This window comes from Dromaius novaehollandiae, chromosome W, assembly GCF_036370855.1.
Source record: "Dromaius novaehollandiae isolate bDroNov1 chromosome W, bDroNov1.hap1, whole genome shotgun sequence".
Classification (NCBI taxonomy): Eukaryota; Metazoa; Chordata; class Aves; order Casuariiformes; family Dromaiidae; genus Dromaius; species Dromaius novaehollandiae.
In genome coordinates, this window is record NC_088130.1 from 27423154 (window position 1) to 27677829 (window position 254676).

Genomic DNA, 254676 nt, shown 5'->3' on the forward strand with positions numbered 1-254676 from the left:
AAAATAGTTCATCATTCAGCTGTGACTTCTTCTCCATGTTTTACATATTAATAATGGGGGAGTCCGTGTTTCCTCCTAGCAGGCATAAATCTACTGCGCTTTGTAGGCCTGAGCTAGAGGATGTTGCCTGAAACTTTAATTTTGCAAGAAGATGGTAGTAAACAGATAAATAACAAAAGAGTATGTAATCCCTGGTCCCAGGAGTTAGTAAAACATGCCTGCATACTCTGCAGTAAATTTCGGTAAGTAAGTGCAGACCACTTACACAGAAGCATTAAAGTACAGCGAAACACGCAGTTACGTTAGTAACCAGGCTTGCTGGTTCTGGTTTGCAATGCGAGCTTTACGTCACGGGCTGCCCTGCGGTGCCAGCACACCTTACTGCAGCCCCGCAGCCCTGGCGTGCCGTTACGAGTGCGGCCCCGTCACCCACCTCACGCCGCCAATAACCCCAGCAACTGCTCAGCGGAAAGTAGTGATGTGCCAGCCTTCCTCACGGAGGAAGAGACCGTGGGTTTAACGAGGGCCCTCACGAAGCCTCGAGGCGCCCTCGTCAGTGGAAAGCGCAAGGCTCGCTCGCAGCTCCCAGCCCCCCTCTGTGCCTTGAAGGCCACCAGCCTTCCCTGCTGGGACATGCTAGAGCAGAGCGCTGCAGCCATCATTTTTCCAGCTTCGGTTCAGGGCCTTGCCCACAGGCGCATTTCCGTCGTCTTCTCAGGTGCGGGCTTCTCCCGGGCAAGGGCTGCCAGGCAGGCAGACGCGTGGCACGGACACAAGCGAGGCTGGCACGTGCTGATGTCTGCCAGGTCCCCCTGGGCACCGCGCAGTGTCCCACGGTGCTCACACCACCGCCGCCAACGTGCAGGCTCCTGCAGTCAGCGAGCAGCAAACAAAAAGCTCCCTAGGTACCCGGAGCTGTGTCGTCTTTTCAATCCAGCAGCTGAGTCTCTGTGGAGTTATTTTTGTTCAGTTTTGTTTAAAATGCTGCAAGTAAGCAGCACCTAGGGAAACTGTTCAAAAATTAAAGTTTCACACTGTTCCTCTATATCCAGTCACAGGCTGCTGGTTCTGATACTGGCACTCTTGCTCCCAATTCCTTACTGTTTGTTTGTTTGTTTGTTTGTTTCCCTCCTTTTTTTTTCATGTTAAATAATCCCAGGGCCTGCCGGACATATCCGTGAGCTGCGTGCTCTGTTTCCGGACAGTTTCTCAGTCGTTCCCAGCGACAGTGCTCGGCCTGGAGGAGAGAGACCAAGCGTCTCCAGCAGTGCTCGGACAAGCGGTGGCAATGGCCAACCCCTCGCAAAGCTCCTCCAGCTCCTGCCTGCCCAAGGCAGGGCACCGTAAACCCTGGGTGGGAAGGAGGGCGGGCGGGAAGGGGGATGCCTTGATGCATGAGCCGTGCGGGCTCTGTAACCGTGCTGCCCACAAATTGCTTCCCAAGCGAGGGGGCAAACCTAGCCCCTTAAAGCAATCTCCCTTCTCAATACTGCCCTGGATGTCTGGACGGCACAAAGCGGCCTCCGCACATCGCTCTCCATAGGGCCGACCCAGTACAGCAGCTCTGAGCAGGAGAGAGAGAGCTGCGCTCTGAGCTGTCTGACACGCCAAGGAGACCAGAAACCTACAGGAACCGCTGCTGCTGCCTGGCAGAAATCCCCTGCGTCCGTACAGGTCAAAGAGGAAGACACCCAGGAGAAGGCAGGGGTGCTTTGAGCAGTTTAATCAAGTTAATGGCACAGTACTCATTGCATTAATGGTGCTCATGCGGCCCTCCTTTTGCACGTCATTGTGGCGGCAGGACCGTTCCTTGCCGAGCTGCACTCATCTGCACACACGTTTTTACAAAAAAACATAAATAAAGGTAGCTGAATGACTGAAAACAATAGGTTTTGCAAATAAATCCTGATCCACTTTCATATCCCCCATCTCCCGCCAGCAGACCTAGCTTTTTAAACTAGTTTTGGCAACACTTTGCAAAGCCTGTCCCAGCGTAGAGCGTACAACAGGGGCTACTTTGCTTCTGACCGGTCCTTACATGAGAAAGTGCAGCCTGGGGGCTGTGTCTGAGCCAGGCAAGGGCAGCTGGGGGCCCTTTACCGCCGGGCAGGATGGCACTAAACGGGGCAGTGCCAAAACAAGGTGCCAGAACAGTAAGGCAGCAATGCTGGGAACAGCACAGCAGTTCAGCTGATGGCCAAAGTCCTTTATGGGATGCCACTCCAGATAGGTATGACACAAAATTAGCCCTGGCAGGATTACCTTCTGGTCTCTCCCAGGGCTGGACAGGGACCCTCTCTCCCCACACTTGCATGTAAAGCTCATTTAAAGCAACGGAGGGGGGATCTCATGTTGTCGTCTTGTCCACTCCACTGCATTAAGGCAGGATCAAGCAAATCTAACAGCTTCTTGACAGCTGCTTGTCTAACTGGTTCATGTGAACACAATTTACTCTGGGAAGAAGAAAAGGGCCCCAGGGGAGCAACATCAAGCTCTTCAGAGTGTCACAAGAAAATAACAATAAGCGAAGAGAGGGGGCTGGGCCAGCTTAGTGCAGGCCGTTTTTCTATTTATCCAATTAAAGTGCCTTTCCCAAAAGCATGGCACCTGCTCCAGCCAACAAGTGTGAAAAGCACACACTGTGTTGTGCAATGATCATATGCTTCCTGCCGACGCGGGTAGCTGCTAATGAGCCTCTGCGTAGTCTTTTTATTATCGTTTTATTCCCCTTTTTTAAAGAATGGAGTTACTTCTCTTTTCAGACCACCGGCACATGCCTTGTGCAGGAAACGGATGATGTGTCAGACGTCTTTGTATGAACAGAAACAGGTAAACAGTCATCTATCCCCTGACTTTGTAATTTAAACAGTGTAAGTCAGTAGGGAAAGGCTATAATTGGAGTCAGAGTAAGTGAGGTGAAAATTGCTAGGTGGCAGTACCATCTGCATCTCATTTTAATTAGCCAAGTTTTTTATCAGGATGTAAAACTTTCTGCTATTTGAGTCTGTGGCTTATGTGAACCATCAGCCAAAGCGACTGGTACGTCTAGGTAAGCCCAATTACTGCTCGGCAAAGGGGAATTACCCTCCCCACTGATCTGGCTAACAGTTACCATGGCTGGGAGAGGGGACAAAAATATGACTAACCAAGATCACTGTCACATCTGCTTAGTGTTTCACGACAAACTCTATTAAGGCTAACAGCACCACTGTTAATTCAATTAGAGCGGTGCTTTCCTTTGCTGGCTGCGATGCACGTGGAAGGGCAGCGACTGCAGGCAGAGCGCGGCTGGCAGGCCGCGGCGAGGAATAATAGCATCGTAAATAATATATGGAGGCGAAGATGAATCTGGCAGGCTGCAGTCAGAGCGCATCAGCCATCTAGCTGAACCCTGCAATATTACCGGGGGGGGGGGGTAGCTATGACAGGAGGTTGTAACAACTATAAGTGACAGGGGATGCGGGAGAGACGCAAACCCGCTGGGTCAGCTCTTTAAGCAAAGCGCAGGGGAAGCAGAGGCCAGCGCGCCCGCAGCAGCGGGGCACCGCGTGCCCTCACACTCGTCCTCTTTGACACCAAATAGGAGAAGTCGAGAGCTGGGTTTGAAGGAAGGGTATAAGCACGGAAAGGCGAGTGGCAAAGAGCTCAGCGGCCGCCCAGCTCGTCTCTGCCCCAGCATTCAGCCTTATGCAGCCCTCTAAGCACACCTACACATGCACATGCACACACATATATACGCACACCCCAGACGCTTGTTCCAGCCTCTTCCATTTTCACTGGGAAGAGAAAAAAAAATGCACGAGCCTTTCCCGCAGCCAACGTGCTACTACAGAGGTGTTGATAAGCGCTCCCAGAAACATTTTCCTTTTTTTTTTTTTTCCTCCATGTTGCCTTGCTGTGTGGAGAAAGTCTCTGTAGCAAACGAAAAGCAAGAAAGAAAACCAGAAGATTTTATTTCACAGACTTTTAGAACTAATGGCATAATCTTACCAGGTCTCAGCGAGTATCATCTAAAGCATTCAAGCCGCTGATAAAGATATCGCATCTGTTGGTGCAGCAAACCTCAGATTGAGCCTTTTTTAATGCAGCTGAAATTGCCTGTGAAGCAACCTTTTATGAGATATGGTGGTTCAAACAATTTTGCAAAGAGCAGGAGACAAAGAGTTCGTTTTACACTAAACTGGTTTCCTAGGAAACACTGCAAAATGTAACACGATAGCGCTTTGTGGGAGTTCAAGGACTTGTGTGTGTGCATGAGTGTAAGCGCGGGTCTCCTGACCCAGGTTTTTGGCGTGCCGTATAGTATCACTGGCTGATTTTGCCTTTTGATGGAATCGACACGATCCGAACAAGTTTGTGCTACAGCAGTGCGCTGTCCAAAGGGCGCCTTTTGCTTTGATACCCAAACGTCTTCTCTAAACAGCAAAGAGGGATTTTGATCCCAGCCGAGACTTGCTTGTCTGGAGCGCCGCGGTTTCGGGAGGAAAGCCCGTGCCTGAAAAATCACCAAGGAAAATTTCCAGCCTCAGACAGCCCTCGCTGCTGAGTCAGTGTGTTTTCTCACCTGTACGGAGCCCATACGCTGCGACATGAATCAGTGGGAGGAAAGCAGGCGCCAAACCCCACACCGCTGGCCAGCGGTCCGGCCACGCGCGTTAGGAAAACCAGAGCATTCAAGCCCAATACGCTGCCCCGTCCCGCGTGCCGGCAGGCAGCCCCAACAAGGTGGGTGCCATTCCCGTTGCTGGACAAGCACTTTCTGTGTAGAAATACACTTCACCTCCCCACTGGCCTAAACTGTTTATTCTGGGTGCCCAATCGCTGAATATTTAAATAATCCACATCTATATTGAACCAGTGCCCCTTGGTTGTAACTTATTTAAATACCTCCTAACTGCGGCACATTTGCATTTGGAGATTAAAAATCTCTATATGAACAAACACGTTACAAATGTGACTAATTCATACTGCAGCATTAGTCAAGGCAGTGAAAGCCGACTTTCAGGCCAGGACCCTGTGAGGTGGGGGGACCCGTGCAGGTCTCAACCCCCGGCGCCTGCGCTTTGGCTTTCGTTTGCCTCCTGGTGTAATCAGGGCACCAGGGATTTTATTTCGGCTTTCCAGAAGCCAATCTCGCCCATAATCATAAACGATACAAGATCTTCTCTCATATTCAAACGCAGACTGTGAAATGCATTAGGCCGACTGGCAGAAAGCTAAATAGTCTCCAAGGCATTTGCTTTAAACAAACACAGTATTTTACATAACAAATACAATTCAGTAGTTTCTTTGTTCCGCTTAATTTTTCCATACAAGTAAGCAAAAACAAGCCTATCCACAGCCCCAACTACTAGCTGCTACAGCCATGCTCATGATTAGAGTTGGTCCAAAGCAATAAAACAATACACCTTTGGTTCTGTGGATATATTGCATGGAAATTAAACCAGGAGAGAAAAGGTAAATTCCCCCAGAGGTGGAGAAAGATGCACAAGACGACTGTTTCCCCCCATTCCTTCAAAAGCGGTAATGAAAAGCAACCCGGCTTGCAGTATTCACCCTGGCAGCACGCTGGTGCGGTGCCTTTGCTGCTGTCTGTGCATTGCCTGTAACTCATTAAATGCCATAACTAAGCTCATTTCGCATGTCTGCGGGCCCCTTAGGGGCTGCACTCGGGTTCTCCCCCCGCCCCCCCCGGCCTGGCTGCCTGCCTGGCCGGGACCACGCTGACGACGAGCCCATTTTATGAGCAGGTAGAGTGGGGCAGAGGCACGCCTGCCCCGGGCAGCAGCAGGGGCGCGGGGAGGCTGCGGGCGCCCGGCCCCGGGCAGACGTGGTCCGAGGGGGCCGGGGCTCGGGCTGCCCGGCGGGGGCCTCTCCTCCGTCTGCCCCGGCCTCCAGAGCGGCTGGGCCAGGTCTGCGCCGGCCACTGCCAGCGCGGTGTCCCCAGGGCCCTTCCCCAAAGAAGTGCACGGGACTAAAACGCCGTTTCCTTCCCACAGAAGCAATCGACCCCGCAGGGCTGGGATCTGAGTCATTTTGGGAGAGCTGAGACGGTCTTACTCAGGCAGCTAATTAAAGGTTGCCTCATGTAAGGGGGAGGGGGGAGCGTAACATTTCCAGCAATAAAAATGTTGAGTGATTTGTTTCCAAATTGTGCCAAAGAGAGAAACCCGCGGAGTCAGCAAAGTTTTTTTGCCGGCTCCGTGCGGGGCGGACGGCGGCGGTGGGCGGCTGCCCCTGCTGCAGGGCCTCCAAGGGCAGCGCTGCCCCACTGCCGCCGCCACCCGCCCTCGCCGGCACCAGCAGCCACGCGCGAGCCTGGTGGGTTTTTAATATATATATAGAGAGAGATATATATTTATATTTATTTGAAATAAGCCCCTGGCAGAGATGCCTGTGTTCCCTCCGGACGAAGCCTGCTAATATTACAAACAACAAAAGCCCAAACCCAGCTTCTCACAGTGGAAAATGCTGGGCAGCCTCCAGTGCGAGGCCACACTAACCCACATCCTACCCAGTCCATGAATGCAGGTAATGTTGTGGCAATTAAAAACCTTGCCTGTCCCCAGGGGAGCCACGATACCAGCTCACCCCATCTGCTCAGAAAGCCCCTCGCAGGAACCGCTCAGGCGCCACGCTGTGGTAACCGCTGGCAGGCAGTGATGGCTTTAACGTCGCGTACGGCATGTAACAGTCACTTGAAGACCTCTACGCGTTACGGTCTATTAAGGTATTTTTCTTCTGAATAGCTCATTTAATTTCTGCATTTGCAATTAACTCAGTACACAGCAGAAATACTAACAAGCCAGAGGCAGGTGCTTTTATTACCCTCTGCTTAGGAGAAAGGCTTACAGAGAAACAGCCTCGACATCGCGCTGGAGGACACCTAGGCTTTTCCCCAGGCCTTTCCCGAAGCCGCCCCCATGGCCGCCGGTCCCGCCTCCCTCCCCGCGGCTGCCTGCTTATCGGGGCCCAGACGCCGCCGCTGTGCTGGAAAAGCTGCTGGAAAGCTTCGATTTTGGTGCAGGGCCTCAGACACGTTCCCAGACAACCCCTCGACGATGGGAACCCCGAGACCTTGGAGGCAGCTCCGGGGAGGAGCGAGCATGTGGCAGCGGGTGCTCACGGCCGTCACATATTTAACATTTGGGAGAGAAAGCCTTCACACATAATCTCATTTATTGGCAACATATAGAAGAAAATATTCGCAGATGAATCGCCTCACAGCGCTAGAGGCTTCACATATTGCCGCTTTATGCCAGGGTAAAACCCTGTCCTGCTGGCAAAATCCACCACGCACAGGAGGCCTTGCAAGCACTGTGAGCAATAAATGCCCGTCATGTGCATATTTTTGGCAAAGTATGGAATAATTCTTCTGCCTGAAGCTAAGCATTTCCTCAAAAAGTTTACGAGGAAGAGATGGAAACAAAGCGGTCGGCTTTTATATCCCGCTCTGTTACGGACTCCCTTTTTTTTGGTTATAGATAAAACACTTCGTCTTGCTAGGAATGTGTTTTCCTCGCACTATTTATGGGCATGCAAAACAGCTTTATTGTAATAAGACATCATTATGTATGTATCACTTATTGACATCTCTAAAGCGCTTTAAGAACCATGGATGAAAGGTGCTATATAAGTGCCAAATACATCATAAATTATTAAATGTGTCTTCAATTTCTGCTTGCTTGGCCTTTCTTTTATCTACCGATACCAGATTTCCTTGCAGGATACATGAAAAGTCATGATGGGCTTTTGCTTTTCCCCTCCTTCTTGCCGCCGTGCCTGTGCGGTGCAGGACGAGGCACCTGCCCAGCCTGCCCGAGGATACGCACCCTTCTCTGCAAGGCGTAGCGGAGACCCTTTCCAAGCCATCTGAAGTCATTCTCGGCCTCTCAGTCTTCTCAAAAGTCAAAAAAAGAGAGAAGTGAAAAACAGATTATTTGCAGAGTTACAGCATCTGAGGATTTTCTTTCAGCCCGTCCCCGTAGGAAGGGGCTGGTGAAAAGGGAGCCCCTGCCACGCACAGCCCTGCCTGCCGCTGCCAGCAGCCTTGCTTGGGGAAAGCAAATTATGCAGCCACTGCTGGGCGTTTAAGGTGTATGTGAGCAAGCTGTCAGCCCAAGAGCTAAAACTTATTCAGTTATTCAAACTAATGCAATCCCATCACGCAGCTGTGACATCCCCGGCACCATCTTAATGGGGAGCGATACGTGAGCACAAACACCGAGGGGCGGCGGGGGGGTTGCCTTCTGCTTAACGGCACGGCAGGCGCAGGACGAAGGCGCCGGGACGAGCCGGGGAGCAGCAGGCAGGACCCGCGGGTGGGCACGTGCCCCTCCGGGGAGCCGGGCCCGGGGCGCAGGGCGCGTCCTGGGGAGGCCGGGCCCGGCAGCCGCCGTCGGGCTCTCCTGCCCCCTGCGCCGCCTCGGCTCCTCGCTGCTCTTAACGAAGCGGATATAAAAACAGGCGGGTTTCTCACATGCAACCGCAGCTTTTTGCGACTTGTGGAGCAACGCATCATCTGCTAGTCAAGGGCGTCTCTGCCATTAAGGGGGTTGGTGGGGGTATTTTGGATTTTCAGCTGAAAACCCTTGAGCTGCAGATTTCACCTTCTTTGAAGCCGGGAGAGGAACAGCGTCTACACCAGCGGGCGAAAGCGCGCCTGCCTGTGCTTTGCGCTGCGCCGAGTGGGGCCAGCGCTCATGTTTGAAAGATTAGATAGTGCAGAGCCTTCGGCAGGAGTTTTGCCGATGACAAATGACTCCTTTTTGGTATTTGTTGTGCATCCCAAGCGACCCAATTACTGGAACGGAAAAAAAATGCTCCTGCTTGTTTTCAAACTGACAGCGCTTTCGTTTACCATTAACATCTTGTAGCTGTGCAAAAACAGTAATAAACACGATTGCGGGAAGCCGTATGTTGGGTTTGTTCGCTTTACCTTTCTGTGTACCTAAAATATTCTCAAAACTACGAGAGATTCCTGTGCAGGTGCTCTGAAAAGAGCCCAGCGCCCTTCAGCGGCGGTGTGGTTACACCGCGTCCTCGTGCCGAAGGCCTCTATTTGCTTAGGTCCTTCTAAACGATCGCGCTGCATGTAATAAGAAGCAGCCACATCATTAATTCATTGCATTACTACGTGCATATTTCAGCAGTGCAAAAAGGACCTTATAATGCAAATATCGGTGCTTCGGGGATGCAAAGCACGTAATCGGCTCATTAGGGCAACGAGCGCCAGAGCACGGGAGGACGAGCGCGGGAAACGGGAGGACGAGCGCGGCCTGCTGCTCTCCGACCCCACGATGCACAGGGACATGCGACGGCTGCTCGGCGACACCAGCTGGTTTCCATCCTCTGCAGCCGAAAGGGGAAACCCTAAAAAGGGGTAAAATCCTCCTGGAGCACAGGTTCCTTTAGGAAGATTAAAGAGTACATTTACATGCCCCATCTACTCGCCATCTCTTTGCAAATCTCATCTGAAAACATATTTTTTTCTCCTTCACCTATACCTCTTAATTTCTCAGCCCCGCGGATACTATTTATTGCTCTGTTTTACCACTGCACTACTTAAGTGCAAAGAAAGCTGTAATCATAGTTTGCACAGAAGATTATATATAAAATAAGATGGTATTAAATACGTTACCCCATGGCACTGTATTAAAGATGAGCCCATCACCTCTGCCTCCAACCGCGCTGTGCAGCTGACTCACCGGTGTCGATCTTGGGCACGGAGCGACGTCTTGGGCTGTCGAGGCACGTGAGGGCTCCCGCTCCCTGCAGGGAAAGCGCCGGCTTCCCGCTTTTCCGCCACAAATAGACTCTCAGGCCCAAGCCAGCGTCCTTCCTTTTACCCAACTACTTCTAAGCAGGGTGTGAACAAGGCAATACACAGCGCAAAAGTGGCTGAATTAGGCCCTCGGCAAACGTGGCAGACGACAGAATATTGATGGAAAAAAGAGCATTTTATAATTAAAGAAAAAGGTGGTGTGGATAACTACCCGGATGCTCTGCTTTCCTTTGTGTTGTAGCACACGAATATTTGGTTCCCACAGCAATTTGGGAGCTAGAATTCTAAGACCTACTTAAATAAATATTCATTATATACCATAAGCCACATGCTTACACCCCAACGTACAGGAGTTGCCACTGCACCCCGCCACCCCACTATGACTTCCGACGGCTCCGTGTTGGGCAGCGCGATGGTGCCCCGCCACCCCACCGTCCTCCCAAGGGCCGGAGCCCAGCAGCACCCTGCGAAGGCCAATGCGTCCTGCGGCACTGCAAGGGGGGCGAGCCAGGGCCACGGGCTGATGCAGCTTACACCCGCCGAGCCTCCCGGGAGGATGTCTAAAAAGCCATATATTTCACATAACTTTGATAGTCCCTGTAACAAAATACTCTAAAATGCACCACTGGAACCAAATCTGCCTCGGCAGAACGGTAGAGTAGAAATCCTGAGATTTCTTTCCGTCTCTGCAATAACCACACTCGCTTATAAATGCGGTAACATATACCAGTAAATGCTTGTTGCATACCTATGCATTTTTCTGAAGGACAGAAATATTTCACAGTTAACTTTTGCTACTACTATTCATTATGCTGTTCAATTACATTGTGTCCTAATTACTTATTTACGAAGGCTTAGTAACACTGTACCTGATACATGTATGAACCCGGTGTCAACAGAAATATTTTACACATTCGTCTCTTTTTTAGTAGCTGTTTTCAATAGTCCTTTCCCACATGGCATCAGGTCGGCAAAGGTTTAGAGGAGAGGCACGGCTTCCAGCTGCCGGCCGAGCCCAGGCTGCGGTGGGCCCAGGCGGGCTGGTGCTTTCCCATACGTGGCTGTGTTTTTTGCCTACGCATTTCTGCTCAGGAGGTGAGGGAGCCCCGGCCGGCATCGCTCTTGCCCGGGGGGGGTGGGGGAGCAGGAGGTCCCGGCTGCGGCAGAGGAGGGAGCTGAAACATTCACTGCGCCAGCGGGTGCGCAAACGGTGGAAATCTGGTGATCAGACTCATCCTCCTTGCCCAAGGACGTTGGGCGCAAACAGTTTCTCCATCACAGCTTGCTTTGGATTTGAAGGCTATCCGACCTCCAGTCAGGCTCTTCTTCTCTAGGCCAAAGACATCCAGTTTGTTCAATTCCTCTCATGGTTTCTTGCCTTTTGCACCACTGCCACTATCCTCTTGGCTCTCTCCAAGCGAGCTACCCCACCTCTGAGGTCCAAAGGTGGACCTGGTGGTTGGAGGTGCTACTAACTGCTGGGCAAAGCAGAAGCCCCACATCCCGCGCCTCGCCTGCTGACGGTGCTGGGTGCATGTTGTGGGCACCTGGGTAGTGACTTGCACCAGGGTTACGTCCTACTGTCTCTTTTCGTTGAAAGCAGCATTAAGCCAGGTTTCCCCTCATTCTTGTTTGTGCGCTTGATTTCTTCCTTCTTGAGCGTTAGCGCTCACATTCATCCCTACTGAATGGTAGCCGATGTAGCCTATTCTTTTTCACTCCCTACCTCTGATTTGCTGCAGCTCCACGTCCCCGGGGAGCTTGGCACGGCTTCCCCGAAGGCGAACAGGGCAGATGGCCCCATGCTCGTCCTCCTCCCCAGCTGGCCAGGACAGAAGCCTGCTAGTGCAATACACGTGTATGTATATGTGCATCCGCATACACACACACGCACACAGCGGGATACGGCGGGATTCCTGGGGACTGCGGTCCAGGGAAGGCATTTCTTTGCTCCTGACCCATGCTCATGTGCCAGCTACCAGCCAAGAGCCACGTAAGGGAGAGCTGGACACTTGCAAAGGCATCCCAGTATAGATTTGCAGCACCTTGGTGGAAAACATCTTGTTGTGCAAGTACGTTCAAATCACCCTTAAATCAAGCAGGGTTAACACAGAAGTATTTATTCACAGCAGCCAGAATAGATGGAGCAATTGATGCTTTTGAAGACATAGTTAAAGAAATGAAGAAAAAGCATACTGACCTTCCACCAAGTAAAAAATGAAAGGTCTCTCTGTTCCTCCCTCTCTCCTGACCTTTTTCCTCCCCTGACTCAGAGAGCACCTGGCCTTGGCGGAGCAGGGGAGCTCCTAGAGTTAATCTCATCCAAAAGAGACTTAATCTTCCCTTTGATATGTATGTGCCTCTGCTTCCTCCCGCTGGACTGGACGGGGTCACGAGATAGCCCTGCCACCCTCTAACCCAAACAACCTCCTTCCTGACTCCTCAGAGATGCAAACAGTGCTTCGGCAATGCCGAGCGTTATCATCTCCCGTGCTTGGCGAGTCAGTCGACGACTCCTGGAGGTGAAGGAGGGCCCCTCGCCCCAAGCATTCACCTTTCAGCAACCGCGTCTCTCCACTTGCGCCTCGTATTTTAGATCAATTATCAAATATACTTGACTTGAAATAGCTATATGGGATAGAGGTATAAGGCACAATGCTGATTTTCACCTGGCCATAGGTGAAATCACTCACCGGTGTGGGCTTATCCTCCTACAACAGCTTTCTTCTGGCCATGCCAAGGCAAGAATATAACTGAACGGTTGTGCCTCCGTAGCATAACTGTACAGGAGGTTCAAAGGGCTGAAAAACCCCCTTCTCCTTGCTGGAGCCCCAGGTAAAATTTGGAGGGTAGAGCAGCAAGTGCCTGGCAGCAGCAGAAACCCGTCCTCATGCACGCGGCTGCAGCGCCAGCTGCAGTTTTCACATCTCTAAACATTTCTCTGAACAAAAAGTCAGTTTATTTCTACAAGCAGCGGCTGTTTGCACGTTATTCCCCAGCATGCGGTAGGTGAACCGGCAGGCCGGATCCTTCACGACACCCGTGTAAGTTCCCCAGACAATAACACGTGGGAGGGGGGAAGCGGGAGCATGGAAAATAAGGGCATCAAGTGTGACACCTACGCCGAGCAGAAACACTAAAGCACTCTGGAAATGCTAATGCAAATTTTAACAGAAATTTACTGAAACTGCTATTATTTCATTATGTGGCTTTGTGTTGTGAAGAGGATTGGTGAAAGAATTACTTTGGGATGTATTTAAACCTTGTATACAGGGTGAAGCCCCAGCAAATTTAAGACCTATCCAAAGGGCAATACATTTAATTGGGAAGACACCTTCCCCACTATGCATTCACACATACCAAATTGCACATCACCGGCTAGCAAAATTCTTTAAACAGTATATATTTCACTTGCTGAAAATATATCCATGCAAATGGCCACAATGGCATACACCTAACTGTAATATATAACTAGCTTAGTTATAAAAATAAATATCAATGGAATTTTAATTCATAGAGGATGCTGTGGAGAATGCTAATTTGAGAAATGTCTGATACCAGATCACAGTGTACTTAAAAGGTCCCTGCTTCAGCATGCGCTGGAGAGGTGGGGGGAATTCAGAGCAAACTGACAACATTTGATTTATTTTTCAAAAACCTCTGGAGCTCTGTCAACGTATCACAATTAATGCCAAAAGCAAGAAAAGCTAAATACTGTTTGTGTGAGGAAAGAACTGGTTGCCATCTCTGACTATCTTGTGACAGGAGAGAGAGAGAGAGAGAGACCGTTTCATCCACCGTTTGAGCTATTTCGGTTTCATTCCTCTGTTGCAACAGAGGAGCACAGAAAAAGCATCCTGGGGTGGTGGGCTGGCTTGTTTTATACCACCAGCAAAGTGAAGAAGAAATTGCAAATATTTTTGCCTTCTCATCGTCAACAGTGACAGCTTAAGGAAAACAGGAGCAACTCTTCCAAAAGCTCCAGGCAGGGCTACTCCATCCCGCCGGCAGGCTCCTGCACGCAGGGCTTCTGCGCTCACTCGTGCTGCACAAAGCACGCGCAGGTCCTTGAATAATCTAGACAAATATGTAGACACCCTGTGGGCTTCTCCCTGTAATTATTCAATGTTGATGTGATCCCTTCCAGAAATCTCAGAAAGGCTGGCAGGATATATCGGGAGCTTGGGCGAAGCAGAAATGTCTATATAAAGGAATCGGCCCAAAGAAGTTGCTCATATTTGCGTTATACAAATCTCCTGCATCCTTTGCGGGTGGAGAGCATCCTGGATGCGTAAGATAAAGCAGTCAATAGATTCAATTTGCCTGCCTGGCACTCGGATAGCAAATCACTGCAGACCTTGAAAGCATAACAGAGGTCATTAGAAAAAAGAAAGAAATCCGCTCTCCAGTGTATTCAACAAAAGCAAGCCCTTTTTTTCCGAGCAGGCAGGTGGGTCGGTCTTTTCTGCTCTTGTTTTGCTTCAGGAGAAACATCTGCACTGTGAGGGCAGCACAGGGAGCTTCCAGGTCTCTCCGGGCGCTGGGATTTATCTAGGGACAACAAGGGCAGAGACAAACTTCGGGGTATTTCCCGTGCCCCTCTGGAGCCTGTGGTGCTCCAGCGGTACGGGCCGCGCTTCTTGAGCGGTGGCGCTGCCGGCAGCAAGGATTGCTATCGATCGCCTCTGTCCTCGCATGCAAAAATCCACATTATTATTTCGTCGGGAGCCTCCAGAGAGGGAAGTGACACCAGCAGCAGATGGTAAGGGGGTAGCAGCTTTCAGAAAATCAAAGGTGGCAGCTCTGCATGACTAAAATGCTTTGAGAGATTTCAGAGCCCGCACCTCTCCCACAAATGCAAATTATTCCCACTGCCGGGCCGCGTTTCGATGGGTGAAGAGCCGCCAGGGAGCTGGGGGAAGGGGTGGCAGCAGCGGGCGCTGCGCACGTGGGGCAAACACAGCTGCTCGTGGCCTCCGCAGCTCCCCACGCTGCAAGGCTGCGGGAAGCGCCTCCCCTTTGGGCCTGAGCGCAATTAGCTGCGGTCTCGCTCATTTGCTCTTTTGCGGAGGAGATCAGCAGCGGGCCGGGGGCTCAGCAGCGCTAAGCAACGCAGACTGAGGGGTTCCCAAAACGGTGTGTCCAGAGGAGCCTCCCCATACGCACTTCCCGCAGCCGCCCGCTCCTGCATGGATTTCGTTAAGGACCGTGTGCATGTGGGGGCAACTCTGCTGCAGCTTTAGCAGCAAAGTGCTTGAAATGCTTCCCTTTGGCTCGAGGAGACTGATAAATGCAACAGGACAAAAGGACGCCAAACTAGAATGGACATAAATTCAAGCCCTTCAGATGGCCCGTTTGCTGCCGCCTGTGTGGGGATGAGCCGTCGGGTGCTGAGCACCCCGAAGGGGATACTCCAGAAGGGACACCCGCGGGAAGCGCTGGACGTGATCCAGCCCCCGAGGACTGTCCCCACCAGGGCCGTCTGCTCCCTCAGCCAAACTTGGCCCATCTTCAGTCTTTCCTGCAATCACTACGAGAGCATCGGCTTTGGGACGGCGCGCCCTCCCATCTGCCCTCCTTACAAACACAAATTCCCACCAGTGGGAAACACGGGAGCCAGAGACCTGGGGGTCTTCAGTCCCCACCGCCTCCCGTGAGAGCTGCTGCTGCTGCTGCCCGTGCAGCGTGCACCGCACCATCTGCAACGCTACCGGCCGCGATCTCAGCTGGGAAACGCCTGGCCTGCAGCGTAAAGCTGCTTCTTGTATCATTATGTTCGCTGGTATCTAACACCCATATGTTTATTTCCAAAAAACTACGCTGAAATCATAATCCTGACAACACGTCCCTTGAAACCATAAATGCATTCACATTCGCTGCACTTTATGCCTGTTTATGTACCCTTCATCTTAACAAAATACCGAACTGTGACTGTGCCGCCCATGTCTATCATGATTATGCGATTATACTAGCCACCTTAATATATATTTCTTTACATAATAAGTTAAATAGAAACTTCACACCCTGGCAAACATTCAGCAGAGATGTGAATCCCCACATCAGTGCAGATTAAACTGGAGTGCCATAGAAAACAGCGCACAGTTGGTGCAACTCAACCAGTTTCAACAGAAATTACCTCTGGCCCACACGATACAGAGGAGCTGCGAAATGGCTTAGCTGAAACAAGAGGGGAGAGACAAAAAGAGACAGGAACAAAGACAAACAGAGACTAAACTAGAAAGAAAGGCTGAGATAGAGTACAGATGTGTTTTCAAGGGCGCCGGGGCCACTCCAGCAGTACTTCTTGACTTTTCCCACAACAAACAGTTATCTTAAAAAAAAACCAAAGCAGACAAAATGTGCAGCTCATATTTGATGCCAAAACCGGTTATCAGCAATGAGGCCTAATGTTCCACTGAGTACTTGTAAATTTGCTGTCGGCTTTACCTGATACGCAGATAGGCTCTTTGTACGGGTTATCTCGCTGAAGGCTACCACTGGTTTGGGGGATTTACAGGCCTGGCTAAGGCTGTGAAAATAAAAGCCAGGGCCTGGGACAAAAAATATTAACCGCTTAGGAGCCAGTGGGATCACTTTGCAGTTTTGTATAGGTTCCAGTGCAGAAGAAAAACCTCATTTTTATGTGATTCACGCACAGTCATTGACCTACGTGACCTAACTAAAGGCCTGAGCTTGATACGTTACAGAGACCTGGCTGCGTCCCATTCAAGGTTGTGGAACATATAAACATACAAGCAGTGACTCTTTTGCAATAGATTAGATGAGCACAGCAAACACCGAGAGCTTCCAGCAGACATGGTTTCATTGCCGCCTTCACCCTGTCACACGTGGTCTCCTCACGGGCACAGCGTCGGGCCGTGTCCACCACTGCAGTCGTCTTAAGTGCAAGAGGACTTCACGGCACAGTGATTCCCAGAGCAGAAGGCTATCTGCGGCTGTTACTTAAACATGTCATTAGGGCTTTTATGCAAATATGAGGCAAGCAGCAAGAGAGCTATCGAGTTTTGACAATTTGAACGAGAGAGGGTTTTTTTTTAATCGTTGTTCCCAATGTCTCTTGGAAACAGTAGCATGTACATCAACCCCTCGCGCTCCCCCAAGCTGCCATCGGGGCTGAGGCGGGAAGGCGGGGGATGGTGTGACAAAAAATACGGAGACGAGAGGGACAGCAGTTCTCATGGGAACAGGCGCCGGGGCCCTGCTTGAGATTGCCTCCCTGTGGCAAGCCACAGACATTCAACACGACGGTATTCATCGCAAAAACCGGGGCTAACACTGCCCGAGGGCTCCTGAAGAGACCCTGTCCCCGGGGAGCCCACAGCGGGATTAAAGCCCAAACCTGCCACCTGGACCTCGGTGGCTCCACCGCATCCCAGATGTCCCCTGCCTATTCAACCTCCCCTCCCTCCCGCGTGCACATCATTGCATGCGTGTCCTCGCCAGCTCCGTGTTTCTCCGGGAGGTTGTAAGGAAGAAAGCATGAAACATCATCCCTACTACATCCACCCGGCGATATGTGGGAGATGCTAAGTACTTGCATAAGGGGGTTCATGTAGGAGATTACGTACAGACAGAGATGCACGGTCACTGTCTCCGAAATGGAAATCGGAGCTCATATAGCTCCGGGGAGAGAAGTACCCTCTCCGAGGGTGTTCACATCAAATGTAGCCACGGAGAGAAGAAAAGCACTAAAATATCTTCTTCCAACAAGCAAACCCCGGGCTACTGACAGCCTCTGGAATATTAGAACATCCACAAGAGTTTTTCCTTCCCAGTATCTTGTATTAATTTGGATCAAATACATAGAATACATCCTAATTAAAAAGGTATATATTAAAATACAGTAGGGGACATCACACAGCATGGACAGCTGCAAACAGAGTGGTCTCACCGACCTTCTCAGGAGGAGCTGTATGGAAGTCAAGCGAGTGTTGTGAAATCTGGTTCTTTGTGGAAATATTTCTTTATCTCTATGGTATTTCCAAGGAAAAGAGGAGTACGATTTAAAAAGGAAAGCTTGAAGAATTCTACCATCAGTAGTTAAACGTTTGTCTCTATTGCCTAGATTTGCATTTTATTTCAGTATTTTCATAGTGCTACCTGCAGAACTACTTTGATAATACAAGTCTGTGCTAGAGGAATGACAGCTCCTTGGAAATGCCTTCCCAAGAAGCATCTGGACACAGGTATAAGGAAAAAGGAGTAGAAAAAGCAATCTTCCTATTGATGTGAAGTTTCTGATCTGCCACAAGGGGCTGCAACTTCGCAGGTGCCTAAAGCCATATACAGCACATGGCATGGCAGCTCTGCCTGTGTAAGAATCCGGATCCTTTAATCAACTGGGAAAATGTTATCTGCTAGCCCCGGGAACCAGAGGTAAGATTGCCACTGAGTATTCCATGCTACAGAATAAAATGAAAACGCCCAGCTGAGGAAGCTGGAAAAGTAGACCAAGTGGAAGAATGACGTTTGCAGATTTGTAGAGAGGCATATGAGCAAGGTGGGATGAGAGACCTGCTTTACCTTACTGCAGCTTGCGAGCGAAAGGCTGCTTGGCCAGCGGGGCAGGGGCATGCTCTCAGAAGGTCTGGGTTCAATCTGCAGCTCAGTAACAGGCATTGTGTGGGACCTGGAGCAAACTCAATCATCGGACCTGAGTTCAGCCCTCTGGTTGTTGGACACTTCTGTCTCTCCCCGAGAAAATCTGGTGCAAAATCTCTTTGGCTACCACTCCTACAAAAGCAAGAAGAGGCCGTCCTGCTGGTCTGGTAAAGGTTTACAACCCGCTTACAGACTTTGCTCTGAGGAAGGAAAATACCAAGTGTAAAGGCTGCCTTGCTAAAACAACCATCAGTCTGGCATAAGTGCAGGCAAACAGAGTCTAACCACTTCTGATCCTGACTTTACTCTCTTTTCTTCAAATTTCCCAAGGAGGGACATTTAACTCCCCCCCATTTTGTCGACCACCAAACCACCAGTGGTCAGCCCCAGCTCGCTGCAAGGCAACGGACAGGGATGGGGAGCAGCGGCGGCCGCTCAGGGCAATGTAATTCCCATGGGATTACTTGCCAGTCCGTCAGCAGCTTGATCCCACTCAGCGCAAGCAAATATCAAAATATTTTGTTTCTAAACAGAAGACTGAAAACTATTATGCAAATCATTCTTATCCTAATGCACAGGCAAATGATTGAATTAGGGCAATAGGATTAGATGCTAATTTGTCAATAGGATAGTTCAATTTAGAATACATTAAAACAAAAAGAAAAAACAAACAGCTGACAGTGGAGTTTCTGGTCTACCAGTCAACTGTTGAAGGGGTGACGTCTTCTCCTTCTGGAAGGATTCCCCTAGAGGAAGGTAATGGACTAATTAAGGCAATTAAGGGTGAAGGCGTCCCTCCAGCTCATGGAGAGGTCGCGGGAGCACCGAGCCCTCTGTGTCCCTCAGCCGACGCTGACTCCAGCGGGAGGGGGGCCACGCTCTGGCTTTCTCTCCTCCATTAGGATCCCTCACGGGGCTGAGGAGGGCCCACCGCTGTCCCGCATCCTGGTGTCCCCATCCTGAGGAATAGCCACCTTCGCACATGGCTCTGAGATGCACGCTGCATTTCCAGTAAGGATCCCCTTTCACTAGTCTAGAGCCACATAGGAACGCCAACATTTTACCCTGGTGTTAAAATCTCAGCGCCATAATACCCACACCTCTCTGCAAGGTACAGCCTCCTGCCAGGCGGTCCTTTCCCTGTCTTTTGTCTCCAGCTGCGGAGGAAGCAGAGCCTGCTGCTTCACCTTCAGCAAAGGAAGATCAGTGGAAATGCCTGATTGCTTAAAGTACAGCACAAGTAGCGCTAGGCTCTGATACAGCAATTCCTGTCTGAGACAATTTAGCTTTTGATCTCTGGATGCAGCTAATTGCTAGCTATGCAGACGGTCGTGGAGGAGAAAACAATCACACGCAATTGTAGAAGTGAGATGCTTGCTTGATGCTTAATCTTGCACCTGTCCTAAGAACTAAAATGGTTTTTTTTCTTAGCCTGGATCATGCTTGCAAGGAGTTGCAGATCAACAAAAGACACAAAACATTTCAAATGTCAAATAGATGCAAATCCACTGCTTCTCTCTCATGACTAAAAAGGCAAAGTCACCAGGATAAAAATAATAAGCTGTTGCAACCAATAAACTCTCATTAACAGTATTCTTCATCTCTCAGATAATAAGGCAATACATCATATACAGAATAATTGGAAAAAGCAGTTATGCTCATTGTTCATTTGGGGCTTTTTTTCATTTGGACAATACAAGGACAGGAGACAGCTCAGTCCCACTTCTTCAGGGAGAAGAGGGGGCAGGAAGGAAGATGAGACAAGACATCGGGAGTGACCTAATCTGGGTTCAAGATCCTGCAGACAGAACAACTGCTGGCGAAAAAGCTCTGCCTAGAAGAAGCTGGTTAGGTATGGCTCACCTTCCCTAAAGCACAGCTGTTCAGCTATAGGCATGGTCTGACGGACATCCCAGTACCCAGTTCCAGTTTGCTTCTATTTCACTGAGCATAATAAAGACAAACTTCAAAGCCTTGAAAAGCATGGTTATTGGGAACTGCCTTAAGAATAAGTCAGCCCAAAGCTCCATTTAGCCCCCAGCCTGCTGTCAGTCAAGGCCAGCAGTGGGGGCTTTGAAGGGGTATGTGAAACTGGACAAGTGCTACTTTAACCTCCATGCGTGGTGGGACTGGAACCACAAATGAAGCCTTGTGTGACAGCTAGTACAAAGCTCTTAACTGTTTTGGTCTCTATCCTGGAAATGCCTGACACCCAACTTGCCTTTTAGCCTGCTCGCTGAGCACTGCTTGGATGTTTTTAGCAGACTCTCCACAATGACTCCAAGCTGTCCTTTTTTCCTGAGCTAAGAGACTATACTCTGGTATAGGCAGTCATTTGTCCCATCAACACAGATTTACATTTTAGCACTACGAGCTACTTTGGCATCCTTGCACAGCCAGTCCTCACTTTGGTTATCCCGGATAACATTTTGTCAGCCATAAACTTTGTCACTGCTTGCTTCTTCCACCTTCTCTAGGTCACTGAGGAAGATGCTGAACATCAGACACCAGGACTGGTGCCTGTGAGGCCTCCTCTTACTGTACAAGGTGACCATTTTTCCTATCCTCACTTTTCTGGGGTTTGGTCCACAGGAGAATCATCTCTCTTGTTCCATAATAAAAGTGCCTCCTTAGGAGCCTTTCTTGCTCCTTTAAGGCTGCGTTGAAAGCTATTCAGCCCAGGTGATCACAGTCTATATGCTCATTAAATCCTTCAAAGACTTCTAGTGGAAGCAAAGCCTGATATTCCTTTTGAAGCCCAGGTTTCTTCTCAAACCTCCAAGGTGTTTTGTTTCCCTATATTTCTGTTACTTCTGTACCAGCAGTGCCCCTGGCGCGGGTGTGGGGTTTGGGTCTGGCTCCTGGTGCTGGGGACAGAAGGGTTCCCAGGCCCAGCCCCGGCCGGCTCCATGACCACCCGTGGCACAAGGAGCACCAGAGCCAGCGCTGAGCCTCCCTGAACTGCCATGTCCCGCAGTGTTAACGCAGCCCACCCCGGCGCCAGCCCACACGCATGCACCAAGCTATAGTCTGGTGCTGCCCTGGGCGGGAGCACCATCTGCGTGGTATCACCCTTGCTATGGCAGAGGGATGGACAGAAGCTGGGTCCCTTCAGCGACTGCAGCCAAATCTACCCCCGCTATGGGTGAAAGCTTTTGCCAACCCCTCATTCCCAGCACCACTCCTGGCGCCCGGCTCGCAGCCTGGCATTGCATTTCCACTTCATTCCCCTGAATCCAGAGCTGATTCTAGTGCTAGATTACACAGAGTTAGTAATTCAGAAATTTCTTATTTGTGGGTTTTTTTTTTTTTCAGGACTCCTGGGTGAACACCATCTGGTGCTGAGAATTTGTTAATGTTTAGTTTATCAATTTGTTCTAACATGCCTTTTCCTGACATGTCGATTTGAGACGGTTCCTTAGGCTTATTCCCCATTAACAGTGTCTCTGTAGTGAACGCCAATGCAAAGTATTCACGTAGCTCTTCTGCAATGGCCTTTGTGTCCTCCAGGGGACATCTTCACACTGGGGTCACTTATTGGCCCTGCCAGCTCCAGATCATCTCTTGCACAGCAAAACCACTTCTGTTAATATTTATACAAGGAGATAAATTTTAAATGCATTTTTATTTTAAATGCATGTTGCTAAGTTTACTATGAAAATTTCAAATGGGAAATACCAAATGTGATCTTGGTACACATCCAAACACAAATGTGAATTCTTTTGAGTATTTCCTGAAATGGGAGCAATTTTTATCTCAGAGATCTACCAAAATGAAGTGGTAACCAGCCCACAGCCACATTGTATAGCCTCCAGTCATGTCAAACATTTGCTATTGACTGAGATGAATGAAGCCTGGAATAGCACCTTTCTTTGTGTTAAATGTTGCATTCAATCCCTGAAACCACTCAACAGGAGAAAGAGAAACCAAATACAAGATGACCCTTGCCTAGTCAGGCATGTTTTTTTTAAAAAAAAAAACTATTTTTGTGAAGAGCTGTTGAGAAGATTTATGTGCAGGTGCTTATGAAAATTCATAGCTAGTGTTTCAGTGCTGCAAGGTAAAATATTTATTAAAGATGAAAAGAGAAGCTCACCCCTGTGATCAGTTCGTCTTACACAAAATAAGCAATAAAGGTTAGCGCCTAGCGTTTACTTACAATCCCACCGTGAGCCATTAAAAAAAGAGAACCTTATCTCCATAAGGGGCAGTAGTTTCTACACCACTGAAAGAGAAGAGAGTGGCTTCAGTGCAAATGAGAAGGAGATAGGGAGAGTGATTTATAAGTGCAATGATTAATCTCTCACTTTATATGGGATCAGACTTCTGCAATTGATTAAATACCCAAGGTAGGAGAACAAGATCTAATAACATAAAATCTTGTTTTGCAACTGCTTCCAAGCTCTCATTCTCTCTTCCCTGAAACTGCTTTTTTTCTAAATTAAAACTGATGTCTTTGGAATAAATTTAAGCGCAGAAGTATGGAAATCATAGAAAGAGTTTTATTTACTATCCAGTATAGTTCCTTCTTTTTCTCCTCTTCCTCTCCTGTTTCAGCAGGTAAGGAAAGGAGTCATAATGATGAGCAACACGCTTTTGGTCCCAGGGCAAAAGACTATAACAAGCAAATTAATTGGGATGCTGCTTTGAGCTGAAATGTATCACTGTGTATTCATCAGCACTGGGCATGACGACACATAAGGAGCATTACTCATGTAGACATGGTTAGTATAATAAACCAGCAACCCATGTCTGGGAAAATAAAGCATTCCTTGAAGGTTCACCTGTCAGTACTCAGAGGTGAGCGGATGGGGGGAGGAATATAAAAGAACCTGAAATAACATGGCTTCGTGTGGGAAGACAGTACCATCACAGAGCTCTGAATGGTGGAGACAGACATTTAAAATTCTCCTTCCTCATTTCATTAAAGAGCATTTTTAGATGCTCAGCTATTGCCTTTTTCTTCTGTTTTCTGGATATTATTTTAATGAATATGCATATTTCTGAATATTTTATTTATATACGTTCATTCCTCCTTCATCCTAATTCTACCTTGTTACTAAGTGACGAAGAGCTGCTCTCTTGCTATGTTTTCTTCCTTCAAAATCCTGCTCATTTGATGCTGCCATTCTTTTCCCAGCACAAACAGGCCTCAGCCAACAACTGGGAGAAATAACTGGTTTTATTTTAAGGTCCCAGATTTTACCTGTGTTAGTAATTGTATGAGCTATCTTGAGTCCACGAATGTATGGAGAGTCTGAGACTTTCCTTATTACTGCTATACTGCAAGCTGCTGCCTCCCAGAACGCCGCTGGGCTGAAGGAAACCGAAGCAAACCACGATGAAGAACCGAATGATACTCTTTTGTCTGTCAGCTTTGATAGGGCTACTCACCCAAACGGAGAATGTTTCATTCAGAAGTCCATTAGTCTACACGCACATAGGCCAAAGCCGTACCACGAGACTGTTTTCAAACTCAGGCATTTTCCTGGACTGCACCTGAGATCTCACACAGCCAAACAATTCAGACAATAAAGAGATTAAACAGTTAAAACAATCCAATTAGAGGTACCCGCTGCACCAGAAAACCAGGTGTGCGCGTATTCATAGGTGCGCTCCCAGTTCGGGCGGCAGGGAAAGCGCGATGGGGACAGCGCGGGAGCACGGCACCCAGCCGGGGCCCTGAGACGGACAGCGAGATCAACCTGCACCATGAGACAGGTGGGGGGTTTTTTGGTGCTCCTGCAATATTATCCTTACGGAGTTTAATTGAGGCAAACGCAGAGGTTACCGATCCGGCAGCAATCCTGCAGCTGTGTTCAAGCACAGCAAGATGCCACAAGCCGACTTCCCAGGCTCTGCCCTCACAGATTTCTCGGACCAACTCTTCTTGCAGGAAAAGCCTTGCATGAGATCCGGCCTGTCTTCCTGGGCTACAGGTCTTTCTGTAGAAGAACAGGAATTTCAGAGAAATGAGGATTTTTAGGCTGGAAGAGACCACCTTTATCATCTACTGTGATCCTCTACATATCCCCAGGAACAGCACTTCACCCAGTAATTCCTACATCAAATTTATTTGGACATTTGCAAACAATATTGACCTCGATACTATATCACAATCTGCGTAAGACAAGCAAAACACAGCTTCATATTTAAGAAAGCTTATTCCATAACATCAATCAATTAATTTTTTTACTAATAAATTCACACTTCTTTCTCACATATCTCAAATTCTAATTAACGATGAATATTTCATTAAAATATAAGAAATAGCTTGCACTATGCAACTGTAACTAGAAAAAAAAGACCCAGGAAACATGCACATTTGTTTGCTCTCCTGCTACAACCTGAAAAGTAGATGGTCTGTTTTTTTTTAAAATTGCTTTAAGAGCATAGCTTTTTCAGCCAGCCTCCCGCCCTGAGCCAATTTTTCCAGTTGATCTGCAGACCCCTTAAAATGGGTGTTCCCGATCCTGTCGCGAACACGGGGATGACAGATACCATCCCGGTGGACACCTCTCCAACAACAACAGTACTCATTAGAGCAGCGAGAGGCTGCCGGAGCAAGGCTTGCCCCCCTGGTCCCGCAATATAATCCTGGTTTTTCACACACTGTAAACTGTTTTGTATCCTTGCCCAATAGTCGGATGATTAAAACACCAGACCTTATTTTCCTAAGCTCTCTTGCACGCCTGTTGTTTTTCCGTCTCCGACAAAGGCTGCTTCTCTGCTAGCTGCGCTCCTCTCCCCGTCCCCCTCGCCAGTCCCCCCACCAAGACCTGCGGCGCGGCTGCTTTCAGGACCTAATTGCTCTAGTTTAGCATGGATAGCAATTAATTTTAGCAGGAAAAATAGGGAGCCAAAATTCACTTATGCAGCCATGGAGGTTTCCAGTGTGGAAACAACAAAATTCATCTTGTTCCCTTTGAAGTCCGATTCCTGGCATGTTTAATTTAAAATGAGCATATCTCCTGCTGAGTGGATAGTCAGGCTGAAATTTGGACTGAAGTGGTGTCAAGCTGCTCTGCGGTAATAAGTGGCACATTTGCCTCAGCTTCCTTTCAAAAGGTATTTATTTTTCGGTCTGAGAACTCTGCAGCGAATTTGAATAGGGCTGCTACACCAATGAACTCTTGGCAATGTAAAGATTTTCTTTCTTCAAAAACACTTAAAATATAGACATTTATCAATGAAGCAGCAATGGAGCATAGTCAGTATCGTACTTTAAATCGTGCAGCCTCTCAGGTTTCTCTGAAGCTGAAGAATGCCTCAGGTTTTGACAGTTTTGCTCCCAAACACATCCTGTGTTTTACTTCTTCATTAAGACATAATAAATTCAGTGCAACAGGCATTGTTTTGGGGAAGGGTACCAATTATTGCCCAAGATACAGCAATCATTTTACAGCCACATTTTCAGCAAAGGAGGACAAGGCTAATGAGCTATTTCTCAGCTTAAATCTTGCCCATATATATCAGATCTGTTTATCCCATATTCACCAGGCTTTTCCACCAGGCTCATTATCGAGGTATAATAGCACCTGTCAAGGAAAATAAGAGCAAATATATGGAGTGGTCAGTTCAGATGTAACATTCAGCCCTACAGAGATGCCTCAAGGTAATCTTCCAGGAAACTTACAATTAGCTTTTGACAGAACCATTTGCATGTAATAGTTAATAAAAAAAATCACTTAATAAACCTTGATATCTTTATCAATGATAAAATGACAGTTAAAAGCAACATAATGGTATGAATATTTAATTAGCTTCAATAAAATGCATAGGCAAGACCAATACCAGTAACCAATTCCAGGGCTGGGGGGGTTTTTTTAGCACTTTGAAATCATTCTGCTTGGTCACTAAGGAAAAAAAAAAAGATTTACAACAGTTGGAGCTGGCTGCCTCTTTTCAGGAAAGCCACACTGCCAGATTAATACACAAAACATTTCTTTAAGAAGTTTTATTCTTCTGTTTTTCAGAGGAACAGTAAAATGATCTACAGGGCTTTGTTCTGAGTAAATACAATTCCTTTCCAAAAGGAAGGCCCTTGAGCTGCACGTACAGGGAAGCGGGATGCCTTTTCTCCCGGTCGTCACTACCTGTGGCCCAGTCTGGCTTTGCAGACCTAATTTGGAAATTTGTGGCAAGGCACCAGCTCGGTTGCCCGCGCGCCTGCTGCCCCCAGCTCCGCGCCCCAGCACCCGCGGCCACGGACCTCCCTGGGAACGTTTCGGCATGGTGGGGCTACCTGCCTTCCTGCCTCCTGTAACTCACATCTGGAGCAGCTGGATGCTTTTCAAAGGCTGTCTGAGGGAAGGACACCACTGAAAGGAGCGGAAGGGATCCCAGAGCAAAGTGCTATCAGGCTGCAAAGATACAACAGAGGAACAAGTCCAGCCTGGTTCCTGCTTGTGTCCAGGCTGATCGTGGTTGCTCCTACCCCCGACAGACCCCATCCACTCCTTCAGGCTGCCACAAAATCACAAGGACAGTCCTGGGGTCTCCCTTTCCGAACAACTAAGAAGATCCTTAGTGCAAGCAAATCCCTATTTAATACAAAGCATAAGTAGGCTCTTCTTCCCAGATCAGGGGCATGCAGGGATGGGTCATGACAGGGGAGACATTTGCAGTGCCCTGGTGATATCTGACTTACAGATCTCAGGAAATGCTTGTACAAGTAACAGAAGTTTGCCCGGTGCAGACAGCCCGGCCATGACCAAGGACCGAGCTCCACTTGGGGAGGGTTAGCAAGTGGTAGGTGGTCCTTACCTAAAAACCACCACAGAACAGCAGTCTGCTCCCTGCAGTTGTCTTCCTGCATCTGCACAGCTGTCCCTCCCGGGGGAGCAAACGCGGGCCTTTCCTCAAAACGGACATCTGCAGCGGGGGTGAGAAGTTGCCGTGCAGCTCTGCACTGAAACCTGACTGCAAACACGGCACCTCCTCGCACAGCCGCCCTGCTTGCTCTGTGGACTGTCACATCCGCTGGCTTTGGGTGACTGCAACACCTTCTTAATACCTTTCACTTGTTAGCCTTGTAAAACCAACACCGCTGAGAACGAGAGAAAGGGGAACGCTTTCCCTCTTTCACCAGCTCTCGCAGCCTTTTCTTTACCAGTGGCAGTTCAGCACAACGAGCAGCCACAGCTTCACGTGCACATCCCAAGTGATTATGAAACACAACAAACACGGACACTTACAAGGTATTTTTTCCAAGGTTATCTTTCAGAGCAGAGCTATACTCTGAGTTCACTGAGTAACAAACACCACAGTAGCCAGTGTATACTTAGGAATTTTAGACCAAATATAAGGAAAAAGTCCTGGGAAGCAAGGTACGACATCACTACTGTTACACAGCAATGTCAAGTTACCTATTCACTCTGTGGGGACCCTCTGGGTTTTGCATAGGTACACCAGCTGCAGAAACAGGACAGCCATGTGAGCTATTTTTCAGTGCAAGGTATTTGTATGGTATAGACAGTCCTTCAGGTATAACAAAAGAAAGAGCAAGCAGATGACAGCTGATAATTTTGTGCTGTGCAAAGAAACATTGTGAACAAAGCCCGCTGAGCACATAAACCCCAGCCTGGTCAATTATGAAGTTAAATCTTTATCTACCACTGCTACCCAGAGGACGTAAACATCCAACTATCCGACAGTTTTTGCTCCAGCACCAGCTGCAAGACATGCCAATAGCTCTAATTGCTCAAAACCTTGTGGAGGAGATGAAATCCATGCTCTCTCTTCACCCTCAGGCACAGCCAGCGATACTGATTTGAAGCCAGAGACTTTATCTTCATGGTGACATGTGCCATCGCTGCATACAGACTTGCTTAATCAGCCCCCTGATTTATGGGGGGCTCAGATCGGATCCTCTCCAACTCTTCACAAGCCTGGGCCTCTCCCAGAGCTCAGACGCTTGTCATTTAAAGACCTAAAAACCATCATGGAAACCGTTACAGCTTTTTGCCAGTTTCATCACCTGGGAGAGTCCCTTCCAAATCCCCAAACTAGGAACCGGCATAGCTGCTGCTGGCACCAGGACTGAACCAGTGCAGCAGATGAAGCTGAAGTGGCCGCTGCTCCCAACCCTGTGTCAAGGTCTACTGCCCTGGGGCCGCTGTGACCGATAGGGCCAGCTCCAGAGCTGCTCCCCCAGCGCCTCTGCGGGCGCCCCGCTGCTCGCAGCCCCCCCAGGGCCTTGAGGGGGGGCTTGGCAGGGAGCGAGAGAGGAGGAAGCAGCTGCGCACGCACCCACGACACCCCCCCGATCTCCCTGCCCCCTTTCCAGGGGGAAAGCAGCCAATAACTTCCAGAGCCGGTGGGTTTTGGCTCTGCCGTCCGGTGGAGCAGGTCACACCTGCGCAGCGTGGCGGTGCGTCCTCCCGCCCACCCGCCAGGTCGAACTGACCCAGGAGCGATCTGTTACCTCTCCCGGACAATCCCTGAACATGACCGGTCGCCACAGCTCAGCTCAGGCCGAATAAGCTGCTAGCTGGGATGTCGCAGAACAAACTGCAAAACCATGATCAGCTATGCTGACACCTAGTTTGGGGATTTGGAAAGAACGGCTTCCAAATTGTTTCTTCTCTTCAACATATTGTTGGTTACCCAAGTGCATTTCAAATAAAATCCTACACGGATAGGATTTTCACTGGGAAACTTGACGGTTCTACGAAGAGTTGACTTCCCTGTGATGTTTGTGAGCTCGTTTTTCTTTAGGATAATGAAGGTCAGATCCTCAGGAGAACACTTATTCTGCTCTTCTTTTACCTGCTTGCAGGGGGAAGAGGGAGAGGGAAGGCTCAGAGCTGAAAGAAAACGGAGAAAGGTGATGCCGAAGAAATGCTGGAGAAATAGCATTCAGTGAGCAGTCTGAGGGCTGGATTTTAAATTTGCACAAGTCAACATCAGTGAGACAAAGTGAGTTGCATTAGCTGGGGAGCTGACCCTTTCACTTGAGAGATTTCCCAATTCTTAGGTGCCCAAAGACGAAGCAGTAGACCACTTATATGTCCTCTTGTGTCACTGTATACGAATATTTCAAAAGAATTTTAATGCTACTTTCTTGCTTGTCAGGGTTACATTTCCTTGGATAGGATTTCTGTAATAGGTTTCTAACATCCTTTCATATATCCTTAAAACAGCCCAAGACATTACAGATAGCTCTAATTTTGCATAGTTTAAAACAGTTGTAACTACAGAGCTGTTATATCCTGTGCATGGTGCCTTAAGGCACAGCGTAAATGAAAATGGAGCTAAGAATAGGGCCTCGTGTCTCGGCTGAGGGGAGAAGCATGTGCCTGCCTACATAAAGAGAAGCAGGTTATATTTGGCATAGCAAGAGACTTTTTTTTTTTTTTGGTCTTAGGAAGAAATAAATAAAGTGTGAAAAGCATCAACTAAGCAGAGCTGATCTATTCTCCTTGCCTCATTCCAAAACAGGTAAACGATATATATATAAGGAAAGCAGACAGACATGAAATTCCCAAAGGAAAATCTTGTCTTGTTTAAGACATAATAAATTCAGTCTTCAGAGACCATGAAGTCTGAGTGTTTTTAGGCTCCAGAATGTCAGTTGAATAATTATCTCACAAAATGTGCTTGTGTAGGTGAGGTCCCTCTGGTTCGGTTGCTTTCGTGCTAGGAAGTAGAAGGCTGCTAACCCCTTGAAAAAAATACAGGGAAGCCCAGGAACGGCAGGTTTGTATAAACACTGCTTTCCACTTGTATCCTTCCTTTAAGTATTAGTGATAAAACATCTTAGAAATAATGCTTCTGTGTGACACAGGCTTCTCTCCCAGTTGTATTTGCAGGCAACCAGAGTGAAACATTAAAAAAAAAAAAGAAGAAACACGTTGCCAAACAGTGAGCGTTAAACATGCCGCTTACTGAAAACCCTATGCTGAAGTGAAATACTTACATATTTTCAGAAAAACTCCCTAATCAAATGCATTTATTTTATTTTTGTAAAGTTAATTAAAATTAGAGTATTAATTCAGTTGCAAAGTGACTATGTTATTAATCTGATTAGAGATTTTCAGATGTGAAGTATTTTACATTTAGGAGATAAAATCTGGGAGTGTGGTCCAGTGGATATGGAACTGGATTAAGAATTAACCAATTAATTGGCTGGGCAGTTGGGCAAAGCACATAATCCCTTTGCACGCCTCTTTTCTTTTTGTCTTTAATATGGAGTTTTTATGCTTTCCAACTTTCACAAAGTACTTTGATATTCACAGATAAAAGACTTACAATAATGATTATAGATGAATACTGAACTGCCATAAAAGCATTGCTTAATGAAATATTGCTTTAAAAAATATCAAGTGGGACTAGCTCCTTGCCCTATATATTGAGTAAAAGTCTATGAACTAGGTGCCTTGGATAGGATTCTTCAGAGATGATTTGCCGCTCTGGAGCAGACAGCAACAGAGGTATTCTTCAGTTTGATGGAAAAGCCAAATCTCAGGTCTCCTAATCGACCTAGCAGGAGCGCCGTGAAAGGCCCAAGCCAGTGCGCCTGAGCCACTGTTCACGGGAAGATCCCCATGGACTTTCGTGCCTTTGGGCTAAAGAAGTTAAAGATATGATTTCATCCATCCTCTCCTGCAAAAAGTTTCCAGTTTCATGCTCTGTCTCCTTGACTGAAAAGCGGTCTGGACCTAGAGGAGCGGTAGCTTTTAAAGGTTAGTAACTAGTGAGACTGCATGGAGTCAGAGACGAGGGACCAGGGGAGGAGGCAGGGGTTTCTGCTAACTAAATTAGGGAATCAGCAAAAAGCTGCTGGAGCTTACATTTGCAGAGACATTTACAGGATCCCACAAACACCTACAGTTTAATGTACTGTGGGTATTTTAAATGACAGTGGTAAGCTGAAGCATTTAGATAACACAGTAGGAAAGTTTCTTAACTGTAAGGGCAATCTGACAACAGCCTCGTAATTGATGCTGTATCATTAGAAGTGCCTAAAAATAGGCTGGAAAGCTGTCTAGGGGATCTGGGATGTGGAAAATCATGTGTGCATGATGCAATGGCTTAAACTAAATAATATGATCTTCCCTTTCTACCCTCACAGTTGTGAAATGTGACATTTTTCTTTTTATAGTCACTGCAATTTCCTTCTCTGAATTCTACACTTTCTTGTGTTATTGCACTTTTCTCTCTTACCAGTCCACATTTTCCCAAATGCATTTTTTTCCTCTTTCTTCATGCCATTTTGTATGCTGGATGGCACCGGAATAAAACTGACCACAACTGTGTTTCCTGAAGCCACAGTAAACACTGCCTCGAAGTTTACCATTCTACCTCAGCTTGCCTTCACTGCCAGAAAATCACCGAGAAGAGTGACAAGCAGAGCTGACTCGCATCTCAAGCCCTGCGGCTGGGTCTGCCAGCGCGTCCCAGGTCACAGAGCCCGGGAGCCTTGCCATGCCGCGCATCCATCAATAAAACAGGAGCCACGCATGCAAAATTGTTCTCTCGCCTTTCTTTGCTTCCTAAGCTAATGCTCCAGTCCCCTAAATTTGCAGTTTCTGAAGAGAAATCTTGCCTTTCTCTCGCCGCACAGCCCGGCCGTCGGCACTCGTGCCACGCTAGCACTGCAGATGAGCCCCCAGAAACCACGAGTGTTTTGGGCTGCGTAAAGCCAGGGGACGTTCTGGCAATCCCCTGACCAGGCTCCAGTTCAGCAAGGCACTTCAAAGGCATTTTATCACATACCTTTAAGTATGTCAGTAATGCCACTGAAATCTGCAGGGCTATTTACTTCTTTCTGTTTAGGCACTTGCTCTAAGTACTTTGCTGAATCTGTCCCTGGGAGCTTATTGACTTTTTTTTTTTTTTTTTTACCTTCTTTATACTGCTTACCCCACACAACAGTTTGCCAAAGTCTAATTAACAACCCCACCACCACTTACGTGACCCAGAAGCGCAGTTTAAAGCACAGATGGAAGCAAAGACAGATAAAGTGAAGAAAGATAACAGCTCCACAGGGATGAAATTCAGATAACTTTGTATTGAACGCTTATGCCATGAGTAGCCCAATTGGCTTCCATGAGACCCTTGGAGGAGTAAGGTGATATTCAGTGGGGATTGGGGTATTGGAGTTTGGTGCATAATTGCAAAGAAAGCACACTGAGACGTGAAAACACAAAATGAGGAAAACCGCAAGCAAGCAGAGACTACGTGGCCCAGCCCAAACTGCAGACCCCATGTGTGATACTTTGAAAAGGAGCCCACAGAAAAGCAGCATGACCGAGCTCACAACCTCCCGCACCTGGGAACACATGCCCTGTGCTTGGCCTTTGGCAGCCTCCGTGCATGGTACTTTAAGAGGAGCAATTCAATACGACAGAAATAATAAGAGCCAACAAAAAAGCCATTTACTGGTTTACGGCATGGGGGCTGGGGAAATCTTTCATCCATCTAATCTGCAGCGATGCAATTCTGGCCTTTTGTTGGTATCAGTGGCGGGAACTGCAGACACAGAACAGTTCAAGGAGCAATGATTCATGTTCCTCTTCTCAAGACATCCTGCATCGAGTACAAGATCCGTAAGTTAGCAAGAGCCACAGTTAAAAAGAAAGCAAGCCCAACAAAGAAGAATTTAGGGTTCGATTCTGCCCCTTCTCTGGGGAGCAGGAGCACACATCTCTCTTTTCATGACTGTCCTGTGCTGGTAGCTAACAGGTCCCCCTGTTAGCCTGGTCTCCAATCCCACAACGGCAGACAATACAGTACCGTAAATCCAAAATATCTCCACAGAAATCATTTACAGTAATGATCTAAAAATAGACTGAGATCTCACCCAGGACCTCAGTTTTGTCAGTTATTGTGGCTTTGATGTGCCTTCCTAAATTCATATAGTCATCTCATTTTAGAGAGTGGGAAAATTAATCCTTCTTTTAGTTCCGTCACTTCACAGAAAATACACCAAGAAGGAATCAACTCATTAAAATAGATTTGAACTAAAGTCAGAGAGGTGAAAGCCTAATGCTTTATGAGTATCCATTAAGTAGCTAGCAAAAATGCAGAACGTTCCAGATTTTATCCATCTGATTTTATAAGCTACCCAAATAATGGAGACAAATCGGAAAGCTGGATCTATTAAACTCTTCATATAAAAACAAAAGCTGGGAATCAGCAAAAAGCTGGAAAGTGTGAGCAGTTTTACTTGAGTTCCCTTTTTTTCCCCCCCGCTATAAATTCTTTCTCACTATCACTTCAGCGATTCAAATTCTACTCCACCATCTGTTCTGGAAAGAAACACATGGAATGGGCATCACCTCAGGTAATTCCGCAATAACCTGGGTAATCCGGGTCCAGCACAGAATCTGAGCACAAATCAACCTGCAGATCTTTGTATTATCCAAGGAAATGCAGCTGAGGCTGAGTCAAAAGCATGCTCATCGAACAGACTGCAGACATAGCAACAAAATAAATACAGACACCAAAATACATGTCCTCCTTCATTGCGTCGCTCTGTCCAATGTGTCCGTTTCCTCAAGGGACACAGTAGTGTCTCAGTTAAAAGGCCAGTCTGGGTAACAAGTCTGAAGGACATGCTCAGCAAAGTTATTTCAGAAAATTCTCCTAAAGCTCTAGATTAAAAGCTAATAAGCTTGAGGAAGTGACTATCAAATCCATAATCTAACTTAGCAGACTTGAAACCATGATTTTAACCTTGTCAGCTGCCCATGAGCTACACATCATGAAAATCTTCCCTTCTCCTTGATGGCCAAGGCAACTGTACATCATCTTTTCACTGCGGAGTGCGAGGGAAATGACAGATGAGCCTACTCCCATGTTCCTCTTCAGTTCTGAGTGATGGAAAATTAATGGCAATGCACATCAGTCCCTTTCCAGGAATAAGGGTTTAAAAAAAACAGTTTGAAGAACAAAATGCATTTAAGAACTCCTATATTTTTTTCACTGCATTCCTAACTTCTTTCCCCATAATTGCCTGTAGGTTTAGACACAGCTAACAGTCATAAGAGCGAGCAGAAATTGTCCCATTATTCCTCCCATTAAAGATAAGCATAAATACGTAAGCGAGAACCCCATAAAGACTGCTGGTTAAATGTACAGTGACTAACTAGACATCACAGCATGGAGTCTGCACTTCCAAATACCACATCTGCTGAGCATAGCAGACTTACCTTATAATGGTTTATAAAAAAGTCAGGCTATTAAAACAGGTAACTGCCTTTCAGATTTCCTCTGTGGAAGAGCTTGTTCTGTTGGCCCAGGAGGCTGGAAGCAAACTGCTGGTGGGAGCTTTGATCACTTCCAGCAAAGATTTCTTTTTGGTCTTATAGGCTTTAGATATGCAGTTTTAAAGTCACTAAGTAGTGTGGGCTTAAATGTTTTCCTGCTTTTGTATCTAGCATGCAGATACACAAACACAGCCAGTGAAAGCCTGAACTCTTGAGCTTTCTTCTTTAAGTACATCTGTAAATGTACTTAGAAGTCCTCTAATGGCCAACATATACCTTAGCTTTTCTTTGCTATGGGTACGATCTGAACAGAAATGATGACAGTGCTAGGTCTAGAGATTTATGGATATAGGACTCGCCTTAATAGTGAGTTCTGTGGCACTTTTAGTCAGATACTATCCCGATGAATGGCATGCAGCAAGTTCAGCAGTCAGAGCCCTTACTTCTGCCACTTTTCTTTGCAAAGTCTGACAAATAAGAAAGCAGTTTCAGTGCAAAACAGGAATCTTTCAGCATTATTTACAACACAGTAGTACTCACAGGCTCCTTGCAAGATTAGGACCACCCTGCTCTGCTATTGTACAAGCAATCTTCTCCCAAAAGTTGAAAAAGCAAGTCCCATAAAAAGAGAAGAGCCAAACAGAATCAAGTGCAAATAAAAACTGCTCCAAACACCACCCTGAATTCTGTACAAGTGACAAACTATAAGAAAATAGAAGGAAAATTATTTTTAAATGTTTTTAAAAGCACTAGAGGGGGTTTATATGTCCCTTAGAAGATGAAGCCAGCAGGGAGAAGGAAAAGAAATAATTTTTTGCAAAGTCCTTAATGACCTTAAATCATGGTTTTAGATAAAATAATATTTTGGTTTCAAGGCCAGTATCGTTCAGTCTGCCATGACTAAACAAACTCTGTATCACCACAGCACAGAAATTCCTTTCACAAAAGGCTTTTATTAGGTGCTATTAATAGACCACATCTTCACAGCCCGCTGCAGGGCGATGCAGAGCTACCCTCACCTACTTCCAATGGAACAGCCTCAGTTGTGTTTGCAATGTGCTCTGTCCAGGGTAATTAATCCTGCTGAGAGGCAAAATATATTAGCCTGGCTAGAGGACTGCTCTCATGTGACTACTTCTGCACATCAGCTAGGCCAGGTATCTCTCTGCACATCACCACCTGAGCCTGCCTGAGTTCCTATATTTCACCTTAATTCCCCATGGAACACACCTTGGGCGTCCTTTCTCCAAGAAATCCTGCCTGTCAGCATCCCAGCTCCCCTCATGAGGATTTGATTGGATGTAAATGACATAGTACCCACCAGAAAAATAGACTTTTCTGCATTAATAAACTCAGAGTAACAAATCTGGACCTCATTTGAATTTACGTACTACACCATGGTCTTAGGATTCACATTGTGGCAATGTAAATGCTCAGGCTTGATTTTTTTTAAGTAACATCAGCTATGTTTATGCCATTCAAGGAGAGGTAACATTTTCAAAAATACGTCTTGAGAAAATGGAGCTATTCATTCCAGACACCAAGTCCAATATCCAGAAGCCAACATGTTTGGTCAATGTCCCTTGAAAAGATTATCTGCAGTGAGAAAACACAACAAAGCAAACAAGCAATTTGTTTCTCTTTCAATTTAGACTCTATTTTATCTAATGAGGCAGACACTGAAGCTGTATTTTGCATATCTGGCTTTTATGGATCAAAGAACAAGTTTTGTCTTGCATGCGGATTCTATTACTGTCAGACAGGGCACAGTTCTTGTTCTTTTTTTGCTTATATTGCTAGACACCATCATCAGATACTGGCTTTTAAGGATTTTCCAGTATGTTAAGGTAGCTCCATGGATGGAGCTCGGTGGAATTCAAAGTAGGAAATAATTTTTCATCTGCTTTCTTCTGCTGACTATTCGACTTTCTTCATCCAACAGGCAATGTGAGCAAGCACTACATCTATTTACACTGACGACATCTATTTAAACTGACGTAATGCCTTTAAAATGGATCATAACAGAGTCAGTAGAGAAGATCCTGCAATAATTCAGTTCTCTGTCCAATTTATTAGCTTTCTGCCACCATTTTAGAGATTGCCAGACTCCTGCAAACACTACAATTCTTTTCTTCGCATCTTACATACATGACATCTATTAGATAATTTGATAATACTCTCCCTGATGGTGAGCTCCCCTTACACAAAAATTTTCTATCCTCCAACCTCTAACGCCACCCCCAGCTCCAAAGCAGCAACGGACTCTAAGGACCAAAGTTATGAATACCCATTAATTTGGGGGAAAAAAAAAAAAAGTGAGCACAAAAATAAAATATTGAACAACAGACACAGAAAACTTGGATCTGCTCCAATGCACTTTTAAACCCTCTTCATGTGTAAAAGTTATCCCACCTGGACATCCCACCAGATGGATGCTTCTTGCATATCTTAAAACTTCATCAACAAGGAGAATTTCTGTAGAAGGTCTGTGAGCTGTCAGTAGCTACTAGGCTACAAATACAAGATGCAGCTCCATCCTTTGAATTTTTTAAGGCTTTTGTAAAGAGAGGCAGAGATCTTTGAGACTGAAATTTGATCTGGCTCAGCTCTAGCTGAGGCAGCCTTTGTCCTTTCTTTTACAAGAAACTCCCTATCATTTTAAATCCTTGCAGCAGTTTTCACAACCTGAAGATGCCTCTTTGAAAAAAGGTGAAGAGACATCTTTATCTTTAGCAGGCAGCACATTTAAAACCATCCTTCTTTTATGGACCTCCAATATAATGGAAAGGTACCAAAGGGATGACTACAGTCTAATGCCTGATACTCAGGAGACTGAAAAAAACAGAGCACCCTTACTAGCAATCAGATTAAAAGTTAAGAATGGAAGCTGTGTAAACATTAATGCTAAAAGCTGGTTAAAAAAAAATCAAAAGACAACAAGGAGTAATGAAGATAGGAAGAACTCCAATTATGCAGCCTGGAAGGCTGAACACAACAGATAGGAGGAACAGTCGGTGAAGAAAAGAGCACATATTTACTCCCTCACGCTCTACTCTCCAGACAAGGCAAAGAACTCCTTGCCCAAGAGCTGAGATTAGTGTGGACCTAAGAAAACTAATGGCATCCTGACTAGCATGTTCATACTTATTTACAACACAGGACTGGACAACTGGGGTGCCGAAGCTTTGAGCAGGACTACCACGAATTTTTATACCCAGGAGTCTGTCACATAGAGCTTTCCTGAAAAATAATTCTGATACAAAATAAGAACTATCTACATAAATAGGTAATGTGAGAACAAGACAAGGTAAAGACACAATAAATTCAGGGCTGGCACACAAAATGTACTAAATTATATGCCTCAAGTGAGAGTAATGAAGTGTCAGCAGCTCTCTGTGGGAATGAAGAATCAGCAAGTGTCAGAGAAGGATTTGAGAAACGGTGAGTCTGAAAAGGAATTTACCTACGAGGTAAATAAAGGGTTTTAGGCAGGGCTTTAAGCAGAGGCCACAGTGCTGCAGTCCATCCACGTGACAGAAGGGTGTCTGGAAGGAGTCGAGTGCCCACCTGCTTCTTCAGTTCCCTCCTTCCCAGCTCAGCCAGACCTCAACATCCAGCTTCTGGACGTGGGGCCTTGTACCAGCACCAGCCTATCTGCCACATAGAGGAGGAGGACTGACCCTTTGAAGCCAAAGTAACCCTTCCAGAAGTGATGGAAACAGGCACCTTACAGAGTGAAGTCTGGAGAAAGGATGGAAAGGAAAGAGGAGAGAAAAGACTAACTGTGGAAAGCAGAGCGGGCTAATATGGAAACAATGATAAAGTCAAAGCTGACCAGCTGGGGAACAAACTATTGAACTGCTCTTAAAAATCTGTCTTTAAATGAGTCATCCATTTCCAAATGCCAAAATAACTGTTTCCGAAAAGCAGTTCATTAAATGTCAGGTAAACAGTGAGCTTTTCTAATATTCTCCTAGGAACAAACTGACGGTAAATGAGCTAAATCCTTCTGCCTGTGGTTAATTTGGTACAGATGCATCCCACCAGAGAAGGACAAAGTATAAAGACAAAACTGTATGCGTGAATGTCCACAGCTCAGGGCACACCCTGCTCAGATACTCGTGAAATGGAAGGAGGAAAGGAAGGAACAGGCTTTGTGTGGGCGAAATTAGGTGCGCCAAGGTAAATATCCACATTAAGCTTTGAGTGGTAGGACAGTGAAATGTTACCTGATTTTCTGACTTGAGAGCAACATAGCTATGCTCTATTGAGAGCCCGTCAGGAGTGAGTTTGCTACAGTCAATCCTCAGCCTTTCTGAGCAGGGAAATGGGATATGAGTAAACTGAGATTTGACATCTTGATGACAGGTGAAAGAAGACAAAGGTTGAGGAAGACTCTGCAAAGCATCTCCCTCCACTGTACCCACAAAACCAGTCAGGGCTCAGCTGACATCCCAACAAGAGACTGCATGGATCGATGATTTTCTGAAGCTGAGCAAGGCACTAAACAAGCTGAGCCAACTTAGCACACACAAAACTGGAATCAAAGGTCTGACTGGACTGAAGCACTGGAGGCCAGGGTGCTGGCTGTAAGGGATGGCAAAGCATCCCTTTGTGGAAGCCAGGACATGCTTCCCATTAGAAACTGGGGAGGAACTGGATGAAATACAGTCTTGAGCTCTGGAACCAGTACCTTAAGTGAGATGCACCAAGGGGAAGTAGTGAGGCACTAAATGTAAATCTGTCCTCTGCAAATAGTCACACCAGTAAGTAGGGAAACATACACAGAACCAGATCAGAGCTCAATATTGCTCAGCAGCATAGGAGTAAGGTGGTAATCCAGGTGTATGTATTACGGCTTTACATAGTTTTCTTTGCTCTCTTTTCAAAGAACCTCTGTACTTTGAACCCATCCTTGTTGTAGCCTGTGTTACTGAGATTGTCTTGATTCTCATCAAGTACAACCTGAAGCCCTCTGTCTCTTGAATGCTATGTGTTACCTAATGCACAATAGGGCACAAGGCACTTTACAAAATACTTCAGAAATACTTGTACTGCAAGCAACAGAATTGAGCTTTCAGCCACACAGAGCCAAACTGCAAAGAGACAGTACATTAGGGAAGACCCTTCAACCTGAGATCCCTCAGTTAGTGCAGACTAAAGGGTCTCCTCTAGAGATGCTCACTGTGAATTCTTCAGGAGAGCTTTGCTCTGCACTGCCTCCTAAGTCAAACAAACATAGTGTGACACAGAAAGTCCCAAATTAAAATGCATCTAAGGCCACAGTGTAGGGTATAATACACAGTCAAAAGGAGTATCCCAACTTGGTGGTGAGTTTAGGTAACTGGTTATGACACCTGAAGCACTAGAACTTGCTGATTTCTCAGTGTTCAGTTGTTCTGTATCCTCACAGTTCTTAAGATAATTTGCATGGAATAAAAAGTTTCAGAACAAAGGCAAGCCAAGGCTAAGACTTAAAATTGTAACAACACGATATCTACATGAAAATTAAGTATAGGTACATCTGAACTAGCTTTATACTCTACGATACCAGACAACACAAGACACCCAAAGCCTAGCAGAGAAACACTGTCACAAACTCACCCAAGAAAATCAAACCATACGTATTTTTGAGTGTCACTCTTTGTTTCATTTAAAGCAGCAAGCAAATATTTTCTGGTTTTAAACTGGAAGTACAAACATATTCCCTGGAACACATGCCCACCCTATTTGTCAATCTACTATGTTGCTATCAGATCCTTCACAGCATATTCCATAAGAATACTTTGATTCAGTTCTGCATGTTCATGATAATATGGAATTATTTGTATCATAAAACTGAAGATGTTCTCTGCTCTTATCATTTGCTTATCACATAACGCTGAAAAAACATATCAATCTTGCAAGTTCAGCAACTAGAATTTATGTGTATCTCCGTTTTGAGCATGAACCATACCTTTTAGCAGGAAATTAAAATCTCTTGTGGAATAAGATCAAATTAATGCTTACAAAACACATCAGTGAAAAGCATTGCTGATGTCTCTTCAGAGGATTTAACTTGACCGTATCACATTAATCACCTCTGAAGTAAAGGAATGACTCATAATTAATTTCCATTACTCGTGTTTGCTTTTTCAGTGTTGCAAAAATGCCTGAGCCAGTATCATGGTCTAGCATAAATCTCGTCAGAGCTGCGGACAAGTCTTTTAAGGTTTTTGCCATCCTGTGTTACATGTTGGCCTCTTTCTTCTGATTATAAAAATTTTGTTCAAATATAGGCAGTCCTTAAGCACCATGTTTTCAACTTTGTCTAGACAATGATGCTCTTGTCAGTCCTTACAGGTGGTAAAATTAAGCTATAGGACTATTCCATATTCTCTAGGATGGGCTCAGACCTATTTGCTTTCAGTGAAATAACTGAAAACTACTATGCGCTAATACCCAAATAAACAGACTGCATTTGCAGAATGATCCTTTTGCTAACACAGCAAAACATCTATAAAGAAAAAAAATTATGTGATTGTTTAAAGAAACAATGAAAAGATTTATTTCTTAACAGGACTAATCTTCCAATAAAGGTGGATTAGAAATACGTTACAGAGACATTTCATCAATGTTTTCTCATGCTAGAAAGTTGCCAAATAATACCTTTCTTTGCACCGGCTTTGCTGTATCTTACTGTTTCCTGATCTTCTCTGTTATTTGGCTGGTTTATTTAGTCACTTCCCCCATGCCAGCAGAACTGACCTTGGGTGTCATTATGATGAACAGTGCAATTTTACACAGTATAATCCATTGAGAATAGTGTTTAGTGTTTAGATCTTTAAGTCCTTTAAAAGTGTATACCAACAGAGAACTCCAGTTCTCCCCTTTCAGGATCCTTGCCAGGAAAATGGCATCTCCTGATCCTTCTGAAAAGTGGTCAAGGTACATATGTTCCAAATAGGAAGAGAACATAACAAGATGTTAATAACAACTTAGCTCTGCAGGGCAGATTCAAAGATGGTTAGCTCAAGACACACAACGAGCCAAGGCAAAAGCAATAAAAGGCAGAATCTGTCAACAAAAAGATCAAAAAAAAAAATTGGAAAGCTTGGAGGAAAGTTCCCACAAAGCCCAAAGGAAGTACCAAAATTCTGCTTCAGGATTTAGCGCGATGTTTCATTCTCACCAACACTTTAGAAATGGCCTCGGAGATCACGTTCATAAAATCTGATGGCTTGGAGACTAGAAGCTAGGGAAAGGTAACTGTGCTTTTCAGAAGTGTGGTTCACAGACGTGCTGTGGTTAATAACATCCACAACTGCAGAATTTCAGCCAGCTTGCCTCTTGCGGACAGCCCCAGACCAGTCAGTTGCTGGGACTGGAGGTATCCCTGCTCTCTGAAGTTTGGTCCAGTTGACTTCCCAAGCGGATTGTCTCAAACCTATTTCCCTACATTACAGAGAGATGATTGGTATTTTGAAAGTAAAAGCAAAGCATGTTTTCTTCCTTCATATCATGATACCTTCCATGCCAAATCAGTTAATCCAAAATCTTTGGAAATCAATTTCTAATTCCTTTTTCTCCAAATAGTTTCAACATGCTACTTGAAGAAAAAGCATCTCCAGGTTAGCATGGTTACATTTTCCTGCTCTTTCTCAAGCTAACAACCATAGACCTATTACAGCTGGATTACGACAGCACTGTGTTTCCAAGGTGGGAAGAAGGATCAGCTTTCAAATATGGATCTCTCAAGGGAGAAGGAGGATGCACAGAAATCTCCACCATCTTTGCCTGGTCATGAAGCCATGGAAAACATTTTATCAAAATAAAAGAAATCATCAGATAGTTTTAACCAATGCCAATATGAAGTATTTGTTGAATATTTGTATTGACAGCCAACAGGTAGGGCAGATCCTCATACAAGAGATGCAACTATTTTGTCCAGAGACTGACAGAGCTCTTGAGAGCTGGATTTTCAAGGGAGGAACTATTATCTTTTTGTTCACGCAGCAGAGGGCTAACACAGCTTTTGAAGGCACTATCTGATTTGAAACCACTGAACTTACTTGACTGAAGATAGCTATGATGAAGGGGCTACTCTGACAAATGAAAAGTACAGTCATACCTTCTGCCTGGGTTTGATTTAGGCAGAGCTGTGAAATGCAGAATGAGGTTCCAAGTTCATGCTTTTTGACCTTGCACACTGGAATAAGGTTGATTAATAGGAAATTTCCTTTCTTCCAGCATGCTGAAATTATTATACCATAGGGACATGACCTTTTTGCTCAGATACCCTTACACATCCATATCCAGGCCCTCCTGGAAGGAATTCAAGGGTAGATTTTATTCATCTAACATAGTTAAACCATGAACTTTGTGCCAGCCACTAGAGTAAGCCCCGCCTTTGGCTTCTGTTTCATATCGACCATTTCAACTAAATATTCATTTTAAATCTGTCTGGTCCCAAGTGTAAGACTGATTTTAAAACCTACAAACCTCAGTTCTGAGAAAGAGACATTCAGGAATCCAAAACTAGGTCTGTCAATCCTAAGAAACACAGTTGGAAAGACATTAAAATGATCAGAGCCACTTTACACTCCCAACTTCAGTACTGTCTGTGGAAGCATTGTCCAGCTGGGCAAGAGGACACTCAGGGCCTTGCATTCTCAGTCCTGACATACAGAAAGGCTTCAGGGCACTTCTTTTACTAATTATAGATACAAAGAAATCAATCAGTATACTACTGAGCAGATTTTCGATGAGTACATGTTGGGGTGACAGCTGAGAGTGTTTAGGGAACTGCAATTCAGTTGCAGAAAATTGAAAGACAAAGTCACCTACTGGGTGTTGCAGTGAAAAGTGGATGTACTCTATACTGCACAAATCAGAACTGAAAAAACTCCATTTGCCTGCACATACCCTTGGTGATATAATGTGCCCTCTTTGCTTGAAAGAGTCTCTGCTCTGCTTACTTTTTTCCTTTTTGGCTCTTCAGCAGTTATTTTTCAAATTATGTTTTAGTATCCGATTTTCTAAGAAGCTTGGACCACTGCCATTTCTCCTGTAGGAGAGTCAGTGAACACAGCTCTGAAGGAATCAGCTCATGTTTACAGCCTTGTTTTTTCTGCACTTATCTGATATACTTCACTCCTGCTACCCTAAATCAGATTGTGAGGATGATTTATCTTGCTGCAATCCATAAAGATGATGTGGGAAAACAGGGATGATTTTGTTCATTCAGAGAGTTTGGCTGCAAAGGAGAAACTGGACAACTCAAAGGCTGGACTCAGGTCTTGCTCCAGAAATAGGCCCAATGGTTAGTAATCCCTCTGTCCTGAAAGGCTGGGCTTGTTTTTCCTGTCTTCTCATATAGCTCTTTTCTGTCTTGCTCTCAAAGGGAGTTTCAAACTTGGGATGCCAGGATGACCTCCCTGGAAGCTTTATCCTACATGCAGCTGTATTAAATGTGGGCCTGAGACATGAGAAGAGACAAGAGATTAAGGAGGGGAAGACAGAGGCCGTTTGTGTTCTCCAGGTCTGTGCTGTCTATCTCCAAGCTGTGTATAAGCTAAGTGGCAGGTATTCTTTAGGCATCAGAAGATGAGAAGATGGCAGAGACCTAGAGTCACAAGTTGTAGCTCCTGATTGAGACATCAAGGATTTGTCTGGGATGCTAAGTGCCGCCCCTCTGACCTCATTCCTCACATGGAAGCCAGGACAAAAGTGCTGCTTGTCATGAAGACAATTTTCTAATCCCTTCCAGAGTAATGAGCTAAGCTAGCTACATTCAGCCTAGGCTACATCTTGCCCATGAAGGTCAGCTTCTCTAAACTTTTCCTGCTCCACTGTTGTGAGGCAGAGGTCACCTAACTAGAGGTCTGAGGAGGAAACATCAAGACTCTTTGCTTAAGGAGCTCACCAATGCTCAGCAGTGGGCAGTGGATGGAACAGGAGACACAATCCCTTACTTGTGCATCTACCTGGCTTTGCTCAGATTCGTTTTCTGTTGCCTACACAGACATTAGCTGCTGCAAACACTTCAAAAATAGAAACAAATCCAAGGAAACAAACTTTCTTCAAAATGCTTACTGTATACATTAAATGTACCATTTCTTAAATCAAACTGCTGCTGCTGCTTTTTTTAACAGCTGCATCACTTACCACTGTAAAGGGAGAAAAACAAACTCAGCTGGATAATGGAAAAGGTGCATCACTCCCATGCTACCAGCCATAACACTCTCAGTTCTGCCTACGAAGTGCGAGTTAGTTAAGTTGTCCTACTGTTAAACCTGTGGATTTGAATGAGAAGAAACAAAGCCAGCTCACCTGTAAATGGAGCTCCTCACATTTACTCTGGTGGGACAGACCTTTCGATACAGTGCCGATGAGAAGATTCTTGTTACCACTGACCAGGAGAGTGCTCCACCTCCTTTCCGCTGTCCTGAATGACCAGAAGGTGAAACTCCAACAAGACGATCTGGTACTTTCACATGCCCAATGCAGTAACTAGTACTCTACAGAAGAGGCCAGCTGCCTACGAATGTGAACCTGCAAAGGCCATCTCAGAGACAGATACTACATTCTTCTGCTTTTTCTTGAATGTATGCTGTATATCACTATACGGGGGCAGTTCAGCTAACGGTGATGATAAAGAGGTAGAAGAAAAAGTATCCCACTCTCAGCTGAGGAATTGCTATAACAAGGTGATCATCTTATTTGAACATCCAGTCCAGAGAGAAATGTTTACAACATGTGTAAAGCTCCATGTTGGCTTCCTATGATTTCAACAAATGGAAAAAACCTTTAAAAAACTACAGAAGATAGTTGGCCTCAGTAGGGAAGGAAATAATCTTTCCAGTGAGAGGGACAAATGCTTCCTGGATACATAGCTTAACACAGCTAGACAGCATCTGATTTGTAACAGATTCATATTTTCTCATATCTTTCGAGAAAAAAAATAATGAAGGGATCATCTAAACACATCGATTCCATTAAAATTACAGCATATACAGTGGCCTGATCAACACAACTACAAAGGCCAAGGGAAAAATCCAAGTAAATTGATTAATTATTATGGAAACTAGAAAACACTTTATGCAAGAGTTGCAGATAAAGGCATCTCATTAGTTTATCTTTATGAGACACCATCAACAGCGTATCAGACATTAGCACCCTAGTTCATCCGCCTAGTTGAAGTCACTGTTATGTAGAAGGACAATCTGATTGATCCTTAGAAAAAGGAGATTTCTCACATTGGCTCAAAATGCTGTTCATTTTCATAAGTCAAATATGACCCTGTTACTATACTAGAGTCATAAAAAGATGTGAGATTTTTTAATGAGGCAGCAGACACTATTCAGCTCTGATATTTCTTTACCATACTATGAGAGAATTCAAAATCTCTGAAGATATGAACTGCCAATACAGTCAAAAAGTGAAACGTTACTGATGCTGTTGGATATCAAAGAATATGAGATGGAACAAGTGCTCCAGAACAGTGTGAAGGGGAGCTTATGCTGCTACCATTTTGTCACAGTAAACACCATCCTTCCTTTTACCAACTTAAGTTTCAGCATTTCAGTAGACTTTTTTATGCTTTGAAGGAACAAGACTTCAGAGCCTTTAAAATCACATGTTGTAAGGTGAAGCAAATGAAGCTGCAAGTTGTAACTCAAAGTTGATGTGTCAATAAACCCAGAAATTAAAGGGGAATTTAAAAGCCTCCTCAGGAGAGCTGAAGCAGGTTTGGTGATCAGTCAAAATTTGGGTTAGTAAAGTTATATTTGTCTCTTTTATCTTCTAAATACTTTCTTTAAACAGAAGCAGAAAGCGTAAGAGAGGCGATGTTTCCAGTTGATCCGGAATACAAGAAGCGGATTATTGTTTCTCCCCATTTCTGAACAAGCTTGCAGACATTTCATATTCTGTTGAGAAACATGAAATATATGCCTAAGGCTGAACTAGGCAAAGATAATTTAACACACTTGTATTCAATGACCATACATGCATTAGTGTTGCTTTTGCTAAGTGATGTACAAGCGGTTGCGCTTTCCCTGTAGGTACGTTTTTTCAAGGTAGTTCTCGCACTGTTTTTCACGTTAGGCCTTGAACTTCAAGTCTTCATGTCAAAACAATACTGATGTTTGTTTACATGCAAACCAAGAGAAAAAACAGATTTCCTTCCTTTGTCAATGGCCTACCTGAGGCCGATTTTGATATTAGAGCTCTGAGAGAAGTACAGTCAGGGAAGATACTGTCTTGCCTACTGTCTGAACAAAGATGAGTCGAATATTTTTAAAATGCACCTAAATATATGGAAGTGAATTTAGCGAATTCTACTTATTCAAATTTCATGTTTTAGAGCTCAATAAATCTCTGCAAACACCTTCACTCGTCACTACCAGAAGCCTTGATAATTTCAGTTTTGGATCATGCCAAAGAGGTATTACAGATTGAAGCTTTGCAAGGAGCCTGAATTTACCACAGCTGGAGACATACCCCCTTTTTTGCCTGAGGTCAACACTCCCAAGGCTTTCATTCTTCAAAACTATGATTTATTAGAATGCACAACATACTAAACAAAAGCCCTGAAAACCTCGCAGCATGCACTTCCTTGCGTACACTCCCACCCCAACCTGCTATATTCAGTCTGTTCAGGAAATGAACAGGCTAAATCCCTTCTTGTTCCTGCAAGTGTCATTCTGTCCATCTCCACTGATGCGTGTCTGTGCGTCTAAGTCTCTGCTGCTGATAGCTCTCCCGTTCTCCCCAGGCATCCCCCAGTCTGCACCGGTGCTTGGTCTTCTCTTGTTCTCTGGCACACCTGGGACACAAGAACTTCCCCTCTCAAGGTCCAGTCAGGCCCAGAGAGCAGCAACCAGCACAAAGGCTTTCCTTTCTGCAGCCCACCTGCACTACTTTTTCAGCAGAACATAGTAAAGTGACAATAAAAACTAAATTGACCCGCTCTTTCACAGCTGGCATTAGTCAATTTTCTCTCCTTATTCAGGAGCACTTAAATAAGTGACAATGCTCTTCTCCAAGATGGTACCAGTTATGCCATCACTGTCTAATAGTGTACAACCCCAATGCTTCCCATTACATAGGAAAAGGTCTTTCTAAGCTAAGCACTTACTTTTGAGTGCTCCCTGACAAAAGACAGCAAATGTACTTCTCACCCTTAGGTCTCTGGCACTATGGCTTCTGACAATAAGAAATTTAGTAAAAAAGCACAGAAAACCACTGTTTAAGGAATCATAAAATTTATCTATCTTTTTATGTACCTGCTTTATCCAACCACAAGGGTGGACACCGAATAGATTTTGCAGGATGAGAACAACTGTTAATGCTTACAATCTTAGGCTTTGGTCTTTTTTTGAATCTTTTTCTTTATTCTACTACTGTTTTCTATTAAAGCTAGATTAAAAATTCTCTTTTTTCTTATCCCACACTTATGTAATTTTGGCCAAATTTGGACAGAAGTTGAGAATTACCTGTTGGTTCAAAAGACTGGATATAGTTATACAACTGGCCACAATTTTCAGTTTAACTCTGGTTTGCTTTCAAGCAAGGCCTCTTTGTTCTTTGTTTTTTCCGTTTCCTCAATTTTGTTCTGACCCCACTACTATATAAGGCTTTTCTTCCTAACCTGTTCAGTGTTTTTCGTCCCTTTGCCTAATATTTTCTTTGTATATATACTTTTGCTATCTTTCCAGTGTTCCTTCCTCATCTCTTTCCAACTCCCGTATTTCAACCTTAGGAATACTCATTATTCTATCCTCTCCTTTCTTTTTCCCACGCCCAACTTTCAGGTTCTTCCTACTGTCTTTGACTTCTCCTCCTTTTTCTTCCATTTTTCTCCGATATCCCTGCTCATTTGTCCAATGTTTCTCACATTCTAAACTGGACCTGCCTTCACTCTCTCCCCCGGCATTCATCAATCACTGCCTATATCCACACAGATTACTTAACTCCTCTCCCACACCCAAACAAGTGCCTTAATATGCCCTGTATCCACAAAGAAAAGTCTTTAACTTGCTTCAAACTTCACTTACAGAACTTAAGCCCTGGCTCCCAAGGAACACTGGGAAAGCACTCAAGAACAGCATCTTGGCACACGACATATTGTGCCATGGGACTGTTAAGGAATCCAGGACTTAAATATCAGGAAGGAGATTTTCCTAACTGCTGAGATCATTTGAAAGTCAGTCCTTGGAAGCAAAACTTACATAAGCAATCATTGACAGAATTAAAACAAGAGGAACTGCATGAAGCAGATTCAAACTTAGCAAGTCTGAAAAACAGCGTGGCTCAAGACCTATGTATATGCCTACACGCTGTGTTTGCACCCCACAGCCACCCTGCAGGATCACTAGAGGAAGTGCAAACATCACAGCCAGTGAAGACGTAGTTGCTCACTGCAGTTGTGCAATGGAGTCAAAACTGAGAGCGTAAGGCATGTGGAAGTCTTTCCCAGTGCTAGAAAGCCATGCACTCAGAGAAGCAGACACTGGGACAGGATACAGCTGTCTGAACACATTTAGGATCATTCACATTGACAGATGTTCTAAACGCATCTGCTAGTCCCACACGGACATCTTGGATATGATACAGGATCTGCCAGACTTGGACCTTTCTGGAGCGGCAGCTGAAGTCTGGCAAGATATCCCAAAGCTTCTCAAATGGCACTAGACACCTCTGTTCAGATAAAGGAACCTCAGCCTTATTTTGTTTTTCAGCATCTCATCTAGACACATTATTTCAGACTAAAAGCTGGATTCATTTATTGATTTTTATTTGGTGCCTTGTATCTTACTTGCCTTAGCTCCCATGAAAATCAACACCAAATCAGTATCATAATTCTTAGGGTATCTACATTTGGCCAAGCCAAACCATGTCAGCCAGGATGTTGTCAGTGATAGCTGAGGTATTCTTAGATCCCATTATTCAATGTGGTTAAAGGACTAGGTCTTACACAACCAGAACCTTACTCTGTATGTGGGAAATGATTCAAAAGGGACCAAGGCGACATTACATCAAAATCTGGCTGCCGAAAATGTAGTGTTTCCAAGCATGGTAAGACTGACTAGGGAGTATTTGAGATGAGCTCAAAGATAATTAGAGAGATCCTGAGACAGCAGAAGGTTTTGACATTTGCTACCTGTCTGGATAGAGGATTCAAGTAATCAGTGTGCAATGAAGTGTTGCTGGCAGGCAGGGTAGAGGTGAGGCTTGCAGAGGGTATGACGGGGATGCACTTACCTGGAGATACATGCCAACCAATGCAGTGTACAATGAGCGAGCCAGTGAGCCGACGATGAAGAGCGAAATTGAGGTTGTCTGGGAGTGGAAGTGTTATAAACATATCTATATATATCTATATATATACATACTTATACACACACACACACACACACACACACACCATGTTTGCCAGTGTCTTGATACAAGTCTTGATTTTGGCAGCCAACTTTTTAGGGTGTACATAGTAAGCGCCTACTGTGCAATGGTGACTTATTTCTTCTTTCCAATGCGGTAATAATGTTACCTACACTAGTGGAACAGTATCGTATGGTATTTCACTTAAGAACAAAGATAAATCTTCTTTTCCTCTTTGGTGCTTTTTTCTCATGCACTGTGTTTATGACTTTATCTTGTTCGTGACTATCTTCTAAATCTTTTCTATTATCTTACAGCTTCTGCAAACGGTCCAAACCCCTTCTTCAGTAGTTTAGAGTTGATAGCACAATCCCTAATAAAACAAAAAAAAATAACCCTCCACAAGCAGCAAACAGAGAAATCAGGCACAAGAGGACCTAGACACCAGCTATTCAAAACATGCTTTTGGCTATACTTAAGTCTTGTGTCAGGAGCAAACAAATCTCAAAACAAAACTGACCCAATGCTGCTTGCGTATTAACCATTCCCATTTGGGGAATCTGAAAGCAAAAAACCTTGCTCAAAGAATCCCTTAGGTAAGGAGAAAGACATGTTAATAATGAGGATTTTTATTTCCTTTCATCGTCTATTAGCCCAGAGCAGAAGAGTCACGTACTGCACCCATTATTAAGGTTCAGCAATGAAGTTGCCTGTCAATGACTGGCAACGAACGAGAACTAAGACTTTTACCTTCTCATAATGTCCTTGTACTTCCATTCATCTGGAATTAATGTGTGAAAATGACTAACGTGGCCTTTAAGTCGCTATGCTTTATTTCTTCTTTTTAGCTGTAAAAACACTGGTAGACAACATTAGGAAGGATCAACAAATAGCTTTCAGGAATCTGATTATCTTACTATTTCAGTGTTCTTTGTTATATACTCTGAGCTTTCTCCCCATACTTATACACCATATTACTTATGATTTATTGGTATGCATACATTGCTCAGAAGCCATACTTATTCTCAGTGCCAAAAGTAAACACTGAAATCACTGATGATGTGATTATTTAGAGAAACAAAGAAAGAACAAAGATAATGAAATAAAATTAAAATTGCCCAAACTAAAACAATCCATTTTTATATTCCGAATTTATTTTGACAAATTTACAATAAGCATTATCAATCATGTGAATAACAATTCAGAAAGACGGAGATTTCATTAGCTATATATTTTATTACTACTGTTCCTACTAGAGTTTTATATTCCTTTTATGTCTAAAAGATAAATTTTATTCCTGGTCCCTCACTAGTATGCAAATTTCCATTGGAATCAAACATCACATGTAACAGGACAAAAAAAAAATCTCTGAAGCAGGATAGCATTCTCTTTTTTTTCCTGCAAGTAAAACCATTCTTCACAAATGCTCAGAAAAACAAGAGAAAGTCCATTCGAACCTTCAGAACTCTTAACACACTCGCCCTTGGCTAATGTTACTGGTCTAAAAGGAGATAAGCCATATAATTTTACAGGAAGCAACCCACTGAATCCTTCAGCAAACACAGCTTGGCAATCTATCTTCAATTCAAAATAATGAGGTGGCAGGAGTGTGATGGAGAAATAAGTCTTCGAAAACATCACGTAAGGGAATCCAGCTGTGCTTGTATAGTCTCCAGCTATTTAAAGGAACAAAAAGAAAGAAAAAACCCCCCACTCATAAAATGTTGTTTAGAAACATGCAAACAGAAAAAAACCTCACATTCCAGTGTCTTCAACTATGCATACTAAATCTATTCATATAGCAATAAAAAAATCCTGTACTCATGAATATTTGTTTTTACATGAAGCCGTTAGAATTCATTGCTGCAGTTTAAATATTCAAATTTTAAAGAAACTGTTGTCTAAATAGTGCCTTTTTTTTTTTTTTTTTTAACATGCACAGCTGTTTTGCCGTGAATTTCCAATGCATAATAACAAGGTAAAAAAATAACAGAGTTCATTTTGACTGGATTATGAGCCTGGCATTTCAACCAAAGGCATAACACAAAGATGCTCCTTCCAACGAGCTCACTGTTAATCATCAGCTAGTCTTCCAGATCTAACAGCCAGGTATGCTCAGAATGACCCAAACCCTGTATATCAGTGTATTCCAACTCTGAGAGCACAGACTCTTTTTGAGAATGCTTTATATGATCAAACAAATCCAACAGCTTTAATTAAAACTGGATCCATTTTCCTTCCTGTTTCATTAGATCTAATTCATGTAGGCAATGCTTCCTGCTGAGCAGCATACGGTGTTTACAAAGAAAGTATAGTATTGTAAAATCTACAGACCTTGTTATAGAACTCAAACAGCTCCTGGTGACTAAATTCTGCAAACACTTTCTTCAGGTTCTGTGAAGGAAAAAGAAAAAGAAAGGAAGTAATAGGGGTACTTTTTTTCCTCTTTGAATAATTGGAATTATTTCAGGATGTGAGTTTAAGCTCCATGGAAGATAAAATGTTTGCACCACTTAGTTCTCTTTCCATTGATCACAACGTCCCTCGTATACGCATGTTTCATTTTAGTGAAGAAAACAAATCTACAGATACATCTATTCCCTTGCTGCAAATTATAATAATAAAATAACCTATAACAATGATTTTGTTACCTTATTTTTAAGTCATAGATAAAACTGAAAGATCATATTCCTTTTTCTCAGCAGTCCATCTAGGAGCTGGTAAATACCATTCTATAAAGACAAGGTCAGTAGTGTATTTGATTGAACTTGCACAGCCATTAATGTACTGCACCAGCACAGAGCTAATACTGCCATTCATTAATCTAACAGTTATGATCTTAGCATGCTGAGATTGCTACAGGCACTTGTGCACAGATTCAGCCAAAGTTAACAATTAACACAACAGCTTCAAAGCAGTGCTTAAACACTAAAAAAGCAAAATAACACAATTGATGGAAACTACTGTGGATAAAACAGATGGTGGTAATAATCTGCTGCATGCATATGCTGATGTCTGTGGGGAAGGGGGTTAAATTAAAATTTCTATCCTGCTTAACTTGCTTACATGAAACAGGTAGTTTAATGCCTGCCAGTTATTTCAATATAGTACCAATCTATCCAAACTGTTTTTAGTCTTCTTCCTTCTACTTTGCTTTGCCACTTTATTTCCTCTTAAGCAAATTTCTAACTACTACTGCACATCTTCTGTGTTGTTGCTAGACTTTCCAAGGCTTGGAGGCGTTCCTGAGGATAACAGTTGCACTTCCATAAACATTAACAAGACTCTGTGAAAACTGAGTCTGTGGACGTGTCTACTCACAAAAGTAGCATCGGTTGAAATAATGTATATGCACTGATTTTGTTAAACTGGTACCAACTTGATGTACCGCTTAAGTCAGTAAAAAAATGCTTGTCAACAATTCAGCTTAAATTAGCAAGGATGCTTTTGCATACAGACAAGGCTGGGGGCCAGATTCTGTATACTGTAGCAGTGATGCAAATCTGGATTTAAGTCAAAAAATGCCACTGAACTTGGTGCAATGAGTTCACAAAAGCGGCAGAAGTCCTGGGAACTCAGGAAAGGTACTGTCTGATGTTTGTTCCAAAAACGAATTATAAGACGCAGGAAAGGGATAAAATGACTGGGGCCAGCCTGTCTGGTGCAATTCCTCCTCCCCACTCTGCAGAAAGAAGGAGACTTTCCAGCAATTTCAGGAAGGCTACAAAAGCCTAGAAAAGGACCAGTGATTTGTATGAGAGACGAATCTTCCCCCTCTGGGAAGGAACAATGCAATTCTGGGAAGTGTATGGTGAATACAAACTAAAACTACCAGAGCAGCAGTTCTCTTTGCCATGATCCAGCCGATCCTCCCTCCAAAGAGCATAATGCAGTGACAGGGAAGTAAAAGCATTTTTAAGTAAAAGCATTTTTAAAAGCATTCTATCAGCTAAGAAACCAAGAGAAAGCAAACAAGTGGTTTCTTCAGAAAAAAGAAAGGGGACAGAGGAAAGACGAGATACATTAATAGCAAATGGATCTAGCGTTTCAGTCCGAAGGTTTGGCATTTGCAATTCCAGAAGGATTTCAGTGTTTGTCTGAATGGCAGTAATTAAAACTGAAAAGAGAAGGATCAGGATGAAAGGAAGATATCGTATATCTTAAAGTTGATCAGTCACAATGAATAAAGTTAGGGTCATCTCTTGCACGGAGTCTGTCCGAAGAGACTGATGGATTAAGCAGCAGCAGTTTGATGCTGCCTCCAGCAGCGGGGCAGGTTGGGCATCCCACACCTCTGACCAAGCACAGCTTCATCCACCAAACCTCATTTATCAGACTTCAACGTATCAATTAAGACTGGCATCTTCTGCTACCATTTCAGATCAGCAATAAAGATCGACTTCACACATATATACAGAAATTGAAAAGCTTGTCTTGAGTATTTTCCTCTAAGTACAGTAGTTATCAAAAGTTACAAGTTAGGGTAGGTAAATGAAAAAAGCATGGTCCTTTTAATTCAGGTTCCTTTTTTAATTGAAAAAAACAGCATGCTTTTATTAACAGGCTGAGATCTCTTTTCCCATTACTACTTCGGAGTCACAGTTTGATAGCTCAGACAAAATTTATGTTCCCCTGTGGCAGGCAAATGCCTGTGGAGATCCAAAAGAAAGCATGCAGTCTAAAATCTTGTGCCAGACTATATTTTTGCTTTTTTAGGGTTTTTGATGGGAGAAAGGTTATAAATATAACCGAATCTTTTATGAAACATGTTGTGCATCTGCACAATCCTCTGCTAAAACAGAATCATTTCTGTGTGGAAAAACATGGCACGTCTACTGTAGCCCTTTAGCAGAGAGCAGTGCCACAAAGAACAGTGACAAACTGTGGCACTAGCTAAACATGCCATTTTTAAAATAGTCTATTTCTTACTGGTATCAGGGCCTTGAAGAGGGTGCCCAACAATCATTATTACACAATTAGGAGTTCCTATCTAGACCACAAAACCATCATATCCAAACTAGGTCCCTACAAGGAAAACCTACACCTGAGCAGGCTGATTGGCCTCACATTTTTAGCTGACATATCTGTTATTCACTTATTTCCCATCATCTGTGTGAACACAAGCAGTTAAATACAAACAACCATAATTAAAACATATTGCATCACAGGACTAGGTTACAATCCAGTTCTTTAATTAATCAGTAAAACAGTACTAAAAAAAAATCATGGTGCAGATAGAATATTGCTAAAGCCACCAGAGTAGGCAAAATTCCTCATTTATTTTACGGAATTTTGCTCAGATAAGGATACAAAATTACAAACTGCAATATTTTTTCAACTATATCATGACTAAAACATAAGGCATAAGAATACCATTTTCAGCTTACTGACTTAACTAAATGTTACCATGTGCAGATAGAGTCTCAGCCTACTTATGAAAAGTAAAGCTGCCTTCTTATATGTACATACATAGGTTTTCGGATGTTGTCTCTGACACAGTATGCATTTCCCAAAACGTAAATAAGAAAATATCAATTTGCTGGACATCTAACTTCTTTCCTCCTTATATCAAGTGTATCATCTGCTTTTCCTCTTTCCTATTTCCTCCCCTTCTAGTCCTCCCCTTCACTCTATTCTTTCCTTCATTTCTTCCACCTCATTTTCCCTTTGCTATTATCTTCATGTGAAAGACAACTAAAGCAAGTTTCACAGTTCATTCTTATTCTCACACTCAGTCACTCTAAGCCCTTTTTCAAGTAGATCCCAAACTTTGGCCCTGTGGCTGTAAAAGCCCTAGCTTCTCCTTTCAAGAGCTTTATCCTTGACAGTGACAGCTTCACAGCATCTGAGAAACATAGCTGCAGAGAGATGCTATTCTTATGAAGACAGTGAAATCTCTCAAATACCTAACATTTATTGTTTGGACAGCCTGGAAAACATGGAGACAGGCTGTTTGTCTGATTCAATATTCGATAGGGAGCGGCAGGGACAGCGCTGGAGTGATACGTTTATTAATTAGCATAGCTAAAGAGGTGGTTTGCAGCATTTTCAACTAAATAAAGTTGCTGTTAAGTTCAATGTGCTCATCTGCTGTTAATCATGACAGTACATTTACTACTGGCGACGGCTGTACCAACTGAACGCTTTGCGCAAGACAAATCTTAACATCGCTGCTGGATCTATTTCAAAGAATACAGTAATAAGTTTTCTGAAATGTGATTTAACATATTTGGCCACATATCACTAGTGAATATGTGTTTAAGTGTTAAAATTAAATTTTAATGACATTTTGCCTGTATATATCTAGACGGAATATTATTTCATTCTGCCTCTTCTCTCATCCCAAAGATATATCAATTTACAATTTATAGCCTCTTAAGAATTTCTGTAAAATCCTAATAACTTTAATTGATTGAGGTTGTTTTCTCCTCTTCCCTATCTTCTCATTTACTCTGTAGGATCATTTATAAAAGCATAACATCTTCAACAGCCTCTAACAAAGCTGTTCAAAAATAAAATCTGTGTGCGTGTGGAGGGGGCAGAAAAGGAAATGAGGATAACGTCTTCCTGCTCTTAGTCAACATTAATACACTGTCCTACCCAGAAGAGCCATCCTGAATGTATGGATAATTCTACAAAATGACCGCAACTGCTAAATAGACATTTAAGCTTAAACCCACCAGAAGATAATTAGGTAAACTTTTAGCTGAACATAGCTGTCAGCCTAGATGGCACAGATTCAGCTACACAAGAAGTAAAGCAGAGTCTCCAACTTCCCATAGCCTTGGCTAACAATTTATTTTAAACATAAATACCTTCTTGCTGCAAAATGTTTCTGTGGAAACCATGCAAAAAATGTGTCTACTTAAAATACTGCAGAAAGCACAGGCAAATTCCTGGTTATAATCAAAGGGCTTTTTTAATTCTATGCTCTAGATATTTCTATTTTACTATACTACTGCAAAAGCCTTTATTAGTAATGACAGAGTTTTGCAATCTTATTTATTGCCCAGCCTTATTCCACACACTTAACTCCCCCACCCCACACACGTTCCAGGAGTTATAAATAACAGGCAAACTTCTGGGTTTAAAGCTAACTTCAATATGAAAAATTGATATTGCTGTAATAGTTCTCAATTGCAAAGCTATAACTACTTTTACTACATTGCAAAATAAATGCCAAGCACTCTGAAGCAAACAGATGGAGAGACAGGCTGGTTTGTATATCTAAATGTCTACTGATAATGATAATGCTATATGACTAAGTACATGTAAAAAAATCAGAGTATATTCAGTGAGGTTTGTTAACAGTAACTAAGTAGAAGCAACACAAATCCCACAGTCTCCATATTCTAAAATAACCTTCAACAACTTCTAAGTTAGGTTTAAGAGAGGAAAATTTTCATATTTACTTTTCATTTTCCAATTTATTCCTATTAGATAGCTTTATATTCTCAGAAACAATGAGAGGATATGGATAACTAAACTAATAAGTTTAGGGCCAAATTCAGATGTGTTCCTAAATAGGCCCCAGCCGATTCTGAGCAGTCTCCATTTCCCTGGGGACCTATCCATGTCGGTGCTACATCAGTTCAGGCTTCCTTCAAATTTCCTTGCGCCCTGGAGAACGAGGCCTTTGCCGAGGCACAGACAGATGGGAAAAGGGTCAGAAGTTGTGTCCCACAGAATTTATCAGCAAGTTTAAGCTGCTTGGACAGGAAGAACAACTGTAGCATGGTGAGAAAAGCAGATGTGTTAAAACAGACCAGCATCACTTTAAGGCACACCTGTTCCTTATCTATCTGAACATAAGAGACAGCAGTTAAGACTTCGCTATATTCTTCGAGCAGTAGATGGATGCAATTCAGCTAACGGATTCAACAGAACATCGGGAGTTAAATACCAACTTAAATATATTCCAAATTTCACTTCTTTCAATCATCAAAGAATCTGACCTTCAAACTTCATTCTTCTTCCAAGCTTATTTCCATTTGCAATACCAAGTAATTATTTTCTTAGAGGAAAAAACCCCCATGCCTTATGACAGAATTATATGCATTTTCAAGTGTCAGTGTGCAACATCTTTCATACTAACCTCTCTTCTCCTGATCTGTATGTTAAGATTCAATTTGTACATAAACTGCATTCTCTGTTTTCAAGGTACATTTTCCTTCTTCTTCTTCTTCTTTTTTTTTTTTTTTTTAATATAAACTTTAAGTATTCAGACTCCTTGAGGTCTTCAGGGAGGTCAAACTCAGAAGCGTACTAAGGATGTCTTTCCTTCCTTTGCAATGTATGAGTAAGCTCCCTACCTGAACCTCCGCGTTGATTCCTGAGATCTATTCAACATGTTTCTGAAGATAGGTGAACTGGAGATACATACAGATAATCTGATTTGAGCAGACATGGGATCATCTAAGCATGCACTCATGGAAAATATCTGTAACAAACTCATTGCACAGTCTGGTAGGGAGCCAGCAGACTCTGAAGAAACTTGGAGACATGCAGAAATGCCTTACATACTTCCGAAGAGCACTTCTATTTTCTCTCCTCCTTTTTCCTTCCACCCTCACACAAGTATCCAGTAATGGCTCACTGAACTGGCACAAAGCTGCAGACGACAAATGGGATATAACTCCTAGAAAGACCTCACAGGCTGGGAAGACCACAGAATGCTAGAGGCAGACAGATGCCTTTCTTCACAGTAAAGGAGAAAAATGTTTTTAAAAATCAAGACAATCGCCTTAAGGTAAAATCCTACGGGAAACAAAAGACTACAGTTTTCACCTCAACACAGCTAGTCAGAGTAAATACCACCTTGGTAAGCAAGAGGGTGACAGTAAAACATTTTTTCAAATAGCTATATCTAGGCAGCAGTTTTCTTTGCCCTGAATGTACCAGGAACTTACATCCCTACAAATAACATCCAGTTAGGATATGGGGTTTTTAAAATAATTATTTTGCACAGAAAAACTCTTACTTGTGAAAATGGGTGGTAATGCGTATCAGCACATTCCTGTCAAAAGAAATATTTAAAAGCAGGTCTTTTGTATTGATTTCCTCCCTTTGTGATCCACATATAAGAAATGGCTCACAGATTTATCATGACTCATGAGAGTCTGACTTTCTCCTATACCTGTTCCATACTTCATATACATATGTGCTTCCTTTTTTTGAAGACTACCATATACAGTGCATACAGTTCATTACTGATTGTGCACTAGCATCCACATGGGATTAATCACTAGGAGTTTAAAGCGCACAGGTGGACCAGTGTGGATCACTGTAATTTTAGGATTCCATAGGAAAATGTAGAGCTACAATTGCCAAACATAATATCCAAGAAAAGATGTATTTGAAAACTGTTAGTTTAATTTGCTAAGAGGCCTTCACACACTTACCAAGAATACCACTGATTAATTGAAGGAACACAGGTCTTACTAATAACAACACTCCTATTTTATCTCTCACTTAATTTTGCAAATTATATTCTATTCCTAATATCGCAGAAAGCTCTTCAAAGGACAACTTGATTAGAAATTTAAACCAAACATAACCCTACTTCCTACTGAACTTCATTACATCAGGTATGGGGAAAAGGGTCTTTGGGAAGACATGCACATCTTAATTGTTGCATATTGCTTATATAACCTGTAGTTTGAAAGAACTGGAATACACATTTTCTTCTTCTTCATCCATTACTTTACTTTGACCACTAAATCACTTTATTCCTATGAAGAAATTTTTGTGGTTTTTTTTGATCTTTCACATTATGGCACAATGTGTTTGGCACAGAAATTACAGTATGCAAAAATTCAGTTCATGAACAGTCCAAGGAAAACAGGGGGTTCTCTTTCTGTGTTTGATTTATTTCCATCAGGGCTGTCACGTAAGTCTTCAAACATCAAAGACCAGTGAGTCCATACTTATATTTCTAAAGATATCTCACATCAAGACTGACACAACAGTGCTACCCTGAATGATAAGGAATTCACTTTTCTTCCTATGCTTGTGCTCAGAGAGAACAGGTTTTTAAACTCCCTACGTGTTCCCAGAACAACTACTGCTGGCTCCGTAAATGTTCTGACCTCACCTATTTGCCAAATTCATCACAGCCAAATTCATTTTGCACAAACTGCACATTAAAGAGATCTCACGTAGGCATAGCTGTGACATATTTCCATTCCTTACCCAGGATAAAAACCCAGTTCCTGGAGGCTGTGAGAATCGAGCGTAAATATTATCAGCAACATTAGCCCAGCATTTGGCATCTGAAAACTTAGATTATGGGCTCAAACAGCAAACATTGCAACTTGGAAAAGTATCTTCGGAGATGGAAGCTCAGCCCTAGAGCGTCTAAGGCAGACTAGATAAATTTTACTACATAAAGATGTATAATGCTTTGAGAAAGCTCAAATTGTGATTCAAACCACTTAGTAAGCCACCCATCTGTCTCAAGTAAAAGCCAGATAAAATCTCCTGTATCTGGGGGAGGAAATTCGGATAACTGAGGTCTGCATCCACATCCAGAGCAACTGCTCTGACAGGAATTTTGTCTGGTATCATCGCGCAGATGAACATGACTTCAGGAAGGCCTTAGATGAATGGGAGAAGCTGCTATCTTTTTGTGGTGTTTTTTTCTGAGTCTACCTGCAACATTGCAGTACTGGAAGGAAAAAAAAAAAAGAAAGAAAACCCTACTGCAAAAAAGCATTTTAGTTTTACCACAAAGAGCCTTTCTTCACCACCAGAAAACCTGAAACCTGTTTCTACTGAGACACAAGAAAAGAGGTTGGATAAAAGACACCAGCAGCGAGAGGAAGTATCTAAGGAAAATCAGATCCAAGTGAAATCAATGTAACTGATGTGAAAATATCCTTTTTTCAGAAAGGCTTCAGTATTTGCAAAATGTCAAGATTAGATAATTTGTAAATTAGTTCTTTTCTTTCTGTTTGGGATGGGTCATTCAGACTAACACCAATTTGGATTTTGTGGGGCAGACAGGCAAAGACAAGATGAATTTTTTTGTTGTGCTAAAAGGGTGTTAGTGGCTGTCAGCGAGCGTATCTTTGATCTCTGGGCAAATAGCTCCAGCAGCTAACACCTGGGTGCCTGCACACACACACATCGCTGTGCTGAAAGCAACTGGAAAGCCGTGGGGAAGCCGGGGGTGTTAACTAGCAGCCTGGCCCTCCGGGGATCAAAGGCAGAGCTCCTGGCTAGCAGGGCTGCCTGGAAGGTGAGGTATATTTTTGCATTAGGAAATTGCCTCCCATTTCTCCTGTATTCTGAGAAATGGAACAGATGTCCCATTTTTGCTGTAATATGCATGATTTACAAATAAATATCAGACTCGTGGCCAGTACCTCCTTGCTAGAAGCCACCCCAGCAAGGCCTTGAACCTGGGCCACCCCTTTGGCTCAAGGCCATCCTGACATGAGAGGGTGGTCAAAAAGACATTGCTGCGCTGAGCACATGACACAACCAAACACCAGCATCTCTCCAGTAACACAGAACAGCATTGCTTGAAGAGCTGCTGGAAGAGGCCTTTGAAAGCAAAGTTTTTCAAATTAGACATAAAAGCTTTTCCTCTTTACAGAGGTTTAAAAGACTAGATGATCTTTTCTGATTATGACTCTGTAAAATCAAGACTGACTCTTCATTGACTGCAAGTTAGAAACAAGAAGACAAAAACATTTTTTTTTTTTTTTTTACTGAAGTAACTGCAGTGTAACAACCCAAAATGCAAGAGCCATTGCTGGCTCTATCAAACAAGGAGGAAACGACCTCTTAATTAGGAAGCAATGCACCAAGAGCTTCTCTCTCTCAGTGTGTCCCTGAAGGTTACACACGTTCTAATGATGCAGAAATGAGCCGTGCACATTCTGGACTACGAAATTTCAGTGATCTTTTTCTTCTTGCTCCACTACTTTTGCTGCAAAGTTCTTCAAAAACGCAATGTAATGATGTGGTGTGAACTCTTACTGCTTACACAGAAAATCGGACAGAGTGGTAAGGACGGAAAGCACTCCAAGTGCTGTGTAAGTGTTCTCACAAAATCAGACCACTCATCCAAAGCTTCCTTTAAAGACAGGAGATTAATATAAATATATAGGTGGTACCTTCCCGGGGAAGAACAAATACTTCTGGCTAATGTTACCAATTTGAAAGAGGGTATCAAATCCTTTTTCTCCTCAAGTCCGTGTGCTGTTTCATTACAGTTCACATGGACTGCTTTAGAAGAGGGTGAGCAATGAGTGGAATACAGTATTAGACTTGGATTATTCTATAGCTAGCTGGAATACAGTACTCGTGCTGGCTACAATGTTCTCAGCCAATATCAAAACCAGGATGCTTTTTATGTTTTTCTCTCAAAACGAAATCCATTTAACTCCAAATTGATTACATTTTTGTCTTACAATCCAGCACTGCAATATGCAAAACTGTGATGGTAGAACAAGGAATAAGAAGTGATATTATATGGCGTAATATTTTCATAAAGATAGATGGGAGTTTAATTTTTAAAATATGCTTAAATATCTTTCACGTTCATACTTTTTAACACAGAAGTTTCTTGAAGGGGCATTTTAAAATTTTGAAACAGATCAGTTTATAAATTCTGTCTGCATGAAGGATTTCATAAAATAATGCTTAAACTGATGCTTAAGACATTAAATCATTTATTACAAAAGATACTGAAAGCTTGTAATTTGCTTAACATGTTGTCTATACTAATGAATAAAGAGGTCAAAAGTGTAATATATTGGTTAGTCATTGATATTTAGCTTTGCAATCTAACAAGAAATTATGAAACTTTTAAAATAACCTAACACATTTCCAGATTCTTTTTATATCTTCTTTTATTTATGGAGAGAATACTAAGAATATTGTTGCTGACTATCAAAGGTTTTAGATTTAAAAGAAAAATATAAAAGTGCAGGAAATGCTTTAAAATATTTTCTCTTGAAATAGTATTTATGTGCTACTACAGAGAAGAATTTAAAAGAACATTTTTTTTCTTTTGGTCAAGACAGGATTTTCAATATATACGTTCTCTTAATATAGGACATTATTTTAAAGAGAAAATTAAATTATAATACTTGCAGTACACTACTCAGATTAAAATTATGTCAACTAATAAATAGCTTATTTTTAATACTGACTTTCAATATGTTCAAGTCCAAAACAGCTACATTTTCTCTTTTCAAGCCATATGTAATGTGGTGATGGTAAAGGGAACAAAGAGAATAATTATAGACAGGTATGGTAGGTTAAAAAAACCCTAATTTCTATCCTGAGATAATAGGTTAGACATAACAGTTACTTCCCCACTGGTTAAATGGGGACTGTTCAGTCTAGCTTTCCTTTATATAACAAAGATCTTCCAATAGTCTCAGAAAAAGCTTAGCTATATCTTGAACCATCTGTAAGTTCTCTTCTGGGTTATTATACCTCTTCACTGTATGAATAGCCATACATAATAAATTGCTTTGTCTTGAATCTGCATGATGACTTTCTGATGCCACATACCATCTTTTCTCAAAAGGAAGTTTCTATGGCTTTTGCACTTTTTTTTTTGCTAAGCACAGTGAGGATGTCAGTGAGACTGAATTAGCTCAAGTTCAATTTAGGCACACAACAGAGACAAAACAGCAACAGAAAAGCTAAAATTCTTCCCCTTTGCTTACTACGACACTCCAGAAAAGTCATCCTTGAGGAAAGTGATCCCTGTATTTCGTCAGTCAGGGATCAGCGTTCCTTTACCTTACCACACAGGGTACACACGGCAAGTTCAGACAAACTGGAGTACTGCAGTCAGAATTTTGATGCATTATATCCGCTACGGCATACTGTCAGTTAGCGTGGGTTCTACAATTTCCTAGAGCAAAAAGGAAATATTACTCATAGAGTAATTGCACCTCTTCCAGCTGTGTCTCTGCAGATCCCACTGCAGGGATACATGCAGCATGGTATGCAAGACTGGATTCTTCACAGCCGTGGCATCTTCTGGAGTCATGTTGCTGAGCTGAAGAGTATAAAGTTCGGGGACATTTATACCACCTCTTTGTTTCTCTGCCAGTGCAAGTGCCAAGCATCAGGAGTTCACATAAACATTAGACGCCCCGGCTTGCCCTCTGCTTATGTGCAAAAGGCATCTTGAAAGTAAGTAACTTTCCTTCTCCTTTGAGCAACTGTCTACAGTGATTGCGTTGCTGACAAACGCAGCCCGTCTTGGAGGTAGGCAAGAAGTTCTACCTAACAGAAGTCTGCTCTTTCAAAGGTCACAGCCAATCTAAAGGACTGGGGCAAATATGGGAAAACACAGAGGTGAGCTCCTCATTGCTAGTAACAAATGATGAATGCATGCTGCTCAAAGAGGTAGTAAAGGTGAGGAAAGTTAAGAGTCTAATGAACCCCAGTGTGTCCAGGAGGATGTTTCCTTGCTAAAGCATAGCAGGGATGTTTATCATCTTATGCTCATACAGACAACCTTTATTGGAATGTCAGTCCTCCTCTCAGTCCTCCTGCAAAACATAACAAAACCATCTTGCTTAGGCTTTAATTGATTTCCTGCTATTTAGGTGCCAAGACAGTGCTCTAGCCGCATGCAGTGTATAAAAGCATGTGCTGACTGGCAGAAAAATAAACTGGGAAAACAAATGGTTGACAGATACACTGATTAAGCTGGTCAGAAGCTTTGGCTGAAGCCTCAGTGTGACAGCATTCTTATTTCCATAAGATAACTCATAAACCATATTAACAGCATCTCCTGTCTCTTACTGGGGAATGACAGAATTAACGGTTAAATACATATGTGAAGAGAGACGCCATGAGGTTCCAAGAATGAGAAAAGTTTTGTGATTGCTGAAAAGCTAAGAGGGTAATTCTGTAGCCCTATGTGGAAGAATAAATAACCAAAACTGCAACCTGGTTGCTTTAACGAGAGCTAATGGTCCAATACATTTGGAATCATTATTTGAAAAGGATTAAAACACTATTGTGTAGGAGAACCACTTCTATTTGGATTATTTTGTTTGTCTTGCAGCATGCTTGTGACTTTATAAAAACAAAATTATTTTGCACACATCAATTAGTCAGAAATAGGTTAGGCAAAGGCAATGTGGGTACAGGGGTCTTCCAAGGACTATGCAGATCCAACAGTTAAATTGACAATAGATGATTCACCTCTCAAACTGGTGAATGTAGCCTTTATTCTTTGGTTGTTTGATGGCATTGATTTTGTTGATTCTGAAGCCTACAAAGATGTTAAAATCTAAAATGTTAGAACACAGCCTGAGACCTTAAGAGGAACAAATGGCATTTCTACATCAGCAGGAACTTTGGTTCAGAGTGAGACGTTGGATTCGAACTGAAATATATCTTCAGAAATTATGCGTGTTTTCTATACGTTGGAAGTATTGAAATGCAGAAGTGAACACATTGGAGGTCAAGAGCTGCAAGCCATTGAACCTAAGTACCTAAGTTTGGTACAGCAATGAATGAAAGCTTTAAGATGCTGAAGATCCTGAATGAACTTTCATTCCTTTTTCCTTTGGGAATTAAAACTTTCCCTTCCAAATTTTTGAAATATAACCTTCAATGGTTCTACATGCAATAGGAGACTTCTTGTCTTAAAAAAATATCCCATCATATCAAGAAAGGAGGAGAACATGTAACTGTGCAGTGAGCTGCATTAGCAAGAACGCAGCCATCGGGCAGAGTGAAGCAGTTACTCTCCTCTGCCAGGCACTCGTGAGGCTTCACCTGGATTGCACGTCCAGTTTTGCATACCCCCGGTACACCAGAGATGTTAACAAACATTATCATGTAGACGGTTAGAGGGCTGGAGTACAGGACACACAAGCAGAGGCTAAGGGAATTGGTTTGTTTAGTTTGAAACAGAGGAGGCTGAGAGTGGGGAGTCTAACTGCAGTTCTGTTTGAAACAGTTTTAGCATTAAATTGTAGTACCTCTATAATGCGTGGTTTTAGCTCATCTTCTTAAAGATTAGATCTCTTACCTGTTTAGGCAGAGAGCCCATCCCACAAGAAAGACTGGCACTTCGTAATAAATAATATAATTACCATCCATTAGCTGAAGACCTGATGAGGAATAAATTTCAATCCACCTGTGAGGATTCAACTTCTCTGAGCATTTTTTGCAGGGATGGGACCCAAAAAACATGAAATCCCCAGAGGATGGCAATCTTTCAGATGGCCCCTGGTCTTCGCTCTTAGAAGACATGGGATGGGATGCAGAAGTAATTTCAACAGATCTTAGTTGCTCAGTACTGACAGTGGCCGGCAAGATGATACATATGGCTTAGTAGTAGGTCAGTACAATTCACAAGTGATGAGATGTTGAACTGCCAGTCTTGGGGTCTAAAGACTCTGCTGATCTCTTGCTTGTCTGTCACTACCAGTTTAAAAGCCCTGCAACTGGAGCTCAACTAATGATTTTTGAACTATGCAAAAGTATTCCAGCACTATCTCCAGTAGCTCTGAAACTTTAACAAGAGCATGAAACATCCATAAACAGCAAGACAGGACTGAACACCCAAAAGGCGCAGGGCTCCTGAATAAAAAATCGCTGCTATTAGTCAGTTATGCCTCCAGACTTCCTTCAGAGCATCACCTAGCCTTAGGGCTCTTGGCATAGGATCAAAATGCCACAGTCAAGTAATATAAGTTGCCATCTATTAGCAGTTGTATAGCCTACTCTCCTAGAATAAAGCCAGCATAAAAGCATAAGGTTGACATAAACTCTATATTAGTTGCATATATTCTGGAAAATGTGACAGAAATGCAATCATGTACCTAACATTACAATTCCGTGAGCCATCCAGCAGTGCAGAGGTTCAGTATTAATGGTTGTGGAACTACGGCTAGACTCCATGGCATAAACTTACATGTGAAACCATGGCAGTAGACTCAGTTTCTTCTTCAGGTACTGACTAGCTGCCATATGTTTATAGATGAACTGAAAACACTATTTACAGGCTAGTATGTAGTAATATTTCCAAGCAAACAAGAGACTAAAGAGGTGAAGATAAAAATCAAAATAAGTCTGTAAATGACCTTGCTGAAAGCTCTTACTTACCAAAAGGCTTCCTGGAATATTTCACCACTGTGAAGCCATATCACAAGAAATCTCATAGACCATTACTCAGACAGTAATAATAAAAATAACTAAAAATGTTGCATTTTTCTACACTTCTGTTTAATACAGCACAGCATCATCTCCTTAGCTGCTGCATTTTCCTGTATAATACTATGCATTTTACTGAAAGGATGTGGTCAAAAAACAAGACATGTTAAACAGTGACAGAGATCCATATTCAAAACCTATAGAATTAACAAAAAAATTATGCATTAACTGCAGTTAGATTATTACCTTTCATATTATCTACACAAATTAAAGAAAATTTAAGACAAATTACACTGGTTATTTCACAAAATCCCAGGATCCTGCATTTCTTTGAGTGATTCTAGCTGCTGACTACAAAAAGTTCTTAAATTCTCTCCAGTTGAAAGACTAGAGTTAACAATGCAAAATGATGCAAGAATTTTAAAACAAAATGCATAAACCTTTTTGTCATAAACCTTGTCTTTTCCTCCATGACCACAGTGGTTTGGATGTGCAATGGTTTCACAGCCTAGATGACGTGTGGGATCAACTGCGACTGCGAATTACACAGACAGTAATCACTTTGTATTTGCACAAAATCCAACCTAAACTTTGAAAAATAAACAGTTCAGTACCAAGAGCCTGAAACAGTGGCTGCCGATCAGCCCTGCTGTTATTCTACAACCTAGGAGCCATGAAGAAAAGGCAGTCTTTCCATCATGACCCCTGTAATTCTTAGTGTGCAATTCCATTAGGCGGTAGCTGAGCTTCACTAAAAGCTCTGCCCCTGTATTTCTAAATTACCACATTGGCAGCTGTGTGAAACGGTGTAGGGGTCTCAGTCATAACCCACAGGGCCAAGTAAAAAAAACCAACAAGTGAAGTTTGCATACTTTGTCAACCTGAACACTTTATCAGTGAGAAATGACTACCCGCTCACCCAAGGAGGTAGCCAATATGGAGTCTTAGTAAGGAAAAACAAACACTGCTTTTCCATATGCATCTTCCAAGAGAAGAAGATGAAGACCTTTTCATTACGTCTTAAGAACAACAGACCTGTAAAATAACAACATATAATACAGGAAAAGGAGGATGGAGACCTTTCTTATAGCAAAGGACTAACAAAGATGGAAGATGTGGCCAGTAGATCTTCTCTACAGCAAAGAACAAACTTCGATGGACTGTGGTCACAGACCAACGCAGAATCCATGTATTACAAAAATATGCTCACAGCCAGCTTCTTCTTACTGAACAAGGATGTGACCAGAGTGATTCATTAATGAAGAGTGTACAGAAACATAAAAATTTGAGATTTTAAAAAAGTGAAATACAGATGTTAGGCTTTGCAGTGACAAAAGCTTTCTGCCCCATCATTCAGATAACTTATTGCTTTCTCATTCACTTGATGTTAAAGTCTTAAAGTATGCCCAGTATTCTTGACAGTATAGCTGCTTTTCAGTGAATTGAAGTCAATGTATCATTACTTAGGCTTTTTCCTTTCTTTCTTTTTTTTTTCCATCCCCTATAAGGGAGCCCTTTATGCAATTTCAGAAACAGTTCCTTCCACACTACCATAATTTATTGCGAAAATCTAATAATAAAGGTAAAAAATTGCCCTAAAAATTATGGGTAAACATTAGGTATACGCATGCAGCATCCATTATTTAAAATCTTGTATCTTGGCCTCTTAAACATTTTTTTCAATTCATTTTGTTTCAAATGATCTCACAGGAAAAAGGCACCTGAAATAAGTAAACTGATTTTAGAGTTTACTTTTTAACAAAAATGGAATATCCTTGTGGACATACACACTTTATGTCAACACTTTGCCCAAAGCAATTTTATTATGGTCAAGATACACTTCGGTGGGTGGGAGGGGAAAGGGAGGAAGGGGAAAGCAGAAGAGTAAGAGTTTTTAATACATGCATTGGGAGAATCTTACATCACTGTAGCTTAAAAGAGCTACACACATAAGTGAAATAAGAGGCTACAAAATATAAACACATAAATATATAACTATATATATGAGCTTCCCAGCAACTCTTCAGAATTCACTAAATGCATTACCATTGTTTGCAGTTTTGCACATCACCTACAGCATAGCATGAGACTGGATTAGTCATATAGCCTAATGCTTTCTTGATACTTCTGCCTAACTACAGTTCCTATGCTCAGTTGTCCTGTGGCCTGAAAGACGAAATAGCTTGCAAATGTTTCTGCTTACTTTATTTTCTTCTTGAGCATCAACACTAAAAATTGAAGTTTTAACACTGGCATTTTGAAAAAGCGAAGGAGACTGCAAGAGTGGTAACTTGCCTCATACATAATTTCATAACTGTATTTTATATTATTTTATTGGGAATAAAGAGCAGATTTGTACAAATGTGTGGTAAATTCAGTTCCCTCACGTGGCAGTGAAGAGCAGTAACTGCTTGACTCTTGGGATATTTTTATTTTATTTTCAAGACAAGGTTGGACAAGTTCTGCATGAGGGATGGTTTAAATTCTCTACACTACCTAGGTTCTACTTCTATGCTCCATATGCAAACATATGAATCACACTACGTAAAGCTTTCTTATGACCCTGTATATATACCTTCAAAAAAAAAAAAAAAAAAAACAAAGACATGTTTACAATATATAAATGTTTCTACCAAAGAATCAAAAGTCCAAAATCTCATTTGAAAAATATTATTCATTTTCAAAAAATCCAATTAATTAACAAGCAGGTTTCAAGCAAATCCATCTGTCCATTCCAACAGACAATTAATATCTTTGCCCAGAATATTAATTCTTGCCTGGCCACAGAAGTACTGACACTTAATTCAATACTGTACCATCTTACTAGAGGCAAAATGTAGAGCAGTTCTTTTGTAAACCTTATTAAAAATGCATGAGATTTTTTATTTTGGAAAATTTAATTTTTTAATCCATAACCCTTAAATGTCATGCACATTAAAAACCAACATGCATTCTAAACAAAACAGGTCAGAAAGAGACAGCATATATTAATAACAATTAGGCTATTAGCATGGAATCAGAATGCTGGTCTTCATACGAATGGGACACGTCTCTGCAGCTAGTTGACTGACGATCTGAATTTTCTCAACAGGCAAACCTTTTGCCCCAAACTATTTTCGTGGTAACAGTGATGCACATATTTTATGCGACCATGACAAAGCAAATAAGTGGCGTTTTTAAAGAACACATACTTGTATTTGTTCTTGTCCAAGAACAACTAGCAGATGTCAGAAATGTAAGTTAAATGGGAAAAATAATGATTAAACAAGTTTGAGATGCAATTTCTTGTTACAAAAGACTTTATAAAGGTCTTATAAAACTCAAGTACATTTAAGACTATCCAGTATTGCCGTGAAACTCGAGAGAGACAACCTTGGAGAAGGAAGTTACCTTCTGCTGCCATACCACAAACTCAAAGGACCTGGAAAACACAGGCATATTCAATGCTAGACTCAGCTGCTAATCCAAGGAGATGCCAAAGCCACAGGCAAACTCTCTTTAGAAACCTCCTTCTCAAACCTGACAGTACCTAGGGGCTCCAGCAAGGAGTCCCCTTTGCCCCATCCAGCTCTCACCTCATCCCATCCCACTTCAACTCCATTTCTATTCCAGCAACTTCAGTTAGCAACCTCTCTTCAGGCTTTCGTTCTCCCTTTGCGTGCTTGCAGGTAAGTATTTCCAACACACTCTCTTCTTACTAACAAAAACTTGGTGGGAATATACTCTTTGTCATTAAAGTTTTTGTTCTAACTTGAAGTAATAGTCTCACCAGGCACTTCAATTTAACTCTGCCACAAAACACAAACCCTGACAAATTCAAGCAGATCACGCAATTAATTAAACACCAGTAATCATGGAACAAAGATTTGCAATAAGAGAGGTAATGGAAATGAGTAGGGAAAGTTTCCTTATAGATCTAATTAGCTTTCCAGCCCTCCATGTTCCATTTAACATCAATGTCCATTCAGATATTTATTATGAAAATAAAGAAAGAGGGGCAGCTGCAGCAGAGTAAATCCTAGGTAGGTCTTGTTCCCCTGATTTCACTTTCTTTTTCCTGCTCAAACTTACTTGCAGATAATTATACACTGAAATCCAAACACTAAAAAAAGAAGTTAAATTTTTAACCCACATTTTCTGGCAAGGCTTTCAAAGGAATATTATTTCTTATGTGAGTGAATCAAACCCTCTGTTCTGACAAAAAAAATACATCCTGACATACCAGGTTACCTAAAAAAAGTTAGTATGAGTCAAGACAGTTGTATTGCTAATCTCAGTAAATGTCTCCCCTTCATCTGTTAGTTGTCATGCTATTGTCAAACTAAGGGGGATGTTTTAAGATGCTATATTTTATCTCCTCTGCTTTGGAAATTTTATAATGCAATAATAAGGGATTTGTTCTAACTCTCAGTTGACTTTCAAAGCATCTTGTGTTTTTTCTTCACCTCCAATCTAGCTTACCTTTACTGAAAAAGCTATTTTTTTCTTTACATGTAGAAGTTGTGATTCCAGAGAGTCTTTTACTTCCTTTCAGGGAGCAGAAGATGCTCAACTCCAGCAACAGGTAAACTATCACTTAGAATGAAAATGTACTTAAAAAAAAAAAAAAAAAAGCATGGTTTCCCGCTACGCAGTAGTCCTCAATATACAGTTATTAAAAGTAAGAATCAGATGTTCATTTTGCATAAAAGTAAATTTGTAGGTGATAATACAGTAATTACACTGGTAATTAAACAGAATTATTGCTTGCCATCAACCATCTTGCAAATATCTATTCTTAACTATTTTTGTTCCAACACCGACAACTTTTCACATTTACAGTCTCATTCCACTTGCATTTTCATTCTTCTAGATGAAAAATGTTTTTACAAAAGAAAAAGTTTCGTCTCTTACATTCAAGGATTTCAGAACATTGATTACATTAATTTTAGTAAACACAAAATACACTAATTTAATCAATTATATTCTTGCTTATTCCAAAGGGATTTCATAATTTTGCAGATATGTTAGTAAGAACCCAGTAAGTTCAAACACCCACTCCTTCTTCCATCAAAGTCAGCTGAAATAACAAATTTAAACAGTAGCAGGACCCACCCTAACTACTAAAAATCACAGTCAGACTACAAAGAGGATGGAATAGATTTTTTGCCCCCAAAGTGCCGTCTCCATCTCTGGCTCATGGAATACTCTCCTTCCTTGTGCAAAACCCCTGTGCAAAATTATCACTTCTAAAGCATCAACTTAGTCCCTTCTTTCAAAAAAACATAGCCTGGTGCTCTACTCTAGTCCCAGCAATCGGCTACAAACAGGCAGCCTCTGCCTAAACATGTCCATATATGCTTCAAAGGTCCGTATGTCTGTAGCTAACAATATATTAGATTAATGTTAAAAAAAAAAAAAAAAAAAAAAAAAGGCTTCAGTCCAGCCAAATCTGTTAATGACTAGCAGTAGCTGCCAACTATTAACAGCTTACGTAAAACAATCAGGAGATTTCAATGTATATGCTAGTGGTCAGGTCTGCACCCTTCGAAACAGTTCAATTGCCATACTTTCAATATTGTGATCTGTAAAGAGGGGGTAAACTGGTACTTCTCAAATGTGTGAAGGATGCTGAAAAAATGTAGAAGTTGAAGTAAACTTCTTGGATTGCTTAAACATAAATTTTAGATTCTCAGTTTAGTCCTGTCTTAGCATTACAAAGACGATATACTACCATGCGGTAGGAAGTATTGTCACCTGGACACCCAAAAACCGATCCTACCATGGATTGTTCTTTCCTCTACCAAATTTGTGAGAGAAATTCCTCTATAACAAAGCAATAATTTACTTTCTAAATTTAGCAAGTAAAATCATATTTATTGAAACTAAAATAAAAAATATTTAATCCAAAATCTCAAGTGTTTATAGCGTATAGAGCAATAGTATCCACTACATTGCCTCACTTTCTTCAATGTGATCAACTTCCCCCCCCCCCTTTTAAAACAGTACCTGAGCAGCTAAGATGTTAAATAACTATAATGTAAGGACAACCGGGTAGTCTATTCACATTTCTTAATCTTAGTACAAATTTAGGATAAGCTAAGACAAGAACAATTATTTCAACACACACATGTTCACTACTTAAACCCAGATTTATTTTTTCTCTAAGGCTGTATCTTTTTCCACCATCATCAGCAATACAATGTGTACTATTAAACTCACACAAAAATGCTAATAAATTAAGAACAAAGAAATATCTTCATTGCCTTTAACAGAATTCTGTGAGTTCACAGTTTGCAACTGTATGTACAATTAAGTTAACAATTAAGTATTTTAATAAAGACATATACTTGACTTACTTGTACTACCTTTTTGTGGCAATAAATGCTGGGCAAGGTTTTGTTTTTACAGCATTCTTGTCATATCTTTGTTTATTATTGTTAGGCGAATAATAATTTCCTCTAAGGACTTAAATCTTGAGACATAAGATAATACTCAACATTTAAGTTTGATGTTCTGCAGGTAAACATACCATGTGTGGCAGAAGAGAGAGAGAAATAAAGGAGGAAAAAGTCTACAAGATGCATACATCACATACACGGAAATATTTAAAGCTACTTTCTCTCTCTGAGTATTTGTTACAGCGTTTTCAGAAACAACATCTACACTTATGCAATTGTTAGCATAACAATTCTCCAAATTTATCCTGGCTCATGCCTAACCATTACACCGTTACAAAATTCAGCACAAGAGCAGTGCAGTTGTAGCTGAAGATCTTGCTGCATCTCCTTAGCTGCCTATACAACAACCCTAAATGTTGACTGCAGAGAGAAAAAAAAGCAAAGCTATCTTTTTCTACACTCTTTGTTAAGTAAACTTTTCTTCAAGACAGTTTCTCTTTTTTTGTCTCTGCAGTATTGAAGGAAACAAGGAACTTGCTGAATGCACATATTGCCTTAGTTCTTTGTATATGGTAACTGCAAATTTACTGCCATTTATGCAGTGCAGAATTGTTCAAAGTTTGGACAGTTTACGATTTTACAGTGCATCTGCAGAGTTCATGCATAATACATTTTTTTTCTGAGATTCATCCAAACAAAAATAACTGAATAAACAGCAATCTGTGATGATGACATGGACATCATCTTAGTTGGAAAATTCAGTGCGCCCTCAAAAGTAAAGTAAGTAATTTCGCTGCTACACCGAAGATCGCTTCACAGATTAGAATAATTACTTTAAATATTTAGAAAGCCCAATTTTCACGGGTGATCTTTGCAAATCTAGTGCCCACACATACAGAGAAATACTATATTTATTCTTCTTTCTTTTTAAGCATGAAGCTGCACAGAGCATCTAGAAAAAGAAAGGGAGTACAGATCTAGAGGAGCACTGAACACTTTACATTTAACACTAGCTGGTATTATACCCACTGGTATAATCTTCTGCTATGAAAACTTATATTCTGTATACACCAAACACGCAAAAGACTGACAGACACAAATAGGGAAAGAAATCAAAAGTAACTGGTGATTTGGGTGCTTGAAGATGGTTTACATGACGCCTCCAAGTTCTTTTACAATGCAGGTTCCTCAGAGTTTCTTACAGGCCATAAATACAACAGTTCAAATACCAATGAGGGAGAAAACTGTTAGGATAAAAGACCATTAGACCTAAACAAGTGGGTATAAGTTTTGCCAAATATTCAGATCAGACTCAGAAGAAGGTTCCTAAACACTACGATGGTGAAGCTCTGGAAGGGCTTCCAATCACAGTAGTGGGCTGAACTAATTTTATAATGAATATCAGTGAATTTATGGAGGTATACGACATGCCAATCTCATGAAGGCAAGGAAACAGAGTCCAAGGCCCAAGACACCAGCTTCTAGCTCCAGATTCTTAAATCCTCGCCCAGAAAGACTGACACATCCAAAACCACTAGTCAGGTCTGAATACCAAATCGCTGGATGTATTGCAACAAAGCAGTCTTCAAAAAGATTAGACTCATTTCTCAAACACGCTAAATGTTAACCCATATTAAAAAATAAGCCCCAAATCCATTGTTTATTGACAGCTAGAGTCAGCTAGTGCCACAAGCGCCCCTAGGATCTTAAAACCGTGCAGCGCAAGACTTCCCAAGCAGGCAGCCTCCTCTGCAGCTTGCTCTCTGCCGGTTGCTTGTGATGGTGTCGATAGTACGCCCCAGCACCCTATAAAGCTTTCAGCTCTATTTCCCACATATCATAAATAGCAACCTGCACCTTAACTCTATCAAACCTGCAAAATCTTAGAAGCGGCTTCGTACTCTTGTGAGTCAACGGAGTAGTATATCTGATGTCGCACAGTCCATTTGTTCATTTTGCTCTAATATTTGTGACATCTGGCAAGATAAAAACTCATTTTGTCCAGACTCCCAGTTTAGTGTAGTATCCCCTAGATCACTGGGTACTTTAAACTGCCTCTCTCCTACACCTAATTTCTCGTCAAACATCCTAAACCATGTTAGACTCAATGATGTCAGAAATAGCTCCAGGGGATATTGTGCATTGTCACTGTAAAACAAGCACAGCAGGTTACTTCAGTGAATAATCTTTTTCATTAAATTTTTCAGAAGTGAAATATCATTAGACGTTACATTCTCCATAATCTGTATCATTTTGTAAAATAATTGAAAAATGAGTTCACCGATCCATGTTTTACCATTTTTTTTTTAATTCTCTTAGGTACAGAGCAAAGAGAAAGCCTTCAAAACTCTGAGAAGCAGTCTCAGTTTTAGTCCTGCATTTGAACCAAGTCCCAAAAGGGCCAATCTGTAGCAAAGTGAACAGAGAGAGAATATTTAATTTCGTTGCCATTGTACGACTGACTTCCATACAACAGAAAGAAAATATTCTCAGTCAGCTCTTGTTCAAATGGAAAAATCTCTTTCATTGCAATCTTCATATCTGTTTCTGTAACATCTCATCTCTTACAGCCTACTGCTTATGTATCGAAAACCCCCTGAAGCTTTCTTTATTCAAATTTTCTTTAAATGCAGTCTTGTAATGCTTGTTTCGGATACACAACAGAAACCAATTTTAATTTTCTCCTTGTGCCTTCATTCTGCCAACTGGTGTATAAAGGACATTTAGACCACACTGCCTGATTAAGAAGATTTTGTAGAAAAAGGATCCTTTCACCCTTCAGTAATTGTATATAACCGAATAATCAGCACTTGATTGAAAACAACTCTCACTGAAAACAATGAAAGTTTGCTTAAATAGTAAGAAAAGTTTGCCATTCCCCAAAACTCACTTCACAAATTGAGGCCTTAACCAAGGCATATTCTGATTTCTAAAAAGCAAACTCTTTAAAAACTTACATGTGGTAATAACTTCTTGTGGTTTAGAAGAAAGAGGAGCTATAAGCAAAACAGGGACAAAGTTTGCTCTGAATTTACTGTAGGGGCATATGTTTGCATGAAGAAACGTAGAGGAAGTAATACATTCACATATAATGTATCAAGGAGGACGAGCACTACAAAAAATGAAATAAAAGACACTTGAATAATTCAAGCTTCGTTCAGGATTGTTTCTTTTTCAAGCCTGGGACACTCAGACCTCAAGTCTTTAACTATATTAAATAAGATGATATGCAAATTCAAGCCAAGCAGTTCAGGGAAGCCAAAGCTTAGGATCAGGCTTGAATAATATTTTTTAAAAGAATGAAAAATAAAAGGGACAGCGTGCTTTCAAAAACAGTTGAAAAAGATCAGTGTTCCTGAGTCCAGGGCAAGAGCTAACACTAAATGGAATCATTAAAAGAAAATGGAATATCTCGCCTTACATGCAAGGGAAAAGGAGTTCCACAGCGACAATACGACAGGCAGAAGCAGCAAGATGCATAAAATACACATTATATGAATCTTATTATAGCATGTGACAACAACTTAAAAGATTCCACAATCTGAACACGTCTCAAATGGCAAGGATATTTTATTCTGTACTGAATCACATTTGCAGTTGCCAGTGAAAGATTTACAATATATTAAAAAATTTTACTTTTATATGCTTAACATTTCAGTACTGCCCTTCTTCACTTTAACTTCAAATTTGCTGTATTTTTAATCACTATATATAGATGTTTATATAATGAGTTCAAATTCAATTCACAGGAGAATGAATTATGTAACAGTAGACCAAAATGTCCTTAGCACTAGAAAGTTAATGGACATGTATAGAGACACACAAAAAGAGGGAAGCAGAAGAGAAAATGAGCCTCTGTTCTTTGGCTTCCTGTCCTGTTTCTCCTGCTAGGCTCCCTTTGCTTCTACAAATGATAAATCTGCTTTACAACATTATAGCATTGACTTTTCAAAACATCCACTTCGGGATCTAGCATTTCCAAACAGAAATATCAGTTCTAGGCAGGCAGGGGAGAAGAGAGAAAGGAAGATATCCTAATGAAAGTAACAAGCCACTTGATTTTTAGTAACTCACTGTTGATGCTCTTCAGGATAAATCATTTAATTAATATCAGACCAAGCTAACAGTTGTGCTTAAGTTAATCCTTGTAAGAATACAGTCAAGAATATGTACAGTGATCACTTTAGATTGCAAGTAGGTCTCATCAAGCTTTATGATCTGCATGGAAACAACACAAACTATTCTCCTATAGTATGCTAGTAATTAAAACACAAATACTTTCAATAATTGAGATTAAATTTTTGTTATTAAACTAATTCTTAAAAATTTCAAACCGAGGCTCAGAAGGGTGAGCAAATATGCAGGAATAAAAATGTAAGCATGAAAAATGTTAAACATTTCAACTATTTAATATACAAAAAGGCTTGGGCGATGAATCACCTTGCAAACTGAACAGACCCATGTTGTCATCTGCCACAGGATAAATTAGGATTAAGATGTGAGGAGGCTAAGAAATTATGCACAACCTCATACCTTTCTCTTCCTTCCAATTTTCAAAAAATTCCCAAGTGAACTGCAAAACTTTTTATGCTGCCTAAAGCTCCTTCTCAGGAACCAAATACCCAATCCTTTAGTTTCTCATTGATTTTCTGATTGTTTCAGTTTTCTGATCTATTCTAGACTTTACCAGAAAAATCCCCCAACTGCACAGATGCAAAGGAGGTGGGAACTTCTTCCAATCCACTTTTTTTTCCCTCTCGAGGTTGAAAGGATTTAAACTTCGTAACAGGGCTGCTTAAGACTGTCCCAGTACAACAACTTTCTGCTAGAGAATGCCAAATTCGACATGTCCCTGAAGAAAATTTTAATTCTGAGGAAAGCTTAGCTAAAACCTGCCTGCCTTTCCCGACAGCTCCCCTCCCTGTCTCCCCGACCCCCACCAGCGAAGCGAGGCCGGCGGGGTTCTCAGGTCTCCCCACAACCTGCCCCGAGGCTGCTGCAGAGCCACAGCACCAGGACGCCAACACGCTGGGATTCCCAAAGCAGCGCCAGCCCTGGCTGGTGAGCTACGAAGATCCAGGGCAGCTTCGGCTCCCAGGTTCTTGCCACCAGGCTGTCTGGGGGCCAGCCGGATCCTCAGGGCTACCGGTACTGCTGGGTGGCAGCTGGCCAAACGTCTGCTGCTCTCTGGTACAGCTCCGGACACACAGCCATGCAGGTAGCCTCAGAGTTTGATGCATTCCTTCGCAAGGTACCAAGATCCCTGTCGGCATGCTATTTTCCCATATTCACTGTTGGACCTGAAGAAGGGTTAGAAGTTACTACAGTCCTCAGCCTTCTTGATACAGACAGAGGGGAAAACACAGACAGCTGTCTTTTGCTGGAAAACATAAACCGCATTAAACAACTGTTTTCCTTTTCTGTTGCTGGGAGGCTTTCATATTAATTTTTTACACTTGCAAAGAAGGTGGGATAAAGTTATCTTTTTTTTCTTTTGAGAATTGATTTCCTACTATGCCATACTGTGGGTTGAACTACAGCTAGGGTATCCCAAGGGAACCAACATGCCAATTAAAATTTGGTTTTGAACACACAAAATCCATACTTCTTCTACTTGCAGTGCAATTAAAGCATTTAAAGTAGCAAAAGGCAGAGATACAGCATATATACTAAGATATGTTGTACCCAGAAATCTTGAGCCATTCTGTCTGAAATACCCAGTAGCAGAATTTGAAGGGTAAAATCTGAGAAAAAATGACTAAACAACTATTTATTAAATAATAGATTACTGTAGGCTTTATCATATAAAACAGGACCAGACAAACAGGAAAAGTCTTGCAGTCAAACACTAAATCTTTTGCAATGTGAGCAAAATGTAAATGGTTTTCAAACAGTAGTAAAATCATCATTTTCCAAGCACAGCCAGTAAATCGAGAAAAATAAAGTGGTTTCTTAGGTAAAATAAGCTTTGAAATGAGGTAGAAATACACAGTGGTGAAATGGATGAGAAGCTGGTGAGGTGTCCAGTAATGATGCATTTAAATAAGCCATTTGGCTAGAATTTGCAGTCATCTGTGAATAATTTATCAAATTGAATAAAGCAGCCTCAAAAGTGCAAACTGGCTAAAAACTGCTGAATATTTTTGCTGTGTTAAAACTCAGTCTTTCGCGCTTTCAGTTCCTTTTCTTCTAAACCCATAGAATGGATGAGAACATTCTTGTATGCTCTTCTGCCTGGAGGACAGCTGATAACAGAGTATTTGTTTTCCTAAAATACTCTCAAATAAAGACTTCAAATATGGACAATGAGTTTCTTCTTTCTCTGAGCAAAAAGAAAGGAAGAATACAACTGATAAAGCATCACGCACGCTGACACAGTGTGCTCTCAGTCAGCAGGTTTCTCCCCCCTTTATATTTGACCACTGCCTGACACTCAGGTATATTTGTGTAACCAGTACACTTGTCAATCCAGCAGCCTATGCACAGCCTACCGTAACACAGTCTTCACATAGTGACCACCCAGAATTAAAAAACAAAAGAAAAGCAAAAGAAAACCAGGAGCCGTGGTCATTTCACTGCCTTTCCTATCTTATACTTCTAAGAAATTGCAAAGGAATCTTTAGACTCCTTTTGGAAGGAATTCCGATATGGATTCAGATTGACTTCCTTTTTGGTCTGACGTTTGAAGGTTTCCAATCCAAGCCTCAATAGAGAGAAGAGCCGTTGCAGAAGAACAATAAATTCCAACTAATTCTAAAGGAACTGAATTTATAAAGACAGTTGTGAGTACCATTTGCACCACATCACTACCTTTTAATCAAGAAGAGCTTATTTATTACTATAAATTGTAAAGTCCAGGGTCATCACAAAGAATCCTCTGCCTGTCCGATTATAACCCACTTTTATTTATAACACAGGGGTTTTTGTCCTGAGCAAGCACGCTCACCTCAAATGCAGTAGTAAAGAGCAACTATTCTCAGACCTTTCAGTACCAGGTCTCTTCTTTCCGACAGTTTAGCCTCCATCACTATGCTTTCTCCCATATACATAAAACTCAGTTTTCCGGCACCCTGTCTCTAATATCCTGTATGTTTTTCCTGTGCCCCAGTAATGATCCTCATGGAAAAAAATCTCACTTCCAAAGTTCCAACAAAAGCAGATTTGGCTCCAACTCGTCAAGTTCTCCCCTTCCCTCTATCTCTGTCACTCGGCTTCCAGAAACGCAGTCCCTCCATCCCTTCACTGTTTAGCCAACTGCCTGTATTCACCAAAAACATTCAAACTTGAGCTCTCAAAATCGAATTCAATTGCTATCCAATTCTTCCCGTTACCACTCCTAAGACTCTGATGCCTGACCTACAGGGAAAGTCCCTGAAAAAACTGTCTCTATTTCCTGAAGCTTACTGCTGCCTTAGTTGCCGTGACTGTCCTCAAAACACTTTATGTCAAGGACAACGAAGAAAAGCATAGTGACCTGTTCAAAATACTTAACTTGATAAAACCATATCACTCCATTAACAAATTTCTAGACTATTTCATTTGACAACAGAACACAATGGCTTTGCACTTCTCAGAAGAGAATTGTGTTCTAAGATTAAGAAGAAATTAATTTTCCTGATTAAAAGCAATAAAACCCTTCAACTTTAAAAGTGTGATGACAGAATACTGAAAAAAAAAGTCCTAAAGCCCATTAATTATAATGCTTTGGCTCATTTTGTTGAAGAAAGTGTTCAGATTAGTGAATCCAAGTAGAACTGATCATTGCAATGATACTGAACTTGGTGAGACAGAACTCATGTCAGTACTAGGAAAAAATATGTTTGCCATGCCTTTTTTTTTTTTTTTTTTTTAAATACAGATACAAAAGGATTTGGCTGCTCAAGAAGGAAATAAAGCAAGTATCTCTTACAGAAACCCAGAGCAAGTTTGAAACAACCTCTGCTGACGTGACCTGCCTTGACAGTATGGATCACTGTAACGATTCAAGAGAATGTTTAAATAATAAGTTCTGAAACACATACATGCTACTACAAATAATATCTTCAGACACTATTTCAAATAAAATCAGTTCTGCTAATGCTACCTATATGCCAGTATTCAGGGGATGACAGGAGTGTGATGTAGCAGCCCTCAACAGCTGCGCTTAAAATGCTGTATTTGAAAAGCAGTGAATGGAATAAAAATGGAAATTAATACAATCTGAACTCATGGGTACATAGCTCATGAGTTAATTCCATTAAAATGTGAATAGAATTGTGTCAAAATGAAGTATAACACTGAACAAACTTCCTTTGTCATTCTGGTTAAGTGAATTAAACTTTTCTTGATATGGTCTCACCTGAGGCTCGAGCATCGATTACAAATGTCTAAACCAAGACCAAATAACATATTTCTTGTGGCTCTTTCATATTATCATTTTAATTTTCACAGTATCTCAAGAGGTGAAGAAGTCCTAAAGATGAAAATACTTTTATCAAAATAAGAAAACAAAGAAAACCCACACACAATTTAATTAGCAAAGAAATCAGAGATTTGTTAAAAGTAGTAAATATAATAAAGATTATCTCTCAGCCACAGGAAAGATATACCAGCGTGCCTTTGATGAAAAGATATTTAAAATTTACCAAAAGATTAACTACTTTTTGTAAGGATAACTACAAATGTTAATAGCACTGGCAAGTGTTGGTCTCATAATAAGCCAGCAAAATACCATGGATAAAGTAATACAAAATGCTAAAGCTTTGGAGACTATGGCTCTCCCAAAACACAATCAAACATGTACAAAAAATGAACAGAGAAAGGGCATATCTGACTCTGAAAAAATGCAATCCAGAAGTTACTATTCAAACCCTTGTTATGGTTTGGCATTACTGAGTACTCAAAACTCAAGTTCAACAAAAGCATTCTTTCTGCATTGGCTGCCCTTAAGATTTCCCCTTAAGGCACCTCATGTGCTAACTCCTTCCTAAGAGTTTCTCCATCTGAACTACAGCCTGTAAGGACTTGCTGAGCCATGTCCGCAGGAATGAAACAACAGAACTTCAATTTTATACTGGGACCTAGAAGGTTTAGTCAAAGAAGCCCAGGTCCCTATTATTGGTTTTCCTAAGAAAAGTGAAAATGGAAAAAAATATGCTTTACGTTTTTGTTATATGTTATATTACATGCTTTGAACGACCCGAAGGTTTGCTCAGTGGTGTCTCAGAGGCTTTTAGATCATGGAGCGTGATTAAGCATCAGTCTCAGAGAGTCAGGCAATGAAAAGTAAGGGCACTTATCACCCCTGCAATGTGACCTTGGCTATGCGCAGTCAGGAAACTGCCAGCAGTCCCTGGGAATGATTCAGTGACAACAGCTCACAGATACGAAGACCTCTGCAATAAGCAGAGACGCCCATCTCTTGATTTCTTTGGAGCTGGGAGATGAACTCCCAGAGAAAGCCTGACAAAACTATACAGGAGTGATATCCAAGAGACTGGACTAGATGATGGTTCTCAGGGGCCTGAAAATTGCTACCAGATATATGAATAGATATGCGAAAGGACTAGAACAATGTGTTATTGTTTATGCTGCATTCACACATTTACATTCCAGCACATATTTGCAAACACTCCAGCTGCATTCACTATGTTAACTCTCAATTCAGTGACTAGTGGAGTTATTAGTGAGAGCAGCTTGGTAGAGCTGCATCTTGTGATTTGAAAAGAGTATATATTTATCCCAAGGAATCAAGAATGCCTCCTTTCAGGGCTGAACTGAATTGATTGTGTGGGAATGATTCAGCTACAAAGGTTCCCTAGAGATGAACAAAAATGCCTTCGTGTCATGGAATTACTAATAGCCTACTGGCATATATGACAATGAATTCAGAAAGTATAGTGAGGGGTAAGTGAAAGGAGCATCGCAGAATGAAACCTCAGGCAAGTCTGCTGTAATTTGTGTAGAGTACGCTCAGTGCTGGGAAAAGCTCCTACTTGTCATACCTATTTAAAATCCCAATTCTGCCAGGGAAAGAAGGATGCATCAGGACTTTGCCCGACAGAGCCTAGGTGTTTTGTGCCCAGTGCTGCTGGGGCATCCGCAGAGACCGCCCGGGACAAGGGCAGAATTAAAATTCGATAGTGGAAGCAGAACATATTAAACCATGAATTTCCAGGTTTCTAGAGGCCATATATTGCCCATTCTCCACATCTGCAAAAGGTACACAGCACCACTGACTAACCTTAACTCCCTGCTAGTAAAGCTTCTAATTCATTTCCTTGGTCTTCAAAGCAACAGATTCCTGGCATGCCCTTAACTCACAGGTTTAGTCCTTCTGTCCACTTACAAGGTATTCTTTGAGGAGAATCTTCTGAATATCAAATGCTGTAATTACTTGTGACTCCTTTCACTGCCCTTACATCCTTCTCCCAGTTCTCCGTTGTTCAGCACAGCCTGGTTCGTACTCCTGAGATACCTTCCCACAGAGACAGGCCTTCATAATTGAAGATACATGCAATACATGTAATAATACATGTAATTGAAGAGTAGAGTGCGCAAGAACAGCGAAGAACTGATTTGGAACAAGGGTATACTTAAAGTGTTACAAAGAGCAGGAACAAGCAGCATGAGAGGAAGGATGGGTAGCAGTAGGACCTGTGCCTTGGGAAACTCTGGTTTAATTTTCTGGTGTTACAAGTCAGTTTGGGGCAAATTACTTAACACTATCCTATGCTTGAAGTTATACTGACATTTGAGCCACTACAGTTCTAGTTCACAGGGAACTACAGAAATAACTCAGGTATAAGAGGCAGCTGTGGGACTTCGTTATCAAGGCCCGGACACAGTCCAGGCCATCCTGCATCACCCAGGTTAATAAACCCTTCATTGAGACAAATATAACCATCTAGTTGATATCTTCCTTCTCTAAACCAAGACTTCCACGAGTAAGAGTAAAGGACATGTCAGCGGGGTTTAAACAGCTCACAGCCAATGCCTTCAGGCGCACATCCTCAGGTCTGAAAAGAGGATCTAATCACCATGTGAATTACTATACAAGCTGTCTGTGAAAATCAGATGCTGAGCAGACGTTATAAAATTCTGTTAGCCAAACTGCCTACTAATAGAGAGCACTGACTGTGAGATCAGGCCCCTCTCTCCCAGCGTGGGGAGAAGGCAACGGGCAGAAGGCAGGCCTTCACCGCCCTGCAGACGACAGAGACGATGCCGCTTTCGGTCTCCTGCTGCACGCAACTCCCAACATTTGTCACTGCCCTTCATAGAAAGAGGTAAGGGGTGTGTGACGGGAAGAAATGAAGAAAATCCCTTAACAGCACAAAAATAAATCATATTGGACCACGTCCACCAGAATGGCTCACGTCTGTGCAGGAAATCTGCCAGACTGTTGATCACGCTTAGGAAATGAGCAGCTACGTGGAAGCACCGAGTCCCAGGGCTTGAGACCTCCAAAGCAAAAAGAAACAGGTACTCTGGATTTCTTTGCACAAGAAAAGGGGAAGTATTATGGTATCCATATATATCTGAAGAATAAAATATTGTTGATACCTTTCTTATTTTACTCCAAATGGTAAAAAATATTGCTGGCATCATCACTCAAAAAAGCTTAGCTGCTAGCACTATCTCACAACGCCTAGTCTATCTGAGTAACTTTTCGTATTTTAAAACATTCAGCGTAACTGAAACTTGAACAAAATTTAGCAAAATTAGAGCAAGTTGGTGTTCCAGAATATGAGTTATTGCAATGAAATACACATAAATAGATCAGACAATGATAACATATGAGGAACACAATTCTTTCCCTGACACTTTGTATTATTGTTAGATTTCATGTCTTCTGATCTGTACAAATCTTATGTTCCAAACTTTTAAGGAAAGGTTAAAAAAGTTTGTCCACTACTTTTCTTCCACAGTGGATAAAACTTACGTTTTAACACTGACAAAAACAACTGGAATCAGTTCAAACAGCAGTTGGGTCATGAACAGAGAAAATGAGGTTTCTTATTATATTAACTTATTCTTGTTCAATTTTGATAAATACTCTAATTAGAAAAAAAAACAGCTAAGCTACTGTATAAGACTATTACACTCTTCCTGTTTTGTACAGATTTATAATATTTGGGAATCAATATGACTCAAGTAGCACACAAAGTACTGAAAATAGAAACACCCAATGGCTCAGCAGGATGCAGCATCCTTGAACTTTCTAATGAGATTCATAAGAAAAGATAATTCCTGTAAAATGTACGGCACTTTCATCCAAGGTAACTTTTGTACAGTTTCCAGAAAACATTTATAATTATTTTTATAAAATGACACTGGAAAAAACAGTTCGTCAGAACAAGGGCCACAATTCTAGAAGAAATAATTGCACATAATAGTGTCTAATGAATCATATCCCTCACAAATATTACTGCCCTTTTATAAGTCATACAAACCACACTGCTGAAAATTCAAATTTTCTCACAAAAATGCAATTAACTAAGGAATTGCTGATTACATTTCTCACTCCCTTGATCTTTCTTCAAATTTGGGGGAATTTTTCTGCTCCCAGAGTGCTTCTCTTTTACACATCTGATTCCATTTTCCTAAGATATAACTACATATATTTCATTTCTCTATTTACAGCCATCTTTACTGTCCTGTCTACATTTCTACATCACCCAGTGCCCTGTGATCCTCAGGAGGCTAAGTCAGTCCACTCTGGCATGACAGTAAGGACCTAACATTCATCTTTATTAAAAAGCTACCATGCAGAAGGATTTGACTCGTCTTAATGACTCCATTATAACAACGCGCAGCCCCATGCGGCTGGGAAAAAGAAGACAAAGATTTTAAGATGAAATCCCAGTGTATCCGTGCATTCAGTGCAGTCTTGGGAGATGCAGAGTGGGCAGGCGAGAGCGACGGATCGTACAGAAGGGGCATTCAGGCTTGCTGAGGCAGGAGCTGTCTCGTATTTATGAAATCCTCGGTTTTCTTCCACGGACTTGGGCATTTCCCTAGGCAGCACAGTTTCAGCAGGAGCCCGCCGCCACCAGCCACGTACCTCGCCAGCTGCTCCAGAGAGCCACAAAGGGGATTCTGCAGCAATTCGGGCTGCATACAAACCAATGTTTCCAGCCTTGGGCAGGGGACACTTCACTAAGAGCTTTTGGCTTTCCTCCATTTCCGCTTTGCCTATGACAGTACTCAGGGCCCCTCTCACAAAACATCCTTGGAAAGGCAGTCAGTGTCTAGGGAAATGCTAAATGATAGCAGACAGCAACCATCCATACGCTCCCCTCCATACAGGTGAATTTCTGCAGATTTGCATCCACTTTTACTCTTCAGAATCAGAGAGGTCTGTTTTTCAGCAACAGCTAGCAACAGAATTTCATCCGCTCCTCAGTCTGTTTCAGCTACCTATAACATTATACAATAAAGCTAAATTATAGTTCTGCCCTCTCACCTCAGTTCAGATTTAAATAAAACAAAATAACTCATGAAGATCAAGGGGCCTATGTCAAGCTGAAGAGCACAGTGAAAGCCAAGTGAAGTGCTAGAAACTAGGGGGAAAAAATGGTGATTTATAGGCATATTAAAGTAAAGCTGTATTTCTGAATATAAAGGCTCCTTAAAAGCTAAGGTAAATTTGTGTCACTCAACAACCTAGCTTTTAATATTTTTAATATCATTTGAATATACAAAATGCAAAAGATAAAGAATACCGAGAAAACTAAAGAATACCAAGAATAAAGAAAAAAGCCATTTAGAGGACATCATATATAATTTTAAATCTAAAGTAATTCAGAAACTGGGCTATACTTGCAGTCAACCTACCCTCAGTAGGACAGCAAGGCACAGATTTTGTGATACTGTTACCACTATGGCAAATAAAAACCACTGCTTTTAGACATGTGCTTAAACATTTCCTAGGCACGACAATATCTTCAAAGGACATATACGCTAACACACTTAATGCGTATCTTTCTAGTGGAATTCTTGTAATACTATTGTTAACAAACTTCATTTCTGTATACTGCCAGCCTCATGTACTGCTTGCTTTCCTAAGACCAAAAATAGCCTCTTTTGTCTGTCCTTCAAGGAAACAGCTTCAATCACATTTTGGTAATAGCTCAGCTTCTTTAATTAGACAGCTTTTCCCATGTATTTGAAGTGGATTTTCTACAGAATAATTATTTATTAGAGCAAAGCAACAAAAACAAACAGCAAAGTCACCTGCATTGCTCATTCATTCAGAAGCTTCAGCGGGGAAAAACTGTCTCTGTGGGGCTAATGCGCAATGCAGTCTCTCACGCAACTTGAAATTTGTCTACAGAGATGCAGCTCTTAGGTATGTTTAAGGTAAATATTTGAAAATATAGCAAGTATTTTACTTATAATAAGTGCATGTTAGGACGATTATCTTGAAAAGTGCTAGAATATGCATTTAACATCCAAGTCCTTCTATTTTTAAGTATAAAGTAATACTACCGCCCTAAGTACCAACATATGGTACCAAAAAGAGTTTACAAAAAACATATGTCATTATTCCATTGAGGTGATCAATGGATTAACTCTTGTCCATTTAAGAAAAAGTAAATTCTGTCACCTAACAGAGAACATAAAATCCCATGCAATTTTGAAGGAGATGCAATACTCTAATCTTTTGATCCTCATTATGGCTCCAATCCAACAAACAATATAGGAATTTGTTCAATCTAAATATGCAAGTAGTCCCATTACAGACAACAAAAATATCATGGATGTAAAGTTAAGCACACATAAATGGTTTGTTCCACTAGAGCTCTTACAGTCACAGATAATGAAATCTTACTGAAGTGTTCAGGACTTGAAGGGTGAAGAGTCTTGAAATTTCTTTAAGACAGATCAGGGAAAACAACAACAACAACTTGAGAGCTTTTATCTCAGAAAAAGGACAAAAGCAGATCTGGGACCCTCTTATATGACTGACTGAATAACTAATCTCTTGCAAGAAGTAGAGAACCTGTAAGACTTGGCAAGAAGTAATGAATTAATACCAATTACGTATGGTTTCCTATGGGTTACGTGCATGTGTGCATGCATGTGCACACGCTTGTGTGGTTGACCATGAGCTCCAGGTAAGGCTAGGGCATTTATAACTTCTCTTTCTTATGTAGGCTCTGTCACATATTAACTGAACTCATTCTGCCGCTTTTCCTTTAGTCTGGGAGTTACAGGGAGTAGTACCTCCTGCACTCATAATAAACAGGAAAGAAATTATTTTGGATACTTCTACCCGTTTGTCAAACTTGGCTGAAAACCAACGGCTTCAAACTACCAGTGGATGAGAAGACAAACACAGACAGCGCAGACAATATGAGTTTCATGACTTTCCAGTAAAGTAAGGGCTGACCAGAGCAAGAGCTGGAGTGCAGCTCTTAAATAACTGGAGCACTTCACAGGCTCCAGCATCGGCTGCTGGTAAGACCCCATCGGTACTGCTGCGTACAAAGCTGGTCATTCATTTGCAAGAAAGATGATTCAAGGTGGTACAAGAACAGGAAAAGGACACTAGTAATTTCAGATAATGGAAAGCTTATTTATATTAGCAACAAACCCAGTCTGGCTTACATAAGGATTGCAATGCAATGACAATTAGGGAATAAGACTGCCCTTTAAATATCAGAGGAAGTGTCAAAAAAAACTGTTAGGATGAACGGGAACGCTTACACAAGAAAAGGTGGGTAGACTTTGAAAATACACTCTGGACAAGCATCTAGTAACAACAGCAAAGGTAAAGCACCCAAACAGAGTTAAGATGGAGTTTGACGAGTTCCTGGATATAACCGCATCATACAGCTAGGACATGTCTTTCAGCTTTCTTCTCCACATTCATTTTTGCCTGAGGAGACACTTTGTGTTTAATATGCCAAAGTGTATCATATCATTAGTATAAACATTCAAATGTGTTGACATAAAGACTGCAGTGGTAAATACACTAAATTATCATTGGCCTTAGTTCCTACAGTTTATTATTTTGCTATGAAAAAAAAAAAAAAAAGCTATACCACTAACCCCCCAAAATTAAGAGAAATGAATTTATTTCAGTATATGATTTAGCAACTCTTAAACCTGATTACTAAATCAGAATTACATTAACAGTAATAGGAATTGCATAACTTGGGGGGGGGGGGGGAGGAGAGAACGGAAATCTGACTTTGGTAAGGATTTTAAAAACACATTTGCCTTGCTTTCTAAATATTGAAAAAGGGAAAGGATGAGAAGCCACTAGTAAGCAATCCCCCAAATACATATTAGTGTTTCCACAGGTTTCTTCTTCAAACTGGGTCCCAGAACATACCACTTTGGTAGTGAAAAGTACAACTCCAACATTTGAACTACTTTAAGTCTAATGAATCAGCAGGAATAATACATACAGCATCCATATTACCAGCCAGCTCTCCTCCTCTGGAAATAGCACAGGTCATACAAAAAGCTGAACAACTCCTTAAATATCCACTATTGAGTAAAACTTTGAGAAATTAAAAAAAAGCATTGTTCAAAATGGCAAAGCTTCACAAAAATGAAACCACAGGAGTAGCAGCTGTCATAACAGGAACCCATACGAAATCTCTTTGCTGTTTCTGTGAAGAATTTCAGGCTTTCAAGGCCCAACATTTGGATAATAACCTCATGGAACCTCTTAGGCATTCCCTTCTCTCCAATTTCTGTGTATTGTTCCCTGCACTGTAACAAAGATGATATTATTTTTCTTCACATGTGTGTGCAGAGTAACCAGTAACACAAATGATTCATATAAACCAAGCATTTGAGTTATCATCTGAAGTCCTGATTCCATTATTAGGACCATCATGCAGGTTCCAAATCTGTAACGCTCAGCAATTAAAAAAAATAAATAAAAGCCTACTTAACCTGTTTTTGAAAGAGGCAAAAAACTCTTTATAATACAATTATTAGTAAACTAGTGAAATGCACTCAGCTTTCCTATCTTGCATGTTTTATTACTGGCAAATCAGAAGATCAGCTTATTTAATCTGTGCTGCCCTAGGAAGTGACAGAAGAGCCTGTGACAGTGACTGGAGCTGCTGGGCGGGAACCTTCCCGCAACTCTTCCGCCTGTGCAGGTGATGAGCCACGTGGCATCGGCGAGGCACACAGCAAGTCCCCAGTAACTGTACTCCCCACCGCAGTCCGTTGTCCAAGACAACTGCACTGAGACATCCCTTCCTAAGGCACAAAGTTGTGTGTTACTGGCTCAGTAATGCTTATAGAAATAGCAACAGAAGTTACGGTGATACTGGAACAGCAGGTTGGAATTCGACAGTGAATTCAAGTGGAAGGAGATGCATTAAGGACAACACTGTTCTTGAGACAAATGACCTTGATGACAAATAAGTAGAATAAAAAGAATCATGGAAAACAGGAACAATGGAGAAAAATATTGTTTACCTCAAAGGTGACAATTCAAGTCTGCCTCAGAAATTTGCCTACTTTGCTGAACAGGATGGATCCATAAATTTTCCCCACTAATTATTCTTAGGTAAAGAAAGATAATATTTCTCTTCTGCTTTGGAGGGAAAGTCGGTAGCTCCATCCTGATGGAACAGTAATGTATCACCAAAGAGAATGCAACACTAAGATACAGATCTGATTTTTAAAATAAGTATTATTTTCAGAGACACAGATTAATGAAATCTTAACTCTGCTTTGCAAATTAAAAATATGCATAATAGTAGCAGGGGCAAGAATCTGTTCCCTATTGTTTTAAATGCGTTTCACACCATCTTTCAGGCTAGACTGTTTCCATAGCTTTAATTGAAAGAGCAGGAAGATTGAAGAGAAAGAGAAAAGACACCTTTTATTATCCTTCAAAAACCTAAAATGCACCTTTCAGATCTTGGCAGCTTTTATTTATGATAAATTATGAGTTATAAACCAGCTGAGCTAAAAATTTTCTGCAAAAGGAGCTGCACTCAATCTGGAATATCAGAACTCTTCTCAAATTAAAAGCATACCAGAGGCATATGTAGGTTTGTTTGTTTGCTTTGTATTTTTATTTTTTTTATTTATTTTATATCTGTTTTGCATGTGGGTAAAAGCCTAGGGAAAAAAACTATTTCCTGTAACTAAGTTTATTTTGCAATAAATACCACGTTGACTCTGAACACAATTTTACCTTCATACGAATAACAATACCATTGTTTCCTTATCCTCCCCTAAACACTAGTCTCTAAAGTGATTGTAGTTAGATAACAAGCTTTAAAGGACAGGAAATGCTAGGAGCTTGCAAGAGGGAAACAAAAATAAGGCTACTCAGGCTGTTCAGTAAAAAGTCTACTTTCAAATATGGAGACCTTTCCTTGGGAGAAAAAAGAAGGGAGGGGGAAGCAAGGCAGTCTTGGAAATTTTATGTCCTTATTGGGACAACCCTGGGCTTATGGCCACAGAAAAGGCTACCAGTTAAATATTAGAAGCTTTATAACCTTATTGTGAATTTCAATGAGAACTCCAAATACAATTACATTTCATTTTTATCCAGACTGAGCTGACTTATCACTAAGCCTTTTCTACATAGACTAGTTTCAAAAGTGAACTTTTTCATGAACTTATTTTTCTCATAGAATTCTCATGAATTTAATCAGTTTTGAATAAATTATTTAAAAATAGGTCCTCTTAAATTTTCTCAAAAACATGAAATTACTCTGAAGAAGGGGAATTCTGTTATTGGGAACAGCATTGATCCCAACTGAGACAGAGGAAGTCAGATTTTCTTACCAGTCGCTGCATTGTCACCTGGCCCATTCTACATTCCCTTGCTTTAAACCCTCTCTTTGTCTTTGCTGGATCCTGATGCAATTAAATCCATTTGGGTGGTCCATTAGGAGGCACCACCAGCTTGACTTATTGAAAGACTCTAGTACATGACCTCCATTCTCCTCCATCCATCCCTCTCACATATGAGAACTAGCTGACAAGATGCCTGAAACCCATTTATGTAGGAAAGTCTGAAAATATAGGTCTTCCTCCTCTATCTTTGTTCTTGTCTCCCTAATTCCTTTCCGTGTCATTTTATACCAAACCAGAAGAATTATTTGCTCATCAGAAGAATAAAACACAAGGAAAATTCTTTCATTATGATAAAAAGCTGTACACACACTGCACTGGAAGATATGTCAAAAAAGCTGATCTGATGGAGTTCTTCCTTACAAGAAAAAACTGATTATTCTGATTGCAACTGATGGTCTCAATTTCAGTTAGTCTTTGATTAATCTGTTCCTTTGGTTTGTATTTCCAGGCAAGTACGAATTTTCTCTAACAAACCTCTCAGATGTTGGCGTACAGTGACTCCGCATACACAGCGGCAACAAGACATAAGATGACATAAACTAGTTTCGCAGTGAAGAATGCGGAAAAAGCTTTTGATGAGGACCCAGACAGAAAAATACTTACACCAATACTTGCACCAATCACATGGCTGAGACACGGGAGTGGGTAACTAATGACAAGCGTTTTGTAGCCACCGTTTCCTGAATACCAGGAAAAGCTTTTTGGAAAGCTAATAAGACAATGAACGTTAAGTAAAGTTAGCTGCATATGGCTTTTACTGGGGCTGACAAATCCATATCACTTCTTTGACTTCAGAGTTATACTACATTTGAAGTGCAATCCAGGCAAGATACTTCTGCTAGCAGTTCTCTGTCTCCCCCCCTCCCCCACATAGTATCTATACAACACAAAAAATTTTATCATTTTTATTTTTCTAAGGCTCCTGCCATAGAGGATCACTGGATCACAGTGGACAAAATCTGCACGAGACAGAGAAAACACTGTGTGTGCTGGAAAACGTTGAGGTGGCTCTGCTTATTACCATTTTTTATGAAAACTTCTTCAAATACAAATAGGATATATTTACATATAGATGTATTCATTCCTTTTCATGTGATTACTTCGAAAATATAATCTGAAACAGAGTCCAAGGAAGAGTTTCACAATGCTCCTTCAAAAACAAAACGTTGCTGGGCTCTACCCGCTAAGCACTGACCCCGAGATGAAAGAGCTGCCCTTGCTCCCATAAGATGAATGAGGAATTCTCTGATCTTCCTGCCGTTTTTGTCCTTTCCAGAGACTTTCCAACGGAAAGATCTGTATGATGGCAATCTTGCCTGAAACTCATGATTTTTTCTCTCCTCGGGAAAAGCCAAGTCTCAGAATGTTTTTCCCGACAGAAGAGTGACCTCTGCAGGCAGCCTCTGCAAAGCGCTCTGTGCTGGGCCTTAGTCTCCTTTACCTCAGGGGGAAACAGATGAAGAGGCAGGGAGAAGGGACAGGAAGAAAAACACACACAAACAAACATAAAAATCAATCTCTCGGAATTCTGATATTGAATATTTCAAATATAGAGAGCTTCCTTCTGCCTTCCTTTTTTCGCAGGATGAAGAATAGTTCCCGATCTTGAGGAGGGAAACAAAATACACAAAAACCGCCGCTAAACAACAACAAAAGCAGCATGCCACTATGCCCTCTGCACCAGGACTGAAAAAAACTCAATTTTGAAACGTTCACTCAAGAGCTCCTAGGTGAGCTCTCAATCTCTGGAAAAGGATCCTGAACTTCTCACGGACCACAGGCTGAACCGACGACAGGATGCTGCTGCCCTCTGAAGTGCATTAACAGCAGTGTCATAAATAAGACGCATGGAGGTAATTATTTTTTTGTAGCAGCGAGGCCTCAGCTGGCACGCTGTGTCCAATTTCAGTTACTTCACTCCAAACGCCAGCAAACCGAACAGAGTTCAGGTAAGAGCCGCAGCACGAAGTGACAATCAGAGAGCATGAGTGAAAACAAAAAATGGAAAAAATGAATTTTAGCGTACAAGAGAGAAGATTGAGGGCATATACTTTACATCTTGAAATATGCTGGAGATTGTTATAAAGAGATCTATAATCAACAATTCCGAGTGGTCCCTTCACGTGGTAAAAGCAGTAAACAGACTAATTTGCAGCAAGGAAGACGTAGGGTCAGTATCAGGAAAATTTCCAGCTATATGGATAAATCCCCCTTGTGCCGACTGCATAAGCAGCTTAGGGAATCTCTGCCACTGGAAAGGGTTAAAGAACAGTTCAGAAATATCTCCTGGGAAGGTTTAACCACAGTTGCATCCATCTGAATTTGCCTTCCAACCTGTCACTTAGACAGTAAGTTAAAAAGTAAGTTAAAAACATAATGAGCCCTGAGCCCCCTTCCTACTTGCCAGCCTCTGCGTTTCCATTCAGAGCAGCGCGGAAACGCAGGGTCTCGGAGCCAGCTCCCAGCACCACGGGACAGGTCGCCTGGGGTTTTTTTTTTTTTTACATCCAGCCCAGTCTCTCTGCCTGGTTGCCTGCGGCACGGTTACAGCACTCGAGGCCAGCCCCTACATGTTGAACCCCAAGTGGCTGCAGCCAGCTACAAATGTATTGAGAGATGACTACCAGACGGCCTGCTGCAGGAAATGCAGAATAAATACAACCTCGCCATTTTGAGTAGGACCCCATTCTGCACATTCTCACGATTTTTGATGTAAGCAGACAATACAGTACATCTTCCCAGAATAGCTGAGCTCAGAAGGGACCTCTGGGGAGCGCCTCGTCCAACCCCCCCGCTCACAGCTTTCTTCCTTGCATCTGTTAAAAACAGACAGATTTGAGCGCTCAACAAGCTCAGTCACTCCCAGCCCGTTCCAAGTGAAGGTCAGGTTCTGCCTTCAAGGAGCAGCAAATAAGGGAAAGAGCCACCACAACTGATCTACTAACATGCCTGATGAACAATTTAAAAAGCCATTATAAAAAATGCCTTCCCTAACCCCAAAAGAATACCTGTTTTCATAAGTAGCATAGTTCCAGGCTACGCTTGATTAATGAACAACAAGCAGCTAGAAGAATAAAATAAATACACTGGCATGACTATGCAGAAAAAAAAAAAAAATCAACAATTCCTACTATTCCAATAAAACGCAGCAAAAAGCAGCACTACCAATGGTCCTCTTTGCAAACTCTTTCTCCTCATCGAGATTCATTCAAAACCATGCGATACATAATAAACACAGACTTCAAAGAGGCAGCAGACATGCAGTCCATTTTGCAAATACAGAAGGGTACAATGCGTAAGATGATAGTAAAAAGATTAACTAGGCATACATGGTAGCATGACACGCACTGCACCAGTTTTATCTTACAGACCAAACACAGTTTAGATTTCTACAAAATCACCTCACGAATCGTATTATGGCTTTTCGTCTACTCAAATTCTACTTTTCATTCTCCTGTAATACTCTGCTATCTTGGGAGGTCCTCTTATATTTTCTTACCCTTGTAGGTCCATTATCTAGCTGCTGTCATTGTGTGGTTTTTAATCTAAATTATGGCCCAGCTGCCCATGCTTTTTAAAGTAATTTAAATATGTGAACAGTGCCTTTAGATATCTAAGGGCTATATGGTCAAACCAATGAGACATCCTGCAGTCAGGCATCACTACAAGTTTCATTAGTTATATAAGAAATCCTGGGTTGTTTTGTCCGACAGTAGAAATGCACTGAATTTGGTTAGAAAAATACTTGTACTCTGGATCTCTCTAAGAGACATATACTTGCAATGTTACACAATTTAAGTCTAAGCACTGTAGTCCAGAATAAAAAAATTAAAAAATAAATAAATAAATAAAAGGCAAAGAAGCTGGAAATGCCAATGAACAGATTATAAAAGCATCACTAATTTTATTCTATCCAACAGGTTTTCTGCAATTTATTTGCATTTTCACTTAAGCAGGGAGAGACCTCAAATCTTAGTTTAAATTTAGGACTCAAGTCATTTTAAATGTAGCCTTAGCCTCTCCATAAAACAATATAACAAATCGTGTTATGAAAAAATGTTACAAAAAAGAAGAGTGAAGAGGGCAGGAACAAAGATTAAATTATCTCAAAATATGCAGAGAGGGAATTTTAGAGAAAGAACTTGCTTCATCTATAAATTTTCTGTTATTTATTTTTCTATAAAAGTCATAAAAATGAATGATGTAATAGTCATTAAATAAACAAATGAAATTGAACTATATTTATATGTATGTCTATAACAAGAACTGTTTTAATAATCAGGCAATGTTTTTACCACTATCAACTTCAAATCTATTCTAGACTTGTATTGAATATGCATAGGCCAGAACAAACACATTAAAATCCCACATTTCACAAATCACAATACAAACCGAAAACTGGTCTCTGCAAAGTCAATTCAGAAAAGTCAGTTCTATTTAGTTCTTACCACTATTTTGTTTTTGGAGAAAAGAAGAAAACACCCGCAAAATTAAAGATGTCCCAATTAGATGGGTTTTTTAAAAATCCTGTTGTTCTAAAAACAAACAAAAACATTATTTCCACTTAAAAATAGGAGTCTTGTGCCTTTTTTTCCCCTTTCAGCTTTGAAAGTGGCAAAAATGAGATGTAGATATTTTGAAGCTTTCCTGAAACTGTTTAGAACTATCAAAAATTTAGTCCCTACCTATAAAGCATAAAATCTCAATGGAAGGTGATGCAAACTACTGGCCCCAACAGGTTACTCCGACAAATCAATGGATAACAGCTTCTCCCTCTAAAATACAAATTCAGTCAAATTCCAGCCTTAGAGAAATATCCAACAAATTCTTTTAGACAGCCTTTTTCTTTGTGATATATACAAGTCTCAAATGAGCAGTGCTTATGGGGCAGGATGCTGGCTGAGAACACTGATCTCATTTTTCATATTTTCCCTACCTTTCTCCTCAAGGTTTAGTGGTTCTGGAAATAATGTTCGTTGTCTGGAAATGATGCTCTTAGTGGCTTGCATATTTTATTTTATGGGTGAGTTCTGAGAAAGGTGTAAACAAAAAACCAACAGATTCAAAAACAAAAGTTTCCAAATGGATTGGTCTTTCTTTAAAATACTGAATTTATGTTTAAATATATAGCTAACTGGTGGTTTGATTTTCAGAAGTTTTAAGTAACCAGTAGTGTCATCTATATAAATAAAATTCTTACTGTCAAGGTATTCCCATATTAACTAACATGGAAGCGGTCAGAGCAGCATATGTACAATATAAACACAGACGAGCTCAAGAGGAACAGATCAGCATATAACCCTTTCTTTCTAACAAAGGCTTGAAGTCTTACGTATAACTAAAGACAAACTTTCAAGGTATTATTAATTGATAAAAGTGAGAGCAGGTCTACTGACCTTTGCAATAAATAAATCAACTTTGTGCAAGGCTATGCATTCATATCATACCATACCTAAACACCATACCATACATACTACCACACATTCAAGCTGCCTTTACCTCGGGTCTCCACGTACTCTGCAGCACCTTACCAGTCCCCATTTTATCCAGAATACACATGCACTATATCTTTTCTTAAGGAGAATGTTTCAGTTATAAGCAACAGTGCCAAAATTAACCACTTGGGCTTACATTTTGCATGCAGTTGTCTGCCTCAGCCTTTCCTTTATCATTTACTTAATGAAATTTTGGCAAAAATTATTTAGCTTTTTCCAAGAATTCTCAAGGAACACCCCAATTTCTTTGTTGTGAGACTGTTATTTCTCCTCCTACTATCTTTTGCCTCACTCACTATGCACCTCTCAGCTTCTACAACAAAGAAGATAAAAGCTATGGAAAACCAACATATGATCTTGTAGTCAAAGACTGTAGGATTATGATACTCGTAAGCAGATGTATTCTCTAACTTGCATGCTTGAATTGCTAAACTCAGTAATGTTATACGAGTAATTAATTTGGTTTCATTCAATAAACATATATCAATTCTACCAAACTGCTCCCCCATCAATCCCTGGATAGATATTCAATGAAATGACAGCTGACTTCTTAAAACAGCAGCACATCAAAAAAAAAGCACCTATGAGAAATAAATGGCAATCATCGTTGCCTAGAGCAGTATCTCACATATGTGCATCTTACAAGGGACACTTAACTTTCCCCTTTGTCTCGTTGTCATTTAGAAAAGATTTGGTTTGGATCAAACTACCGTGGCAAAAAGTGCCTTGAGTTTGATCAGTAATTTTGCCCTGACATAACGTCTGGTTCCCAATTGCATGCAAGCCTTGATGTGTCTGGATTAGAAAGGCTAACTTTTAGTCCTTCTGTTTTTTTGTTGAGGGTGAGAGGAAGGAAGGAAAGAAATTTGATACTGAGAAAAAAAGCCTTCTTTTTCTAAACTGAAAAGCTGACGGTAGCAGGGAAGGCTATGCATCACCAATCAGGTTATTGAAACATTTGCTAACACGCTACAATTAGCATGCATAAAGCTAAAACAAATGTTACAAATGAGACCACAAAATACAGGCCGAACTAGCTGACATTCATTTAAAAATGATAAATCTCTTTCACCTTTAAGCCAGTCACAGCTTTTGTTGATAACCAGCCTAGGATCCTTGAGCCTAAAGTACCTAAAACATGTTTTGACTGCAAGGTTACACAGCTAGAGCTGCAATGAACAACAAAACATTGCTTGTGCTCTCCAAAATACAAGACAATTTGTCAATACTTTTGTACTCGGAAATAGAAAAATAAAAATAAATGATAACCCTAAAAAATTGTTTTCTCTCCTTCCAATGCCACATAATGCATAAAGATATTTCTCTTATTCATGAATTACATAGAGACAAATATTTTTTTTTAATGAAAGTAGCTTCTAAAGTCTTACAGACTTTTATAAAAAAAATCAACCTAAAAGATTTGTTTTAAGGAAAAGGTTTGTTTTCATGAAAAGACAATTTTCGTGAAAAGACAATTTCAAGAAAACAATAAGACTAGAGCAGGTCTAACTTCTATGAAGCACAGGTAAGACGACATGAGCATCCAATAAGCTTCATGAAAAGACATACCACAGTGTAATTTGGCTCTGCATAACTCACTTCTCAAGTAACTAAAACATGCACTTTGAAATTAGTGAATTGAAATAAAACCCTAAAAAGTAGTTACTTCCCTGCAATCAAATGAGGAGCTGTTTTCACCTATACCACGCAATGAACTCAATTAAAGTAAGTAGTTGCACCTAATTTTGTGAAGAAAAAAAAAAAAAGATGAAATTACGTCACTGCTAGTAGCAGCAACTGAGTGGCAGACAGTAACCATGACACCAATTTTACAGTACTTTGAAGGATCAATAAGTAACACCCAACTAGATCTATTTCATTACTTTAGTGAGCAACTTGGAAGCTAGCCATTTTTTTTCCTTCAACACTTGCAACTAGGAAGTTTACACAGGATGTTTAACAGTGTCTACGAGTACCAAGTGTTTAAGTATCTAAAGTACTAATGAATACTTGAGCCATATGGTCAGCCCAGAATGCATATACAAAATATACCTATAACATATCTAAAAATGAATACGTTACTGCTAGACTGATTCTTACTAAATCTTTTGTATAAATGGGGTCTTCTGATTTCTGCATATTGGATTTACAGTAAATGAAACTTAGATGAAATTAAAAACACACAGACTTAGAATCATAACCTATCCACACGGCTCACAGCTTTGAATACAGCATTTTAGCAATTTACTGTATTTCTCTTTACCAAATACTTAAGAACAAATAAACTAAACATCAACTAGAAAGATAAATGGAAAATCAAACTGAGGACAATACTGATCTGGAGACCTGCTAAATGAGGAATAAAATATAAATGCATGCTGTACAGCTTTTCTCCCCGACTTTTTATTTACATAATACAGTTATTATGGCCAATATTTTAAATATTGTGCTCTGCTAACCATCTGGGATTAGGTAGAAACATAATTAATTTAATTTCCCCTATCTCCACAAAGAATAACAGCACTTTGGGTTTCTAACAAAGTACTTCATCTTATAGAAACACGCTGACCTCTTCTTTTGAGTTTCAACAACGTAACTTTCCCATCACAGTAACTCAGGGAAGTTAGTTGTGCTCTACAAGGTCAAACTCTCATGCGAATTAAAATACCCGTCACAGTTCTTAGAGTTTTGACTGACTTTTATAGTCTGCCCCTTGAGCTGGGCTCTTCCAAAGCACATGAGCTTTGAGTAGAACCACATCTTCCCGCAGTTGTGCCGCATCCATCTCCCTCTTACTTGTGAGATAGCCTTCCCTCTATGTACCCACCTTTTTACCTTCTGAACTCACTTTAGGTCTCCTTTTTCTTTACGTATTTAATTCACAAGTTGTCTGTCGTCTTCATTATCCATGACCCTCCTCAGTTTCATTTTACAATCTAGGTGTAGTTTATCAGGATTCAAGATGCTACTGTAGTAAAAAGGGACAGAGTCACTTCTGTTCTCCGTTGCAGGCAGCCCTAACTACCAAAGGCGACGAGCTAAGCTCTCCTTGGTTAAGCGTAACAAAATCATCATCTTTAATCACATCACAACAAAGAGGAAATGACTCAAATCTCTTGTAAATAACATAAGATATCTCAGGGCACTTAAACCTAATGTCCTTACTGGCTTTTCAGGTGGAAGAGAAAAGAGACCAAGGTGAAGATTCACAGTTGCAAGGAGAAGGGGAAAAAAAAAAAAAAAAAAAAAAAACCCTAACCCCATAATTACATACTTGTGTATTAGTTTCCAGTGTTCCCAAAATGGGAGGAGGCGGGGATGGCTCTCTATGCCTATAAAACTTAAAGATGGTGACCACTCACGGACAATATGGGTTTCTGACAACACAGGAGCATTTCTGTAGCACCAGGCCACCATACTACGTACCTAAGACAGTCTGAAAGCTAGATACACAAAGGCTCAGCTTTACTACTTTAAGAGGGTTATTAAGGTGCATCATCTGTAAAAGTTTATCAAAATAAATATTTCCAGTATGACTCATATTACAGTTCTGCATTTTTTCTATTAAATGAAATTTCAGGTTGAGTAGATTTCCAAATTAATCTATTAACATTCAATTCCAGTGGCTAAAACAAACTTGTCTGAAGATATGGTTGGCCAGGCTAACTCCCTGCTGCACTTGGGAGTATTTTCACAAAGGCAGGGTTACTTGTGGAGGTTAAATTGAGCTTGAATGCCCCAGAAGTTTGTTGGAAGTGCTGTAATGCCTTCCCCACTGTGCTCCAGGCCCTATCTCCCATGAGAAAATCTACAAGTTCTCTTCTTTTATCTCTCTCTCTCTCTTTGGATTGCATTTCATAATTGTTAACACAGCGCCGAAGCATTACAGTCTGCCCTGGGTGAGTAGAATAATTCTCAGTATAGAGGGGAATGATAAGATAGCTACTTAAAGACCTACTGATACCTACTGATACAAAAACAATGTATACGTGCATAGGAGCAGAGGGAGCAGACATACCTTGCGTGTGTATATACATATATATATATTTGTATATGTACAGATTTTTTAGCGTTTCTCTCAGAGCTGTCTTGTTTTTGTCTGTCTTGCCCCAATCCAACCCCTCACCAAGCAGAGTTCCTGAAAGACCCTAAACTCACAACATAGCATTTGCACCCTCTGATGTGATCAAGATTAAAACACATCTTTGTAGACAGATTTACTTGTTCAAAACCACCAAATCTTGCATTATTGTTTTTGCAATATACAGAATTCGAAAGATTAATGAGGTTTATTGGTAAGTTTATCAACAGCTTATGTGTTTCTTCTCTTAAGATTACCAACTACAGCCAATATTATCATGTTACATCATAGCACTCTGCGCCCCTCACAGAAAATTACCAGGTGAAGAAGCTACAATAAGACTGAGCAAAGCCAGAATGTGAGTAAGAAGAGTTGTTTATTTCCAGTGTTAAAAATAAGAGTGAGGAATCATAAAGAAAAAGGACAAAACACATGCTTTGTCCACTTTGGATATGATCCCTGCAATACATGGAAGTGGTATTTGCATACAGACAGAGATTCCTACTCCTTTTCCCATTCAATAATATTCAGTCCAGCAAAATCTGAGTCTTCTTTCTTAGCACAATTCCCAGCCCATCAATTTCTGTTGAATAGTTCCTGAAAAGACTGTTTCATAGGCGTTACGTTACTAACGTCTATATTCTCCAAAGCAAAGAAAGTATTCTTCACTGCTGTATGGCACCACACATTTTATACGTTATCAGTGCCACTAGACGGTAAGATAGAAACAGCAGAAAAACACTCAGAACCATCTGTAACCAAAAAGTTTTCACTCTGTCTTTACCCGTGATACAGCAAAAACACACTGCATCACACACCTGTGACCCCCACCCTGAATTATTTAAATCACTGGTGAAAAATAAACGTGAGTGCATTAACAGCAATGCAGTTCGCGTAGCACGAAGCACCCCGCTTAGAAAGCCTAAATTACAAGGGGCTGGTCGCCCGCTGCTCTGGGATGAGCCTATGCTGCATTCGGGGCACTGCTGGCAGCGCCTCGCCGTGCTCAGCGCCGGCTGCTGCTGCTCGCGAGGTCGTTTCTCCCTCTGCCACTCGCTCTTCTGCGACCAGAGAAACTGTGAGCACCTAAGGAGCCCCAAGCCCAGGGCTTGCATGAGACTTCAACAAAAGACTGCAGCACTCGCTCCCCAAGAAAGAGCAACGCATCCTAACCGCAGGCACAACTGGAGCCCCAACCCTTCAGTTTAGCTTTTCCCTCCAGTGTCTCACACTTTCAACTATGAACTAATCACGCTAAAGAGGCAGAGGGAGAGAGGCTGTCATTTCTATTTTTAAATACAAAGCAGACAGTCAGGTGCTACCAAGATGAAGGCTAGCAAGATTGACACAGATAGGATTTATGTCGTACAATTAAATTGGTTAAGGAAGCCTCACATTACTAGAGAGTTTTTCTAGCAGATTTGTAGGGGGTATTTCTGTGCAAGGAAAGCAGGCTTGAATACTGTATTTCATTAAGATATACAGCAATCCCAATGCTGGCATGTTAGAAGAATATTATTGGAATTTGGTTTTAATACTTTGGAGATTCTTTTTCATCACAAAGACTAAAACTTAGTATCTCACAAAAACTTTTATAAAATCCTTTACTTCTTTCTCACAGCATGCAGCACTAAGTAGAACTTAATGTACTCCTTAGTCCATACAGTAATTTTTAGAAGCCATATATGAGGTATCACCAGGATTTCCAATTACTTGCCTAATACAGATTTTAAAAGTAGGCCTAGACTTACAAAAACACACACATTTTACATTCAGAAAAGTTCAAAAGACATTCAGAAAGATTTCTAAAAGTAATTAATGGTTCTTATGACACTGAAAAACTCGTTTTCTTCATTTGGAATTCCCACCAAATCATGCAGTGATTTAACCGATAGCCACAGATCCTCCAGTTCCAAACAAAAAAGACTGGATTTAGTTACGGTCACATCCGGAAGCAGACAGCCCAGGCTAACGCCCTATATTCTGAAGGAAACTAATATTTATATTACAGAAATGAATGTCTTAAAGTAGGAACTTCACTAAGTCATATGATACAATACTATATGGACATACTAATATATACAATTTAAGATGGAAAAAGATAAGATTAGTGCAAAATAGTGAGGGCTTTGCTAAAAAAAGTGAGGTGACAATGTGGGAAGAAACTATTGGACTAGAGTGAGGTTAACAGCGGCATTCCTTACAAAGTAATTCTCAGGACTGACCTTATAACAAAAATGGAACAAAAAAAATTGGATCACAATAATGAAAGTTGATAATGACAAAAAAACATTGGGAACTATTGTCAGCACCGAGAAAGATCAGAACATCATACTGCACGAACTGAGTAGTCTTGGAGAACCAGAGTGGTAGTAATGATAAAATGTAATAGCACGAAGTCAAGGTCAAGCGCTCGGGGAAGAGCAAGAACTTCTCCTGTAAGCTGGAGAGTCATCAGCTGGAAATAACAAAGGAGGAGAATGACTTGGATGTATTAATCAATCAGGATGAATACAAACTGTCATAGCGATGCAGTTGTGAGAAAGGCAATTGCAATCTGTAGCTGTATCAAGGGAGGCATTACCAGTAGAGATAAGGATGTATTAAAGCAGTTTTACAAGGAACTGGTAAGATCTCGAACAGGATACTGGAATTCAAGCACCTTCTGCAAGGCGCTGAGGAAAGCTGCTGGAACGACCAGGGAAGCAAAGAGCAGGATGGCACAAAGAATACTAAAAGAGTCTGGTTTAATTAGCCTAGTAAAATGAAGGCTGAGCGGCAGTAAGAGTGCTCTCTCTAAATAAATCAGGGATATAAGAAAAGGAAGGAGAAAAGCTGTAAAGCTATAAGCAACATGGGCACACAAAAAGTGGATATTAATGAGCATGGTTTGAAACTGAAATTCCTAATCATAAGATGAATGACATTTTGGAACAGTTTTTACCAGAAGTAAAGAGGCAAGAATCTTCACAGGAGCAAGAGGCATTTTTGTAGGGTGTTATACACTATTATTGTCTATAGAAGCTGGGCTCTTTGCTTGATGGCTGGAATATCCCTGGCAGTCCTGTTTTCTACAGGCAGATGCCACTTTTTTGACTGTCATTCCTTCTATGCTTTCTCTCCTTCTGTGTATAGCGCAGAAGAACAAGACAGGTTGCACACACTTTCTTAGAAAGCCTCCTCACCTCGCGGTATGTCTTAGCTCAGGGACTCTAGGCCAAAGGTTGTAACACTGAAGTTTTCAGATATAACCACTGGTGTACTTAAAGGTGCAACCGAAGTTCTGTTCTCAAACAAAAAGCTGGTATATTTTTAACGTGCGCAGTACTTCCCAATGCAACGACACCAGACAGGGACTTTATATAGATCATGCTGTTCTCTGTAATTAACCAGGCTGCAAACTCCCGCTCTTTCTCCCTATCCTTATATTGTAATCCGATAGAAAGCTGGTAATAAACTAACATCTGTTCCATGCTACATTGTAGAATAAACCGAATCACAAGTCAATCACTTTAATGTTATGTATTTAATTTAAGGGCTCCTGCAAGCTCGCAGTATTTCTACCTGAGCAATTTCTGCAGAGATTCCAATCATTATTGAAAAGAAATGCAGATAATTTTGTCATTTAACATGTCAGTAAATATTTCATATTAAACACAAAAAACTGTGTCATACCAATGATAAATTTTAGTATTTAATGTTAAAAAGTTCATGAATTTTCAAATAAAGTTCCAGATTGAAATTAAATAAAAAACACCCCTCCAATGCTTAAAAGTAGTACCTTCTGAAAAGTCTCCTTCACTGAACTTAGTAACTTTTTTCAGCATTAATAGGATCCAGCTAAACCATGCACATGAACAGCTGCAGACACCAGACAGTAGCTTGATACGCTATATTACATTCAATTATGTATCTAAATCTTTCCAGTCTGTACACCAAATTTGCAATATTTAAATGAAACTACAGTTGGCATCCTAGCACAGCAGTTATTTTCAGATACAGGGGCAGTGGACTACCAAAATACTGCTCATCTGACCCAGAAGTTGCATGCTTGCTGTTGAATAGCATCGTGGTTTGAAAAGCCCTATGCTATGAAAAATCCACTGGCCAGAAATCCAGCATACCTCGCCACAGGCTACCTCAGCAAGGACCCCAAGGTATCTGGCGCTCTAGTTATTTACACTAGCCTGGCTAGCACAGGACTGTGCATCTAGCCAAGCACTTCTGTAGAGAAGTCCCAGAGTCCTCCTGTTCAGGCACCTCAGGATTTTTATCCAGTTAGCTGCAGGAAAATCGATATACCCTGAAACTGTGGAGAGAAAGTTCACGACTACAATATTGAAACCTGGCCTGCAGATTCAAAGCATGAATTAGCATGGGCCTTGGGATTTTATATGCAGATCTAAACACTGGCACGCAGGCTTAGTCAAAAATGTGAACTGTATGGACCACTGACATAACCACAAGCTCTTCATTAGGTACTATCCATGCCAGGCATGAAAAGTAATGGGTCCTCTACCTAGGGATAGGGGAGCCATTTTCATTCAGTATGAAAATGCGATAGATATATTAAACGTTCAATCACTACATCAGTTCTAAACTTCACTTAATCAAACTGCATAAATTCTTCTTCCCCAACTTCAACCACTGTTGCATTGATCTACTGGTCACATTAACAGATAACAGGTACTTTTCCTTCCAGTTCACTAAGTATTACATTTAGAGATACCATGCTAATGCACAGATCCTAATTACTTCTGCTACTGAAAACTCAATGCCAGTTTTCATAAGCACGTAAGGCCAAATTTAGCTTGGGCAATTATGGCTTTAGTATGTTATTCCCTTGCTAGCTACCTTTACTCGCTTTCAGCTATATTCATTCACATCTTGGTCTCCGCACCATTTTATTCTCAGTCCTAATAAAGAGACCTTAAGTAGGGGCATATGTCATTTATTTTTAATAAAATGTAACTGGTTCCATCTAATATGCAGTCCTGTCCCGATGCATGCATACAGTATAAATAAAAACATATTAAGGGAAATAACACGGTGATCAGGGAGAGAAAATCAACTACAAACACCCTCATGGTATGAGAGATACTATGAAAGATAACTTGGTAGGGAATAAGCACCGTGATGCTTCTAAAGATACCATTCCTGGAGAGAAAAAGCAAACTACTGGTCTTTCAGGACTAGGTATACTTAGAACACTCTCCACATGGACTATATTGATTTAGAGACGTTCCTTATGTAATAGCCATCTGTAATGTTATAATTAGACCGAGCAACATACGTGCTGGATTCTTTTTGAATTCTACAGGCACGCAACCCTTCACATAACTTGCATATTAGATGCCTTTGACAATGACCCCCCCCCCCTCACTTTGTCAGTTGTCATTAGAGGTTTAATGCTATTCTTTGCTTAAACCTTTTTTAGTCTTTGAAAACACACAGTTAATAGTCTCAACGGGCACTCATGTTTTGACTGACTCTCTAAAAATCACTAATTTACAAAAATTATATGATTACTGAATTTATTTGATTCACTAATTAGCATTAGGAAGGATTTTGAGGCAACAAGTGAAGAAATAATGACAACTTGAATTAATGTTTTTTCTAAATATCACCACATTAGAATTATCTTTAAGCAACCAATGAAAGTATTGATTTTCTTTTCTACTGTAAGTTTTCTTGCTAGTACTGTCCTGGAGAGGACATTCTTGTTGGTGTAAGAGCTACAAAAAGACAGTATATTGTTTTCCCAATGTAGGGTTTTGCTCATTAGTTTGGCATCAATGCAGAAAGGAGTTTTTATTTTAATGGCACAGATTTTTAAAAAAGATCAAGATCCAAGGAAAAGCTAAAATAATACAACCACTTTCTAAATGAAATGCTACTGTCAGAAAAATCTAATAATTCTTCTTTCCATAAATTGCAAGAGAATAGGAGGGGTTTGGGGCAAAAAACAGACACCATAAAGATATTAATACAAGAGAATACATTTTTAAAAATTAGCATTTACAAAAGATAAAGAACCACAAGTTTAAACACAGAGTATTTGGGTATAATATCTTGTGGAAGTCAAATCGGGCATTTACAGTGAGTTAAACTACAGTACGCATCTGCAGAGTACCTGCAGTGAATCCGATCACGCATGAATCCGATCACACTAACTGTTACCACTGTTCAAAGCTGTTACTATCCAACAACTTTTTGGTGGCTATATGGAGTATAATCTCAGACTAGTGCCCTAAAAACAGGTATCTGCATCTCCAGATGACCATTACTATTGGCACTTTTCTGACAGATTATTTAAGGGCTCTGTCTCTTTTTTGGAAGTGATTCATTCCATCCAAACCCAGATTTGAAGTACACGAGCAAAAAGTTGATAGACAACATGTAACAACAGATATTAGGGCACATCTCCATGGGAATTTGTTAAGGTTTCTGCCTTCGTATGCATCCCTGATCATCACCTGCCTTATAGATGCTCCTTCAATACTCAGCTAGAGCATTGCTTAAAAGAAATCTAGCAGAAGAAATTTCTTACTCCCAGATGATCCTCTGGCACAGCTAAGAGGACAGTTTGTTACAGGCAGTAAGAGTACACAGCAAGAAGTGCCTGTTCTCCCACCATCCACCTGAAGGAGTCCTTCAATAACCTCAGCACATCACACACCCAGAGAAAGTTCAGCACGTCCTTTTCTATGAGATAAACATGACCATCTGCAATGAAGCACACGTCTCAAGTACGATGAAGATCATGGTTCAGTATTTAGCCTGAAGTAAAACATACATTAAATCATTATTACTTTGTACTACTCCTTCTTCTCAAGATGGAATAAAAAAAGAAGATAAGTCATCCCAAAAGCAGGAAAGCTGCAGCAAACAGCACAGCCTAACAGCACAGAAAAGGACCAGTTGGGGGAAGCCTCAGGGCACCAGCCCAACCAGGGAAGCACCAGTAACACAACCTTGTTGCGATAAGGCAGTTGGCAGGGCAACATGATGCATCCTAGAGCGGGTGTCCAGGACCATCCCTCTAACTCAAAGACTTGTGCGATGGTTTTGAGATATCAGAGAACGGCTTACTGTAAACAGCATCCAGGCTTCAGGAATCCTAAGCAGTAAACCTTGATAACAAATAGCTCAGCACAAAGGCATATTGCACAATACAAGCAACGATACACCACAGATACACTCAATATCCCATTTTGTGGATGCTATTAAGAAAGACTTCAGTCTTCAGGATAATTTCTCTCGAAAACATAAACATCATAACAACCTTAACATCCTTGCACTTTAATATAAGATTTACCTTTTAAAGCTCTGAAATTTGTCTAGTAGCAGCAGGCTGTTGCTTAGATTAAAACAAAAAACCCACCATAACCTAAGACCAAGAGCATGTTTAAGCTGCTGCTATTACAGCATTCCCTATAAAGATCCAGTATGACACTGAACTCCAGCCAATACATCACTGATAGGAAGCTGACCTAGAATAAAATTTACAGTAAGAACATTAGAAAACTCAAATTAAAATCAGTGTTGTATTAAAGTGAATTTTCTTGCTGTATTTGAGAAAAATATTTTATTATTCACTGTTTGTAACAGTATTGCGAAAGTCAAGGGTCTAACCCCAAAAGACACCCATGAAACTGAAACAACTTGCAAAAACACCATTTTTTCTCATTATTATTGAGCTTATAGGATATTTTTTAAAAGTGCTAAAAACTTATGAAGCAATTCCTCTTCTGCTCCGTAGACACTGTGAAAACTTCAAAGCAATGTAAAAGCTTCGATGGAAAGGCAACGTGGCTGAGCTCTTTCAGACAGAGTTCTCAAACTAATTAAGCTGAGATACAGTAGAAGATGCTACAATAGAAGAAAGCAGATGAACCTGTAACTGTATTTTAACTGAGCACACTGTAGTAGAATAATTTTTTCCGTACAGCAACTAATGCTTAAGGGCATTTAGGAAAATTGTTAAAGTAATTGGAAGAATTAAGTAGGCCACAACTGCACGCACTTGTGAAAGGCGGACACTGAGATAAGCAGCTTAGGTACGTTGATAAAACTGCCCAAAAGTGGCTGTGCTTCGTATTTTTATGAAGTCAGTTTTATTTTCTGTGTGCTGAAGCTTTACACTTTGATTAGAACCAACTTTTAATTGTGCTGAACCTATTTTAAAACAGGACAGTTTTAAATGCAGTATTCTACTCTGCCTGGTTTTAGTGGCTTTGGATACTAAAGCTCGTCCTGTAGCGCTTTGCCACCTATAGGGTAGCGACAGTACTGGCTCAAACAAGGAGACCAAATGCATCCCTGAAACGGGAGCGGATGAGACACAAGACGCTTCTCTGCTGCACAAAAAGTGCAAGTGTGGATACTAGGGCTCCACACTAAAACTGCTCCCTACTTGCAAATAAGTCACACAGAAGTGAACAGGTTGTATGTGCCGAGTTTTCTCTACCTCTATTGTTCAGGATCTTTCGCAGTTCAAAATTACAGTCTGTAAGCAGTCTCTCTGATCTAAAACATAGTTTTAAATCTAATTAAAGGCGAAACACAAGAAAGTGGAACAAACTCGACTACGTAGAGGAAAACAGAGAAAGGGTGTTTACTGGATTATGAAGGCTACCTGCGTCATGGATCTTTATTCTGACATGAACATTTGCATTTTTAAGCCTTTCTGTGTTTCTGCTTTTTAAAAAATGCTTATACTTACTGAGTGATTATTTATTTTTCAGTGAGGGGAGTTTGGGGCTATTTTTTAAATATAGCCTTGATAGAGTACAAGGCAGATATTTCTTTCAAAATGTCAAGACTATCCCAACAGAACAGATTTCCATGCACAGATTATTTGGGCTTTAAATATTTATGATCATTTCAAACTACAAATGAAAATAAAACAGACAGTTATATCGACCCATGCTGGATCTGCATCACTGAGCACATGAGTAGCAATACCGTCCAGCTCATGTTTTAATAAGTGTTATACAACTTTCAGATATCACAACGCTGAAATCTTCAAACATTTATTAACGTACCTCATGAACATATTCTAATAAATTCTTTCTTTCTTGAAGAAACTAGAGATAACCTGCAAAGTGAATCCCTGATCCGAAAGTTTCAGTTTTTTAAAAGCTGGAGTGAATTCTGATGTGAATCTTATGGATTTTTACTCATCATTCTTTTCAAACAAAAAAAAGGTTCACAATTTCCCAACAAAGAATTACTTCTGATGAGGAATTCAGTAAGAGTAATGTGGATATCGGTGCTCAACAGCAGCACTGCAAACAATCTCATATTTCTAGCCAGTAACCATGGCAAAGACTGTCCTTTCTGACGACAAGGACAGGCACTTAATTGACAGTTCAAAAAGAGCTCACTCCTCTTTAAAAGAAATGAAATTTAAGATTCTCATGTGAAAACCTGGGTGAAAAAAAGCAAATTGTAAAATTCATGCTAAAAATACTTTCTACATCTGTTGCATTTGTCTCTTTCAAAAGTATGTCCGCACACACTGACTTCTACTTTGTGAGCAGCAAGCAAGGGAAGCTTGTTCCACACCCAAATCTCAAAATACAGCACAAGGTTCCAGGATTCTCCAATAGGACAATGGTTTCTGGAAATGGAAGTGAACCTAATGGAAATTTAGGAAAAGTGAATGGAAGTAAAAGGCCACAGAAGCAAAAGTTACCTTAGTCCTGAATGTTTGATTGTTCTCCACATTTTTTATTTGAAAAAGTATTTTTATGTTCTCATATTCCAGTAAGTTATGAAAGAAGATTTATTTATATCTTGTAGAAAAATGAAGTATTTCTTGAGCTCAGCATAACAAATTTGTAAGAAAGACTTCAACTCTATCACAGTTATACATGAAGACAATCTTTTGTCTTCATTGTTAAGCTTTGCTTTATGGTTATTTTATTCTGCCAACCCATACTAAAATAAGCTTTACTACTCATAATAAAACTCGGCAACTATGAAGAATCATTTGTACACTTGTTCCTCTTACCCTAAAATTCTTTGCTCCTACACATTGAGTTAATTAAAACTAAAAAACTTCTAAAACATGCACTATGAACACATTTGAAGTTTATGATGAAGGAAAATGATGGAGTGTTTACATCTTATGACCTTAAAAGTTGATTTCAATAATAAATGGTCCTCTACAACTCAGCATCAGTGCTAGCAGATCTGCAGACTGCCACTGCAATGTTAATAAGGTATCAGCTTATACTTTTTTTTTCCTTTAAAACCTCTGGTGGTAATTAAAACAACCTCTAATTTAGAGTTTAATTAAGAAACAAGATAATGGGATAATAAAAGTCCTATTTTAAAAGCTTAACATTTTCAGTTTGATATCTCCAGTCTATTAGCAGTCTGTTCAGTGCTTCTTTCAAAGGGGCACTGGCAAACTCCATCCTTGGCTCCCCACATATTTAAGTTAGTTTCTTTCCTGATGCAGAAGTGGGAGTGATTCTTTTTTTAACCTCCTGAAGCAAGAAGCAAAAAAGATTTTTGGTGGTGGTGGGAGTTGTGGGGGGGGGATTTTCCCCTCCCCGAGATATTTAGCAATGCAATACTTAATATTTGGCAGCTTTGAAAAACTAAGTTATTGGACTAAGTCTCAATGCATGCAAATATCACCCAATATTTTAAACATGAGAAACCTAATGGGCCATCTCCTATTCAAAGATTTTGCTCTCTTATGCTTTGTGTTGTCATTACACTATCTGCTGTAGATTACACTGGGGTGCTGCTGGGTACTCCAAATTATCATTAAGTCAACTAGCACACACAGTACAGACATACCTACATACTTTACCAAATTTGGCTTAAATGAGGAATCATCATCAGTATCCATTTCACCAAGATAACTGATGATTTTTTCTTTACCTACTCAACATTTTCTACAGAATCATAATAAAAGTTTTCTGTGTTTTTCCTTGCTGCAGCAGGAGAATACAATCTCTCTCTCACTCGCTCTGTTAATGCTAACGCAGAAGCTGAATTTAGGTCAACTTCACCAATTATGTTAACCAATTGCTCACTCAGGTGTCACCTCTGTGGATGCTGACAGGACGCCATGCAGGGAAGGTCCCAATGGTTTCCTCTTAGAAGAATACTGCAATAAAGACCTGTGGAATTTGAGCACTTATCTCTGCTCAGCTTGCCATACAAAGTACCGGTATTTTGAATTTGTGTTGGAAAAATCATTTGAAATTATGAGAAATTTAGGGTAAGATTTATGAAACCAAAGCAAGGGAGGAAACCTCAGATGAGAAAATGTCAAATTTTCAAAATTACAGTTTTATCAAAAGGGCACAATTGAGCCTGACAAACTAAACACCTTTCAACAAACCATCACCTAAATTTAAACAGATAAGCAGGTCAAATAAAAACAAAAACATGAGCAAAGGAATAGTGGAAATCCAGGACAATAATTGACAATTAGCTTCTGTGAGAGTCAGATTTACTATGTTGTCTTCATCCCATTTTGCCCGAAAGATGGAAAAAATCAGAATTGTTTTACCCTAACTTTTGAGCGTGAGATTATTTCACTGCACTCTACTCCATAATATTGCAGTATGGAGCATTTTCAAGCAGTATTACAGCAAAAAAATCTGACAGCTCTCAGAGATGAAGGCGGGCTGGAGGTTCAATCAGTATGCAAATTAAGAATTAACTCAAGTCTTTATCTGTTTGCACTGAGTGAAGAATTAATGAAAAGCCATAAGCACAGGGCTCCAGATTCAATTCTTTTGGCTGGACAGGAAAAAGGAAAAGCCACTACATATTTATCTTCTACTTTTACAAACATCTATCCATCCCTCAATCCAATCCAAAAATATGACAAACAGCAGCAGGCTTTTTGGGTTTGGTTTCCCCCCTCCCCCGCCATGTGCTGTCCAGTTTGTGGGGTTAGCATATGACTATTGAGAAGGGAAGTTTTATCTACCAACACATCAACTCCACAGTTGTAAAATCTCCAGAGGAATCTCATCTCATAAATAGAAAAGTTCTCAGTAAGACATCATATTCACCTAACACAGACCACCACCACACAATTTCCAGCCATAAGCTGTGCTCTACCTTCCACAACAGAAAAAAAAAAAAAAAAAAAGATAAAAAATCAAACTTTACAAGCCAGCATACATACTGCAGGTTCTCAACCACACACTGGGGAGATCAAGCTTTATTCTTACTAACTTGGAGACTTATTCCAAGACCACGGGAGCGTTTGCAACAAGTCGACTGATTTGCAGACAGAGCACCTTTTCTCTTTCCCTACCCACCATTCACCTCCCAGTTTTGGATTTTTTTTAATTTGAGAAATTGAGAAAATTTGAGAAATTGAGAAAATTTGAGAAATTGAGAAAATTTGAGAAATTGAGAAAATTTGAGAAATTGAGAAATTTGAGAAATTGAGAAATTTGAGAAAATTTGAGGCTTTGAGAAAAAGAACCAAAGCTAGGGTGATGTAAACACTGAAGCTGTTTACCTTATAATTAATAAGCTATCATGTGCCAAACCACTATAATACAGTACAAGAATTTTTTTCAAATATTTTGTTGGAAAAAAGGGAGAAAGGAGGAAACACGTCTGGTTTTTGTATTCACAACTCCTGCAAACTGAAAAACACAGGGGAAATCACCAACTCCATAACCACGAGAAAACAACTTAAATTGCAAGTCATTCTGCTATGTGAGGCGAAATATCATACTAGTGCTTTCTTACCCTTAAAGCAGCAAAGAAACAGGTGGGTCAGCCAGTTATTAAAGGACTTTTGATAGAGTACAGTTTTCCGGAAAATACTCCACAGGATTATTTTAAGTGTCACTACATTTTAACTGTTACCATCAGAAAAAGCAGACCCACTTGAGTCTGCTGAAAACAAACAAACAAACCACCAAATTTTATTCCTAAAACAACTTACTATAGAGTAAGTACAGCTTAACCTTTTCTCCCCCATCCTCTCATACTTCGCTCATCTGAAAAATTCAATTTCGCTGATTTGATCTTTCTATACTTTTTCCTCTCTAGATTTGTTTGTGGCTGTGAAGATGCCCCTTCCTCCATTTAATCTTTCTTATTTTATTGTACATACCTGTCTATAGATTTAAATGTTTTAGTCAATATGAGGGATCTGGCTAGAACAGCATTGTTGCGACCTGGTCCTCTGTGTTGCTTAATGAAGTAAAAAGGGAAGCTGCAGGGCAGTTTGGCAGCCTTGCTGCCTGTGAAGTGTCATTAAGGAAGAGACGGCAAGTTTTAACACGCACCTTTGACTACTAAACTCACAAAACAAACAGAAGGTTTACCATGGGAGGTAGAGAGAGATCAGGCAATATCCTCAAGTCACTCTTCCAGTAAAACAGCGTGTGGTTACTAAAATTGCTGTGGGAACACGGGAGTTCATCAGAAACATATAGTTCTAGGTGAAAATGTTCTTTAACCTTTCACATTACCACTGCTAGAAAAAACACAAAGTATAATGCTAGTGTTCATATACCAGCAAAACTCAAAACACTAAACACGAAACAGTATCACGCTAAAATCTTTTATGCGGTCTTTGTTGTTAAGCTGCAGCATTTGATTAAGGAAAGAAAGTCTCCGCATGTGTCCTCAAGTAATGCACTTGAATGGATTTTAACACATCCTGTAATTGCAGCTGAAAAGAAGGGAGGCCACAGTAAAGGGGTAAACAAGAGACAACTGTTTTCCTTGGAGTCAGTGCTGCTTGCAATTATTCTGCTCAATGGACTACTCATACGATTTTGGAGGAAAGGACAGTAATATTTGGGTATCTCCACTGTGCACATAAAATTTTGCTCTGGCTTCCCTCTGTGTTTTATTGTTCCTTGATAATAAAAGCATATTAAAAAAAAACAGACTTTCAGCCAAAAAACTGTTAAATTCACCAGAATTTAAGCTACCAGTCTACCATGCTATTTCTCGTATCCTGTTTTCAGATGCTTTCACTGTATTTACAACAAGGGCTTCTATTTGGACATGCTTAGGTTCCTGGAGTCTAAGGCCAAAAGAGATCCCTAGATACAGAGGTGATTAAATTGCTTTATTACTTCTATTTAAAGCCTAATGACTTGAATCAAGTGGGTTTTTAAAGAGGCAACCATTCATGTCAGAAGTTGAAATATCCACCTCCATCCTTAATTGTTGCAGAGAATAGCTCCAACTTCAACCTCCAGGTATTAGAAACCGAAATTTCCCCATCATGGGATTAAAGAGCCCTCTAGTAATAGATATTTCCTTACCACTTTTTTTTTTTTTAATATACAAACTGTAATCAGGTCATATAACAATCTCATTTTTAAGCTAACAAATTGATCTCTTTAGTGGTCTCACTTCTCCAGATTCTCTATTTCTATAAAGCTTATTTTACATAATATAGCCATACTGAGATGCAAATCTGAAGTTTCACTTACACTGTTTTTAACTATGGCATAAACATCATAATTGTCAAAACCCACTCATCCACTCACCCACCAGTCTGCTGTGTGTGCCATATTTGTACTGCCAAAAGTAAAACATAAAGGAATAAACTGCAATAATACAGTCCAGACCTGCACAACTGTTTTATCACAATATTAAAGAAAATGAAAGAACCTAGGGTGGATTCCTGGCTTTGAGGAACTGATAGTGTTTCAGACTTGCATATTCATTAATTCAGAGTATCTGATAGTATAAGAATAATCATTCAGAATGATGTAAGAATAATCAACTGTTACAATGCATGTTCTGAATATTGTTGTTCGCCCTTGTTTGCAAGGGCCAGAATTAAGATATTCTGTACCCCAGTGGATAGTGCTCAGATTCTATTCCTCAGCTTACCATCAATTTGTTGTGACCTTTTGCTAACATTTTACTTCTATATACATCAGTCTATTTCAGTATACAGCAAAGAAATATTTCTCTTCTGTTGTAAAGTACTTAATTTACCAATAAAAATCTCACTTACATTAAAAAACAGTATGTCAGGATTCCAACAGATTTGTTCAAAAATATATATTTTTTAAAAATGTAATTACACCGCTATTTCATATTTGCCTGCTAAAGTTTTTAATACCTAAAAGATCCAACTCATCTATGAGAACACCGAGGAAAAAAATGTCTAGATTCCTACTTCACTGCAAGGATTGTGCTGCATTACAATAAAGGAAAGGTTAATTTTGCATTTCCAAAAGTTTTCTGAAGTCAACAAAATAGATGTTATCCCTGGAAGGGGGAAAAAAGTTCCAGTGTTTTCAATGCATGTTTTTTGGTTTTTGGTTTTTTTTAATGAAGTGCAATTTCTGGGTGACATAATAGGTGAGGAAGATGACAGTATTATTACTCCTGCTATGTTCAATAATAACCACAATGTACTTCTACCACCAGTGAACACTGCAGGTTAGGATGCAGTTTCATGTAAAACTGAGTAGTACCTTGCACTGGCAGAATACAACTGTGAAAAAAACACCGTCCTGGCAAAACCCTGTTTCCAAGCCTTGCCTGACAATAATTAATACAGATTATGCTTTATGAAATGTTTTCAACTTATTCGATATACTGTTATAACATTTTACAACCTTCCGTTTGTTCTCTATGCCTTATGAAAGCTAAATGTGAATTAGTCCACTTGCACACTTCGGTTTTTCTAAACCTCCATATTCTGCATGTGCCCAGGACAGCAAGAGCACAGGAATGCAGCTATTCATCACTTGGCTTGCCCTAGCAAGCCGTCCAGCTTCTTCTGCTTCCCAGTCACTGTTTTCACTCTAGTGTTTGCAGCAGACAGAAAAAAAGATATGAGCTTAGGCTACCTCTTGAAGGCCAGCCACATTAACACCACCCAACGAACACCTGACTCACTTGCAAAGGTACTGTGAACATTTAAATGCAGTCTCAGGCACCAGAGGATAGCATCTCTCAGCATACCGGAGACTGCAGATACTAACCACACCACAGCACCAGGAACGCCAGGACAAGCTATCTGCCAGCCTATTTGCAAAGGAGCTTTGTGCGGGCAATGGACTACATCATGTCCATGGCTGCTTCTGTGCCCGCCCGTCACCTTCGGCGTAGCTGCAACTGGGTACAAAGTCTGTCATACTGAAGGAGACAGAACACACAATTTCAACAGACGGCACATTAAAATAAAAAGAATGTTGTTGTTTTTCACTTATGAACAGGAGGGACAAAGCTACACAGCATCCAAACAAAACACAATACTCCACAGCATTCGCACAGCTTTTATAGAACTGTATTAGAGCTAGTATCTAGAGAAAGCACGGCAGAATTGCAAAACACTTCAGTTAACAGCATAAAGTATTGAACTGAGGAGATTCTGAAAGTGCCAGACTCAAATTAAGAACTGCATTTAGCAGTGGTTTGGAGAAACATTTTGCAGTTGTGGCAAGAAATTGTTCTTCTTCAGTACAGCAAAAATGGATTCTGGCTGCAACGAAATTACAGTTTTATATCTCATTCAGAAACCAAGCAACAAGCTGAAAAAAGTCTACAGATTTCAGACCTGCTTAGGGAAATTATTCGTAGAAGTTACCTATTGTGATAAAGTACTTTCTAAATGAAGAATATTGCCATTTTTAGAAAGGAATCTGCAATGACAGTAGCACCAAATTAAGTTCAGCATGTAAAATGTGGAAACTTTGCAGAGAAATGCACTAGTAAGTAATTTTAATATACAACCTTCATGTTCCACTGATCAAATCCTACACTGTAGAAGGTGATGGTGACAAATTACAGAATCATAGAAGAAATTTTAAAAGTTTCCTTTATGGGCTGCTCTGCTTATTGGCTCCAAAGAGGCTCAAATCACTAGCATTACACTTAAGATAAAACAAGTCAATAATCATAAAATGTGACAAGAGATCAGGATCTAGGCCCCAAACTGTGCATTTCCTGTGCTCTAGGTTCTGCAAGAGTATGTGCACAGATGTATGCCTGTGTGCTATTTTAATATAGTATTGAATACGGAATACCGCAAAATTTGCACTCCAGGCAGAGCGCTACTACTGCCTCTGGTCCTTTATTCTGTTCTTTTGTTTTACTTGATTTTAGTCCTTTTATATCTCATCAAACAGTTCCCTATTATGCAGGTTTCTCATTATGAATGCAATGCCAGGTTACACTAAATACAGTAATTCCGCTTAATGCTTGACAGAGGTCCCGAGTCTGCCAGCTGATGAGCTGATTCTCCATTATCTAGCAGAGACGGAGTGATTTTAATGAGAATCTGTTTCATCGAAGGATTGATCTCACAGTGCTCTAATACTTTTGTACATCTCCAGATAAGTAGCATTTCTAATAGCACTTCACTTTGACAGTTTAAGTTAATACCCAACTGACTAGAATTTCGTGGTTTGCAGAAAGTGCCAAAACAAATTAGAAACCTTTCAGGAAATCTAAGTGCAAATCTGCCTAGGAAATAGGTCTTTTGATCTGTGGATTTAATGATTCTATTGCTTTTTTCCTTTCAAAGACCGGCCTCACTTCTGATTCTTCCTGGAACCTACTCATTCTTGTTACATTTCTTGTTTAAACATAACAGAATAAATAACATATTAAATTAGTCATTACTCTGTTCAGCTGCTTTTTCAGGATTCTGCAGAAAAGTCTAGTTAAATCTCCATAACTAAAATCTCTCCATAATTGCAGAATAATTTAGGTTGCAAGGGTCCTCAGGAGGTCATCTGACCCAACCATCTGCTCAAAGCAGGATTAACTTTGAAACTCCAAATATTTTCCTTAAAAAGAATTTTCAACATAGTTGAAACTATAGCTTCTCCAGAAATACCCACTTCTATCCTACTCTGGAATAACTGTGTGTGAAAACTTAAATCTTTTTCAAACTATAGAGACATGGAAACAGTTCCTTCCAACTTTCATTTTGCCACTGTCAGTGATGTTCTTGGTTTTCCCCCCTGCAACAAGCAAATTTTACTTAAAACACTAATTCAATCCATTGAAATCCTTTTGATAATAATCACTATCATCTTAGACAGGAATCTTTCAGTCTCAGTTGTGCCTTAATCACTTTATTCCTTTTTCTCTTTCCTTCAGAACTTTCTCTTTTTTCCCTTTCTGTGTTACTGCACATGTTACAAGCAATGTCCTTTATTCCTATGATTTCCTTAGCTAGCTACACATAAATTGTTAGTTGAGAAAACAAAGTGGTAGGCTAATTCCTGCAGCTCTAACTGGTTTTTGCTCTTCAGTCTTTCATTTCCTCCCTCAGTCCATTCCTTGCATTCCACGTCCCTGATGATCCTTTAACCAAAACCATTCAGGCAGTTTTAGCTCATATATTACTAATGTGCATAATATTTATCCTAAATGTGTTTCACATTGGAATTTCCATAATTTCTATTGTTCACCCCCTTCCATTTTCTCTTTCCTAATATATGCTGATTACAATCAGTTAGCTTTCTGATCACTGCTCTTTCACACATGGTACCTCTGCCTAGTTATACGTAGTTTACTTACAATCCAAATCATCTTATTGTATTCTTTGGCCTACATTTGGACAACACAAAAAATGATTTTAAAACAGCTACAGTTCTGTAAGATAAGCTCACCATCTGTAAAACCTTATAAGCCAACTTTATACATAAAGCTCTTTCAGGCCATGAATTCCTTGGGCTAAAGATTATATTATTTGTTTGTTTGTTTAAGGCTGAGTGTATGAATGACAACCAATAACAGAAACGGAACTTAAGCAAATATGCTTCACACAAACATGTAATAAAACAACAAAACAAAAAGGCTTATCAATTTCCTGGGCTTTAAATTTGGGGGAATAAAAATTTGGACTTTGAAAATTTTTCTCTTCCTCTGTCACTGATTAACAAGAAATGCAAACTTAGTCTTATTAAATTCCATGCTACACATTTCTCTTCCTCCCAACTGAAGGCAATATAATGTTTCTAATCTTACCAAAATCCTCCTGATTTTTATATTAGTAGCATCGACCCTTCTAAAAGACCCAAACGTTTATATAGAACAGCATCACTTTCATGAATGCCTGCAAACCAAACAGCTAGTCCTTAGGTGTCTGCTACAATTGGGGAGAGGACTGCCATTTCGGAAAGCATGAGAACAGCGGCTAAGAAAAAGAAGCAGAGGTCTTTTCAGAACAGTTTAAAGTTGTATTTTCTTTGCTACTTCAAAAGCCCTTCCCCATGCTAACAACTCACAGTCACCTCTGTACCACAGCTCATTTCTTTCTGTGTCAGTGCAATTGTTTGTAGGGCCATGCTGGAAAATGAAGCAAACGAGGATTTCTACAAAGCTTATAAAATGCTGGTTTCGTTTGTTTTCTAATTCATTTCAGTGATTCAGTTTGCACTATAGCTTCACAAGCATTACATCAGCACAACTGAGGGAGTGGTGAACTTCTCACTGGCCTCTCTTCCAGCTTTTATGGAAGAAAATGCACACTGAGGGTTTCCATGGATTTAGAATCAATAAATTCCTCAATAGCCAAAAGGAGTAGGGGCTTTTTGTTTTTTTGTTTTTTGTTTTTTTAATTTCCAAGGCTCATCTCTATAGTCATAGATTGTTTTATTGCTTTTGTGGTTTGTCTTGAAGGACACTTGACAATTGTTCACATAGACATCTATTCACATGCAAAAAGGCATTCAAGTTAAGCAACATTCAGGTTTAGAGTCAGTATCAGTAATTTCAGGATAAAACGTTTTAGTGAAGGTATCAACAAGAACAGCCAAAGAAATTCAGTCCCAGTCTGCTCCCTTCCCTGTGCAGCCTCTTCCAAAGCCCAGCTGTTTCCCCACTTTCACACTGCCCCTCAGTCTGGTTGAAGCTTTCATGCCCTTTTCCAAACCGACCCGCAGGCTAGATGCAATCAACAGCCAGAGTAACGAAATTGTAAACACGAGATTTTACTATTGTTCTCATATCTGCAGTCCTTCACTTTTTTTTTTTTTTTTTTTAATTAACAAGTTTAAAATCAGGACTTTACTACAGTCAGAAAACTTGCTGGAAAAATCCTTTTGGTCTCCTCGCCTATCCTTCTGCCAGTGCAGGACTGTATTGCAGCTTATACTCTCCAGAAATGGATTTCTGTAGAGCATTCATCCATCTGGGAGAGATCGGCCAGCTTCTTCTCCGTTATTTTATATGCCATCTCCAGAAAGCGGAGAATACCGAGCCAACTCCTTGCGCTAGACTCAAGGATACAGGGAAGCCCAGCAAAGCACCCTCCATCTCTCAGCTACATTATTTCAGCATTTGGGCTCTGTGTTCCCAGGACAGCGTCACCCACTTGTTGCTTTACTGACAGCATGGCCTTACCTTAAGTCAGAATGATCATCATCAGTTATTGTTTCTCATGAAAGTCCTGGACTTTTACTGAAACAATCAGTAAAAATGAAGTGATAACTGTTAAGCAGTTTAAGCCAACTAGATTTCAAAGGAATTTTATAGGACAGTATAAAAGGCACTTTCCTACCCCAAGGCTTCTCGTTGACATATTCCAAACACTTTTGCCCTTGGTAACGATTTCAGGGAGAGGAGAAAAAACAAAAAAAAAGACTATTGTAATGGAAGGAAGTAGCTCAGCTAAACACAGCTTCCCCGACAGTTGATCCCAAAGTATAAGAATTAGGTGCAAGTTATAAGGAAACAGAGACTCCACATTACTAGATTTAAAAAAATAAATAAAAAAAAAATTCAACTTTATTTCCACAAAGCCAAAGAAAATTTAATTTTCTCAAGCTCTGAAGTAATATGAAGATATTAACATATGTTATAAGACAAAAGATTAAGTTCACATCTGTTGCAGACCTCTTGGTGGAACAGCACAGTACTGGATATTGTTTCCATTGGCAATAATAACCCGCAGTCTCCATAATGCTCAATACTCCCCTCCGCAACACTTTGTGAAAGAGTTAAACACATCACTTCCACATAATTCTGAAAATGTGAAATGTTTATTCCTATCTAATCTAAGACACATATCAAAATAATATTATTTTGAGCTGCAAAGCACTCTCTGCAGTTTTACAGGCTGACTCATGTTTAATCTACAACTCTTATTTCCTTCTTTAGGTAAAAGAAAGAGTGCTAATGCTGAAGTATATTACCAAATTGCTTCAAAAAGTGAGGGAAAAACAGAATGCTGATTTTTTTCAGTTGTCTGAAGCCACATTGCTATAAAAAGCCAGTAGTCTTGCAAGTTTTCAAGTGCTTGAGTATTTTAAAAATAGTTAAATTAATAAGAATTTTCAAGTTACTTTAATAAATTGAAACCTTTGGCTTATGTTGGATTGCAATGTTTTGAAAGCAAGGTATTTTATTGAAGAGAAGGGGGAAAAGCTTAGAATGAATAAGAACAAATTTTTATTCACAACACGAAGGTTTTATTGCGGTACTTAAGTTACAGTAGTCCACCTCTTATGTTTAGTGCTGACAAATATGTTTCATCCGTCTATGCACCAAAAATAGATAATGTTAGATGTGTATGGGTTTTTTATTGTTTGTTGTTACATCCTTCCTCTGCCTCCCTCCCCATCTCCACAGACCTTTGAAGTGTATTTGGGAGATTTGTAAGCTCACCCTTTGATTGCTTTGCCTCAGTTAAACACGTGTCAAGGTCTTTCCAAAAAGCACTACAAACAAGTGTACTCTGCCCTAGACAGACATCACAGACCTAAACCTCGCTTATCTTAAAGTCAAAGGCTCCAAGCTTTTTGCGACTCCCTCAAGGCTACAGCAGCGTACACTGTGGTTTAAAATGCTAACATGAATTTTAACGTAACCCCACTAGATAAAAAGTGGAGTTTTATAGATTCATTTTATGCTACACTTGAATTTTCTCATGAAATTTTCAGAATGATTTTTCTGATACCAGGCTGAGCACAAAGCTCCATGATGTGGCATAATGCTTTTCATAGAGCACTGCTTTCCTGCATGCTAATCCATGCGGGATTACTACAAAAAATCCGTACAAGTTCAGCTCAGCTTCAGTGAGCTGTCTGTGCACGACACTTCATTGCTCCTAGCCTGGCGGTGTTAACTGCCCTTACTGCTCCCCCCTCCCCACATTTTGGTTTCATGCACTTCTGCTCTTTGTTATACCATTCGCAATCAAATACCGCTCTGCCAGCTTAAACGAATTTGCCTTGCTACAGTACTCTTGGCAAGGCCAGTGCATTCCCATAGAGGATCTCCTTTGGCCACAGCTGCTGCGGCAAAGCAGTTCTTCTGAAAAGGTTTAGTGTTAAATGTTTCCTCCCCCTTCTCTACATTGTCTCAAATAAATGTGCACTTGGAACGAAATCAAGTAGTACCAATTCCAGTGCTGAAAACTGGCTATTGTTCATCTCTCCCATATCATTCATAAGCCAGCCTGGTCCTCATCAGAGAGCCATTTTCACTAAACTTCATATATATTCGTGATGAGCAAACTAAAAGGCTTACTCAAGAACTCATTCAATAGTAGCCTCCAAAAGTACAACTGATGGGAATAAACTACCATCCAGGAACTTCTAAACTGTCTAACCACTGCCTAAAGAAGACATCTTTCTTACATTCTGATCTTTCCACATTATCCCTTTTGTGAAAAAAAGATGTCCTACAGCACAAGAAGAGTTTTAAGGCCTGAAGAACAAAGGAAAACAATCTCATAAAGAATTATATGATATTTAATCAACTATTGTTTAAAAAGAAAAACTAGCAGCAGCAACAAAAACACAAATGTGATACTCGTTATATGAAGGCAGTGTTTGAAAACTTGTATTCAGGCTTCTCGGACATAGTGCCAATTCTAGAAATTCTGTCTCATTTCAGTGATGATTCTGCTGTTTGAACAGATATTTCAAAGATACTTTGAAATCTGCAGCATCTCTATCATAGGGACACTACGAGCTTGTTCCTATGAAGATGAGATGGTAGCAAGGAAGAAGGGGGAAGGAAAGAGAATTTACAGTTTATAGTTAGATTCTGAAGTTCCTTTACTTTGGACTCAGAGCAGAGGAAAGCAGTTAATGTATTCTATACTCAGCTCCAGGCTGCAGCAATCCTAGGACTATTAGTTATAACCCTAAGCCACCAGCGGCAGCCCCTCAACCTATAGTTTCCATACTGCAAAGCTCTATAATCCGTGCTCCAAGAAACCTGTCACAGACTCTTCTATGCCGATATAGTGGATAATACATTTCTTCATATCATCACGGAGACACATGCACCCTTCAGTGTTGACATATCTAACCGAAGAAATGTATGTGGACCAGAGCAGCCTACAAATCTGTCCCTTGACAACAGTTTTGCTGTCAAATCCCCACTTTTTTCTTTTTCCTTCCAAAGGGAAAGAAAAAAACAAATCAACAAAAAATAGCCCAAAACCTCTTAACGTGACTTATCCCCTATCACAAGCATTTAGCCTCCCAAATCTCTTCACTTCTGTTGACGTTGAAAAAGAGAAAGGAGAAAGAACAGACAGCAGAGTTTAAAAGAGGCCTGACAACGTTACACCTCTGATGACAAGGCATAATCCAAAAAGCCTTGATCAGGTATTACTGAAAAACTAAGTGCCTAATCCTGATGTAGATAAGGAAAGAAAACATTTAGAAACATCATTTACAGAGCAATTCTTGTAAAATTTTGATTATGTGCACAGCAGAAACTTTCATCTCCTTACACAAAGGCAGCTGTGAACTCACTGATAATGCATCACTGCGCAATTTCCTCTTTGGTTTGACCCGCTGGTGCGGTTCCTTCTCACAGGCCAGGTAGATAACTTAGGTACTCTAACTACATATTTACAAGTCCTAAAATGTTGCTCAAGAGGTCAAAAAAGAAGGTTGCACGTCAGCTTTTACCTATGTATAAATCGGAAGCTAGAAAAACTTTTTCATTACACCACTTTTGGCTCTATTTTTGTATTGCCCTTTCATTACTACAAGGCTCCAGAACGCATTCTTTGTAACATGATCTGTCTCATTAAGGGGGGGAGAGGGGAAAAAAAGTATTTTCCTTTCCCCCTTGAAGTCTCTTTCTGTTACTGTCTGGCTACAGAATGTGCATTCCTAGAAATACGCATTTGTTATTTCATTAGTAGTGATTTTATACAATCATACTCAATAATATTTGCTCAGGGGCTGCAAGCTACACTATGGGTTGTGGTTTTGTTGTAAGAGAGGTAATATTTCACGTATTTTAACCAGCCAAAAGGTCACTTGTCACGGCTGCTTTTAAAGTTAACTAAACGTTCATACAAACCCAAATGGCACAAAGTTAGATGCCACACAGCTCCAGATGTCAGACTTCTGCCATTTGTAAGCAACAGGAAACAAGGTAAGTGCAAATTGCCGGCCTTGCATACGATTGAGGTGACGACCTGCCTTCCCCTACCTGACGCACAACTGTGGAGGGTGTCGCAGCATTGTTACAGGCACCTGTTCAATGTCAAATGTACAGCGTTGATAGTGTTTGACAGCATATTCAGTATAGGCACTGCCTCAAGCACGACAGATGTCAGCAACCCAGGAGATGCCCACTTTGTGCTCTTTCAAGAATATGTATGTTATTTCTCCAGGATGCCTGATCTGGCAATTTCACAAGTTTGCACACTGACAAAAACATTAGCAAAAGTAACAGGAAAGTAAGCCCAGCAATTCTGCAAAATGGACAGAAGACACAGAGCAATCCAATTGCTTTTAAAGATTCAAGAACACGCTATTAACCTGCATAGCAGCTTGGGTTCAGAATTCATAACCACTGAGAGGATTACTCTTCCTCGTCAGTACAATTTTTTACTAAAACTCACAATACAAGGCACCTAAAGAACTGCTGAAGAAAAAGCAGAACACAAGAAAGAAACACAAAGCTGAACACAATAATCATTCCACAAATGTAAACTCAATGTACACTGAGAAGCGTGGGCTCCTCCTGTATTGCTCTGAGCAGTCCTGGAGAGACGCTTGTCACACGTAATACCTAATTAGTTTGTAATAGCTGAGGTAATACAGAGTCACCGGTGAGATATGAATCAACAGTATAACTGGCTGCGGTTCTCCCCGCCACAGCGCTTTCCAAGGGTGCCTCAAGACAGCAGCAGGGTGCAAGCCACAGGCTACGCCAACTGCTCTGGCAGCTGCTCCTCACCATCCCTTCATTTCCAAACACCCCTTTCTGATGTAGGTGCTGATACAGTTGAGAAGAAAAAGTGTGTAGTGTGTTGTGCCTCAGTGTGTAATTAGTGCCCATTCAACAAGCCACAGGACAGGCTGCGCGCAGGGGGAGAGTGCCCAGGCCCTAGGTGGTTCCACACTCTGCCGTGGGAGCTGGTCCAGGCAACAGGCAAATGCTCCGATACAAGTGAGCTACTTGTACCCAAAGTGCCTAGTAAAAACAGCATTACAGAATTGGAAAATGGCATTCCATTCTAATTTCCTAACCCCATTTAAATAGTTTCACACAAGGTGTCCTTACTTTTTTCATTATTATAAGAGATGCTTATTCTGTTCAAATGCCTCAAACAGTTGCTTTTTGTGTTTTGTGGCTAGCCCCAGGTTTGAAAGCATTAAAGAAAAAGTCTGAAAGGAAATATTGTCAAGCACTCGTATTTTCAAGGACAAACTCACAATTATCCAGCTTCATGCTGATGAGAGCATTCAAGGCGCAGTACAATTAAATGCCAGGCCTGTAATTTTATCAAAACCACGAATCCAGGGAAACACTCTCTAACCTCAGACACTCATCAGCACTGCTTATGCAAAAAAAAAAAAAAAAAAAAAAAAAAAAAAAAAGCAAGCTATTATAAAGATGTAAGGGATGTGACCAAGTCTCCTCCTAAGTCCTGTCTGTGCAGACACTTTGGATGGAAACCTGCATTCTCAAACAATTTTCTCCCCCTTCCAGTACAAGAGATAGGAGTTATGAATGCTGCAGGCCAGAAAATGGAAGAAAAGTAGAGGGCTGTGCCCAGGTGAGCACTTTCTCTCTCAGGACCAGGAGTTCTCTGCTCTCTGTTTTATAGCTCAACATATATTTCAACTGCAAAGAAGAGCTAACCTAGAATTCCATGCACTATCATATACTGAACACCCTCGAGCTGATGGTGATCTTCCTCCATATACAAAAACTACTTACTCAAACACAGCTCTCCACGTCCATTCTGGAATACATTTTATGGTAAGGGAGCGGAAAGATTTGTTAGAGAAGACAGAAAACACCAAGAAATTTGAAAACATCCTAGAATATGATGGTCAATTAGAAAGTCAGAGAAAAGCACAAAACAGATGTGACACGTAAGAAAGTTGAGGAACAATAAAAGTAAGCTTTGCCAAATAGTCTCAAGTTTTACGAATTACTTAAAAATTGTAAATTATCTATCAGGTTTTTTGTCAAGCCTTTATTTGAGGCATTTTTTTTCATTTCAGAAATTTAAAAAGCAAAATCATACTTGTAAGATGTAATTTAATATAAACTCTTCTGCCCCGTAAGACGGACATCTTACAACATCTAATGGCAGTCAAACAGATTTTAAAAGGATGTAATTATACTCAGGCTTGCAATGTAACACTTACAAATATAAAATGGAGTCCTATAATTTTAAATGTCAACTCCAGCCTGTACAAGGCAGACATTATACACAGCTTCACTTTCAGGACTGCCATGGAAATGTCCAAGTCTTAACTGGATTTGATGTCCAAGCTAGTATTATTTTGTCAGGACACACAGCATAACTATATGTTCAAGGAGTAGTAACTAATGTTCAACTCAATAGGCAAAAGAAAAAAAAACTTTACAAATACAAGAACTGCAGTAACTAGGTCAACCACAACTGAAGATTGAGTAATTTATTCCGATACGGTAAGGGGGGCGGAGGAGGGAAAGCTTGAGACTTTTTAAAATGACACATTTCGTGTGCATAAAGACATGACACAGCAACAGTTATTCAGGCAACATGACACTGAGCAAGAAAATGAATACCTCAAATACTATGGTACTTATAAAAACATTTAATATGTCAATCCAATTTGCCTATAAAAACTTTTTCTATAGCAATAGTCAATCAAAATGGATTGAACATTTTAAAATCAGAAATTAGCTATACTGGACTGCTACTCTACAAGAGTTTACATGAAGATGACTTCTCAGAGGACAAGGGCGAGATCAGCGTCTGGCTCAAGTTAAAATGTAAGTAAGCTTGTAGATAGACTTTTCAGAAGCTACAAGCTACAAATAATCAACATAAATAAGACACTTACAGGCTGAGTGATCACTCCATGCCTGTTGTACCTTCCTGCACATCTCCCTTCCTCTTAGAATAGGCTGAAAAGTTACTTTTCATATAAAAACAGCAATACAAGTATCACAGTTTCCAAGCTAATCCAACCACCCAACATCCCAAGGTGAAAATGTACAACTCGGGACAAAACTAGCAAAGTACATCTTTAAAAAAAATTCTCACAGGTCAAGGTGTAGCTGTAAGATGCCATAACAAAACACCAGCTAAGAAGTTTGTGCAGGTATGCTTTTTGTGGACCGCCATCAGATTTCCAATCAAAAGAGAGGCAGACTACATATTGGGGGAAACATGAATATAAGATACCTGCAAGTGTTCCTCAGAGCTCTGTAGCAGTTGCAAGTTCAACAGAGCCCACATCATTATTCACTCTATGAAGAAAACAAAATGCAAAGTTATACAAATAGCTAAACACCTGCAAGGGGTACTTGGTGGACAGTAAGAACCCCTTTCATCAGCATTTGTCTTTGGCTGTCTTTCTGCTTCTTTGCAGTCATAATTTCCTATGTTCTTCTTACAAGGTAAGAGAGTTTCAAATCAATGCCCAACACAGAGCAGCTGAGAAACACCAGTACTTCAGTAAACAGCACTGTTTAACACAGGAATGGAAAGCAGAAAACCTTCTCTGCCAAATCCTAATCATATTTCCAGCCCATCCTGCCACTGCTGAAGTAGTAAAATGCAGTGGTGAGAAAAGAGGTAACAACTAACCACAGCTAGCCTAAAAGACAGGAAATTATGTGGAGAAAGGATGTGGACAGTCTAAGCAGGTGTACACATCATACTCTTCCTCCCCTTCTCTTCTACAAGCCTGCTATTTAATCACTCTTTTTGTTTGCTTACAAATAGGCCGTAAAAGAATTAGTGCCTTCTTTGGACACTCCACACTGCTCCTTCTGATATCCCAAGTAAAGCCATTAACCCAGCTCTCTTTGGAGTGTCTCCAAAAATGCATTTCTATGTTGCAACTACAAAAGTTAATCCAGTTATTTATAGGAAAGTTCTAGTTCACAGTTTTCATAAAAACATCCTGTATATATTTAGACCTAGCTTTTAAATTCAGCCCTTTCATATACTGCTTCTCTTAGACTAAAGATCCTCTCGTGTTCATAGAGCACCTAGATCACAGCATGCACTCCCAAAAGACATTAAGAAAGAGAATGACCTCTTCCAGTCTCACGCAGGACACAACAGAAGTGAACAGCAAAGCATGGATTGCTCCCAAGCTAGCACTAGCGTAATGAGGCAATTGGATCTCAAGTGGCAGGATAACTGAAAAACAGGCAATCATCATGGTTCTAGAAGACAGTGCCATCTCCTCCAACCACCTCTGAAGATTCCCCTTACATGGGAACCAGCTAAAAGAAAATAAAACATGTTTGGGTCCTAAAGATGTTTCTAAGCACAAGTTTAATGAGAAAAACACACAAAAATTCATTTTTTTAAAATTCCATGTCTCAAACAGCTTTCCTCCTTTAGAGCCTTGCAGGGGAAAAGTAAAGGATTAAAAGAGGACAAAATTTCTTATAAGCAAGACTAAGTTGCACGTCAGACAGTAGCAAGTTGCAGAAACTTCATAATTCTTAAAAATGCTACTTATTCTTGTCAACATAGAGCAAATGCCACATAAATGCACTTGGCAGCATCACATTTGAATGTTTAAACTGAACCGTGACACCTCTAAAAATGGAATTTTTGCTCTACTCCAACAACCACACAAATTAAATCAAGTCAACCAGAATCATGTTTTAAGAGAAGAGTTTACAGAAAATACTGCATTGTCTTGATTTTTTCCAGATTAACACAAGCATTACTTCGACAAGAAGTAACAAGAACATGTGAACTATACCAGTATTTTGCATTTATAGAGGGAAAAGGGATACTGATTTATTCCTTTTACCTAGGAATATTTTTTAAAAAGATTAAAAAAACCTGATCACCATTTGATAGATAGAAAAACCTGAGAAATATTTGTCACTGACAGCAAATCACTACAGTGAAAGAAAAAAACCCAGCCCATATGCCTTTCAACTTACTGGACAAGTACATTTTCTCCATGATAGTCTTGTCTACATTTGTATTAGGGTCTGGACTGCCACTGGTCAAGAACGCTATCTGCTTCTTTACATCTCTCTCATGTCAGTTATTACCTAACTAAACAGTAATGTGGGTTGCCTTGATAATTCTGCTTTCGAATGTCAGCAACAAGCCATCTTACTTAAAGACCATGAGCCAGCAAAGCCACTTCCTCCAATGAGTAAGTAGAGCCAAAGCTTGTTGGGCTTCAGGGCATAAAGGTCTACATCTCTCAAACAATCTCAAATATAATCAATTATATTATCATTCTTACGAGTAGCTCTAAGAAATGTATATTACACGTATATTTTTGATATTGCACATAGCTGCCAAGGTGGTATTTATCAGTAACTTTAATAAAACACTGAATTAATTCCTTCTGAGAGATGCTGCTAACATGAGCTTCTGCAGAAGTGAACTCCGCTACATGCTGTTGCCAGTGTACAGTAACTAACAATGTACAATGTTTAAACAAAAAAGTCAAAGCTGGGGGAAAAGGAGTATTTTAATTTGCGTTAAGGAATTGCAGAGGAATTCTACGTTACTTCTTGTGGGTCCTAAACTTTGCACTTCTGGCTATCAATAGTGGCCTAGTCACAAAACTACTAAGCATACAAAAGAGTCAGAGGGCCCAGCATCTCCAGTGGTACTCAAAAAACAACATATGCACACATGTTTACAGGTAGTCCTGCAGGATTTCCCAAATAGTCTTTCGAATTAAAAAAAAAAAAAACTCTGTTTTAAGAAAGAACACATTTCATCTCATCTCTGCTTGCTTCTAACTGTCAAATAACACAAGAGACAAGTATTCCTCCCTGATTTAAATGCCATAAAAATGCTACTCATTTGATTTGCTAATATCTAAAGGCCTTATGACTCTCTGAAATCACTACTTTTTTAAATACAGGAGAAACTTTTATTCTTATGCTTCCATATATGGAAGAATATCTGTTTCTAGGCATCCAAATTAAAGCGTTGCTGACTCAAAGGCCGCAGTTACCAGCACTGTAACAGAGGACACAAGCAGAAGAGCCATGTTCAAAGGCAGAGCCTCCCTCTTATCCTGAACAACTTTGGTGTTCTGCTCTCCCTAATCTGACTCATTTCTTACACTACCTTACCTCTCCACCTCCTTACCTGAAGGAACAGGCAAAGGAGAAATGCCAATTTTTAAGGTATCTGCAAAGGCAACATAGAGCTTATTAGCCAAGTGAAGGGAGGGGGTGAGAATAGCACTGAGAGGAAGTACTAGGAAAGGGGGGGGCCACTGACAGATCATGGTTATTTTCCGTTACTACACACAGACCAAGACAACAGTTCATTTGCTAGCACTCTGAAGAGTTTCTGAGAATAGCAAGCAAAAAAACTGTTTAGAGTTTCTGAGAATCTCCAATCAATCCCATAAATATTTTTCCTTCCCTGGAAATGACTGAAGGATCAAGCCTACAAAACTAGTTTGAAGCAAATAAGAAAACCCCACATCTTTAGAATAGAGGTCACATACACAAATATATCAAACGAGGAAAAACTCACCAAATCTTTGTTCTTAAGTGCTTTTGGGCCTTAAATGCCCAGGAAGACATTTAACTCTGCCTGACAAAGCAATGTGTCACCGAATTTAAACTTGAATTTAAGTATTTCTGCTACTTTTCTATTCCTTATTTGGCTTGACAATGGGAAAGTTATACACCATGCACAACTCAGTTTAGTCCTGTACAAAAGAAATGAGATTCAGACTGAGGTTGGCTAAGGCCTGCAACTGTACATGGTCAATGGGGATGGAGTTTTTTCTGTAATTCCATGATAGAAAGACACACAGACAGAGTTTAACAGTGTTTTAGTGAGAACAAAGTAGGTGCAGAGGCTGTTGTCAATTATATGGCTCCAGATTTTATTTATAAATTATGTATTAGTAGATGAAGCATAAGAAAAAAAAAATCCCTATATGTAGTTCTTTACTATAAACTGGATAATTGGATTGTGTAAGTTCAGAAACAGAGCCAGATAATTAGCTACACCCTGCAGTACAACTGCCAGAGGTGGGCACATTCCTGGAGTTGCACCATCTGGTAGATGGTTTCTGTATAACATGTCAAGCTACCCACAACTTTGAGAACGTGCGTTATTCTGCCTTCCATTTCTACACTGTTAAGGAAACAGAAATTCTCCCAGCATCTTGAAAATTCTGGAGTGCACCTTCAGTTTCCCCTCTAATTAAAATGCATTTAAACAGGGATAATAGATATGATAGATCACAAACATAGTCTAAGTAAGAACTGTTGTGCACTGCAACTCTGGAATTTCTGGCTCTAACAGTTAAGCACAGAAATTTCTGACAGCTTTCTGTAGCAATGTGGCAGCCTGGAAACAAATTCTAAATTTCAAGCTTATTTTTCTGAGCTGTTCCACATGCTCAAGATCATATAGCCATTTTACTAGGTCTTCTAAGAATATTAAAACTTTTCCCCAACATTCCGAAATCCCTTTTCAGGGGAAGCACTTGCTCTCTTATCAGCGTTATCATTTATGAGATTTTAGTCCTCAGAACGATATCCATGATCTATGTTGCCAAAAGCAGCAATCTTGCTTGTACAGAGCTCAAAAAGACCTTGAGCTGGGACTGTACTATCTGAGGCCACCTAGCCTGAGGACTATCCTGGCCTCTGATTATATTCTTAAAATAGTAATGAAATGACCTTTTCTCTTAAACTCCTCCTTAAACATTTTTGCATTCATTCAAAGGCATGTCCTATTTACTTTTTTGGTAATTGCTAGAGCCTTACAAACCTACTTGATGAGTGGACTAACTCCACTCAAGTGCATAAGTAGAAGCACAAGTTGTTTGTTTTCTGAGAAAGAAGAGGGAGATGGCCTCATCAGAACAGCAGGGCTGAGAGGCAGCTGAGGAGCGTGAGCAGCAATTTACAGTTGTTTCGTGTTTGCACCTCATGACAGTTCCTCCAGCATCACAGCAGTCTCTTAACTGCCCTCTCGGGAGGGCCTACAGAAGTGACTGATCTAGCTCAACTAGAAGAAAAGCTTTGCTTTGCAGTCTGCTCTGCTGTCAAAGACAGGGGAAAAAAATCCACAGGGACAAACTTAGAAAGCAGAATGGGATACTTACTGAAGGAAACAGGGCAACTCTTCTAAGGTCTAGATTTGCCCACAGTCCAGAAGTGTACAGAAAGTCTGTTAAAACTACAAGGAAAGAAGAAAACTGTGACTGATATTTTAATAAATAAACAATAATTTAATATTTCCAGACTTCTATATCCCCGGTGGAATGATGCATATGTATTACCCGCTCAGTTTCAAGTGCAGCCAGACCCCATTTTGATTTTGAAGAAATGGTTGCAGAAAAATAAGTTTAAAATATTTCCTTTTCCTCCTTTAAAACAGCCAACAATCCAGGGAAAATTAATAAAATTAAATTAGTAGAGTAACACTTCAATATTTTCTGCCTTTTGTCAAAAGTATTATAACAGCAGGTTTAACCAACCACCACTTTTATGAGTTCATTTGTCTTGCATTGGCAACTGTAACAAAATCCACCAAATACAAGTTATAAACAAAATAAACAAAGTATTGAACTCTCACATGGCATCTATACATAGCATTCCCATTTTAGCATACTAAAAATCCCCAAAAGGCAGAAGGCCATCAAGAAGTCCTTAAAGGTTAAAGAGCAAACTGTATGTGTAAAACAGGTGAAGAGAAACAAGAGCAGAGCAAAACCTTCCGGGGGGCGGGGTATGAAACTGTAATTAAATAACTACGACTGTAATTACATACATGGAACAAAGCTAAATTAAAAAAAAAAAAAAAAGAAAGCTTGGATAACTATCAAGACACGATGCTAGGCAAGAAGAGTTTTTACTAAGGATTTTCAAGCATGAACGCTGCAGATTATGTGTAAAAACACACAATAAATCCACCTTACATAATAACATGCCTGACTATTTTCCTAGCGAACAGGTAAAGCAGCAACAAGCAAGGATATAACAGAGTCACGATCCTTAGAGACAGAGCTGGTCAGAACAAACTGGCCACGTCCCCAAGCCTTTAAGAGCACGCAGTCTTACCTCCCACGCTCCTCTGGGGAGGCATTCAGCAAAGACGCAACACTTCTGATGCCCTCAAACCTTTCCTACAGCCTTTACTACAAAAGTTTTTCTTACAATATGGCTCGTGTAGTTACAGAGAACGGTCACAGCTGTTTAGAAAGGTTTGGACTAGACAGCCTAAGGAATTACTGTTATTAACAGTAGAAAAAAATGTGCAAGCGTGTGCCTATGTGGATAGATATTAAATAAATTATTGAGATAAACAAAGATACTAAATAAACACAGCACTTTTTTTTTGGATAAGTCTTTGTTTGCAAATCAACATCATAATTAGCAGCACAGATTATCAGCATTATTAATTTGTACTCCCTCTACTGGTTAATTCACCCTATAACGATAAAAATAATAATAGTCCATAAAAAGTCTCCAGATGGCTGTGTTGCAACTCAGCAACACAACAAATCTGAAACCAAATTATATTAAATAAAAGCCCCATACCCTTCCTCCACCTTACACAGCAGCCTGTAAACAGCTGTTTCTTCATGTTCCCGTGGTTTGTTAAAATGTCAGAATGGAAGCAGAAGGATTTTGCAGTTCAGAAAGATGTTCCCTGTCACCCTAGCTTGTTTTTTTCGTATGCCTGCTTCACAGAAATCCCACTTTCCTAAGATTCAGAAATGCAATTAAATGCTTTACATTCTCAACCTTTGTAACGTGTTAATTGAATTTTAAATTGAAATTTTTTTTTCCTCCTCCCATACAAAGTATCATCAGCAACCAAACTTTAAAGCAGTCAAGCATCCCTGAACAACCTGGGTTGGAAGGGCCTTTGGCAGCCTGTCCCCTCCAACAGCGGGGCTAGCTCCAGGGTTACACCACGTTGCTCCAGTCGACTTCCGAATATTCCCACAGCTAGCAACTCCACAGTCTCTCCAAGTAACCCATTCTAGTGCTTAACCGCTCATGGTGAAAAACTTCTCACAACATATGTAAAATTTGTGCAAGATCCAAGTCAAGCATAATGCAAAGACTGAGGATAAGCAAATACTGAACTCGTAACAACCCCCCAAAGCAAGTTTGTCATAATAAACAATAAATAAGTGATAAACAATAAAAAAATTTACAATAATACTTATTACAATATTATAAGGTATAATATTGTAAGTATATAATGTATAATACCTATAGGACTCTGCATTTCATCTGAAGCTGACAAAACATACTTTTTTATAAAGATTCATATGGCATACAGTGGATCCTTTGACTCACTTTACTTCACGAAGCACAAATGTCATTCCTATAGCCAAGGGTTTTTGATTACCTACCCTAAAGAAATGGTTAAGTACTAATTTTGAACATCAGCTTCCGACAAAGAAATGTTTAAATTGCCCTTAATTGTGTGAGTTGTAGTAAACATAAGTGTATTAGTAGAACTACTTTCAATCAGTAAAAATAGAAACAATGGCAAATTTCATTTACCTTGCTCAGTACATTTTTATTTATTTATTTTTATTAATCAGCTTCAGTTTTGTAGATGAGCAAGAAAAACTTCTATTGTTCTATGCAGATTAGAAATGTAAACACTTCACATTTCCCACAACTGCCAACTTCGGGAGCGATGCTGACTCTTGTTTCAAACAAGCGTGCCAAGGGCCAGAGACGTGGCACCACGAGAAAGAGCACTACTGCCCCCTAATGAGCCAACACACGAAGCTCCGTCTTACAAAGAGAAATAAAAGCTACCACGTTCGTGATTAAAAGAAAAAAAAGAGTTCAGTTACAAATGAAGACAATCATTACGAACCAATACTCTAAACACATGCCAAATTTCTGTGCGAAAGGCTGAGTTATACATAAGTGTGGAGAAAAAAATCCTCAGAAGTATCTACCTTCAATATTTAATGCACAGAGGGATCAAGTTGATGCAAAATGCTTCACAGAAATTAATTATGCTCCAACATTTCTGTCAGCATGTAGGCAGGTATGAGCCTATCATAAACCTATTCTGTCCTGGGATGTCAGCATTCATCTTCACACCAAACCAGGTTTTTAAATTTTAGTGTCTGGAATGTCAGAACATCGGCATGTTTTTCTTGTTCTACTGTTCTACTAAATGTGAGTTTTGGAGCTGTTATTCTAGGCTTGTAATTATTGCAAAAGAAATCAGATATTTGTATCTAATTATACCAATAAGAAGAAAGAGAGGAATCAATTAATAATAATCTACTTTCTCAATTCTGTTTGTAAAGGAAACAAGTGGTTTAAGCAAAATATTTAAGTCAGACTATAATAGCAACAACAACTCCATCCTCCCACCTTTCTTCCCAAACTACTAATCTGCATGACAATTCTATCAAAAAGCCCACTTTGGATGTCTGTGGCCTAGGAGCTTTATTTGGTTTATCACCGCTTCCATACATACCTCTAAAGAACCAGCCACAGATAAAAATTTTATCTTAAGTTTTTGTTCATTTGTTTTAAAGCTAGAAAACCAAAGCAAAGAGCATCTTGTTCCACAATAGGTATTGGGAGTCTGGGTAAGCAGATCACAAACAGCTCACTATGAAGAAAACAATGTGTCTAATGCTATCTTTATGTTGGGAACTGATGACTAGAATCATAATACAGCTAGATAACCAAAACGCAGACAACCAAATAGAGACAGTTACCCACTTAAGTATCTTGTACAGTTCTACAAAACAACTTAGAACAAGAAACATATAGCAGAACCTACTGAAGAAGTTTAAATGTGAAAGAACAGAATCATCCGAGTTAGAATTTGGCTAGGACACAGACTTAACATTCTTTCCTTACAAAAAGCACTAACAGGATCTTCATTTTTATCCAGGAGACAACATGTAGAATCTCAGGTTCAGCACCCAGACAGAAGACTGGCACCCATGTCCCATTCCCGCCCGCATTCTACCAGGGGATCCTCTATCCATGTAATACCACACTTTGCTTTGACTTAGCTTAAATACAAATGTTGACTGTAAAAAAAGGTAACTCAGTTGTACACATAGGGTTCTACTGTCTTCCTCACAAAATGCACAAAATTCTACTAATTTCATCTTGTTTTAAAACAAAGTTGGGGAATTCACTCAAAACAAACTACATGCGAAGAAAAATCAGGAGAATTTTCTTTTTGCAAAATGTCACATTTTTCTCACATTTCCTCATAGTTATTTTGTCACAGAGTTGAACCTGTATGCTGTGCTGCTTAATGCAACTAGCACAAAATACTGTGTGGTTCCTGTATTTGTGTTCCAGAAATATAACTTGCAGTGCACCGCTGAAAAAAAGAACTCTATTGCAGGTCCTGATGTGAAGCACAAACATAAGCTCTGTATTCTCTTATTCTACTATAAGTCAGAAATTCCACTCACATTAGTACAATTACTGTGATTTAAATGCAATGTGAAACCAGAATTGAGTTCCAAATCAAATTTTTTCCTTAAATCTTTTACATTGACTCTTTCATTGATAAAGATGAGACACACCACAGAGGATAAGACCTTCCAATTTCCATTAGCAAGATAAGGTGAATAATCATTCATGTATTTAATTTAAAACATGCTAACTAACAAAAGATACAGCTTACATGAATGAAGATCTTTGAAGTGGTGCTTGGCACCAGAACACCACCAGTCACTAAAATCCTTGAATTTAAGGCTTCAGCTCAAAATCTCCAAAGCATAGGTTTTCCATGGCCTTGCATACTGTCATCTTTCATATATATATGTATATACACATATCATTAGCATAGAAAGGTTTCAAGTGATGAATAATACAGGTGTATACATGCTAGAAAGCAGCAAGGAACTAGGCATTAAATGTGCAATAAGTACCAATCACAACAGGTGCTATAAAGATATTTTATAGACATAAAATAACCATATTTCCATGACATCTCTCTATCATCTCACTGCCCAAAGAGCTTACAACACAGTCCACAACCTCCAACCAACTTAACGTGTATGCTAGTACATCCATACTTCACAATCTCAATTGCCTAGCTGTTTAATAGTTTTGTAAAACAGAAATATGAAAAAAAAAAACAGTGAGATATTAATGACGATCAAAAGTTTCAACTGCTGTATCAAAACTTTAAATAAGGCCATGACCGCAATTCATTCTTACTCTGTCAGACGTGCATTTCATACCTTTGAATCTTCATTGCTCACTCCCAGCTCTAGTACAGCTCGAGGAGATTTTAGTTTTGCTTGCATGGACTCGGCCATTTGAAGATTAAGCTGCCATCCAATTGTTTCAAGCTACAAAACACAAATTTAGATTATAATCAGATGCTGCAGAAGCTCTGGGGAGATCAACTTTCGATATCTGTGAATGGTCTGTGTCAGTGAGCATGTCATAAGGCTCTACACAAATGTTTAGCTTTTTTATATCATGGACATTCTGCAGATTCTCCTAGACTCCAAGATAGATTTGCTTCTACCTCCAGTCAAATTTAATAGTTCAAATTGCCTGTGACCACCCAAAATATAGTGACTTAAAATGCTTCAGATCTGCTTGAACCAAACCATAGAACAAAACTAAAGATCCAAAATAAGGTGGAATTCCCCTCTAAGCAAAAGAGGATGGACAAATTTGAGGTTTCCACTTTTATTACATATTTCTTTTGGGGAGAAGAAAAAGTTTAATGAATGGTAATTTCTTAATCAATGGCTCTACTCATGTGTGATCTACCATAGGCAAATGTTAATGACAAAAATAATTCTGTACTGCTTTTTAAATTTTTTACTACTGAAAAGCCAAAAACCAGTCAAGCATGTGAGTAACAGAATTTGCTCATTTTCAACAGAAACAACAAAAAAATACATCTTGAATCACTTTTTAATCATGAATCTAAAATGATATTCAAACATTATCAAGCAATGCCTCATGCATGAAGTAATATGTAAGAACAGAACTACAAGTCTTTCAGGAATTAACCTATCTAGCTTTCTGAATAAAGAACAGGAGAAATCTAGGAGTCTTACCATGTAGCAAGTCAATTTGCACACACAATTTTAATTTAATGCTCACCCTCTGTTAGTAAATATTGTAGCTGAATTGGTAAAATGAAAGTGTGCCACATATCAGTTAATACCTCTTACAGTCCAACAATTCAGTTAAAATCATCAGTAGCACAAAGCCACTCCAGGGATGGTAGGCTGTGAACAGAACAGCAGAGAAGTCGATACTTACCCTGTTTCCTACAGGGACAGTAATCTCTAGATGAGGGACTGGATAGGTAGTGAATGGTGGTAAATATCTTACATGGGCACGGCTCAAAGACAGAGCTTACAAAATGTATTACAACTATACCATTCATATACAACTGCACCATTTATATATAATATCTTGCACACACTTTGTGTATTGCATACATAATACACCAGTTATAATAAACATTGTAAGTTATGTGACGAAGTATACAAACAGGAAAAGTAGGCATCATGATCTATTAGCCGCCAAGACGGTTAAGGAACTTCGCCAAACGCAAACACAGTTAACAGAAAGACACGGAGCAGTCTCAGACTGACTCAGCTACTGCATACAGCTACACATACAGGACAGTGTGAAGAAATTTAGCATGTCAACCTGCAGTCTATCAGCTGCTCTGCAATAAATGTCACTATTAGGGCTTCACTCTGTGGTAAAAATAAGGTAGTTTACACATTAATTAAAAATCAATGAAAAGCATGCTTACAACACAGAAACTGGCACAGCTAACATACTGTAAATATATTCTAGCGCATTTTGTGGTGGGCATATCTCTAAGAACAGTATACATACAGACTAAAGATGCTTTAAAAGACAAATACTATAAATCCTAAAAGCAGATTAATTTTTGGTCAGTTATCTGTTTTGATTTCTTCTAAGCTGATTACATACTGGTTGAAGAAGGTGACGGGGCACTCCCTACCCCACCCAGAAGTACTGCACAATCCCAAAGGGCAGTCACTTCTGCAAAAGGGTTGCTAAGTCAGTCACAATAAGCACAGATGAGTCTGCAAAGCCTTTGTTCTGGCCCATATCTACATTACCTCAAATCTTTCTAGGTTCACCAGCAAATTATGCCAGAAGGAGACAGCCAGGAAAACATTTTTCTCTCCACAAACTTCAACAAAACTAACTAAAGAAATTAGAACGTATACATTTGTTTCTCTAGCCCATGCAGTGATAGAGATCTCGGGACCCTGACTTCCTCTAGCTTTCAGGGCAAGCATAAGAAGATCAGTTCGGTGTGGTTCAAAATCCATAATGGTCAACAGAGAAAGATCCAAATGACGGATAACAGAGTGGCAGTGGGAGCAGTCCAAAGCAGGCAACAGAAGAAAGTACTAGCTGTTTTGATGAAACATCTGCACCTATCTAAACACTATGGCCAAACCTGGAGGTCATGAGCGAGCTCTGGAATTTGATGGCTCCTTGTATTGCAGTCACTGGGGCTCCAGCTGAGCGCTCCTCAGTTGTGAAAGAACTTTTTTTAATCAGTGCTCTAAACACTTTATTGTACTAGCATGGAAACCAAGGCTTAGAGAGGCTAGCATCTTATCCAGGATTACAAAATAATGCCAGCAGAGATAAGAACAATATCCCAGGAAGACAGACTTTCAAGACTTTGCTCTAACTGTTAAACAGTGATTGTGCATAACGTGAAAAACAAACCATCAAAAGCGAGAAGATTCAAATTTATGACTTCTGCTTCATTTTTAACTCACATCTATCCAGGAATATCATAGAGGGCTCAGAACAAACAATATATGTGGCAGCAGATATACACAGTGGTCTGAGTTTGTAACTGAATAGCAGCCATAACTCTTTTTTTAATATTGCTTTACCATAAAGTTACTTTGTTTTTCTATACGAATCATGTGTCTTTTCTGTTTTAAATATAGCTGCATGAGAACAAGCTTTGATTAACAAATAGTATGCTGCCTAAGGCTTCAAAATGGTCTGCCTATTTCTTTTTGTGAAAGGAAACTAGAACACGTGTTTGGCCATAGTCGTGTTTACTTAGAAGACATTCAAGATTCTGAAATATCAATTAACCTTTTGAGAGCAGAGACATGTTTCTGCACAGTGTTTTGGTCAAGGCACTGTATCTGGTAGCCATGAAGTGGTACATATTTTAGGGCCGAGTTCTTCAGAAGATACGAGGAGTGTTATTATTAACAGTTACAGTTATTATTTCCACTTCTGATATAATACAGGTCATAAAAAACAAAACGATGGGAGAGTTTTTATGGTGCCAGAACCTGTGATAACATTCACACTTAGGTGAAAAGCATTTACTGTGGGGAAAATAGTCTCTCTCTAGAACTAGCATGAAAATAAAGCCATACTTTTAGTTACTGTAGACTTTTAGCTTCTTTTCACAATTTCTTATCAGCAGATTAGAAATGTGCAAGCAACGTTAAGGAAAGCTACCTTGTCACTGCAATGATAAATACAGTTGAAAAACATACTATTTAGCTCTGCAACTTGTCACTGATAACTCTGATACTTATTTAACCTCAGGGTTAGGTTTAAAAAAAAAGGAGGGGAGGGGGGATGGAAAACAAGGGGAGGAAAAAATGTAGATATTAAATAAAACCAATAGTAAGTAGGTAAGAAAGTCCTTCAGATCTATTCCATGGACACTACAGCAAATGATCCAGGGCAACTAAAACAGGGGAAGCTTTAAGCTACCCCGTAATCCTCATCTTCACTTTCCATACTAAACAGCAGAGCATAGTATTTTATACATTAGGACAAGCAAATCATTAGTAATCTAACATAGTTATGGTAAAATGTTCGTGTGAAAGTCACCCTCTGCACAGGCCCCATGCACACTTTAGCTTATCCAATATAAGCTTCATGCAAGGTCTCCAACCAAGAGAGGATTTCACATAGCCCACAGAACACCACCTGCAAAATTCACCATTTCTCTCACCACTTAATGCTGTTTGTGTTTTACATACTATTATATTAACCATGCAGGAATCGGCCCACTGGAATCCAGAAGAAAGGCTGGACCGCAGCTCTGAGAGCGAAGGAAGACTGGAGGTCCAGGAGAGACACACGGTGGGGCCTCAACTTGAGGACAGGGAACAGAACTAAAGTCACCGAGAAACTGGCACTGAAGAAAAATGCTGGTAAGGAGCTTAACTGGGGAAAAGAAAGTAAGCGGGAACACTGAGAGGACAGAGAAAACTGAAAGTGGAAGCAGAATTTCAGAGAATACATAAACACCTAAAATGTCTCCCCCAATACTGTCAACTTCAGCCAACCAAAACTTCTGGAGCAGGTCCCAATATTTTTAAGGGGGCTAGAGGAAAAAGGGTTTTCAACTGCTCAGTAGGTGCTGCAGCAGGGCAAGAGGGGATATTTTTCAAATTTGGGTCTTTGAGACATATTGAGATGACATTTACCATCTCTCTCTAGAGCCGTGAGGACTAGAAGCTTGTTTTTAATTTTTAATGGAAAACTAAAGTTTCATATAAATTATCTGCTTCCAGAATGTGAAGCTTTCAGAAGGTCATCCAATAGCAGAATGTGAAGCTTTCAGAAGGTCATCCAATAGCATAATGAATCATTAGAGGAAACACCGGAAATCAGTACTACTTCTCTCAGAGCTCACTGACATGGCACAAAAAGCCTACTACTTAATGCAACGCAAGCAGAATGCCAAAGTACCCCGCAAACCACTATTTTTCCTTCATGGATAATCCACAGTTTGGCACCTATTTGTCCAATAAAAAGTGCTAAAAATATTGATCTCAGAAGAAAACAAGAGTCACAATAAATAAAGTATTGAACCAATAAGAATTACAGTGCGAAAATATTGCTTGAATATATAAAAATCAACGTGATCAGAGTTTTTACAACAGCCAGACATTTAGACAGTTGTGGAGCAGCCAATCACTTTACACCTCAAATTTAATATACTATGAAGCTGTAGTTACTCGACTCAGATTCCTGAGCTCCATTCCCTTGACAAGACTTGTCGCTTTCAGAACAGCTAGCTTTCCCTACATAGAATTAAATAATATGTATTCCATTTCTGCACATACAACCATTTTAGAATACGATAGTTTTTAGTTAATTGAAGACTAAAAGCTTTCTGATATGATTCAGGACACACGCGCAAATGCAGTTAATCAGCGTTACAGACTTAACACGATTCAACAATCAGCTACAGGAAGGATTATGAAGATCCTGGCATATCCATTATTAGAATTCCAGATAAACAAATGACTGTATACATTTCTACAGTGAGAGATAAAAACACTTATCACCATTTAGCAGAGAACAAGAACAAATTTCTTAAAATTAGTTTCATCTTAAAGTGAGAAAAACAGATTTCTGGACTGAATACTTGTTAACAAGTTTGGGTGGAGAATACAGAAGTAGTTCTAAATAATAGCAGTGTTCTGTAATTTTAGGTTTATGGGGGGAAAAAAAAGCTTAAGAAAGTCCACCATAGGCAAGGCATACTTAATGCACGTAGCTTACTATTACTACTAACATTTTCGATATTGCCAAAGGGCTCCTTACATTACAACTTGGTAATGTTTGAAAACCAAATATATCATAACCTAATTTTTTAATAGTTTTGATGACATTTGGAGGATCAGTTTTGAGCATCATTTTCCACTGCTGCATGAGAGAGTTTTTCCATTGTCAGTTGGCTGTGTTTTGGCTTGTCTGTTTGCTTGTTTTAAAACAAAAACAAAACAAAACAAAAACCCAACATTCTTTTTTAGGAAGGAAAAGGTTTTCATTACCCTGAAGTTACCAAGGAACTGCTGAAGCTTTTTAACACAAGTGGTATAGCTTGATTAGAAATTTAAAGCAAACTGAGCTTGTGGCCCACAGCCAGAATTAAAAGCCAACAGGAGCATCCTTTAGAGTAACTAGGTCACGCTGGTGTGAATATTGAGAAGAAAAACATGAACTAAGGAAATTATGGTATATGGCATTAAATCTTATTGATCTAGATCATAATGAACTTATCAGACTGGTCAAATTGGCCTCCAGTGAGATGATTGCTAACTTGAGCAAAACTTTAAACAAATCGTAATATTTCTTTTAAAAATTCAAATGTTGGCACAGATCTGAGACTACTTCTAACAGTACTACTTCTTCTGGTATTAGTGATGCTAAAGGACTTGATTAACATGAACATTCTTATTCTTGGTTTCAGGCACAAAATGCTGTTTTAGATTTGTATAGCAGAGAACTAACATCCAACTCTCCTTAACTATCAACTCAAGGAGTCATTCTAAGGTAATTCACTTGCACTTCTAATTACTTTCCTTCACAGACAGGCCAATTAATTTGAAGACATGCTGAAGCAGTGTAACTGACTCCATTTTTGTGAGCTTTTTAATAACTATATAATAGAAATAGAATGCCAAGAAGAATTTTGTTGACTTATTCTTTACAGGTATCACAAAAGATACCAGTCCACTATGGAAAAGACAGAAGCCCAGCAAACAACTTCAGGAAAACAAACTAGGAAGGTTGCATCGAGACAGAAATTAGTTTCAAGCCCCACTGGTATACAAGCCCACCTCTTCGATTTTATAATACTTTAATCCTTATTTTTAGAAGCCTTTCAGTTCAAAATGAGCTAATATTTGTGACAACTTAAATGGTATTGCACATGAGATTATGCCTTTCATAGCCTGAGAAAAAACTCTGCTTGTTTTTATAAAGCTTTTCCTGTAAGAAAATAAACATGCATGTGCAATGGTAGTATTATAACATTATCCAGAGTTATATTCTCCTCATCTATTTCTACCAAATAGTGGATGACTTTATCAGCATGTTACAGAAACGTTACCAGTTTACTTACAACTAGAACTACTGTTACTGGTAAGCTCAGCTTCACTACTTCAACGCTGGAGTGCCCACTTAGTTACAAGGCTGCTTTAATTCACAATCTAAAGTAAATATTCGTAATTTAGGATTCCAAATTCTAAACTTCTACTGTGAGAAAGTTAAGAATAGTTAACTTCATAGGAGATCATGCAACAGTACAGCTTGATTTATATATTAACAGATAGTAGCTTGGAGGAGAAACCACCCATGCTTCAGAAAGTAGACTTATGATAGCTGGAGAAATAAGATTCAAGAACTACTTTCTAACAGTACCAGCAGAGGCAAAAACTACTAGATATTTTAAAGATGGAGCCTGAGAACTTTAGAACAGGCAGGACATGATGTGGCTGCTTGCAGTAACAGGGAAGTTGAACAACTCATGTCTCTTCCCACAGATACTTTAGAAATAAACCTACTCTGTTCACAAAAGCAACAATTACAGATGAAAAAATCTATTTAAATCAGTATTAACAAATAAAATCAGAATCTTTTGTTTTAACCTAGAAACTAATTCACTCATTTTAGCTAATTTTTCCCTCTAATTTCAGAGGAACAGTCCAACTTTAAAGGTGAAAACATTTCCTAGAAGAATCTGAAATAGTTGTTTATATAATTTAAGGCATCTGTAGTATTACTGTTACTGAAGCTGTTATTGAACAGTGACGTGAGAGATAACGGGCTATGAAAGACGTCTTCAGCAAATCCCTTTCTCATATGATTATAATAGCACATATCACACTGACACAAAACATTTAAGAATGTTTTTCAACTAACAAAATACTTTCAGGAAATTAAATCACCTGGTAACAGAACAATCTTTCAAGCGCAATTTTTTTCCACTTACAAGACATTTATTTTAGCTGTTCCAATCGAATAACCTTTATGCATATAAGAACGCGAGTATGACTCTTTTCACCCACGCTTTTTGAAAGGGTGACTCCCATAGTTCCCCTTCCATTGAAGGTCAAGCATTCCCCATTTCATTGTAGTAAAAGAAAAATCAACGAGAATTCTGGCATATTAAAATTTTGGGGGTTCTTCCCCTCATCTTTCAATAATCAAACTAGCCAAAATGTATACTAAATGGTAGCTGCATACATGCACACTTTTCAACGCACCCGTCATCTAAAGGGAGTGTTGTAACACCTATATATGGAAGTAATAAACTACCTACCAGCTTGGTACGGGTGACAAAGGATGAAAGGTGCATTACATGTTAACTAAAACATTGGTCTACAGTGCACTACTCTAACTTGAGACCTGTGTAATCACACCAGTGTAAAACTAGAACATGGCACCAAACCAGTTCCATCATGCCTGCTCTGTAAAACGTGCAGCCTAACATCCCAGTTCAACTCTCCATCAGCCCATTTAGTACTGGAGAATCAAAAGTCGTGATAATGTCATTTTTGCTGAACATAATAATGATACCTGAAGACAGTTTACACAAGAGGCCAAGAATGAGAAAACGTGTCTGACTGAACTTTTTTAAGAGCTCCCCCAGTTACTTTAACAAAAGAAGGTTAGTTCAGGGGGGATACCATCAGGATGAAGCCAAAGTGTGCTCAATACAGCAAACAAATATTAAAACAGAAAAAGGTGCACATTTTTAAGAGGAAGATAACCAGTTACAGAAAAAAAATCTGCCAATCATTGCAGGTAGATTCTTCGTCACTGAAATTTTTTGTAATAAGGAAGAGATTGTTTCCTGCAAGATAAGCCCTAGATCAAACAAGAGTTTGCTTAGTTTCCGACTGACATGAATCTCCAGCACTGTGGGTGGGGGGAGATGACTGGCATAAACACATCAATGTCTACTCTTAATTATTGCTATTGACTTGTATTAAGGTGGCATGAACATCTTTGAAGGAAACTTCTAGCAGGTAACAGCAATTACCCATTGTGGCGGACAGATGAATGAATTATTTGCCTTAAACATTTCTTGGTGCATGGGGTGCAGGCAGGCCACAACCCCGAACAAGCCATCTGTCCCTGGCGGAAACAGGACTGGGCTGCTGCAACTCCCCGAGATGGTCTCCCTGCGACCACCCAGGACACACCGAGCCTGCACTGAATGAGACCACAATCAGGCAGAGATTTTGGGATCTGGACTGTAAATTATTGACCGTTTTTAGCACAACTTCTATAAAACCTGCTTGGCATGAGTGGCTAAATTTGCTGAAGCCTTAGGCCGCACTCCCTAGTACAGTGAGAAAGGGCCCAGAGCTGGTGCAGGCGGGAATGAGAAGGGAGTTACCAGCAATTTGCATTCCTGTGCACTGCTGAAACAGTGCTAATTGCTGGAGTTATCGCCTTCTTTGTCAGGACCTTGAGAGCTAATGGCTGGACCCAAGAATGGAGACACACCTGTCAGCAGAAACGGCAACAGTAAACGGCCTACCTAGGGACAGTGAGGAGACCCAATAAGGAGCAGGAGACCCCAGACCCAAATATTACTATTGGTCTGAACTACCACGTGAGGGGTGGGAAAACTTAATTTGAAAAAGCTATAATTGCCGAGGGATTTCTTTGTTTGGCCCCCTCTTGCCCCCCCTCTCGCTCCCTCTCTCGGCCCTCGTCCCTCGCTCTCGTCCCTCGCCGGAGGCACCCAGCTTGAGCTGTGATTCGAACGGAGTCAGCGGAACATCATCGGCCTCGGAGTGGTGGTAGCTAGCTTCCTCTCTCCTTTTCCAACTTTCTCTATCTTTTCCCCTTACCCTTGTTCTGTTCCCCTCTTCCCTTTGCCTCCCCTTCGCTTTTCCCCCACCTTTTCTCTCCACTTCGTGGAAAGTAAAGTTAAAAGGTTGTACAATATTTGACCAGATTTAGCGTCTTAATCTCGTCCTTGGGATCATAACGAACCCCCCCCCGATATTGGATCGGGACACCCATGAAAGTTAGTGGATTATTCTTCAAATGCAAAAATATTTCCAATTTATTTACTAGCTAAGTAATAATATCATTTGTATGCTCCCACTAATACAATCTGTGTCACCTAATTTCTTTAGAGAAATGACCTATGATCTACTGTTTACAGAAAGCTGCACGAGGCCATACGGTAGCACACAGTTAAGAACCACTTTCTAATGTTTTATTGCATCTGGAGGAAAGACTTTAGAACTGAGTAAACTCTTAGCTGAAATTGAACTTAGGCCCATTATTTTGATTTATATAAGAAGCAGTGACAGAAGGAAAAATAAAACTGAAGTCCTAGAACTCAGGGAGAGGGAATTATGATGGTATTTTAGAAAAAAGACAGAGTTTTAAAATATATATATATAGCGATTTCAATATCTCATGTACCAAAGGCAACCAAATCATCTTTGAAACTCATTTTACTGATTATTATTTTCCAAGACACTTAAGTGACAATCTGCTCAGAGGTGGCCAGCTTCTATATAATGCACTAAGAATAAGCAATACTTAGAACTCAAGTATGATTAACTAGTGCCCACTCAGAGAGATAATTACCATCAAATATGCATACAGTTTTGCAAAGTTTCTGATTGTAGTCCTCTACTACATCTTGAAGAGCAAAGAAAAAACCCTAAGGAATACAATATTTTTTAAAATCTGTCCCCCTACTGTATAAACACACCTCAACTCAACCACAGTCCAGCGGATCTTTCATTGTAGAAGTACCTTGACAAATTCACCTTTCTCAGCGGTGTGCAGAAACAGACAAACCAACAAACCAGCCACTTCTCATACACCCAAGTGCCCCCCTCCTTTTTTTTTTTGGGGGGGGGGGGGTACCTGCACATTAAATAAGACAAAAACTACATACACAATACCTATATAGAAAAATTACTATCAAGTCTACAAAGATGCCATATAACAGTGCTCACTGATTTTGTTTCTCCTTATTATTGAACATCTGACTCCAAACTATCCAAATACTGCTTTCAAAACAAGTTTTCAATGGCATTAACCACTGCTGCCTCTCCCTCTACCTCCTTGCCTTGCATCCAAGCTCTGGCTTCTCAGTAGATCCGTGTCCCTCATCCAGTCACCACCTTCTTCCCAACCATCTGCCCTGTACTACAGTCCTCACTGCCCAGCAAACTCCAGTCCTCTGTAAATCCCACCTGTGTTCAGCCTCCAGCTTTCAGCTTCACTCTGTCCAGGCCCATTCAGGCATTATCTAGCAGGACAGAGGAGCTGCAAAGAGCCGCAGGGCACACCTCAGGTTTGCTCTGCACATCTTAGATCCCCCAACACAACTTTCCCTAACATCATCAGTGACATTAAGAGGTAGAAAACAAACCAAAATTAACAGCAGTGAGTGTTTTAACGTTGTAAGTTGGGAGCTTCAGCTTATAATTAACTCTAGAGAAAGCAATCAGAGCAAGCCAAGAAGCCAGTACCTCAGTCATTGCTCAGAGAGGATTTGACTGTTAAGCCTTCACCATTTTAAAAATAGAAATACAGACTGAGGCTCAATTCTATACGGAAAATCTGCACAAGTTACCTATCTAAAGTCATCTTTTGGGAGAAGAAAATTAACTGAACTCTTCATCCAGGAATGGCTCTCTCCTAGTATTAATTTTGTTTGATTTACTATTTTTGCCTGCAATTTTAAAGTCATATTATTCTTTAGCAAGGCTCATCTAGCACTTATGCCAGGTAAAGTGACAGTTTTCAGACTGCTGAATTCAATACCCATAACAAGAAAATCCATTTTTTAAATCTTTGAATTTAAAAAAGAAATAGCAACACACCAAAAAGTATCAGTGCACTTCAAAAGAGAAGAAACAAAAGTAGTTTGACATGGATTTGGTACAGAACTCTAGTGCAGAACTTCAAAAGATGTTTCCTTATCTTTAGTTGCTGGAGTATTTCATCTTTACAAGCATATTAAATGAAAAGCAGCTAGCTTGATAGCAAAGAGAACAGGAGTATGAGACAAATATTAGAATCAACATTCAAGTTTCCAATACCCTAATATATTTAGAGATTCACTTAGAGCTTGAGTAAAACAATACTTTAACTCTTACACTATCTGAGGAATTTCTGGACATAAAGGGGCAGGTAAAATGGAGTGAAAATATGCACCAGTCTATGAGCACTTACACTGAAAAGATTTCTAATAATTCTTTGGCTCTTTTATCAAGTAGAAAAATGTACAGCAAGATCCAAAGGTTGGAAGATGAAGTTAGACAAATTTTAATCAAAAATAAGGCAAAAACATTTCTAAACCACAAAAAACACCCTAGAAATCATCAGTCATTTAAAGCCTTGAAATGACAACTGGCCCCCCATTTCAAAAGCTGTTTTATATGTTAAAGAAAAATTATGGTTTGTATTATATAGGAAGTCAGACAAGAGAAGCACTGGACTCCTTTTGAACTTTAAATTATGCTATTTTACCTGTAGGAACAAAACAAAGGTTTCAGGTGTTTTTAAACATGTTTGAAGCATAACTTCTTTTAACCTTTATCATTTACACTTTCTTAGCGGGGGATGGAAGGGGGTAAGAAGGGTAGGAAAAAAACTCTTATGAAAGAAAACAACCAGTAAATCAAAATAGGAATTCTTGGGGGATACTGAAGTAGTACCTAAAAATTGTAAATAATGATAATATCCACTAATGGAAAGTTGGATGAGTGGAAGATTAAACAGAAATGGTCATGCTGTAACTAGCTATTAAAGTAAATCTCAGTAGGTATAAAACTACATCTTTATTACATCTTTAATCATTCATATTCTCTTTGCCACCATCTGTGAGGGCATCAGATAACACAATCAGGTTCACAGTTCATTGTGACAATGTCCGCGGAGAAGACACTGTCTTTGGTGCCCGTTAGTCACTGTAAGAATGACAAACGGAACAAAGACAAACAAGAAACTGAAAGATATTTGCTTTCTCTTCGCAGAATAAGGAAGAATATCACTCACACATTTCTCCTGATACCAGAAATTTTCCAAATAAGTTAATATTTATATATAGAGCCCCAATTCTGTTCTTGCTCATCATAACAACTTTAGAATGCTTCAGAGAAGTAATTCTATAGATTTGCCACAGTTCAGCACAGGGGAATACAGTATATTCACATTACACATATACACCTCAGCAAGAAGACCAATTTCTGAGATAACTACCTTTAGAATTTTTCCCATATGGGTTCAAACAGCCAGACAAGATACAGAACTGACAGCTCTGACAAGAGTTTTAGGTATGTAATTTCACTAGTTGCATTCCCACACATCATTATATTAAGTAACACTGCACGAACACTATAAAAAAACACTTTTCTTGCCTGGCAACACAGACCTGGATCTTCTTAAATTAAATATATTTTAAAGATATCATGAATAGTTTTCCAATCCAAGAAGTCTATGAGGAATTTGGCTTGATTGTCCTTTTAAAAGACGACAGATTTACATCAGTTACCAAAAAATCACCTGTATTATGTTCTCTAAAAGTTTTTTTTTTAATCAATAGAATCAATGAAAAAAAAATATCCATGAGAATTCAGAGTGAACTCTATTAAAAAGCTGGCTTTCCTTTGCAGAGAGAAAACAAAAAGAAGTACCATCATTCCAATTGCCTAACCAATTGTATTATATTGCAGAAATGATATAATAAAGGGATAAAGACTCAAAGAACCAATTAATGCAACAGAAGAAGATACATAATTAAAAACCTTGCACAGCTGAAGAGCGAGTATACCTCACTAAAGAAAAAGGAGTAGTAAGAAAATAAACACTATTAAACACAGCCTTAATTTCACTCCACAGCTTTTATTCATCTCTCCTGAGACAACCTCATGGCCAACTGAGTGGCACAACTCCAACAAACTCTGAAGATGTAAGTTTAGAAGGGAAAAAAAACCTTTCTTCCAACAGGCAGAATTAGCGTTCAACATGCCACAGAGAAGCTGGTATTCTTCACCCAATCAGTACTCTGGGAAATACCTGCTTCGTAGCACTAACATTCAATTTGGGTTTTCATCCCAATGAAGCTATTGGCCAGTGCATTACCACCTACGTTTATTGCATACAACTTATATATCCAGAATTTATAACACTAGCTTTTATCCAAACTGTAATTTGCGAGCAAGAAGAGAATTTGGTCTAAGAGAAACATAATAAACATGTAGACACGAATGAAATACCTGTAAGAAATTACTTTCCCTAATAACTAGCAGTCCAAATCTAAGCATTGCTGCAGGCCACTGGATGCAATGGCCCATTCTCCCTAAACAGTGGTGAACCAAATTAATGAGTAATATTATCAATTAATGATCACGGACAGTCAGATACCCACTAATTTTGACTATGAATTAATAATTTATCAGTTCTCCCTTCAACTTCCCACATTTGAAGTGCAAAACATTGTGACAAACCCCTACAGTACAAGAAGGCTCAGGAGAGATGGGCTAGGACAAGGTGTCAATGAAGCGCAGGGAATAATGTAGGGTGTGACTGATCACAGCTGTTGCAAAGAAAGCTGACTTTATATGTCAACAGCAAGGGGGACAGGAAAGCGGCCTTTGTTTTAGATAAACAGCTATGTCAGTTGAGTGGATCAACTGACCACATTCCAATTGAGTGGATCAACTGGTGTACATGTTTCTTTTTCAGTTCATCAAAAGAGTGTGAATATCTCCTCAAGTTAGCCAGACCAGCATGGAGGGGAATGTACAGGTGGCTCTGCCCAATATAGAATATAAAAACTGAACAACTAACAAAAGAATTTCAAAGAAAGTGATGGGCTTGAGCTGGTTTCCACCCACATACCCCTTCTCAGCGACTGGGGACACCCAGCATCATGACAGTGAACATATTATAGACACTGGTAATGGAGATCACATTTGCATTGTGATTTAACTGTATATTACAATTGCTATATAACTTACACTTGTATTGTGATTTCAGTATATTGCTGTATCACTCTGCTACATCAAAACTCCCGTGTAATATATTCAAACAAGTAAATTTTGATATTAAACATTACACTCTCCATGTGTGGAATATCTAAAAGAACCTGGCCAGAGAGCAGACATTAGTAATAAAGGAAATGGTCAAACATTTTATGTTGTCTTAAAACACAAATGAGACAAATCAGTGCTTGATCTTTTCATATCTATGCTACAGAAAACAGATTTATTTAATAGCAGCTTCCTCTTAATACTGCCACAATATTGCACTTGCAAGTACTGGATGCCAGGAGAGACCAGAAATTGTTTTGCCACTTGGATTTTAGCAAAATAGTTTGGAAAGCCAATAAAATGCCAATATGATCTTTCTTGGTTACATTATGTGTAATGCCTTCTATGCAGTCTCCCCTGAACACCTTCTCATGCTGGAGCAGAACTAGCAGGACCTCAATAATACTAACCACCCTGACTCTGATTCTACAGTCAAATGCAGATGAACAACCCCACGGATGCATCCACTAAAGCCATTGCAAAGAAAATTCAGAGTTGATAGAAGTACACTAAAGCGTGGTGAGGAAAAGCATGAAATATTCATATATACTCTGAATTCTAAATTGATATGTAATCCTGCACACAACCTGGACAGGTCAGTAAAAGGCCATATTAGATGTGCAGTGACAAGCAAAAAGCCTGTGTATATTTTTGTGTGTGTCTGTGTGTTTTAAAGAGCATACAAGAAAAATTTTTTATTACAAAGCCCCTGAATAAAACACTAATATTCCAGGTAAGCGCATATCATATTCTACTCACATGAGTTTCTTGAAAGTATAGCAGATACAGAAGTCAGAGACAGATAATATGAAAGATTACAAGCAGGAGAGACTTTCATAGGATGAGAGAGTGAGGAATCACATACTGTGTTGCTTAAAAAGAAAACAAGAATGAACACACACACACAAAAAAATAGTTTAAGAAACCGGAGTAATACTACAAACCACAAGTTCTTCATCTTTTTTCATAAAAATAAAGAGATATCTGTTAAAAATCAAAAGATCAGTGGGTATACAGATTGAAAAAAAATATGAATCCGTATCTCTTCAGGAAATCTCATTCAGGTGGTGAAAAAACAAATCAGGCATGTATATAGACTGAAACCTCCAGGTTCAATATGTAGAATATTTCACAAGTGATAAACAGTCAGCTTTTAGGGTATAAGAAGGCTTCTAAGCAATGAGGTGAAGCAGAAGTTGCCCTCAAACAAGCTACTACATAACTAGAGGATTACATCTATATACTTTCATCCAAAACATGTAGTGCAGTCCAATGCTAAAGGCAGGATACACAATGAACAGATTTTCTGATCTAGTACAGCCACACCTATATTCCTAAAATTTGAATCTCTAACAAAACTACAAGACACACTCTTGACCAAAAAAAAAAATCATTGTGAATCCAACTTCAGACACATATAGAGCATGAATAAATCATCTTTAAAAAAAAATATCTTTCAAGATTATGTTGTTGGCAATTATGCAACAGAACTGTCATATTTCCTTGGCAATTAACAGAAATGTAGCACAGCAGAAATTTGTACATAATATTGCTTCTATGGGAGAAGTTACTGGCACAAATTAGGAACTCCATGCATCGTGAAGACTTCCTCACACGCCACATTTTTATATATGGCCATGTAAACAAGTAAATGTGTAAGTTACCTATACACAGAGCACATTCATAGGACCAGTTGTTTTAACAAAAGTTACACATGCATATGTTGCAGATAGTATTAATAACTAGATATGCATCTCTTCTTTTAAACAAAGAAATTAATTTAGTCTCAGAATTAATCTTAAAAAAAATCTAAAATCTAAAACTAAACAGACAAATATTCACCTCTAAGTATCTTTCAGGATTCCAACTTTTTTACTTTAACTCCAGAGATGCTGATGAGAGTTTACCGGAAGTTTGCTACTAGAACAATATATCATGAATAAGAGAGTATTTTTTCCTCCATACCTCAAGGTACACAAATAAAGCTCAGAAAACATGCAGTATTCTGCAATTATTATAGATTAAATGAGCAAATAATAGAAGTATCATGCAGTCATTTATTGCATTCATAAGACATCAACTATCTAAGGAGACTGCAAGTTCTCCTTCCATTACCCCACTTCATTTTTTAAACACTCTCTGCTTAGGTGCCTTGTTAGCTGAATAAATACTTTATTTAGCAATTAGTTCTGTGGATTTAATTCCTTGGCCAAGGAAAAGCTCTCCTGAACTTCACAGTTTTTCACTAAAGTCTACAGATTAAGTCTTTATAGGTTTTTGAAACAAACTGAGAAAGTGAATTCAGGAAGTTCAAATTCAAATTACTCCTTCACAGCTACATTCACACCCAACCCAACTTGACATCCAGGGTGGAAAAAAATATCAGTGACAATGACACTTAAGTGTATGTAGAGGCACACACCTATAATTAAAGCTGCTTTCATATTAAAGAACAAGTAAATTTCATTAAGGTACTTTTTTAGGAGTCGTTTTCTTACAAGCTTAACTAGAAAAGACAGTTTAAAGCTTGTTTATAGAGGATGTAGCAAAATGCAATTTCACTACATGTTAGATGGTGGTGAAGCCACAGAGAATCTCAAAACGTAAACCCCAATGCACATGAGAAGCACTGTATTTTGCAGGACTCGTACAAGACTACAGACAGAAATAAAGCAATGTCATAGAACAACCACAGATGCACATGGTACTAGTTTCAGCACACATAGAACTCCAAACAAATGACGAACAAAGGTGTTTTAGTTTTGCATTAGTTTCTCAATACATTGAGGAGCTGGCAGCAAACTGGCTCATTGCACAGTGCAGATAAAGAAAGTTCTCAGGCGGCTGCTTTGCAACGTATCTTCAGAACTACCTTCCATTTCTGCACATATATGCTGTATTCTAAAGAGTTAGCTTCATAACCTTCTGTAGTTTCACTTGATTTTCAAATGACTTGCCTCCTTTCAAAGAAAGTCATACTTCTATATTCTCATCAGATCTCTTAGCATTTAAATTTTGGGACTTCTGTGATTGGCGCTGCCAAATATTACTTTAAAAAGGCAGGCCACAGTATCATGAGAAACTGATTTTTGTGCACCTACACTATCAGTCACCTACTCAGTTGGGTTCATGAGTTAGTATAACGGTACACACTGTAGTTTTATAAACTATGTGCTTAAAACTGCACAATTTTACACAGTACTGAGTTTAAATATCTTTAGCTTCTACCAAAGGTATCTCATCTTCTCCAAATGTGCATTTTACACCTAAAAGTTTAAAATCTGCTGCTGTAAGTTATGTTTTCTGTTTTTCGCCAGCGTATTACGTGTTCCTTATCTATCTAGTTTATTCTGTAAGCAAATTTTACTAACTAAACTATGAAAATAAACTAATTCTTATCTGGATAAGATATATAGCAATGATGAAATAAAGCAAGAATAACGAAGTCAGTCTTTCACAATTTTGTTGAACCATGTGACTCTGAAATTGGTATGTTCTGTGTACACCTCCTACATGGGTGAAGGCTTATTAGGAATCAACAGAGGATGTGTTATACTTGCTTATAGACGTATACATTCATGGCTAAAGATACAACAGGCCAGACTTTCACAGCATATATCAAAGGAGAATTTTAACTAGTAACAGGCACATATGAAATGAGATTATGCAACAGTAGAAAAGTTTTCCAAAGATATCTTACCAAATGCACTATCCAACCAGATTACAAAATCTTAAGACATGGGAGTTCAGATACACACTTTAATTACAGAGAATTAACCAATTGCCACCCATGTGCCAAAACACTGCAACTGTCCATGTGCACATTTTATCCTTGCCCTACTGTAAAGCATGTTCACAAACACCTACAAATGATATTTAGGTTACATTACTTAGCATTGCCAATAGCACACATACAGTCAAGTTCCAACCGTTACAGCAGCTCAGCTAACATAACATCTCTACAAGACAAAAGAATTTAATTGCCCCTGACTGCATCTATCCATGATCTACTAGGTATTCTTTTTCATTTTTTTGTTACCTTGGCTTGTCATGAAGTTTGCACCTCAATTTAAATCCCTCACTTTAAAACACAGCTATACAGATTTACCTTCTTTTAGAAAAATTTGTACCTTCTGAGGGGTCAAAACCCTCTGCCTGAACTTTTCAATCGTATCTTGACCTGCAGCTGCCCATGCACTGGCAAATGCTTCTGCTTTGTCTTGATCGAGGTGAATGCTTTGCAGCTGCTGTTGCAGTGCAGCAGGCTTCAAATTATGATAGACTGCCTGTTAAAAGAAAAAATAACTGCTATTACAGAAGTACTGTTCTACAAGTTGTGCCAGATATATTTCATCACAGATGGCCTCCACATTCACACAAGATTTTTACTAGCAATACTACTGTGAGACTGGAAAGATCCTGTTCACCTTGATCCTCTGAGAAGAGAGAAGGGTACAGCTATCCCAGTTCCCTCTAGCTGTAATATTACAAATGAGTCTTCTCAAGATGTACAAATTATGAAAAACCCATAGGTGAATCTGAGTAATAGTATAACTATATGTTTTCACTGTAGGTAATGCCAAAGCAGTTGTCACTACAGACAATGGGGCTTTGCAGTCTACCAAGACCACGAAGAAAGGACAGCGTTTCCAAATTCACATCGTTCAAGAAAGCTTTAACTATACGGTAATATATGTACCCTGTGAAGGCAGGTGCAGTTTGCCAAGAAAGGTGAGTTAGCTATTACCTCCATATAAGTATTGATTTTGGTGATAAACACTCCATGTCATATGCTGACCTCCCCTTTCAGGGCAGGACACCATCACGTTCAGAGAGGAAAGAAACCCTCCCCCCCCCCCCCCCGAAACAAAGACCATGCAGTCATCTTAGGTTGTCTGTGATAGGACCACAGATCGAAAGGCTATTAAAAATATTATGCTCTGACAGAAGAAGCAGGTACTCTAAAGAGAAGATGTCTGTCAGGCAGAACATAAGAATCCTTATACATGAGTTATTCCAACCAGGAATCTTCTTTGGATTGACAGTATTTACCCTTTCATTTTCTTATGCACAAGAAATGCAGGACCTAGAGCAGACTCAACTGCTTTTCCTATTCATCTCCAATGACTGCAAAAATGAAGCAGTCCAACGAAAATAAGAGCAGTGAAGACAACAGGTAAATTAGTTGTTTGGTTGAGATGAAAATTCAGAATTCCAGTCTGGATGCAACCTCAGTTTCAGTTTTAACTTTTTGTGGCTGGGAGGTATGGGGAAGACTGTTTAGTTTGTTTTCTCTTTATGTATGTATATATTTGTGTATATACATATGTAATATGTTAACAAAGCGAATGAATCATAAACTGCCATGTGCACTTTTGATGAAATATTTGTTTTCTACATCAGAAAAAGAAGCAAAAAGTCATATGCTCAAAAAATGGCAAGGAAGGATAAAATTCAAATCCCATAACAAACTTATCTGAGTTAGTATGCACACCCTGACAAGACCTTTAGAAATGCACAGGATACACCTACTACACTTGTATGGAAATGGATGGATAACATTCCAGCTGTGACCATTTAAGAAAGAGCCCACACCTGTGTAGTTACCATATTTACTGTGTAATACTTTGGCTTCCCATCTGAGCGGCGGACTACTAGCTAACCACAGCAGAAACAAAAAACCTCTTCCAGTACAAAATATTTAGCTCTACACCATGCAGTCACCTCCTCATTCAAACATCAGAGATGCGTTATGTGGCTCAATAATAACGCAAATATTTTTCTTATAAGAGTTAAAAAAATGCATGGAGAGATTGCTTAGGATTAATAAAAAGAAAGACAGTATCTCAGTTTTCAATATTTCTCTCGCAGTCATGCAAAGCTGGTTTCCACCATCTATATTTACGTTAGTCAGAATGTCACTCCACGAATGCAGTTAGTCCAATTCAAATCAGTAATGTATGCAAACAAAAGCAGTAAAATCAAGCCATTAAAACATACAGAGTATACTAGAGATGCATGTTTTTAGAAATACCTTTTCTAACTTGAATTCTATATTTTTGAAATGTACAATCTGATAAAATGATATATCTACCAATTCATAATGACAGAAAACAGGTACCTGTTCCAAAATGAATGATATTGTTTCAAGAACTAGATGAAGATCCTGCTTTTCCAATGAAAAAGCTACTTGAAGTTTTTCTTCCTCCTCTTCACTGAAGCTGCTTTCAGCCTGAAGTACAGAAATGGTTACTCCTGACATTCTGCTTAGCCACCGAAAACACATTTGCCACAATAAAAGCCTTCTCCCCATTTTTATAAAAACAGTGGTTATCCAGTGGTTTCTAAATGGAAGCAACAAAGGAAATCCTTTTTCCAACAGAAAAATACAATGTTATTCATTTTCTTGGAAATCAGAATGAACTTCTCATGTGATCTTGTGGGCTTTCATTAAAATTTTCTAAATGCATCAGAAGAATATGCTTTCTCCCTGCTCTTGAATAAACAGAGCTACTAAGCAAACACTTATCTTTTGACTACATCAGATCTGCAACATCCTTTTATGAATAAAAATAAGAAGAAAAAGAAGTGCACTACTCAAATCAGAGTAGTGAAAAAAACAGAAGGCAAAATTTTAGTTACATATGCTTCTTCCACTCTGGATACTGACATTTTTCTGTTTTGAAAACTGTCCATGTTGTTATAAAAGAAATAAAAACAAAGGTCTTATATAAGTTATTTTGAAAGTCAGATTTGAACATAATCTATAGTGTACTGTATTATTAAAGATTACTGAGAAAGTAATGTACTGTACATTTAAATATAAGAAACCATATTTATTGTATTACAGTAAATAATAACTTTAAAATCGATACTGTAATCTTTTAAGATATAATTATTAATAAATCTATGCTACAGACATCTAAGCACCATATTTAGACCACTTAGCAATCCAAAACTGCAAAGCTACACAAAAAAGCAATTGAGCTGTCTGAATAAACAAAATAATGCAAGTATACAAAAGCTTCAATGGTCACACTGTTTATAATAAGAATATCAAAATGGAAATATTACTTGAATCATCAGCTACTAGAAGGAAACGCAAGCTCTGATTATCTGCTTTGTTAAGCCAAGTAAGTTTATTTAAAGTTTCCAGCAATTCCACATGCTGTAGGGTCAGACACTTTGGAAAGGACAAAGTGGACGATTCCTGAAATTAGTCTTTTCAACTCATTTCATTCACTCAAGTCCAATTCATATCAATAGCGATTAGCTACTTTTTAACTACTCGATATCTGTTTAGTAAATTGGTGACACTTTCCAACTATTAATGAGCTACTATTCATTCAAAACAATTAAGAAAACCTTCTGCAATAACTGTAGCATCCTAGCTAGTAATTTTAGTGGGGGGGGGGGAAAGTAATTCAATCAAATAAACAAAACAACCCTTATTAGAGGTCATAATTCTGAGACTGTAAGTTTGTATTTTCTATTTATACTACTCCTAACTTACAATATTTTAACTTTGTGTGTGTGCATGTACATACACATGCAAAAATAAGCCAAACTTTCCTTTTCTCTCTGTGTATATGCATTTTTTCTAAACACAAAGCAAGAGAACACACAAAAACTGACACTGAATGATATAAACTATTTCATAAAGCTGAAAGAAATTTTCAACCAAATCACTTCTGCTTTAATGTTTCTTTCACAGTTCTCCCTGCAATTTTTAGTTCCACACAGGTTTCATCTGTTTGACTTTTGGCACTACATAGTGAAACCGACAACTGATTTTATTTCTATCACGCAAAACAGAAACCTTGAACGAGAACACCCGTAAACATGACAAAAACATTCATTACAGAGTTCTGGACTTTGTTTTTAACCTCGGTTCTACAGATGACTTTGGCCTAAGGAGACACAGCCCGCCGAGGGCTCCCACCTCCCCCCGGTCCCGCTGCGCCCACGGGCGCCACGCGAGGCCCCTAGCCCCAAAACGCCCCGGCCACCGCCGCCGGGCCCCCCAGTACCCCGAAACCCCCCGGTATCCCGGGCCCCCCCGGCCCCCCGACCTTCAGGTGCAGCTTCTGGAGGAGGCGGGAGAGCAGGCGCGGGAAGCGGCCCGCCGCCACGGCGTTCAGCAGCGACACGGCCTTGCGGATGCTGCGCGAAAGCAGAGGCGGAGGTCAGGCCCGCAGGATGCCCCGACCCAGCCGCCCGCCCGCCCCAGCGCCGGGCACCGCGCCCCGGCCCGCCGCCGCCGCCGCCAGGGCCCTCGGTACCTCTCAGTCTCCGGGACGATGGGCGCCGCCATGGCTGCCGCTGCGGCCCCGCCCCCGGCAGCGACCGACGGGAGCTCAGCGGGGCCAAGCGGCGCTGCCGGCGCGGGTGGCGCCCGGGGGGTTGTGGGTGGGTTTGCACGACAGCAGCGTTACGGCAGGTGGTGCCGGAAGGCGGAGCAGTGGCGGTGTGAGCGCTGCCTCCTCTGCGCCTGCGGGACAGGCAGGCGGATGAGGAGCAGGGGACACCAGCGTATAAACCTTGTTTTCCTGGGAAGCCGAATAAAAAGAATAAAAATCTTTTGAATGTGACTGTAAACGTTTGTAAGGGGTGGCCCCAAGCGTTAAGGGTAATAAATCACGGCTCAGGGAAAGGCTGGCGTTTTCTTGGTACACCGTAAAGAAATGTGTTACACACACTGGAAGCCTGGCTCTGTTGCAGGGGACAGTTTTGCTATTGCCTTCAACAGAACCGGGATTTCCCCAGGACACTTGAAATGATAATAGCTGTTTCAATAAACTCTGCCTTAAGAACCAGCTTCAGGAAAAGAGGGACAATCCCGGCCTTTCTCCAACAGGGATTTTAAAGGGGAGACCTGGCTGAGTCTCAACAACGTTCATACCGTAACTCTTACCAGGAGCAGGACCCACAACGTCTGTTACGAAAGGCAACTACGTTTTCCAAGCTATTGTTCTAGAGTGAAATGTAATTACATTCAAATACTTCATCCATTTTTCTGCATTTTTGTAAAACATAGAGTATTCTTGCATGAGATTCATTTGGCTGGAAAAGAAAAATGGGTGTTTCACTTACACGCTGGGGACTCTGCCCATGACAGCAGAGCTTTGTAACAACTGGTCAGTCAAAAAGAATAAGGGCGGCTGGAAGCCTGGGCAATTACTTGTTTATTTTGACAAGTTCAAGGTATAGGTACTGGATGTGCCACTCAGCTTTGCTGCCAATTCTCTGGTTTTATAATTGCATGTTCCTATTTTGAAGTGTTTTCTTTCACGCTTTGCTTCATCAAATGAATATGCAAAATGATGAATATTAAAATTTTGACTGGACAGGGTCCTGAGCAACCTGCTCCAGCCGGACCTGCTTTGTGCAGGAGGTTGGACCAGACACCTCTGGGGGTCCCTTCCTCCCTGCATGAATCCGAGACCAAAGACCCACTGAAGGGAGGCGGGAAGGTGATGAATTAATTGGAGATACGAGATAATGAAGCCAACTTGACAACATGCTTGCAAGTGCACAATTAAGTAATTTTTTCCTAATGCCTTTCTTTCAGAATAATGGAAGTGTTATAAAACAGTAATGTTCAGGCAGTGGCTTGTAAAAATGGAGGCATTATTTCTGTTTCTAAAAAATAAATTATAAGAACTTGTGACTTCTTGTACATCCATTGATTTATTATTGCTTTGTACCTCCATGATTTATTTTTCCAACGTGAATAATAGGGCTTTTCACTGAGCTAAGGATATGACACAATTTTTTTTTTTTTTTTAGCAGCTGCCTTAAATTATCCATCTCTTTGACTCAAAATATTCCACTTAGACATAGAAGTGTTGTATGGGCTTTTAAATTCATCTGCTCATACCCTGTGACAAAGTCTTAGGCACAGTGACTGAGACTTCAGAGAATTTAGCCTCTAATGCAAATTTAACTGCTTTAAAACAACCTTGAAAAGCTCAGTCTCCTTGACTTAGCCTATCCAGAAATTGAACTGCATATTCTGTTCTTTCACAAATATCAAACAAGCCTTTGTATTATTTTAGTATGCTACCTTTTACAGACTTTTCTCTTGACTCAACTCTTCAGTTAGAATTCATTTAGGCATTTCTTTTTGAAAAAAAATCTGTTTTTGAAATACTTCTGTGGATATGAGGAGAACGTCTGAATATATAGAGCAAAAAAAGGATGTACAGTTAGGAATTATGGAACAACTTTCCATGTCAGGCTGGTTAAGCATTATAACCAATTGCATGGGAAAGTTGAGGAATCTCTTTTACTGGAAGTTTCAAAGCACAGAGAGAAAAATATCTGTCAAGAAAGATGTGAATAAAGGTTATCCAGCATTGAGGACTACAAGCTCTGAAGATCCTTGTGGTACTTATTTTCTCTGAGTGTATTATTTCCTCTATTTTCTTGTCTGCTTTTGATCCACTTTTTATTCCACAACCTGTTACTTGCAGTATCATTGTGTCCATACTCAAACCTTCCCCTTTTTCTATCATCTTCTTTTTCTCTTTTATTTTTTCCTTATTTCCAGAGTTCTGAAGGTACACACAAAAGAACTTGAACAGAATATTGAACTCCTTCAACTGTGTTTTCAAGTTGTGATTTGTACAATACCCCTGACGCTATATATTGACTATATAATTGTCCTGCTATTCAATAAAAATAAAACAACATAACATTCCACTCACAACTAATTATGTGGCTTAAGCAATTGCATTTAACAGACAATAACTTTGTGTGGCAGGAATTGAATTTTGCCTTTTACCTAGTATTAAATAGCTTAACTCCTCAAATCTAGTTGAGAAAATAACTTTTTTGTAAAGTGTGTTTTAAGTGTTTCAGTTAGATTACATCTATCAGAAATAAATACTCCTCTGTGACTTTTTGTCTATGACTATTATCATTATGAAACAATCTGCCACTCTTTCTGTGTCATTAGTTGTGTCCCGCTGCATGAGTAATCTCATTAAAATCAGCAGGACTACTTGCAATGTCAGATGCTGCTCAAAATGAATAAGGGTGGGGGAATTTCACTTTATTGGTTCTATACGCTGGTTTATAGTTTGCTATTTTATGCTTATACATGAACACTTACATCTAGTCAGGTGAAGAGAGTGAAATTACTTGAGTGATAAAACCCTTCACAATAGAAATCAGGGCTGCACAGTGCTGCACGCCCTTTAATCGAATACATCCATGAGCATACAGCAAATTCAGCTGTAGACAAAGGACCTTAATCTACTCAATTATAATGCAAACGGATATGATCCTTTAAGGGACAAGTGCTCATTCATTTGCACCTGAGTGGAGGTGGAAGCAGATCAGTAGTTTATAGGGCCAGGCCACTGGAGAAAAGATACTTTACCTCTGGAAATAGTAGGATAGCAGATCTTTCCGTGGTTCATGCCAAGATTACAAATTAGGGTTAATGGAATGCAAATATTATGCTCTAACAAATATTTAAAGTTGTGGTTAGCTCAGACTTGATATATCTGTTTTCCAAGTAGAATGCGATTAAACAGAAAGGTCCACTGAAACATGCATAATTTATTTGAAAATGTTTTAAGATCACGTTCAATGTGTAAAAGGAGAAGCTACAATCAATATCGCTATGACTGGCTAAGAAACTCAGTAGAGCTACTGCGGCTGTAATGTTTTTGGTGCAAATATTTACCTAGGGCATATTCACTTAAATATTTATCCAGAAAATATTGGTTGATATTTCTTTAGCCGAGCTCTTCTAGTTTTCTCACTGAAGTCAGTCAAATCTCTGTTCTACTCTGGTTTGGATATATAGAGAGATAGTCCAGTTGTGCTCTGATAGGAGGTGTTAAAAGGATCAAGTAAGTTGTCCAGAAAAGAGTTCAAAGTATATTATTTCTCTTTTTTTATGTCTTTCTGTGTTTGTATGGATCGCAGATATTGGCAAATATTAACTACAGAGTTCTCACCTCAACAGATGTTGACATATAGTATTAAGTTCAATAACAGTTTGGATTCATTTTTCTCTAGATGATGCGGTGGGACTGAGTGGCCCCAACCCAATATGCAAAAGTTCATGTTAACCCAGGAGGATTTATTTAGTGGTCTAAGCTTATGCCTGAAATATCTAGGCCTTATTCAAAACTCCCAGTCTCTTGCTTAACCTATCTGATAAAGCCTCAGGTATTCTTTCTCTTTGGCTTACAAATTCATACACAGCCGAAGTTGTTTAGCTGAGTCTTTGAAATCAAATGGATCTCAACAGGACAAGGCCCAGGCAAATGGGAGGTTAGGGTGGGAAAAACCATCTTCATCTGCACAAAAGTCATACAGACACACATTGTTCATTCATGAAAGACTGATTTCCTTGCAGTAATAAAGTAAAAATGTAGTATTTAATAAAGCAGAAGGTGAATGTCTCCTTCCAGATATGCATGGATTTTAAGACAAAGGGGTAAAAGTGGAGGGCACAGTGAATTCAAATTAAACAAATTGAATCCATTTTTAGGCAAGAGATTGGCAGATGGTATCTTAGCTAGTCTATACTTTAATATGTACCTGCGTTTTCATCTTTCCTTAAGCCACAGTGGGAATCACTGGTGACTATCAGCAAAGCAGCCAGGTGGAGGAGGAACAGATAGGCTGAGTAAACTGACAGTGTCACACACTGTTTAACCTGTATAATTTGGGAGAGAGAGAGAAGAAAAAGTGACAGACCTTGTGGAACAGTTCATTGAGCTGCTTGCCCTTAATCATTTTAAATGTTAGCTTTCTAAAGCCACCTTATTCCAAAGGCAAAAACGTACTCTGTTTAGACTGATATCTTATGAGGTAAAGAGATGATCTAATGTTATCTCAAGACTGGACAATTTCATAAGAGGCTAAGAAATCTTCTCAGCTTTCTCTGGTAGTGATTTTATTTAAAAATCACCTGCAAAAGTCCTCCTGTATGGCATTATGTAATTGCCTAACAAAAGCTATCAGACAAGGGTACTCTGTTGTTATTTCTACACACATATATGTAGCAGCAAGTTTCACTATCAATACTTGTGACATTGGTCTTGTTTTTTTGTGAGTAGCTGCCCTAATAGGACTTCTTGTGTGCTGTCAGCTGCTCATTTGAAATTAAGAGCCAAGTTGGCAGGATCATTGTCCGGAGCAGTGAGGAGCTGTTCTCAAACCACAGCAGAACTGCCTCTGCAGCACGCTCATGGTTTCAATATCCTTGTCCTGGCTCTCACTGCTGGGTTTTCAGCTTTATTTTCAAAGCTGCAATAAGTGTGTCAGTGATGGAGCTCTCCTGCTCTCTGCTTTTGGCTATGATTGTGATGGGGTCAAAATCCATGCTAAAAAACACAAAGTAACACTAAACAATGAATTTAATAATGGGATTCTAGATTTACACCAACCTGGGTTTAATTGCATGTGACCACAAGGTGGGCAAGAGAGGGTCGGATACCGGCAGAGAGAGACACTCAAGGTTCATAAGGGGTTAAAGAGGATAGGTTTAGTAAAGGACTTGCACTGCGAACTGCACGGGGAGCCCCAGGAACCGCAAGGAGGGGTTGCCAATGGGAGGCTGCTGGAGGCACAGGATGAATGCCCAGGGGGGACTCCCCTCCATGGGTTGTAAGGGCCCCCTTAAATCTACTAGAGCTATTTCCTTATCTTAGTCGTGCTAACCCTGAGAAACTACTGCCCGGGAAGCAGCTAGACACCGCAGACAAAACAGAATATGCCTGCCTGGTTCCGATGGGAACTTGGTCAGTGCGTGGTTTCACACACTGGGCCTGCTGTCAGGTGCTCTGCCAGTCACTGACTCCTCGCCAGGTCTCCCGCAGGTGTCCTCACTACATCACGTTACTCAAAGATTTAACATACAGCCTTATCCAGAGGAATCCACTTGAGAAACTGTTCATTCTTTGCCTGTGAGTGGGCAGAAAGTAAAGCTAATTCAAACCTGCCCATTTCAGATCTTGAGGTTATTTCAAGGGAAGGCTCCCCGCCTTCTTTTCCATGTAAATTTATTTTATTTCTTGAAGAGCTACTGGTTCTTTCAAGTTCAGAGTGAGTCTATGGCACAGAGAAGACCCAGCAAGCCCTGGGGCCTGGATTCCCACCTAGTGTCACGCTCCTGGAGGTGGTCTGCAGCAACTTGCAGCCTTCTCCCCTTCGGGGGCCAGAGGGACCCTCACTTTTCCAAAAAGGTGCGAGAGGAGACACAGAGTGCCCATGGTGAACAAGAAGAGCTACCTCATGAGATGATAGAGTGTAACTTGTGATATTTCAAACCTGCCACGTCTCGTGGTAAGGAGGAAGCTCCTGGAACTGAAGAGGCTTCTATCCAGTGGCAAAAAAGTGCAATCTGTTTACCTCTAGCCTGAACTATAACAGCTCATCAAGGCGAGTGCACAATATGCTGAAAAACTTGCTGACTGAACATGTTGGTTTCGGTCTTGTAGCACTGCGCAATGGGCAAGAATTGGAGAGCAGTTTCCACTCTCCTTTCCTGGGGGAACTGAAAAGTGGTGACTTAGTTTCAAAGCACGGTCTAAAGGACAGTGTTATCTCAAAAGTGCCCTGCCTCATATAGACAAGGCATGAACGTGTCAGAAGGGAGAGATGCTTAGACAAGTGTTCACAAAAGGGTAGCAAAGTCACACGTCTGAGTAAATGCACAGGCAAATAAATTAGCAAGAGAAAGCTGAATCCAAGTAATTTGGTTCAGCTTCCCAGTGTGAGAAAATTGCTTGCCCACAGCAGTCCAGACAACCTCTCTTTTAAAAAGTCAAGATTTAGGAGGAACTGTCTAGGAGCCTCAGGAATCCTGGCAAGGAGTAGGAAGAATGAAATACATACTCGTGCCTAACGGAGAAGATTAATATGTGCTGAGTAGCAGTGGTAAAGAAGCACGAGCACCACTGGAGGCACTTCACTAGGGTGAATTCATGAAGTCAAGATTATTTTAATAAAATTAGAAGAAAGAAGAACTTTGCTCAGATGCAAAAAACATCCGAACAACATCAGTCAGGGACAATAAATGGCAACATGCTGATCACATCCCCAGCCTCAGTCTCAATTGTATCATAAACCCATTTCCTACTGCAGCGACATTCTGGTCCACATTTGTTGGAATTGCATTTGGGGCAAGGATAGAAGCAACCCAGGCAGTTCTTCTCCAGGCAGTCACACAAATCGACATTATTACAGAGCAGCCTGCCGTGTTTGTCATACTTCTTTGTGATTCTGCAGGAGAGAGAAAAAAAAAACCGATTCTCAGAGACCACTCCAATGTGTTCAAAGACTAAATAGAACTAATGTGGAAAAAACATCTGTTCAGGAACAAGTATTTCCACTGCAACACCCTTTCAACATAATGAAATACCAGCATTAGATCCTAATTGCAACAGGCACTGTTATTAAAAACGTGTCCACCAAAGAAGTCAGAATTCCTTTAAATCACACCGAGAAAGCTTATTTTCCCCAGCACAGCTTTCACATCTAATAAGTAATCTCTCTGAAAAAAATATTAATGCTTTTATTCATTTCATATATCTTCAGTAAACAGCATAACAGCAATTTTTAAAAAGTAAACCATGTAATAAATTAGCACATCTTACTTGGGCTTATAAAAAAAATCCTGGTTCATCTGTGACATGCGTGCTTTCTTCTTCTGCTCTCTAGCTTCAGGATTGAAGTCAGCTACCTGGGGTCCTGGATTTTGAAAGGCTAAGCATTTTAGTTGTTTCTCTATTTGTTGCTATAAATAAAAAAGAGAAGAGCAAAGTTATAAACATTATAGTTAGACTGAGTATTTATTAGCTGCTAAATGCCCTTGCAGGCTTCCAAATGCCAATTTGGAAATTAATATTCTTAATAACTTCAAACAACACAGGTAGGAAGGTGAGACAAAACCCAACCTAAATTAGGAATCACATTGTTTAAAATGTTTGCTTGTCTAGCTGTTAATTGACTATACCGCTGACCAAATTTGCAGCCCAAGAGAAGAGGGAACAGCCAGGACTCAATACAGATTCTCACTCTGTTACAGTGGCATGGAGTTTGAAGGTTGTCCTGTAGCAGAAATCATGTATTTTTTCTTCAATTTTATCCATAATGTAAAAATGAGTGCTATAACTATACTGATCGCAGCTTGATTAGCCCTCTGAACCCTTCTCTGTGCCTATTCCCTCAGGTGCCCATGACCCAGCTTTGTCCAAACAATCTGGGGACAAGGAGAAGGTCTGGATGAGCAACTGGTGTGGGAAGGAAGCAGTCACAGAAATGAGGAGTGTGAGAGAAGCACAGGAGAAAGCCAGAAAGCCAAGCCAAACACCTTTTCAATAATTGCACAGCTTCTGAGAAATAGGAGGAAGTTTTTTCTTGCGTATTTTACGGGATTCATATTTACGATTAGATAAAAGTGCTGATTAGTTTTAGGGGTTGAAAAAATCATCAGCTCTTGTTCCTCAGGGTCTTTGTGTACTGCCTCTCCACACAACCCATGTGCATTGTCGGTCATGTCCAAAGTCAATGCAAACGAACACAGACATTATGTCAAAGAGTTTTTGTTTGGACAATGACTGTGGACATTGTACATCCACTTGTCATTCGTTGTGCAAAGGCACAAATGTGTATAAATTGATCTTTTCTCCTTTTAGGTTAACGAGATGAATTGCCACCTGCCAGCTTCCCTGGCGGGTGTCATTGCTTTCCGAAGCCCTGGTGATTTTTTCGCAACCGAGGGAGTGCCTTGGTGGCTCCTCATGGCGAAAGCAGTGGGAGCTCAATCAAATCTGCTGGTGTGGTGACTTTGAAACATATATATGCACTTGACAGCAGGTGGCTGATGCTGTGTATCTTCACCTGTATCCTCCTGAAAACCTGAAGGGCAATTTCATCCTGCAATACCTGCAGTATTCAGACATTTCTGCTTTTGGGTGTGGAGTAGATTTTTTTTTGTATAAAATAGTTTTCAGCCTCATCACTGCACTTAATCTTAAATTATGTAGTTTCAGGTTGGAAACAAATAATAAGCTATGGAGGGTTAAATGGTTAACACAAGGGTCACCTGTCAGATTTTAAACAAGGCTTAAGAGATAGTCACCGTCCCTCCAAGAGCACTCATCTATTGTGGGGGTTGGGCCAGGTGATCTCCAGAGGTCCCTCACAACCCCAGCTGCTCTGTGACCCTGGGGGTCCCCCATCCTGTCTCATTTGGACTCTGAAGTGCTCTTAGCCCTCCAAATTCCTGCACTGCAAACATGGCTCTCTTCCCTGTTTGTTATCACTGGTATTTCCCTATTGCCTCCAGCTCTTTTTTTTTAATAAATATGGAAGAAATTGAAGGCAATGGCAAGGGTCTTGATCAATAAAATGGTACCTGAGATGTCATACCAATTGTTTTTGTGTTATTGAGCAGTCCTTAGGAGGAGAGGCATTTCTTTCTGCAGATGTTTCCTGGGCAGAATTGCTTTTCTTCCAGTTTTCTTCCGAATGATCACTCATTTCAACATCCTAATGAAATATATACATACAGATGTGTTAGACATACATGGACGTGTGAGACCCACAGATGTCTTAGGTTTTAGGATGAGTAGGTGGTGTCCACACTAGGCTTTTAAATACTCTTAATCCACTGTGATTGCAGAACAAAATGTGGCTCAACATCAGCCTCTGTTTTAAAACTGTATTGAAATAAAATAGGTAACATATAAAGCAACAGCTGTATCACCAAAGCCACTCTATCGTTCGCCATTCAGCAGAACTCAGAAAAACTCCTAGGTGAAGGCAGCGCAGCAGGGTCGCTTGGAAGACGCGCGCTCCCCTCCGCCCGCAGCAGCGCCCGTGGGGCGAGCGGGAGCAGCGGGGTTTTCCTCGGGGACGCCCGGGGCGAGGGGGACTGCGGCACGCGTGGGGGGCGGGGGGGGGGGGGTCACGTCGCTTACCACTAGGTGCCACTGTTGTCCTAGCTACAGGTCTTCTGGTAAGTCTCCAATAACGAGGGGAAAAAAAATCGCTGTGGTGGTGGACCATCATTTTGGATATTTTCATAGATACCCAAAGCGAGTGTCAGTTAGGTCTACGGCAGCTGGCCTATTCCACGCAGATCCACAATTTTGCTTCTGAAGACTTCAGACCTGGCTTTTAAATCTCGGTCCTTATCGCTGTGAACATTTCCGCTTCAAGGAGTGCAGCCCTCACTCTGCTAACGAAACGCCCCAGGAAAGCCGTGGGCTCTGCGAGGCCGCCCTGCAACTGCCATCCGTCACCTCTCCCCATTCCTTCTCTCTCCGTCACACAGAAACGGTGGGGGAGAACTGTACACCACGGATGTTAGCTACTCCATTTTACTCATCTTTGGAAGCTACTAAGATACCAGTCCATATAGTATAGGCTGCTCCAGGGCCTCAGATTTCAAGTCCAGACGGCGCAGGGGAAGTTCAAGCCTTTTGCTTTTGAGCTCCTCGAACCCTTCCCCCAGGTGCTGGCCAGTCTCTCCTGTCGTCCCCAAAAGGCACTGCAATGGCTACTCTCCACATTAGGATTATTGCCCAAACCCTGTCCCTGAGAAGAGCTGTTTTAGGACTGCTTAGGTGGATGCACTTTGCTTCTCCACTGTGCCTCAGAGCAGGTGCCCCTTGCAAGGAGAAGGGAGCTGCAGGAGAGGAGCTCCTCCGGCTCTAGGCACCTCCAGGGCAGCTCCCCTCCACAGAGCAGCAGCCGAAGCTGGGTTAGAGATGAGAAGGGGCTCAAGCAGTGACCTGGTAGTGACGAGAGGGGAGACTTTGCAAGAGAGGGGAGAAGAGCCCTCAGCCTGCTTTCAGAGTTTCCCTTTCTCCTTTTCAGCAATACCAAGAATGACTGAGACTCCGGGTACTGTTCACAGCAGGGCGCTCCGGAGCAGCAGTTTCAGTCTGTGCTCTGTGGACCCCAGATAGCCCAGGGACCACTTCTCGAGATGAGAAAAAGGAGGCTATTACCAGCCAATAAGCATCTGCTGTACCAAAGATTGCTTCCCCACTGAAAATTTGATAAAGATCCAGAAATAAAACAAAAGTGAAGGCCACTGCTCCAGCCAAAATGAACATTGCCCTTCATTTACACTCAAGTTGGAGTCCTGATAAGGATTTGCTTCCTACATCTCCTCTTAAGCGCAATCATGCATCCGAGGTTGTCAAAGCACTCTATGAGTATGCACGAGCATTATCCCCTCCTAATTATTAAACTGTGCGGGGGTCTAGAGCAGGACAGCCATCAGCAACTACCAGTGAAAGCATGCAGAATTCCCCCAGTGTCTTCCGGTGTTGCAAACATTTGACCCCTTTGAAAACCAGGTCCTTGCAGTTATTAGGAGCTAAACATCCAAAATCAGAAGCCACTTCTACAATCTTGGCCTAAGAGGAACCAGCCAGCAACTCATTCCACATGGAGACATACTTCAACTGCTCTTTCACCTCATTGAAAATATTCTCCACAGAAAATACAATGCTTTTCTGTCTCCACATATATTCTAAAACCAGAGTGTTAGGTTTTACTCTCTAGGAAAGATATTAAAAAATCAGGCATGGTGGGACTAGAGAACTGTGCAGAGTTTGGAAGCTGGTGATGCTCACCAGACTGATTTTCCTCCATGGCATCCTCTGAAAGGGAGGCAGGGGAAAGAGGGAGGCTATGAGACTCAGACATCCACTCTCAACTCTGCAAAACTGAATTATCTAAAGGAAGGGAATCGTGGTCTCGAAGCAGTGTTTATCCTGCTGCTGTGGATGCTTTGGATCTATCCTGTCTGGCTGTAGTGATCAACCCAAAGCCGATGCATTCAAGCACTAGTCACCTCCATACAGATTTCTGCTCCGAAACCTTTAGAAGGGAGCCATCAGTCGCACTCTCCCTCCCGCAAAAGCTGTGCTCTCCCACATCTTTTGAATGGAGCAAGTACTTCTTGGAGGTGATCAGCCACAGCTTAGGGTCCCACTGTGAGCATCTTTCTAGGAAATGGCAATTTCAGCACAGACCCTTGGCAGGGCTAACAAGGCTAAAAGCAGATGAAGGGAGGAAGCAAATTAGTACAACAATGTGTTGCATTAAGAGAGACTTGGATTTATCCAAGATACAGATGTTTCTGTTCAGAGAGCAGTTTCAGAAGATGTTGGAAGTTGGCAGGAACTACGTTTGTTTATGATTTTCATAGGGGAAATATTTTTTTCATATCTGCTCTTTCAAGAATTTATTATTTGTATTTATGAGCTTTGCAATTTGCGCTGTCTAAATACTTCAGTGGATATAAAATCTGGTGACCAGCATTCCTGATGCTTCAGGCTGCTTGACCACAGCAGCCTAATACTGGTATCTCTACAGAGCTTGCCAGAGCAAATGCATGCTGTTTACTAGTTATATTTGTTCACCCCAGTGGACCCCTCTGTCTCAGATACGTAAACACGTTCATCACCTTCACCAGAGCAATGCAAGATGCTCTCCCTGTGGCTCTGAGCCCCCCATGCACACAGGGGTTAGACCGAGCCATTTTGACAGTAACCCTAGTCTAGTTCTGCAGAGCTCTCCATGGGCTCAGAGATCGGCAGGCAGGGTGGGGACACGCTCACCTACACACCCTGAAATCTGTAGGAAATCTGGTGCTAGCCTAATTAAGAATGAGAATAAATTCATCTTCCTCAGTCTCCACTGTGGAGTGAGCTGTAAAGATGTGGAGGGGGCACCTACCAACTAGCGTATCTCTCTCGTAGTCCCAAATGTAGACGTGTGTCTAGAAGACAGCCTTGGGGACAGCAGGGAAACACAGAGCAGATCAAAACATAGGTCTTGTCTCTTGCAACTCGGCCAGTTTTCCCAGAGATCCCGTGCAACTAGTGACAGAGCAATGGCTCGGCATCTCCCAGTAAAATAATACAAATCCTTGTGAGCTTTTTTCCTTCCCACGCCAAGAGCACTTCTGCCATGGCTGGAAATGAGGGCTCCTTCAGCTGAACTCCAAGATAATTATAAAATCATGGGCATCTATCATGCAACAGGTAGAAGAGGCCTGCCAGACCCACCTTCTGAAACCCCCGCGGCTCTGCAGGGGATACGTTCAGTTCAGATCACACTATAAAAGAGCAGGAAGGTTCCCCAGAATTTTAAATTGTACTTACCAAAGAAACAGGCTGGCACAGCAAAGACTGATGGCTCTAGACTTACCGCTGCGCAATTCCTCTGATACCGGGAGTATGACGTCAGCCCCAGAGTGACTGAAACAGAAGACAAATCATCGAAATAGTGCTCCCCAGAGAGACAGGCTGAAGACGGTGCCAGGTATCTGTCTTAAAGGACCTCGCACTTGTCTCCTTAGCTGTGGCTTTTAAAAATCATTTTACTTAGCACAAAGGGTGGAAGTAGAGGAAACAATATAAACTGAGATGAGAGTCCTCATTTATTACCTGCATCTGTTGTACGTCCACAGACCAAAAGTAGTTCTCAGACCTCTTTTTTTAAAGGATAAGTAAACAATAAAACTGTAATGACTATTGCATTTTAGAAAAGAATGAACATTTTTTTAGAACATGGATGTATGAAGGGAATATATTACCACTTCAGACGAGATCTTTTTGATTTTGTTTGCCATCTCCAACAGCCAAAAGTGATCAAATAAATATGTTCCCCAATGGCTAAAACAACATCACGACCTCAGTTCAGCTTTCTGCCTTTTGGGATTACCAGATACGCCAGTGGAGGCAAGTCAGGCTTCTCCTGATACTTTCACACGTGAATTCCCAGCATGCTGCAGTCACTGATGGCTTTCATTACTCTTTCCTAGAACAAAACTAAATCCTAACAAACATCCAAAATTGTCAAGTCTTATGAGTTCTTCTGTTGTGCTTAGACAAATGGTCCAACACACTTTTTTGTCTTCATCAGTTGAATCCATCCATTCTCTGAGGAATTTCACAACAGTCTGAGGGCAAGTAAATTTATTATTTACTATATTGCTTTCTTTTCCCCCAAACATTTTTAAAACCAAATGTTGATTAACATTTTAGCAGTAGACTTTACCTAGGTGATTTAAATGCAGTTACACATACAGTCATTATATTCCACAGACTGTTTTCTTTGTTGAGAAAAATAAAACAGAAATCCCTCAAGGGAAAAAAAATTACAAAATCTCTAAGGTACTCCTACAAGAGCAAGAAACAAACAGAAAAATACAACTTGTTTGTTTTATTCTGCTTTATATTTTCCCATATTCTTCTGATTTCTCCATATTCTATATAACAGAGAAAACAGGAATTAATAACTCTACAAATGCAAAAATTACAATTGAACTGCCTTATGCGTAATCTCTCCTTTTCTTCAGTTTGGTCTCTTCCATTCTGTTAATAGTTACACACACATAAATCTGAACTTTTTCCAAACTTTCTCTTTGTGTATGAGTTATGATATTTATCTATCATGACATACATGATAACTAGCAGCCTGCAATCTACTCAGAGTTATTTTTACTGTGTGGGTGTTGGCCTAGGAGTAAGTGAAGACATACACATAAATTAAGATCTTAGGTGACATCCTGGGAGATTGATACCGGTGACGAAACTCCTAGCAATTCCTACAGGGCCAAGTCTTTCCCTCCATGAGCATATGACTGTGCGCCTTGGGAGACGTGATACAAATGTCCCTGTGAATAAAAAAAAAGACATAGAGAAACAATTAAAGATATCCAGATTCTAAGTAGAAGGGTTCCTGGTCATCTTCCAGTATCAAGTTGGTTGCTTTGCTACAGATTTGTTGTTCATACAGCTGTATCCCAACAGGTTCTGGATGAGACTGATCTTTGGGATGTTGCAAGGTCTTCCATAGGCCAGCCCGCTCGCTCAGCTCTTCTCTCCCTTCCCAAGGACCAGTGAAGGTCCTTGGGAATGTCCCCTGTGCAAGGGGTCGGCACCATTTCGGTGAGAGCAGACAGTGGGTTTACAGCACTCAGTTAAGTTTAGAGACATCCATTGTTTGTTTTCTGTAGAACATGGGATATTATTCCTTCTTTCCCAGACTAAGAGCTATGATGTGAACATAATATCTGATGTATAACCAGCTTTCTATTATATCACCCTGGAGTTAGGAGTATTACACAAGTATATCATAGGCGAGGTGAACACAATCACATTTTACAGACTTTACTGCATAGATAAATTGAACTATTAATTTCACTGTGATGTTTTCTCAGTGCATATTTCCTCCACTATTAAATTAAATGGCAATAAAAAATTGCAATGGATTGGAAGCACTCTCATTGCTGCTGGTAGTTCCTCAGTAAAGCAGGAGCACATAATGGGGTCGATACTGCATCAGTGAATATCCTCATATGCCTTAATATGCTTTGCTGCGCAGCGTGCTCAGCAGCATCCTGCAGCCATTACAAAATGGGCAGCGGAAGAGATGTTCTTAATGTTCTTAATCCATTGGCAAACAGGTCCTTGGGGCTGGGGTCAAGCCGGGAAGCCAAGCTGGCGGTTCAGGTGAAGGCCAGGCTCGTGACTCCCAAGGGCGAGGAGCGGCAGCCCTTACTTGCCGCTGCCTTCACCGCAGCTCTGGCCAGCAATGGCCAAGCGCCAGGTGGGCAATGCGCTCTGCACCCCGGCAGTTTCCCCTCTCACATCCTTCCCTCACTGAACACCACATCTGCCACGATCACAGAAAACAGCACCAAAAAGATCTGAGAATCACAGAAAATGGCACCAAAAAGGTGCCTCTTTTTCCTTGCTCTGGAAGAGCCTCTCTGCCTCTGGGCCAGGGGATGTGCCGGTGACTTTTCCCTTTTTGTTCGCTACCATCTGCATGGCTGCGCAGCGCTGGGCACGCACCTCGACAACCCGCACCTGCAGCAGGCTGCCACGTCCGCACTCACACACCAGCGCCGTCCCATCCCAGGAGGCCCCCGCGCCTCCAGCCCCTCGGCATGGCGGGGACAAAGGGGACGCAGCCAGCGCTCAGCCTGAGCGTCAGCCGCGGAGGTCAGCTGCGGCTGGCCAGCTCTCTTGAATCTTGACCCAAGCAGCTCTGGAGTTTGTCTTCGGGCTGCTTGCAGCCCAGCTCCCTGGGAACTGGCCAGAAGAGTGGGGGGTTGTGGGAGGGACAAGCAAACACTAGTGTCTGGAGAAAAGCTGGAAGCTGTGCACTGAGAGGCAGCTGCAGCGGAGACTCTCCAAGAGAAAGTCCTGGGCACACCCAGCCGGTTGGGAGTGGCAGGGAGCCAGGGGAGGAGGCCACGAACTGCCCTGTGCCGATCGCAGCCTGATCCAGACGCTTTGAAACAGATGAAAGCAACCCACCACGTGCCAAAACTTCAACCAGTCAGGGGAACATGTGGTGCCACTGCTCAAATGTATTTCAGAGAGAGCAGCACCCACGAGGGGCAGGAGAACACAGAGAAGAGGTGTGGAAGGTGATGTTGCTGGGGACACGGCTCGAGAAGGAGGCACTGGGACATGGCTGGCCCACGCCAGGGCAGGGACACCCCTGAGGGACTGCGGCCCACCAGTGACCCACGCTGAGGCAAGGGCACCCCACGTAAGAAGCAAGAAGCAGCACACAGAAACGATCACACACACGACTGCCACCTCCGCACCACTCATTGCCTCACCAGAGGACTGCGAGGGACCGAGTGTGATGAGTGGTGAAAACAAGGGGAGCTGAGACTAGCAAGGGGGGAGGAGAGGTGTTAGACTGAAGCTGAATGTGGGGAAAGGAAAAGAAAGACATTTCCCTGTTTGTTTTCTTTATTTCTTTTCTCAATACTAGAATTAGCACGTAAAAGTTTGCCTTGATTGGCAATAAATTAAGTAAGATGCTCCAAGTTAAGACTGTTTTGCCAGCAACAGGGATCCAGATCTTTCTGGACAAACACCACAGACTTTAAAAGAACACAGTATAATCCTTCAAAATAACTCATGGCTAGTTCCTTTGGGGCAAGGAAGTCCTCCTGATCCTGAGCTCTTGGAGTTAGTAGGATTCAGTCACCAAAGCACTTAGCAGAGCAAGCAACACATGCAAGAAGAGCCTGAACATCTCCCTGTTTACCTCATTCTCTTTGGATCTTCCCTTGCTCCTGCAGCTTCCCACACTTCCTTCCCCATACTCTCTCTCCTTTGGACCCCTGGGCCTCTCACCTCTTTCCATGCTCCAGTCCCAACTCTTCTGTCAGGTCTCCATCTCCCCTCCTTCTTCCACTCCATGACCTCTTCCACTCCATGACCTCTTCCCTGTCCCTGCCAACTCCCCCAGGGCTCCTGGTCTTTCATGAATGCTATAAAGGCAGAGAAGTGTCACTTTTCACTTTCAGGGCAGAGAATAGGACTTGCACTAAACAGCAGGCCTTTTTTCATCATTTTATATCTAGATTTTTCCCCCTCAGGGCCTACTGAATCAATCCTGCCCATCAGTGTCACCTCCTCTCACTGAAATTACCCTAGCACACTCACCCTCACAATTACATGCCCTGTAACACCTCATGGTCTGTATAAGTACTCCAAAAGCTCATTTCCTAAAGTCCTGTCAACTTCATACTTTTCAATGAACTTCCTTTCAGCCCAACTCCCTTAGCAATAAAGCAGCTTTCTCAGATTACTCTGGATTCCTCCCTCCCAGCCCCCTTTCCCTTGCTGCATCTCCCATTTCTCCCTCTCCAACCCTCTATATTCAACTTGCACTCAACAGCACAAAGAACTGCCATTGTACAGCTATCGCTGCTGTAAGCCAACAAGTATAAATGTGGGAACAATGGAAGAATGAGAGATTCAGATCTACTCCTATTCAGGCAGCTTGTGTACAAGTCACCTTCACCATTCGCTTCTGCCATGAAAACTATTCAGCTACACTCAAGAATACGGAAAGCCAGTCAAAAGGCATGCACTAGTCAGAAGCAGCCATCTGAAAATATTTTCTTATTTAAAATTTTAGTAGTTATTTAGATATTGGCAATGTTAATTACAATTTTTGTTCAGTAAAAAGAAGAAAAAGAAAGAATAATGAGAAAAGGAAGAGTGGTAACTAGTGGTTGGGAAGGAAATGTTTTGGACATGCTGGGCTTAGGGCTAGAATGTTGCAATGGGAAGATCAGTACATAGATCCTGCAACAGTGACTTTCTAAAGCTTTGCTTAGTCTATCTGATGAGCCATTTGGAGCCAGTGACAGACTGATGGGAGTCACTGGAAACACTGAGACAACCTCCCCCCCCACCCCCCAACTCATCCTAGCCTAGCTGACTTGCTCTGCTGTCTGAATCAGCTTGATGAAGACCCTCAAAACTGCACAAAATTTTCTCTGGCACTACCCTTAACTGCATCAAGAGCCAAAGAGATCAAAGGATTCCAGCACAAACCTGGCTCCATCAGTTGGTAATTCCCATATGCTAAAGGGATCCTCCAGTAGCTTCAAACAACTCCCCTGTGCACCACTGGGGAGCAAAGGAGATTTATTGCAGCCAACATGGCAATACCTTCCTTAAATGTACTTAGGGGATGCCAATAAAGTTCTTTACATTGACAAGTCTGATTTTGAAACATTGTATATTGGTCTATTTTTTATTCCTTGTCTCCTCACAGTGTGGCATTTAACTTCTTTGGTTTCCTGGGCTCCCATATAACATTGTTTTTTATGTTAACCAGAGCACGAGTACAGTATTTTGGTTGTGAAACTTTTACCACACAAATGAATAAACTGCATAGACTGAGAAGGCTGTATTTCTTCAATCACAAGCCAATATATTTTGCTAATTCTAATGGCCTGAATTCTGTCTGTCATCTCCAAAACACCTTGTAAGCAAGATGACTAAACGTATGTCTACGTTAGTGAGCAGATCAGCACAGTAAGAATCGAAACACATGATAACGAAGACTTAACACATTTCAGAGGTGTTAGTTTAGATTAACTGCACTCTAGTCCCACAGACAGAATAACCATCGGATGGTGGAGCATATTAGATGTGCCTCAGGAGTTCATCTCCTGGGTTAACTTCTTCCAAAAAGAATCCAGTTCATACACCCACGGCTGCTCTGGGACAGGACCCAAAGCATGTTAAATGGAGACAAGTGGGAGGGTCTCTTCAAAAGCACATGCCTAATCAAACAAAAATGTGACTGTAGACACATTCAGTACAAACCCATGCAGATTCACTAAGGAAAGATAAAGCATTTAAATGACAAGGCATTCATTTGTTACAATTAAACTTTGAGGTTTCTTTAGTCCCTTCCTCTCCACAACTCAGAAGACATTCGCAAGTTTGTTGCACAGCACTGCTCTAAATTATTATCCCCTTCTCATTTTACAAACACAGAAGTTGAGACGGACATTAAATGACTTGCCCAAGGTCACAATAAAAATCAGAAGCAAAACAGAACATAAAACTTTAACTTTTCTAGCTTCCTCTTGTGTTTTTGCCACAACCTTGTACCACACCCTTTATACTGATATTCAAAAAAAAAACCCCAAAGATTTTAGATTGTATCTGTATTTTAGGTTATTATTAGCAACATATCCCAACTAACAAATCATCCAGTAGGAAATTAAGTCTGATATAATATGAAAATATATCTCATTTTTTTTGATGAATCTTTCATTATGAATTGGTTTAGCTAGACTTTCCAATTGGGATGACAACCACAGAACTCATAAAAGTGAGCTTTATCTTTAATTAAATCTTTAAATGAATACTAAAATGCTAGTGAATTGCACTAAAATATACTGGAAATTGTTTCCTCAAGTCAATCATCTACATTTTTCTGTAACCAGTCAGCAATTTTAGTTAGATGTTCTCTCCTTTTTATATTTTCAAATTTTGCAGACTTCAGTAGTACAGCGGTAGCCACCCTCTCATCCTCTTCCAGTGTCATATTATAAAAAACTTGCAACTGAAAAAATAAATACATGAGGTTAGTTTGTGCAGTTTTACTTGGAGCAGAGTAAACAACTATGCATCATCTGACAGAGGCTTTCTACATACTTTAAAGAGAAGTATGTAGAAAAGGTGGAGATTTCAGGGAGCAAAGAGTGGGTAGGGGCAAGCTTAAAGATTACATTGAAGACGGGATTCTGGTTTCCATGAATTCAGCAGGAGTTTTACCACCATTTCCCAGGGGCCAGAATGTTTCAATTCACCAATATACTGGCCCACTCCAGTGTCGAAGGCTCCATTTTGAAAAATGACAAAAAAAGTTTGAAAGCCCAGCTTTTTCAAGGGGCAAGCAATCTGCACTTCCAAGAACCAAACCCTTAAAGGAGCCTGCACGCAAGGAATATGCCTTTTTGCCATCCCTCTGCAAATCCTTCCAAATGCAGCCAACTTCACTAGTACTAGCAGTACTACACACTGTCTAGGACTAGTTGGGTATCAGCACCCTCTTGTGCTGCCTATTCTATAATCACAGAACAGTAAATCTCTCCCAGCAATCTAACAAGCAGAAGACAAAAGAAGACTGAAGAACAGCAAAGAAATGCACACCGCTGGCAGGGAGCGGGGGGAGAAGGGAAATGAAATAGTGAGAAAAGTGAGATAGATGTCAGCATGATAACTAGCTACCCTAACATGCCAGCAGCCTAACTTTTGGCAAGTTTTCTTCATGGCAAAGGTGATCTCTATGGACAGATTTTAAAGACAAAAATGAGGCAGCTTTGCTGATATTTTTTGAGACTCCCTCCCAAGCCTGAAGATAAACTGAAAGGATGGCACTGGGCAATTGCTTTGCCATCATAGGGAGTTGACTTCTCAGTAAAGAACATGACATGACATGAAAAACTGTGCATGCACGCTCCAGAAAAATTTGATTTTAGGAGCTAACTCTCTGAATTGCTGTCCTCATTAACCATCCCTTCCCGGCTACTTGCTTTATGCATGCATCAACCAACAGCCAAAGAACAGAAGCAAAATTTTTTGGGCTATGACAGATCCCAGCAGCTCAAAGCTGGCACAGACACGTGGATCAAATGCAGACAGCACAAAAGCTGAGCTGCTAAGAAAATAAAGGAATACATTGGGAAAGAATCTGCTGAGACTTGGACTGGAGAGAAAAGAGTAAGAGAATGAAACAAGCAGCAATGGTCATCCATTTGCCACAGCCACTAAGATGTGCATTACTGTGGGGAATAAGCTAAAGAGAGGCTACAGCCACCAATCACATATTTCCACCCTTCAGTATTTTTCCCAAAACACATCCTCATTTTCCAGATGTACAGCAGCCCAATTAGAAAGTATTGTTTATGGGCTCATCGGGGCTGCCATAAGTGATGTATCACACATGTGCACACCATCTGTCCAGCACATGGGCAGGTAGTCTCATATGCTGCAACCACAAGGAGCAGGACAAGGTGCATTCCTGCTCAAAAGCGCGCTTTCACACCATACTTAACCAGCTGCACGCACACATGACTGCAGAGCTGCGAGTTCACATTCATACATTTGTTTCTCAGATGAGAAAGCATAACTTTTCTGAATGCCTCATCACAGCAACATTATATAGTACATTCCCCGATTTCTTTAAGACACAAGAGATTTAAAAATCTGTATTCACAAATTGACAATAAAGTTGAAATTAGTTCTACGTTACTAACTTACCTCTTGGATCTGTACATCTGTATTGACAAATCTTCCCATTACTTTTAATACATCATGTAATAATTGCTTCCCACATCTGTAAAAGTGAGACAAAGATCCTTCCCATCAGCATATTAGCAAATAAGCTACTTTTCATCTCCTTTGAAAATATTCCCAGTGTTTATCACACTGGAAATACCCTCTAACCTGAAGTTTGCAATTGGGTACTCTTTTTCCCCTATTAAAGAAACATCATTAGAGTTCAGTTTAGACATTTGAGCAGGAGGAAGCACACTAATTACCCATCATTTTTGTTTCTTTGTAAGTTTCAGTATTTCTGCTTTGGTAACGTGAATCACCTTCTTTGCCTAAAAGGGGTAACCTGTGTCAGCCCATACAGCTAAACCTAACTAGAAAGGCTAAGAAATAATGCTTCTAACAATGTGGTGTTTCTGTTGGTATTTTGAGGATAGCATATAAAGCTAACACCCACACGATTCTCTTAGTTTGAAAATAAGGGGTCTCGCCAGTATAAAGCGCAGAAAAGTTCCATAAGGGAACAAAGTAGTCTGGCACAAACCTGCTGCAACTTGCCTTTACTAGAATTAGCAATAAAAATACACTTCAAATACACAACTGAATGCTCCCAAGTGGCTGGTTTTGGTTATGCTGCCACTAATGGCTCCTGAGGGACACCTCTACCCCCAAGGATAGTAGGAACGCATGGTGTTACAGCCACACTCCTTTTCACCACTGCCTAGGAGACAGAGGGAGTTCTTGGAACAAACGTTAAAGATGCTTGCTTTGCTCCAGCCAGATAGCCCGATGCAAGCTCACCTGCAGCAGTGCAGGTAGAATGGAGGTGGGCTAGGCCATAAGCCAGGGATTAATGCTATAGTTAGTCCTTGCAACCCTGCATACTCCTATCCCATATTGCCTTACTCTCTTTGGAAGAGAGGTTACAGTCTTACTCCTGATGGATTTTACATTTGTGCTTAGGAAATGCTAGTGGATAATCCCATTTCTAGAGTATATGGGGGCCTACTCTTCTGGGATTTGCCAAGCAGTGCATTTTTCTGCTACCTGCAGAATTGTCTGACTGACTGTGCACCAACAGATGTACCTTGTTATTTATTCAGTAAAAAAGATGAACTAGAAAGCTTCCCCACTCGCCTAAAGAAAGCCTGCATTGCCTTGCATCATATTACAGAAAGTCTAGGTAAACATGTAGTGGGCAAAACTCAGGGTGATGATCGTTTCATCTGTGAAGTCTAATGCTACACTCCCAGTGACGAGGCTGATCCTAGTCCATCACTATTCCTTCAGATCCATTCATGTTCAAACCTCTTACTGATTCTCCTGGCTCTAGCTGTCCATCATCACTTTGCCTTCTCCTTTTATCCGCTCCTGAAACCATCCCTCTTCATGGCCAGTCAACACAGTATTTGGGCCATGCACCCTCCTACTCTTACAAACCACTAGGAGACTGCAGCTATTCCTGTTTGGAAAGTTCATTCTGTTCAGTGTGAAATACTACCTGGACTGCAAGAAGGAGGCACAACAGTGTGCGCAGTTGCTAGTAATAAGAGACACATCAGTCATACCTCCACCTCTATCATGCTTACTCATTCCCCCTACCAGTTGTCACAAAGCACATCTTAAGGTTACTCCAAGAGACAGATTTTTGGCTTTCACTGTCTCACAACTGGGAGCCTTGAGGAAGCTCACCATTTAGTTAGGTAAACAGAGTCAGATTTTCCAGGAAGTTGAACACCTAACAAGCACTGAGACGATCATGAACAGACTCATTTTTTAAGCATTCTGTGTCTGATATGAGCTCTTTTTGACATTAAGCCCTAATGAGAGCTGAATCCTCTGGTCTGTGCACTTAAGGAATCACATGGGTCATTACAAAAAAGCCTTATCTAGAAGGAAAATCTACACTTGGGTTTTACAGCTTGAACCTAAAGATGGAGGAAAAAGCCAAAGAGCCTCAGAAATAAAGGGAACCCAAAGGCAGCTGTTTTCCATACCTTTCACTTAGAAGAGGCCAATTTTCTGTAACAAATTCCCAGGCTATACGCTGCCCAATATCCTTAGCCACCACATGTAAGATGATGTCTGAAGTATAGTTGGAAGAAAATAATGTATCACTGAGTCCATACTGCAAATATCTGTTAGGAAAGAAGTTAAAAAGTTTAACTATGGCTTGCTGTTTAAACATGAAGATCTGGAAACATTCACCAGCTTGGAAAAACTTCTATCTCAACAATTACTAGAATCAAGAATGTTATACTAAAGTTGGTGTCACTCTGAGCTGTCTATTCAGCTTGTGTTTCCTGCTTATGTTGCTGAAATTCCCTGTTCTGGCTCTCCATTTCTTAGTGAAATGAGGACACAGCACATCAGGTGGATATATTTGCTTTTCTTAGCCCTGTGTTAAAGAAGAACTAAGGACAATCTCTCACTTCCACCAGACAACTCTGTGGAAGGGCAAGCTGTTCCTGAGTTTCTGGGGACTCACTCTGCTTGGACTCAGATGGAGCCTACAGAGTGAGCAGCAGTGAGGCACTCTGTTACACAGAGGAGACCTACTGCAGTGACCAGGGGTCTAATACACTTCCATGGAAGCTAAGTCATGATTTCAAAAGCATTTAAGTAATTATCTGCCACTGATGTCAACAGCAGTGGGAGCCTGAATATCCTGAAAAAGTAACTATACAACCCTCCTCTTTGTTGCCTAAATACATAACTTTGTATGTCTCCTATTTTGAAATAGCACAGTTAGAGTTATCTAACTAGCTAGAGTTTCAGGTTTGTGCAGGCAGCTGCTTTTATGGGTAGAGTAGGTAAGCAGGAATTTCTCCCATTTGCATGCCACCAACATGCTTAACCGAACTAACAAAACTATACTGAGGGTCAGGAAAAGCCCAGCTTAACACTTCTCATCCAAAGAGACTTTCAAGATGGCATTTAGAAAAACAGATTCGCTTGTTAACTACTAAGGCACAGGGAGGATGGATGTCACCACAACTCCCTGAACTGGTGTCATCATCTTGGTTTCAGCATTACTCACAGCTGGTCAGGGACCACTGCTAGTCTGTGTTTAGAGACAGAATGTCACTAAATGACCATAGGTTAGGTGGAAAATCAGCACAGCTCTACTTGGACACATCCTCCCACTCCACCTTGCCTTCTTCTCAAGCACATCTGTTCTGCCTTCACATGACCACCATCACAAGAGCAGGGGGCTGGCAGGAGAAACACCTCTGCTACTTTCAGAGCTTTAGCTCCATGGAGCTTACATCAATGGGAGGGGGATGGTTCTGTAGGCGGTCACTGGCAAATTTCTGTCCTGTGAGCTATTCTTTAGGGTAACACAGATATGACAGATTACAGAATTCAGCTTCAATATCTTTTTACTTATAAAGTGAAGAGGTTTCATATGGAAGCCAGTGAAAGATAATAACTATGGTATTCCACACTGCAATATTTAGAAAACAACTCTGCAGTGTGAGACTGCACTTCAAATGGTGAACAGCTTGCTACTAAGCCCATTTTAATTTTGTCCTTAACCTAGGAACAGGCCATTTGGCTTCCATGCAAAGGCTAAATAGACGATGACACCTTAGCTTGGAAGGAAAGTAATCAGGGGAGAAAGTAGATGGGAAAGTGACATAAACCATAAATGGTAGGGAAAAATGTCAAGGCAAATTATGATTACCATTTCTCACAGTACAGAGAGCAAGGGCAGCCAACGGGATCAAGGTTAAAAGCAAAAAACAAGTAGGTTTTCATACAGCATGCAGTTATACATACTATGGAACACTGCCATGGCCTGCTATAAAACCTGAAATCCAAGTTCAAAAAGGGAATTAAACACATTGACAGAAGACAGGTCTATTGTTAGTGTTAGACATAATACAGTAGAACTATTTACCAGCCCAAGAAATCCATGATTACCAATGTCTGGGATGTTACAACAGCAGAAGACTCATTTGTTTTTGGCCTGTTTATCATACTTTTTCTGTAAGAAAATCCTTACGAATCTGCCACTGGGTCTACTGGACATACGGTTCTGCAGCAGGCACACCTCTGTCCAGCTTAGTACAGTATTCGTGTTTTTATGACTTACTTTTATACACACAAAAATATAATTTGATCCAGGTCACCTGTAAAGTAACCATGATTCTCTGGCACAGCTCAAGGCATAGAGCAGGATGTCTTCCTCTGTGGAGTTGGTTTTGTTATACATTTCCCATGCAAAATTCCATTCTTTATCACTTCCCATTGCAACACCATAGCAACAGATTGTTCTTTCAATTAAAGAAGGAATACTGCAAAGCAAAATATGATTAAAAGGTACTCTATTGTTATAAAGTGAAAATAAGCAGTTAACGCTAACTGAAAAATACGTTTATTTACAATTAAAATATGTACAAAAAGAAATACACATAAAACAGCAATCTAAATAAAACTATGAAATTTGATTGCTTTATGACTTAAACATTAACAAAACATGGGGTTTAAAGGCAAACCAAAAATCTTTTTTAAAAAAACAGCTGAGTTAAACCAGCTCATATACCTACAGCATTCAAAACCACTCTTTCACAGCACAGTCTAGGACATCAATTACATGAGTGTTGCACTGTGGATTTTATGATGACCATGGTGCCTTTGGAAGTGATGTTTGCATAGGATTCAGTACGATGTTGGCATGAACATTACTGAATTTTGGGGGGAAAGCAAAGGAGGGACTGAGATTTCCCACCCGAATGATAAGAGAAATCATCTGTATGTTTTCAGTTCAATGTTAGGTTAATGGTAGTTAGCTAAAATCTCCTTCTCCATATGCTCCCTAAAAAACTGCCTCAACTAAAATACTGCTATTTTCCTACCCATAGTCGTCCCAATAGTCTCAAGAAAATGTTCGTTATTGAATGTAAAGTTGTTATGGGTGAAGATGAAATGGATAAGCTCAGTGAACGTTTTCGTTGCAGCTCTGAATGAGTATGGAAGGCAGGCTGCAAGGGCAGCACTGTATGGGACACTGGTGTCCTGGTTGGTGGCATCTACAGTGGCCTGGAAGTGCTTTGTGATGTACAGTTCACAGAGGAGGACCTCTGTTGTGACCCAGGGGAAAACTGGAGCTTGGGTTTTTGTTTTTAATGTTGGATTAGGGGTGGGGCTTACTGATCTTGATATTTTTTCCAAGGATGGTCCTGTGGCTGAAGATTATTGGTCTGCCAGGATTCCCATGCTTGTGGATCTTGTGTAACGTGACAAACTGCTAGGAAGAGTGGTGGGTTACGTTATGTCATTTTCCTGGAGTCAATAAAGAAATGGTGTGATGACTTAAGTTTAAAGACTAACAGTAGTATAGTTACCTTTAGTAACTAACTAAAATATACAGCAACACTATCCTTTCCTCTAAGCTCATTTTCTTCTTTGTAAGGAGATAAGCCAACAACACAGAACCACAGGGAATAAACTAATTTAGAGAGGTCTACTTCACTCCCCTGAGCAAAAAAGGGGTAATATTGAAAGACTGGCTGGGAATCATGGCTCTCAGCTTATTCTTTCCACAGAACAGATAAAAATGCACAATATCAAGTCCAATTGGTTAAGCTCTGTGAGGTCAATGTTTGGAAAGATTCAGCTGAAGGCTGATCACCTTATCTGAAAGGGAAAACCATTATTCCCTCAACAGATACAAGAATCCTGCTGGGTATCATAACATACATGCTGCTAGCCTGTGGCAGAACAACTATAATGGACCATTATCAATTTTGGTCTCAGAACAGAGAACATAGAGCATCTAAAGGTATCTTTCTGTGAAAGGCGAGTCAAAAGGTTATTGTGCTCTTGTCCCTTTCTATCCAGTATATGAAAAGCCTCCTCTTTCACTGAATGAGAACGCTGATCCATTATTTGAAACCTAAGAACTTTCCTACCTCCCATGATTTCTTCTCCTTGAAACCTGATCTTTTTTCCACATCACAATTAATATTTCACACACTTTTCAACTCTTGAACTCAGATAAGGTATGTAAAATCCCAAAAGGAAAAAAACACTTCAAATATTATTAATAGGGGAAAATGTGTGGCTATTCTGAAAATGATCTCAGATTTTAGCATAGCATTGTTGCTTTTAGCGTGTGATAACAAGAATATTGTCTGTGGGACACACCAGAGTGTGTTTAGCATATTCAAGCTTTTCAGTTTACCTTTAAAGCACAGTTTGTTTTTTTAAGAAGAATGATCACTACAGCTATTTTAAAATAAAAGTACAAATATGAGTTCAGTTCACTTAGCCAACTACATACATCAACAAAAACATTTATAAAAGTTACACAACTGTAACAAATAAAACAAAAGTAATGACAAATTTTAAACATTCACTCACCAGTGCCAATACTATAGGATAATTGCATAGAAAAATGTCAAAAGAAAGGAGAAAAGAGAGTAAGAATTTCAATACATTGCACAATTTTTCCAACAACGCAATACTCTAATACAGAAAATCTGATTGTGGTAGGAGGGATCAGAGCCCAGACCTCTATTCTCACAGACCTAACCACTGGGCTCCGATATCACCATGAGATCTGACAGCTGTTCCCAGCATCTGTCCTTGCAAATATAGTCCATGCAAAATGATTTGATGGATTTACCATGAGCAGATGCCCATATCACACAAACACTGTTTCAGTCGGTACTTCCTACAGAAGCTTAAAAGTTATGTGGGTACACATGATGCCCCCAGAGCTGGGGGCCTTACTCTAGAAAGGGATAGGGCAATATGGGATATTACACCTGATCTGAGCTTCAGCCATTCTGCAGCTAAACAGAATTTGATCTTCCTGGCAACACTATGCATCCTCCAGACTATAAAGTCTGCATGAAAAGCAATAAATATGAACTCTATATAAAATTGGAATCTGGGGAAAAGGAGGGGCTTCGGGGATTTTTAGTCTTTTGGGGTTTTTTTAAGCTTAAATTCTGTCATTTTGTGGAGAAAGAAGAGCAGTGTACAGGAGGCGTCCCATTCTGCATACCCTATGTAAGGGCCCACTAACTTTCCACCTCACTTACCACATGCACACTTCTAAGAGCACATTATCATTCTTACTTGTACTCCGGGCTGTCCATCCACTTTGCATACAGTTCAGATGACAGATCCAAACAGTCCTGGAGACCCAGCCAACATGCTGTTGCAAAAAGCTTTTCCAAATATACTCTTGAAGGGAAGCCAAAATAGCAAGAATAAAAGATATGTATTCTACGTTTGGAGTACTTGGGAAAATGCTTAGTCAGCATGGTTTTAGCACATGATGCTGTTTACCCAGGAGAACCTCTACTAGAAACAGTAAAGTTTAATAAAAATAAAAAAAAAATCAAATTAAACTACCAACAACAGGTTCATGACATTGATATTCATGGAGATTAGTGAGGCTACCAACAGACTAATTTTTAATAGGCTTTGTGTGTTTTATACTACTCTTGCTCTAGCCTCATCATTCTGACATTCAAGCATCTAATGCTGGGTAGCCATGCAAAATAAACTATTTTCAAGCTCTAGTGATCGATCTGTAAATCACGTCTGAAGTTCACTGCTGTGGGTTTTCCTCTCACTAGCAGCAACCTGTCGCAACTGTTCACAATAAACAAAAATTACCATCTTCCATGCTCATTAAGTTCACAAAAAATACCCCAAACAATCCAGCTACTAAAATTTCATTGGAAGCACCATCATAAGTAACACACAATTTATAGGACAGTAAAAATAACAATTCAGTTAGATTCAAATAAATTCAAATATTTTTCCTTGATCTTGTACTTAAAGGCACATTACAGCATATTGGATCAAATCATGCCAGATCAAGCTTTGAGAAAAAAACCAAAGTACTTACTGAGCAAAATAGTCATCTTCCAAAGCATCAACATTCTGACGAATTAAACCTGCGTAATAATGGTATATTGGCAACATTCTCTTTAAAAGGTATTTCTTTTAAAAGAAGGGGAAAAAAAAGTTACTTTCATTTAGATCCACATTTTTATTTTACTCTGTTTTTCTTTACTTATTCAGATTATCCTAAAAATTTACCACTATAAATTTCTTGGTAACATACCACATTAAAATAAAACATTTAAGTTGTGTGTTTAAAAAAACCAAAAAACAAAAAACCAACCATTCAAACTGAGAAGCTCCCGTTCCACCTCACTTTGATAGACAAAAAAAATCTTTGGAACTTGTTATGGAAGAAAACATATGGTCATTCTCAAAAAACACAACAGAAAAGTCCTTGTCATCAAATAGAAAAACACTTAGTTCTTTTCACATGTTTAAAACATATCTTTACTGTTTTAACTTACAGAATGACTATCATGAGATTGCACTTTAAATAAAAGTGGAAGTCAAATAGGTGTCAAGGAAGTATATAAGGAAATGTTATCTGAAGTAGCCCAAAAATGGGAGAAAATCACCTCATTTAGTATCCAGACCATTAAAGCATGACAGATTAAACCCAATTCTTTCTTTCTCACCATGAAGATGAATTGGAAGGCAGTACATAACACAGATCACGTATGTACTATATCCCCTTTATTTATATCAGTGTTACTCCCATTACTTACTACTGATTATTTACTACTGATAGCTGTATTTTCCAGATCTTCAGTTTTACCAAAACCTAAGACCAAATTTAATATTAAGAATGTGAATATATTTCTGCTTTACACTAAGCAGCAGCTTAGGATTTAATGACAATTATCACTGATTAATCCATACAAATAAATACTATAAAAAAACTGGCAAAATCATCCAAAGGGAACTCTAAGAATTATGACCCATCATACTCATCATTACACTCCTGAGAACCTTATAAAGCATTTGTTTTGGTCTTTTATTTAAATGGTCTAGAATCTTCGCCAGTTAACAAAAAGGGCGATACCTTTAAAAGTGGATATACTTCATAGTTTTTCAGAGTGCTTTCCAAATTATCTGGTACTAGATTTAATAATACCATATTCCATATAGAGATTTCATCTTCTCTGGCAAGATACTTTGTTAGTTCAAGCGCTGATTCAATCTGAGTATATCCAAACCTATTTGAAGGAAAAAAACCCCTCATATTTGAGCATACTTATTCATATTAATACATACTATGACTATCTGTTTGTTTACAGAACTGACCATAAAACGCCAGGATACTGGGTGGAGAATAATCTGGCAAGGATGTTGGAAAATTATAATAAATATAAAACAATGGTGCCCCATTTAAGAGTTGAGCTCTCCAGACATTTATTACAAAGCAAAAAGTGCTTAAGCAAAGCAATGGGACACTCCTGGCAGGAAGCACAGCAGGAAGCAGACTGTATTCTGGTTGTGTTTTTAGGATGATATCCAAGCACATTTACAGCATGCTTCAGCCTCACTAGGACAAAATGAAGGAACAAAGCACTATTTTGAGTTACAATACACATCTGTCTTTATTGATGAACAACAGATTTTCATTACAGGTTACTTTATGAAATAATTAAATTGTACGTTTTTACAATTATGTTTCACATGCACACTATTCTTAGAATTAAGAATTTCAGCATGGCATTTCTGTGCTTCAGTATGGTAGTTACATGGAATTCATTCCTTCCCCAAAAAATGCCAATCAAGCCCCATTCTCCCAGAACAGAAACACTTCTGGTATACTAACGTCAGAGCACTGTTACATTAGAGTTACACTCCTTACTATATGCTAGGCCTGAGCTCTCTTATGAGAAGGGATGTCTGCATGAAAGGGAACCTTTGACTCCCTGCTCAGAGCTCCCTGCCTAGGCTTTGAAGGGAGGCAGTATGCTTCAGCCACCTCCTCCTGGAGCTCCCACATGACTGGTCCCTGATGCTTTTAGGATCTCTGGTACATTTTAGAGGCACAGGCAAACTTTGGGGGTCTTTGGCTCCCTTCAGCACTGCTCAGCTCTCCAGCACTACATTTCTGTAGCCTCTAAACATCAGCCTCCTCTAAGAGCTGCTCAGATTTCAGAAAATTAACATAAAATTGGCTTATCTTAATGCATTGATTTTCTGCAGACCTAAAACATCTGCAGTACAAGTGTTCTGTGACATTTTTCTGCCAAGAGATGAATGACAGTGATCCATTAGCAAGGGAAATGAAGGATGCATTAAGAATGATGCATGACAGCTGAGATGCCCCCAAAGAAATTAAGAAAAGAAAAATTCATTATCATCATTGAGAATTTTTTTTTGTCACAACAAATACAGGATGATCCCTGGAAAACTCATGACAATGCCATTATCTAAAATATTTTCTAAGAGATGGACAAAAGTTAGAGCAAGTTTTGAAAGAAACCACTCAGCACTGACAGAAGAATGGATTAAATATTTACTGCCCCACCATTCTGAGGTAACATCTGTTGTTTTTATGAGGCATGTATGGGTAGGAGTGAAAGAAGCAGAAATAGGAATGTTGAATGCAATTTTAATAATTTTTTATGACATATCCAAAACATACTTACTGTGTCAACGCAAAAACATCACTTATCAGCTGGAGCCTGCTAACAGCGGGAATAGCCTGCAAAAAGCATTCATTTGGTGTTAATAGATCTAAACACATTATTAAAATAAAGCTTTATTATGTTTCAAAAATATAAGACAAAGATCCTAACATCTTTTCTAAGCCAAAATCTTCTACAAAACATGATAAAATAGGATCCTGCATCTTAAATTGAAGTTGTTGCTGTGCTTTTATGGGCACATATATATAAACATACAACTATATAACACTAAATGCTACACTTCAAAACCCCTCTTGCTTGCATGCTGGAATGAACATTAAAATAAGGAAACTCTACAGTACCTAACAAAAATCCTGGTTGTAACATTTTGGTACAGGCTTTTTTTCTTTTCGAGGCTTCAGCGCAGAGTACATTGTTAAAATTAGCCCAAAGCAGAATCCAACACTATCATGAATTAAATAACTGAGGAAGAACTTTAGCTGAACCTCTACTGAGAGCCTGTGCTCTCACAAGGACCACTGGTCTCTGTGCAGTACGGCTTCGCCACAGCTCTGGTGAACCCTCCTGCTGACCAGTGTCCGAGCACTGCCCCAAGACTGCACATGCCTAAGTTCGTGCTGACTTAGATTTGGTGTGAAAGAAAAGCTTAGAAGAAAGGAAGCCAATGTGCTGCAGAAAGGCTTTAATCAGTTATGTGCTCTGACTGGCATAGTGTTCAAACCTTCCAGAAAAGTAATCTTGACTCCCTTGATCTATTACTACATGTGCCTCAGACTTCAAAAGTTTAAATCTTCTAATCTTTGGTATCAAACCCAATAAACTGACATTATCACCTAAGCTACACTTGAGGTTTAGGCAACATTAAATACTATGCAACCCCATATGAAGTCATATACATAGGCTGTTCCGTATCTCTCATCTTTAGTCCAAGCTATGGTAAATTAGAGGTTGCATGAACAGCCCATTGAATCAGCAAGATATTTCAATTCCATCAAATCAGAACTTTTTTGCTTAATTCTAACTGCAGATAAAGCTTAGTCACATATCCATACTGATAACTCTTTAAACCAAATTTAAGAGATTAGAAGAACCACAAGTTTTTAAGACAACTTTGAAGACAGGATGTGATCTAATGTAAATTATTTTTCAGCCTACTGTTTATGTGAAACTACTCGGGCCTGTTCCTACTCCATTGTGGAATGCTGCTAGTGACGTGAGTGGTGCACTTGTGGGTTATTTGTTTATATGCCATATATAAGCTTCCCATTGTTCCTTTTTCTTTTTCCCCCTTTTTTTTCTAAATCAAAGCGATTACTGGTAAAAATTGCAAGAAGAAATACATGGAAAGAAGTTTGCTTATAAGCTTGAAAAAAACAATCATGATCTTACCTTTGGATCATTTTCAAGCAAGCGTGCTAATCTTTTTAAGTTTAATTGATCATAATTAACTCTATAGTATCCAGATAAATTTACATTTAGCAGGATCCAGTCATATTCCGATTCCGATACTTGCATTTCGGGAAACATTTCTGTAAAGTGACATTAAAATTTATCAATGCACAGAAAATAAAATGATACACTCTCCTGCATTTATAAGCATTGGGTTCAGTGCTCCTCTGAGATCTAAGACACAACTTGGTGGCTGGACACAAAGAGAATACCCCAAAAGCCAGACACATTTGAGCTCCAAGTTCTGCACAGTGGAAGAACTTCAACAAGCAACCGATTCCCCCAGGCCACCCTGAAGATGGCAAAGATAAGGCCGAAGAACCAACTTGCTCCTACTCCAAAGAGCTGGCTAGCTGGCAGCTGTGAAAGTTCAGAAAGGTTATCTGGGAAGAAAACAACTGGGTAAGGAACAATACCCCTGCATGCTTGCTGCTTCCAGTGTTACTCCAAAACACAACTCTACCTCACACAAGAGCTGACCTCCTAACAGTAGCCATATAAATCTAGTGGAGATCTAGGGAAGCAGAATAGCTAAGCTCATGCAACAGAGACAATCTATCAAAACATTTAGCTGTAAATTAGTCCTGTAGCCCTCGTGAGTCATATCACTCACTAAAGGTCTCCTTCTGCAGTCCCATTTCACCTAGTTATGACCCAGACTATGTGGCTGATTACCTGCTCCCGCTAGCCAAATGTACAACTCAAGGAGCCGATGCAGCTTTGAAGGCTCTAAGCTGCCTCATCACGAGAGGATTGGAATGCTGCTTTAACTGGGTTTTATCAGCCTGATTTAAGAAGAAATCAAACTCGAAGACCAAAAAAACAGTTTTGATATGCATAGTGTGCATTGTCTAGACACTGCTGCTCCACCAAATAGGAGACTGGGACTTAAGTATTCTGACTAAGCAGATACTACAGGACTCAGCCTTAGTCATTTTCACAAATCAAATAAAACAAGAGAGAAAAGTGGTACATGACAGATACGAGCTTAACAGTTTAAGGCGGCTGTGGGTGGCTAGACTACAGCACTAGCAGTACTTTCCATGTAATGGCAGATGGGTACAATGCCCTGCTAATCATCAAAAGCACCTGCAGATGCAGCTAAAATAGCAAAAATATGCTCCAAGAGATGCAAATTATTCCCCATCTCCATCCCTCATGCTGAGTGAAACATGCTCTACCATAACAGCACAGTATTCCTCATGCTTTGCTTTAGCTGCAAAGACATATATCACTCAGGGACCAAGTCTCTTCCTGCCAGTGACCAACACAAATATATGGGCAGAAGCTAAGTACTTAGATATGCCTGGCAAGCCTTAAACCAATAGGACAGGCCTTTAACATGGCACAGTGCAGCTTTAAATAGACTGGTTTGGCTACTAGTAGCATCCTAGCTTTGAGTTTAATTTATCCTGTTCAGAAGCAAGATAAATTAGCTTTTGCAGAGCTCTTTGCAACAAAAATATACATACCCTAAAATTACTTCTAAGATCTTTTCTCTTTATGCATTGTTATGCTACTGCAGCAACTATTCAACAAAGCTCTGCTTCTTATCAAATCCCTCATTTTCATTTACCACAACCACTCTCATGAACACCTATGAATGACAACGTTAATAAAAGTTATCATCCAGAAGACATTTCAATTTTACAGGAACAAATGGTAATTCAATCTAAAAATACCCTCAACATTTCTAGCCTTTTAGGAAACCATTTGGTTTATCAAAAAGTAGGTAAAAAAACTTTTTTTTAAAAAAAAAGATCTTTAAACGTGAATGCAAGTTCCCTGACTGAAGTCTAGCATCTTTGATAGGTTTAACATGTTTTTCAAATGCAAGTGGAATGTGTTTTAATGACTGAATTTCTACTTTATGATAGTTGCTTCAGACAGATGCAACACAATGTTTTTTTTTTTTTTCATATGTTCTCCTCTAGCTCAAAGCACATGATGGCTGAAGAAATGGAATTATTATCATTAATAAAAGCTTAACACATAACACTAGCTCCTTCCAAGCAAGCACTGCTTAACACTTCTTTCCTCCATGTTTTCTAATTTTTTACCTTATCTATCAGTGGTTTACTTTATTTTAAATCTAAAGCACTCAGAGGAATAAACACCCACTGATTGCTTATTTATGTGTCTATATACTGTGAAATAACCTCTCCACTCATCTTCTTGCCTCAAGAATAGGCAAAGTAACTTCTAATCATTGCGAACAGAGGGCAGAGAGCTGGAATACACACACAACATATTGTAGTTTTGCTCTTAAGCACTCCATAAACACATTAGTCTCTGCATCTACTTATAACTGATTCAGAGTTTGATGGAATTCAGGACTGACTTGCCAAAGAAAAACAATTACCCGGTTCTAATGATTAGATTTTTCTCTCTCAAAAAATATAGTTGTTTATTGGAAAGCACTGAGATGAGAAAGAAATGAATTGTTTTATTTGACTGGATATGCCCATAAACTCACTTTTTTATTATAAGCCTTTAAAACTTTTTAAAATTCTACTCTTCTGAGAAGACCGCATAACCAAATCAAATTACACGGTGTTGAAAATATGCATTTTCTGTTTTTACAGATATCCATGTGACAATGTTGGGTCACTTCATACAGCTGTTTTCAATCTTTTTCAGTCTTCATATCTATTACTTGAACTTGATCATTTTCTGATGCATCACAGCCAAAACCTGAGGCCCTTTATACATTCAAGAACTCTCACTAATGTCAATGGGACCTGCTGAAGTAAGAATAATACAGAAATGTGAGGACCAATTTAGATTTGGGTGCAAAATGACAAATCAAAATTGCTGTGGAAGTCTCTACTCAGAATGTGCATTCTGCAGTATTATTAAAAACATACTCTAAAGCTTGATTGCAACTTAGAGAAAAACAATACAATAACTTATTCGAAAATCTACTGATATCGTAACACAAAAGTTAACACAATAGGTAAGTATAGACTTTGCCATACTAAGGTTTTACCTCTCATTCAATTCAAATTATATCTTCCATTTATAGAAGTGTTTAGGCATGTTGTTATCAGGTTGTTTTTTCAGATGTATGAACTAATTCATTACTTACTGCTGCTTTTATCGAGCCACAGTAAGGGTTGTGATGATCCATTTCTCATCCAAGAAATGGGAACAATCCATGTGTTACTTAGAGAGAGGGGGAAGGAAAAAAAAAGAGAGATAATTCATACTTATGCTTAAAAACAAGCTTTCAGCTGATGCTAAACTAGATTGCAATGAGTTCTTATAAAAATCTCCATCTATCCTCCTTCTCTGACACACAAAACCTTATCAGAAGGTGATACTTATGCTGGACCAGGCCTTAGGTTCATTGGAGACAGGGAAAGTTCTGGCATGGATTTCAATAGGCACTCATATTCAGACTATTGTTATACATTAGATCTTTGAATACCACTGTTTCTCTGGTCTGCTTTCCTTCTCCAGGCAGTAATCTTTTTCTCCTTACTTATTACACTTCATCCTATTTCTGGAGGCAGTAAAGCTCCTTTTCAGAAGTGTATCCATTAAAAAAAGGCTCCAGGCCTTACAATCTTAGTTTTGGCAACTTTAATTTCCTTTCTGAGAAAATGTAAACCTCCCAGAGAAACACATGAAAGCTATGAAACCTGCAAGTTCAAGGAAATGAAAAATTCTGTAATGCATGTCCTGGATTTACTTAAATTCCCATGGTACTGCCTCTTGCTGGAGGCAGAGTAAAGGACTCAACATTTGTGACTTGGAATTCCTTATCTGAGCTAACCAAATAGGTTGAATGGACTAATTCTCTGCACTTCCTCAAGGCCGGAAGCAAAGGGAACCCTGTGGTTCTCATCAGATCTCTCCTGTGGTTGTTTATGTTACCAGCAATTGCAGCCAGAGAAAAGCTGTTTTGGACTATGCTCTGCTCTCTAATTCTTGCCTGGCTGAGAACTCATCTCATGGGCTCTCCCCATGCATCCTACCACTCAGGACAACCAGTAAATTTCATAAAGCTTCAAATTCTGGCCCTGAGTTTCCAAAGTGGATGACTCTTCTCACCATTTTTAGGCACCTAAATATGCAGTGTGGCTTTCAAAAGCACCAGACACTCAACAACATTCACTGACAGTCAGGAATTTTAGAGCTCCATGTCAGGTACTCATTACTTCTTGAAAAATGGGTCATTTAAGTGCTTCAATGCAACCTCGTTGTCTTTGCCAAGGAGAAGAAATTGGGAACATGTGCTGGAAGAAAGCTACAACACAGTACTGCTAGGTCAGTCTCAACAACTGAGGGATGAGCAGTGAAGAAAATGCCAGGCAAAACTCCTGCCCCACAGCTTATTAACGGCCAGCATCTGTCGTTACAAAGCCATTATGTGGCTGGAAGAGTCACTACTCCAGAGAAGAGCAACCCTTCGGCAAAACAAACAGCTTGCAAACTCCAAGCCTTAAACGGATTTTTTTTTACTTGACAGTTTATGACCGGGGAGCGGGGGAAACGCAGATCACCAAAACATAATGTCCTAACTAAAGAGTTTCATGCAAAAAACAGGGTATATACATTATAGTATAAAAACACAAGCTAAACATACTTGTAAGAATCAGTACTGTTTTCATTCTTTTTATTAAGAAATTGTTCCTGACTGATTGTGCCAGTGGATAGATTTAATGTTAAAACTGGAAACCCATTTTGGCATGTCCAGGAATCCATTATTTTTTTTACAGATGCTGGCAACTGAACTTCATCCTGTGCATCTACAACCTTCAAAAGAAACAGAAATTAGAAATATTTATGATAAACAGGCACTTACTGATATCACTTCAGCAACATTGTAGTGGTTGTTCTAACATACTAGAGAAAAATTAACTTCTTTGGAGTTTGCTGGTCTTTGGTTCATGCACAAAACCAAAGGGAAAAGGCCATTATTGACACTATTATAGAGACAGCATAACCCTTATGGGAATTGAGATGACATTTCTCATTCTTGTATCTACACTGCCAACCCTTCTCTTTTTCGTTTAATATACTTGCACCCTTGTACAGCTGACAACAGACAATTTTTTTTTTTTATTTCACTCACCAAAAGCTGCTGGAACATAGAGATTTTAAAGCGACAGCCTAATGAACAAATTCAATAGTAGCAACGTATGGAAAGAGATACTAAGCTACAGTTGCAATCAGTGAGAGTTAGCATCATCTCTGTTGGCTTAAAAGTTGCCAGTGTCGCATATCTGAAATTGTGGCACTCTTGCTCTTAATCTGAGATAGTTTGCAGCACAATGGAAGCCTTCTATAGGGGAACAGTGAGGTGGATTTTTTTTTTTTTTAATAAACCTATTAATAACAACTGTTTTCTTATTCAGATTCCTGCCAAAACCAGCAAAGGGTGAAATACTGAGCTACTGCCACAGGTGTAGAGACTGATGAATCTGTGACATATCAGCACTGTTGATCAAACCCTGATGTCCCACACTTTGCTCTGGCAAAACTTCCTCTCCAAAAAAATAGGCTCTGCAATTTCAGGCAGTTTGAGGCAATCCATGGAACACAAAACTCCACCCCATCCCTGATTTTCCACCTCATCTTTCTACTCCTTGTACTTAGTTCCACTGATCTCAAGTGCAGTTAAGTAGCCAAATAAACATTTGTGAAGATCTTCACCAAAAGACCTAAAGGAAATTGCATGCAAGGGAAAGACTGAATTAGGGACAGCCAAATCCCAATTCAATCTTCTATCAACAGTGTATTCCCCAAATTTGGCCTATGACAAACACCAGAGGAAGAATAGTAGAGATAAAATGAATACCATTTGTATGTGGGTCCACAGATCATCTTGGTTAGCATTTGAAAAGGAAAATGTTTTCAGATAAGACTGCAAAGAAAAAAGAAGAATTCATGCAGGTTGAATGAAAAACCATCAACAAGGCAGAAACTATTTTGTACAACTGTTATTTTTAAGCTAATAAATCAAGATGAAGACATTAATTTTTCAAACTTACATGGAGTGCTCTGATAAACAGCTTCTCAGTCAGAAAATTAGAAAGCATCCAGGTAATGGAAGCCCCCTGAAGCACAAAAAATGCTACATGAGTATATGAATTATTAACTGCAATATTTTTTCAAACTGTATTTCAGAGATATGTATCTGGCTGTTCCTACACTTCACATTTGATGGAGGTTACAAATTTATTCATCCTTTCTTTTGTAGACAAATAGATTTGCAACATTCGATATACCTGTGTGAGCTGTAGAAACAAATTTTGAACAATAAAAAACCAAAAACCACTGTAATATAACAATGTATTGTCATATTCACTGTTCTGCTCAAGCCTACTTTGCGTCATATTAGCTTAGAATATACAAGAAAAGGGAAGAATTTTATTTTTTCCCACCTTGTTATACGTGATATTGTCAAACAGAGAAGCTAAGAAAAGTGATCCTTTGATCTCGTCTTCACTTGCTGACAGTGATCGAACTCCTATTTCATTGTCCTTTCTTAAGATGGGTTGTACAACATGATCATAAAAGATTTTATCCTGAAAGTGGAAGACAGAAATCTAAGTGCATTGTGAGCCAAAAAGAAAATATTTATTTTCAGGCAGAGAATCTGGCTTATGGAATTAGTACTAATAGAAAAAGCCTGTCAATAAACAAGCAACAGTCTCTCCTCTCTAACTTTCACAAAAAGTAAAATGGACCCCCACACCCAAACATAACATTTTCCAGATGCAACATTTAGGGCAGTGGAAGTTCTAATTCCGAGAAGATTGTGTGCTTGTGCCTGCTAAAGGTAGCTACACTGTAATCCTCAATGAAAAAAGTCAGCTGTATTATAGCAAATCACAAAAAACAACTGAAAATTTGTATCTGGTTTACATCTATATCTCGTTAATCTGGCAGCATCTTCCACCTAGGCTCTGTATTGCTCCTGCTGCAATCCTGAAAAAAAAACCCCAACAATCTGAATACTATACTACTGAGTACACTAAGAGTTTTAACAGTTGCACTATGCAGTATTTCTGATGTTGCCAAGGAATAAACACGAGGAAAAACTGCTCCTTTGCTGTAAATCAATGAAGGTCTCTTTTTTGCAAATGATGCTTCAGTTTCCACTAGCTGAGCATCTGTCCTAAGACTGGAAGGCAAACGATATAATTAGGTAGGTAAAGAAAGAACTTAAACTTTTAAAACACTCCAGGCCAGTCTGAGCACTTGGATTTGTCAAAGGGAAGAACACAGCTTTTAATAAATAAGATGAAATTTGTTTGCCCATTTCTCTCTTTTTGTAAAGAGCAAGTAAACCTCAGAGCAGGTTTTGTAATTTTCCAGGTTTACTTTGTAATTATGTGTGGCCCACAAACCTGCACAAGAAAACCCTGTGTTCTTACACCTGTGTAATTTATTCTGGATTTCCGAGGCAAATCACATTCCATTTATCAAATGTCAGTCAATTTAGTGTCCTGCACTAAAATTTACTTTATCCAAATAAAACAGAAACCATTTTATTTAGCTGCCCTTCTAAATATTGAAGATCAAAATTGAAAAGGAGACAAATACTTATTACCAGTTTAAAACTTGGTAGCCTTTATACTTTGCAATGATTATTCTCTGTGAAGCAGCATTGAAGTAAGTGACCTGTTGTTGAAGTCCAAAGAAAGAGGTTAGCATATCCCATGACCTAAAAATCCTCCTGACAGAATTTGTTGGACATGCCTGTATTAGTTTCCAATTAAGCGTGCAATTATGTACTTTGGTGAATTAGAGAAGGAAAGTGATGAATGGTCTTTCATCTGAGCCAGATAAAAAACAGACTGGGTTGATCACTAAGAAACCAGGAGATGGTTTGCAGTTTTTCTGGTTTTGCTTCTAGGCTATCATAGATTAGATTTTTAAAAACAGCAGGAGTTTTAGAGTTTAGTACAGTTGATTAAACTTTTGAGAGTAATATACAGAAATCAAGAATATAAACCCATTGTGAGAATACAGAAACATGAGCACAGTAACCCAATCTGTCTGGGGACTTATCACACAAGAACTATATGGTAAAAAGCAATATTCTCTACATTTAGTAAATTTAGTTCCTCCCAATATGTTAAGCCTCTAAAATATCTTCAAGGACTAAACCATAGCTGTTTTAATTTGTTCATATAAGGCACAATTAAGAAAATCCTACAGTGGAGAATTCTTTTATCTAGTTGTGCTTTCATTGATCAGTAAATTTTGTTTTTCAGTATCAAAAAGATCTTTCTGTAAGTTTATTATAAGACTATCAATAAATTTTTCAGTTAAAATGCAAGTAGTTATGTCAGAGCAAAGAACCAAGTACATATTACTCAACTCCCAGTCACTGGGCCACATAGAGATCTCAGTTAAACCAGAAGGATTTATAGCAACTTCAGCTGGATTGTATGGATGTAGATTTGACAAAGGTCAGCTTTTATAGTACAACTATATCACAGGGTGGGAAAGTCAAGAAGTGGGCACATTGAGTCCAGTCACTCAGCTTTTTACTGTAAGAAATCTGTGAGGATGAAAGTCACTTTCCTTTGCTGCTTTGACTACAGGTGATGACCTGAGTCCAAACAGGTCTTTAAGACTAAACAGTGTCTTTCCAGTTATTAAAGGCATCAGCTGAACACGGACTATTCCTTATGTACTAACTTTCAGCCAAGTTCCTGCTGGTTGGCACTAGGCTTTCAGAAGTACCTAACCAATAGAAAACACTAGGTTCAGACACAGAAGGACCTCTGACTTGCTGAATCTAGGCATAACAAGTGAGAATAAAGGCTGCTTTAACAGAAAACAATACGAAACTTTCCAAAAACATACATAAACCTTCCATATCCAGCTTATCAGATGTGGAATCTTTACTGCAGGTAGAGAAAACAGATGTAGACTCAGCTGAATTGTATTCAGAAGTTAAGCAACCAGGACCCAGATAGCATGCAGCATTCTCTCACCTAACACAGAAAGGAGAAATATATAGGTACATGAGATACAGGGTGTCCAGTTCTCTCATAAACAGGGCTTGGAAATAGGTGGAGGGAAGCTATCTGCTACAGAGTCCAGGAGAGAAGGAAAAAAAGAAAAGAAAATAAAAAAGGAGGGGTTTGGTAAAGGACAGATCTGGAGTAAAATGACAACCCCAGTTCTTTAGCTCCTTGTCACTGCAGAATCACAATTGTCCAGCCATCCTCTGTACCAACTGCAGAAGAGCTGTGCTTGATCACAGTCCCCAGCAGACAGAAAACTTCTGGGAAAGAGTCGAGACCTGCTGATAGTTCCCAGGGGAGTTAAGTTACTAATGCCGTGGCTGGATTAAACTCCATCTCTTCCATCTTCCTTTTCTTCCTGCAAGCTGGAACAATTCAGCTTTGGCACTTACCAGTGAAAGCTTGGGTTCAACAAAGGTAGCTCCCAGGTATTCAAAGTAAGATGCCAGTCCCTCATTAAGCCACAGATCATTCCACCAGTTCATAGTAACCAGATTTCCAAACCACTTAAATAGAAAGAAAAGAAATGTCTCAACATCTCTCTGAACTGCTGTCTTTATTCTTGTAAATTAGAAATATCTATGCCCAGCAGACTATTTAATGTGCACATGTCAACTGGATAAAATGCTGCAGTTAGTAGAAATTCAGTAGGACAAAGATGCATCATGAAAAAAGTCAGATGTTCAGGTCAGCTACTTTTTTTAATTGCTTCATCTAAAACTTCATACCACAAGCATATCAGTGCTTGTTATCAATCTTTTATTCTATTTAATTGGAAATATTTCCCAATAAAATGTACAGAATCAGAAAATCTAATCAGGCTATGATTAAAAATACACTACTTATCAAACCATTACAAAAACATTTTTCCATCCAAAGAGCCAGTATTTCCAAATAATTTTTGTTTTTCCTTGTTCTTAAGGAAAGAAAATTATCAAGTGGATGACAAACAGAACTGGGGAAATAACCATTTCCAAAATCAGCAAATCCATATCCTGGCAAGCAATAAAACTTCCACAACAGCTGCCACGTACTCATACTTGGCAGTCTATATTTAACAAAACACCGATCATTTGAGCATTTGTGTTTTATTTGTTAATTCTTAAAATCTTGGCCTATAACTATGTTTTAAAATAAAGTTAAATTAAGTACTGACATGCATTTTATTTGCCTGCAATAAAAACACTCTGCTCATCTGAAGGTCTGAAAAGTTACAGACCTTGTCAGGAGGGCATAAATGTGTACAAGCCAGGTTAAACTCTTTTGCTAGCTTTGTTGACTAACTACTTTTTTTCTGGCAAACAACAATAAATTAAACAGTCAATAAAAAAGCAAAACTGCATTATCATTCCAAACCAAATAAAAAAGTATTTTGAAAATCTCTATGAAAACTGCGCAAAGTTCCAGCTTCATTGTAAAATGTTTTTATTTTGCATTTGTTCTATAATACCATAAGCTGTTTCTTATGGAAGAACAAATACCTCTTGTAATACATATGTGCATTCCCACTAATGAAGTCCATTCATTCCCCCACTGAGGTACCAAGTATAGAGTATACAGAGTACTATATCATCCCTACATCTCTACTTTTTATTCCTAGTACAGCATTCGGGTACTCTGGTGGCGGGGGGGTGGGGGGGGTGGAAGCAGTTCATTAACACTTTTGTACATACCGGAGAGCACTGTGCAGACAGTATGCAGCCCATAATCTGAAAGAAGTTGCTTTTGATATTGATTTATCAACTGAATGTACGTTCAATTGAATGTACAAGTCTCTCAACCTCCTAGTGCTCCATGGATATGGATTGTGTTAATGTTTTAATAGTTCTTTCTCTATTTGCCACTAATTTTTTCAAACCCCCTTACAGTCAAGTCATTATTTTTCTATTAGTCAATGACTTTACATCATCAGCAATGGGAAAGAAATAACTTCATAAGCAAATAAGTGTACCGAATTGTTTACCACATGCCTGGTGTCCTATCTCATGTGACGCAGTTATGGCAATCATAGCCTTTCTGCCCGTGAGTCTGTCACTTGGGAGGTACATCAATGATGATTCTTGGAAAGTGATTAGCCCCCAGTTTTCCATAGCACCTGCTTCAAAATCAGGTAGTGCAACCAGATCTAAATTGATTCAAACAAACAAAAAAGTACCTTTAAAATTTTCAGAAATAAAATGCTCACAAGTATTCTAGACTTTTCCAGTGTGCAATTAGAAGACACTACATTTTTAGTGGTTCTTTGCTATATCATGCTAATACTCTAGAAAACACTCTGTGAAATTTTCTTTTCACACTTTTTATTTATGATTGCCAGTCTTTCAGGAAGCTAAATAAACCCCCACTAAGCCTAGACCTTAAGTTTATCTTGTACCTACCAACCTTTTGAGAAGGAGTGTGGCGGGGGGAAAGATTGTATTCTAGCAATACTAAAAGAGAGTATATTCACTTCCAGGTCTCAGAAATCTTTCTGTTTGCCATAAGTTTCTCTTGGCGTTGGGGCGGGGAAATCATACCTCTTTTTTTCAGCCTAGCAACTGATAAAAAAGGCTCTTTCTTTCAGATGGGTGAGTAAAGGGATCCCTTCCACACTTATTTGAAAGGAGCCTTAGAAACATCGTCTCTTTCTTCCCACAGCAGAGCTGTTACCTCTGTTACTCCCCTTCTGCCTTAAACACAGGGAGCAGTTTTCCAGTTCAAACATGAGAGTTGGGCAGAAACAGAGGTGGGCCTTGGACAGGCATCAAGGATGTCAAAAAAGATACACTGTTTAAGCTGGTAGCAAAGAGCAAACTAGAGGCAGGTGTACAGAGCATTTTGGAAGCAGACAAGCTTGTACTCCAAACCAGCTGATAATGGGCCAGTTCCAGTCCAAAAGTTAACACGAGCATGGTGATGAACCCAAGGAAAGCTAGACTGCATCTCAGTGGGGCTCTCCAGTTCAGGCTTAGAGCCTTGGTGACCAATCCTATCTGACTTTTGGTTAGGCAGCAGCACACATCACATCTGCTTTAAAGTCAGGTAACAACAAACCCTTAAATATCCCTCACTTTAAATGCATTTATTTTTAACTCTGTGTTTTGAGATCACAACAGAAATGCCTAGCATGGAGCTATTCCTAATTGATCATTACATTGATGCTAAACTGAAGAATGCAGCAGTTTTGTCTTCAGCCTTGGATAGCTTGTATGGTTACTAAGGTAACAATTTATGGAGAGTGACAACTACATATGTTACATTTTCTGTAAGAAGCATGATGAGTAATTATACAGGTTATTCTGAACCAGGAGATTATATATTTACACAGATGAAAATTTCATTCTTTCAAGTGCCAAAATACAGATTTGACCTCAACAGACTATCTAACCAACAAAGGAGAAAAATTCTTCCCCCACACTTCTGCAGTCTACTAAAATCATGGAAAAATCCAAAAGTCATTTAAATGAAGTACTGCCTTCTGTGCTTTCAAAGTGAGTACGTGCATAAAAGAGCAAGTTCCCCAATAGTATTAATGCTCCCCAATAGTATTATTAGTATTAACTAATAATAATAGTGTTAATTAATCAAGCCCTTGTGAATCCAAATACAAGTAGCGGACAAACTATACAACTGAACCACACGATGGCACCCTCCTTTCTTGACTGAAAGTTGACTTAAGCAACTTACCTGGTGTCCCGTTTTAAGCAAAAATAATGTTTTCCTACAGGAATCTACTTCCAGGAACATGCTGCCAACTCACATGTTAGACAGGGACATATAAAAAGTAAGGAATTTGAGGGACACATGGGTTATGGCAAGCGTGGATTTACTAGGAAGGCTTGAGGACTATAGCACGCTTGCCTGGAATGGTGTGGGCAACAAAGAGCCACCTGACAAAACAATTCCCTTTCCCCCTTTCTATTCACTTTGTAGCTGTATCTGCCACTGTATTAGGAAATGATACTTTAAAGGAATGAGTGTGATGTGAAGATAGAGTTATAGTTTAATAAGAGCCATGGTGCAGAAAGGAGAAATCAGTAACAAAGGTTAAGGGTTTTATTCCATGAATGTGGTATGCTATAAAAAGAGAATATTGCAAGAAGATCCATTATTTCTGTGAATGGTGTTTCATCAACAGCCCGTTCTGGTCCATTACCCCTCCCCCCCCCTTTTTTTTCCTCTAAACCTTACCTGTCTTTGGCAAAGGGTAGCTGATATTAAGCAAGTCTTCCAGGAATGAAAATATTGGGCCTGTGATATTTAAAGCATAGTCAACATACCCATTTTTAACCGCCTCTTTCCGAGCCCAAATACGTATCTGCAATAAAAAAGGAAGTGTTATTTTAGAAAACCCTCATTTTCATTTTCTTTGCTTCTCTTCTGTGAATCATTGTTTGAAAATGCTGTCTGTCCACACTAGATCATGCAATAAAGCTTTTCATCAAAAACCCAACCCAAGTAGTGCTTGTCCTAACAAAATATGGAGCAGAGCCTAATCCCACTAAAATCTAGGAGAGTTCTGGCACTTCAAAAGAGCCAAGAGTTGAATACGAATATACATTACTGGAGCAAATGGATTCTCAAGTAGTCTTTTGTTAAATAGGAAATGCCGTGAAAATATTTAAATGCGCACATCTTAAGCTAGTGTGTTCCAACCAGTGAGCCTGGGGGACAAATTTTCCTTCAGCCCACCACTGGGTCTCTGAAGAGAGAGAAATGGATGTTTAGAGAGCATGTGCTGTTCAAACAGCCAAATCCCTCCACTTGGACTTTCTCATAGCCTGAAAGAGAGAACTAGTCTCTGGCTGCTGCCAGAGAGAGGCCCCTCTGAGCAGAAGCCACCTTTATCTCTAAGTAATAGAGACAGCAGCAGGAAGCAAAGCTTTCCCTTCCTGTGCCCATGCTTCACACCTGGCTGTCTGGTGGCATTTGTGATGCCATGGTACTGAAGCAAACAGCTGCTTGCCCAAAGTCATGGAGTAGGTGAAAGAGAGAAATACATCTCCATCATGCATCTCTAGATGCCAGACCCCAAGGTGCCTAGCAGCTCAAAAAGCCTGCACTTTTTGCATCTAAATGCAGTACATGGTCTCAGAATGGATTGCACAGCCAAACCATAATGCACAGTTGTGGAAGCATCAGGATTTAATTTATAAGGAAAAATAAAAAATATTCAGTCAGCAGAGTATGCTCAGCCTCTGAGCCCCTCTCTTCAGCCTCTTCAGGAGTTTTCAGCACTCTTCAGGAGTTTCAAAAACCAGATCACTTCATTTTGCAACAGCTAAACATAATGAACAGACTTAAAATTCTAATCCAGAAGTGAGCTTTGAATCATAGTACAGGTGTTTGGGATTGTAAATTACTTACTGGAAATGTTAAAACAGATGCAATGAATTGCCCACTCACACACACATTGCAGAGGGATAAAAGAGCATCTCTCTGAAACCTAAGGGCAAAATCCCCCTGCCTCTATTTAACAGCACACTCGGGATGCCTCTTCATCTTCTGAAAAAACACTAGTTTAAAGGCTTTGCTTTGCTGACTCCTATCAGGACATGTCAGGGCAAGAAGGAGGTACCACAATCAGAGCTGTGAGCATCAACTTGTTTCATACATGGGACAGCAGATATGACATACAAGTCCAAGCTCCACCTTTATAAATGAGGCAATACTGTGCTTCCTACTGCACCTCTGCACTGTCCTCTCACCTTGTCCTGCCTTTCCCTAGGAGGATGACAGTGAAGTAACCATAGAGCTAACACACCTATTCTGTTGGCTTTTAACAAAAGAAGGTAAACTAAACAACTAATGCCATTATAGTATTTTTTTTTTTACAGCTTCTCTCAAGGAGCTTTGGCAATTCTAGTGTAACAGGAAAACTGAATACTCGCTGCATAAAGAAGCTTCAAACAGAAAATAGTTACTTTTGAAAGCTAAAAATTGTGCCCATTGCAGAAAAACAAGTACATAAAAGGCTTGGAGCACAGCACTGCTTCTACTGAGGTCATTACCAGACACTGAACTTCACTGAGTTATCACAGCAGCAGAAATGGATATTTTTTCCCGTTAAAACAGCTAACAACATACGAAGATGTAGACCCAGTACTGTATGCAGAGTAACCACCCCCTAAAGTTTTAACATACACACCCAGTATGTACTTGTAGAATCGTATCAGAATACACCTATGAAATGATGAGGACAGGATAGTACACTAATTATTATACAAGAACACTTTCTGTAGTGGTATTTCTAGCATAAATGTTAGCAGTTTTTCCACATAAGCAAATACTTTTGGAATGGAAAGCACAGTTAATATCTGTGATATCTTCTAAAGCACATGATGCAGCACAGAGCCAATTCCTGCCGTAAACTGTGTGATGTGTTATGCAGCCTTATATTTACCTCATTCCCCCGCTCGGTTCTGGTGACATAATCAAAATCACAAATCACAAAAGCAGTTATATAAGTTGACATTTTCAGCGAAGTATTAAATGTGGTAATAGTCCACAGGCTTCCATTTTCATCCTTCATTTCAGAAATATCTAAGAAAAAAGTATCAAAAAAATATTCAAACCAGGACTCTTGCATAATAAACAAGAAATTTTGTCTCTTGCATGTTTCCTCTTTGATACACTGTAGATCTGCACTAACTTCATATGCTTCTGGCAGCAGGCAAGCAGCCAGTCTCTGTGCTGCTACCCCATATCAGAGTTGTGACCTTTCAGGCAAACACCAAAAATCCACTCTTGAGCTTCTTAACTCAAGCCTTTAAAGCATATCGGATTGCATCAGCTTTAGGATGTGGACAAACTGTGAACAATTTATCCCATGCTGCATAAAATACACATGATTGATTATAATTCAAATATAGGTTATGTGTGTCTAAGACTTAAAAAGTACTTAATCAGGTATCTTCTGTCTATACAAGGAGGAAAAATAATAGTGGACAAGATTCTTGAAGAAAAAAATGCTTCCAAGCTATTCTTGCAGAGATCCCATCTTACAATTTCTGAGTTATTTAACTTTTATGCAAATCTCATAAACCTTCCTTTTTGTTGTTGAAAGTTATTTAGGTGAAAAATAGAGATTCATGACAATGAGTTAAAGAAAAGATCCATTAAGAAGCAGGCAAGAGATCCCACAGCTTCCTGTAGGAATACTAATTTATGGAATTGTTTGGAATCTAAGCCTGCACTCCACACGAAGCCCAGCGAGGGACAGGAGGGGCACTGCCACAGAATTATATGTAATCATATGTAATTCTTATTGCATACATATAGAAGAGACTACAGTCTCTTTGCCTAGTAGAAGACTTTTTCATACGATGTATGTACATCTTGAAATCTGCATAAAAGGAAAACAGTGTTTTAATACCACAATTATAGGTTTTTCCACAAACTTCTGGAGCTGCCATTTTGTTTTGAGGAGAAGTCATGCAGTGAGATACGTTGGCTGTGCAGTAAATGTTAAGAATCAAACCATGTCCAGGCCTCAGCTACCAAACAAGAGCACATCACAATTGAGCCTCGAATTATTGCCAAAGGCATTAATTAAGAATATCTGCCTGACAATTTTTAAATGTATGAGCACAGATTTTCTGTGCATTTTCAAAGCACGAGCCCGTGGACAACAGAATGCTGCTGGAGAGAATGATAAAGTTATCCTTTATTCAGATAAATTACACCCTTATTTAATGTAATTTGGGTGGAGGGTGTGGCGGACAGATGAATGAATTTTTTGCCTTAAACATTTCTTGGTGCATGGGGTGCAGGCAGGCCACAACCCCGAACAAGCCATCTGTCCCTGGCGGAAACAGGACTGGGCTGCTGCAACTCCCCGAGATGGTCTCCCTGCGACCACCCAGGACACACCGAGCCTGCACTGAATGAGACCACAATCAGGCAGAGATTTTGGGATCTGGACTGTAAATTATTGACCGTTTTTAGCACAACTTCTATAAAACCTGCTTGGCATGAGTGGCTAAATTTGCTGAAGCCTTAGGCCGCACTCCCTAGTACAGTGAGAAAGGGCCCAGAGCTGGTGCAGGCGGGAATGAGAAGGGAGTTACCAGCAATTTGCATTCCTGTGCACTGCTGAAACAGTGCTAATTGCTGGAGTTATCGCCTTCTTTGTCAGGACCTTGAGAGCTAATGGCTGGACCCAAGAATGGAGACACACCTGTCAGCAGAAACGGCAACAGTAAACGGCCTACCTAGGGACAGTGAGGAGACCCAATAAGGAGCAGGAGACCCCAGACCCAAATATTACTATTGGTCTGAACTACCACGTGAGGGGTGGGAAAACTTAATTTGAAAAAGCTATAATTGCCGAGGGATTTCTTTGTTTGGGCTCCTCTCGCTCTCTCTCTCGGCCCTCGTCGGAGGCACCCAGCTTGAGCTGTGATTCGAATGGAGTCAGCGGAACATCATCGGCCTCGGAGTGGTGGTAGCTAGCTTCCTCTCTCCTTTTCCAACTTTCTCTATCTTTTCCCCTTACCCTTGTTCCCTTTTTCCCTTCGCCTCCCCCCCCACACACACACCTTTTCTCCCCACATCGTGGAAAATAAAGTTAAAAGGTTGTACGATATTTGACCAGATTTAGCATCTTAATCTCGTCCTTGGGATCGTAACAAAACCCTCCCGATATTAGATCGGGACAGAGGGGACCCACGAAAGTCTAACTGTTGTTTACTTACCAATAACAGGCATGTTGGAAAGAGCCACATAACTTGGGTCATGGACAATTCTGATATTAAATGTGGCCTTCATGGCTGGTTCATCAAAGCATGGATAAACTGTCCTGGCATATGTTGGTTCCAATTGGGATGCAATCAGCATACTATATTGAAAACACAAATAAGATTAACCCAGCATGTTACAGCTGATCAAAATCAGAGAGTGCACAAAAATGCTAAATGAGAAAAAAGGAAAAAAAACCATGCAGATTTGGAAAAGATCTAGTTATTAAAGTCACGATTAAATCCCCTCCCCATCAGACAGCTCAGTTTGGAGGCTTCTAAAGAAAAGTAGCATTTTTTTGTTTGTTTGTTTTAACTGAGTTATGTTTTTTTTCCCCCTTCATAAGCTTTTCCAGATACCATATTTTGATTATTTGAGCTTTGAGTTTGGTTACTAAGACTATACTGATTAAAGTTTTGCACAGAGAAGGCAAATGCTCAGAAAGTGACCAACTTTGACCAACTTCATTTCATAGTTAGAATCTCTTCTCCTTACAGCTGCTCATCTCTCTAATGCAGGCTCTCTTATTTTAGCAATACATTTTAATAAAAGACTGTAAGCATAATATCTGTTAGCTAATCATGCATACATGCACATGCCTCCTTCCATCCAAACTACATAGAGAAAAACCCCAGTGAAAACAGTGCCAGAGTGCAGAGTACCCTTTTCTGCCTTACACTGTGGAGCTTTGCCTCACTTGGGGCAGATCTTTGTGACACAGGGGTTAGAATCAAGAGGTAAGTCACTATATTCAGTGGCTAAAGTTACTCAAAAAGCGCGCGCGCGCGCACACACACACACACACACACACACTGGGCTGTTCACATCAAGGCATCTTTCTGGGAATGTGAAAAATGCTACTGTAACTGTTCTTCAAGCTCCATACCCTGGGCCAAAGGCCACTTAAAGCATTGAAAACGCCATAGGAAACAGACTTTTACACGTATCTGAATGAAGTGAACAATGATGCACATGCTAAAGGTGAGAAGAAGAAAAGGCAGGCAACCATATAACTTCAGACTATCAAACTTTCCACAATGTTTAGAAGACTTGAAAAAAGTCAGATAAGTTAAGGAAGTTCCCAGCAGCTGTGGCTTGCAAGAATGGCATGATCTGCTTTTTTCATTGACCTTAACACCATTACAGTATTAATATTTTTCAGCTGTGGTTGAGGCATCCCCTAGCAGTATATCTGATACATTAGGTTCACGCAGGCTTAGGCTTAGCACAGAGCTATCACAACCAAGCCAGAGGCCATAAGGGCAGTATCAATACCTATGCAGCAAGCAATGAGTCAGATCTGCAGCGCTGAGCACAGGACCCGTCAAAAACAATGTTTATGACCTACAGCTGCATTTTTTAAGATGCCCTTTTTTTCAGTATCTGAAATTAATACCTTTCCACTTATATTTACATCATTTCACAGAAGATGTGCTGCACTGTCTGGAATTAGACCCAAAGAACAGAGCTATTAGCTTGCTGCTTCCATTAACAAAGCTTAGCAAGGCTCCCACCCCACTCCCAAGGTCAGCCCTCACGAAGGTCAGCACCTTCATGAGTCCCTGCACTGTGACAGACGTACGGCTGCTGCCATTTTAACTGCTGCATTACCTAACCCTGCTCAGAGCAAGTCTAACCAACATGATGAAAATATCTGCAGCCCATCTACACTATGCCTTCCTCATTGCTGATGGCTTAGGGCTGAATTAATGTCAATAGGACTAGCATGCAAAAGCCCCAGTCTCAAAACAAGGTATGCCTTGCATTTAACAGACACAGCTTGACACCATACCATAAATACAATTTATGACATTTAAAGACTCCGTGTTGAACACTCTCTGATGCACGGTGACTATCAGGACCATGCTGTCTGTTTCAAAGTGAGGATTAGCTCAAGGGAGAGCAGCACAGTGTCTCTGACTTCTTGCCTATTAATACAGAAATATTCTTTAAGGACCTGATTCACTGCAGAGTCATGTACATGCTGTGCAAGCCATCAGCTTCCTTACTGAAGCAGCTAAAAGCTTTACCTGAGCATCGCCTCCTGCTCTCCTTTACGTTGTTCATGGCAGAGGACAACTTAAACTTCTGCCAGGGTTACACAGGAGCAGTAAAAGCAATAGATCACTTCATCGAGGAATCAGTCACTGAAAATACTGCTATTCTAGCTTCACCATCTTCCCAGGCAGCAAAGCTTTTGTGCGCGCAGTTGTGCATTCAGTTACAGCTTGGTTATAGGAAACGCTGAACAACCTCACTCCTGCAAATTTCCCGGCACCAGTGGAATTACAGTCTCTGGAGGCTCTTTGCTAGCAGAAACTAATGCAGACACAGACTGAATTTGGCCTACTGCCCGCAAGAATTTTTGTTCAAGAGCACAAAATAATATACATGGGGCCAAAGCATGATCGTAAAAAAAGAAATATGAGGAAGGATTAAAAAGTTATTTTTCAGTGGGTCTCCAAGTAAGAAGAAAAATGAAAACGTTTCATGCATGTTACACAAATAAGTTATTTCACAAACTTATTTCACTTGTCAGAATGAGTCACTGTTGGGGTTTTTTGCTGGTTTTTAGAAGAGGTGGAGGTATTAGCGTGAACTGAATCACCAGCAAACTTTATTACAAAACAAATTACCCAAACGGAGTTTTATTTTCAAAAAAGCCTAATGTTACATAGGCAGATAGATAACTTCCTCCCTTACTCCTGCAGCTTTGTGCACTGATTCATTTTCTTTTTAAAAATAATTTTTATAAATATGCTTCCTCCTCCTAGTAAAATAAAATCAAAATGACTGTATTTTGAAATAATGAGAACCACACAGATAACAGGATCTCCTAGCCTAAACCTTTACCGATTTAAACTGGGTCAGTTATTTTTTCAGTTGGTGTCTAAATAACAAGAATGAAGAAAGTTTCATGTATAGTATATAACTAGTGGACATTATTTCACCTGATAAAAAAACATCACTGTAGAAGAAATGTTTTATGTTGATGCAAAAATGTTATTCTTCTAAAAATGCCCTTCTCACTAAAACAGTTATTTGTAACACTTTTGTGCTAACACCTTTTACAGCTGCATTTTTCCACACTGAAAACCATATCAGAATTAAATCCATAAAAAAACCATAAAGTTGTTCAAAGTAAGAGTTTTACAGTGAGCAGAATATTGCAAGTTGTATGCAGCTGCTGTCTCCTACAGCCAGTCCTTCTTTCAGGTAACCAGTACTCAATACTAACATGCTAACATGCAACCCAAGAAAACATCATGTGTTATTTGCTCTGATTTTTGTCAAATGACTTTGATGGTCTTACCCACAGAATCACAGAAAACAGAGTTAAAAATAATTTAAGATTCCCTGTTCTGAGACACAGTTAACTGTACCGATGCCATTCTAATCCTATTTTCTGTCATTCTAGTATTTGGTAGGTAAGCAACTGATTAAAAAAAGCCAGCCTAAATATTGTGTTTGATCATATTTTGGGATGCTTATTAACACCAGCCCTATCCAGTCAATTATCGGTATAGAATTTGCATGGTATCCTGGAGGACAATATGTGCAGAGCAGGTACTAAGCAAAATTCTCATAGGATTTTGAAACACTGACATGAACACTGACATACACCCTGCACCTCACTGTACTCTCCACAAGGACCCTGGTAACCCTGGAGTATCGTACACGAGCTCATTCGCAGCAGCACCAGGTCTTCATGCAGAACAACGCTACCGCAAACCTCCTGCGCTGCATATATTTAAGCCGGCACTGCTAAAGAAGGCACAAAGATGTGGAAACCATCTTCGCCCTACCTTGCTCCTGGCATGAACTCTCCCAGCTATAAGTACAGCACAGATTTCCCATTTCAAAAGGGGAGCCTTCCAGATACTTTGTACTGGGGAAGTAGGAGTAACCTCCTTTTTGACTTCCTCTGCTGCTGTGAGCACTGCCTGCGTGCTATCCAGACAGGTATCGGGTGTGTTACAAGACAACCCTGAGAAGCTCAGAAAGAACGTTTGAAGTAGGTAGATTTGGATAACTTCTATCTTAGATAGAATTTGCTTAGCATGAGTAGCCGCACACTTGCTTAGCATAAGTAGTTAAATTTGCTGAAGCCTTAGGCCGCGCTCCTAGTTCGGTAAGAAAGGGCCCCAGAGCTGGTGCAGGCTGGAAAGATAAGGGAGTTACGAGCAGTCTGCATTCCTGTGCCCCACTCTCCGGAAGGGAGGATGTCAAGGCTGTGAAATAAGGCCTGTTTGGGTGCCAGGACCTTGGGAAGCAAAGCCTCCTCTCACTGTTGAAACAGTGTTAATTAAGGGGTCTGGATTATGTCCTCTTCCTCAGGACCTTGGGAGATAACGTCTACTGACCCAGCTGGGGCAGTGTTAATTGATCAGGACCTTGAGAAGCAGGGGTGGGACCCGGGGAACGAAGAAATCACTAACCAATCAGTGTAAAAGGGAAAGTCGCAAATCTGGCAATTTGTTATAAATGCTACTTGAAAAGTTGGGGGGGGGGGGGGGTGTGCTTGATTTGTGGGAAACCACCGAGCACCCAGGCTTGCACAACTCTGAAATAAATAAGCAAATGTCTCTCCTGAGTGTGTAATTATTGGCTTATTGCACACCGGGCAACGAATCCGCTTTTCGGACAACAGTTTTCTGGCGACCCAGATGGGACCCTCGCTGTAAAGCCTTGCCCGGATCGTCTTGCCCGTTCCCGGCGGGGAGACACTGCTCATCGGACTCCAGCGCGCACCGACCGTTTTGTTCGGGGACTCCGTGAGCACCCTCCCTGGTCGGAACAGGTAAGCAGCTCAAAGGTGCAACGCAGTAATTATTAAGAGACATTGCATAAAGGGTATGATACAAGGGTAATTGGTTGTGGTAACCAAAGGTAAGCTTTGTACACGTTTGGACAGTGACGACTGGAGTGTATGAAAGTGTAATTGGTAAGAACGTTCTTTTAAGGGTGGTAATATGGGAACACATAATTGATCAGGACCTTGAGAAGCAGGGGTGGGTCCCAGGGAATGAAGAAATCACTAACCAATCAGTGTAAAAGGGAAAGTCGCAAATCTGGCAATTATTGGCTTATTGCACACTGGGCAACGAATCCGCTTTTTGGACAACAGGTGTAAGACCTGATCAGGGGTGTAGCACAAATTGTCAACAGTAAAAACACTTGCTGTCACCTCTGATCAAACAGATCACAAGCAATTTTTGTTTTGGAAATTAGGTAAGGTTTGGTTTTGATTTGTTCTGTTTTATGAAACTAGCAGAGCGTTCTCATTACAAAGAAACTTTCCCACGCCACCTTGCCAGTGTGCTTCAGCTCTGATTTGGAGGGAACAGGGAACGGCACTTTGTGTCCATCAGCTAATTCTGCAAACCTGCCAAGGGCAACGCAGACATCTGACCCAGAAAACAGCAGATGCCAAACCCCAGACCCAATAAACGTTTCAGGGGCTTCACTTCTCTTTAGGATCCAGCAGTCTCCCGAAAGCTTGCCATTCGGTGCTTAAACACCCCTGTAATCAGAGGTCTCCAGTAGTTTCACAAGCACAGATTACAAAAGCCACTGCAATTTCTAGCACATACAAAAAGTACAAGGATCTGTTTGACTGTAGATAAATGGCACATTGTTACAGCTGGTGGTGTAAGTTACAGCCTTGAGTGGTCTTACAGTGGACAAGAGAAGTCAGAAGCCCAGGCAGGAATCAGATCCCAAGAGGTCTGCTGGGGCCAGGTGAAAGTCACCTCAGAAAAGCTACAAAACAGCCTACCGGGGGCAGCGGCTTCCTCCCAGCATCGTCATGGGCTTTGTTTGTATGTACAGCCCCAAGCTGAAAGACACTGAATGCTTCTAAATAGCTCCCCACCTATTAGGTCCTCCATCAGAATTAAACTTTTTACATCATTAACAGCTTGTCAGAGCTTACAAAAGCTAGACCTCAAAATGCACCTTCTCTGAAAAAGGAGGGCAAAACCTCTTCAGTGTAACTGGACCCCAGCAGATTAGGAAACTGCTATGGTAAAAAGATGACTTCATCCTTAGTAAAGGAGAAAAATAACCAGATACTGTTGCATGCTCTGGATTCAGAGAAAGCCTTTTTAAAGCAGAAAAGATATGTAAAATCCATTTAAGAATATCAGGAATGCAAGCAGGAACAAGTAACCAAAACAATATGTTATTCTGCAATCAGTGACTTTCCTTTGACTTACTCCAGTGTCTGAACACTACTGGCATCTTTTTAACCCAGACAGCAGTCTCGCATTTCATTAGTGCTTCATGACAAGTTAAGATTAAAACGGAATGATTGCCATAAATCCTTTAAACACTTCAAAATTGAACTATGCACATTATTTTAAAGATTTTAAAACATTTCTTCCTGATTTCTACCATGTCAGCAAAGCTGACAACAGTATTTTTTAGATCCTTTGACTTTTACACAGTGTGCTTCAGTCTAATTCAGTGTTTCTTAGGTAGGATTTGGATGAATTAATACGGTATCAAAAAGTAATTTGATGCAGCACTAAATAATTAAGTGCTTGTTGCATTCCTACTTATTTAGAATATTATTTTTTAAATGTAGATAAGCATTCTATCTTTTCCTTAACAAACTCAAAAGTTGGATAAATATTCCTGTGAATGGCAAAATAACGACTAAAGAAAAACAGAATGTATTTTATAAAATAACTTAGGACTATATTGTATTTTTCTGTCAAGCTAATCGACTTCTCCTTTCTCTTAATAAAAATAATTAAGAAACCAGGTCTGCCTAAGTTAAATTTTCCAGATGTGGAAGACAATGGTATCAGTGAAGATTTACATAAGAGCTGGCAGCTGAAAAGCCTACTCATTGTTATGGAAAAATCACACAATCCTCTTCTGTTTCCATAAAAAGAAGTTAGTTTTATTTCAGGGTTTCTTATTAGTATTACTCCTGTAAGGGCAGGTAACATGGATCTTGAGGGTAACTGGGATTACCTGATGGCTGGGAAACAAGAACTCTTGCATTTTACTCTAGTGCTCCTTCTGACTCACTGTGATCCCCAGCAATTCACTACATCTTTAATTATTAAAAATAAAATAACTTTAAATAAGCCATTTATCTGCCTTTACTTTAAAGTCTTTATCTTGAGAAGTTTGTCTTCAATATGAACTATTAAAATAATGGTGTTAAGTTTGACTTTTCTTTAGCAAGTTTCACATACAGAAATTTAGGATGAAATTCACACAGAGAAGATTCCCAATTTAAAAACAAAAAAAAAAAGCAGCATTATTTTGAGGCTGACAACTTTTAAGTGATTGACTACTCGATAAACTCACACTGTGCCAATACTACTTCCAGTTCCAAATAAATAAAGCATCAGGGTAGCACTCATTAAGGAAATCATATTACTTAAACACAGACCTACTCAGTGATGACATCCAAACAACTTCATGCGCAAAGAGCACCCGTGAACTCCTGCTCTCCAAAGCCACGACCCAGCCTGTTCCACTGTACAGCTGCAATGTATACGTTCAGTGTCTCTGAAATCATGCCCAGAAATACACTGCCCAAACCCTGAGCTCAAGATTAATTCCTCACAGACGCAGACGAAGTGAGAAGCTGACAGTTCTACACTGTCATACACAACGTATGAGCTCAGAAATAAGACTCCACTGGAGCGCAGCTCCCAGGAATTGGATGGAGGAATTGTCCAGTCCCTCATCATCAGTACAGGGCAAGAAAGAGAGAGTTAATGTCTCAGAAACTCTGCTTGACCAGTTGAGATAGGCCCTTACCGTTCCCATAAGCCTTTTGTGGTTTGACAAAAGGAGACCCAACCTGATAGACAACAAAAAAGCCCCTTGGGTAAAAAGACAGAAAAGCCCTGATGACAGGCTGGGGAAAAAGGCAGGACAGCTGCTTTAAGGGATGGTTACTGACCGGGGGGGGGGGGGGGGGGGGGGGGAAGGCAAGAATGGTGAAGAGAGCTGTTAGAGCCCCCTCAGAGATAGGCAACAGAGCAGGAAACCACCAGCACAGCACAACAGGGAGGCAATGGGTAAAAACAGAAAGGGTCAGCAGATCTGGGAGTTCAGCAGACTTGCTTTTACAGAGTTTTGGGTGAAAACCCAAAGAGTATTTATTTCCCCTTAAATTCGAGCACAGATGTTCTGCAAGACATGAATTAACATGAAGGCCTTTGGTTAGAAGAGTCCGTACACCATGCATGCCGTGCATTTCGCCCTTCTCCAGGGAGCAGCCGCCCCAGCCCCTGCAACCCGGAGTCCCAGCGTGGTTTCCGCAACCACCCCAAGCTGGTCTTGTTGGCCACGTGAGCTCCCCTGGGAAAGCCGGGGCGCACTCCTTGGAGCTTTCCAGAGGAGGGGACAACAGCCCACGAGCACATACCTGCTCTTTTTTGGAGAGTAACCCACAAGGTACATCTGGGGGAAACACGTGGTAGCACGACCAGCTAACCACCCCACCAGCAGCCCTTGTGGCACGCAGCAGCTCCTGCCGCCGAGGCTAGCGGGACGCCTCGCGCCAGCGCCGGCCGGAGCGGCCACCTGCCGAAATGCCGGAGGACAGGGCCACCCCCAAGCCACGCTCGACGGGGGACAGCTATGGAGCTGCGGGACGTGGCGGAAAATCACGAGAGGACGTGGGCGTGCGTCGCCCCCTCGCAGCGCCGGCCGCGGGCACCGCACCCGGCGATGCCCCGGGGACCAGGCCGGGGGCAAGAGGGCGCCGGGGGGGGACCAAAATGGCGCCGGGGACGCGGGTCCCCGCCCTCACACCCGGCCCCCCGCGCCGCTGCCCACCTGCTGCGGCCCTCGTCCGTGTAGCGGCTGAGGAAGAGCCCGTCGAGGTCCTCCTCCAGGCGGCCCTGGAAGCCGAGCTGCAGCACGTAGCGCCGCCCGGCCCGCAGCCGCCCGCGCAGCTCCAGCACCACCTGCTCCTCCGCCGCCTCCTGCCGCACCGCCGCCACCTCCACGGCGGCGCCCGCCTCGGCCACCGGCCCGCGCACGGCGGCGCCGCGGCTGCGCAGCCCGGCGCTGTGCAGCACCACGGCGTCCGTGTCGCGGCGGCAGCGCACCGTGATGTTCACCTGCCCGCTGAAGGCGAAGGGCCCCGCCTGGCCCGGCCGCACGCGCGGCCACAGCTCCAGCTCGTAGTGCAGCGGCACCAGGTGCCGCGGCAGGCGCCGGCCGGGGTCGGGCGCGGGCCCCGCCGCGGCGGTGGCGCGGGGCGGCGGCGGCGGCGCCCCCGGGGCGGGCGAGGCCCGCGGCGGCGCCTCCTGCCGGCAGCGCCCGTAGAGGGCGGCGAGCGCCAGCAGCGCCGCCAGCAGCGCCAGCAGCAGCGCGGCCAGCAGGGCGGCGGCGCGCCGGCCCAGGTAGACGCCGGAGGCGGCGCGGAGCCCCATGACGGCCGCTGCGCGCCCGCGGCCGCCTGGGCGCGGCCCGGCCCGCGCCGGTACTTACGGGGCGGCGGCGCGGGGGAGTGAGCGGCTGAGGGCGGGCCGGGCCCGCGGCACGGTGCCACCGCCGGGGGCGGGCCGGGGGCCGCGGGCCGCCCCCGCGCGGCCCCTCCCGGCGACTCCGCTCGGTACCTGCCGCCGCGGGCGGGAGGGCGAGGGGCTCCCCGGTACGAGGTGTGGCAGACAGGCCCCGACCTGCCGAGCTTCGTTACAGACATACAAAACCCCACACCGCCCATCGCGGGTCCCGGTGCGCCGCCCTCACGTCGAGCCTCCCTGGGCGCCGCGGCGCAGCGCTACCCGCCGCAGGCAGCGGGGCTGCGGGGTGCCGAGCTGCCCCCGCGCCGCCCCGAAACCGCCGCGTCCGACCGCCGTCAGCCCGCGACGGTGCCGCGTGGGTCCGGCGGCGGCGGCTCCTCTCCCGACCCTGCCGGCCCCGCGCCGGCCGCGGCCGGTGCTGAGCGCGAGGCCGAGTCCCAGGCGCTCCCTAACCGCAATTACGGGTAGTTTCTCCCTCTCCTTTCTTCTTCTTTGCCTTTTCTGCTTGGGGGGGGGGGGGGTTGTTTTTGTGTTTTTTGCTTTCGTTGCTGCCGTTGTGAGCCCAAAGCAAGCTGCTGGTCCCAGCAGAAGACCGTATTTTCCGCTCGCCCCTGGCTTGGGGGATCGGGGCCCCCTCCGGCAGCGAGCTGCCCGGGCGCTGGGTCCCCTCCCGTCCGGCCCCCCGGCAGGGCTGGGGCCAGGCCCCCCGCCCGCCCCCCCGCCCCGCGGCCGGCGCTGCTGGTACCCGTTAGGCGCCTGCTGGCACCGGCCCCGCTGCTTCTGCTTTCTCTCCCCCGGTTTGGCTTGTGCGCATCTGTTTCCGTGCTTCTGTCCTCATTTTGTTCTCATTTACCCCAGCCTCCCCGCCCAGCCCTGTTTCTGCTTCTCCCGTTCAGCCCTCTGTGCTGTCTCCCCTGGGCCCGTCAGCCGGGCACCCCGCGCGCCTCTGCTCTTCCTCCGCTGCAGCAGCGGCAGCCGCTCTCTTTTGCTCCGGCATGTTTGGCAACTCTCATGATCTTGCTCTTGCATTAAGACCTCAGGACCATCTCCAACAAATTCCCCCATGTTTTCCCCCGAATTTTCCCCGTTGTAATGTTTTTAAATGTATCAATAAAACATACTTTAATTTTCTCTTGCTTGCAGTAGGTAGTTCAGATGTACTCCTTTCCTAAATTTACACACGATACAAGTGGTGTTTAACTACCTCTTCCTCCCAAATAGTCTATAACGCTTATCTTTAAAAGCAACTGAAGGATGAAGGCCTTTTTTAACCCACAGCTCCGGATTCCCCTCCTGGCAGTAACACAAACACATTCACTTACTTGAAATGGGAAAATACTTTCTATGCGGCACAAAAGATATGAGTGGGTTTTATTACAAATATTATTATTCACCATCTTCTTGAATGTATTTACAGAGTCACATGTCTGAACAAGATGATGTTGAAGGCAAAGCTGCAGGAAACGGGGGGCCACGGACAGTCTTTTGCTCAGGCTATAGTGAAACCCAAACCCTGTCCTTGAATGGAAACATATTTAAGTCAGCAGAAGCCTCTAGTACACATCTGAAGGTAGGAATAAAGCACCTATTATAAAACAGCTCAGACAGCTCTATCATTCTGAAGGACATCAAAGCATCTGACAAACTTTACTATCTTGTTCCAAGCCAAGGGCTCTATGCAATGCTCACCAGCTGTAAAAAGTCCTGTTGAAGTCCACTGAATTTTAAACAAAAAAAAGGTCACATATGACAACATGGGATCAGCTGTCCACCAGAGGTGCAGTATGGTAAATAACGCTTCACGTGCCAGCGTTGGTCAGAAGAAAAGACTAGCTTTTTTTCCACTGAAATTTGACACGAAATTTCAGTTAGGAAATATTACAATTTTTAAATTGTTGATAATATATTACAATTACCCATGCTTAAATTCATTAAGACATTCAGGTTAATAATATTGTTCTCAAAAAAACCCACTGTGATATCATCATAAGCTGTATATACTGAATGGCAAGAAGAAGAAAAAATAATAATGTATTTCAGTAATTTGAAGTAATTGCTAGACTGAAAGATGATTCCTTAAATCACATTATTAACGTTTTGTTCAATCTAATTTGAGAAGTACCAAGTCATGGCGTGTACAGAGATTCTAGCAGTGGGATTTGGGGTGATCGGTACTTTTGAAGCTCAGTTTTTCTTTTTAACAAAATTGTAGATCTTGTTTTCATTTTTTAGGGATGTTCTTGATTTTTTCATTTTTTTACAAAGTCAGCTCAATACTCCTTCTAGGCATTAGGGATACATGTGCACAACCTACGTATTTGCCCATGAAATTCCTATAAATATTTTTTATTAATTTGAGCTGTTTGTTTTACGGAATATAATCTACTCTGTATTCTTTATTTCCCTTCTTTAACTGAGACACTACTGTATCAGAGCTGAAAATGTTGTAATGCCTGGAAATATCTGTGGCAAGAGCTATTCCATAGGAGATGCTGAGGTTGTAGACTTTTAATATTGCTGTATATATTTGAGGTGGCTATTTCAGATTCCCCAGCCATCTGAAGTGAGAGGTGTGAGCTATAGGTTGACATAATTAGCATAGCTATAGATGAGCACAATACACATGAACTAAGCATGAGCTGTTGAGGACCGTATTTTTTTACTGGATATGTCAAAGAAGGCCTCAGCTTTCCTGCAGGCTCAAGATAAATACTTTGCGTTCTCCTTCATTGAGTATGGATCTTCAGTATCAAAGTCAGCACAGGTATTACTAGTTAACTAGTAATCAGTTGTAAATATAATTACAAATAGACTTGGAAGAACAAGGTTTCCTTTCCCTAACAGGAAAAAGAATGACTCTATTTAAATGTTTCTGCCCTAAGGGATTTTGTATACCCTTTGTATAAATCTGTCATTGGACAGATTAGTTTACAAGCTGGTGCTGAAGCAGCTAAGTATAAATCCATGTGTGTATTGACAAGATTGTCTGAATTGATTGGTGTAGGTAGATATGAGAAAGGCAATGTGGAGGTCTTCCAATGTAAAAGGGTCAAATTTGACGCAACATTGGAGTATTACCAAAAAAACTATGATACTGAAAACTCTAATTAGTGGTTTGGGGTGAGGTATCATTGCATGTGGTCACTATGTGAGAAAAGAGAGTCATACATCTATATTCAAAAATTTTATGTAGGGAAAGGATCTTTGAGATGTTGCCATTATTGGTGTTAATATCTGATGTTGTAACTGAAGTAATTTTCAACTCATACTTTAATTAAAAGATATTCCTCGGAGCTTTGGACCAACAGACCTCTGCTAATCCTCCAGCTACCTTACTATCAAACCATCCAAAATGAAGTTCATAGATTTTATTTTTGTTGTATGGACCAGTTGTGAACTTTTGACCATGGCCTCACTGACCCCCTCTTGGGACCCATATATCAATACAATAGTTTGGACTTGCACAGTAAATGGTAGGTAAGAGCAACAATTCTAGGGAAATGCTGGTGGAGAAGAGACAGCAATTGGGATAAAACCAAGCCATTTCCTTGGGTACTTCTGCTTGTGGAGGGCCATAAAGTGATCCCAAATTGTGTTGGTAAAACTAAGTCATGAACAACAAAATTGAGCATTACCAAACTGACCATGTCCAGTGAGCAAAGTTGCACCCAGGGCCAGGGAGGCTCCCTCCAGGCAGCTCCTGGTGCTCAGAGACGCTAGCGAAGCCCTGCAGCTCTGTCTGCAGGAGCAATACCTGTGAGAATTGCAGAACAGTATGGAAAATAACCAAGAAGTAACCACAGCGGACGTGAAAACCATGACCCAGGAGATGAACAGCAGGAGAAAAGACACCGGACTGTCCTAGCTGGAATTAAGGCGGCCACAGTTATATCAGTATTTTCTTTGTGTGCTTGGTAACTCTAGCAACTGGCATCAAAGCTGTTGCAGGCAACCGATAGGACCGCTAAAACCAGCAGTCTGGCAGCTGAGCAGATGTAGGAAAGAAGTGTATCACGTTCTCATTGGTTTGGTTAGCATGAAAAAAATCACAATGCACTGCTAATTGGAATGAAGTTTTGAAATTATTTTGTAAGGGTTTAATAAGAAGAGGATGAGTGAATGCATGAATCATTTGCAGCATGTGAAACTTTGTTCCAGATGGAATTTATCTTTTTTCGGTGAAGTTTAATGTAATTCTAACTGTTACTGCATCTAAACAACCTTTGTAAGTTTTCAACTTACAAAGTCTTCAATGTTTTTCCAAGTGTGACAACATTTTAGGGCCTGTCCCTTATGAGACTGCATGAAAGTGAGCAAACGTTTGACAAAAAACAGCTTGCAAGTTGATTTTTTTAAAGGCATTAAATGTCAGTGGATTGTTATTGCGTAATATTATGAATGGTGGCATTTTCAGAGTTGTTTGCCCTCTTTATTAAGTGCTTAACAAGCTTTCAGATGCCCATTATTTCTTCGGTAACTTCACTGAAACAGAACCAGGAATGTGATACTTGTCCCCTGAGTGCTGAGCGTACTGAGATTTATCAGCTCTCTGGAAGGAATAGCAAGTTAAAGTTTGAAGAACTGACGTACTGTAAACCATTTCTCACGTATAGATTTGGACCAGTGGAGCTGGGCCATTTACCTCCTCATTTCATCTGGTGTTGGTGGAAGCTGGGCCCTCGGATGGCATGCAAGGGCACAGCAAAGGGCTCACAAAGCTCACCGCAACCCTCGTGCAAATAAGCAGACCCCTGGAGCGTCGGGCTTGCTCTCCTGCTCCTGCTGGGCGGACAGCAGAGGTGTGAGCAGTGACTGTTGTTTCTGGCAATAACTATTTTATCCTCAGGTGGAAGGTGCCGGTCAGCCGGGCTTTCCAGAGCCGTGAGTGCCATAGGCAGTGAGGCCCGGCTGCTCTGGGTGCAGCTACAGCAACGCTGTTTTTGTCAGGACTTTCAAAGCCAGCCTGCCAGGCACCTCCGCTTGCTGAGCTTCGGTTCACATCGGAGAGAAGTCTCGGGGCACAGAAACACGACTCCCTTTTGCTGAAATTAAACCAAAAGATGCAAGCCAGGAGCGCACCTCATGTGCTCTGGCCACTGGTGGGTGTTCAGTCCAGGATGCCAGACGAGAGCTGGTCTGCAGTTAACCCCCCCCAAATGCATACAGTATGAGCGCTGGGCCCTCTGTACCAAATACAGAACCACTCCTTTTGGGGCCCACTACCTGCTTACTTCAGCTTAGCCTTTCTTGCCACACTGTCCTAGGTAACTGCCTGCTTTGCCTATGCTGACAGCCGACTATAAAACAGCGTTATTCTCACACACCCAGAGCAAGCACCACTGGCTCGGTATAACACAAACTTCAGGTACAGAAAGATTTAATTTTTTTCAGTCTGTCCTATTAGCTTGTAAACTGAGGTGGATGCTAATTTTTGCAATTTCCCAAAACTACTGAAAAGCGATGACAGTTGGTTCCTCACAATTCTTTTTTTCTGCTGAAGTCTCCATTAAACAACTCAGACTAAAGAGTGCCTGAAAGTTACTGGTGCGAATTCACACACACGCTGGCAGAGAACTAAATGCCCATTACTAGGAGCTTTAAAGCTTACAGGTAGTCTTTATCCTCAGAAGCTCAGTACTGTATTTCACAACATAGACTTCTCGGAAGAGCTCACAAAACGTTCATGAATCTATATCAGTCCAGCAGTTCTTCTGTGCATCTCCGCAGAACATGGCTGCATGTCAACTTGTGATCAAACTGGCCAGAGCTCTGCGTCTCCCTATGCACTGCAGAGAGTCCGTTTTCCAGGGCCTCTTTCTGGCAGAACATCATTGGAAATGTCCTAATGCTCTATAAATGGAATAAAACTGGTCTCCAGTTTAACCCATTAGTACCTTCTTCTTGCATCTGTGAGCACTGTGTGTGTTTAGCATTGTGGTCTTGGTACCTCCTGCAAGAACACTCTCCCATTGAAGTCCTCTGCTATTCCCTGCCGGATCTGATCTCACAAGCCCCTAGAGAACTTAAGCAAGGCCCTCTGATTCATTCAGCTGTAATAAGGGGAAGATCCCTGCTGAAACCTGTGTGATTGGTTGGCCAACAGTTTAAATATTTTTTTGCCAGGTCTTTGCACTTGGTGACATGCCACGTGGCATAGGAAACCCCTATTGTATGTGACAGAAGTCATGGAAGCATTTTGAAATACAGGAACTTTAAAATGTGAATCATAACATTTTTGCATGGATAGACATGGGGGGGTGGGAGTGGGTACCAAGTGCTGCATTACAGATTAGTTTTTTATAGGGAATGTGACAGAGATTAGGGTATAGGATATTCTTATTCACAATGGAATAGCAATAAAGTGCTCTCCTAAAGATAATGTGTATAAAACAATGGTGTTACTGAGGTTGACTAGTAGACCCTGTCTTTGGGTGCAGAAAAGACCATAATAGAATAAAGATAAGCCTCTGAAAGCTCCTTCTACTAGTCAAAAACCACCTCTATGCATTTGTCCGTATTTTAAAACCTATAGTTTTGAAAAGCCAGAGCTTTTTGCAAGACTAATGATACTGTAGACCCCTCTGAGGAAGACAGCCTCTGGGGAAAGTAAGGAGATAGCTCGGTCTGGGGCAGCAAGGGCAACGTCTGAGCAGTATTTTTGATCTTTCTGCTTTGGGACTGGGACTGTGGAGGCTGCAGGCTCATGCATGCCACTGGCAGACTGCATCATTGTTTTATTGAAACTGAACCTTTTCAGGTGAAAGTTTCTGACGAATTGGAGTCCAACTGCAGGAATGCTACAGTTTTACTGGAGAAAGTCAAGATGGGGGACTTGTGCACTTTATAATCACTCTATAGCATCAAATTATCAAATCTCTGTGATGGAAAAAGAGACGCATCAGAAAAAGGAGGATTCCAAATTCTTCATGTCTGCTATAGGAGTGACAGAGGAGTGCTCACCCCAAGAAAATGAGAAGAGGCTGGAGACTGCGACAAGTTAGCAAAAGAATTAAGCCAAGTTCAGCCCGAGAAAGATGGGCACATGTCACATATGTTATTAGTTTGTTCTGCAAACAGAAAGAATGATGGCAGTAGAGCACAGTAGTGGGCTTCTAGCCACACTCTTTGCTCTGAGATTAGCAAATCCCGCAGCAAGACAAGAGATGGCAGCCTAGCCAGCAGAGAAACCACAAGTAATCACGGACAACGAAAGTACATTGTATGAAAGTGTTCAAAGCTCCAAGCTTTGGGGAGCTTGATGCTAACACGGGGAGGAGCACTGTTTTAGTGTGCTTGCCACACCGAAGAAGAGGGGTGTTGTAATTCATCCTACCCAAGTGCTTGTGTCAATGGCAGTGACCTGACTCAGTGAGCCAGTTAGCCAGGTTTTAAAAAACTGCATCCTCGGACTCAGTCCGGAGGAAGAGAAGCTATTCAGTGACAAACTGGATAAATCACCTATCCTCTCTTATGGCTTGTCTACACCACATACCACCATTACTTTCTAAATTCTGTTGTTACTTCAGTGACTTTTGGGAAATCCACTTGGTTACTTGGAGAGAGAGAGAGAGAGAGAGAGAGAGAGGAAGAGAGAGAGAGGTTTGGTGTACTTTCTGATGGACTTTACTTCCTAAAGCAGTCTTCCCACTGCTGTCCCAAGTTGGTCTGCTTCTTACCTTGACGGACCTCCTTGGTTCATTATACTTTCTCTGCTGCTCTGGTATCATACCGACTCAGTGTCACATCCAGCTTTAAGTACCAGCGTGCAGCACAATCTTCCTCTTTTTCAAGGATTTATTGCTAGCATCACACACACTTCTTGGCCTTACACCACTCACATCTGGTTCTGGATGGACAAGGGCAGAGATCAAGGATTTCCTTACGGTTTAGGGAAAGGATAGGATGTCGCCCTCTCTTGACAGCATCACCGGAGAGCCCAAATCTACAGAAGTACAAGGCAAAAACGAAGAAAATGGATGGAGGCCGTTCCAGGGCAGGATACGGTGCTGTGACAAGAGAAGGGGCTCCTACCTAAGAATAATAATGGACAGCAATCAGACATGTGCTCACATTTTCAGTCCCTGCCCTAGCATTATGAATGGGTCTTGTTTTCTTCCCTGGGGAATCATTCCTGACAGGAGTGAAGTAGCCCTGAGATCACAACTGCAGTTTTGACCAGAACTTTAACCCTGCGTCCCACAAGATCCATCTCCTACAGCCTGAGTCTGACCCCAAGAGAGAGATAATCCTCAAACCCCAAGCAGATGTCCAGCTTAACTGTACCAGGATTATCACGGGCTCACTTACAAAAATGAATTTTAAAATAACTTTTGTTCTGGGGGCCTCTTGGGAAGCTATTGGCTGCTTTTCAAACAAGTTCAGCTTTTATTACCAAACCCACACCCATTTTCTGGATGAGCGGTCTATGTATGCTTTGTAGCATTTCCTTTTCTGAAGTATCAAATCCTCCTGGTTTTGATTACCCTTTTCAAGCACCCCCTCAATCCTACCTACCCATCCTATTTACTATTCCCTCAGTCCCTTGTTGCATGACTTCTTCCCTCACCATGTGCTCAAAATAGAGTCTGTGCCAGTAAACATGTTTATTTTTGTAATATAACGAAGTGTTCCCTTTCAGATGGCTACCGCTACATAATCCTTGGCTTCAGCTGATGGCACCTCAGAGGTTATAAACAGACACTTTACAACAAAGGCGTTTTTATTGGAGTGGCTGATCCACAAAGATGAATCTAAGCATAAAGAGTAGATGGCTTCACATCTGAGCAACACCTTGAGTTTATAGCTACCTTAATCCTCGATGGGGTGTTTTTCCACAAAACAAGACATTCCAAAATGCAGAGAAATGATTAAGACAGGAGGCTACTTTTTAATCTGACTCTCAGAATCGCTATCACGGAAGCCTGCTTTGGAGGGCGCTTTCTGTTGGTCTGTGTATACAATAAAGGGAAACTATAGCAACACAAGGATTTTGGCATGAATGGTGAAAGGCCAGAAAATCACTCCAGGACTGATAAAAAGTGGCAGTATTGTTCAGTGCTGGCCTTCTACTGCAGCAAATTTTAGGAGGCCATTGGAATGAATACATCACTCATATCTTGATGGTATTCCCATCATTTTCTCTGCAATGTGGTAAAACCCGAGATGACATCTTTCAGAGTAAAGGCAACCCACAACATGTGGATTTTCCTATTCAAAAGGCAGTAGTTTAGGACATCCATATGGACACCAAACTCCACACAAGTTTATACATAAAAATTTGTCCAACAGACATTTCCCCCTAATGTTATATAAGCAAGGTCTGAGACATCTCACCTACATCCAGCACCTAATTCCACACAATAGATTAAATGAAGAGAATTATTTTGTCTTCTCATATTCATTTTCACATATGTATTCCATTTACTGCATCAAACTTATTCCTGCTCAAAAGTGATAAGTGAGAAAAGTATCAAGTTTGTAAAGCAAGAAATAGCACTGCTCAAAAATGGTCACTTCTTATTTTCCTCGCCCCCATTGTCCACCACTCTTCTCTCTGCTCACTTCAGTGTGTTGCTAACCCTGGGGTGGGAGCGCTTGGGAGCTCGTTTAGGCAGTGAGCTCATTCCGATCTCTTCAAGGGCACCGTTAGCTCAGAGTCTGTGCGTGGAGACCTTTGGGATTCACAAAACTCAGAGGTGGAGCTGAAGCATAATGTTCAATGTGCAGAGCCACGATCTGAAAAACTCCACATTCTTTTCCTTGAGTTTGTTTACTGGCATGATACTCGTTGGATGTGGCTAGTCATTGCAGATGTTTCTCCAGCTCCCAGAATGGCTAACTTTGCGAAACATTAATAACGCCAGGTGCAGCCTTTGACCCTTCTGCCTAATCTGACTCTTCTCTCCCTCGTCCTTGTTCCTCTTCGTTCTTTTGTTGTTAGGGCTCTATTTTCTTTCTTAAAGTTGGGTTACAATAAGAGTACCTTACACCCCACCCCTTTACAATTCTCCTTCAGATCTCATTTTAAAAGAGTTGGAAATCTCAAAAGTTGAACTCTAACATCTCATCTCCATTTTGATTTTGGAAGCACAAGCAGCAAAATGCAGACGTCACATCAACTGAGTTCTTCCAGCAAGTCTCTGGATTGTAATCACTGGTCAATGGTACAAGATACTGAGTGGGTGCAAACTAGTCAGGAAATGAGTGTAAATGGCAGTGCAATTGATATGGCATTAAATGGGTGTACAATATTTAACAACTGCTTCTTGGAGCCAGAAGGATGTAGTCAACAGAACAAGCAACATTCATCACCATGTACAATACACAATGGTCTCCCAAAGAAACAGCTGCCCTTATCTGTCTGCTTCTGTTAGCTGCCTATCCTGAAATACATCACTTTCATTCCCCTTGGTAATTAATTTGCCCTTAAATTATTCTGCGTAGAATGCAAATAGACAAAGTTGCAGCGTTTTACCCTATACTCAGTTTCTTTACTTCCCTCTGTTCACATTCTACAAATTACAAGATCAATCCTATAGCTAGAGAATTTGCTCAGGCAATGAGTAATTTCTCAAAATAATATTATGGAAAATATCCCAAACAAACTTGTTGGAGCAAATGAAGCTATACAGAATTGTACTTCTGAATAGAAACATCTACATATTTCAGTTGTTGCAAAGAAGCACTTTGATTATTTTTATTTCTCAAATTGAGAATATTTTCAAAGTTTAGATAACAAAATTGTTGAATTTAAGTAAAAAGAAAATGAGCTAAATCCCTGCCAGCACCTTCCTTTTGTTGTACTAGTTAATGAGTCTTCTCCTTCACTCATGTAATAGATCCTTCAGTTGCATGAACATATTTTATTGTACCGTAAGACAACAATCTGGGTTCAAATATCTTACTGGTTTCTTGATGTGGGTAGTATGCAGCAGAAATAATGAAGCTTGGAGTACTTCCCAAGAATTATCCCAGTACTCTCCCCAAATTCATTGTCTCATTTCTAAACAAAGTGGCGTGATCATAATAGGCAGGAACTGAAGACTTCACCATGAGGAACGGTGACTTCATTTTAACATCATGTCTGTCCCTCTGAAACTGGAACCAAGCTGACTCTTGCCCAACAACTGTGCTTACTGCTATTTTCTTCTCTGTTGCCATGCTATAACCATCACTACCACCACAGAGGGGTGTATCACCCAGGTTCCCAATTAGCCCAGCACCCCACAGCTCATCTCCCCTGGGCCAGTTACTACAGCAGAACAGGGAAGACAGCGCCAAGCTAAAAAGTTCATCTAGAAGATGTTTTCCACTTACACAGCCATCACTTTTCCTTGTTTGTGTCTCATTAGAGCAATTACATTATTAATTACATTATTAGAGCATTATATACCCAGTGTCGAGAGGCAACTCGAAATGTTTATCGTCCAGGTTTCTGCCCAGCATTTGTGAGAGAATGACACTTGCCAGCAGGCTGAGGCAACCAAAGACCTTGGGAACCAAGAGGAACCTGTTTCCTCGCCTACCACCAAACCAGCCATAGAAAGGGTGTCTAGTGGCAAGCCAACCCCTTGCATGCAGCAGCCCGAGGATACCTGTTTGCCATGCCAGCACTTGCCAGCGCTGTGACTGCTGTGCCAAATAACAAAGCTTTCCTGAAATGAGCAGAATGCAGAAGCAGCACCGCAGCAAGAAACGAGTGATTAATTTGGAAGTGGAAAGAAGTATGGAATGAAGGCACTGTTAAGTGTGAATTTGATGGGTGAAAGGAAAATCTCGAAGTACCTCTAACTAAGGACTGTCATACACATTGCCTATTGAGACAGCACAGATTTCTGAGAAGCCCTTGTAAAGAATTTTAGCATGGCACTGCTGTAAGTATACATCCATTATTACTTTTCTGCTGGCTGAACCGGGAGTGCGTATCATGACACCTCTAGAAAGTGATACCCACATCTTTCTGCACACACTTGTTTAGTTAAAGGAAAAAATAGTGAGTGTGAACATGTACAGCTGAAGCCGCAAGCATTTAAACATTCTCCTATTTTGTATTGCAAATACTGTCAGCAAAGCACTTTTGTTTCCAGTTGCAAAAGAAAGAGGCAGACAAGCAGCATGACAACATTTCTGGAATTTTTAAGTTAAAAACAAGAATTCCAGGAATGGATCCAAACAATCAGAGAACTGGAACAATAGATTTCCAAGAGGACAAAAAAAAGAGAGAGAGAGAGGAAATTCTAAGCATCTGCTCACTTACTTACATTACATGTTTTAAATATTTGTAGAAAGACTGTTGCCTCAAAACCAAAAAAAAAAAAAAAAAAAGAGAGAAGAAATTAGTAAAGGTCTAATGTTGCATCCTTTAAGCTAAAAACTTCATGTAATACTTACACTTCCTTCTAATATACCTAGAAAATCTTTGTGGTTGTTTCCAAAACTATCTTACCTTTTCTCTTTTGTACAAAATTGAATTGCTGTAATAAAATGACTGCAGAATCAAAAAAAAAAAAAAAAAACACACACACACAGAACTAACTAAGCATCCTATCATACAGAAAGCACCACCTTTGCTAATAGCTTCAGAAATCAGATCTTGACCACAGTGACCATCTGGTGAAATCAAGAGAAGCTGTGCAAGCAGAGAGCTTGCTGCGTTCCGGCAATATAGACAAGTAGCAAAACAGCTCGGCAAAACAGATTAGAAGTAGCAAAGCAATACAAGTGGCTTATATTTGGCATTCTGTTACTGCAGCTTTTTCTTCTATTATTTTACTTGTTTCTTTGCTTACTATACAAAAGCCTTCGTAACTGAGACAGCATACTGAAGGTTGAATCCTTAACTCTTGCCAACTGTAGACAAAAAAAATTTGTATGTATAACTGCTAGCACAGCTACCCAGGCAAACCTTCCTACATAGCACAGGTAAAAAAAAAAAATACATATATGTTCAGCAGCAGATAGGAAACTTTAATTTCAATGAAGAATACAAGAAAGGATACAGTGCATTAAGAAAAGAAGCACAATGAAGCAAAACATTTCAAAGGTACTGAACTGTATCCTTTCAAAATTATTTTCATTTTGAAATTATATGAAATAACTCACATTTTAATTTTAAACTGTTATTTTGGTTTGTATTATCTTTTTTAATATCAGTTATGAAACAGTTAACAATCAACTATCTATCATTTACTAACCTCAACAATTACTGTTTAATATACCTGTTACTAAAATACCTGTTACAATTCTAATTACAAAAGTAACTATGAACAAATACACTATAAATTGATAAGGAATAAAAACATATCTAAAAAGATCTAAATTCAATGTGAAGCATTTAAATTTCAGCAAAACACTTCAACTAAAGTGAAACGAAAACCATGCAGAAACGGAATTGTTCATGAAGCAGGTGTGCTGTGCTGGAGATGTGATTCACTCAGGCAAGAATGTCACCGCATGACTTTTGACACATTAGCAAATCTCTGACTCCATATTATAAGACAAGGTGCAATTTCATCTTCCAGTGTCTCTGGCAGCAACGCTGGTTTAAGCGATTCCTGTCCTCCCTCCGCCTCAACTTTTCACTCCTGCCCCCGTGCAGCTGTTCCCCCCTCCTGTGCTGAGCCGACATTACCGCCTGCGAGAGGAATGGGAAGGATAATGTTCAACACCCCCCACTGCTGCAAAGAAATTGAGGAAGGAGGAGGAAGGGAAGCAAAGAAATGGTGAGGTGTTGATTGTGCTCCTTGCACTCATATTGAATGAATTACTTGCTTCTTTGAAGCCGATGCAAGTATTGCCGATGCCAGCACAGTATCACCTACTGAGTGCCCGTGAGTCACGCGGCTCTTCCCACTTCAAATCCAGGAGCCTGTCTGAGGGCTGACAAGCAGGAGCTAACTCAGGGTTAGCATTACAAATTCAGATTCTTAGTAAAAATAGCAGGACAAAGCCAAATTAGTGCAAATGATATGACTTAGCCTCCTAGACGTTGTGCTTAGGGTCTGCTGTGTTGGGATGAATGACTTGCATGGAGGTTGCACCCACTTCTTCTGGGCAGCATTGGCTGAAGAACACACTTCACCATCTAACAACATTATAACAAAGAATGCATCTTCAGAGCTCAGAAAGGAACCAAACCAGCTTATTCTCAGCCACATCAATATTGCTATTTATTCTGAGCCCAGAAAGCACATGACACAGTAAGAGCAGAGTTGTGTGGCTAAAGCACAGGACACAGTCTAGAAACTTGGGATCTTTATCAGTTCTACCTCCAAGCTGCAGCCACATGCCACCAAGTAATATCTCCGTGGCTGTGTTTTAGGCATTCTCATCCATTTTTCACTGTCTCAAAAGCAGTTGTGAGGCTGAATTATAAAATACTTTGAGATCTGTGGCTGGGAAACACTATAGGAATTCCACATAAGTAATAATTGATTCTTAACTTACTGAGCGCTGTTATAGAGCTTACAATGACTATTTCATGTCAGAGAGGCTTATGTAGTCCTAAGATTTTTAATGCAAAGGTAATAAGCTTAGAAAGCATTGTGCAGAAAGCATTGTGCAGAATCTTTCTCAGCTGAAGAAACTTGTTAACATTTTGACTCAAAGTTTGGTGCAATAAATAGGTGTTTATTTTTCAATTCAAGTCACTGTAAGATGAAAAACTTTATGCTGATACAGAGTTAATAGAGAATGGAAAATGTAAACCTTCTGCCTGTGAAAAAATGTAAAGGATTCCTGGAATGGTTGGGAGGACTTCTGTGCAATGTATGGGTCATAGCAAGCTTCTGCTTTTGATCAAGAGACAGGATATGCTGCAATGGCCATGGACTGTTTGCCAGCACATTGTAGAAAAACAGTCAGCAGAGAGTCATAACCTTAGTTCTGGCTTTACCATGTGTTTGGAAACACCTGGCCACAGATCTACTCACTTTAGCATTTCACATCTTAGCCTGTTTAACATAGAAAGCTTTACCCTAGTTTCAGATACACTCAAAGAAACCAGCAGTAATTCAAACCACTCAGAAAGTTAATACAGCATTAAGTGCAAAAGGAGCATCAGAACAAGCCCCACACTAGCTCTCTACATGGTCACTCAGTGTTGCTTAAAATGTGGCTCACAGGAGAGATGTGAAGATTTAGAAAAGCCCTAAAAATTGTTCCATTCAAATGGCTGAAATAATCATCAGATTAATTCGGGCTCAGTGAGTCTGCAGTGAATCCATCTGGCTGGAACAGGCGAGAATAACACCCTGGTCAGAAGCACCAAGAGGTTTCGCAGACACGAAAGCGCAGGAATAGAGTCAGTCTTGGTGAGAAACTTTAGGTCAAGATTTATGCTCTGTTATTCAGTAACCAATAAAGCCAAATCCCACAAAACACGTACGGTTACGTGGCATGTTGTATTTTGCAAGCCAGCAACTCTTTTCTGTGCTTCTGATGTCATGGAAAAGCAGAAGCACAGTTTGAGGGTAACAGCATGCTCCAGATTCCATAAACGCTGAGAAACAGCAACAGGTTTTTGTTCCAAATTACCCTTTTAGACTTCCTATACTTCACCTGTCTCTTTGTGTCTCCTCTCATGAGCCCCTTTTCACTTCCTCTTTCCCTTATAGCACGTCTACCTTACCCTTGCACTTTCTCAGGGATTAATGAAGCTGAATCCTACGGATTCAGAACGGAGCGAAGAGAAATGTTCAAACTGCCAGGTACCACAGATCCACAGGATGAGGAGCAGACTGGCAATTGGTCATGCACCTAAGACAAAACCAGTAAGAGCCCTTATAAAAAAAAAAATGTAATGCCTTATGGTAAAATTACCCTGAAGCTCTGAAGAGCAACTCTGCCAGGCAAGCAGCTGCCCCTCTGCATCAGGGAAGGCAGGGTGACCAGCAGCAGCACCAACTATTCGCAAGGTTGCCAAAATGGCACAATGGACATGGATAACACACTCCTTTGCCAGACAAGAAGTATTTGGTCTAAAAGGAAAGAGAAGGACAGAAAATAGGTTTTCAGAGCTTTAGAACAAGGTACCAGAATTTTTTACCTAACTATTTTAGTTGAAATTTTCCAAAATAAGCAGAAAGATGAGACAGATATCTGGTACTGAAAGTTCCAGCTCAGCTGACTGAAATTGTAAAAAATTGTAAGCAACTCATTCTTCTAAAGAGAAGAGTCAGTGCTCTCTAGTTTTTTTATAATATAACAGTTACTACAGTTTGAATTACAGAGTATATCTCTGTCTTGTGATTTTGGTCACAACACAAACCACTCATTCCTCATACACAATGTTTATGACATTGGTAGAAATCCAATGTCCCTAGAAGGACAACGCAGATACTCTTCCATATTGTCTGAATTATTTTGATGGCATGGGTCTATTGAGTAAATTTGTCCTGGACCAGTGATTAGCCTGAATCAGAAGCATATTTTATCCGTAAGTGTTTTAACAGTAAATGGAACAAATATTTTGTGAGCTGTAAGAAATGCTTATATAGTTTTGAATTTTTCAAATTAGTTATTTTAATTTGTTTCAATTGTATTTACTTGTGCTGAATAGCTTATACTTTTGGATCCAGTTAAAAAAGCCACTCTTTAAATATGCAGTCTTGTTTCTTGAGACTTAAATATAGGTGCTATAGCCACAAGAAGAAAGTTCTTCCAATGTGATCAATGTTAAAAGACCTCTTGGGAGTAATCTAATTACACCAGTTACAGTGATGTGGTTTATATAAGACATAGGAGTCATATTTTAAATCCCAGCAGCAAGCAGAAGAAAGGACATCAAATAAACCATTTCTTTATGTGAGGTTTTCATAATGACAGCAAAAAGGGAAAATGACATGAGAATGGGTGGAAATACACTCATACAAGAAGGATTTGGATGAGTATCTATGTAAGGATTAAAGCAATGCTCCTTTTCCTCAATAGATGAAGGTGTCTGGACAATAACTTATCCAACATGGTGGTAACATCACAACACCCATAAACACAGTCTCCCAAGTATGTTGGTCTATGCATTCATTTGAAAAAAATTCATTCATTCAATAGACTAGAGCTGGCATGGTTGAGTGGTGGAATAACACCGCCCTCTTAATTCAGTGACAGACAAAACTTTCAAAAGCCTGAATACATTTATGCAATCCTAAATAGTAGTCCATGTAGGAAGTGAGAGATATCTTTGATTGCTCTATTAAAGGGGACAACCATTTCAAGAAAAGCATCTGCACAGTGTGAATCAGATTCTACTCCTTTAAAACCATGTAATTAGGACGATGGAACTAAGAGCAGATACTAAGTCCATTTGCAAATGTATCCTCCAGCTCAGTTACACAGGAGGGCAGCCTTCTGGCTTTTATGCTAAACCTCATACCCATTAGATTATCCAGCTAGTAGATTATTCATTTTACTCCGTGTTTTTATATCACAACCATTATATGCCATCAGAATGTCTCAAATAGCTTGCAGTATACCTATCAACACTAAATAGCAGATACTCTTTATTAGTTATAGTCTCAGCATACTTTTACAAGGAAGAAGGTTTTTTCATTCTTCCCTTCTCATTTTGAACCTGTCGATCCGTTTCAGCCAATATGACAAAATCAGAAATCTCAAAGATATTTAATTACACATTTGCTAAGGAACTACAGAAAGGGAAAAAAATCCTACTGCTGTTCTTACTGAGGGCAAAGCTAGGGAAATAGCTATTACCAATTCCCAGGCACCAGGTGGCCAGTCGTTCAGCACACGAGCATCGGCTGACCCCTCAGCAGCTGGTGCGGGGTAGCTCACGAGCTCATTCCTATTTGCAGTTTGTTTCTCTCCCTTTGCTTGAGAAACAGAGCAGAAAAAGACAGGGGCACAGAGGCAAGCGCTGAATTGGAAATATTGACAGCACAGGAAGGTCTCTAGTTTCTGAGATGCAGGAGTCTTGGGAAGCTGGAAAGGAAAACAAGCTCCTTGCAGGCAGAGGTACTGGGTGACAGAGGACACGAAGCTGGAGGAAATCAGGCTTCATTAGTTCCACTGCTCATGGAATAACTTTCCTCTCTTCTATTTGATTTACCACATCTCAGCATGTTATGTTCAGGAAGACACATCCACTCAGATATTGGCTGTCGGGCTTTTGTTAACACTTAACCTGTGTTTCTTTCCTTAACGTCTCTAGTGATTCTCTCCTCCAGCATTGCCTTGCTCTGGAGGACTTGACTCTTGGAGGCCTAGCTCTCCGGATCCACTGGCAAAGAAGCTGGGCTGGGACTTCCAGGCAGCAGGAAGGCACTCCATTCCTTTTTTCTTGTTTTAAATCTTGTTCAAACTTTTTTTCTCCTAAACTCTAGAAGCCGACTCAGATAAGCTGGTACATGGAGATGCACAACTCCTGATCTTAAGACAGAGCCTCTTGCCAATACATTCTTCTACAACTGGGCAGACACCAGTTCTGCCTCTGCTTTAGGTAGAGATTTTTTTCTGTGTGAAGAGATAGCTTCAATTTAGACTGCTTCTCTAAGGACCTTTCTGTTTGGAGACAGAGACTGCTGCCTACAAAACCTTCTGGCCACTTTGGTCAAGCCTCTTTGGACAGTGCTTGGAGAGCACTTCTGCCTTCCATGGCCTCAAACCCCATACCTGGCTTCGTTGCCATATTATGACTCCTCCAACAAACTTCATTGCTGCCAGAAAGCTCTGATCTCATTACACTAACAGCACAAAGCTTTCCTATAGGTTGTATACTGGAGGAACATTTGGCCTTCCATTTGTATTACAGCACTAATCAATAAAAGAATTACCATCTAACCAAGGAAATGCACTGGATCTGCCTTACGTACAAGCAACCCTATAGATCAAATGCAAGGTGAGATCTCAGTCAAAACCATTCATAAAACCAAAACAAATCAAACAAATCATCATGTGGGAAAGGTTGTGGGACCTTCCTTGGCGAAGGCAGCTGTTGCTGGGTCTTCTTTTAGTAATGAGCAGAGAATGGCTGAAAGTCGGTTCAAAAGGGTGAAAGAACGTTAAAAGCAGAGATGCTAAGGTTCTTTATGAACCTGGACATACGGCAATAGTAGTTAGGTGCTCACAAGCATTTCAAAAAATACGGCCTTAGAGCCCCTCTTGTCTTTACACACACAGCCATATTTTAAAACACTTAAGAATGTTGTGTCTGTGGTTTTAAAATGATGCTCAGTTTGTTGTTGTTGAGGTTACCCTGGAGAGACCGTCAGGTTTGTTTTGATCATCCTTTGCCAGTCTTTGTTAATCTGTACACTCTTTAGAGCAGTTTGTGCGAACTGCAACATCCCAAGAGCCTTCCAGAATTACCTGGGTCCCAGAAGGACTGGACTGTCCAGAGTACGAGACGGCATGGAGCAACACTGGCACATTTAATCCCAGGGTTCAGACCCCTATCCTACTTTCAAGACCTTTCCTGAGACTTGGATAGCCCCTTAGTCCAGTTATATAAATATGCAGTTAAATAAAGCCTCATGTTTTGTTTAGGACTCACAGCAAGATCTAACTTTATATTTCTGTCATTCCCACCACAACAGGAAGCACTGAAGTGCAAGGATTTCAAGGACACTGCTTGGATCAGTCCTGCTCTCAGCCTCAGCAATATCAGTTGCAGGTTTTATGGTGCTCTTCTGAACATGCAGCTATTGGAGAGGCACTAACAGCTCCCACTGGTTCTGCATGCAACGCTGAAGGGTCGGCACTGCTCAAAGTTCAAATCTGTTTTTTATTAGAACACACCTAATTTCTGGAATCCACATTCTCCATGGCTGGTGCTCTGGTCTCCAGGTTTCCTGACACTATCGGTTCCTGCTACAGAACATAAAGGAAGGCAAAGCTTCAGGTGGTATAATTTGGCAAAGTCAATGAAGAGTCTGGCATGTAACCTCTCCCCCTACAGCCATCATAAACTAAATGAAGAGTTACAAGGATATAGAGGAGGATAAAAGTGTTACATAAACAAATCATGGTATCCATAAGGACAGGCATTCTTCTGTATAGCATGAGTTGTCATCTGAAATAAAGACTCCTCTCTATCTTTTGAAAATATTTAATTTTTGCTATTGCATTATACAGAAGACAAAAATGCTCCATTTGTACTAGTTTGAGATGTTACCTACAGAAACAATAATCTCTGTCGCAGTGGTTTTAATACAAGATAGATGAATGTGACAGATGTTGTGCATTTTCAACTGGAAGAAAATACATTCAAGTTAAATGGAGGTCAAATTTCTTGTGGTTGAACACATGAAGTAAACACAGAACATATTTTGTTTGTTTAGATTTTGGGGGAACAAACTGTTTTTATAGTGGTGTAGCACACTAAAGCACTGTAATGTACTGCATTTCAAAATCACATAAGGATAAAACAGAGAATGTACTAACATCCAATCAGACTCAATCACGAAAATTGGAAACAATTCTGAAAAATAAAACTCTTGAAAGAAATCACTTTTATTTTCTAAATCACAACATACAAATGAGGAAAAAAATTGCTTTGAATGATGATGTAGGCCTTCATATCACTAGGATCTAACAGTGAAAAGCAGTTTATCATGCATGAGTTTCTAATATGAGTCTCATTCAGATTGCTGATTTGAAATGGCTGCATGTGTAATATCCTGTCTTGCTAAACCTCACTAGCCTCCTCATGCTCCAGGTCTACGTGACACAATTGCCTTAATTCTCATACCTGTGTTATATTAGAAGAATGTATCATAAAAATAAAGATTGTATATCTTATTGAATATGCCTTTTTAAGGCTTTTTTTGATGTTTATTGCTAGTATTTCATAACTCTTACTAGTAAAACTAAAGACAATGGTATCTTAAGGCAATTGTTGTTCAGAAATGGTTAGTGGGACAGTCTGGAAACATTTTGCTGTTCTGAAAACTTTTCAAACTTCAAAAATTGTTCCCTATAGGGAAAAAAACAAGATTCTTCAAATTTCCCTGCCAAGTAACAGTAAACGAGAAGTTCAGAGCAGACAACAACCCTGTGCATAAGGGAGTCTCCTCTGGCAGGGCAGGGACTTGGTTCCTGGTTCCTTTCCATGCCAGCTGACTATCATTATCACAAGGGTATAAACACTGTAAAGTGGCTCTTTCTGGCTGATTCTAACCAGATGCAGCATCTCTGTACAGCTAACCAAAAAGCTACTCAATTCCAGGTTATCAGCACTCCACACAGAGGTGCTGCTTTGGGAGCTTCTTTAGCTTTAAGCAAAAATTGCATCCAACACTCAGCGTGTTCCAAGCGTGATCCAATTCCTGCCAACTCTGATCTACTCATTCAAAATTGTAGTTGCAACTAAGCATCATTTCCCAAAATCCTTATGTTGCAAAATTCCTAACCTGCTGTATTGATGCCTCACTCCCAAGATAAGCAGACTAGTTTGTTTTGACTCATAAATGGTTGCATTTGGGGAATTTAGATGTGGTAGGGAATTCCAAATTTTTAAAATAAACAACGATGTTGAGAGTGAAAATGCTAGCTTCCGTTTATGATCCACTGGAACAAAAGATGCATCTTCAAGATTTCTAGAAAAGGAAGAAGGTTAACTTTGAGTTTCAAGGATACAAATAAACACAGTGTGTTTTTAATTATATCAGTGAGTCACAGTAGAGTGTAAATTAATAGGATATAGGATTAATAGGATCTTTGTCTCTGCCTGAAATCGGTCAACCTCTTTCTTTCAAAGCAGTGGAGAGTATTCCAGTGTAGCCCAGCCTCATGTATACGCTGAGCAGGACTTCCACACTTTGCAAAAGCTCCTGAAAAAACACTGTGCTTTTCCATCCCAAAGAGCCTCCCACTTAACTGAGCAGTGGAGCTGAAAAGGGCTATATAAGTGTACTGAAGATGACCCAAAAGCCTCCCAGTCACACCTACTCAGACCATCGCAAACTCAAAAAACAGATGTAAAATCAAAAACATACTTTAAAAAAATCTTTTTTTCAAGGCTCATAATAAAAGGAATAGAAACGTGAAATTATTCAAACAAAACCCAAACTTCAAAACAGGGATCCAAGTATTACGGTCTTGATAACCTCTTATGAAACAACCTTCTGCAGGTGTTTACTGCTATTATTTCCTCATGGGTGTACCACTTTTCCTATCAGAAGTACACTTTAAAGAGCTATTGCACTACATCTCTAACTTTCTGGGTGTTTAACTTTTGTAAGATTCTGTTCATTAGGAAAACACAGGAAAAAAGAAGAGAAGTTTTCTAAGTTGGGAATTTCATGTGGGTATCTGTTTTGGGGGGATTTGGTTTTTTTTAAACTGCAGAGACACCATGGTAAATGATGTTTAATTATCACAGTTGTGTTTATTCCATCAATTGCCATCTAATGGTTGACCGTGTGTATGCTGCACGATCATACTGGCTAAACTGCCATACAAATAAGGCTATAGTTTATTCAGCTTAGACAAAGTACATTTTCATAGTTAGGAAAAGAGTTTAGAGAAATAGTAAGAAAAAAAGACTTGATTATACTTTTATTGATTTCCTGAGGCTACTCCTGCATAGTATTTTAGAAATTTCACAAGCTCACAAACTTCCAGTAGATCTCGGATCCTATTTTCCTCAGCAGGCACCAGCAATAACCCCTTGATCCCCTCCTTGGTTCATATTCCTCTCTCTGCTAGTCCCTCTACCCAAACAATTTCATAAGCAGAAAGGCACACCCCTTAAGCATAATATGCAATACCAGTTGATATTAAAACAATGTGTTAACAAAAACAGCACAATCATGACAATCTCACTCCAAACAAAAAGATTTTATGACCTTCATTTGGACTTGTATACTTTGCCAAATACACTTGCATAACTTACGCAAATTCTCTACCCTGAATAAAATTGGGTTTATTTTGGAGCAATTACTGTGTTCACAAAACAGATGTGATGTATTTATGGTGTTAAAATTTCTTCTATGCTGGAAAACTGTGTCCACCTGCAGAAGATATTTCAGAGCACTCTGAAGAAAAAAGTTCCCCCACAGTCCTCCCCAGGGGCTTTATACAACCTACACCATTAAATCAGTCTAACAGCTCTTCAACAAACTCACAGCCCTTCCTGATTTTCTCACCCGGCAGTCCTCCAGCAAACCCCACCCTGTGCAGCAGGAGTCTCCCAGTAGCATCTTGATTCTTACCTTCCCATCCTACATTCACCAGTTACCTTCCTGTTTTTCCTTCAGACATTTCTTCATACGCCCTCTGTGTATCTGTCCTCCTTCCCATGACTTTTCTCCACCCTCTCCATCTCTGTAACTTTCCTCTTCCCAAACTCCCCTCAAATCCCATTCTTTCCTTCCAGGAGACTCCATTTTTCAGTTTCTACTCCCATCCTAAAGTTTTCTCATTCTTTCCTTTGAATCCATGAGATTCTAATACTGTCTTTGTCAAAAACTGCCTCTTGCCCATTTTGCATGGCCACCCCAAAATCCATCTTTTCTCAACACAGCTCTCATAGTTTCTTCCTTCTTTCCACCTCCACTCTCTTTCCATCACCACCACAATTGTTTCACCCACAAGTGGGTCTTCTTACTGGAATAAGAAGTTGCATCAGCTATGTCTGCTCCCCATGCTTACTTCAGACCACTTTTGCTCTTACCTCTACCAAAGCGGAGAGATGCAACAGGCATGGAAGATGCTGCACAGGCCAGTCAAACTCATGATTTGCAGACTTCTAACTCTCAGGAAGCAAGCTAAATGTCCCCTTCTGCAGAAAAGCTGTAGTTACAGCTGCCTTGCCAGCTAAATGGGCAATCTGCAGCTCCATATATGTGCTGTGAGCCAGCAAATCAGAGGATCTGCATGGACATGAAGCTGTGCACCCCAGCTGTGCATCAGACCACTTACAAATCAATGCTCCACTTGAACTGCATCCCCAAAACTCCCACCCACTAAATCTTTGCTGAGAAGAATAAGAGCTCTACCAAAACTGAAGGCAGGGGATGGATTTTTACACTGAAACACAGAAACATTGGGGGGGTGGGGGGGGAAGAGAGCAATTTTGTCAACACAGAGGAAACATGGTGCAACAATTAACTTGGGACCAACATAAAAATCACATTATAATATATTTGCACCGGCCCAATGCTGAAACTCTATCTGCTAAACAATCTAACATTTGGTCATTAGTCAGTGAAACTCCCAAGCATTTGACATAATGTTTCAGTTTAATAAAATGATTACACATGTGGAAAGCCACTGGCAGCATATCTTCTGGTAATGGACTGCTTTCCTTTTCTTTGCTCTTTTCCCTAACTTGAAACATCCCCCATTCAGCCTCCCCACTGCTGCTCAGAGACAGCTCTGCTTTTGTCATCCACAGCAGGGTGGGTCTGCAGCCTGAGATCCCAGTAGCACAACTTTAGCCCTTGTAAAGCTGTCAGTGTTGCAGGGCTGTATGCAGTCCCCTTTGAAACTGGAAAGAAAGAGAGGGGAAACTCCATGACCAAACCACAAGAAACAGGCTCATATGTGCTGCACATTGCAGAGCTCACAGGAGGCTACAGTCTCCTTAACTCTTCTAATAAATCTAAGTTTGGTGCCAATGCTTTCCTTCTGTGTTAGCACTACAGCTAATGGAGATGTGATCCACACAATCAGCCTAGGAGGGAGAAATGTTTTCACTTTGCAAACTCGAAGTCATAACAACTCTCATACCCATTATCAATGCTAAGCCTTTCAAATGGTGCAATCTTCCCAATGCTAAGCCTTTCAAATGGTGCAGTCTTCCCAATATAACCTGCTGAGTATTTGGTTTTATCGTACTTTAGATAAAAGCTTGGATATTTGCAGCTAAATCTTCCTGACACTTTTCAGACAAGTCTCTAACTTTTCTGGGACCTCTAATATTGAATCTTTGTCTAAATATCCCATCAAACACTTTTCATCTGCCACTCAGCTTGAAGATTACTATGTATCTTCATCTGAACTGACACATACCTGCTATGTGGAATCTGATTACCAAAAAATGGTGTCAGGCAAGGCCAGTGGGAACAACAAGGAAGGGCATTTTACATTCCACAACTGCGTTCTCCTGAGAACAAGTACTAGTGTCACACTGCACATCAACCGGTGAATGGAAGTTATAAGCAGCTACAGTCAAAGTCAACTCTGACAGGAACATATGACAGCTGAATTGCTAAATGCATCTCTAAAGCATTAAACAACCTGTTACTTTTACTTTTGTTTTCAATCAAGTGACTTTGCATTGCTTATATATGTTTACATTTCAGTTCATAGAAATCCAAATAATATCTGAAAAATTTTTAAAAATGGATACCAAGCAAACATACTAGTTTTGGACTACTCTTCATACTTTTTGTGGGCAGGAGGGATATTTTGTCTTTCTTAGAAAACATGTATTACTTGGGAATCTCAGACTCTTGGCACTGACATTAACATATCCATTGAAATAACACATCTACCCTCTCCTTTTAGCCTGTCATTTACTGTAACAGTTGGCACTGCTAGGAGAGAGCTAGGGAAGAGAGGAATCTAAGGAACTTCACAATTACTACTATGTACCTTGAATATTCAGTCCGCCAGCAGCCCTATCAGCTGTTCTGTGTCAAAGACTGCACAAACATGGTATAAATAATTTCTTACATTTAGGAACAGTTTTAATGCTATGTAACAACTTATTAAGAAACAGCAAGTTTCCTCTTTTCTCATATTCAAGTCCATTTGCTTCCTTCTTGTGTTTTTCTCTGTTACTCCTCCTTCCTCATCATTCATGCCAGCTTTAGACATAAGAGGAAATTCTTGTCAGAAAAAGTAAAATTAGATCAACTAGCAACGGTCAGAAGACAGACACATACTTTGGAAGCAGTTTAGAGCTTCTTGCTTTTGTCTTTACCTGTCAAAGATCTGTTTTTGCAAAGGTTTGTCCATTTTTATATCAGTTATCAGTTAATATAATGAATGATTTTATAATTCTGCCACACTTTTATTCTTAGGCTATAACATAACCCATTTAGCTGCTGCTTCTTTTACAACCTTCCTTATGCTTAAATTCCTTCTGATCTTTCGGGTAGCACTCTTTCTAAACTGTTCTACAAATTATCAATTTCTTTTCACCCAAACCTTCTGCATATTTCCCTCCTGGAAAACCTAAGTGAGATTAGATCCATCAGGCATGCTTGTGAAAGAATGAATTTAAAATAATGTCTTCATGCATGATGCAAAGCCCTACTGAGCTACCACCTTACCACCTTGTCTTCCTACACCCTTTTACCTCCCTTACTCTTCTCTTGAATACGAATATATAGTAAACTGCAATCTAACTTAAATTACAAAGGTACTACAGTGACATTAGACTACCTAAAAGGGCTATAATAGATTCCTATGACCTGAAATTTCCACGGCCAAGAGGGCTCATACACTGTGGGAATACTTTTTAGCTTTTGCAATCTATTTCACTGATGCCAGAAGGGAATAATAAGCACTAACCATTTCTTACCCTGCTACAGATTTCCTGGGTGACTCAGTTGTAAAATGCTTTGGCTATTCCTACCAGCTCTGATGGTTTGCTCCTGAAGATTATCTCAGTGATAGCATCTCAGGCTCAAGAGCTGCAAATCAGGCCTTTCTGGTAACTTCACATCACCAAGAAGAACTGTAACACCACATGCAGCTTCCTCAGACAACCAGTCCCGTACTACAAACTTGCATGGTACCTTCTGGCAAGATGTTCTCATGTTAACCTTATCCCTCTCCTGTCCACACATGACTCCAGCATGCAAGTCTATGTAAGGGCTCCTCCCTAACCATGTTTATCTGCCAGTGTTTCAAAGCAAGTGGGGAAAACCTGCACCAGGATGCAAATGCCTCTGCTAACATCTTTCCATATTGCTTCCCAGGGCAATTGCATCTTGCATTAGCACACAACACCCTGCAGAGGGCTGGCAGCCAGGGTGTGTCCTGGGCTTTGCCAGAGAAACTCCAGTTTTGCTTTTCTCTATGTACTTGTACAGACCATCTGCTCAAAAACGGTGGGATTGGCCAGGTTATCCTTTGATGAAAAAGGTGAAGCAAAGATGCAGATGCTGTTTACGATGGATACCAAAGGCAGAAGTTTGTCAGACACACACAGAGCACTGATCATGCAAGCATCCCGCCACACACACTGTCCATGCAGGTACCTTGCAGATAACTGAAGCTCTGAGATCTGACTTAGCTCCCACAGCAACTTTGGTGGCCGAGTGCTGAAAATCACATCAGAAGAGGGTCCGTGGAGTGGTCTGAGAACCAAAAGGAAACAAGATGACCACGCCCAAGCATCTTGATGACCCATCCACACAACTTACAGTCACCGCTACTGGCCTGCCTTTAGCTCCAGCTTTGGTGACACATTTATGGTCCTGTTCAGAGAGCTCACAGTGGAATACACTCCTAGCCCAGTTCTGTCGGCTGGCCTGGCAGCACAGCTGACCCAGAAAGGGGGACCCCTTTGTGCTGCTGAGTTTCCAAAGAGCCAGAATGGGCAGAAAAGCAGTGGAATATGGCACAAGCACATCTGTCACCTCACCTCAAAACCTCTAGCACTCTAGCTACAAGGGTACCCAGACTGTACACAGTGACACAACTGGACCCCAGGGTCCTCCCCACCTGGGCCCCGCTGTCACGTCACTCCTAACACTCCACAAGGTGAAAAGCTTACATAGGCAAGAAACCTGGCTGCCACACAGCCATGACAGTGTACCCGCCACTCCAGTTCTACCTATGAAATTAGGGTAACAACATTACCTTACCTCAAAAAGCATTTTGAGGTAAACAGTAAACGTTAAGAATTGCAAGGTGCTCATATATGCATATGATTTCCTTAAAGGAAGAGATGAAGACATTTAAAATTTGTGTTATGATAATTATATAAATATATGACAAAGATAATATTATTTTAAAAACTGTTCAGCCTTCATTGTTTCTAGCAGTACTTGGTTGCTTTCCTTACTCTCAGTAAAGTGATAACTGCTTTGTGCAAAAGTTGAGAAATATATTTTGTCCAAGATCTATGCTCTGTTTTTCTTTAGCAGAATTACAAATAGACAATGATTTTTTGTGACATTTTAATCTCCAATTTCACCCAATAGCTTACATTTTGCATATGCTGGAATTCAGTTTCAAGCAACTTTATTATATAACCCTTACAAAATTAGCAAGCTCCCCTTTGGCTGTCAGAGTAGGACTAACTAAAATCTATGATTGTTTTAGCATTTATTGGAATGTGCTACTAGAAAGAAGAGGTCAAACATGCTCACAGGAAGGCAGGGCCAATTTAAGCTTCCGGCTTGAACCTGTCTCTCGCATGCAACAAGTGACCCCCTCCTCCACCCAGTCCTGTCAGGCAGGATGAATCAGAGCAGCAACATCTGTTTTAGAGAAGGAATTTCTGATACACATTTAATGTGTTATAAATATTTGCTCTTCCCCCAAAATATATTTGAAATGGCAACTCACTATTCAGGAAGAGAGGGGAGTACACTGACACAGTACCTGTTCTGACTGCACTGTCACCACTGCAGACAGCATTCTCTAATCATTCTACAAGACAGTCCTCTTATAGGGACAGATTTAAAAAAAAAAAAAAAAAAAAAAAAAAAAGATTTGTCAGCAGTAATCATTACTCATCTCACTGGGAAAACTGACTGCACTGTTTTAAATGGCAAGTTTACTGAGAACCTTCAATCAGCTTACGAATTTGTACCCTTTCTGCCCTTTCTTCCATTTGTTTGGAAGGATCCATTCCATGAGAAGGAAGAAAATCATCTCTCCTCTCCACATGAGCCTTAACAGAAAGTCCTGTTCTCCCAAAAGGGAAAGTCTTTCCTCTCAAGTACTGAAAGAGAAGGTCTGTACTAGAGAAGAGAATTTTTCTTCTCAAAGAAGGGAAAAAAAAAAAAAAAAAGTTACTCGCCAGAAGCTGCTGCTATAGACTCAAAAGATCTAATCTTCTCCCTGTTACTAAGTTTCACATTAGAGACCTCCAAATTTTAAGGGTATAATTCATAGTGAGAGAGAATGATCAGTCATGGGACTGAGACAAGTAATCTGAACAGCCCCTAACATCCAAGCATCCAGCTTGCTTTCTAAGGGCACCTCCTCCTGCCCCCCAGGACACAAACAAGTGCAGGATATGTTGATCTTGCAGAAGAATATTGAGAGAAGTAACTACCTGTGATGATGGAGAACCTCTGACACTACTAAAAGATGTGTCTTGGGGAAAGGCAGTAAAAATGAATTAGATAAGGCACCCGGAATATTTAATCAGCCATTTGTATTAATGTTACAGAGTCTCCTTAAAAAGTATCTCTATGCATGATTCATCAGGAACTATCAAGAAGTTGTACAGACAACACTTATTATAGTTAAGTTGCTATGAACACATGAAAAAGTTGCTCCCAGGAAGCGTAGCTTGTATTAAAAATGTCATTAGCAGAGGACAATTGAACTGAGTAGGAAAGAAAACCTAATGTAGAAAACCAACACACATGGAATTAATAATCTCAGATACTGCTTAGTAACATTTCATTTGCAATTCTCAGAAATGATCAGAGTTAGTAAAAGCATAAAGAAAAAATGTGGAGTAATTACAGGGGAAAGAAGAAAACTGAAGAATCTGAAAAAATAACTTTCAATAATTCATCTGCACATACTGGCACCCTGATGAACTTCACTTAAAAGACAGTACTGTGGAGATAGAGTATTGCAAGTTAGTTGCTTGGCTTCTGCAGCCAAAAGATGACTCAGGATGACCTCTTCTCCTCCTCCTAAACAATAGCTAGTGCAAAGACTGATGTTAAATATATTAAGCTTTCTTTTCTTGGGGTTACAAAGGCATAAACAGATTTTGAAATTTATAATCAAGAGCTTAATCCTTTGCTTTGCAAGTCTACAACTTATTTCCATTTTAAATCCTAAGCAATACTGTAAGAAAATACAGAAGACCTAAGAAAAACAGTTCAAAAAGCACATCATTTTCATGAAGGTGACAAATACAAGCACATTAGCCTTGGGGAAACTCTGATTACCTGCAACACAAGGGAAGGCCTGGAAAGTCAAGAGTAAGGATGGAATTTCTATCAATCAAGGATCCCATTTTCCTGCAGCTGGCTTTGGTTAGGGACCAGTAGTGTCACATGTCACAGTAAGAGGCTAAAACCTCCCCTGGCAGACTGATGGTAGTCCAACAGTAGCTCTCCTTGGGCAAGGGAAGAGACAGGTTCAGCTACAAGGAGGACTCCCATGGTCTCACACCATCTGTTTTTCTTTAAGAATATACTATTACCATTTGGTTTTTCTGTACTGAACCTCTTGTGTGTGTACTTACGTGTGAATTTCTCTTTGAAAGGACTGCAGCTTTACTGTCAAAATCTGATTGAGAATTTCTTCCCATCTAAGTGGTTTCTTAAATAAGGAAGCTTCCTAGTCACAGCCCTGCATTAAAGATCTGGTGGCCAGTCACAAGCAGAGAAGCTTCCTGAAAGGTTTGGTGTCTATGGAAGAGCTGTCCAGAGAAGATGAATTGATTCCTGCAGAAACAATGGTATCAGGTAGAAGCAAGGTAGTACAAGCAATGGAAGCTCAAAATATGGTTATGAAATATTAGATTTGTACATTTTTTATATATAAACATATAAAAAGCTTTAAAATACAAGTTCTCATATAATTGCTAAGAGCTAAGTTCTAGCTCCCTAAAATTAATGAAAGTCTGACCATTGACATAAAAGGTCAGAAGTTCATCTGAAATATGCTTCATGTCAAGATGTTTCTCTGAAGGATTTCAGAAAACATGCAATTAAATGAACCCAGAAAGATTTCACTGTAATGAATTAAAAACATTGCAACTATACGACTAAATTATGAGCTTACAAGTCTGAAAATGAACTGACCAAAAAACAGAGGACTTGGAGGAATCCCTGAAATTATGAGTTCTTCTCACAAATAGCTAGAACACTGTAGGTCAGAGTACCAGAAGTTTCAAAATTTCCTATTTATCCTTATGCAACAGCACTGAGTAAATCCCCTCAGAGGGGACAGTGTGGAAAACTTTCAACATCTGTACTCTGAATATCTCATGCTCTTTGTGTTAAGCAGAGACACAAAAGTTGGCAAAAGCAGGTGAAATTATAACAGTTCCAGATTTGTACTAGCTAAGCGAGCTTGTAAATACTAAAGAATACCACACTTAATTTGGGGGGGTGGGGAGGGAGAAAAATTGCATGTTTCAATCTCAATTTTTTTCACTGGAGGCAAGAAAGTGACAATTTTCTACAATTTTCTACTTGAACCTCACCTGGAATTTCTCAAGGCCTCACACTAGGGAAGCTAATTTGAAAGAATAAACTGTCTTTTCAAGAGGCATAGAGGAAGCAATTCTATTTTCAAAAGCATTTACAAAATATTCAGTGTTACTTGATGCTTAATAAATGTAACAAGAGCAAGTGAAAGATAGATCTAAGTCCCACTTCATTTTTTAAAATACATTTAAACTTCCTGCATAGTATTAGATTTTCCACTTCAAAATTAATCTCTCTCTCTCTCTCAAAAGCCTCTCTCAGAAATGCCCTCAAAAGGCACCTATGGCAGTTATTACAGATCAAACCAGGAAGGATAAATTTGGAATCAGATCACGTATGTGGTATGTCTTAACTGTCATTCAACCAAAAGGAAAACAACGCTTTGCTTGCATCAAATCCAAACTTCTAA

The 254676-nt window shown here is 40.6% G+C and overlaps 3 protein-coding genes across 7 annotated transcripts; all 3 read right to left on the reverse strand.

The window, feature by feature from the left end:
* Nucleotides 1-51115: 51115 nt before the first annotated feature.
* LOC112985818 (COMM domain-containing protein 10) lies at nt 51116-162595 on the reverse strand. Of its 4 annotated transcripts, XR_010385548.1 has the most exons (8): nt 162448-162595; nt 162238-162328; nt 160287-160397; nt 158296-158451; nt 139520-139630; nt 134417-134490; nt 52318-52377; nt 51116-51659 (listed from the first exon to the last, which is right to left on the reverse strand). XR_010385548.1 is itself a non-coding variant. In XM_026104727.2 (7 exons), the coding sequence occupies exons 1-7, from the start codon at nt 162477-162479 to the stop codon at nt 51621-51623; spliced, it is 600 nt and encodes a 199-aa protein (XP_025960512.1). In that variant the 5' UTR covers nt 162480-162584; the 3' UTR covers nt 51116-51620. The 4 variants fall into 4 exon arrangements, 3 of the variants coding, with proteins under 3 accessions (XP_025960512.1, XP_064355997.1, XP_064355996.1); XM_026104727.2 differs by lacking the exon at nt 134417-134490 and having other exon boundaries at nt 162448-162584; XM_064499927.1 differs by lacking the exons at nt 134417-134490; nt 139520-139630.
* Nucleotides 162596-169120: 6525 nt separating this feature from the next.
* Nucleotides 169121-176200, reverse strand: LOC112985819 (ARL14 effector protein-like). Its single transcript, XM_026104729.2, has 4 exons — nt 172117-176200; nt 171566-171685; nt 169789-169928; nt 169121-169414 (listed from the first exon to the last, which is right to left on the reverse strand). Exons 2-4 carry the CDS (start codon nt 171674-171676, stop codon nt 169192-169194), a joined length of 474 nt encoding a protein of 157 aa, XP_025960514.2. The 5' UTR covers nt 171677-171685; nt 172117-176200; the 3' UTR covers nt 169121-169191.
* Nucleotides 176201-176389: 189 nt separating this feature from the next.
* LOC112985805 (aminopeptidase Q) lies at nt 176390-223109 on the reverse strand. 2 transcript variants are annotated; one of them, XM_064501033.1, is made up of 20 exons: nt 222248-223109; nt 213394-213536; nt 211101-211240; nt 208889-209015; nt 206689-206843; nt 205111-205224; nt 202118-202261; nt 201725-201790; nt 201532-201597; nt 200317-200486; nt 198814-198890; nt 195666-195805; nt 194277-194332; nt 192695-192848; nt 191654-191748; nt 190873-190980; nt 187917-188081; nt 185778-185918; nt 183766-183841; nt 176390-176837 (listed from the first exon to the last, which is right to left on the reverse strand). In XM_064501033.1, exons 1-20 carry the CDS (start codon nt 222847-222849, stop codon nt 176769-176771), a joined length of 2808 nt encoding a protein of 935 aa, XP_064357103.1. In that variant the 5' UTR covers nt 222850-223109; the 3' UTR covers nt 176390-176768. The 2 variants fall into 2 exon arrangements, with proteins under 2 accessions (XP_064357103.1, XP_025960493.2); XM_026104708.2 differs by lacking the exon at nt 176390-176837 and adding an exon at nt 181379-182065 and having other exon boundaries at nt 222248-223108.
* Nucleotides 223110-254676: the final 31567 nt, after the last annotated feature.

Coding starts and splice junctions, on each gene's coding strand:
- LOC112985818 (XM_026104727.2), bottom strand. CDS start 162,479: ATGGCGGCGCCCATCGTCCCGGAGACTGAGAG. Junction 139,631..158,295: donor GGGTTTTGACCCCTCAGAAG/GTACAAATTTTT, acceptor TGTGTTTTGTAG/CTTGAAACAATTGGATGGCA. Junction 52,378..139,519: donor TGAGCAATGAAGATTCAAAG/GTATGAAATGCA, acceptor TTTCCTTCACAG/AACCTGAAGAAAGTGTTTGC.
- LOC112985819 (XM_026104729.2), bottom strand. CDS start 171,676: ATGAGTGATCATTCGGAAGAAAACTGGAAGAAAAGCAATTCTGCCCAG. Junction 169,929..171,565: donor CAATAACACAAAAACAATTG/GTATGACATCTC, acceptor TTTTATTTATAG/CAACAAATAGAGAAACAACT. Junction 169,415..169,788: donor GATTTTTTTTATAAGCCCAA/GTAAGATGTGCT, acceptor TCTCTCCTGCAG/AATCACAAAGAAGTATGACA.
- LOC112985805 (XM_026104708.2), bottom strand. CDS start 222,849: ATGGGGCTCCGCGCCGCCTCCGGCGTCTACCTGGGCCGGCGCGCCGCC. Junction 185,919..187,916: donor GAATCATGGTTACTTTACAG/GTGACCTGGATC, acceptor CTTTCCTAACAG/ATATTTGCAGTATGGACTCA. Junction 182,066..183,765: donor CAGATGTACAGATCCAAGAG/GTAAGTTAGTAA, acceptor TTATTTTTTCAG/TTGCAAGTTTTTTATAATAT.